Below are 269793 nucleotides of genomic sequence, written 5' to 3'. Positions count from 1 at the left end.
ATATGATTAATTGAAAGAGACATCAGGAATCTGGCTTTTATAAAGGTCTCCTGCAACTGTTTTCCCAAAATGGAACCCCAGAATTTTCAACCTAAAGGAATCAAGTCTTAGATGTCTCAAAGACAGTCTGCTTTTTTGCCTTGCAAAACTTCGTCAGGGAGGCAGATGAAAATAAGCACTCCTCACAGTAAGGCAGATTATACTGTGAAAGCAAACGTGTTAGTGAGTACCAGGGAACTCACATGAGGGAGGAGAGAGCTGCAGGAAATGTTTCAATCATTGCCTGCACCTTATTGCGCACATAATAACCCAGCCAAGCACACAAAGCCCTCTGAGATCAACCTTCAGATGTCTGTCATTTAAAATTCTTCATTTGTCAGACATACCTCGATCCCTGCTCATATGCCAGTGAAGCTGAAGCATCCTCTGGAGCACAGATGTGTTGTTCTGTTGTATTCTGTGGGCACACATCGAGTACCTGCACTGTGAGCAGCAGGGAGTGATGACAGGCTGCCTAGGGACCAGCAGCCTGCTGTGCAAACACAGCACATCTCCTGCATTTTCAGACCTGTCTCTCCTTTCCTCACCATGTTTTTCCATGGGGTTCCAGCACTATCACAGTCAGTTAAATCCAAATATTTTCTAGCTACCTAAGAATTATTTTAGATCTCCAGGTGACACTGGAAGCAATTTGTTGAGTTTCCTCTCACAGCAGCTGGCCAGCAGTTTGCTGTTGAGAAAGAAAATTCCAGGAAATGACTCCTCTTTTTAATCTGCTGTGCAGCCTCGAGAATTGGCACTTTCTGTCCTCCACTGAAGACGTTCCCCCCAGGTCCCAGTCTCTCTCTTCCCTCCAGCAAAACCATCATTGTTCTCACTGGGAGCCTCCCCACTGCCCTCTGCCCCATGGGACTTTGTCCCTGGCCCCAGAAATTGGCATGCAGAAGATGTGACACACTTCCAGCACTTCTCAGACAATGTTAAATAATGGTGGCTGGGATCATTGTGAATTAACTTCAACCTGTGAGCAGGTTGAAGTTTATAATAATAATAATTTGGGTGCAGTTACCTGGGCAAAGGCCACAAGCACCTTGAGTTCCATATTGTAATATTGTGCAAGTTCATCTGTTCACCTTCACTTCTCTACTCCTGTGTCTGTGTGTTTGTATTTCAGAGGCATGGCAATGTGAAAAACCCCACAACCTGTAGAAGGGGGAAGGGGTGGTCAAATGCATTACTGGGATGGAGGGGGATGCCAGAAGAGCACTAGCTGATTCACACACAAATCAACAGAGTCAACTATCACCCAGCCAGATTACTGAATTATCCATCCTGAACCAGGACGGTTTCCAAATTCAACATTGCAGATTCAGCTCATCTAATTAAATGTGTTTCAGAGGCTTGCCTCACTGCATGCCTTTATTTTGCAAAAAGTGTAGGAAAAAGAGGCAGCTACCATGCACACCACAAATCCTGATTCTGCTGTACTTGGGAAGGCTGCATAACCCTGGCTGATAATTAGTTAATAGATATCTCTATTACATAAAAAAGCCAAGAATATATTCAAGGCAAGGTATTTGTCATCTCTGTTTGAGACTTGGCTGCAGATGCTATATAAGATTGCAGTTATTTCTAGCTACCCCTTTCAGGGAACAGCTCTATGTCCCCCAAAGCCAGGCAGGGCTCCCCTAAGGCAGGATGCTCCTGGAAATTGCTTTAGCTCTTTTCTCATGCACCCACCCCTCAACAGAAGCATTTATCTGAATATCTTGAGTCAAAAGCTTTTAAGAGCAGGTCACAACTGCTGTACATATTCTATAGGGGTCTTAGAGCTCAAGTAAGTGCTCTCACCTGCCTTGGGCTATGCTCAGAAATGTGTTAGAATGGGAGACTTTGACAGTCCTTTTCCCAAGGTCAGGAGGGCTTGGGCAAACCTCTGTATTGTATTAGCCAGCTGAATCTGCAAGCTGTATAATGGCTTGCTGCTTGCAGAACCCTCAGCAAAGCCCATGAATGTCCCTTGAACATATCCTGTGCCTTCACCAGCAGCAACCTACACAAAACCCCTCATTTGCATTTCTCCATCACCCCTTTACACAGAAATTGGGCTGCTACAGCATATTCTGAGCATAAATATTCCATAGATGTGTCCTTCCAGGAGAAAAAGCACATTTCTTTAATATAAAAGCAGATTTATTACATGAGAAAAAATGCATGGTGCATTTTGTCACTATGTTTTTATTGCTTTCTGATCAAGAGGGAAAATGTTTTATTACAGCAGCAGTTGCCAAGTCAACTGCTGTGTCCCAGCCTTCCCCATGGAGGGGGCAGCATGTCACCTGGTTCTGGGTACATAGTCTGAAGAGAATAAGAGCTTATGTTAGTCACATATCGCCAGTTTTAATACAGCCCAGGTTTTCAGTGGTTATTTACAGGCTGGTTTATGACCTGTTGTGACATTGCTCTGGATTTACTCCAGTTTTTAGTAGGCTGGACCTCACATGTTTCACTATTTTTTTATTGTCAGCCACAAGGTCTGAAAAGGTACTGAAGGTACTCCCAAATTACCACAGCATGGCCTGAGCTTGTAAGTGATGGGAAAAGACTGGTTGTCCCTTCCTCATTGTCTTGGAAATAAAGCCTGGTCATTTGGTTATTGTATCCTCTCAGATTTCAGGGTGTATTCACCAGGATTTCTGGCACAACCTCAAACAGGCAATGTGCCTAAGGACTTTTTAAATCCTGTGCCATAGCAGAAAAGCTTGTCTGGTCTACCTATACCAATTAATCTTTGAGCTGCAATTTGTAGCAGTAGGTACAGGCATTTACTGGAGCTTTACTGTTTGCCTTCTTATTTATTACTCGTCCTCATGCTCAGCACTGGAAATTCTCTCTCTGACTCCTTCATACATCAGCCTGAAACAAGTCCTTTAAAAATGTCTGTTCTGCTTTCTGTAAGCACAACCTGGCTCTGCAAGAATAAACCTCTTCCCTTCCGAGCTGACTACAGAGTGTAGGTCCAGGGCTCTCCTGGGAGGTCCCCAAGCATCCATGATTTGTTAGGATTTGTTGCCTTAGTATCCTTGCTTTGTTATTTCTTAGCACAAGCATTGTAGGTGCACCCCCACTGCTTCAGCACTGCTTCTGCACTCACATCTGTCGGCAGCAGCACACCTGCAGCAGGTGAGCTTGGCCCAGGGAATGAGACACCTCAGTGCCTTTCCTCTGAGCTGGGACCATGGAGTGACAAGGACAGGTATGTCCTGCTCAGCATTCTGCAGCCTCCATAGCTGTGCTACTGCTGTTCTTGTGTTTGAAGAGCAGCAGTAGCAGCAGCAGCAGTGGCAGCAGCGAGATATTGTGTTTCTAAAGGGTCCATAGCTTGTCTGGATGAACTGAGGACAGAAATCCAGGGTGATCAGTGTCACTTATGGCTCTGACTAGGATACTGCTGTGATGCTACCAGTAAGCCATTCCCCTACGATGGTAGGGGAACTGAGGCTTCAGTTTACTAAGCCCAGCATTTATAAGCATGAGCTTGTAATTTTTTCCCCACTAATATTGAAAAAAAATCCCAGATGGTTTTCTTAAACTCAATGATGAATGAAAGCACTAAGACTAAGTTGGGTATCCTCAATTTCTCTGGAAATCTCCTCTGCATGAACCAGAAGAATAACTGAGATTTGTTTTTATCCAACTTCTTTTAGTACTAAAGTTTGCTCAGTATATATTGCTCTGTAGTGAATATGCCTTCTTATTACCAGTTATTTCCTTTCCTCCTCCCTTGCTTTCTATAAAAGCAATACTATGAGCAGTAAAAGCACAGCACAGTCTAATCCTATCTGCTACTAGTGAGAAAAATTATCCTTTCCCCTGGAGTACAGGCTTTATTCTTTGGCTGAGATAAGTGGCCTTGAGAGAGCCCTGTGTGAGGAGAGGAAAGGGACAGGCAACAGCATTTGGGCCGCATCAGTATCAGAACTGCCAGTAACCAAGTTTGTTTAATTCTCTAGTCTTTTCTTTTGGTTTTAAAATCACACAGATCACACAGGGGGATTCTAGATGATGGGTTCTACTTGGGAAAATAATCAGCTATTGATCAAAGTAGACATGATCACAGATCACACACTGTTCCAGCAGGTACCTGTTTGGAAAAAAATAAATAAAAGAAGTGTGTGCAAGTGCATATACCAAAAACACATGAGTGTAGAGTCTGGGAATTAGGGCAGGAAGGGAAGGAGCTCATGGATGGTTGGACTTTCTGACTGTGACAGTCACTTCAAGTCCTATTTTCTCATTAATTGACTAAAGGGAGGATAGCTTGAGGAAAAAGTTGAAGTATCCCAACGAGGCACTGGGAGCTACAGCATTCAAAGAGGTCCTGTGGTCCATAGTGCTGGGAACATCTTCTGGTTTGGGTTGGGAAAGAAGCAATGGAATGGCTGAGCAGAGAGCACAGCTACTGACCAGGGAAGAGACTCCTGCCCTTTCTGATTAATTTTAACATTTTGTTCCAAACATTAGAAAATACATTTGCAACAGATGTTTCACGGGGAGAAACCTCTTTAATCCCTTCCTTCAGGCTAAATAGCTTTACAAAATCCTCCCCAGGGCTTTGAAAACCCAGTAAAAGTAACAGCTGAGCTACAGATGATAACTAATCTTGCTGTGTTTGATCACAAAATGGATAGCCAATAATATGTCACATGTAAGAGCTTTTTTGCTGAGATATGAGTTGCACTTCTAAAATCTCCTGATACAAATTAAAAAATTATAAGATTGACTGTGTCCTTGGGTCATCAAGCATCAACCACTTTCAACACCAGTAAGATGAACATAGGATCTACCAGGATAAATTATATGAGAGATGACAGAAGATTGACTTAATGTGATTTAAACATCAGAATATCACTCCATAAGAATAGAAATAAACCTACTTCCACATCCCAAATTATATATTCATATTGGGAACTCTTTTGAATGAATGTTTGAATCACCAGAAGCAACAACGTTGGAGTTAGACCAACACTGAAGAGTTTGGAAAATCCCAACAGTGAAAACTGTTAGAAGACTTGTAAGCAGCTAGAGACATAATGAGAGATGTTATTAACACTTTTTACTTGCCATATTGCCTGGGGACCTAGATCAGGAATTTGAACCTCCTTTGAGCTGGGCATCATGCATAAATTAGAACATATCTCTTTAAATAAATATAAAATACTATGTTTAGAAATTGTTACATATTAAGAAATATGGTTTCTTTGTGCCTCCATCTATGTCTGTGCCAGTCAGAACTAGTAACTCCTTAAATAGGGATTTTTTAGCTGGAAAATCAGCAGCAGAACAGGATCTGCTGAGAGACAGGTACAGATTAAACCACTGGCTTTAGGCTTTGCATCTTCTGGAGTCACAAAGCTACATCAGCATCTAAATTGTTCCTAAACTTAGATTATTTCTAAAAGGGAAGTTTGGCTTTTCCTTTTATTTCACTGAGCTTTGCTTCTCTATGTATATCAGTGGCCAACCTGTTGGAGCAAATACTCCTTGCTCTTACAGAAGCCAGTCTGGGAAGAAAACAAAGGCTCAAGCCTTGGTTGGAGGGATCATATTAAGTGGAGCCAAAAACTCTTGGCACAACCATTAATTATAATTTTAATTCCTAGGTTTTTAGAAGGTCAAAGCCTTCTTGTGATGTGTCTGCTAACATTGCCTGTCTTTTGCAGATTCTTCACTTATCTCCAGGCCTCAAATTTCTCCATATGTCCCAAAATGTTTGCTTTCAAGATTTTCCGGGCTGGACTGGGATGACAGAGTCTGCTCCTGACCAGTGCATCAGACTAGAAATAATTGCAGGACAGCACAGCCACCACTGTCAGTCCTTCAACTGCTGGTTGTTCATAGCACTTCTTTACCCATGGCCTATGGAAATTAATGCATTCTGTTTTTATTTCAAAAACAGAAAAGGGTTTGGATCTTTCCTGCACTGAAAGAGTAACTTCAGGCTTGCTTTAATGCCCTGAGAGGTGATTTCTCCACACCACTCCCTGCCCCCTGCCATCTCCATCCCTTCCCCATGCTCTCTAGAACTGTACTTTTTGGTTTTCCCACATCATCTTCTGCTGTCTGCCTGCGGTCTGCTGTGATTCCCAGCCCAGCTGAGACTGTCCCAGGCCAGCAGAGTCAGATGAGAATTAGATGGGACACGGGAGAGCATAGAGGGGAGAACAGGGGTCCAACTCTCATAGTGGAGGGTAGATAATGACAAGGATGAGGAGGTCAAAGGGCATGAGCAATTTGTCTGTTTGAGGGACAAAAACAAAGCTAAAAGGATTTTGCTAAGTACTGCAATGCTTCTCAGAAGGTCAGATAAATCTGTCCAAGGTAGGCAGATTCTAGAAAATCCAAAACTTGCAGCACCCATTTCAATGGGGCACTGCAGACTTAGGCACCATCATGAGCAAAGCAGAACACGAGAAGAGTTCTAAAAGCAAGGTGGACATGGTCTCTGCTTCTTCCATCAAGGAGATGCAGCAAAAATGTATTTCCTTATCATCCACACTTTCAGCCCTAAAGACAGTCATAGGAATCTATTTCCTTCATTTTATGCTGCTTCTTCCACTGTCTTTATCTTTTCTTTTCCTCTGTAAGCCAAATCTATTGTTTTCACTTGAGGTCCAGAGCTGATGACTTGTTTGCTTTCATTGTCAAGTATTGCTTTCTGTTTCACTACTGGTATCCTTCACTTGTACTTTGAAACAAAGGCGCTATGCAAACAGAGAACAAACCATGTCCTACAGCAAAGCATTTAAGGCTCTTTTGTGTGTTATCATGAATTGTCTTCTATCATGCCATATTGTTGACTGACCGTGAAACTTCGTACTCTCAGCTATCCACTGGATTTGGGGATCCAGAACATTTTTTTAAAAAATCACATTAAGGGCTTTTCCAACCAAAAATCTTAATCCCCACATCTTTGTGCCAAGGTCCAAAGTTTGATGACCACATATCAGCATTCCTGCAGCCAAGCAGGAGGAGGGTCACTACTTCTGGTCCAAGTACAGCTGACTTTTGATGCTGTTTGGAAAGATCATGTGGCTATAAATTGTGACACATTTACCAGGCCTGTACTTCAGGTTTTTTTTCATGTTGTTTTCTAGATGTGATTCAGTACTATGTACATTTTTCAGAGAAAAAAAGACTTTCAAAAATTTTTTATTTTTAACTTATTTTACAACACTATATGAAATCCAAGTCTTAAAAAAAGAATACTTCTTTAATTTTAAAAAAATTTAAATCTAAAAAAAATTTTAAAAACCCAAATACAACAATAGACTCCACAGGATGGTAAAGTATACTAATAATTGGTTTATTTTAATTTGAAGATTATTCTTTCCAAAAACAGATAGATTTTGAAGAAAGGGTGAGGTCATACCAGCATGTAGAGTGTGCAGCAGCTACTGACCACCATTAAAACCTTTGGGTTAAAGATGAGCTCCTCGAGTTACAGAAGGGACAGTGCTGCTGAGTCTTGGTACTGGCATGGGGCCAGTTTACAGCAGGCTCTGAGCATCATCTCTCAGGACAGCAGCCTTCTAGAGTGTCTGTGGTTCTACAGTTCTGTGTCTTCTACTGCTCCATATGAGATGGCTCTGCCTGAGCTGATTCTACAGGAAATATTTCCAAGCCCAGTTAATGGGAAAGCCCAGAGATGCTCTCATCTCTGAGAGGCAAAGTATGAATATGGCCAAAATTACGCTTGGCAATAGTAGAAACCTATGTAAACCTACCTCCTCTTACTGTCATCCTGCCTGGACTCAGACCTCGTATGTGAGGTGGGTGGTGGGGGTGATTCTTGTCTCCCCTTCCTGTCCAGGGCTGGCAGCCTCACTCAGCTTTTTCAGAAGCACGTGGTTATCACTACCTGCATGTAGCTGTCAGCAACTGTGCTCCTAATCCTCAGAGAATGGGTCCAGGGCTTCCCTGGATCTCTCTAGAAAGCCTTTCCCGGTTTTCCTGATTTCCTAAAACATTCTTGTGGAGGACAGCTTAACCCAAAAGCATAATTGCAGGAGGACACAGAGCCAAATGGACCCTGGACTTGCTTGGCACCGCACTTCCCAAAATAAAGATTAAACAGCTATTTTGTACTGTTGAACTGTCTCTTGAAGGGCCATCTTTTCCTAATTAAAGGTATCAGGAAAATAAAATTATTTGTCCTTCTGCTGTCATTAGCACTGAGCTCTGCAGAGGACAGGCTGCCCATAGAGAGATCTTTAGCTCATGCTTCTCTAGACAGTATCCCCCAGAAAGAAGGTTAACATTGCTTCACTTTCATTGCTCTAAAACTGAGAGGGCTGCAAAACCAGCCTAAAGCACAGCTTTGTTTTATCTGAACCCTGCTGCAAACCAGTCCATTAATAAAGTAATTGGGCATAGCCTGAGCAAATTGGAATCACACATTGCTTATATTCAGCTCCTAATGTGCTCATTCTCTGAGGGCTGAAAGACTGAGCTGCCATGCAGCAGGGTGGGACTCACCAGAAAGGACTACGTTGTGCAGGCTGGACTGTGAGCCAAAATAGCAGCCGCCTCTGTCGAGGACAGCTCATTTGCTTGTCTTTGGGGGACTTCGCAGGACAGAAATGCTTTGGTTTGTAATTTACAAAATAAACCACAGAGTGGCTTTCTGATGAAAGGCTCCTTCATATTAGGGCCAGAATAAAATAGGAAGGAAAAGAAGAAGGAAAGCATGAAAAGCAGGGAGAACCAAAGATATAGGGGAAGTGTCCTATCCTGCAGGTCTGTCTCACCCCACTCTGCTGCCTTGGCTTTGTTGTGCTCCCTGCCTGGGTGATGTGCCTGCAGTCTGTAAGCAGGGGCAGGCTGTCAGCAAGGATCTGCTGCTGCCTCAGCATGGGGGAGAGCCGACAGAATCTCCTGATCGAAAGATCCAGTACCTGGGTTTGCAGGAATTGCACTTATCCCTGCCAAAATCAGGCTAAAAAGAACCTACCCCTGAGATGATGGCTGGTGATGTTACCAGCCTAAGGAGTGTGTGTCTTTCAGCATCCCTGTGAATCTGGAAGGTAAGGTGGCACATAGCTGGGCACCCAGCTACACATTCAGAGCAAATATTCAAGCAGCAGCCCCAAGTTAGCTCTGGAAGGTGCTTTCCAGCACCCTAAAACTGCAGCCTGGATTTCCCTTTCTCATAGCTCCAGTCCCAGGCTGAGTCTTAGGCAAGGCACATGTTTGCCTCCAACTAGAGCCCTCCAAGACAAGCCTAGCATGATCCCTACCTTACTTGAGATTTTTATTTACTTTAGATCCTTTCCAGTTCCCCTACAACTGCAATTTTGGGTTTTCTCTCTCTCTCATCCATTTTGTTTGAGAAGTCAGTGATAGGAAGGAAGAAGCTGGTTTTCTCATGGAAAATTAAATATTCATTTCAGACAGCCCTCTTAGTACCTGCAGAAAGAGCATCAGAGGGCACTGGATCTTTGACCTTTTGCCTGTTCTGCAGATTTTACTGCTCAGTGTTTTAAACATATTAACTTGGCAGTGACGGATAGGAAATCTCACAGAGAGTATGGGGAGACTGAGGTCAGCACAGGTGAGGAAGTTAATTCAGAAACACAAAATTTGCTTTTGTGATGTACTGGTGGCTTCCAGAACACCTCCATCTGAAACTGCTTGGTCAAAGCATCACAGGCTTAAATTACAGAGTAGGGTTTGGCAATGACAGGAAAGAAAAGAGTTATAATCACTGCAACAAGGATTTTACAGACTAAGGGAAATAAATACTTAAACATTAAAATGTTTCCACAACAAACCTGCAGTCCTGGGTTTTCAAACCTCATCATGTGTAAATCCTTTAAGGTAGAATGGCTAACACTGTAGCAGGGACCTGCACATTGCTTCAGTCTGTGTTCATGTACTTTCCTCCTGGAAAGGAAGTTTCTGGCTCTCACAGCAGATCTCTGCTCAGCTTTCTTATCCATTTCTTTCCAGCAACCTTTTGTTCTTTCTGAAGGCAACAGTCAATAGTTACCTAATACTACAGAGACCTACTTCTTCTTGTCATGAAACAAAAGAAAATACTATTGGCAATTGCATCTAAATAGAAAGTTATGAAATCAGGAGGAAAAGAAAATCAGTAAATTTATTTGGATACAATGGAAAGTCCTGCAATGTAATGCAGTGTATGCATCTATTGATCACCTGATGGAGAGTAGCAGAGCTGTATCCTTAAAAAAATGGAATTTTCTCTCCTTTCAGATAATGAACAGCTTTCAGAATGGAGCTGTGACCAAGAGGTTTAGAGGCTGGTACAGGATTAAGAAAACATTATTGACTAGGAAGGAAAAAGAAAGGAATTTGTCTGGGGAAGAAAATGGCCCCTAAAAGTTGTATGAAGGCATAGTCAATTAGCTGCTGGAATGACTAATTTCTAGGTGGGTGGATCTGAGCAGACTGCAGAAACCTGTGTTAAGCCCCAAGGCTCTGCTCCCAGCACGTGGGAGAGGTACCTCAGCATGGGACCAAAGGCATGAGCACATCTGCTGGGGAGCTTTGTGACACAGTCAATAGGACATGGCCCAGAGGAGGCCAGGCAAGCTCTGAACCTCCCCTGGGCTGCAGTCATGAACCTTTTTTAGCAAAATAGAGACCTCAATCCTTCCCTCCAGGTACCTGAGCACAAATCAGCTTTTTAAAATTTTTATTCAAAAGCTTCTCTGAGCACTGCTGACTGGTTAAGGCAGAGATGTGCCAGCAGGACTTGTACTCTGCTGGTGGTGGGCTGAGCATCACCTGCTGTTCCACAGGGCAGGAGGAGGCGATGCTCCCTCAGGGAAGAAGATGAGGGTGAGAAGGAGGAGGAGGAGAAGGAGAAGGAAAATGAAGAGGAGAAAATGATGGAGGAGATGCTCCTTCTCATCCTCTGCTGGTACCTTTTCAGCCTGTTATAGAGAACATTGTCCAAGAGAGAGGACCAGAGCAGTGACCATGCTTCTACTGTTCAGTGGTTTGGGCGCTCACCTGGCAAGAAACATCTTTTAAATTATGCCAGCTGTGTGCTTTGTATTAAATAGTCTGAATTAAATGATTAAAATACAGAAAGTGCCCTTACCGTGTCTCTGGGACACAGACACCTGCAGGACTGGCCATGTACTCCATCTACCAGGCTAGAGAGATGTGCTGCTTCTCATGCACCCTTTTTCAGGCCTCCCCAGCCCCACGAGCCTCTGCCACGATGGAGGGAGTCAGTGTCAGGTGCCCTGGGCCTCCTGCTATTTGGTGCACGCGGCTGGCGTGGGTGGGTTTCACTCAAGGAAAGGTTTGAATACAATTTCCCAGCTCTTACAGGAGCATTTCACAGTGAGACTGTTACATAAAAGACAGGTAACATCTCCTCCTCCTCCCCTGCCCGCCTTCTGTAAGGAAACCAGCAACTAAAGTGCATTTTGTGAAAAACTTGTTCTTGACACTCCAGGTCAAGTGTTGAAAGTGCACGCTGCTGGTGTAGGATGCTCAGAGGGTATGGGGAAAGAAATCTCCCTGTTTTCAGCCCCAAGCTGGGGTTACTGGGGAGATAAATTGGGGGTGAATTATTTTTTTCATGAGCCTCAGTGAATTTAAAGGTAAAATAACAAGGAATATTCCCAGCCAAAACTGCAGCCTAAGTGGCTATGAGTGACTTAAGAGTTAGGTTTTATGTCTGTTTTCTCCTGCATACATTCAGAAATCCGATTTCATATGTAATTTTAAAAATTGAAGAGTGTTGACAGTAGCCCACTAGATTCCAAAATGGCAATACGTACACTGCAGTATTTTAATCTATAGAATTGATCTGATGTCAATATAAATTTATATTTTTTCTGTATTATGAAAATACCCATTGGCTGATTTGCTGCTTAGCAGACTTTCTCACCTCTGCCTTTAAGACTTGCTTAATTTGGAACTCATCACAAATGATGATTTCTCATATTGTCATTTGCTGGTAATATATTTACCCATATACTTTTTTCCTTTCAGACAGATAAGTCAAATGTGCACAAGCCACAGCTGTTAGCTTATACATTCCAAGCTGCTTTTTATGTTCTTTTCCCTTCCCCTACAGCTGCCTATACCATTTCTTAAACTATCTCATCATACATAAGATGTTGAAGCCTAAAAAGTTGAAATTAAATGGCAGGTATAAAACCAGGTCTACCATCTCTGTAGCTTGAACTTTGAGTTACAAAAGTTTACTGAGGGAAGGAAATATACAGTATATTCTGGGTAAACTGTAGGTTCATAGTGAAAATTAATAATACTGGGAAAGAAAATTAATGGATTGAAAGATACTGGAGTGACTCTGTTCAGATGCTTTTAGGTTAAATAATGTATTCTGAAAAGTCACTTTTGTTCTATGGTAAGGTGGGAGCTATATGTTAATTTCTTTTATTCCTGGATCATTTTCTCTCTGAGGTGTCATCAAGTTGAGTTTTCAGTACTACATTGAAATGAATATTCATCACAGAGTTACAGCTTTTGAAAAATCTGTAGGGAAAAAGAAAAAAAGCCCCAAACCCCTTTTCTTCCCCCACTTCATGCAGCTCTGAACACGCACAGCTCCCTTGGGTTAGCAAAGCAGCACACAGCGTCCATGTGTTTCTGGACACAGGCTTTGAGCTCTCCTGGTGTCCCCTCATGTGGGACCAAGGGGTCAATTAAGAGTTTGGAGGGTTGAGTGCTGCAGGAACAATGAGGGTACTCCTTCAAGGAAACAAAGGTACTTGAGCTCATCACTGTCAGTCAGAACTCCTCGTGGGAGCTGGAGCAGTTACAAAGCAGCTTTGGGCTGCCATGACCAGGACTGCTATGAGCAGTCCTCTAGTACTGAAAAAACCAACAGATTTCCAGGAAAATGGACAAAATGGCATTAATGGGTGAGTGAAATGGTGTGGATATTGAACTGGGGGCAGGAAGTTTATGAAATAAGAGTGAAATGTGGGATATGTCACAGCTCTCACTGCTCAGTAAGCAACAAGGTGGAGCCCTTGGCTTACAAGACAGGTAGAGCATTTCACCAGCATTCTCTTTAAGAGCTATGTTTTAAAAGCAATTTCAATGCTGTGGAGAACACTCTGCAATAAATTGCAAAGGGGGTTTGCAATTTACAAGTTAAAGGGAAACCCTTTCACAAGGGTGAGATTGGGCTGGTGCAGCTAAAGCTCAAGAGATGGAGCCTCTGCCTGGCCCTCAGCTCCTGCTGCTTCCACTGTAATCAGTAAAATGCCCTCAATGGGACATGAGGTATTTGTCCAGACATAAATTGCCATTTTATTGACAAAATGATGCTATGAAAAATTCTGATTTTTTTTTCCCTAATTTTAACACATGTTTTTTCCATTCTATCTATGATATTCTATCATTCTATCATGATACATGGACTTTTGGGCTCAATAAGCAATAAAAATGCTGCATTTAGTGCCACATAGTGGTAAAAAGCCAAAAAATTCAGTGAAGCTGGATATTCTAAAGCAATGCAGAGTATTAGGTGTTAATGCTAAACTTGTAAAAGTAAAAATGCATTTCAAAAAATTAGGATATACTGATCAATTTTTGATATGTATCACCAAGATTTAATTGTCTGAAGATGGTTTATACCACTAGCTAAATAAATGTGCAATATAGGAAAATTTTGACTCTGTATTTAGAATTAGCTTGTTTTGCAACAAGCAGAACATTTTGCTCATTTATAGCCTTGAGAAAATAGTGAGGAATTGGCCCTTAGAAGTGGCACAACAGCCACAGGGCAGAGCTATGCTGGATTAGGGCTGTAAAGATATCTCAAAAAATGGCAATAATATGGAGCAGTCTCTCCAAGAAAAGGCTAATTTGGGATCCCTGGATTGGGAAGACTTTTGCACATTTTGGTGACTAGTAGTTTTCTTGCTCAGGTAATACAGAAAAATATTACTGTTGCCAACAAGACAGGTAATGGTACTTCTGCAAGTGTCACAGATGCATTGTAATTCATCTCCAGCCATCCAGCATCAGAGAAAGCTAGATGAAACAAAGCCTGTAATGGTTAAACCAGGCTGAAATAAACTAAAAAGACCAAATTTTCCCATTGAGCTCCCCAGAAGATGAAAACACCTCAAAAATGTATGTTTGTATAGGGTTATGAATGGGTCAAACCTGTGGCCTAACTTCAGATTCAGGAAACAGTGAAACTGAGCTCCTGTTCCTGCTTTTGCTGTGCTGCATGATCTTTCAGGGCTCCAGAGACACTTGTGGCACCTCTACCTACACAACACATTTGCAGTAGGACAGGGAAATATTTGGCTGCTGGCATAGCATAGGAATAGCACCCAACAGTACTGTTCTGTAGAGGGAACTAAAGGAACTCAATTTAATGCTTTTTGCAGTTTGCATTCGGATGCTCACCAGAAAAATACTCCAAAATATTGTTTTAATTCTGTATACAGTCTTGCTTCAGTTGCAGAATTCAGGTGATACCTGTTGCCTTCTCCCCTAAAAGCAAATTCTTCCACCTCCCCACACAGACATTTTGCAGGTAAGGAAGCAACAATTGCTGCCATTTTTGCTTCAGGCAAAAATACTATGGCACACTATTTGGGAGGGTATTTAAATTTATTTTAAAATAATATCAAGTCTTACGGTGTCATAGAAAATAAATCTGTGTGATCTGGGTGAGATGGCTCACCAGCACACAAAACTGCACAGGATCCTTTATGCTGAAAAAAACCAGAAAAGGTGTTTGGAGTTGTTTTGCTGTTTTAACCAAGAAAGGACCAAGGCAGCCCTGCAATAGCAACACAGCTGAGGGTACCAAACAGGCTTAAAGGTTGTGCCAGTGAGGCCTGTCCTGTACAGTCATGGTGGCACATGTGTGGATTTGGGATGCATCCCAGAGGTGCTGATGTATCAAAACAGCCTCCAGCTGATTCATGGCTCTACCGGCCCTTATTCCTGTGCAGCTTCTGGACTGGGATGAATATTGAACCTTTTGGTTAAGAATTTTAAAACCAGAGAAAGGGAGAAACTACTTCATGCGAGTTAGTGGGAGTCATTAAACCCAGGCTGTTCCACAAATGAGAAGAAATTAGCATTCAGGATAGAGAATGAGCTCAGTAGGGTTTATTTTTACAGTCCAGCGTGCTTGCAAACTTCACAGCAGTACATGGAAGGAGTGAAGGGATCCATATCACTAGCATATGGAGCACACGCAAAGACAGCTTATGTGAGTAGTTTGACAACTATTTGGCTGCATTCTGCTCAAAATATTTGTGACAGCAGCAAGTCAGAGCTGCCACAAAGATAACAAATTCTTTGAAGTCCACTTCGGAATCTCCATTTTCATCCAGGTTCTTGAAGACTTTATCAATAGCATTCTTGTCCTTCCCAGACTGCAAAAGAAAAGGAGCAGGTTGAGGTGAGAGGATGCACAACCCCAGTGCAGCAGCTTCTCCATACAAGGTCTTTGGTAGGGCTCTGGGCACTTGGAAAGGTCCTGTGTATTCCCACTGTCTGCACAGCAGCAACAAGTACCAAAAGGATGTGCTCCTGCCTTAATTACACCTGAGAGCTGCAGTCATACAGTGTCACAGAGAGGCGTGCTTGCTACATTTAAAACAGCGTTTATCACCACTAAAGCTGTGTAGCACAAAGCCCTGAGGACACTACCCAGATGAATTAAATGCCATGATTTCCCTATCCATTCCGCTGGAAAGGCTCAGCTGAAGCTCAGGCAGTTTGCAGTTTAGCAAAAAAACATGATTTCCTGGGGCAAATGTCAAATTGAAGCTTCACTGAACACCTGCACCCCAGAAAATATGCAAACAGCCTCAAAAGTGCTTTGAGTGCTGTCACTGGCCTTATGGCCCAGCAAAAGCTGCTCGCAGGAGCTGGTGTCTGGGCAAGTGCTTCCTGAAGCCTGTAGGATGCTGAGATTGGGTTAACACAGCACATATTTTTCTAAGTTGTCATTATTCTTCTAAGTTGCCATTATTCTGATAGAATGACTGAGCGCCATCGTCAGTCACAGCCAGCATGGCTTCATGAGTGGAAAGTTCTGCTTATCAAACTTGATTTCCTTTTATGCCAAAGTAACCCACTTAGTTGATCAAGGGAAGCCAGCTGATGTCATCTTTTTGGATTTCAGTAAAGCTTTCAGTACTGTCTCTCACAGGATCCTTTTGGACAAAATGTCCAGCATACAGCTGGATAAACACATCATGGGATGGCTGAGCACCTGGCTCATGGGCGGAGCACAAAGGTTATAGTGAACGGGGGGACATCAGACTGGGGACCTGTCACTAGTGGGGTTCCACAGGGCTCCATGCTCGGCCTTGTGCTCTTCAACATCTCCATAAATGACTTGGACATGGGACTGGAAGGGACAGAGAGCAAGTCTGCAGATGATAAAAAACTGGGAAGAGCTGTTGACTCTGTTGAAGGTAGGGAGGCCCTGTGGAGACACCTCAACAAATGAGAGAGCTGGGAAATCTCCAGCCTTATGAAGGGAACAAGGGAAAACTCTGAATTTTGTATCTGGGATGGGGCAATCCTGGATATATGGACAGAATGGGGAATGAGGAGCTGGAGCAGCACCATGGAAAGGGACCTGGTCAGAGGCAAGTTGAACATGAGCCAGAAGTGCCCTGGCAGCCTGGAGGGGCAGCCCTGTCCTGGGGGGCATCAGGCACAGCCAGGCCAGGGAGGGGATTGTCCTGCTCTGCTGTGAGCTGGGGCTGCCTCACCTCGAGTGCTGGGGGCAGTTTTGGGCATCACAATATAAGAAACAAAGTTCACCATTAGAGTTTCCAAAGGAGAGCAATAAAGATGGTGAAGGGCCTTGAGGGGAAGCTGTGTGAGGGGTTGCTGAGGTCACTTGGTCTGTTCAGCCTGGAGAAAAAGAGACTGAGGGGAGACCTCATTGCAGTTACAGCTTCCCTGTGTGGGGAAAAGGAGGGCAGGCACTGATCTCTTCTCTGTGCTAACAGTGACAGGAACCCAGGGAATGGCCTGAAGTGGTGTCAGGGGAGGTTTAGGTTGGATATCAGGAAAAGGTTCATCATTCAGAGGGTCATTGGGCAGTGAAAGAGGATCACAGGGAAGGAGTCACAACACCAGCGTGACAGAGCTCAAGAAGAGTTTGGACAGTGCTCTTGGGCACACGGTGTGACTCCTGGGGATGTCCCGTGTAGGGCCAGAGGTTTCACTCAATGATCTGTGTGAGTCCCTTCCAAGTCAGCATATTCTGTGCTTCTGTGATTCTGTGAACAACTACATCTCAAGGCTGATGGTAAGCAATGCATCATCAAATTAAAAAGTGTTTGGTGGAGATTTTTTTTGTTGTTTTATTTTTATTTTTTGGTTGTTGTTTCTTTTTGACAAAATATATTTTTCTTTTTGACAAAATATATTAGAATGAAAAGAAGCTTACAGGAGGGCTTTTTGGCGCTGATAATCTACAGGGATTTTCGAAGGTGCAATTTTAACATTAAACAGGAGATGGCAGTACAGACCTGTTAAATCTAGGAAACACTCCTGTGGCTTTTCTAGACGATAAAAAATCTGATATAATATTAGAAAGAAATTACATAAATTTTTGGGAAATGTCCACCAATTTAAAACGGTTACTACCGAAATTTAAATCTGAAGGCAATTTTTGATCATGATCTAATTAACAAAATTTTTCATTCTGTAATTTAATGTTTCACTTTAAATATAGAGCTTTTAAAAATCAGTAAAAATTGAAACATTTACTTTGATTTGACTGATTAATGTGTCTGGAAGGTTTAGTTAATTTTCACTTTGGAAATTACATTGTTTTAATTTTATAAGTGAATATTTCAAATTATTTAGTGAGCTACATGAACTAATAGCATCTGAATTACTTCTGAGACGCAAAAATAGGAATTGTTTTTTGGAAACTCTTTATAACTGAGTCCAGTCCTTCAGTCCTGTGGTATTTATGCCTGACTGATTCAAGACCTTTCTAGGCAGTTGTGATCTGTGTCAGCTATAACAAATTCTAAGGCCAAAAGTATACATGAGTAACTAGAAAACACTTCCCTAGAGTTTCTTGCAATTGAAAAAATACACATATAAATGGCAAGAAAATGCAGGTAGAAGTTTTTTTCTGAGGTCAGTCTTATGTTCTCAGGTTATTTTTCTTGCAGTTATCAGTATGGCAAGACAGGAAAAAGGAAAATTGTTGGTTTAAATGTATTTAAAATACTGGCATAAAAATATGGGGGAGTTTGTTTGTTTGTTTGTTTGTTTGTTTTTTTCCTAGAAGAGGTAAAGAAGGAAAGGGAGATGGAGACTGGAATATAAGAGGACAATTAGCTAATTCTCTTCCTGGAAAATTCCAGTTTTTCAACCAGTTGCAGGAAATAGATAGAGCCACTAAGAGCAGCTGTGGGGAACTGGAAAATGCCAGGCCACCAAACGCAGTCAGGACAGACCTCTGAGCATCATCCCATTTGGTAGCTACCTGCTGCAGGGGCTCCCCAGCCTTATTTAGAACAAATGTCGAGTGTCTGGGGGATTTCCATGCCGTGGCAGAATTGTGGTTTTGTTGTTGGTTTAGTTTCTCTTTCCATGGAAGTGCTGTGGGTACCACACAGCTCCATGCTCAGGAGCAGGACCCTTCTGCGGTGCTGTTGGGTCACAAGCACTAATCTGTTTTACACAGATTTCTCAGAAACATTGGAATATATTCCCCCTTTGCCATCCAGGTCCTTATTCTGAATATTACACATCTTTAATTTGTGAGACACAACTCCAGCAGGCGTGGATTTCATATGGTGAATTCATACAGCTTGCATGGAAAGATACTGAATTGTATCAAGTGCCCTGGCTGCAGTGCCCTGAAATAGCTGTTTTTACAAAACTGAACTGTGCTGGATACAAAAACTGAGAGCCCCACAAGGAGCATTTGATTCTAGACTTTTGCCATTAAGAACAGTAACAAAACAGTACGAATAGGGAAACATTACTCCAATGTGTTAAAAACAATATATTTTAAAGTGTTTTCTGGATTTTCAGTGAAGGGAAACAAATTTTTAAAAAAAGCAACAATTGAAATTGTCTCCCTGGCAGCTAAAGCTTTTACTAGAACATATTAAGCACTTTTGAATACCTACCAAAATGCACTTTATGATTACATACGAATCTATATTGTACAACATATATCCAGGTCTTTTTTTTTGCTATTAAAGACAAATGCCAGACAGTTCTCTCTTAATTCATCTGTTGTTCTGGTTTATGCATCATTTTGATGAGCATACTGATTATGTAGTATAAATACCTAGAGAAGGTAAATGTATAAATTTTTAGAGATTCCTATCTTTAATCAAGATCCTCAATTGCTGACAGCACAACTACCTTCACAGAAGTTGTGACATGAAGTAGGATGATAAATCCAGGGATAAACAGAAGTATGTGGATTCTGAAGTTGAAACCAAATCTATTTTAAAGCCATTGTCCTGATAATTCAAGTGATGAATTTAGCAAACAGGGAATGGCCCTGCATAGCAAAACCAGCTTTACACAGTTTGTGCAAAATCTTTTTAAAATTTCATCTTTTCTTACAAAGCTTTGCATATTTTTTGGATGTAATTTCTCTAAAAATGTACTAAAAACTGTTTCTGCAGGCTGCTTCTGCACCTGCTACACAGAAAAGGTGCGATGCTGTTCTCTTACCGCAAGGAAATTTGGGAGCTCCTTTTCCAGCAGAGTCTTTAGTTCTGCTTTGCTGAGGGTTTGCCTGTTGCCATCAGTCCTTGCATACTGGTCAAAGACAGCAATGGTCATTCCCATCGCAGTTTCCAGCTGAGACATGTTGCTTCTGGAGCCTGGCTTCCTCCTGAACAGGCACAGCCTCAGTGTTCTCGTGGAGGATGGAGTCTGCTCTGCTTCTGGGGTTCTTTATGCATCTGTCCCCTCCAGTCAGTGGCTACACACCCAGGGGACAGTTATCCATTAGCAAACACTTGTATTGAGTACACACCTTCATGCCAACACCTTTTCAAAACGAAAGATTTATTGCCTGGTGTGACTAGTACAACCACTTGCTCACCAGTAGAAACCAGCCTCTCCTTCAAGGTACACAGCGTGACTAACAAACGAAAATCAGATTTTGTTATTGGCTGTTTGCTCAAGATCTGTCCTTTCAGATATCCCTATGGGAGAAGAGAATTGACAGCCCAGTTTTGGTGCAGTATCTGCCAGCTTGGGAGGGAGAGGAGCATCTCACCTCCCCCTCACCACCATAGTTAGGGACTGTGAGGGGCTGCAGACTTGGGACTGCCCTCTGCCACACCGAGGACTGTGTTACAAACCACATAAATCACTAGCACACACTTGGGGTGGGATTGTCTAGATCAAAAATAGAGATCTGCCATGCAGACAGCTGACACAGTCCTCCTGGGCTTGTGCTCATTCCATAGCAGATGTCTCAAACAGGTCTAATGAACCAGCATCTCTCTACAGCCAGCAAAGGGAGCCCTGCCTCTGTCCAGGGCCAGCAAAGGGAGCCTTGCAGAGCTGCTCCACAAAGAACTTGCTCAGGTAGAGATATCTGAAGCAATAAATCTGATACTTGAGCAAACAGCCAGTATCAAAATTCATCTTCATCTGCAGTAAAATGACTTGCTATTTACTTTATGCAGTACAAATTTTGCAATAAAATGACTTGCACTGAAAACAAAAGGTCACTTTCAAGTCCTGTGTCCCTCCATGGCCTTTGATGAACTTTGTGGTTTGCTTGTAAATCCAAGTGCACCATCATTAGACACCAAACTGGCTGGTTCCTCAGGCAAAATCCATCCTCTTACATCAACAATATCTCAGAGCAAGACTATACATCCCATGTATGTAGAAGTCTAGAACTGTTCTGAAACAAAACCCATAAAATTTTCCAACATGTGATTCCAACAAGTTGCATTTCCCAAAAAAATCACAGCAGCATCCCAGGCTGTATACTTTATTCAAAACTGTTCATTAAAATTACTTGTTCCTGACTTCACCCTTATGACATAGTTGCAACTGATTTGCATTACAGGGATAAGGGTTTTAAGAAAAGTTTGAAATTTTTATATTAAAGTGCATGTTGAAACCTGTGTGTTGAGTTTCCTCAGAAGAAGAAACAAGAGTAGAGCAAACAACTGGCCCTTGTCAGCTATGATCTGGTCTTTGCACACACACACACACACACACACACAGAGTGGCAGTCTCTGGTGTGCCAAGTGCCAGCAACTTTCCTTTGTCCTTTTCTGATGCGTATCTGTAACGTGAATATTAAACATGGCCAGTAAAGAAAAATCTATTCCTCCTTCTAAAGGAAAAAAACTAAAAATGAAAATGTTTGTTTTATTCATTTTTATGACTTTGAACCATGAACATCAGTGTTATCTATACAGAAGGAAAAAAGTGTTCCCAGAAGGGCAGAGAGGGAGATCAGCTTCAGTCAACAGGATGTGTCAGTATGTCCACAGCTCTGCCATGTAATGTGGCAGAAAAGGTGTTCTCACAATTTTCCTCTGCAAACAAAGGTGACTCACAGTTTTTGATGATATGGCTACAAAAGTGCTAAAACACAGAATAAACCACAGAGCTTGAATTTGTGCTCACAGAAAGGTCACCATGGTAGTGCTGCCTGGTTGGGTTTCTTTATTTTTGATGTGCATTTTGTCTGTACTCATGCATGCGCACACACATCAGCACTGCTCAGAGTTTTCGATTCACGCTTTCTGTACTGTTTAAATATTTTCTTATGATGTGTTTGTCATTAAAAATAGAAGCTTTGTGCACACAGCACAGACTATTACAGTTGTTTGCAAAACCAAAACAGAGTACAAATAGAAGGCCCACATAGGAAAGCTGGCAGTGTTTAGTACCAACCCATCTGTCCAGCTCCCCAGTGAGAGAAGTCATTTCTGTTGGCTTGTTCAAATTTTGTATAATAATTGTAATGTAAATAATACTCATTATTTGATTCATTCAGGTTTTTCTTTGAAGAATGGTATAGGCAACAAATTGGATGAGCATTTACTGAGTGTTTATAGAGAATTAGGTCTTGCTGTTCCTAATTTGGACCAAAAGTTTAAATTATATATGTGATACATATCTGGACTGTCACATGCATAATTTTCAAAACCCACTCAGGTGTACCCCAATTTTATGGCATTTGGTCAGATATTCAGGCTTTCATGAGATTGGTGTGACTGTGCTGATATTCTCTTGGAGAATAAATTTTAGTCCATGCTCTGCAACAGTGTCTGTTTTGGAAAAGTCTGAAAAAATAGATTTATCAGTTCTACTGTAAAGGCCCATTTGTGCCACAGACAGATGAATAGTTGAAATGGGATAGTTGAAATGATAAACTTCTACTAGAGCTTTTCATCTCTTACAGCTTATCTTATTCCTAAAGGTGCAGGAAGTCACATGAGAAGGACTTTTTGACAATTTCCACAAATCTGTTACGTATCTGGGTGGAAGAAGCACAGGAGGAAGAAAACACAACCTGTAATTATGAACTTGTTATTTTTCTTGTTACTTGTCAGAAGTATGAAAAGCAATTTTCTCTTAGCAAGAGAGTAACATCTGAACAATAAACAATCATTTAATTTTCCAAATTGTGATAAAATTATCAAACTCCCAAATTTTCTAGTGTCCTGGATAGTCTGTTTCAACTTCAAGTATCAACACACTTCATTTACTTTGCACAAATTCTCAAAATTTTCTGTAAGTCTGGTTAACAGTTTTTAGAGGTCATTTAATTTCTGCAATACACAGTGAATTTATTTACATCTAGTGAGTAAATGATGTAGCAATTACTACATTACTTCACAAAAAAAAGTAAAAAAAGATCACATTAAACAGGCACTGGTGGGGCACAGGCAGAAGAGGAGTTCATACAAGCAGTGTGCTGTCCAGTGACACACTGGATAGGTCCTGTTAATTACAGACAGACCAGCTTTCATTGTTTTATTATCATTTACTTCTCAGAATATCCTTAAAATGTATTTCAAAAATGCAATTAATAAGCTAACATACCATTTCAGTGAAGTTTAAAGGCAGGTAAAATGAATAAGTTCAGCTACCTGGCTGTGTGATTTCCTGAGTTGAGAGTTGGAGCAGTAACACTCATCTGGCAAAGCTGCACCATGGGAAACACACTTTCAGCACTGCATATTGACTCTAATCAAACACATTTATTAGTGCAGGAGACTGCAAAATCACTGAATCCGTTTACAGCAAATAAATTAATATTTGCAGGGTAAATACTTCTGTCTAGTTTTCAGTCCTTGTTTGAATAATTTCCTGGATGCCATTCTTTGCAGGGTTCTTTTATACTTCAGTTTTAAGTTCTTGATATTTAGTCTTCCAAGAATACTTTTTATTTTTAGTTGTAATGACAGAAAAAGAGGTCACACCCTAAGGTAACCAAATGCTGTCCACACAAGTGCTGTAGTTTCTCATTCCAGGACTCCTCAGCCAGTCTCACACCAGCAGCCCAAGTGTCATTTGCTCTACTTTAACACTTATATAAAATCCCACTCAGCTATCAGCCAATCCTGCTGAGCTGTGGTGAGCATAGTAAAAAGTTGGTCTATGGCATGTTCAGAAAAAATGGGGGAAAAAAAGAAAAGAGAAGGAAAAGAAAAATGAAGAGAAAAAGAAAAAGAAAAAGAAAAAGAAAAAGAAAAAGAAAAAGAAAAAGAAAAAGAAAAAGAAAAAGAAAAAGAAAAAGAAAAAGAAAAAGAAAAAGAAAAAGAAAAAGAAAAAGAAAAAGAAAAAGAAAAAGAAAAAGAAAAAGAAAAAGAAAAAGAAAAAGAAAAAGAAAAAGAAAAAGAAAAAAAAAAAAGAAACATCAGAAAGGGTCAGAAGGAACTATGAGGGAGGATGGTTGTTTTGTAACACTTAAAGCAATGGAGTAAAACTTTTAGAGTAAGTTCCTATTTGCTATAGAGAGGTACAACATGAAAAATTGAATAAGCCAATTTCAGGAAAACTGTCAAGAGACTCCTGTATGCAGGGAGGAATATTTTTGTTCTGTTAAGCTGCCATGCTTAAGCATGAATTAAGAAATACACTTCATCCTTCATTGTACAAAAATATTTTCTGAGAGGAAGGAATCCCTAAGAGAAAGTTGTTTAGTGTTGAGTGTCCATGCAGGAAACACATCAAAGAAACCCCTATTCATGCCCCTTTTTAAAAACCTTTTTTTAAATTTGAAATATTAATTTATGTGCAGACTGAGGTTATGGGTAGGACTGACCTATCCCAGAACTGTGTGTAAGGTGAGGAGATATCCATAGATGCCACCAGGAAGATTTACAAGATTTACAAATTGATGGAGTGGAAGTTCCCCAGGCACACACATTTTACAGGGCTGGCTGCTTTCAGTTTCCTGAAAGCAATCACAGAGTGTAGTGCATCTGATCAGGAGTTCTTTTTACAGCAGTTCTGTCACTGCTAACAGCAGGAAACGCTGGGCTCAGAAATACTGGAGGCAGCGGTGGGAAATGGAACTAGAGCCTGTTTTTATAACAGATCATTTAAATTCAGATGTCACTTATCAGAAAATGAGAAGGGTTTCAACAAATAGGAAAATAAAAACTGATCTGCACAGAAGTGGGACAATCCTTGCATTGGAGAGGGGAATCCAACCATGAATAGAGTCTCATCTAGAAGACAAGATTCTTGACTGTGTTGAGGAAATGTGGTCACAAATATAGGAGCTGCATTACTTTGGCCAAAATTTATCTTTTGAATGTGCATATACCTATCTAGATGTCCTACCTGGCATGTGTCTTAACTAGGATAGTCATTGCTGTGCCAGGACACTGGTTGTGGTGTCTTGGGAGCAAGCTGCACCTGTGTGATGTCTGTCCCTGCGCTCAGCACCCTGACACACCACTCACATAACTCTGCTACCACACTGCACCTCTGCAGGTGAGGTGAGAAACTTTCTACCCAGAGGCAGTTTGAATTAAATGCTAATTACCCTTTCCATTTCTTTTCATGCTTGATAGCGGCCTCTCTTTGAGATTAGACCTGCAGTTTAGATTTAACTTAGACTGTATTTAAAAAGAAACTTGAAATTACAATTTTTAATATTATACAGCTTCTAAATTGAAAAAGCAGAGTTTTTCTATCTGAGAAAAAAAAGATATGGTATTTTTGGAGTGTCTTTCACCCCAGTACCTGACCATTTTCTGCTGTCTTTGTCAGAGAAGCTTATGGCTTTTTTTCCTTTATAAGCAAAGGAGGGAGTGTGGGAAATGCAGGAACAGAGAGATCTCAGGGCCTTGAGCATAGAGGCCCAGAGATAGAGATGGATACAGTGTTTGACCTGAGACCTTGGAGAATGCTTGGAGCTTTAGAACAATGAAGCCATACAAATATGAAGTAGGAATAGAAGTCTGTAGTTTAAGTAGAAATATATTTTAAGCAACTAGAAGTATGCTTTATATAAGTGAACAAATATGTTAAGCAAGATAATAGAGATTTTGAAGTTTAACATAAAACCTGTTACAGAGTTAATAAGAAATTATAGATGTAGCAATGTAAGTTTCTGTGGTGTTTTATGATTGGATGAAAAAAGATGCATTGTTGCAGCATCATGTGAGACGAAGCAATTGATGATTGGTTTATGAAGACGTTGGTGAGCTTTTGTGTAAACTCTTGATTGGTTAAAAAGTTTAAAAAAGACATTGTAACTAGAATTTAGACGGCTTCTGAGGTGATGGCATTGAATGTAACATCTTAAACATCTCACCCTTCCATGAGACTGATGGACTATGCAATAAAATACCTTTTCTAACATCACTCAGTTGGCCCCATCTGCTCTGATCCCAATAGAGACAGCAACACCAATTACTTGCTTTCATGATTTATTTCCACAGCAGTATCAGAAGCCCTAAGCATAGACTGCAATTGTGTTAGGCCTGACAACTTACAGACTGTACACATTGCATCTTCCTGGCTTGTGGAGCTGAGCATTCAAATTTTGGACAAGACAAGAACATCAGCAGAGCATATTTCAGAGCAAATGTATGTGACTGGCCCAGTTCCTAGTTATGATTTCAAACACTTGTTTAGTTATACCTCTGGTCTCTGGCTGTCTTAAGTCCATTAATATTACCTAACACAGATGCTGCACTTGTTGCCTCTCTGCCTTACCCTTCTTATACTCCTCCACCTCTGTGGAGTTGGATACTTCCTGAAACAAGGTTAGGAAGGACAGCTTTGGCTGTATAAGATATTGCCAAGCTGTTCCAACAGACTCTGCTCTAGAAAAAAGACAAGGAACTAATTTTTGTCACATTCTCTCAGCCAATAAATTTCACCAGCACACCGCACCAGACCACAGCAACTTGGCCAAAGCCATTTTATCTGTATGTTCATAAAAATCCTTCCTCCCATCTCAGCATTCCACATTATGCAGAAAACAAGAAACATTGACACATGATCACCTGCCCTTTCTCTTGGTTAGAGTAATAGCTTCATGTTCTTTTGATCTGCGCATTTGTTTGTCAGTCGTATTTGCAGTTTGCTGTTTACAAAGTACTGACAGAAGAGCACTTAGTAAAAACAATGACAATAAAAAGCTCTTTCCAGCTGCCCTCATTGTAGCGAGGCAGGGGAGGCAGGAGTGAGTGAGTGGCTGTGCAGAGCTCGGTTTCTAGACAGAGTTAATCCACACCATCGCTGCTGTTCTGCCAGCCCCGTTATCAGGCACAGGACATCAGTCACAGCACCACACACAAACAGGGCTGTTCTGCAAACACGTTCACTGGGTCACCTCATCATCCTGCCTGCCACTGACGGTCCTTGCTGTAATGGGGCTGGGAATGCCTGCTCCATAATCTTCTTCCATGGATACTACAAGAGGAAAGAACGCCAGTCCAGGGCTTGGAAGAAAATAATAAAAAAAAAATTGCAGGTTAAGCCAAGTCGTACTCAGCTAGTAAGAGTAGCTGCTTAAGTGCTAGGTAGAGTAAATAAGATGTGACTCCTTGCATGGTTTTGCAATGGATTGGGAAGAGGGAGAGTTCAGGCTCAAGTTGACTTTACTAGCTCTCCTAACCAGGGTCAGGAGTGTGACAGAAACAGAGAGGAAACCTCATTTGTAGGACTATGACTAAGCCAGGTACATTGGTGGGACATTAAAAGCACAGGATATACACAAGGCTTTCGAAATCATTGTGCCAGACTTGCTCCTAAATCAGCGTGTTTCAGCTTAACACAGACTTTGGACATCAAATTAAATGGAATGGAACCGTCATTTTTCAGCAGATTGTTCAAAGGGGAATAACCAATAAAATGGCTAAAAGCAGTGGCCAAAGACTCTCTTCAAGTTCTATTATTAGACAGATGCCTTCATTATATACTCATCAGTTAGCAGACATCATACTGCATGCTAGAACATGACCTGAGGTTAATTACAGAGCTCTCTTTTGTTTTAACGCTAACAAAACAGCCAAGAAGAATTAAAACACATAAGGATTTATTGCTTCCCAAGTGGCACAGAAGTTAATATATTTGAGGCAGAGGTGTCAAAAGCTGGAGCTCTAAAAATACTCTGCTGGCTCATAGCCACCACTGTCAGCCACAGATAAAAATAGGTCATGATAAATTCTACTGCCAGATGCTGGAACTGGCCAGATGTTAGAGATGGCCATGTAAACAGACAAAAGTAGGTGTTAAGAAGGCAGCATTCTTTGCTGTTAGGAGCCACATTTAAGCAAAATGTAACAAAAATAGGATTTGGAGACTATTAAGCTGTGGTTTTCTTAAACATTTTCCTGAACACTGCATACCTCATTGTGATTAAACAGAGAAGTAAGCAGCAGTTTATAGAAAGACCAAAATTTACTGCATGCATTTACAGCTCTGGTGCATAACTGAGAGCTTCCTTAAACAGGGACTTGGGCTGAAGGTCACCATTTTACAGATTATGACTTTCTTGTGTAGCAAACAAAGTTACAGGGTTTGGGGGAATCCAGAGCAGCCCCATCTCTGATTACTTGAAGGAATATGGCACATGACAGAGTTTCACCATGCAGTAAAGGAAATGGATCTGTAATAGCAAGTTTCAGGAAAAAGCCTACCAGGATTTTAAAAAACATTCACAGAAGGTGACATAGCCCTGGTACATAAACACATTCACATTTCAGACATCCACTCTTCACATTCAGCAGCCCTTGGATATCTGCAATTAGCTTTGTTGTCAAAACTCTTCACCTTTGTTCTGACCTTGGAAGCTAGGTTCTCCTTAAATTTCTCAACTTTGGTTTTTCTTCAGTGGTTTTTTAAAAACCTTTAAAGCTGGAAAAAGTGGAACAAGCATTACCACCCCTATATCCTCCAAGAAGCCCTCCTCAACTAGTTACACAATAATTATACATTTATATAGATATAGCTTCATTTAAAACTAGTATATGTGTGTAGGATACTTCTTTCTCTGGAAGACTTTTCCTGGTTTGTGAATGAATTAACACTGACAGTTCCTTCCCACAGGAATGCCTCTGTGTCTGTAATGTGGTCAGCACTGATGACAGTTTCAGAGCTCAGGCTCCATGCATTTTTTTTCTCTACCATCTCCTACTCACACATGGGCTTCCTGCAGGAATGCTTTTATTGGAGAATGTTGTTCAGTCCAGAAGTTTTTTTTTTTCAAAGCATGGTAACATAGTATTTTTGGACACCAGAGGAAGAACTGAAGACAGCCTTCTAAATGACATATCCTCCAAATTCAGAGACTCCTTAGAATAATATTTTGTTAGTGACAAAACATTCAAAAAGTGCTTAGAACCAACTGTTTTTCTTGTGTATTGTCCCACTGACAAGCTTTTGACAGGAAACATGTAATCCATCTTTCAGCAGCAAATTATCATATTTTTCAGTTTCACAGTTATTTAGCCATATTTTGTTTAGTTCTGAATGTCAAAGTAGATGGCAGATCCTTGTCTCATTCTAGACTTTTCAGCTGCCCTAGTTTGTGAGATTTGCTCATCTGCTCCATTGGATACAATAGTTGCAGTGGATTTGTCATCTTTTCCTCTTGATTCATTGCAAAAACATTCAAGTGATTCATAAAGCGTAGACACAGCCTTAAAAAGCAAAGAAAATACCAGTGAAGACTTTTACCCATAAAGTGGATGTAAAATGAACTTTTACCCACGACACAGCACTGCCCCAGGAAACACAAAGAAACACAGGCCATGAAGTTACAATTACAGAGGAAAAGAATGTCTCAGTACTAATGTTGAAAGGCAAAGCCTTACTATGCTCAGATTTAATTCTATTAGTTAATTAGGCAGCAGGCACAAAATACTTATCATACTAAAGATGTCAAGTTCCAGTGTAGATCAGATTCTATGAAATCTGAAATGGAAAACATTTTTATCCCCTTAAACTGTTTTTAACATTTAAATATTTCCAAAAAAACTTCATCATACCCTTCCCTCTGGATTGATGCTCTTTTGATGCAGTAAAATGAAGCAAACTGCTGTGGTATTCAGATGCTTTTCTGGACAGTGCAAAAGTCATCCTATTCCTAAGCATACATAGGTAAGTCCTTTAGCAAAACATGAGAATTAAAGATCTGCCTGAAATGTACACAACACCTATTCCCACAGACATATAAAACCAAGTTCTCAAGCTGAGATGGCATAACAAATAAATGGGTGGATTTGCTGTCTGTGTTCTGATGAACCATGTTCAGTACAGAGAGGTACCTGCCAGACAAATGTCAAACAGGAGGCAAGGTAGGGATGGCCAACTAATCTGGATCACAGTTCTGTGCATTTTGAACAACCAGAACACCCCAGTCAGCAGTGAGCATTATGCATGCTGCCATGAGCTGGAAGTTTGTACTAATGCTACAAAAGTGCTTAGATTTTGGCTGAAACCTGCAGAACTCGATGAAAAAAAATCATCAACTGCACTGGGAATTCCCTCAAAGGCCAAATTCCCCTGCAGCTGGCAGAACTGTCTGGGAAACACTCCCTGAGCATCTCAGCTGAGGAAACATGGGATGATTCTCCAGAGACAGAGACAAGTGCTACTAAAAGCACAGCTGCAGGAAGCAGCTCTGCCATGAGAATGTTCACTCCCAGCTTAAGTTACCTTGGGTGCTTGCAGCTATGTGTTGTCCCCTGACCTAATTGCTCAGTGTTGCTGTGACATACAATACAGGTGAGAATAAAATCCATGGCTTGACTCAATTTTGTGTTACAGGATTGCCTTTTCAACACCAAGAATTGTAAAAAAAGCATGAGACTGTAAATAGCCTTGCAGAGGCGGACAGAACCTTCATGTTCACTGTTCTAGAAATGATGCCCAAACCTGCCCAGAATATCCACCAAATTTCCAAACTTGAAAAGTCTAAGTTATATTATAAACCAGTGTGAGACTATCTTTTCCCGAGTAAGTAGAGAATTTTTTCACAATCAGAAAAAAATTTAAATTAAGGTGATTGTGTTCTGCAATATGGAATTGAAAGGCAGTAAGTGCAATTCCAGAGACACCATAGTATTTGTTCATCACTACTGGCTTAATTTGTTTGAAATGTGGTGTCTATACACATTGTATGTACTGGCTTTACTAACCTACTGGTTAGTAGTAGATGATTTATAACATCCAATTTGCTTGAACATTTAAAAAGGTGCCACTATGAAACCACTGTTTCTGCTTTCACTACAACAGCAAAAAGATCTTTTACATGAAGGAAAATACTGAACCTATGTCATGACTCATCACCATGGCTGGTAGCTGCTAAATTATAAAGCAGCTGCAAAATATTATAATTGCATTCACACATCCTCTGGAGTAGTCTTATCCACACAAATTCTGAGCAGTAACTGGCTATTAATGAACTTTTCACTCAGCACCCCCTAGGATGCTTGTTTTCTCATTCTCAACCTCGTTTTCTTACATCTTCATGAAATATTAACAAGCAGAAGAGTAGTCCCTTCTTAGCTAGTAATTAGAATATTTTATTACTATGACCAGACCACATTATGCCTTGTATTCTTATAATTTTCTTCAACAATATCTCCAGTAAAAGCAAGTCTCTTCACTTCAGTAGCAATGTACTTAGAGGGAATGAATTTTCATAGGTATTTTATTTTTCTTAGAGCAATGACTATTGCTCAATATAAGATAGATATTACTGTTTCATTATCCACACACTGATATTTTCTTTCTTCATGACCACACTACCAAGGTGACCAAACCAAGGCTATTCTCTTAAAGGAAAACCTGTGAATCTGTAAGCTCACTAACTGCGATTGTGACCTTGGGCTTGAGCATTTTTCATCACTTCTGTGTGACTTGCCCAAGCCTGTCCAGCTGATTGCAATGGAAACCTATGCAAAGGTTAAATTGGGAATTCTTTTCCTTGCCTACTTTATGTTTTAATGTAATTAAAAGATGAACGATTGCATGGGAAAGGAGCTTGCCAGAAATCTGCTACCTGCTCTCGGCAAGTGTTGCCTATGAGCTGAAGCTGGTCCAAGCCCCTTGAGCTTGGCACTCAGTTACACATGAAGGGACTTCATTGCCATTTTCAACTTCTTCTACACTTCTTTCTTTCACTCAGTCTTCTCTATACTGGTATTCTCTGCTTTTTGCTGCCCACTTCTCCAGACAAATTCAGTGTTATTAAATATAACAACAGATTTCAATACTTTGCCACTACATAAATACACCTCTTCTTATTTTGGAGTGTGTTTTCTCTACTTTAAACCTTTTTCATGCAGAGGAAGATGCTGTCCTAGGAACAGCAGGTTGTTGTGTGCTTTCTGTTCCACTCCCCAGTGTCTCATTTTGAAAATCCTCTCATAGTGAGAGTCTTTTTACAAACCTCTTACCCATTCAGCAGAATTACATGATGAGTTTTCCACAAGTGCTTCCCTGGTGGATTCATTTCTCCCATGAAGCTCTTCCACCTCCAGCATCTGCTCCTGCTCTCCTGTCAGCACAGGAAGCTGTGCAGGACCTCAGCAATACCCAAGTTCCAGTCAGTGCTTGCTTACTGCCCATTCCAGAGCCACACCCATATCCTCCAGAGCTCGATAAACACCGAGATGAAGAGTGCAGAGCTCTGGTACAGCTAGTCTTGATGACAGGCACTAAAGTGGTATTCAGGCTGTAAGCGAAATAAGCTGAAAACAACTCAGTTACTGAAGAGGCTGCTTTAGATTACCTCACTGATCTGAGCCCTCTGCCCTCTGCTGCCCTACATTTATATTTGTCCTGCACCTTTGTCATTCACCATTATTTTCCTATGACTTCTTCCACCTTTAAAGTTCTAGATTTTGAAAAAAAACCCTCCAAACACAACAAAAAAACCCAAACCCAAATGAACAAACAACACTGCCTTCTAAAGCCCCCTACCAACCAAAATTAATAATTAATTAAAACGAAATCACATCTTGGAAAAAAATATGAACTATGTATTCAAGGCTGCGTCTTTCAGATGTTACTTCCAGCTGTCACTACCAGGAATAAGAGACTGTGATGCAGAGCTAAGTCCTGGCTCCTCACTTTTTCAGTCAGAAACCAGCAAGAAATTATCAGAACTGATACCCTTGAACACCTTAGACAGGTCAAGATCTCCTGTTTAAGTGATGACTCTCCTCAAAAGATAAATAATGAAAGCAAGTGGCTGCAAGAACACTCGCCTGAACTACAAGCTGTGCCTCTGATCCCTCCTGCCAGCTCGAGATGCCTCAGCAGGCCAGGCCAGGCGAGCAGTTATACACTGAAATACCTCTTAAGTTCACCTCTCCAGCCGTCTCAAACCAAACACCTAACTGAGATGTGCTAATGGAAATACTGTAACTCACCAGATAGGGTGGAGTGCTGTTTCTTTTTGTAGCACAGATACAAGCTTCCTACAGAAGGATGGCCCATTTTTCCAAACGTCTCCTTTCCAGTGAGAAATCTTCTGCAATCATGTATTTTAAATAAAGTGAAGTACTAGTCAAAGATAAAAGTACATCGCAGGAAAAGAAAAGGCAGGTAAAATTAAAAACTGTTTCAAGAGTGAATCAGGTGCAAGGTCACTTTCCCATTCCTGAGGGATGCATGCCTGATGATCAGTAATGTCAGAACCTCCTACAGCTCCTGCAGATTGACACTCCCTCTCCTCCCAGGATTTAACACAAGTCTTTTCTGCTTGTACTTGACCAAGTAAGAGATCAGATTCCCTAACATATTGCAGGACATTAAAAGACTGTTAAAGTGTTAAAATAATATACATTAATTTTCCACTATTTTGAACACTACTTCATTGATTCTCTGGCACTGATATTTTCTACATCTTTGATAATTTTGTGCTTCCCTTTGGATCAGCTGACCCATAGTATAAAATACTGTCCAAAACTGGAGTGTACTGCATGGTGGGAAAGGCTTCCTGTGACTTGACCAGTCAGTGAGCGATGTTTGATAGTGCTAAAGGTCTAATCATAGCTAGTTCTCCTAGTCTTTCATTGCATTTGAGAGCTATAAAGAGAGCTGAAGATCAGTATCTTACAGAACTGGTGCATAATGTCTTGAGTTAGTTGTATAACAGAAGTGAGGTAAATTGTCTTCTGGGTGTCTCAGATTATATTAATAACTTAAGGTAAAACAGATCTCACTCCTATTGCTGAAAATTTTAATGTGTGTGAATACTAAATGTATACATGCTTTTAAATGCTTAACTTTTTAACTCAGAATTGGGACCTTAAATTGCTCCCCTGTAAAAGTTAGCATATGACTTTAGTAAAACAGGGAGACATGGCACATATAAAACAATCAGCCACAACAATCTTATGGACACAAATCCACATAGGGCCCATACTGCTCTATCATCCATATTGATTTATTTCTCACTTTTTATTAAGAACTTGTAATAAAAAAATAAAATGGTTAGTAAAGGTCATACTGCAGCCCCCTGTAACCACACAGCAGATTCACTCAGGGTCTCACATCTATCCTCCTCCTCTGAGGAGGAGGAACCGTGGTTGGGTCTTGTGTGAAACACACAGCTCAGGCACAGCACTTTCGTAAACCTTAGGTAATAATTCCTTTTAGCAAATCCTTATGGAGGAAAACAGACTCTACACAGGAGATATTAAGGCAGAGAGTTTAAATCATCATTAATAGTTGTTCAGGCCCTCTTTGTGTTTGTCTCTTCTGTCCTGAGATCCAGAGTGTTGAGGGAGGAAGGTGGGAGAAGCAGGAAATGCATAATTTATTTCAAACTGAAGAATCTTTATGATGACAAGGGAAATGGCACACACATGTTCTTGCTAGCCTACCTTTCCCTTCAACAATCACTGTTATCCCATTTCAATGTGTTTTATTAAAGAAAGGTATTTCAATAATTATCTCTCAGCAGTAAAATCCAGTGTCATTTACACTGGCAGATTTGATGACTAGCACATCCTTGTTTTCATGCATGATGTTGGATGAATAGAGACGTTTTGACTATATATTTTAGGACATATGTTCACTTTATTAACAAAATGCCAGCTTGCTCTACACCTCTCAATAGATTTTTGCCAAATACAGATGATTTTAGTGTAGTCTCCAACTGATATATTTTTATTTTTTGGTATTTGGATGACTCTTAAATTACTGTGTCCTGTAGCTAATGGAGAAATATACATAAATTTCCAAGGTAGAGCAACAAAAAGTTGTCATTAAAGCTGTATTTCAAATAAATAATTTAAACATTAAAGAAGTGTCTGAATATTAAAAAAAAAAAATTAAAATAACAATTAATACTGTAAAATCATTATTAAATTAATTTTCAAGCTTACTTACTAGTTACTTCTCCCTTGAACAATAGCAATTGATTTCTGGCTAAAGTACTTTTAATCTGATGTGTTAAAGTCCTCCATTATTGTTTGTGTGCAATAAATGAAGATTTTCTGCATACTTGCTGATAAACATATTTTTTATTTTCAAGAAAAAGCTTTATAAAAAGAGATTGAGTCTGAAGAATATTAAACACTCTCTGCCAGGTAAAGAACGATCAAAAGGAGTAACTCAGAATGATTCATTAGTCAATAGTGAAAAATTCATCAGGGTTAAAGAAAAAGACACTGCAATTTTTGTTCCCATGTAGGAGTTCTTCTCCAGCACTGCTTCTAATGAATGACTTCTAAAGGATTAAAACTACCAGTCTACAGCATTTTAGATGTGGGTTTTTAAATTTGGCTTCAACTTCTTCCATTAGGTACTTGCTGACAAGTAGTTTATAACATCAAATTCACCTCCATTTAATCAGAGAGGCCATGCAGACCCCTGTTCTCTCATCAGGTCTCTTGTCTGGCTTTTAAGAAGAGGCTGACTTGGACAGCATCAGAAGAAATCAAACTTTTCACTCCTTCCTGCTTTCAATACATTTTTCTCTCACTGTCAGCGTGCAAAGTGATTGATACATGAGACATTGTGCAATATATGCACAAAATATTTTCTTCTAAAGTGAAACCACTGTGTGGGTATCAGGTAACTCTTTTTACATTCTAATGGCATTGATGATCATTACAAATGTGCCAATCCTATAAAATCTAATCCCATGACTGCTGAGACAATTAGCTTCATATGCTGTATCAAGAATTATAATTCCCTTTTTTCTGTCATTTATAACATTAATGTGAAGAACCAATAATAAAAGCAAACTGCATGGTTTTCTTCTTAATTTTATCCTGTTTATCACTCAGGCACATTTCACAGCAAGACATAACTAACTAGACAATTTTTTTAATATCTCACCCTAAAATTGCACCTGATCAGTTTTATCAAAAATACGCAAATATTTTTTTCTATTTTGTCCATAGAAAAAAACACACATTCATTATATGTAAAGGAGTCAGGCAGCTCCATCTTTACAATGCAACAACTAAAATCTTGCAGAGAACTATATGGACAGTATAGGGATAATAAAAGCAGCAGAATTGATGCAGTGTGTAAATGAAAACCTAGAAGCTGTTCAAGTTAAAGAAATAATCATTAATTTCAGTTTTTCTGTTCATTCAGTTTGTTGTTTAAAACACAGTTGTGCTATTGACTGTGCTACATTTCCATCTTGTGACTTTACTGTTTTTCTGAAAAATATCACTGATAAAAATTCTTTTGCTGATTTTTTAACTCATATGGAATGCCTTCAGCATTATCCACTGCAATTTGTATTGAATAAGAATAATGAATCCTTATCTGCTTTGTATTTCAGTACCTACATGATCTAGAATAAATCCTCCTTAACATTTTAAAATTCTACATTCAACATTTGTCATAAAAAATATTCAAGTCAGAAGCCCTAAAAAGATGGTGCATACATTAACCTAACATCATTTTGGGTGTTGAAGTGTTCAATTTGTTCCTCTATGCTTTGCCTGCAATAATTTCTTTGTGTAAATGCTTTTTGATTTCTCATGCTTTTAAATCTTGCTTTCAGCATTATTAAAAAATAGTTAATATAATCCTTGTCTCACATGTGTATTTGAGGTGGATATACCGTAAGTTTTTTTTTAAGTCTGACTCAAGAATTACAGGCAACTATCTAAAACCAAAACACAACAACAAAAAAAAGCAACACTTACCTAAACAGCCAAAACACATTGTTAAATGAACTTCCATTGAAATTATGATCATCATGCAGAATTATTAGTGTTAACATCAGGCTGCCTTGTTGAAGGTCAGCAAAACATCAAATGAAAGCATATCAAATTTGCAGCTTAACTTCCTCTTCCCTCATGTGCTTGGGATGATACAACCTAAATGTGTCCCAATTTTTCCCTACGCTCTGTGAAACTGCTGTTTCAGAACCGAGCCATCCTATTGGAAATGAAATTTCTTCTTTAAAATTTAAACTGTGTTGTAAGTGGTTGCTGTTCAACCCAGATTAGCCTCTCTTCTGGTATGACATAAAGAACTGGTTTACCAAATGTGGTTTCATGGGAGCATTTGCCATTGTCCTTCTATAAAATCCTTCATTTAAAAGCCCTTCAGAAAGGTGAGGTTTCTTCAGCTGCTGTGCAGGTGTTTGTCAGCAGCCTCTTCCAGCCAACCAGATGAATCTTATCCAAAGCCAGACAGTGATTGCACACGGGTTACACTGAGGCCAAGTATTGCTCCTATCTTTCTTTATTGTACATTTCATTGCCTCCTGGCTGTAATGTTGCCTAAATTCTTCCCTCCTGTGAGAAGAACTTTTGTACTTTTGCCTTAACAGTGGCACAGCTCCACTGGCAGGAGCAGTAGAGGAATGCTGAGCTCCATGATCACACTCCAAGTGGCCCCAGCACCCTGGAACACCAGTGGGGACCTTATGCTGTGCCTGCAGTGCATCAACCATCACCTCTCTGGGTGCAGCTGCATTAATGCAATACCAGCACCATGTACAATAACTAAAGCTTATTTCAGGAAGATTACAAGCATAGGTTAAAAGAAAATTGTCTACACATCTTATCAAGTTAAGGGTAAAACTCATTTTTCATCAATTATTTAAAAAAATACTGCAAATGTAGGTAACTGTATGCTGCTTAATATTCTCCAGCATTGATTTTTGGCTCCAACCCAGAAACATTTATATGGCTGCCCAGAGACACTCCCTGGAAGACAAAACATTGCATTTGTTTCTTAACTTATCCATCTTATCACATGTTTCAAATGCAAAGTTACCAGGCCAGAAAAAATTGTCTCACAAACATGTTCAGTTGGATAACGTCAAAATTACAAGGACAGAATTGGAAAAAAAAAAAAAAAAAAAAAAAAAAAAATAGAACATGCTGAGAATATCAATCAGTTACATTAGGAACTTGATTAAGAATCTGTCAGCCACTAATTTCCTAGAACTAAGGTCAGGTTTTAGCAGCACTGGGCAGGTGCCCAGAAACAACTGAACAACATTTTGTAATGATGACTGTGTCACATTTAGAGCCTAAGGCAATGTTCCTTTCCAGTTAGCAGCAACAAAAGCACAGTGCACCAGCTCATCTTCTTCTCTGTATCTAACTTACAGACATAGTTTCAGTGTTATTTAGATTGCCATGTAAAATTAAAAGGAAGAAGAGAGCAAAGATAAATGTCACAAAGTGCTACAGGCTAGCCCCATTTCTGATGCTATCCAGTTGACTTACTTATCATCTTTTAGAACTAGTGAGAGATAAATACCTTTAAATTCAAATGAATAAAAGGATTTATTAAAGCAAATAATGTATATTTAAGGATATTATTTCATTATGTAAATAATTCTGCTCGCATTCATGCTTTGGTAATACTGATCAAAGATGTAGATTGCACTAAAAATTTACATATTCAAAGATGCATGTGTAAATCCAAAGGAAAAAGTATTTTATTTTGCATTTAAATAACTGCATTTATGAATTTAGTGTCGAATTGTGCAGCTGGCAGCTCCAACATGCAGAATAATTTGTCTAGAAACTAGGTGAAGCTTTTTCCATAGTGCTGATAGCAGCTTGTATTTACTCTAAGAGATACTTTGGTTCTAGTCCAAAGCATCTACAGTCAGAGATGAAATGAACTAGCACACAGAAAAATAGGTTGGCTGAAAGGTTTATTTTTAGCCCTGGTAACTTCTCTGTACCATTTTACAACACAACCCCACAAACTCTCACCACAGAACTACTGAGTGGGTGGAAAAATATGGTGTCAAAATTGCTTAAGTGACCTTTGCTGCCAGAAGTGTAGCATACAAAATAACTATGTGGGTCAGGAAAATATCTACAAGAGAAAGAAAAGAAATATTAATGGGATCTTTCTGCAACTCAATCATATTTAAACTTGGAAACTACACTGATGAATTTGGATTCTCTAAATGTGTTAACTTGCTCACCTGTGTGCTGGAGATGATTGCAGAGCAGCTGCTCAGAGCAGCCAGTCAGGCTCTTCCACTTTCCACAAATCTCTCTTCCCCAAACTTTTCTCTGTCACTTTTAAAGAGCACCAGTTGAGGCATACTGAAAATTACCTGAAACTTTGGAACAAAGAGGATATAAACCCTCTTCCTTCTCCTCACCTGTATGTCAAACTTATTTGAGAGCTTGTAATACGACAGCTCTCAATACAGTTGCAGCTTTTTTGAGGTGCAACTGTCAGCTGGGAAAATTTATTAATAGATAGCAACACTGAGGAGAATGTGTGTGGAACTGAAACTAACACCAAGGCTTACCACAGCAAAATATGCTGCACACGTGTGACTTTGTCCTCTGGTTATGACATTACATCAACTCTCTTTTGCAGCTCCTTCTGATGTATGGTTTGAAGTAGTATTTGAGTGGCTTGATTTCTATCAATTTTTTATGTAGTACTGCAGTATTCCTCCTCAATAGATTCATATATGTGAGGGAAGATAAAGGATCATTAGCAAACAGGTCCCTCTACTGAGATTTGAATGCCTGCAGGCTTCCATTTGCTTAGGCTGAGACTTCTCAGGAAAAAGAACATTCAAAATATGGAATGACATCTTCTTCTAGCAGGAATGCCATGCTTTTTACAGACCACAGTCTGGGATGCCTCCAGTGCAATACAAGATTTGACTCTGGCAAATTACTCCCTGATGGCCAATTGCCTTGAAATAACTCCAGATAAAATATTCCTTTTTATGTTATTTTTTTCCTTTAAATCAGAAATCTTCCACTAATCAAAACAGAAATTCCCTCAAACAGATAAATCAGCTGGTAATGAGGTATTCCTGCTTATATTATGCTGTATTAGAAGGTTTTTGTAGGCCTAGTTCAATCAGCCACCTGGGAAAGCAGTGCCCGGAGGTAGCAGCTGTAGGATCCTTTGCTGCTTGGCCAGGACTGACCATGCAATTGCTCACTGAAGGGACAGTTCAATGTTTATAATCTATCAACATGACTTGCTGTTACCATCACTTGTATCAATGACCACTTCAGTCACAAAAATGTAATTGTAATCATATCCCTATGCAAGCCCTGCATTATATTCCACAGCAGAACCAGGCAGAGAATGAAGGAAGATGTAGAAGCAAGGAAAATGACCTAGCTGAACATGTTTCATTTCCCAAATACATACACAAAACAAAATGAAAACCAGCTGCCATCATGCTTTACTGCATCACAGTAACTGTTTTTATGTGCTTCCCCTTCTGGCTTAATGTTGCAGGAAAATGGCTTTCACTGCAGTAGGACAGGTTCGATTGGCACACCACTAAATATTTATAGCCAAGGACAAAAAATAACCATCAGAAAATACCAAACAACCTTTCTTCATCCAATAACTGAATGTGACAGTTTCTGCAGTGATTTCAATGAGATGCAAAACAGGCTGTCTGCACAGAAAAGTTGACCACCAGCACAGGTCTTCAGCATAACTATTTCCCAATAGGTATTCTGGAAGGGCCTTTTTCACTCTTTTTCCTTTATTCTTGAACAGTGTTTCCATGTGGAGAAAATTACTGCTAAACAGCCAAAGTAAATTAGAACAGTTACCACAGTAAAATGTCATTTTTACATGAGTCTAGATCTGTGACTATTAACTGGCTGAAAATGCACCTATTCTCTTTTAAATCTATTTCCTCTTTCAGTTTTATGTTTCATTCATCAGAAATACAGCTTTGTACAGTGTTGCACCAAGCAACATTCATCATTACTATTGTAGTGAAGTAACCTGCTTGATTCTCATCTCAGCTGTGGGCATTTTCCTGGTGAATAGGCAAAGTAAGTAGAGATGTCCAATTGCATGAGAACAGAGTAAGATTCTACACATCCATGTTGTCTAGAGCTAAGAACAAAAACAGAAAAGATGCAGCTTTTATTTTTGACAAAAATACTTACCAGCTCTTGGGAAAGTTAGTTGCTTTCCAAGTTTCCTTCAGTTGCTCTATCAGATGTGCTTAGAATTTGCCCTCACTGGCAGTTCAGCCTCTCCACACAGTATTCCATAGTTAATTTTGACTTGCTGCTATTGGAACATTTCCTGATACCACTGTGCACATTCTCTGAGCCTGAGAATTAATAAAGTTCACAGCATCACAAGAACAGTGCTCCTCCTTCAGCTTACATGACGAGTCAGTTACTGGCCATGGGACAAGACACCTTCTACTCTCAAACTGGCTTCAGTTTACCCTGACCACAAGACACATATCTAGGACCCAGATTCCATCAGGAAAATTTCATCAGTACTGAACCTTAAAGAGACACAATTTAAATGAACTTGGGGCAAAGGAATACAAACATTCCATTTCAGTTTACAGCAAAGTAGAAACCTTGCAGTTGTTTCCCAGAAGACAAAGTAGCTGAAACACAGCAGGCACTTCTCTTTGCATGTAGGAATAGAACAACACTTGACCAATCACTATTCTGTGATTTGGAACTCATCTTCTCTAACAATAAAAACCTTAAGAGAAGACTCTTGGCAGCACTGTTAATTAGAAAGACAATTCAAGACTGTAGGACTAATAAGATTTTGTTAGTGCTCCACAGTGAAGCATCATAGAAGCAATCACTTTAAAACCATCAATAGCAAGAAAAAAAATATTCAACATGCTCACTCTGCAACACAGGTCTATTTTGCATTGAACAAGTTTCAGAAAAGGAAAGTTTTATATAATTAACTGAAAAAAACATCCACACCTCAGGCCAACAACTCAATTAAATTCTAAGTTTATTCCAAAATGATTTTTTCTTTCATTAACAGCAGTAGGATTTTTTTCAAGATCATCACTTGTATCTTGAAACAAAACTTCAAAGATATTACATATTCACCTGAAATACATCATCAAACATTATTGAACCTGAAAGTACACGAAGAAAGTCCTTATTTCCTTTGGGTGAACAGTTACTATAAAGTCTTCTGAGGTCTCTGTGCTGTTGAAGAATCCTGTAAAACACAAAAGCATTGATAATTCATTAAAGCAACTTTATTAAAATGGATATGTTATTCTATCACATCAGTTTTAACTCATCTCTTCCCTAAAAGCTAGTGTTTGAGCAGATTCTTCTCCCTAAAACTCTAAGTAGTATAGAGTCTAAGATGTACCCATTCATAATATTAAAATATACAACTTCTTTTCACGCACTGACTTACACAGAAAATGTGCAGTGACTCCCCAGTCATGCACCTTTTCTTCATCATGAATAAAGAGCAAGCAAGCTCTGAGCTGCAGGTCAAATAGAGCTCTAAACTCTCACCTAGCCCATTCCAAAACCTCTGCAAGCTTTTTACAAGGCACAATATGTATGTGACAGTAGGACATTGTCCAAAAAACTAACTGGAATGAGAAGTAAAATGAGGTCACCCACAGCACTGGATCTGAGTGTCAGCCCCAACTTGAATCATATCCACAGAGTCCTTTAAGCTGATTACAGCAGAGATTTTTAACTGAAGCTGTGTGTTTTTTGCAGTATAGGCTTAAGCTTAGATAAACGCAACTCATCAGCATCTGACAAAACCAACCTGTGTCACAAATATGAACTCAAAGTAGCCACTTCTATCTGGACAAAGAAAACTCCAGAAAGATTCCAAGCTTTTGAACACTTCTAGGCAAAACAAGCTATTGGATAAATATGAGAGTCAGGTACTTGCAGGGAATCTTTGCTAAATGTTCCTACCTGCTGGCTGTGACAGGTACCAGGTCTGTCATACAAACCAGCAATATATTTCTAATCTTGCAGTTTAAAAAAATATTTTTAACTAGACTAATCATCAAGCTTCAACAGTTAACAACAATATGGACACCAAACACATTATTCCACCTACTTTTGCCTGGATATTGTGCAGTCTTCCATTTCCACCTCTCCAAAGTGTTCACATCCCAGGTGCCAGTGAGGGATCGCTCTTCCACTGCCATCACTGATCCCAATCCCTTTAGCAAAGCCTGGGAGTAAAGAAAACACCAGGAATCAAATGAGAGTTCACAGACAATAGTATCAACTCACCAGCCTAGTACACAGTAAGACCAGATAGAATTATCAACTCTAGCCTGTTAATTACAGCAGAGAGACTTTAAAAATCTGCAAGGTCATGCAACACAAGGGCAAATACAAATTCACTGGGCTTCAAACTAAGCTGAAGTGCTGAAAACTTCCTCTGTGCTGTAGTACAGAGTCTATTAAAAGGGCTGAAACTCACACTCCCCCTTTTACTGAAACAGAGAATCCTACACATCCTACATGCTTCTGTCATGACAATCAAAATAATAAACCCCTGCCATGGAGTATAAAGTATTTTACTTCCACAGGAAAGATCAAATAAACATGAAACTGAAAAAAAAAGAGCACATGATGGAAATGACAAAGTTTGAACAACGCACAGAAATCAACTGTAAAGAAAAAAAATGTTTTCCTTTAACCCTGTCCATGTTTCATTAATTATAGGTACAATTTTCAATAACTAAAGAAACAACAAAACAGAATCCTACTCTGCACTAGTTAAGGTACTGCAGGAAGTGTTACACTACCAAGAGCTCAGCAGATCCAGTCCTACCCATATTTAGCATTTATCTTCATGCTGTGCCTACTGCAACTTCATCTGAAGTAATGCCTTCTGTGTTGCAAAGCCAAGAAAAAAAGGCTCACTTCCCTCTGAGGTTAAATTTCTATAATACTTTTTCATCCATCTTTTGTGTACTTCATAGTACACATGATGTGTTATTCCAGAACCATTCCTCTCTGGAATAAAAACACCTCATTTGCTATTCTGTCTCGAAGGGTTAGATTTACCTTTAAATCTACTATCACAGGCTGAGACAGCACAGGATCCTCTCCAACTTCATACAAGTGTCTGATTCTTAGCAGGACACGACTGAAATCTGCATCACCTTGCTTCTGTTTACCTTCAAAAGAAATCAAAATGCATATATTTTCTTACTTTAAAATTAAACCCAAGCTTTAAAATTTTTTGTTAAACTTTAAACTCTCATCATTTGAACACAGTTCCTATTTTTTAAAGTTAGCAAGAGGACTGATATCAGGAAATAATCAGCTCCTACTTTGACAGGAATGTCACTAAGAAGCATGAAAAACTCATGCAGGAGAAATATTTTACTACTTGAACAGAGAAATAATACAGCACAATTAACTTTCCTGACTGAGGAATTTAACACTTTGCATAAATAAAAATACTAGCCACAGAAGACAGAAAAAAAGAAAACCAGCTTATTTAAGTGTAACATCCAGCCACCCCTTTGAAGGCACCTACCCATGTGGATGCTGCGGACCTGCTCTGCATGATTAGAGCTGTACCTCCACCCTGGAATGCTCAGAGTCTGGAGATGAAGATTAGGTGGCACAGTTACAGGCAAATCATGGACTGAACTCGGTTGAAGTTGTCTGGGTAGCTTTGGTTTATCTCCTTCATGCAAAATAAAACAAAACAAACATTAAAATCCATCACACACACAAGCCTGGCTAGGGCACTGTGGAAGGGTAAAGGGCTTTTTGCTTATTCTGCTAAGGCAGAGGCAAAATAGATAACATGCTTTCTCCTCCAAGGCCTTCCAAGATATAAAGCAGGAAGCAGCAGGATTTTAACGGCTAGAAAAGTCTGTCAGAGCTTTCCATAAAACAAATTTCACTGCAGTTTGAAATTGCTATTTCACTACCAGGCTTCAGTTTTAGCTGATAAGATGAACAAGTATTTTTAAAAGAATGACTCAAAAATGGTCATTAAGGACTCAGTATCCAGGAAGTCAATATATGGTGCACTACCTACTTTGGACTAATTCCCTGTGTGAACATTTTGTTCTCATTAGATGCTTTAAAATTTATTTTCCTCTGAAAGTAGAGATAATTATGTAACAAGAGAAACATTTCATATACTTGGACAACATCCATGTTTGAAATTAATGCAAAGTAATTAGCAAGCTCTAAAGCTCCCTAACTCACTATATACTAACTCTGCCTCACAGGAGGCTTGAAGTCTGCATTTAAAAACTCAACACCATAAATCAAAGCAACATAAACAAGCCATTTAGATGCTAAAGACAGCACAGGAAGCTGAGTGATTACCTGGTAATGCTCCAAACATTACTACTGGCCTATGCTCTAATGCCAGTCCACTTGTCCGATACAAAGTATTGGTGGCAGCCTTGGTTCCTAAAATAAGCCAAATTACTGGGCGAACCACTGAGGAGTCATTCAAAGTGAGATTGTTACTCAGGTCCCACTGAAGGTTGTTCCACAGTCTCCTGTGTAGCATCACCTGTATTGGGAAGGTAAACATCACAGCAGGAATCAGCCATCAGGTTCTACTTATATTATCCGCTACCATGAAATTACACTCACCCAGAAAAAGAAACAAAAATTTGTATGTTACCTCAACTTGTCCATTCCCTTGACTTGATACACCATGAGCTCTTTCTGCAAGCAGCATCAGCCTTGTGGTATCATCTTCAATGTAGGCAGTCTGGACCATTGGGTAATAGTTCTGTAAACACACAGCAAACCATGCAGAAATTAATATTATGAGGAATTAACCAGGAAACGCAGAACAAAGACACAACTGACTTTGGATTACACCTTTGTGCCTACCCGAGCCACTGTGTTATTCACATATGCCTTGAATGGTCTTTTCTGCATCTGATATCCGTTGTTGTCGGTGTAGAGAAGTTGTCTGGTGTTCAAATTTGTGCTTGTTCTTAGAATTGCTTCACGATTTAATTCCAGAGGCCCAACACTGTATTCTTGCTCTATCCTATGGCAAAGCATCTTCCCATCGTAGCCTTCTGGTACTGAATACAGCCTGGTGTACACTGCATATATATAGTCCTGAGAAGTAACATTGCTATGAAAATGAGAGGAAGGATGCAGAGTTTAGAAAGTGGAGCACTTGATTGATTACGACAAAACTTGCAAGGCACACCTCATGTCATCCTATGCAGACTTTATTGCCCATTTTCTATTTATTTCATGTACAATTATTTTTAATTTCAATTTAACTTTCAAATATACAGATATTCAACCAGAGTAAGTGATATCCTGTAAGTTTCTTTCACACTACAAGTGCCAGGAGGCTTCTTCATTTGATTACAAAGACTGTTTTTCTCAAAATTAACAAAAAATTAAAAAGTTATTATGACTCCCTAAGCAACATATTTACATTGTACAGAATACATGCATTTTTTCAATCTGGGTGATATCAGCTTTGATGCAAGAATTCCACACTACTTTCCAAAGGTCCTCCTCAACTACAATCCTTGAGCAATGCCATGTAAAGCAAAAGACTTCAACCAAACAACCAGATTTAAAAGAGGGTGAAGGGTTTATAGACTGATATAAGTTTAACACAGAAAAGTTGCTAGTTCATCAGGGTCAGAGTGACCTTATAAAGGATTAATTTCTCCTTTCTCTAATTTGCTTTCAAGGTAGGTATTCACAGCTACTAAAATGTATCATTATATCCAATTTCCATCCATGTAAGATATTAGCTGCAATATTCATTGAGTTGTACAGAACCGGTTTCTGAACAGAAGTTGCCTTAAAAAATGTACCACAGAGGATCACCCTAAACAATCTCCACATCCCTCCCTCTCTCCCTCCTGCAGCATTGTGTTTCAGGAGTGGGCCCATGTGAACCTCATGAAGTTCAACAAGACCAAGAGCAAGGTCCTGCACCTGTGTCAGGGCAATCCCAAGCACAAACGCAGGCTGGGCAGAGAAAGGCTGGAGAGCAGCCGTGAGGAGAAGGAACTGGGGGTGCTGGTTAATAAGAAACTGAACATGAGCTGGTAAAACACGTGCTCACAGCCCAGAAACCCAAACATGCCCTGGGCTGCCTCCGAAGCAGCACAGCCAGCAGGTCAAGGGGGGCATTCTGCCCCTCTGCTTCCCCTCCATGTGACCCCACCCGCAGTACTGCAGCCAGCTCTGGGGCCCACAACATGGGAAGCACCAGGAGCTGCTGGAAGGAGTCCAGAGGAGGCCACAAAGATACTCAGAGGGCTGGAGCAGCTCTCCTATGAAGACAGTTTAAGATTTTTCAGCCTGGAGAAGAAAAGGCTCTGAGAGACCTTAGGGCAGCCTTCCAGTACCCTTCCAGTACTTCTCCATCAGAGAGCTGGAGAGGTACTTTTGACAAGGTCATGCTGTGATAGGACAAGGGGAAATGGCTTTAGACCAAAAAAAAGTAGGTTTAGATAAGATGTTAGAAAAAAATTCCTTACTCTGAGAGTAACAACACACTGTTGCAGAGAAACTGTAGATGCTCCATCCTGGACGTGCTAAAGGCTCCAGCTCTGGCTAAAGGTTGGACGGGGCTTTGAGCAACCTGGTCTAGTGAAAGGTGTCCCTGCAGAGGGTTTGGAACTGCATCTTTACAGTCCTTCTAACACCAACAGTTCTATGATTCTATGATTTACAGGAGGTGCTTCCTCAGCAGTACATTCAGCAGATGTATAATAGTTCTTTTGTCTAAATCCTAAACAGTACAAATTCACAGAACTTAGGAACAACTGTACAGAAGTAACCTCATACATATCTGAGCATTCCAGTGAAGTGAAGCTGTGATGGTGTTGTACCTGTAGAAATACTGGCGTATCTCTGTCATCAAGCTTCCAGACATCACTTCCAACCCCACTGCTTTTGATACTGGAACAGCTGAAGCATTTGGAGCAAATAAATAGTTATCTGAAATGGGTCCTTTCTTTGTGTCTCCATTTACGTGGTACTCAAGGAACTCCTGGGTGAACTGGACAGTCTTGTTAGTCTCCCTGAGAATCCACAGAAGAGTAAAAATTATATAACTTACAAATACATTTTGTACATGATAAATACAAAGCTGAACAGCAACAGTAATGGAGGGTGGAAATGCAAGGTGGAAACAGGAGGCTGGAAATGTAAGGACAAAAGTGGATTGATTTTGTGAGACTGAGTAAATAAGGACAGCAAAGAATTAAAGAGCTTGCCATTAAGATACATGTCAGTTTGTAAGCAAATGGAGTTTCTACGTAATTTTCTATTTTTGTAGAAGAGAATCATCTTAAGGTTAAACATCTTAAGATGTTTATATTAAACATCTTAATTACCTCATTGTTTTGATGCCAGAGTTGCTAAAGGATTAAAACTACCCATTTCACAAGAATGAGGTACACTGCACTGCACTAATGAATAATTAGGTTCATTTAACTTTGTAGCTAGGTAAAATCAGCATGATGCAAGTTTCCATATTTAACACTGGTAGCAATAAAATCAACAGGGTAGCAACATTTACAATCACTCACTACTTACTGTATCTCCTCCTCTCTCCACTGAAGCTTACAGTTTAGCTATTCATGACTTATTATCACAATTTTTAGAAAGTCATATAAAGGCTCTCAGCTATCTGCTCTGCCTTTGGCAACTTGCTGTGAAAACGGGAAAAATCACTTCATCTAGCATACAAATTTATACTGACAAATATTTTATCTCATATTGATACAGCTACCCACAATTTGTAATAACTGAGGAGAATAACCAAATGTTTTCTACTACTTCTCTTATGAGGCACTTCTAGTGCAGAAGCAGAAGTTCTAGTTGTTGCAGCTGAACGTAAAAGGCTTCCCAATTGAAGAACCCAAGTTTTTTCAACCTTTCCTCCCATTCTGACCTGTGAGGCCTCATTCTTTCCCATTATCCCACTGCATACTTTCTGAAACTCAAGCATTTTGAGCTTGTCTGAAGGCTTGTGAAGAAAGTGAATATCTCATTTCCCTACATGCTGAATTCCAGCTCTTGCTGCCTGCCAGAACAGGATGAAGAAAACTGTGAACTGAATTTAGATTTTTGTTCTGTGCTATATTTCTCATAGAATTTGGAGACAGTTATGATCTGAAGGCACTCTGAGAAAATACTTATTCCAGGGCTCTTAGATAAGGTCCAGCTATACTTTTAAAGCTGGTTGTAATGATACTGAACAACAAGTTCTTGCTCTAGGAGGCAGAATTATGAATGAAACTGCAAAGGTGAAAGAGTTCTAGCCATCACCACACAGTGAAAAAAGGGGTCAAATCAGTTACAATAGGTGACAATTTGAATCCTGAGCAGGCAAAATGCAGCAAAACTGCACTGAAGCTGAAGAAATTGCACCAATTCACATCAGCTGAGAAAGACCATCTGAAAACATCAAATCTACCTGATTAAATGGAAACTCCTTAGTTAAAAGTTTCCTTTCAAACAGTTTTGTAGCTTTCTACCACAGAAAGAGTGATATGGACTTGCAAAACAGTACTTAGTATAAGTAAGCCCTTAGTTCATCACTTAAGGATCATTGTGTAGCCACAGTATATGTGCTTATTTAGTAATTTTTAATAAAAATGCATATTCATAACCCTCTTTGGTTCTGAAGTACACTAAAACTCTGCTGACATACTAGTTATTACTGTGATATGTCATCTCAGACCAATTGCAAAGTTAAACAGGGCAACAACACAGAACTAGTATGGAATCATGCCTGTGCTGGTGTGGAAGTGTCCTGTAAAAAGGAGGACATGTGGGGATAAAAAATAATTTTAAAGACCGCAAAGAATATTTTGTTGAGTCTTGGAATTAAGACACATCACACAGTCCTTGGATTTATTTTTATGAAGTATTTCACAAAATCTGAAACATTATTGAAACAAGCAGGCAATCTTACCTGTCTGTGATGCTGTGCATCAGGTTTGTGTTTTGGTCAAACACGATCTGGTAGCAGTTGTTAACCACAGGAAACAACCGTGGACTTTGCTGATCTGCACAAGTTAAGTCTCTCCGCTTGTACTTGACTGAGCTCCCAATAAATGCGGACTGTTTACCATCCAAGGGTTTAATACTGTATTTTCTGTAGCTCAGACCACTTATTTCAACTAGGATATACAGATCATAGGTAGACTGGGATTCTATGGAGCTTTGAACCTGTACATTAGTATACACAAAAATGCTTCATTACAGAAAATTAATTGGCAAGGCAATTACCTTCATGTGCTGTAAGCCCTAAATTATAAAAAATAGCTTCTACTTTAATAATAACTTTCTAAACATGCCATTCTTATAATTCTAAATTATAATGTAGATCCATGCTGTTTTTAATTGGGAGCCTGGTGAACTTGGATTAAGCTGAGCCTTACTAGTGAAGGAAAGTCACTATGCAAATTAAAAGCGTTATTTTAATGTAAATATGGAATCACAATTTAAGATTACACTGCAAAATGTCTATAAGAGCAGATATAATAATAGTAAATTAAATTGATCAGTCAAATGACAGAAAAGAGAGTGAAACACTAGAGACATGACTATTGCAAAAAAAAGAAAACTCATGACAAGAGGAGGAAGCACCAACATGGACCCTCACTTTAGGGAAGGCACATGAAAAGGAGATAGAAGCATTTAACATCCTTTTGCACAGTAAACAGAACACCAGTGTTATGTAATACTGAAATACGTTAAACATCAGTTTTAAATCATCTTTCAATTACATGTGTCCTGCCCATTAATGTTATATAATGTTACTTTAGTACTACTTTTGATTTGGAGAAAGAAAATGGGGCTAGATAAATACTGAACAGATTCTATGGACAAAGAAGCTAGTTATAACTAACAAGCAATTCAAGCAAGCTGTTTGTATCTTCACACTGTGGACTGACATATGTCCAGTTACACCACAGACAACCTAACAATAGTGATATCAGCAGAGTGTACTCCCATTCTCTCCCTTCATGATACTCGTGCATGTGGTGCAGAAGGCAGCAGAGCACTTGCCAAAGTTTCAGTTCCTCTCAGCTGTGTATTTACACAATTGTCCTGAGCTAAGGTTTTATTTCTCACAAAAGGTAAGAGTGTGTAATATGAATGCACTTTTGAACTGCACATACTGGAATTAAAGGACCCCAAACCATCTTGCCATAACTGCTAAAGAGATTTTACTTAGCCTCAAGTGACTATCCACATGCATATAAGAATAACTTCTAGCAACCAAGAATACAGATAAACTTGGTACAGAGAGTTCTGCCTCTTTAAAATAAGGGCAATGTACCTTTAGGACTTCCTAAATCCTGAATAAACGTCTTGAATAAATATCAATCTTGTCTTTGTATCTTACGAGACAGAAGTAATTCAGACAGAATGACCTGTGGGAGGTAAGTGACTGACAGGCAAGCATGACCATGTGCCAGCCCAAAGAGACTGATGGTTTCCAGAGGAAGGCAGTAAGGTCCTGTGCCATCACATGTACAGGTACAGGACAAGGGATAGCTGCTGTGCAACACCACCTGACTACAATCTGCCTTCATGCACCGTCACAGTCATAAGCCACAGGTCACAGAAACTGTGCAGCTGGCAGAACTGGCTGAGCTATCTGGCATCTCAGGGTCAGAGGGAGCATCTGGAATTGCATCAGGCCTCTTCAGGCCTTATGTGCAGAAAGCATTCCTGGAGGTTTATCAAGCCACTGATGATGATGCATTCTGTACAGCAGAGAAAGGCTAGTGCTAGCTTTCACTTGAGGCTGCTTTCTTCCCTTCCAGGGAGCAGCTGGCTGTGTTTTGGAGCTTGGCTATGACAGAATGAGCCATCAAATGGTAGCTGACTGACACCAGTTTCTAAGGCCTACATTTCTTAATTCTCTGCTTCTCCCTCCCCAAGGCAATCTGCCAATTTTACTAAAAGGGCTGTCAATTGTAAGGCAGTGCTTCTACATAATAAGATTTATTTGAAACAGTGTTTTTTAGAGAAAGAAAAATAAGGTAAGAAGCACCAGGTCACACACAGCAGACATGCAAAGGACAAACCAAACACACTATAAGAGCATCAAATCCTTTTGGACAGTAAAAAAACTTTCTTTGTTGAGACAACAGGCAAGTAAAAAAAACCCTTGAAGGACAAGTAGGAAAATCCCACTTGGACAGGAGGTAGAATCCAGCCAATGAAAATTGACAAGTGAGAGAAAAGCAACAGAAAGAAATAAAGTTGAAGTACCTGTGCTGGCACAGAATATCCCAGTTCATCATATACACTCATTGCCTCATTGCTGACAGAAACCGTGACAAAGGTAGTGATGTTCCATGCCAGTGGGTTATAGACAACAACATACTGGTCAACATCTGTAGCACCTTTGTGCATGCAAACAAACAAAACTGGCAGTCACTACGTCATGTATTTTTAAAATGTGGTATTAAAAAGCACTTAAGAAATCTGTCTAGGTACAAGTATCCTACAAAAATTTTAACAAAAAACCCTACAGTAAAACTTCATGACTGAAAAAAGGAAAATATTTAATAGTCCTTCATTCTTCTATGCTCGGCCTAATCAAAAAAGATCACGTATACAGAAAATGACACCTGAGTTTAATGTAAATGCATTTAGTGAAGATAAGCTTGCAACTCATTGTCATGCAGTATTAACTTTATCAGAGTTATACAGAAGATCAAATAAGAACCCTAATTTAAAAACAGCCCTGTAAAAATCCAAATTGGTCTGTTGCACAGCCCACGGCACTGCTTACGTCTGACAGTTTAAAAAGTTTCCAAAGTAAAGATAAAAGGGAGTGTACACTCTTTAGAATAGACTTCTTAAAAATATTTTTTTTTTACACAATTTTTTACACAAGCTGGCAGTACATTATAGTAAGAACATTTCTTGACTCTGTTCTCCTTATCATGTAATGCTCTGTTGCAGACTAAAGTTAGTTTAGTGACTACTCTGATCAGCACCTCTTCTTCCTCTTATTTTACATTTGAGGTCTGAATCTGAGACCCAGGTCTAATATATGCAGGTAGAGTTCTGTGTAACATCAGCTGAGAAATCCTGTGTCTCATAAGGCAAACAGGATTTTCTGGCCATGGTTCACAGAACATAGATGTACATAATATGTTAAATGTTTTGGAAGAAAACATGATAGCTTTCATAAGGTAGCTTGCAAATTGGAAAAGCCGTGCAGGAAGTACCTGGTTTTCCTGAGCCTTTAGTGTAAACAGAAGAATAGACCTCCCCATTCTTCTTCGCATTGTTGATATCAAAGATTATGGAAGCCATTAGCTTCTTTACGTTGAACATTCCATACATCAAGTTATTCATGTACATGTCCTTCACCTTGGGAGACTCTGTGCCTGTTACACCATCGTGGTGCTGGACCTTATATTTAAAAGTAATTTGAAAGGAACAACAGGATGAAAACTTCAGGTTTGCATTTGTATTAACATAATCGTCAATTACACTCCTGACACACAACTTAAAACAATAAGGGATGACAATTATATTCAGATTCACATTTAACCTACTCTGAATTCCTACATACTGAATGAAGTGGTCAAAGACAAGATGCATAAGGGTTTCCCTCTATACGTATTTCTCTTTTAATGTACTGAAATTACATCCTTAGAGGAAAAAAACAAACAAGTTACCAAAACCAAGAATGCAGCAAATATACTGTAACAAGACAGGTTTTTAACTTCCTACTTAGATCTGGTCTGCATAAAATAATTATTTTGCACATAATAGTGCAAAAGCACTGAGGACTGCAAATCGTTAATGATACAAGACTAATCACTTAGCTGCTGAACTTGGAAGAAACAAATCTGTCCTTCCTCTTCTAACTTGAAGAAGTAGAGATTATCAGTAGTTTTCAATTAGTTCCATTTTTGTTTGGTTTTTATTTACTTTTAAGAACAATTCTGTAAATAACAAAACTAACACTAAGAAAAGGAATTTCATAGCGAAGTTTGAAACCATACTCTTTCACTGGTTGAAGAAAACATTTGCCAGGAACCACGTCTTGAAAGCATGGTTAAGGGGCTGAAGTCATGTTTCAGGACTTCAAGCAATTCAGAAGCAATTTAAGAAATTGCTTTATTTTTACTTATGACTTGCAAAAGGGGGAAAGTTATTTCCAAAAATATAAAAGCAAATTTGAGACACTCTAGCTGAAATGCTCATGCAAACTTTTCATTTGGAAAATAAACATTTTCATTCAAAGCAGAAAATAAATCAATCTTTACCTCTGAAACTGCCCATCTAAGACTCTGAAGTTGCTCTAAGGCTTTACATTTGCAAATAGAACCTTCCGGGTGTTTCTGGACATACTGTGTAAAAAAGGATTCTCCAGCATAAAGCAGTGAACTTGCTCTCCTTGCAATTCCTTTTAATGTGCTCCGAGAAGTATAAAACCCAGTCCACGCTTGGAACGGCTCTGTTTAGAGTGGAACAGATCCAAAACACATCAAAATACCACTTCATTTATTCTACTACTATCACTACTACTACTACTACTACTACTACTACTACTACTACTGTTCAGATTCTTACATGAATCCTAGTGGGGATTTGCACAGCAGTCATCAAATAGAAAGGTCATAAAGCCTACAAGGAAACTCAGCCAGGAACATGCATTTTGAAAAACTATCATCTCTCCTACAGGCCTAGTAACATGCAAGTTTGATACAAAGCCAGTACCAACCAAGTTAGCCTGTGTTCATTATGAAATTTCCTTCTTGTGAATCTGCACAAAAGAATTTTCCAAGTTTCACTGAAGTATATATTATTATTATTAGTTGTTAATAAAATAGATTATAATCTTTGGTAATTGCTTGATACACGCAATCTACATTTCAACCTTTTGGGGTGGAATGGATTTAGCTTAAATTTAATTTCTTCAAAATGGAGTAGAAACACTGAAGTGATGACTCCAAACTACTGCAGCACTTCAAACTACATCAAAAGATGCCCTCAAGTGGTTACTGGAAAGTATTTCAATATTCTGTTTGTGTTAATGTTTCAGTATCCCACAGAGTGAACTAGGAAAACAATTACTTGTTTTTAAAACCTTCAAATCTTTCCTTAGGGTGGGAGTGTGTGTTTGTTTGGGAGCAATTTCTCTTAAAATACACTAGCGATAAACAGGTTTTTCAGAAAGAAGTTGCAGAAAGTGTTTTCCAAAGAGCATACATGCAACTGTAATAATCTGCTATCAGCCCAAGAGCAAAAGCAACAATTGGAAAATAGGATCTTTTGCTTAAAAAACTTCAGGACAAATAATTTTTGGCCTGAAAGGTGCTAGAAGTTTCAAAATAATTAATTCCATTTTAGTTTTCAATGTTACAGATGGAAGAACCACACATACGTAACAGCACAGTACAATGAATGCAGAGTAGAAGGAAATACTTATCTGGGACTTAAAACTTTTGAGTTTCCAGATGTCATAAGTGACACTCAGCCCAACAAGTGACTCACAAAAAAAGGGCATAGCAAGAATAAGAGAGGATTAATCATCAAGAAGCAAAACAGCATGTGGGAGAAATTGCACTCAAATCTATACTGCGATTGCAAGGCACAGAAAGTCATTTGGGGAAAAAAACTACATCTCTGTGTGGGCACCCACCACTGAAGGTGCTGCTATTATGCAAGCTAATAGCAATTGAATCCTGCTGGTAAATTATGCCAAAAGATAAAGGAAAGAGCCCAGATGTAAAAGGATATTAGCAGTTAGAACTGGCAATGCTTTTATCTGCAAGTTGTTAGAAATGACACGATCCCTAGAGGGAGGTGAGGGAGTCAGGGATCAGTCCATGTCATGATTCACAGGAAGCAATGGTTATTTTTATTCATTGAAAAGTTAACAGACACATTATAGAACAGTCTCAAATATACGTACACAGCCAAAAAACGTGATGAAGCAGTGGTAGCTACAACTATACAGAAAGGTGTTTCAATGAAATCAATGCTATTTTAAAAATAAACCAAGCAATAAAATAAATTAATGAATTTAGAAATTGAGAAGTTGTGTCTTCTCTCTGCATACCTTGATATGAGGTCTAAAAGGGTAAATTTATTGGGGAAAATAATTAAAGGGATGTTGGGTATGGCATGACTTATTTTGTCTTTTTCTAGTACTTTTCAGCTCTGCTTAAATATCTAAGTTAGTGTAGCAGGTAAGATGCAAGCAAGCAACAAGGAGCTGCAAAGAAATTTTATAACACTGTATTATAAAGTTTCAGAAATACTGACAATATTTTTACTTGTTTAGACTTCAGTTGTAAGAAAATTATTTCCCACCCCAGAATTTCAAAATGTTTTCTTTATTGAAAAAGGCAAGATTTTCTCTTACAGGAGACTATGGGCTCATCTACATTAGTATTTTGTTTGGATCAGGTCATCCTTATCTAGTGTGCCTTGCTTTATATAAAAGATTGGATTTGGAGCTCACAAACTGGATTCCTGTTGGATGCAACAAGCACCAATGGACATTCAAGTCTGTATGAACAGATTATATATTTCCTGCAATTACTTTGAGCATGGACACCAAATCCTCAACATCGACAGGTTCACTTTGGGAACCCCCATCCCACTGTAGTAACACAGAACTACCCCAAGAGCTTTCAGATTGCCTTGGTCACCTGTGGCTTTTCCAGACATTCATAGATCACTCCACATCATATTTTCCACCTCTGTTTTAAGCTATACATAATCCAGTTATTTTAAACAGTAAAAATGAGACATTGCTCTATTTGGTCATACATCCATCTTTTTTACACAGCTAAGCTGGAATCAACTTGTCTGTTGATGACACCTCATAGAGAGAACAAATCTTATAAAAAGGCATTTTTCTTCTTTATTTCTCATTTTCCCTTATTACAGCTTTACCTATGTACATTTGAGGCAGACCTTAGGCAGCTGTGAACTTGATTACCTGTTGAATAAGGAAGAAAGTCTTGAGAGTCCCGAGTTTCCCATGTAAGATTCCTGCTATAAACCGCTTGGAAGTAATCACTGACAGTGGCGTACTGGACAGTCACTCCAAACTCAGCAGAATGCTTGTTAATATATTCCACCAACAGGTCCATGTTAGAGTACTGAACAGATGCATTAAAGAACTGTTTGTCACAGCCCTGAAATCCCAAACATAGAACAGCCAAATGACTTTAGGTCACACAGTTAAGGAGGATAATTTTTAACACCAGTCTATGTCCAGGGGTATTTATTTTGATTTTGACTGCCCATATAACTGATATTAGTTACAAAACTATCAAGACTGACTGAGCAGGGCTACTCACACAGATTGTCTGTAATCATGAAAAAATAATGAAAAAGCATAGAGTTCTAGAACTATATATTCCCTCCACTTCTTCCCATAGCATTATCTATCACAAGCACAGAAAACCAGAAGTTTTCTTACATTACTGCAAAACTGTGTATTTGGATCTAGACATTATTTGTACTATTTGAAACTTCTCCCCATTCCAGCACAATTTTCACTATAGCACAACTACAGTGTTATACTCTACTTCTCTCTACAAAAATAATAAATTCAGTATAACCAACAGTGTCATAAACACAGGAGGAAAACATCAGTGACTCAAAGCTGCATCAGTCAGAAGAAGTTTTTCTTTGTAACAACAGATACTGTGGTGAAATAGCCCATAAAGAACACACATAATCCTTTAATATTGTAATCATGAGACCTACAACATCCATCAAAATTAGAAACCAGATTGTACACTCAGGTTTAGGCAAAGTTATTCTTTCCTGAGGACTTGAAAACAGCAAGAGCACATCAGTGCTATATGTACGTGTAGGACGTAATTAACACAGCATATTGCTGAAGAAAGTGTTTGGATGACCAAGCTGGGATATGCTTTCTTATGGTTCTAGCTAAAATACAAAGACTGTATGAGAAAATGATTGCACATCTGAAATCTACCTAATCATGTCAACCTAAGTGTCGCACACTTTCCTATAAGGCTACAATTTTTGTTAACACACAGTTATGTTACGCTAAACAGTTAAAAAAGAAGATAATTTAAATAGACAAAGCAAGGGGTGAAAAAAGGAAGCAATACTGCAATATATTGTTATGCAAGAAGTTATCTTTACAGTTTTGTCACTTTTTTTTTCTATATTGAGTAGGGTGGAAGTCTTGATAGACAACTGTCAGGCTATACGAGGAAATTTTAAATATCATTACTCGTCAGTCATTTGGACTGCAATTATTAGAAAAACACTTCATGTCACATGGTTTGTACCAGCATTTCTGCAGTACCTACTGCAGCAAGTACCATCCACTTACACTCTGGAGTGCCTGTCTCTTCTAAAGCAAACACTGACCAGGCACTTACCCATGGCCACAACACGTCCTCTGTCTGGAACCAGGCTGCTCTCTCCTTAATGTTTGCCACCATGGTTTGTGCATACAGGTGGAGGTTAGCATCTGTAACAGGGAGACTCATGTCTGGATAAACACCATCCTTTGGTGGATCTGGGAAAGTTGCAAATCCATTCCAAAAAAATCCTGACCTAAGCAGAAAGAAGTAAGAGGAAAGGAGTAAGATGTAAACAGGATTTACTCAACTGGGAAAAACACATCAAAAGGTGCTGGCGTAAAATGCATATACCCAGGGAACAAGAGGCAAAAAAAAAATCCATTTATATTCATTGCTAGTATTTAGGTTTAAGTATTTATTTAGGGTTGGAGGTAGGAAGAAGAGTCTCCAGTTTTCTCTGAACACTGTGCAACTTTTCAAGTCAAAGAATCCACAGGACAAACGAGCAAGCTTTGTAACAATGAGGATGTTCCCCCAATTAGACTCGATTTTTAGAGTATTTTACTGGATAAGCCAGTAAGCAAAATAAAATTTTCAAAAGTTCTGAAATTTCTTCACAAAATAGATGGCAATTTTTTTGTTGCTTTAGTTTATACATGGACAATATACACAATCCCAGCTCAAGATAATGCTGAAAATCTCCCATAGAAAATCAATTAGCAATAGCCAAGTCCCTGCTGAGCTTCCTGGAGCTTTTAAAGCTTTACTTCCAGGTGGAGAAAAAAGACCTCAGTCCAGCTTTGGACATTTTATGCTTACAGTAATTAAACTGTTTCACATTTTTATTCTTTTTTTTTTTTTTTAATAAGGACTGACAATGTAAATCAGTCACTGTATTATAAGAAGATGAAAGACATACCTATGTTTTCAAGCCACTGGGTGTAAGAAAACAAGTGTCAATATTTAGAGATATTTTTAATGCCTGTCAGTACAAAGTGTCACTTTTGAGGATTCAATTGTTAGGTACTGAATAAACTTAATTTATTATGGTGGAAAGCTGGGGATGCTTAATCCTTACTCAGATCTACAGAGTCCAGACATCTCCTTGACCTACCAGGCCAGACGAAAGCAGTAGGATACTTTTGAAAGAAAACAGTCAAAGAAAATGCTTAAACCCCAATAATATAAACTCTCAGAAGTGAACAGTATTTCTGCATATTTGGGAAATTTTTGGACCTGTTTGAAAAAGGTAAGTGTGATGGAGTACAGTAGCTGTACTGATCCATAACATGGGTGAAGATCTGCTGTCTTTCAGATAAGGAAGGAGAGCCCCGCCATACAAACTGAAGCTTCTGGAAAACAAAAGAAGGTAAGAAACCATTACTCTTGATGACATTCACAGAAATACGTCATTAACAACTTCAACTTCAAAGTTCCCATCTTCCCTTCCACCACTTTTAATACTTCTAAGTGCTTTTTCTGAGGATTCAATGCCAATGGAACCCCAGGCAAGGTCACACACTATATACAGGAGGTTACATCAATGCCTCTTTCCATTAGAATTGATGCAGAAGGAGAGAAGGCAGCACACTGCCAGCATACTAAAATCCAGAGATAAGCCTGGCTTATCACACCTATTATACCTCAGTTGTTTCAATGGAAGCTGAACACCCATAAGCTAGAAAAGATCCAGATGTAGTCTGACTGCACTGTAGTCAGTGGGAATCAATAACTGATGGTTCATGTTTAAATTCTACTGGAGTAGAATTTTACTGTTTTGGAAACCTTCAGACTGTTAAGGGCCAGGAAAAAAATATCATCTAGCTGGGCAAAGATTGTCAAAAACTCATAAAAGATTTTAACAGAAAGGAAGTACTGCAAATCATTGCAAACACAAGGTGGTAGGTCCAGGCTTCAGTAAATTCAACACAAATTCTGTTGTCTTCTTCAGAGACACTTGACTTTTACCCAAGATTCACAAAAACTGACTAGTGCCCAGAACATAGTGGTGAAAGCCCCTTATTTTCAAATAATAAGTGAGTAAAACTGGTAACAGATCAGGGCTCACCACAGTGATATGAAAAGCATTTACTGTATATGGGACACTGTGCAAGAGAAAGTAGAACATGAAAGAATACCTGAATTCAGCAAAACCATGACTAGCTGCCACTTTAACTGGCCTAGCATCATTAATTTCATAGGCACAAATAAATTTTCCGAGCCTGATGACACTGTGCCCAAAGGTTACACTTTAAACTTGCTCGCATAATACCCAACAGATACAAGATTTTCTTAGGGAAAGCTGGAATTCCTAGATGTCTCTGCTTCAAACACTCCTGATTCAGTCCATTTAGACTTGCACATTTGCCCACATTTTGTGTCTTCTTCAGGCTTGACTACATTTTATCACTGACCAGAAGTCATGAAGACATTAATTGACCATATAACCCAGATTTAATATGTTTCACCATTACTATATGCCATCAGCATGTCCCATTTAAAGAAAAAATACCTACATTTTCTTGCACAGATGACAGAGATTCTTATCTTAATGTCAAGGTTTAGATTACTGTAGGTAGATGCCAGCAATGGTTTCATTCCCAAGGGTATTTTTACCTTGTTTTTCTGCATGTCAGCCTTCAGATCATAATCAATACGAGAAATAAGATGAGCATTGAAACCAGCCAGAGCAAAAAGAGTTGGTGTTGTAGCTGAAGCTCCAAAAGGATCAACATGCCAAGAAAACTGAGGCCTGAAGCCAAAAGTTTCATACAAAAATCCATGACCTTCTGCAAAGCAAAATTTTTTTAGGTGAGGAACACTTCTAAAAGTTAATTTTATAAGTTTAATAGGCACATTGTGTTACAGGTAAGCACTTGAAGGATAGCTTCTTGTTGCTGTTTCCCGAAGCATTTAAAGTTTTGGAAATTTAATCATTCACAGCAAAAAGCTTAATACTGACAATGTTTATATTGTTATGCCAAGTATAACTTATTAACATTATAAAATATTCATATCAAAAAGGAATTATGATTAGTGACAGGTCTTGGGAAAGGTTCATAGATATGGATCAGGTTAAGGCTGTTGTAAAACAACAACCTGGGGTTTAGTTTAAGTTTGCTCAAATCATAAAACCCATCCTCATTTCAGTCTCATTTTAATAACAAAGGGACAGGTAAGCAAGCTATCCTCTAAACAAAACGAGCATGAATATGATTATCAGTCATCTGAAAATAAAAAAGCCAAAGGTTAATAGTGAACTTGATACAAGATGTTATTTACAACTAATGTTACTAATGTATTTACTGATGCTACTAATATAGAAATATGTTTTGAAAAAAGAAACCCCTAAACTAGGAAAGCCCAGACAACAGCAGGAACACCGAAAAATCATTTGAATCAATGTAAAACGACCAGGAAAGCAGCAGATTTTATTTGGAACTTAAGTATATTGCACTTGGATACTCATCATAAAAAAAAAAAAAAAGAAAGAAAAAAAAAGAAAGAAAAAAAAAGAAAGAAAAAAAAAGAAAGAAAAAAAAAGAAAATTATGCTCAGAGCTATTTGAAAATACACTCCCTGGTTTGGAATAACTTAATTTCAAATTTTAATATAATATTCAATTTTATCAATCACAATCAATAACAATAATAATAATAATACAAATAATATAAATTTTAATATAATATAATATTTTAATAAGTGCAGCTGCAAGGGCTCTTTTCACTTTGTCTTTCCCATGGTTAATGTCTTCCCTAGATAAAATATTCACAATGTGTTTAAGTATTCTGATGGAGGCATATTTGAAGCAGAGTTTTCTAAACTTCTCCAAAACAATGGAATTCTGGACAGACAAGAGAATACATGAAATCTGGACCCCAAATGTCTGCAGTGGCTTTCTCTTCTCAACTTGAACTCCACACAATCCATTTTCTTTGTATGTACTCAAACTGAGCAGAATGCTTTCAGGAAAAACAAATGAGAATTTTAAAATACATTAATGTTTTTGTTCCTGATGAATAAATTATCGAACTTGAATTTTCTTTTTTTAAAACAAAGATTATGTTTACACAGAATGAAATGTTAAATTAGAAATAATGTTTCTTTCAATTAACTCCAATGAATAGAAAAGCTGGGTTTGTGTTTAACAAAAGGGGTCTTCAATCATTTTCGTATTCTATTTGGAGAAGTCCTAGGTTCAATGGTCTAAGCCCATAAAGCAACCTTGAAACACAGGAGTTGGATGAGAGGAAAATAAAGTTCATGTCCTCTCCTCCTCTTGGCCAGAGTGTAGTGAGGTACAGAAGCAGCTGCTAATCCTGTGCTCCTGATTAACACTGACAAGTACAGAACAAGGCCAGTGGTGCTGAGCAGTCAGATGCAGAAAATAACAGAAGTGTTTTCTGTCCCTTAACTGTCCCATGTAGGAAGCTGCCCAGAGCGTAGCCCTGGAACAGGCAGAGTTTCTATCAGCCATGGCAGCTGGTGCTAACACATCCCCTCCCTGCTGCGCCCTCCTGGCATAAAACAGACATCTCTAGCACAGTGGTGCCATCAGTTATCCTGTTTCTGCTTGCTCTAACCAATGCAAACAAACCTATGTACCAAAAGATTCTTTAAAAAACCATCAGATGGACAGGTGTAACATGCAAATTTTAGATGCAGAAGTTAGAAGATTAAAATGGTAAATAGCACATCTCTTGGAAATATGCACCTCTTTCTAACAGAAGTGATAATGATAACAAATGGGAGTTTCTTCATTAAGGTAGTCTTTCAACTAATTTTACTTGACCTCAGTGACATTCCCTTGCCCCCATTCTGCAGAAGACCTTGCCTAAACAATACAACTTCCCCACATTCTGAATTGCTACCAGGTGTTGCCACTGAAGATGAATAGATCACACGGACACAGGTCGAGGTGTGGTGAAAGGTAGAGAAAGTTTATTTTTCCCCCCAGGATTTATAGGTTTCTGACCACAGCCAGGGATTGGATGGTCAGGATAACACTTTCCCACTGCACCGGCCATGAGAGATGCCCATCACAAGACATGTAACAGAAGGAATGTACACATATCTATGTTTACAGTTACTGTCCTGGGAAAGTCTTTCAAAACTATGTCAGCAAGCTCAGAAGCTGAGCTTTCAGGGCGACAACCAGGTGTTTTCTTGAAGAGTGTTTCATACCCTTAACTGCACCATAACTATCTTCCCAGGAACTTAAGTTCTCAAACACACACACAAAAAATCCCTCTGCTCCAAACAAGTTTATACCTGACAAACCAGCTTTTGGTAACCTTTGTGCCTGCTGCAGAACTGTCATGTCAAAACAAATGTGGTTTTTTTAGAAACAATTTTTCTACGAATAACACACCAGCACTGAAAAATAAGAAATGCTTTAATTAGTTCTTAAGAAGTCAGAAAATAATAGCAATTTCGGAGTGGAAAAATGAAAACCAAACAAAACCTCCAAGGTCACAACAATGAAAAATAAAAGTTAAATGCCAATATGCATACCCGTCAACTGTAAAATCTGATCATCAATTAGTGTCACAGCTTCATCATGCATCACTTGCCCTCCAATGACAAATTCCAGTCGTCCCTCCTGAAGCAACTGATGGACCTATGATATTGAAATTAAGACACAGAACATAAGCATCATTCCAGTCTTATTTAAAAAGGCTGTAAATTCATTTGATACTGCAGCACATTACCCAGACACAACATTTGTCAAGAAGGCATCTAGGACAAAAAGTGAGATAAAAATGAGATACTAGGCTGTCTGAACTGAGGCTATCTAAAGAATAACAGGGGAAAAAGTATTTCAATGTGCTGCACAGTGCATTGATTTATCCAGCTTACACTGAAACCAGGTAACAGGAATAAAGGATGCACTGCCAGGTAGACACTGACCTTTTGGTGTTTCTCAGTAGTGCTGCTACTGTGCCTCTTTATACTGTCTGAACACTAGACACTGCACTGGCAGCAGCCTGTAATCCTGCCTCAAGGCAGCTAGAGCTGGAGGATTAAAACAGAAGATACTGATGCTTCTCCCAAAATCTTCCTGGTGCTGCATGCAGCTTGGCTTAGGGAAGGCATTTAGTGTCTGGATGAGGGAGCAATATGCAATGCCTTGCAAGCAGCAGTGGAGCCCCAGGCAAGCAGTAATATTCAGGCTCCCCGGGTTTTACTAGAAACTAGATCTCTGAGACCCAGGAGAGAGACAGACTGTACCATCACACTGTGGCCACAAACATCTCTCCTCTACTCCATATGCATCTATCTTGCCTTTGGGGCACAGACAAGTTGCTCAACTTGTGACAGACAGAATCCTTTATTAAGAAATAGTTATTCCACAGGTTTACCTGCCTGAATAACCCACTGCTGACCTTAATTTATGGTCTTTTTCCTAGTTTAAAAAATGTCAGTGTATTACAACCTGCTCAACTTTTGGATGATAGCTTTTTTTTGAGGGGGGATGTTTCTTTTTTTCTTTCTTGATGGGGTGGAGTTTAGTTTCAGCTCCTAGAAACAACAGGTATGCTGACAAATACAGCCTGCAGCAAATGCTGGATGAAGTGGGGGTTGGTGTTTGGAAGGGAGGAAGGAATAGTCTATGTCTCTTTGTAAAAGTGTTAGGAATCTTCTGGTTTTATTTTAGTTACTTTAGAAATTCAGAGATATCTCAAACTTCCAATAAGTAAAGTTTATGCAAATATGTATTTTAATCCTCAACTTTTTTTTTCCTTTTTTTAATCTGTCATGTAGGATGCCATTTTTAGAGCTATTATGTTTATTTTCCCAGGAACCTTCAGTGTCTACTCAGATAGGATGCCAGATTGTCAATTTTGATTATAATCATTTCTCTCCTCCACAATGTTGTGAAAATGCTTCAGGGCTCAGCATTCCTAAATTAGTTCCAGCCGACTGTGGTGACTGATTAGCATGCTGGGAGACCAGATAACTGATATCTGGTGTCAGCACAGAACTGGCCCTGACCTACATGAAAAGATTCTGTGATTCTTATTCCCCATTTGGATGGATATCCAGAATATACTTCTGATCCAAACTTGGGGCCACAGAAATGTTTTTTTTAATGTAAGTTTTGTGGTACCACTGAGAGACTGGAAACACAAGAGAAATAATTAAATTAATTTAAGTAATATCCAATCTTCCTCCTCCCAAAAAAGAAAACAGTATCTGTAAAGACAAGTGCTTTTTCTGATCAGAAGCGGGAAAAAAGAAGGAGGAATGGAGGAGACAGATACAGTAGTACTACAAGCAGCAGGATGCTATGGTATTAGAACACATCTGTAATCCTTGGACCATACCACCATCAACTCACACCTACAAACCACACAGAAGTGGCTTTTTTTCCCTTAGTTAAAGCACCCAGACATCAACCCATGGTAAGGAGGTAGGAATGGTTCACACAAAAAAATTCTGTGTTAACAAAATGTACTACAAGGTTCCCATCTGGCTGAATACTGCAGCAGTACATTTCACTCTCACATATTCTCTTGTCTGAACTGTAAAACCAGCTTCTGTGCCCAGGTTGTACCTTTTAGTAGTTTTTAATGCTATAGTTTCAACACAAAGCAGACACTCCAAAACAAACTAGAATTAAATCCTGTATTCCAAGTAAACCACTAAATGACAAAAAAATAAAGGGAAAATTAAAACCAGAGTGCCTATACCACAGAAAATCATTAATGCTAGAGGTCAAGTGGAAAAAGCAGGGCAGTAACCAGAGTGACCTAATTTCAGGGACCAGTATTTGCAACTTGATGATGTTAAAAACATATAATTTATCTGCAAGTTAGAGTTTAAAAGTTAGACACACAGGTTTAAGAAGAATTTAGTTTTAACCATTTTAATTTTAAGAGAAAAAACTATAAAGTAACCAGAGAACTGACTATACAATGTGTAAAAGCAACAATTATAAATAATTAGGCTAGGAAACTAAAGCCTGAATCATAGGTACTACATTTTGCACTACCAAGGTCAAATGTGATACACATTATTCTTCTGGATTTCACATAATAGCAGGAACAGATATTAGAAACACGAGCCTTGACTTTACCTTTGGGTTACAGCAGCAGAACATACCTGAAATAAGATCAACTGATGTTTGAAAGTTGGAGGACATTGCTGTCTCTCTACAAAGCAGTTCCTATGCTATTTTCTTCCCCACTTCCAGTACAGTTTTCTAATTTAACAAATCTACAAGAAAATTGTTCTACAACAGGTGAGTACGGGCAGAGTCCCCACAAAAACTGCAAACTGCCTAAACCCAGCAAAATCTACCATGCAAAGGTCAGCCTTGCACAGGCTGTTAGCTGAATATGGAATGTAACAGAAGATTCAGAATTCAGTGAATATTCATATTTTTGTGACTATGTTACAAAACCAAAAAACAGACAAAAGGATGCTTTGCACATCTGGATCTTAAACTAAAATGTAAAGAACTCTTGTTCTGACCATGGTAACAAAACAGACCATGGAGTTCTGAGTAAGTACCTATGGGAAGCTACACCCTTTGGTTTTAGGATCCAAAATAAACAAGCAGCTGCTAGCCTATCAGACCAGTCTTTGATTCAGCATGTTTGTTTCATGTCAGAGGAAAGAAGAAGTGACAAATAAAACTTCAGAATGACATTACTAGGAAAAAAACACTGCCATTGAATGTACAGTCACTGCTTTGCTGTGCTATCTTTGTTTACAAATAAATGGCAGGTTTTTGAGCAGTACTTAACTGGAAAGAACAAAAAGTTCCTTCTTGTGAGCAGTGTTAGGTGTCAGATGTTTTAACAGATACTGGTGCAGCCTGTTTCAGGTTCACCCACATCCTAAAGTAGCATGGCCCCAGATAAGTAAGCTGCCAATGAAACAAGAACTGTAAAGTGTAAAAAATCTTCAGTGCAAAGGTTACTACCTCCTACTGCTCTAATCTATAGCTGGGGCTTAACCTCTTGCAACTGCCTTTAGAGTTAAGGTCCTTTAAGTACTAGGTTCAGAGGCAGCTTACACTAGACTTGGGTAAAAAGCAAATGGTGAAGTACTTTGCCCCTATTTGTCTCCCGAAAAGAGCATGAATTCTTTGTTAGCAGGAAGCATAGCTCTAGTGCAATTTACCTGCTGCTTCTGTGTATCTGTGGCTACCATATCCCACCAGAGTCGAAAGAATTCCTGCTCCACTGCAATAAATTTGCGCTGTTTTCCTTTCATTAGCTCTTCTGTAACAGTAGTGTAGACATTTGCTGCGTAAGCGTGCATACTTTCCTAAAAGAAAAAAAAAAGTAAATAAGCTCTGTTTCACCTAAATTAAAAGGGCTGATTTAAACACTCATTGGGCTTGAAAAGAGAGATATCAAAAACCTCATATTTGTTGCACACTTCCTTTGTACCCTCAGAAAGATCAAGTTCTGACTACATACAGCCTTTGGCCCTTCTGCTTCAGAAAACATCCTCCTGACTGGGGACCTGACTAGATCAAGATGCAGCTTCTCCCAAGACCAGCACCAATACAGGCTTGCTTTTGGACACACTGGGAACAGCTTGTCTCGTTCCTCATTGCTCCCTTTAAATCACTAATGTCATGAATGATAACGTTTTGCACCAACATAGTTAAAGACCCCACATGCACACTTCATTCTCCAATTCCAGCTCTTCTTTCGATGGCCTGAATTCTCAGAATTGCTTCTTCAGAGTGAGTATGACTCTGTGCTGTGCATAACCAGTACAATGCAGTGATATATCTACTGTAAATTATACTATTATGAAAAAATCCCTCTACTTTGTTTGATGTTGTAGGATAGAGTAAAACCAAGCTGGTAAAAGAACCTTAGAATAAGTTCAACTGTTGACACAGAAACATCAGTGGAAGTGTACAATTTTGTGCATCTGCCCTATCTGGCTTCTAAAAACACCTCTATTTCAGAATGAGCCCTACGGACTTTTATTGCAATGCAAATATGATGACTGTACCCATCAAATAATCTACCACAGTGTTATATCCTGGGATCCCGCTCTCCTAAGAAATGTCAGAAGGTTCTCCTGGAGTCTTGGCTTTGTAACAAGAGTAAAGACCATGAAAATCTGCCACATAATCAAAGCCCCATCAAACAGAATCAAGACATTCCATAAAAATAAATAAATAAATAAGCAAATAAATAAATAAATAATAAAATAAATAATTAAATTCATTAGGAGCATCCTGCTGAACACAAGCACACCGAAACCCACAGTTCAAGGGCATGGCTCCCAGGCTAACCATGCCTCCTCCAAAGGAGGATCCCCAAACACAGGGGATGGAGGGCGCACCAGGAGCTGCACCGGCCAAGGATTTGCGCGTTTCTCTGCAGGATGTTCGGCCGGGAGCCGGCAGCACCCCGGGAGCCGGCAGCGCCCCAGAGCGCCCCCGGAGCCGGCAGCACCCCGGCAGCACCCCGGGAGCCGGCAGCGCCCCGGGAGCGCCCCTGGAGCCGGCAGCGCCCCGGCAGCACCCCGGGAGCCGGCAGCGCCCCGGCCCCGTTACGCGGCTCCGGGCAGCCCTGCCTGCGGCTCAGCCCTTGCCGCAGAGAGCCCACCCCACCCGTGCGGCCCCCGCCGACCTGCACCGTGTACACCCAGCCGACGTCCATGTGGCTGTGGGGGACCACGAAGGCCCGCAGGTCGCCGCCGGCCCGCGGGAGGAGGGCGAGCAGCGGCAGGAGCAGGAGCAGAGAGCGCGGGGCTGCCATGGCGGCTGAGGCGCTCCCGCCGCACTTCCGCGTCCCGCGGCACCGCCTCCCCCACGGAACGAAATAAATAAATACAATGAGCGGCAGCAGGCTCCTCTCGAGCGGGAGGGCTCTGAGGCCCCGGGGGTGACTCCGCCTTAGCCCCGAGCGGCGCTGCGGGTGCGTGAGATCGCCACAGCGGGGCTGAGGGGCGGAGAGCGCCGGCCCGGAGTGGCTCTCGCTGGCATTCCGGAGCTGGATTTTGATAACGTTGGGCTGCTCAGGGAGAGGCTGAGTTCTGCGTCTTGGACACCTATAAATATTTTTTTTTTTTGTTTTTAGGAAATTCCCTTGAATTGAGCGCGAGTACTTTATTTCGTGGTATACTAGTTCATTCCGGATTATTGTCTGCATCTCTGAAGTTGTGAAATTGAAGAGGGATGAAATTTTATATGGTTGACCTTCTGATCCCATTGCAACTGGTTTTGTTACTTGTTTTATCGCTGCTAGGAGCAGGTGGACTCTGTGCTGAGAACTGAAAAGGTAAACACTTCTCTCTGCATAAAGTCCTAGTGAAAAAGGAAAAAAATCAACCCCAAACTGAAAAATATTGTCGTATAATATAGTCCAGTCTCCTCAGAAGTTTTTGTAGGCAGTTGCACCAGTTTCTGCCTATTAAAGCATTGTGATATTGAAAGCTAAAACAGATTAAACTATTTTTTAGCTTTGATTCTTTAAAATACATACACTGTAGTACAAATTAACTACCTTCCTTAATTTTTACTTTGACTAAATCACACGTTTTTAACAACATTACAATTCTGAAATTACACAAGATACCATATCAAAGTTCTCGCTCATTTCCAACAATGCAAAAGTAAACATCACATGAAGGAGGGTAACTGCTCCCACCTTCAATTTTGGTGTGGATTTAGCATTACTAGATCCTAAACCTAGTTAAGCCAGTCATCCCTCTGTGATTGAAGGAAACAATCATAAATAGCTTAATAGTGTCCATCTGCAGATTTTCAAGAAAGTAAAATAATAATTCATCCTGTACTAGCTGGCTCTAGAGTGCAGATTAATCCATCTTAATATTCAAGACCTTAAAAAAGGATCACACAACATAAACACAATTTGAATTGATCTCCTCATTTTAGAAAGAAAAAAAAATGGGCTGCTTTACATACCAAACTCAGTGATTTTTTTAACATAGAAAGTTTGTAAATGATTGAAGTCCAGAATGAAAAATACTATATGTAAATCAATAATAATGAGGTGAACACAATAAAATGGTCACTTTCCATAAAGTTTAAATCTCATATGAATAGGTTCTCCCAGAACAGGGCCTTTGTTTGCTGATTCATATGGTTTAGAGTTTTCTGCAAAAAGAAGAGGCTAACACTGGAATGCTAAGGTAAGTTTTATTTTTGATAATACATTGACATGAAGAGCAATCAAGATCTAAAGGTAACTTTTAGGGGAAATTAGTACCACTATAAGTAGCTGGATGAAACTTTACTTTAGTACAGCTCTATGATATTCCCCTTCGCCCCCATCATCAGCATAAACCTTTTCAGTTCCAAGAATGCTTGTGCACATCCAGGAAACATATGGCTTGAGGATATATATACACACACTGTCTAAACAAACTGGTGTTTTTACCTCAGCAGACATTATTTGTAATTTAGGTGGAGTTCTCAGGAAAGCTTAAGTACTGGTGTTTTGCTTTGTTTCTAAAAGTAACTGGGGACATTTGCTGAATGTTACTCCCATGTTAAACCTATTTCCTTCAGAAACTGTAATTGTCCTCTTTATTCTTTTACAAAGGCCAAACTGTCTTGGATGCAGTGGAGGAGAATGTAAATATCTAAACAGAATACTTCTATTAGTAAAAGGTGAATCACGCTGCCAGCACTTTACACACCTAAAGCGACCTATCCCTATCCTATCAGGAGGGTCTCTATTTGCTGCAAGAAGGGATGAATGCAGGTATGTCAGGTGGAATTTATGCTGAAAGCAATTCCTCCCTGCCATTTACATACTGTTTCACAAATAGCAAAAAGATAGATGGAGGAGCCAGTGTAATTGTGCCATGACAGCTGCCTACGTTGATACTTTATCCTCTTGTTGGTTCCTAATCTCATAGTATGACTTGATTATAGTCTTCCTCTGTTCTTTCTTAAGCTTTCTCATTTGCCTATACAAAGTGTGGCTGCTCTTTTTGACACAAACTGTGCCATACGTGGGCCTCTGACACTGTTACCTTGATAAGACAGAAGACGTAGGCAGGATGCTGCCAACTACAAGCTAAGCAGTCACAATTGTCTTAAATTAGGTATCAAAAAAGTCACCTGGTGAACAGAACAATTAATGTACCTTTATATTTCCCTCCTGTTTTCAGGAAAGTCTCTAAGAATAAAGGCATTTATTAACATATATTTGCTCTAGCTGACTGTTTCAGTGTTTTATAATTTGCCATTTCCCTAACCATTTTCCACTGAAGGCAAAGGTCACTGCACAGAGCCCTTCAGGCTTACTTGGTAACAGGTTTGCTTTCTTATTGACCTCAGGGATGCTGTAAAGACAGTTTGTGTATCCACAGGGGCTCGTGGATCAGATGAAAACCACTCTCCAGCCTTGCAGTGCATATATACTCCGACAGTTTACATGATGGCATTTGTACCCTTAATAAGTAAGATAGCCCAAGTGGCTAAGGGACGGTAAGGGAACGGAGGCAAATGTTGTGGGGTGAACGCAGCCATGGTGAGGCAGGAGCGGCACTAGGGCCACTGGCACGGGTGCCACTGGCATGGGTGCCACTGGCATGGGTGCCTGGTGTGCGGTGTCCCCCCAGGGAAGGGTCCAGGCTCCAGGGGCAGCCGGGATGCGCGCCTATGCTCGCCAGGCTGCCCGCGCCACAGGCACGGGCGGCACCTGACGGGGAGCTCACAGGGAAATGGGGCGGGCAGCACGGACGGTTCTCTGAGCCGGGGCCAGGCCAGGCTGGGGCAGCGGATCCCGCCAAGGCCGCCGTGGCCGGGCTCACCGGGGACTGTGCGGAGCCGGGGCTCCCTCGCACCTGGCGGGGCCGGCGCTGCCGGGCGCGGCGGGTCCTGGCGAGGCTGCGCCGCCTCCGCCGGGAGCTCCGGGCGGAGCCTTCCCTCCTTCCCGTCCTCCCTCCCCCGACTCCCCGAGCACCCCGAGGCAGCGGCGGCTGCCTGCACTCGCTCCGCTGGGAGAAGGAGGAGGCGCCCCGAGCCACGGGCGCTGGAAGCAAAGCAAAGAACAGTTCAGAGCAGTGGGCGCGTTCCGGAGGGCAACACCCATGTCCCACAAACAGGGTATCTGGAAACGCGCTCCTTCCCCCGGCACTCGCTGTCCCCTCTCATCCCTCCGTTCCTTTCTCAGCCCCCTCCATCTCTCCTCCCCATTCTCTGCTTCTCCCCGCCGCCGCCACTTGCCTTGTCCCTTCCCTGTGCCCCTGGCCCCGTGCCCGACTGACTGTGCCTTTCCTCCTGCCCAGCCGGCGGCCCCCCAGGCGAGAGCGCGGCTGACTGGTGCCTCTACCAGCTGAATGGAGCAGCCGAGTTCGAGGTGTCTGAAGGTGAGTGCATGGATGCTGAGGGGGCGCGGCCCCTCTCCCGCTGTCCCGGCCCGGGAGCGTGTGGAGGAACGGGGCTCGCTGGTGGGAGAGAGGCCGTGGCAGCCGCCCCAGCGTGTGCCCAAGGCAGGTGTGAAGGTGGGCTGGCAAAGGGATATGTGCTGGTGGCTGTATGTTCCAGCCACTTGTGCAAGTGGCTTGTGTGGTTTTGTTTTGGCCTTTTGGCCTTTTCTGGGGGGAAAAGTTTGTTTTGCATGTAGCAGCTTAGGTGGCACGAGTCCTTTTGGCCTTGGCATCAGGGGGTGCTGGTGCAAGGTGGTCTGGAAAGTTTCCTGGCCTTTTTTCATTCCTTAACTTTGAAGAAAGAAGTCACCTGCAAAATTTTATTTATTTATGTTCTGTGATCAGAAGAAGAGCAATCTTTTGGCTGTCAGAGCAGGAAAGTCTCTACGTTGTATTCAAATTGTGTATGGTTTTGAACATGCAGGATGTTTAAACTTAGGTGTGAGCCTGTGTTTTCCAGGATGCCAGATGTGTAGTGTGCAGTGCCTATGAGCATATTCTGGTATCTCTTGTCAATGAGTTAATTTGAACTAAGACCTTATTTCAGTGGTTTTGGTCTGCTGGGGTTATGTATTTCTAAGAAGAGTGTATTTACTCTTTGTAAAGGTTTAAAATGCATCCGAAGTTGAGTTAGTCTGAAAAACTTTTCAGTACTGAGGAAGGTGGCATACTATAATAGAATGGGTTCAGATTCAACAATAAGGACAGCTTTTCAACAGGGGAGCATGGAATATAGGAATTAGGTAGATAATGAAACCCCACTCATTTGAGATACTTAAGATTTGTTTCACAAACATTTCATTGAAGAGATAAAGCTACAGATCTTGCCTTGGGGCAGGCAGAAAGATTACCTGCTTGGTGTTTCGCCAGCTATTATCTGTGATCCTTTGGGATTTAAAGTTTTGTGTTGTGTCTTGTTTTTTTGCTGTTTGGAGAAATGATTTAAATCCCTGTGTACTAATAATAAGCTATAGCTTGATCAAGGCTTTGGACTAAGTTTTTCTTTCCAATTATTCCATGGTGGTTTATATTTCAAGGTGTACTTAATAGTGTGTGTAATTACACACAATTGCATATTAAAGCATTTATCAAAAGATGTGATTTTTTTGCCTACGTGATTTTTTTTTTTGTGAAACTGCTTACCAAACCAGATGTGATGACGATAGATGGGGGTGGAAATTATATCCGTGTGAGGGAGTGTAATGAGTGAGTGACAGCATTTCTTAGGCATCACAGAATGCTGAAAATGAGCTTTAGGTTGGCATTTACTTTCATTTAAGGACTTGAATGAGTAGAATATGCTTCTTAACCTCATTTGTCTGGGTAAATACCAGTGTTTCAGCACTGCTTTGAGATGATAATGTTTTTTTCTCAACAGGTTTTTTATTCCTTTGATTTATTGGGTCATCTATTTTCACAGGGCATGTTTTTTTAAATTACTTTGCTAACCCTGACTTCAGTTCTCTTTAATGCTGCCAATCTTTGGATTCCCAATTTTATTCCACAACTTAAATAGGAATCTTACATGTTTTCTCTTTACTCAGCATGGAAATGTGTGAAATTCAGAGACCAGGAAACAAGCTGAAGCAATGTAATTTGATCACACAAACTGTAGAATCAAAGTCATCTGCAGGTAGTAAACCCTGTTTATGTTAATAGTATTTTCTATAAATATGACATATTTTACAGAGTACATGCTGGCTGTTGATGCCACTTATATCTAGGAACACATACAGCAATATAATCAGCACACTTTGCAGAAGTGAAAAATAGTTCAAAGAAAAGTCCATGGTGGCAGGTGACTTGACCTCTTGTGCTTGACAGTGTTTTTGGATAAAGTCCAAACCTTTTCCTTTCTTGAATTATGCCTGTAAAATAAATTACACAGAGCTAGACAGAATCTTTAGTTTAAAATGGATTGTTCCTATGACTCCCATCACTGACTTTCTTTCCTCTCTTTATGCCAGTTCTTTTTACTTGTCAGAAAGGCCATGACTAGTAATTGCGGCTGCATTGGTTAGGATCACTGATGGAAAAAAGGGCTAGTTTGTCTATATTAAATATTATAGTGCGATTTATATAGCTGGATAGATATCTGTGTATATAAACATTTGCATATTAATGTTATAAGTTCAGTTAGTCTTCTGGGCATCTCTTGCTGCTTTTACTACTGAATGCTTGCATTGACTTTGTGGTACTCTGTCAGACTTCAGAATTGTGTTCTGCAACATTTCTGTCTTCGCTTAGGAAAAAGAATTATTCTTTTTCCAAAAATAGATGTGTTAGATGAAAAACATTCATTTACATAATAGAAAAGCAAAATTGCATATCTCAAATGCAAGGAAAATAGAGCATAGTAAGTGAAATATCACAATCAAAGCCAAGATAATCATGTTTGATTTAGTCTTACTGCCTTGAAACAAAATCCTGTTTCAAATATTGCTACTTCTATAATTAACGCCTAAGTGCAAAATATATTTTATTCATACTAAAGATCTCAAAGCACTTTGCTCACAGTGAGTGCAGCCTTACAAAAGCTGTATGAAAAACAGTGTTAGTGTATCCATTTACAGGCTTCAAGAATGAAATATAGAAGTTAAGGATGTGATTTTTTTTGGAAGCTGAATGTCAACTATTAAGCAGATAGCAACATGGGACTTCTGAAAAGTCAAATAGTCTGCTCTGCGTGCAATGATCTACTGGACTTAAATAGGATTGCTTAATCTGGAGCCTTTGCTTTAAGTTCCAAATCACATTAACTTCTTGCAAACTTGTGTAAATTAAAGCATGTTTGAAATATTTTAGACTGTGAATTCTAAGCTGGCATTATGTTATTCTAGATATGAATTATTATATGTTTAATGATAAGTTTCTGTCAAACACTGTATTTTTAGTTTTCACTCTTCAAGTTACCTTATCAAAGACTTGAGATTGGTTTACAGTGTAAATTTTCTTTTCATCTATTTTGTAATTTTATGCTCTTCAGTGGTTGAAAGCTCTGTTAGCATCTGTTAGCCTTGTGAATTGCAATGTGAACTTTCCTATTACTTACCTTATGCTGCTCTAACATTCTCTTTCATTTATGAGTAATTTGAAGTGAGATTTACTGAGAAGATGGGTAATCTACTGTTTTGTTGTGAAAGTACAATTGAACAATGTACCATTTTAAGGAACTAGAAGACTTATGAACTGATTAATATTAATTTAATCACTGTCAGGTTTACCTCCAATAGCTTTTTGTTTACTGCAGTTTTCAATCAAAGACATTGAGTCTGGATTTGGTTCAATACTGTCTTTTCCATTATTTCACCAGTTCCACAGAAAGCAATGTAATTGCACAAGCTTACAACTAAGGTAATGTTCTTGTGAGCCATGTGATCATTAGCAAGGTCTAATTAAATAGGAAGTCTCATCTGTAGATGCTTTCATGTCCCAGTCCTTTTGTGGCAGAACCAAATAAGTGATTTTTCCTTAGTCTTTTACAAAAAGGCACAGTAGCTGTCCTTTTCCTAGGACTTCACAGTTTGCCAAGATTTCTTTCAGAGGATCATAACTGTGAATGGATGTTGTACTTCCATCTTATCTGGATGGTGTGCTTTACAGAACTGGGCTTCCAGTTGTCCAGTTAGGAGATCACAGAATCACAGAACATGTTAAGTGAGAAGGAAGAGACCCACAAGGTTCACTAAGTCCAGCTGCTGGCCCTGCACAGCAACATCCCCAAGAGTCACACGGTGTGCTCAAGGGTGTTGTCCAAACTCTTCTTGAGCTCTGTCAGGCTGGTGCTGTGACCCCTTCCCTGTGATCCTCTTCCACTGCCCAATGACCCTCTGAATGATGAACCTTTTTCTGATATCCAACCTAAACCTCCCCTGACACCACTTCAGGCCATTCCCTGGGTTCCTGTCACTGTTACCACAGAGAAGAGATCAGTGCCTGACCCTCATCTTCCCCTCATGAGGAAATTGTAACTGTAGTGAGGCTCCCCTCAGTCTCTTTTTCTTTTTCAGGCTGAACAGACCAAGTGACCTCAGTGGCTCCTCACACAGCTTCCCCTCCCCTTCACCATCCTCACTTCTTTGGATGCTTTCTAATAGCTTTACATCTTATATTGTAGTGCCTCAAATTGCCTTCAGCACTCCAGGTGAGGCCTCCCCAGTGCAGAGTAGAGCTGGACAATCCCCTCCCTTGCCTGGCTGGCCATGCTGTGCCTGATGCCCCCCAGGACAGGGCTGGCCCTCCTGGCTGCTGATTCCTATCCAGCTTTCTGTTGACTAGGACCCCCAGGTCCTTTTCCCTGGTACTGCTCTCCAGTGTCTCAGTCTGTCCATACATTCAGGGTTGCCCCATCCCAGGTGCAGAATCTGGCACTTTCCCATGTTCCCTTCTTATGGCTGGTGGTAGCCTAGCCCTCTCATTTGTTGAGTCCTTTGACAGAGTCAACAGCTCTTCCCAGTTTTTTATCATCTGCAGACTTGCTCTCTGTCCCTTCCAGTCCCATGTCCAAGTCATTTATGGAGATGTTGAAGAGCACAAGGCCGAGCATCGAGCCCTGTGGAACCCCACTAGTGACAGGTCCCCAGTCTGATGTCCCCCCGTTCACTATAACCTTTGTGCTCCGCCCATGAGCCAGGTGCTCAGCCATCCCATGATGTGTTTATCCAGCTGTGTGCTGGACATTTTGTCCAAAAGGATCCTGTGAGAGACAGTACTGAAAGCTTTACTGAAATCCAAAAAGATGACATCATCTGGCTTCCCTTGATCAACTAAGTGGGTTACTTTGGCATAAAAGGAAATCAAGTTTGATAAGCAGAACTTTCCACTCATGAAGCCATGCTGGCTATGACTGATGATGGTGGGATGTAGTGAGCTGAACTATGATTTTTCTGCAGACCACAATTCCGTTTTTATTCAAAGAAAATCAAAATGCTTGGAAGGGGTTGATACTCCCCTTGCCTCAGCTCAGTGCACATTTACAGAATCACGGTATCAATTAGGTTGGAAAAGACCTCTGGAATTGAGTCCAACATATGCCTAAACACCCCCATGTCACACAGAACATGACACTAAATGCCACATCCAGTCTTAAACAGCTTAGGATGCTGCCAGCTTGCATTCTGTGCTCTAAGGTATGTCACAGGGCTTGTGTGTACCCTGGTGCCCTCTCTGATGTCATGTATGTGCATAATACAGTTATTCCAGTCCTACCTGACACATCCCTGTTTATACATTTAGCACGTCCCTGGATTTCATCTATCCTTTATTTTGCACTGACTTATATCGGTATTTGATTGGCTAACTATCACTGATGTCAGATAGCTGCTGCAGCACAGGAAAAGGGCTTCTGTTTGAAGTGGTATCATCATAATTTACTCCCATTATAGCATTGAATGTGGTTGTGTAAGACCAGACCCAGTAAATGACTCATTAAAAGAAAATGTGGGTATTTACTAGTTGTTGCTGCACAATCTGAGATTAAGTTTCAATATGAAATTTCAACATGATAGGCAAAGAGGAAGGGTTAGGATATATTGAAATTGTATTTATGATATCTATAATTCTACTGATACTTTTCTACAGTTGTTCATTTGTGATATTTTTACGTGTGGTTTATACATGGCATGGGTTTTGTAAAAATCATTAATTCAGATATTTCTGTAGATTATTATAAAAAAGACTGATAATAAAATACTGGAAAGTATGTGTACTTACTATGAAAAGGAAAAGGTGAGTGACTTATTTACATTTTTTATTTCTTTGTTTCCTTTTTTGGTGTTTTGATTAAGAGCTGTTTTGAATTTATGTAATAAATTAATTTTTAAAGTACATTAAGTTGATTTTAATTACAATGATTCATAAAATCCTTGCCAACATAGTGTTTCCACTGGAACTTAATATGAGTGCTAGAGTGTGTTTTCTCATAATAGTCATTAAATGCCATTTGACCATAAAACAAATATTTGTTAATTATTTTATTTTGCAAATGTCTTACCAAAGACTTTAGCTCCTTTTCAGTAACCTGAAAAGTGGTATTGCTGTTTAGATTAAGCTTGAGAAACAGAGTAGACTTTTTTTTTTTTGCCAGGTTTTCAGATTTTCCTTTTTCAAGGACTTCACACACTCCTCTAACATTCTGTAATTCTTTAATTCTCTGGATCTTAAATGCCATAAGCTGCAGCCTCCATCATGTCAATTTCCAGAATGTGGTCTTCAGCCAGTTTTCTTTCTGCTTTCTAGTCACAGAGTCGCAGACTCATTTAGGTTAAAAACTACCTCTATGATTATTGAATACAATGTTTGACCAAACATAACAGTGTTAGCTAAACCATAGCACTAAATTCCACATCCAGTCCTTTCTTGAATACTGGCAGTGATGGTGATGCCACCACTCCTCTGAGCAACCCATACCAATGATTAACTACTCTTTCAGTGAAGAAATTCTTCTTGATGTCTAGTCTGGACGTCCCCTGATGTGTCTTGAGGGCATTTCCTCTTGTCCTGTCACTTGTTACCTAGAGGAAGAGACTGACCCCACCTGGCTACAACCTCCTTTCAGGTAGTTTTAGAGAGCGGTAAGGTCCCTCCTGAGCTTCCTTTTCTCCAGACTAAACACACTCAGCTTCCTCAGCCACTCCTCCTGAGATTCGCTCTCCAGATGCTTCCCCAGCTCTGCTGCCCTTCTCTTGACTCACTTCAGCACCTCAGTGTCTTTCTTGCAGTGAGGGGCCCAGAATGGGAGACAGAACTCCAGGTCTGACCTCACCAGTACAGGGATACAATCTGAGTGCAGGGGGGTCAGTCACTACTCTGGTCCTGCTGGCAAGAGGTTTTGTTGATCATCTTCCTTATTTCACCAAGAATCAAAACCTTTTTATCATTTCATGGTCACTGTACTCAAGATGGCCTCTGACCACCAAACCTCTGACCAACTCTTCTCTGCTTGTAAACAGCAGGTCTAGTGGGGCATTGCTTTCCAGTCTGCCCCTTTACATACTCGGTTGGATTTTCTAGTTTCTCTTGGTTTTACTTTTCCTTTGTTCGCTGTAGCTCTTCCCTCCACAAAGGGAATTGTGGGTGGTCTCAGTCCACTGACTGCTGTACAGTTTGACAAAGATGTCTCTCCTCTGTGTCACTGAAAGTCTGCTGTTTGCAGCAGGTGCCTGCATAGCAAATCTTAGCTCTTTTCCCTCTCTCTCACTCTTTCTAGGTCCATAAGGCTTTCCATTTTATATGATCCCTTCAGTTCCATCCAAATATCTCATGGCAATTTTTTTTATCCATGCTTGAATGATCAAAATTTCCTTGGTATTTCAGTATTTCATGGTATTAGAGTTTGCCATGAGTATATACACATATATATATATATATATATATATGTGTATATATATATATATATATCTCATAAAAGATGAAGTCACACTGTTGTGGGACTGATTATGCAATTATTAGCAAGTCAGAAATCATGTTTTCAAGTTATCTGGTCCATAATTTATCAGGGGCATCTTTTTTGTACCCTCTTCTTCATTAAAAATTTAATAATTTAATTCAGGTAATAGTTTTGTTAAAAAATAGTTACACTGATGAAGCAGACAGTGATTTCCTTTGGGCTGTAAATTTGCCATTTAGAGTAATTTTTATATTTAAGTCAAACATTGTCATTCAGCTTGAATAGTGATGGACAATTTAGAGAGTATAGAATTGCCTGTGGTTCCAGCTGAGATACAGAAAAATCACCAAGTCTTCAGAAAGCCTCCTCTTCAATTATAGGTCAAGTCAGAAAGCCAGGGTTCCTTTATGGAGATGAATTTTATATATGGACAGAGAGTAGCAATTTTCTGATTTTTCCAATTCCAGTTTAGAAATGTGTGCAGAAATTGCCCAAGCTGTCTTGCAGAGTGTCTGAAGAGTTTATGCAGACAGAATTTTTCCCTACCGTGCAAGGATTTTTTTATTTATGAACCTGTCAAAGCTGAAAGAAATTTCAAGTTCAGATTCTTCTATTTCAACCCAGAAGCTTAACTTCTGTGAATATGGATTCGGAAGTCATACTGCAGACTGCACAGGTTGAATTGTAATATTTTCATTGATCAGTTCTTTCCTTTTTTTAGCATTTTTTTAGTAAAATGCTGACAGATTAAAAGCAGAAGTCAATATAGTTTTTTTCTTGCATGCTTTTATTGTCTGATGAGAAAATTCCAAAAGTATTTCAAACTATTCAGGTACTTTCAACTACCTTTCCCTCATAGTATGCTACTTGAATGTAAGTTCATTCCAATTAATGGGTTTATTTTAGCTTTTTAGGGTTTATTAATAGCTTATGAGTCTTTGTGTGATTGCCTAATGGTACATGACAAAAACCACCAACAGTGAAAAGGTGTTATTTACTAGTCAGATTCTACATCTCAGCTCAATTGTCTGGGTTTGGTGATCCAGAAGAGGGAGCTGCCACATAAATTTCTAGCAGTTTTGAACTTAGTAAAGTGCCTTTTAACCCCCCAACATGGAATTTTTATTATTTTTTTTTTAATTTTAAGACTGACTCCAGGGGTTTCATGTGATGCTTTTTTGGTCACTCAGTTCATAGTTTGCTGATTTCTAAGGACAGCATTAGAGACTTAGTACTTTAATTTCCAGCAGTTTTCAGTATCAGTTCAGTACATGTTTTTAAATATTCTGCTTAAATACCATGCTAAAGCCTTTGGTTGATGTGATGAATGCAGTCCCTTTTACTTAATCTGCAGACTTTTTTTAAATGTAGATGTTTCTGACTATCCCACCATGGATTTTTAGTAGATGTTTTCTCTAGCATGCAGGAAGAACTTTGTGGTGGCTGGCCTTCTTCAGTGCAACTTCATTGGAGACAGAGGTGGCTTCTGGGTCATTGTAGTATTTTTTTCTGTGTGAGGTGTGGCTCTTCTGTCACAGTAAGAGCATACACCTGGTATTTTGAAAATAGCAATATATATGTAAAATAGCAAAAACAATGTGCACACTACACCATGCTTCTAATGTGCTTTCTCTTTCTTTTTTTTTTCCCTTTAGCACTGCAGTGAAACTTACAGTGAGTCTATCTATAGTTTGTGGGCTATAAAACTAAAGAACAATGAGGTACGGGGAAAAGACGTTAAAACACATACTTGTTAAAACTTGTAGTCGTGGTCAGGTAGGAGACCAAACTTTCCGAGCATCCTGAGCATATTTTTAAGTGCATGATATAACCTAGGTTCTGATACTGGTTGGGGGAACCCTGGATTGCTGTAATGATAGATCTTATCAAAGCTATTGTACCTTCAGATTCATTGTTAGTCACTTTGTGTTAGAAACTGATGCAGTGATGTGACTTTGTTTCATGAGGTAACTGGAGTACTGAGAAACAGGTGAGACTTTTGTTTTCAACTGCCAAATATATTCCTTGGGTCTTTTTGTCATTAAAAGCTTAAGAGGATACTCAGGAAGCTTGTATTTGTTTCTCATGAAGAGTGAGTACAGCACTGTGTTGATTGTATGTTTGTGGGTGATATATGAGCATATATATTTTCATACTTACCTTATATATCACCTTATATATTTTGTGCAAGTTTTGAGGTGCTGGAACATGTTCAGAGAAGGGCAATAAAGCTGATCAAGGGTCTGGAGCACAACTGTTATGAAGGGTGGCTGAGGGAACAGGGGTTGTTCAGCTTGGAGAAAAGGAGGCTCAGGGTGGGCCTTGTTGCTCTCTACAACCATGTGAGAGGAGATTGTAGAGAGGTGGGGATTGTCTTTTCTGCCAAGTAACAAGTAATAGGACAAGCAAAATGGCCTCAAGTTGCACCCGAGGAGGTTTAGACTCAATATTGGGAAAAATTTCTTCACTGAAAGTGTGTTCAGGCATAGGAACAGGCTGCAAGGGAAGTGGTGGAGTGACCATCCCTGAAGATGTTTGAAAGAAACCTGGATGTACCACTTCAGGATGTGGTTCAGTGGAGGACTTGGCAGTGTGGTGTTAGTGGTGGGAATGGATGATCTCAAGGGTGTCTTCCAAACTAAATGATTTTGTGATTCTTTTTCTGGGGATAGGTATAGGATAGTAAAAGACCTTGTGGTTCCAGTGAAGGGTGAGAATGGAGCATTTGTTATTGACATTGAATACTCCCGCATGTGGTAGGATCCTGCTATGACTTACTTCATATTTCCAATTAGCAAATCTATAAATGTGACTGCTTTCATGGAAGGTACCACTGGATTCCATTCATACCTCTTTTTGGTATCATCATGTGGCCTTCAGATTATGTATGCAAGCTGCTCTGTTAGACAGTTTAGATGTTACATTGTGAACTTGTGCACAACATTCTAAAATCTGAATGTGCCAACATGAAGAACTCTGGGGCTAATTTTTAGTTATTTTGTAAATAGTTTTGAAATTTCTGTATTTTTTATGTGCTCATAAATGTACACATGTACACTTTTTTCTTTTGTCTATGCAAGGTTTGTATAAAAATCAAAATTATATGAGATCAGTGTAGATGTGTTTGACTTTTCCTCTAGGAGGCTTCAGAATAAGTACATAAATCAATACTGTTTTTTAATATATATAATATTTTTCACATGGCTATTACAATTGAAATATATAATATTTTAAAATATTTTTATGTTCAGAAAACCGATGGCCAAACCGATGGCCTATTTGTAAGTTTTCAAGTCTTTCATCAAATATAGTTTATTTTCAGAATGCATGCATTCCCCAGATGTTCTGGTTATGTTTATTTGCAAGCACATTTTATAGAGGCTCAGGTCACAGTGAATAGAGTTGACAGTTGGGCTGATTGCAGGAATATGCAAAACGTTAACCTCATAAATCTTTCTCCACCTATTGTATTGTGTAATTTCTACAGAATATGCAGAAGTACGGTGCAAGAGACAGTTCCATTATTTTACTTGGGACCATTTTGGTATTGCAGTTAACGCTGATTTATTCAGTTCAGAGACAATTATGTCTAGACACTAACAGGGGCTGTTGATTTGACATTCTATTCATAGAGAGGGCATGTGTCATTCAAAAGTGAGTTGTAAAACTATTCAGTGTGGTTGCATTGTTAGTGATGTGCCTTTCCACTTCAGACAACTACTCTAACTAATTACCCTGTTTAGTGAGCTTGAGATCCTGAAATGAAAATAACCCACAATTTCTTTGGGAGATAAAAATTATAGTAATATTCCTTCTCCTTATACCCAGAATAAAATTCTGTGCTATGATTAGACTTAAAGATGTAAAGTAGAAGTGTTATCCTTGGAAGACTGGATGGTTTCTTGTTAAATCTTTACTGAGTAATCTTCATGATCTTTGAAGTTTTTAATACAGACAAATTTTCCTCAATCTATGGTTTTGGAACTCTGATAAGTTCTTGTGTTAACACTATAAACTCTGCTTTGAAATTAATTGGTTATCATGGAAATACCCCATGATTCAGATTTCTTTTATTTGCAAGAAGCCCTAACTTGGTGTCCTCTGTAATGGTATACAAAGTAGATGTAATAAATGTAAAGTAAGAATAATTCTTTTTTTTCTATGCACTACATCTTAAAATGGTGATGGTTTTTCCCTTGAGATTTTTCATGTTGTTTTTTTTTTTTTCCCCTTAATCTTGGCAGGCTGTTACTTTCAGTGTGTGCTGATTCCTCTATTCTAAACCAGGGCATCACAGCCATATTTCACTTTGATTGCTTTTTCTGTGTTGAATTTTTTCTCCCCAAGAACACTTGCCCTAGTGGAACATTCACCTTTTCTAAGTGAAAGCTAGAGAGACCTTGAGTGTCTGCTGAGTGCACTGAAAGTGTAGATGTGCATTCGTGTTTCTTTAGAAAGGTGCCACTGTGCCTCAGGATCTGTGACTTTATGTTGCTTTTTGATTTCTCCCTCTCTTCATGCTCCTCTACATTAATCAAAAATCTTCCTTAAAGCAGGATATGTGTGTTGACTTCTGGAAGTAGCAACTGTGCATTGAAATTTATTTCAATTTAAGAATATTTCAATATTAACTTGGTATTTCTGATTCCTAGTCTGATGATTTTAGAGGCATAATCGTTCAACAATAATTCCAAAAATGCACAGAGCTTTGTTGAAGGACTTGACTCCCCTTTTCTTGATGATGTCAAATCATAAAGTGTATCCATGGGGAAAAAGATAGAATATTTTAAGTCAAGAAAATGGACCTCAGAGTTTAAGCTTCTTGATTCTACTATGAGAAAGAATAAAGTATGACAAGTCACCTCTGCTAGCGAACATCTCTAGAAGCAGTAAGAGGATCTGTCTCTCCCTCTCTCCCTCCCTGTGCTGAGGTGAGTCTCTAGAGCAGCTTGTGACCCATACTGCACATCAAATGTCAGATCTGTGTAGTCATTGCTTGTTTTTCTGCAAGTTCAGGAAGTACCCAGAGCAGTGCCTGTGCTGACTGGGGCTGGGCAGTGCTGACCTGGGCAATACTGACCCCCTCACACTTGCTAAGATCACTCACTCACAAAGAAGCTCCAAAGCATCTGACAGCTATGTGAGTATCTCACTCCCTCTCCATGTATCTTCTCATCAAATATTTGAAAGAAAGCATGCATGCAAACCCTGTGGTTGAAAAGCTGAACAAATAAAGGAGGACTGCAAACCCCAAACTTTCAGTGACATCATCACATATGGTTTTTTTAGGTACCCTGCCACATTTGACTCCCACGTTTTACATGTCTCTATTTTACTTCTGTGTATGCAGTGTGACAGTGATTGGAGCTCTGTACTTCTCCAGGCTCGGAGCTGTGTTGTTTCTTTAGTAAGAATACTCAAGTATGTAACCATTCACACAGATTCCTTTTCGTGGAGAAAACCAGCAAGTGCTTACCTATGTAAATGTAACATTTGAGTTCAGATGAGAACCCAAGTCAGGAAATTCAAAGATATTGCAACCCACAGCAACCATAATTCAACCTCGTTGCTGTGAAAGCACAAAAGCTCACACGAAATTCCATGCAGAATACTGCAAGTGTGCAAGTTTATGAGACACAGTTGCTAGGACAGCCATAAATTCTAATTTCTAGAGGTATTTACATTCACGTTTTATATCTCTTAGTATTAGAATCAGTACAGAAATGAATAAATGGAAAAGAGGCCATTTAGATTAGTGTACCTTTTTACTTTCTTGTAATGTACAATTGATTATATTACCATTTCTGTTTTTCTGTTGACTTTTATTTGTAAGGGAGTAATATTGAATGTGAAATATAATCTGGTCTATTTCCTTATTTAACTATTTTTTCTCTTTGTTTACCCCTATTACTAAACCTGCAGCTAATGGGGTCTACATGTTTACCTACCAAGGATAAATAAATCAGATATTTATCTGCATGTAGCTATACATCTTGTTATTCAGCTTCATCCCTCACTTAAGGTTCCATTATAAAATATCCTAAAGCATATGGAGTAGATTTCTTTTCAATATCTTATAGGGTACTTTTGGTTTCTTTGTCAGCTAAATCTGCTGATTTGATCATCTTAGACGTGTTTAGTTGTTGTAACAGTTAGTGAGGAGGTGGAAGTGTAATTGTTTTGAATTGATATTTTTTATTTAGAAAAATTTAGGTATTTCAATTATAGCACTTAATGAGCACAGAAAATGTTTGTAAATAATATCCACAAGACTTCCAGAAGTTGGTTGGTTGAAATATCTATATTAACTTCCTTAGCCTTTCAGATATGGCCAGTGGAGAGAGAGATCATGATGTTTGAAGATTTGTATATTAAGTCCCTTTCCCATGGGTGATTATTATATATGTAGGCTGGATTGAGTATTCATGATTATTTTAAAAAAAATTCCCTTTGACTGTGGCATATGCTAATACCTCATAATTTATTTCGAAAAAAAAAAAATCACAGCATAACTCTATCACACCAGTCATTTAAAATAAAACAAGGGAAATGACGCAAGATAAGGAAGGTTCATGATAAGAATTTCTCTTTAGTAAACTACAAAAAAATTCACTTAGACTTGATCAAGTTTCTACCAGACTGATTTTTCTCATCCCTCCATCACATCTTAGCCTGCTATATGAGCCTTTTTATGGACAGTCTGGGCAGAGCTGAAAGCCTGATTGGATGTGAAAATGTTCTCCTTGGGAAATCTTTGGATCCTGCCCTTCCCAGATTGTTAGGCAATCTGCTCTAGGAAACCTGTTTTGACAGTGCCTGTTATCTCTGCTCGGCAGAGTTCTGTAGGGACCATCACTGCCTGCCTCAAAGTCAGGGTTAGGGGAATTCACTCTGCAGCCCACTGCCTTCCCAAAGCTTTATTGTTCCATTTCTTTGTGTTCAAAAGCTAGTTAAGAACTGCACACATATTACTGTACATGTGTCTAAAATAAATGTGTTAGTGTATATAAAGTGCATGTGTAAGAATTTATAACCTGAAATTTGAACTCCATCTGAAAGTTGAAACATTCACAGTGGCTCAATAATTTCTTACTGGGTAAACACATGAAGATTAATTAAATTCTGGCTGCCATCTGATCAAGGGTTAGTCTAGTCCTTCCACAGTGACTTCACTGTGTATGAATTCTATGAAATGAGGAAGGGGACTGGGAGTTGTAAGTCATGGCAATTCTTCAAGGAGCAGGTAGTGTCCTGGTGTTTGAGTGGAGTCCTGGATAAAACTTGATTAATAAGGCTCTATGTCCTGCTGAAACAAGAAGGTGTGAACACTTTGGGTTTAGGTTTTGGGTAAGAGCTGTGTTGTGGTCATAAGCTTCCATCAGCATCTTTATGACATTTGTTTCTCCAGTGTATATAGCTAATTCTTAGGGGCTTCCCCGAAGAATGCATAGTTACAAGGATGGTTTTGTTTTTTTCTTTCTGTCTTTTTACATGAAGTAGTTCTGATTTTAGTATTTGAAATGAAATAAATTATGGCAAACTTCAGTGGAAACTAAGAACTGCATAGATTGAGGTAACTGGAAAACAGCAATATGTTTCACTTGAAATTGATCTATTTGTAGTAAGTAGAAATACATAAATAGACACAGGGTCTAGAAAACACTAAGTTTACATTTGTGTTCATTACGAGTTGATCAATAACTGTTGCTGGATGACTTGATGTAGTTATTTTATACAATCAATCACTGTGTGGATAGGCCCTGGGAAGAGAAATGTACAGTCAATACTGCCAGGGATTGCTGGTAATCATGACAAGCTCGTTTTGTTTTGAGGTGATGGGGGTCCTGTGGGATGAAAATACCTATATGGGAAACTGCTTTCTGTGTAGTGGCAAGAGTGCTTGGTGTTGGGAACAAGGTCACAGTTTCAACACTCGCTGCCAGCAGAGGAGAACGTTGGTGTAACTCTACTTACGCATGTATTTTTCCTCCAGCAAGTAACTTCCTCTGTGTGTGTGTGTCCCCAGAGACATGGATTTTCTAATGGAACATAGGACTTTGATGAAAGTGGATGGCCTTGTCACCTCACAATTCTCAGTGGAGAAGAAAATTTCCTTGGTGGGATTAGAAACATCTGCTTGCATCATAGGCTGTTAGGTATGAGATAGGATTTGACGTTAAATATGTTAGTCACTCTTAGTAGATGGAGGGTTGGTATGTAGGATATACTGTCCCATATGTTAAATATTTTTATTCTTTCTCTTCATTTGAAAATAGGTATTTTTGTCAATTACAATGAGCTGGAAAGAGGTAATTTAAAAAAAAATCACTTTAATTTTTAAAGAATTTTCAATGGTTTACATTTATCTGCACACATTTCTTTTGACATCCTGTCAAAATTACCACAAAGATGTTTGAATTATATTTGTTAACTCTGATAGAAATTGGCTGTTCTCTGTTATTGAAGGTAATACAGCTCCTTTACCAGGATTTTACTTCATTTCCAGCTTTGACCAATTCCTAACCGCCAGGGCTAACATTTTTTTTCCCTGGATTGGCTTAAGGCTGATTTTTCACAGAAAAATCTAGTTAAGACTGCCAACTTAGCTTTGACCCTAAGCCTCACAAGAAAACTCCTGTTATCCTTTTGCCCATTATAAAAAGAAAGAATTCCATCAAGCTCTCCTTGAAAAAGTTGTAGTACTTGCATGTTTTGAAGGAGGAACTTCAAATTGACAAAGTGAATATAATAAATTTGACTATGTTCAGGAGTGTCTTTGACTGTCCCTGTGAATATACACTCTTCTTTGACCAATTTAGAAACCTCTGAAAAATGATTGTTTAAATAATCTCATATAAGTGTTGGTAGAAGTGGGCAGACAGAATTTTTTTCCCCCCTTTTCTGTTAGCTCAGCATGCGGGGAATGTTCCCTGATGCAGAGCTGAATTGATCTTTCTGGAATTGCAATTCTGGTCTGATTGGAATCAAAGGTATTTTTTTTTGTTATTGAAGTCTTACAACTTTCTGTTTTCTTCTTTGAACTGCATTCTCTCTGTGTGCTGGAAACAGGCTGAGTAGAGGAAGAATCACTGGTTGATATGATGTAGAGCAAGTACTGGCCAACGAGAGTACCTTGGAAAAGGATGCAGGGGTTGAAGGAATGGCCTGGCACTGTGGAGCTCAGGTGTAAAGGGAATCAGAACTCTGAGTGTGTGGAGGACACTAGTAGTACTTGGTCATCACAGCTACATGCTGAAGCTGCCTGAACAGAGACCGGGAATGAGGTGAAAACATGAGAAGAGGCATTACAAGGAGGGCAGGAGAGACATGGAGATGTCCTGCAGGGCCTGGAGAGTAGCACAGCTTACTGGAGAACCGCTTCACTTCTGGTGCTAGAAGGCTGAATGGCATCACTGATGCCATCATTCATGGGGAGTGAAGCTGTACTCCACCAAGTGAGCTCTTGGTGTGTACTTTTGGACCAGTTCTTTATTAAAAGCACAGATTGATAAGTTTCTATATGAACAGTGATGTACTCAGTTCAAGAAACAGGGAATTTTCCAGTAGACCTTATGATTGCAAAGTTACAGAAGATCTGTGAAGGTATTAGGTTTCCTGTCATCTAATGGAATATGTTTCCTTTTTTATAAGAACTTGGAAATTTTTTTACCTTTGAAAACCTTCTCAGAAACACTTCAGAACTGCCATATCACGTGTACAGTTGCCCGTGCAACCTAATTTAGATGCCTGACATGTATGCATTGTAGTATAGTAATTATATTATGATGCTGGTTTAATTTTCATCTGGTTGAGCAGATGAATCAGAGTAGTGAAATGCAGAGTACTGTTCTATAAACTGTGTCTGATCTACTGCAAAAATTGGAAGACATGTTGTTAGCATTCTGGACAGCTGGAATCTCCTTCCCTGTGGCGAGGTTTCTGTGCAAGGTGAGAAGCAGTGCACTATTGAATGTGTTGTCCCTTGTCATGCAGTTTATATTTTTAGGTATCTAGGTTGGGATGCTGAATTGCTGAGTAGGCACTCTTACACTCAGTGGATGTCCTGTACAGAAAGGTATAAATTATAGAAAATATAAGGGATTGGGCCACATAATGACTAGTGTGGAGAAAACAAGACAACTACTGGTATGACATTAAGTGGGTTATAGCCTTTTTGTGTATTGAATAAAGTAAAGTTAAAATTTTCATGATCCCATTATGTAGCAGTCATTGAGTTACATACTGCAGTTTTTAATTTCTGGTTATTTGCATTTGCACTTCTGGCAAATAACTTTTTAAGAATTATGTGTGTGAGGGAGAAGGAGAGACTTCACATAACTACAGAAACACAAACTAATTTTGGATGAAAATGGCTCACTTTACAGAAATATTTAGCATGAAAAAGAGTACATTAAGGAAATAAGTTGAAGTAATTACAGTATCTTCTCACATAATGTCTTGCCAATTTAAAAAAATTCTGTTTTAGCATCTTAACTTTTTTTCCAAGTGCCTTTAGCTGCTTCAAGAGTATGTACAAATGCAGAAAAACAGCTATGTTGTTTCTATGTGTGAACATAGAAAATGAAAATGAAAGGGACTGGAGGTTTTGGATAACTGCTTACACGTTGCTGTAAACGACAACACAACAACAAAAGTAAGTGGAAGGGAAAAAAATTTCCACAGATTTCAAATGTAATTATGTCATAATTTTATAAGGTATTAGCCATATAGCAGTAGTTGTGGAAAATAAAGTCAAATTCAGAAACCATATTTTTCTAGTGAACTATATTTTATAATAATAATATATATAAAATAACAATTATATGTAATATTTTAAGTTTAAAAAAACAAATTTGTGAAAGTTTAGCTGCTGTGACAGTCTAGTGGCTTTGGAGTTCTAACTGACTACAAAATGAAAATGATGTGAGCAAGGAATCTGTGGATTTAGATGAGAAATAAAAACTTATTACTGGGTTCAGGAGGTTGTCATACTTCTTTGTATTCCTAGCATTAAGTATAATTTTGCAGTAATGATGCTTAATACATCCAGAAATGCAAGTGAAAGGTCTGAACACTAAGATGCAATATATCAGATTGACTAATACATTATGAAGTGGTATAAACAATTTTATCTAAACTTAGTAAATTTATGTTGCTTTCCTGTTGTGTTTTTTCAGTTGGTTTATTTGCAAGATTTAGAAAATCTCATCAGGTATCACTATCATTGTTACAAAGTCACAAGGTTCTACTGTAATTGTCTGCAGGTGATAATAATTAATATTTAAAAATGCAGTTACTTTGCTCTTTTTTAAAAAAAGAAGAAAATCATTAAATAATGAATTCTATCCTAATGGGACTCAATTTTGAACCTACTGAATGCTACAGTAAAACTCATTGACTTCAGGAGGAGCAGAAATCTGACTTTTCATATCAATTTTTGCTGACGAGGTGATAGCTGTTTTTCTACAGGGAACAATTGTAAAGTATTGCTTGAAACCATGAAGTCGTAGCTGCTGGCTTTGTTCCCCTCTTTCGGGTGGGATTTGGGGATATAGAACATAGATACCTCTCTTTTCTGAAAATCCTGAAATGTCTGTTAAATCACAGCTTTTCAAATCCTCCCAGAGGAGATTTGCTCAGGATTTTATTTTTTTTAATACATGTAGTAGATGACAAGTAATAAAATCAGAGGGGTTATTTGTTGCATTTTTATGGTTGAGTCTGTCATAGCGTATTTGCAGACCTGTCAGTGGACAGGCAGCACCGCCTGAAGTCTCAGAGGTCAGCATGTGAACGCTGTGGAAGGGCTGTTTGTGCTGCTGATTGTAGAGAGGGGGCTTAGGCTGCATTATGATGATTTACGTTATTCAAACGGGAATTCTGATTGCTGCAGCTCAGATGATTTCTAACGTGACAGGCATATCATGTATTTAATTATGAGATGTGCTGATGGGAGGAGAGCTGGGCTGGCTGGAGTGTGGCACGAGCAGTTCTGCAGTGCTTGGACAAACTGTGTGGCTCTGCTGGGCCCCTTTGCCACCCCATTCCAATCCTCAGCTTGTGTGAGATTGCTTTGCTCAGATCAGGTCCAGTAACTTGGCTTTTATCAAAGTACCAATATGTCATGTGTAGAAGGAAAAGCTAACTGGTAGATGGCCAGTATGGGATAAGGTTAAAGTCTGTGTCCTTGAAGTACCGAGAAAATGCAGCAACAGATGTGCAGGATTTAAACTGGTTATTATTCCAGTCCTGTAGATATAAACAGATAATTAAAATGTAATTTTTACAATGTCTCCATCAGCAAAAAGTTAGATTTTCTACAAATACCTTTTGATATAGCATTTGTTTTTTGTTCACATATGCTGTTAAATTTTTGTATTCCTTAAGGCATTTATCTTCTGAATTATGTAATTATTTTTCTACAATCTGACCTTTTTTTTTCTCATTTCACCATCTTCTTCATTCCTTATTTAAGATGGTTAGAACTGTGCCTGTAGCTACTTCTTTTTTCCATGTTGTCATGTAGAGTATGTTATATTTTCTTGAATGCCTGATTCTGCTCAACAATCAACATGGTTTCTCTTCTTTATTCCAAGAGCTGTGGAAGTACATTCTCTGTGATACAGGGGATGGAAACTGCTGACCTGAGGCTGCAATTATTATACATTCAACTTACTATCAAAATATTTAAATATTTCTTGAAGACAAAACTTCTTGGCAGGAAGATAGGGTAATTAAGAACATATGTAGTAAATGCAGGTATCACCCACATAAATTTATCTAGCTCTGTGAAGTCCTGTCAGTCTTTGGATCTAGTCAGAGTTTAGTTCTTGTCAGTCGATGACAGCTGTGGCCAGGTGAGCTTTGTGCACATGGACCTGCAGAGATGCGAAGCAGTTGTGCTAACCCACCACCCAGCCACCTCCAGCTGCTCCGTGTGATTCAAATTCCTGATGGAATCATGTGCAGCGAAGTCTAGACTAGTTGTAACTTTAATGAGCACTATTCTGACATTATTTAAAATTTTCCTTTTAGCATGATACTGTGTAAATATACTAGTGTATATAGACATATAAAAATATAGTACGCAAATATATTAGTTTTTATGCAAAAACTCAGAGGTTAAGTCTCCCAACATTTCTGAGTACACTGGATTTCAAGGACAATTGTCTGTGTTCACTATCATGGTGTTCCAAATATCAGGGACAAGCTTTGGTAGATTCGAAACAGTAAATGATTTAAAAAAGAAGTAACACAGCCCTTATTTTACAGCTATTTTTTGTATACTATACACCTCTGCAACTGTACAGTGTTTTGTTTGTTTAAAGAAGTGGCATTTGCCTTCAGCTTTTCTTGGTTTTAGACAGAATAAACGAAAGTGTTTCCCTTTAATGCTGTAAGAAGAAGGTGAACCCTTTATTCTTTAGGGAAAACTCTAGCTATGTCTAGCTTGAAGAGTCTTTTAGGTCTGCTTATTTGTTGCACTCACCGTGCCTTGCCTTGGTACTGAAATGTCTGACAGAATCATCAGAGATCAGGCAGATGAAGATGTTGACAAAACCGTCAGCCCTTTGTGGAGGTGTACATTTTTTCCCATGTAAAAAAAACAAAGCACTTCCTGTCTCAGGGCTAACAGTCTATTTAGCAATATTGTAACTTTGTCTGTAGGCATTACCCAAGTCTTACACTAACTTGTGAAATGCTTTTGTGCTGCTTTTTATCATTCCTTTTATACAGCATAGTAATCTTCTGAGTATATATTTAATTGTACAGTCTTTTACTTTTTTCTCTTAGTTCTGTCTCTTGTAGCTTGACTAGACATGAGTATTTTATTGCATTGATTGCAGTTTCTCCATGGGGATATTCATGGGGAAAATTTAGAAAATATGCCATAACTGTAGATTAAATGTAGAGTATGAAGAGAATAGAAACATATTTTATAATCTTTGTTTTGTCTAATTTAGATTTCATACATATAATTTAGGAAAACTACCTAGGGGAGATGCATATAAAATTAAAAAGAGTTGGAAACATTGTACTGAGTGTAATTGAAAATTGTCACTACTTGAAAGTTAATGTTTTTTGTTAGACAAGTTATGAAAAAGAGAATGAAATGCTAGTAACTCACTGTTGCAGGGAGATATACAGTAACCTTCAGGAAAATTAAAACAAACCCACATGCTGTTGTTGCCATTTTTTGCTAGAGAAAACAAATATTTAGGAAGTACCAGTTACTCTGATTCTTCTGTATAAAGTCTTGCTGACATTTTTAGGGTATGTGCAGTGAGTGACCTTTGATAAATTGGAGGCTACAGCTGGACTGTTTTGATGGAAGCTGGTGTGCAATTGATCTAGTTGATCTCTAATATCAAGACAGTAAGATAGTTTACAAATAGTTAATATTTGAAATATTTATTCTTTCTGTTTCATTATTTCATTTATGAAAGCTTCTATTGGCAAATGTTGTCACTTTGATGTCACAACATCAAGCACTCAGAGAGACACTGATTATCAAGGAAAGGAGGTGGTATTAACAATTTAGTCTGGCCTGCTTCCTAACATGAACTGTGATTTCCTCACAGTGATTGCAGCATTAAATGAAGAATTTTTGACAGAACTGGAAAATAATTATCTTTTTGTGAAGACAGCTTTTAGCCCCCAAATTCTTTAATTCTTTCTACTTTCAATAAGAAATAGAGATCTTAATTTTGTAAGGGGGCTTCTGCGGGGAGCAGTGCTCCTGTAAATTTGAGATTTTATAACTGAGGACCTTGATGAGCAAACTGTTGTTTGCTTTATTGGTAATTTGCTTAAGTAAAAATTTAAAGGATTTGGCTCATATACTTCAAATTCCTAGATGTAAGGACATAATTTTTGGTGTATTAAGATGCTTTTATCCTTTCTTTTTATTCCATGCACATCTGTTCAGTACAATTGCACATCTTGGATGGCTGAGCCTGATTTGACACCTGTTGTTAACATTCAGTGATCTTCTAATTAAATTAACAATTTTTTGTCCGTAAAAGGAGAAATTCAGTTTTGTGCTTCATAAATTAAGAATACCACAGAATTTAAAATATATTCTTAAAAATGTCTTCTGCTGTACTGCCCACTTCTACAGTGTGTAAATAGGGATGGACAGTCCCCATATGCCACACTGTTTCTATGTATTGCAGACCATATCCTTATGGACACAGCCTGGCTGCATTATGGTTGCCTATTCTTCTTCATCCCATTGCTCTTTTCTTATGTGCTTGAAAAGTTAAAAATGTAATTCAAACAACTGTGTTGTGATCATGAAGTTTATTTTAATTGTTATTCTAGTAAAACCTAATTTAAAAGGGGTTTTAGTTCCATGTGGATTGAATTGAAATTTGGAACACATATACAAATAGGTTCACCTTGAAGACTGTGGGAAAATTTAATGTGATTTTTGAATGTGTTTGAGGCCAGTTTGTAAAATAATCTAGGCTGTAGATCATACATGTTTGCTTGGAAAATCTGTCAGATCTCAGTCAAGAGAGCATGGAACTATGAATTACCATCTTCCAAACAAAGCCCAAACAACCCTGGTGCCTCTGCCAGGTATCTCTGATTGTCTGCTGAAACCATCATGTCTTTGCTAGGAAGGTCATAAAAGCCCTTTTCTTAGAGGCTTTTGCCCACAGACTGAGTGCTTTCACAATACTGATTATCTTCTTTTTTTTTTTTTTTCCTTATGAGATGATCATTAAATCAACGAGATATTTAATTACTGTGCACTGAAGCCCTTTGCCCTTGCCTTAAAGCAACTTACTGAGGTATGAGGTGATTTTTATTTCATGGAAAATGCCTGTGCCAGGCTCATTTCTGTTGTAGAAGCCTTTCACTGCAGGTTCTAATACCATGCATTATAGTATAAAAATTTTAGAAATACCACATGAATGAAACATCTGTCAGGATTTATCAAAGTTTTCCTGGTCTAGCTGATATTAAAGCTTCAGTGGGCCATTTGGGTATTAAGAGAGAACTGCTGTTTTCTTCATAGTAACTACTTCAGTGCATTAGGTATTTATCATCAGACTCCTAAATGTTTGGGGGTTTTTTAAATTAGCTGTTTAAAAGATGTGTGCTTAGAGAAGACCAAGCTTCCTGTTGTGTTTCTATAATTGTTTGTTAGTTTGTATTTAGAGCTTACAGTTCTGTATTTGAATTTTAGAATCTGAGAATCAGGATTTCTTAAAGTAGCGTTGGCTGTATTTTCCTGGCCTAATGTATCAGTGCTGTGATAAGTGAATCATGTGCTTAAATTAGCTGTTCTAAAACAAGGAAAAAAAACCCATGTACAACCTGACAGGGCTCATATTGCTATTCCTCTAGTGTGATAAAAGGAGAAATTATACTAACCTGTTTTTTATAGTTCAGTCTAGCTACTTTACGTTTCTACTCAGAAACCAATGAATAAATCATAAGTATTACATATGTGTTAATGTAACCAGATTCTCAAGAAAGAGTGAGTAGAGCAGGTGTTATTTTTACAGCTGTATCTGATAATTTGAGTTCTTTCCATTTAGCTAAGTATCCAAATGATGTCTTTTTAAATATAGTGCAGGATTTAGATTTGTGATAGATGTATTAATACAATACATGAAACCTATGCTTTTTCTAAAGCCCTAATTTAGCTTTTAAATTAGTTTAAAATTAACTTGTACCATGATCCCTTTGGAGAAAGCATATCTTAAAGATGCATATCTTTAGAAGCATATCTTTAAGATGCATAACATCTTAAAATGTTCTGCAATGCCTAGTGAAGTTGTCAAGTTGAAGCTGTGAGTTATTCTCTCAGAAGAAGTATTAAATAAAAATGTTAAGATCTCCCGTCTAAGGGTGTGGCTTCACTGAATTCTCAAGACCTTTGTTCAGTGAGTTGAATCTTTCATTATCAAAGAATTGACCTCATAGATATTAAGGTAAGTCTCAGCTGTTCTCCACTAAGTCATAGACAAGTTTAGATATATAGAGCACTTGTTTTGCATCAGGAAATGTTTGTGTTGGTCATTTCTTTCACATAAAAAGTAAAGATTCTGGTGTTTCGGCTAGGCTGGTTTTTTGTTTTAGGGTTTAGATGGTGAGCTATTTATGAAGGAAAATGAAATCTCTGTGTGCCACATATGGTAAGTAAATTTACTGTTTTATTCAGATGATTTATGTATGAAATATTGTTAGTAATGTTTTGGTTGATATTTCATTTCTCACAAGTGAAAGTTGTAAATTACATATGAAAAATCACTTTCTAGCTGTGTCTGTCCTCTCATAGATACTTGCTGTTTTTTGGAAGTACAGTCAAGGTTTTAAAGGAACTATCAGTAATTCTTCATGGTAGAGATGAAATGCTTCCATGTGTTTGAACAAAAAAGAATAGGTTTTGAAACAATTATGTCAAACTAAAACTTCTTTATCAAGTCAAAAGAAGGAAACAATCCATTATCACAGCGATGAAATCGCCTGACATAGAGAGACACTAGAGAGATTTCTGTTTCAGTTTGGCAGCTGGTGGCATTATGTTTATAATTCTATTAATAGTCAAAGAAATTCTGGTAGCTATAAATAAAATCTAATTTGGTAGGATATTTTTTACCGAAGTACAAATGTTCTTTATAATACGTTTATTTGGTGTTTGTTGTTCTATTGGATATGTCATTTAAATATATTCAGTAATTCTTCATTCTGCAGAAACTCTTTGTGTAATCAAAATGAAATATTGTCATGATTTAGGATTTAGAGGATTTAGAACCAGGAAGGAGGGAAAAGGCCGTAACATTTCCTGTGGATTCTAATATTCAAACAGCACAAGAATTTGTTGATGAGTGATGCCCTATGTAAGGAACCTTTATGCCCAGTTAGAAAGCGACTGTGTACCACCTTATCAGCAAAGGGAGATGTAGCTGATTTCAGAGGGTTGGTACTGCACTCTGAATATCTTTAGAAGATATTTCTGTACTGGGCCCATGGGTTGGTAGCCCCAGGAAGAACTTAAGTGCTGATCAGGTTCTGTTTGTGACTCTTGCAGTGTAGCACCATAAAATCAGCTTTGTTGGCTGCAAATGCTGTGCTCCTTCCGTTTCAGTGGGCTGGGGACGCTGGCACTATCATCTGTGCTGTCAGTGAGGGGAATGATCTCACTGTGATCTTCCCTTTGCCTTTCTGTCTCAGACTGTGCACACAACAAAGTCCCCTCATATCCTGGCCTTCTCTAAGTATTTATTAAGGACAGATGTTCATGTTGCTGTTGAAGTCCTAGATTTTTTTCTAATTAGTTGTGGAAAAAATCCTGTTAATCTTGCATAGCTTTGTGTAGTTCTGCTTCCATTCTTCCGAGTGGTAACTGTTTCTGTGCCCTTCAGTGACCATGGAGCTCTTGGCTGCTTCTTGGCTGTGCACTTGGATTGAGCCGCTGTACTGAGAGCCTAATGGCTTTTAAGCATCAAAACATGAGAAGGATAATTCAGTAGATGAGAAAAACAAAGCTTGTTGAAAGTATGCTGTTGTTTCCCCCTGTGTCTGAGTTGGTCCCAGATCAGTTCTCTGGGGTTATGAAGCCTTCTTCCACATAGAGGCTCTGAGCTGAGGTACCACCTGAGAAGGTTTTTATATCAGCTCTGGCCTCTGTCATGTGAACCAGTCCTTGCAGCTTTTACTCAGGTGCTCTAAAGCTGTGTGGCTGTACTGGGGAGCTGGATTAGGAAAAGAAGATGAGACTCCTCTATTCTCATTTTGCCTCTGATTTATATCTATGCTTTGGTCATAACTGTATTTTACTGCAGCCATTCTTAAAAGCTATATCTTAGGTGATTTTTGCAGTTTTATAATTTCATGGGGAATTAGGGTGTAAAGAGATGTAATTTTTTTAAAGCCCTTGAAAGACCTGTATCTGTATTTTTTGACACCAAAGATAAAAAAAAAATAAAAAAATTCCTGCATTAACAATGGTATCTCATTGAGTACTAAATCATCAGATGTTACTGTTCTCTTGGTGATTGTAGGATGTGATTTTCATTATTCCACAATATGCCTTGGCAGTTCAGTGTTTGCTGTATCACTGAGTTCTCATTGTTACATGGTAAAGTCCAGAGCAAGCTGGGACCTTAATGGTCTGTCTGCCTGATTAATGCTGAGATTCACAGAGGTTCACTAGCCTGAGGTTTTGCAACCAAGACTTGGTTTGTGGGTCATGGAGGGTTGATTTCTTCTTCTTCTTTTTACTGTGAGGGGAAAAAGGTCAATTTTTAGCCATTTTGTAGGTGTCTGTAGGACTGTTTCTCAGAGCTGCCTCAGAGTTTGTATAATGTTCATAGAGGCAGGAATCTCATCTTTATTTGGGTACTGAGTCATTTTGGTGATTTGGAAACAGACTTTTTCACTATTGTCTGTGTTTGATTTATTCACAGATATAATTATGTATGTTTGCTTGCTTTTATTTATTTAGTCCAATGTGAGATTCTAAATATGTATACTTCTTTAAGAAACTGCAAATATAGCAATGACTATTAGAGTGTTAAAAACTTATCCAGCTTAGTAACTCAAAGAAATACAAAGCAGTGGGAAATATCAAATAAAAGTCTAAATCCAAGTAGAAAAATAAGTTCCATCTCCAAAATACTTTCTTCTTTATAGCATTTAATTAGGAGCTATAGCAGATATATATATTTTGCTTTGAAGGTAAGTAAAAATTATATTCAATTATAGAATCATTTAGGTTAGAAAAGAGCCTTAAGATCATAGAGTCCAAATAATAACACTGCCAAGAGCACCAGTAAACCATGTCCCATGCACCACATCTACTCATCTTTTAAATACCTCCAGGCATGGTGACTCAACCAGCCTGCTCCAGTCCTTCACAACCCTTTGGGTGAAGAAATTTTTCCCAATATAATCCTGTATTGCTTATTTTCTTGCTCCTGTGTTCCCAAGTTTATAAAAGAAGTGCAGGAGTTTTTGCATGATTTTTACTGTTTAATTGAGAGTTTATATTTTCTTTATATAGATTTAAATGATTATCAGGAGAATAAGAGATCAATACCATGCTCAATAGACAAGGCTTATGATTTCATTAATATTTATAGGTTAATGCTGTGCTCAATAAGAAATGCCTTCATAATTGGACTGTAGGAAGATTAAGTAACTAAGTATGAAAGGTTAATTTTAGAAAGTAACTGTCAAGCTAAAGGAACAGTGTTGTCAGCTGTGGTACTCACCATTCTGTTCAAGATTGTGTGAAATAACTGTTGCAGGACTATTTTGGGGGAAGGGATGAGGTCTTTTCCAGGGTTCAGTTTAGGTGAGAACAGAGACAAGTAAGTATATTGTACATATGTTCTTATAAATGTGATATCTTGGCAACCATGAGGAGTTAAAAAAATAATTCCAGGCAATTTTCTCATGTTTTCTGTAGCATGAGAATGTTTTATGATTTCTCACTTAAAAAAAAGAAAAGTGGAAAAATTATTATTATTATTATTCCCTCTAAACACAATAAAAGTACCTTTCATTCTTAAAACGTTTTTGCTTGTTTTTCTTTACGTAAAGAATACTTACAACCACAGACAAGTGCCTAAGTGTTAAAACCAATTCTCTCCTGAAACATTGCTTACCCAGGGGAGAGAGTAAGAGAGCAAATATCACCTGACATGACAAAGGATCTAGAAACACACTACAGGGAGGTGTTTTTGGGTGGGAGGGTAGAAGATGACCTCTACAGATTAAAGGAATATTGCTTTCCACATTGTTTCTCCAGTTGTCTCTGGCTTGCTTGATTGTCCTTCACAGCATTGATGTAGGGCAGTAGGAGTACAGCAGGATAAAATTATCAGCACTTATGAGTGGTTAAAATCTACTGGAAACATGTCTTTTCAGTTTTGTCTTGATTGATGAGACAGCCTGTGTTTCTCTGGTTGTAATTTGCAGAGAATAAAAAACCCAAAAACTGTTTCAGAATGGCCTGCTCACACTCAATATGCAGCTGTAATTGGAACAAGTAAATTACATTTCAAATCCCCCAAGAATATTTTTTTGAAGGATATATGTAGCTTCAAGTATGGATGGTCATTATAAGACAAACAGGGAGTGCACTGTGATTACAAGATAAATCCCTTATCATACCTAAGTTCTGCAGTATTTTTGTTATTTGGTTTTGTGTCAAATATGTGCACCAGTCCCAGGAATGGTAGTTTGAAGGGATGTTCACATTACATGGTCCAGCCTCATGTAGTGTGCTGCAATGTGCAGAAGCTTTTTGTGTAAAGATGGGGACAAAAAAAGACATTGATTCTTTCTCTTGTCTGTCACTGCGTTCTCTCCCCCGTCTGTCACCCACATGTTTTCTGAAGTTCCTTTTACAGCTGTCACACTCATGGCTTCCCTACATTCCCAAAATGTCCCTTCCTAGACCTGTCTTCAGGTGAGTTCTGGTCTCCCTTGTTTTGTGCCCAAATTTCTGAACAGTGCTTTTGTGCTCATTCTTTTTCACCTGTCCTGGTTTTCATCTTTCTTTTTCTTTTTAAATTTTAGCTCATCAAAAAGCTTCTTCCTAAGCCAAGTGGGCATACTGCTGGAACTCCTAGCCTTTCTACAGGGCCTTCCTCCTGCTTGAATTCTCAAAAATCAGGCTCTTTCTGTGCCTGTTCTCCTGGGATTTTACCCAGCAGTTCTTTGAATAAACCTCAGTCTGCAGTTCTAAAATCCTTCCTCACCCTGGTGCTTAACTTTCCAGCCTTCTTCCAAGTCCTCAGGCCAGTTATCTTGGGGTCCCAGCCCACTGGACAAGGATCACCAACCAGTTTATTCATAATTGTGACTGGCAGCTCACACAGCATTACTGTGAGCCCCTTCAGTGTTTGTGTTAGGAAATTCTCACCAATGCAGTGCCACAACCAGCATTGCCAGCGCAGTGCTGTGTTGTCCTCTCAGCTGATGTCTTTGTGGTTAAAAGCCCTCCACTTATGTCAGGATGTCTGTAGGACATCCTCATCCAAAGCAGTGGAAGGTGCTTCTCTCTTGCTCATGGCCTTGGTCTCTATTTCCTAGAAAAAAAACAACCCCAAAGCAGTGGTGTCCCTTCTTTGGTAGGACTTGTTAAATGTAATAAAACAGCATGGGGACATCAAAGGTTTGGCTGCATGGTGCGGGACCGTGACCTGCAGGGAGAGCTGAGTCCTGTACAAAAACAGAGCCATTTTAGTCTGCTTTGGCTTCGTTTCCCTTTTCCATGATTGTGCTGTTTTGAGCAGACTGCTCTGTACTGCTTGCAGTATCTAAACTAGTTTGTTTGCAGAGCATTGTGTTGTGAGTAGAATATTCCTTCAATCTGATCTTCCACATAGCAGAGATCAGTTTATCTGTATACATCTCATCTTCAATCTGATTTCCTTCTCGGAGTTTGGCCTGTGGGACCAATCTCAAGCTGTTATGGTCTGTTTTACTGTTATGATTATCATCTGGCTGTGTTTTCCAGGAATTTACTAGTTTTCTCTTAGGTCTGCTGACAGGTTGGAGCTGCCAGGCTGGAGCATAGAAGCTGCATGTTTCCCTGTCAGAACTGGAAAAACCAACTTTCATTTAAAAGCTTTACTCAGCAATAACGACTGGACTGGACTGGACTAGACTATCATTCTAATGAGTTTAGAGGATAAATTTATGGAGAATTTACAGAGTTGCTTTTGTGTGGTGCCTAGCACACAGGGCTCTGGACTGTCACATGAATCTCTAGACACTAATAAAGTACCTGCGCTAAAAGTCACCATTACATGGGATAGATTTCAGGTATTTCAGCTTTTCTTTAGTCATGGGAGTTCTCAACATTGTTCTAGAGGCCTCTTGAAGCCATTCTGAACCTCCCCTTGTGCAAGACTGTAGGTTTTAGAATTCAAGGATGGCTTTTGGGTTGAGATCTAAAGATGTTTCCCTGATTATGAATTGAAAGTTCAGCCTGCTTCTTTAAATATTTTGTAACAACACACAATCCTGTAAATTTATTTGATTTTTTGGCAATATATAGATTCAGCTTACACTGTTACAAAGATTAAAAAACCTGTACAAATAAGATGATGTTCACATTGTCCTTATCTGCCTGAAACCTTTTCCCTCACAGATGGGAAAAGATCATAAATTCTTCCATTGGAGTTGCTTGCATAATTTTGATTGTCTGTATTTTTGGAACTACTTGCAAGGCAATAAATTAAGTTGTAATACTTACAGGACTAGCAGCTAATAGCATCATGATCTTGAGGATGAAAATAGCAAAATGGTATTTTAAAATAAATGAATTTTTATTTATTTATTTATATAAAAATAAAGAGGTTTGCACAATTTCTGGATGAAAGAAGTTGACACAGAACTTTAAAAATGTGAGATCATATTTTAGCAAGCATATTTGGTTTCAAAAATAGCCTGACTGAATAAGAAAAGGTCCTTAAAATGACCAAAAAAACCCCAATAAAATCTTTAAATTGGTTTGGATGAGGAAGAGTTTCAGTTTTGGAAAATGGAACCAAATATGGTGATAGGGCATAAAATATGAAAAATGAGAAAAAATAAAAGCTGCTCTATGAAGTAGCTTCAGTAGAACTGGGTGCCTAAGCTGACACAGAGATGAGTCTCATCTATGACCGTTTTAATGGCCAAACAACAACAAAAGTATTTTATAATTGCAGAGTGAATGATGGATTGTTTGTTTCTTCAAGTAACTGGGGATGGAAAAGCAACTTGTTAGAAAGATTGAATGGAAGAGCAGTGTAAAAATGCTGGAAGCTGAAGCTGGTGAAAGCATTAACCTGCCACCCTGCCCAATTTAGTTTGCTTGGCCAGGAATTGTGTGGTGTGTTCAGGAGGTCAGGTCCAGTCACCTGGGGGCTTGGGTATGAATCTTGGAATCTCTGAAACTGTCTGTATCTTTCTTCAGTTGATATTTACAGAATCAGAAGAAGTACAGTTAGTCATGTTAGCCACATTTTCTAGTGTCTTGTGCCCTTTTAGGAAGCGCCTTCCTTGTGTATACCCATTACAGACATTAGACACATCTAGTTCAGCTAGTTTTCAGAGTCCTCTTGATTTTTAAAGATTTTTAAAGCTGTAATTAGATTTCTTTCTTTGAGGGCTTAGTTTTGAATCACTGGAAAAAAACAAAAGTGAGTGTTGCTGTGAATGGGTTGGAATGCCTGGCTGAAAACACTGAATTCAGAGCTCAGGCAAATGTTGACTAGCTTCTATATTGCTTATTGGAAATCTTGATGTTTTCAGAAGCTTAAAAACACAAAACACAAAACTAAGATGAGCAAGGCAGTATTACATAGAAAGCTCCAATTAAAAGGAAATACTGGTTGTTCATAGATCCCTTCTTTTTTTTTTTGCTTCATAAAGGGTCATGCAAGGTGTGTTTTCTGGGGGCATAATAGACCACTCTGTCTTTCAGCAGTAAAGTTTTTGCCAATTACCCTATCTGTAACCTTCCTTTTATTATGGAAAATTAATTAGAAGGTTCTGGAGGAAATGGGGACTAACTGGGGTCTTTATTTTTATGGCCTATTTAGCTTTGAATGCACAAATTAAAGTATTTTTCTAATATTTATAATGAAATCTGTCCTCTCATTCTCCTGATTTGGTGATTACAAAACAAAAGCCCAGACTGCAGGGCTTCAGCCTGTATAATGAAACAAACAGCAGCTATTTCTCTACTATGCCAGCTGAAAAGAAGCATGAAGAATTTAACCAGGCAACATGAGACGTACTGAGTCACAAAAAGTATTTTTTTTTAAAAAATGTTGGTGTGCAATATATTTGAAAGCTGGGAGCAGTATAAAACGGTGAGAGCTAATATTACAGGATCTGCCTTCACCTATAGTGTTGAGTGGAGATACAATCAGAGCAACAAAATAACATTCTAATGTAATTCAGGTTAATCTTGCAAGGAATACAGTTTTAAAATATTCTGAAGTTATTTTAAGTAACTGAAATTGCATTAATTTTCATCCTTTTAGTTCAGATATAGTTGTCTCTGTTCAAAGAAGTTCACAAAACCATTAACAGCACAGTTTCAGCCTTGCTGCTCTGCCCAGGTAGGAAGTCAGCCTGCCTGTTTCCATCGGACATGGCACCTCCCTCACAGTCCTTGCTGTGTGGTGGCGTATCACAGATTGATAACCACGGACCAGATGGAGCACAGGATGCCTGGGCAGTTATTTTATGAGACAATCAGAAATTATGACTTTATAATCTTCCCTCTTGCTGTTTTGGAGAGAGTCCATGCTCGCTGCTTTTACTGTAAGCATTAGCATAGTAATTGGTGCCATCAGCTGTAAGGAGTGGTGCTGGTGGGAGAGGGGGTAAGTAGTGAGATTGCTAAAGAGAAGCCTGAACCTGAAGAGCTGAGCTTACTGATTGGAAATAAATGTTGATTATTCAGCCTGTGCTTCAACGTATCAGTCTCTGTAATGGTGAGTCGAGGCTGATGAGAATGGAACCATTCCCTGCTCTGTATTTATGTCACCAACACTGCCAGACAAACTGAAACAGGAGGCCCACGTGTTTCACATGCTCTTGTTCTTTCTGGAAGTCATGGACAGGGAGAATTAAAGCAAATGAGGGTCTTTCTGCAGAAATATTTTGTTGCTGTTACTCATTTTTAAATGAACTTTTATTCAGTGTGAGAGTTTCAGCCTTCAGGAGTCAAATTAAGAAGTGATTAATTTTATTCCAATTGTGACATTTTTACACTTGTAGAACCAAGCTGCAGTGTTTGCACTGGGTGAAATTTATACTATTTTTTTCTTTATCTGTGTGAGCTTTTATTTGAAAAGTTGTTTTAGTAAATTGAATCTCTGGAATTGTAATTCATGTCCTTTACATCTCCATCATCTTTTTTATTCCCTGTGAGTCTTTCTTCAGCTATTTCTCTCCTTCCTCTTACAGTTCCCCACAGCTCTTCCTGCTGAAAAGAACAGTATCAAAATGGTTAAAAAAGTTAGAGTCAATAGTAAATGTTTGCACAATACCTGGTAGAGAGGAGAGATTTCGGTTCAGTTTTGAAAAATGGTTAAAATAAAAACATCCCGTTAAGTAGTATACAAACAATCATAGTGAAATAGTTAAGTTTTTCAGATACCATGAAAAAAGTAAGGCAAAGGTAGTAGTCTGTTTTCTTGCATAATAAAACAGAGCTCTTTGTGATTTTGTTTCACCTTGGTAATAGCAGAGGAGATTTTAATCTTCAGTAACAGAGTTGAATATCTTCCTGCTTTGTTCACTGCTGTTTTTACCAATATTTTCTATGCTGGGTAGGAGTTCACCTCAGATAATGGACTTAAAGCTTTTTGCAGGAGTTTGCAGCTATCCATTGCCACTCTACCTACCTCAACCCATGGGTTATAGTGGGGGAAATAACTCTGGAAAATGTCTTGACCTGAGAACAGGTTACATTTAACAGGTTGCCCAGAACAGCTGTGAATTAAAACATTACAGATTCCCTTAGCTGATATGACTAGATACATGGCTGTGTCTCTGGATGTTTGTACAGTTTACATGCCTAGTCACTCTGCTTACCCCTTCATTCTCTGGCTTTTCTGCTCTGGGTGGGTTAGGAGATACCCACTCTTCAGATGGTTTGTGTGTGATGTACAACACGGTTCAGTCAACAGCTGGTCTGAGTTTGTGAATCTTCCAGATTACATAACAGTTGTCAGCTCTCAAATACTGTTGGTGTTAAACAGTCAGGTCTAGATCTGGATGTGAATGTCTCCGTATTTCTTTATGAATACTTTTGCTACTTTTCTCTGATTTATAACTGTTTTAATTTTTCACTTGTATTCCTGCCTCTTTATTATGTTTTAACTTTTACAATTAATTTAAAATAATGTGTGCTGCATGACAGTTAGTTTTCAAAGTAGAGGTAATTCTTTATCATGTTTTTCTGCTCTAAAATTTTACAGGCCTATATTTGCAGACTTTAATTTGATGGTTGTTTTCTGAAACTGTTTGGGATTTGGTTTCAAATTGCACAGCAGGTAACTTATCTGCTGGAAGAAGAGGTCTCATGTTGGCCTTTTGTATATGCTACAACACAAGACTTGAAAACATATTTATATTTCTCCACTATATTAGGAGAAGATTTGTTAATAATGTAGCATATGTTCAAAGATTAATCACCCAGTAAGTTTTCTGTACTGTTTCAATACACTGCATTGATCAAAATCCAGGATTAGTATCCAGTGTGACCTTTTCCCAGGATACTGAGCCTGTTCATTTGAATTCTTTGGTCTGTCTATTTTTATCATTACTTTTCTATGTCTTTTATTATGACTTTTGAATATGACTGGTTTTGGTAAATGCTAATATTAATGTTATTTATGCTTCATAAAATGTAAGTTCAGACATCAATGTGAGCAAGCCTTTGGGCAATGCCATGGCAAAATGAGAGAAGTAATAACAATCAAGTAAGCAAAAACCAGAGGTTAGGGATAAATTTAAAATCAGTGAGTTTTTTTTGTTTTTTGTTTTTAAAATTAGAAGCAAATTCTATATTTGCCTGGAAAATAAAGTTCCTTGAATATCTAGAGATTACTTATTCACTGATTTACTGAAAACCGATTCAGTCTTGTTTAAAACAGGATATTTTTGATTAACTGCAAGTAGTGTTGAATCCATTCTTTACTACAATTTTGTTGCCACCGGGGAACCAAACCTTCTTTCTATTAGGTACAGCATTTTCCTTAATTTGCCTCTACTGACAAGATCCTTGCAACTACTGAAAACTTAGTTTTCTGGCCATCTATGTATAAGGAAAAGTAGTAACTTCTTGTTTTTCACTTGTTGACTATTTTATGTACAATAACATGTGTTCTGAGTTTGACAGGTGTCTTAGGGCAGGAGTTAAAAGCCAGAGAAAGCAGAATTTTACAGTGCACTCAAGCATAATGGGAGTTTTTCCTCATGTTATTAATTTATCAATCTAGTATAGACAACGAAGGTGTTGTGTTTCTTTATTTTTATCTAATCTATTACTAATGTGTGTGTATGCTTTGACCTTACTTCTGTGAAAGGAAGGAAGGTGTTGGAAGGGGTTGATCTTGCCTTGAGGTCCTAGGTCATGCTGATGCAGATGGAGCTGTGGTAAAGAGACAGTACTAGTAAATAAAAGGGACCAGGATTTTTGCTTTGGCTCTAAAAGCAAGAAACATAAAAATTTGCATCTTAATGGCTAAATTTTTTTCCTCTCCAGAGCAAAGTTGCATGATGCGTCTGAACTACCCACTGGTGTAGTCCTTGGCCTGTGCTGTCCTCAATCCATTCCCAGATATTGTAGGAGAGCAGTAGCTGACACAGACAAAAGCCCTTCAGGGAGCTGTTGTAACAGCTTAATGGGACATAAATTGCATGCCAGCACCCAGCCCCATGCTCTGTCTCTAGCTTAGCAATGTAGACAAAGCCACAGTGTCTCCATGGTGCCAGCTTGGCTTGACCCCACGCTTTGCTCACTTGATGTGATAATTCAGCTCCTGCACTTCCTTTTGAAGTAGTTCCCTTCAAGAGAAAGGGCACAAGAGGCCCAGGCACAAGAGGTGTAGTGTATTCAGGATCTGCTCTGGGCAGTATAGATGTGAACTGTGCCAACCTTGGCTGTGCTTGAGCTCTGCCCCAGCAGTACTTGTGTCTTTGTATGCCCTAACCTGACCTACTTCTATGCTTGTGCCTTTGGCATCATGCTCTGACTCTGGGCTTGTGCAACACAGCTCTCGCATAATTTTAAGCACTTTGAACTGAAAAAAGCCAAACCAAACCCAGCAGAACAACAGTCACTGCATCGTGAGACACCATATATAGCCCAGAAGAGTTACAAGCCAGGTGCTGTGCAATGTGGATATGAAATGAGCTGATATGAAAGGTGCTCATTCACAGCAGTGTGGATGGGAACCAGTCAGCTTTAATTGGAGTAGGGCACTAGACTGTCTCCATTTCTGGTCCACAGACACGATAGAAAGATGCTGTTGGTCATATCATGTTTCTGTATGAGGCAAGCTGTTGTTGTTAGTAGCCAACAGCTGTTCCAAGTGCTGCAGTTTCATACTAAAAGTTTCAACATGCTAGTATTTAGACTTAAAAGCCTAAACTAATCTTGCATTTAAAAAGCACTATATTAAACTCTGATATGCTCTAATTAGAAAGCATTTCAGTTCAAAAAAATGCAACCCCAGACTTTTTATTTTCTGATTAAAATATATGTAAGTTGGGCTGCAATTGCTCATGCGGAAGTATCTCTATACACTATTAAAAGTGCCCTGAAACACAACACTGTGGAACATTCCTGCCATAGGGACATCCATAGTTTTCATATGCTCAAGAACAATTAGATACATTAATGGAAGAAAGATATGGGAGAGACTGACAGATATCCAAAACCTGCATTCTGAGGTAGTCCCTGACCTACAAAGTGCTGGAGCACAGGAAAGGCTTTACTATGCTGTCCCTGTTCTTTATATTCCTCCTGAGACTGCTGTCCTTTCAGGATACTGAGATATAGGGATCTTTGAGCATGTACTGCTGATTTGATGCTCTTATTTGCACTTCCCAATAATATTTGCTTTTGCAAGCATTGAATATTCACTCTTCTTCATGCTCAAATATATTCAGTCTCATTTTTGTAAATGGAACAACAGCTGTTTAAAAAAGAAACTGCTGTAAATGGAAAGTAGTTTCTGAATCTGCATCTTGTTGACATTGTCCTTTAGAGAGCTGGAAACTTTGTCATATCAAGCAGTATTATGTAAGAGAATGGTGGTGCACAAATGTTGCTGCTAAGCATACAAATATTATTACCCTTGTCCCTTAGGGCTGATCTTCTGAAAGACACAAACAAAAGATGAATGTGGAATGAGAATGTAACCTATACAGTGCATATTAAATAATTGGCACATATTGGTTACATTCAAGTGGTGGTATAGATATTTTTTTCTTTTTGCGTGTTTTTTACATAAAACAATAAGGTAAGGAGGTTTTATAATGTTAATTTATATGTTTGATATATTGGCTGTTTAAAACAGAGGGTTTTTGTCTGGAGCTGAGTGAGAAAGGAGGTAGGAGGGAGAATGGGCCAGCACAAAAAGCCAGAGGAATTTCTGTGTGGAAGAGAAAGGACATCCCATGGCTTTCACCATCCCTGTGCTACCTTTCTACATGATACCAGTTGTAGCACCAGTAATTCTGGCTTCTAACTGCAAATGTTGATTTTTGATTTTTTTTTTCAGACCATCAGTTGTTACTACAAGAAAACAGAACTATGGCAAAACTTTGCTCTTTGACTTGCGCTGCATCATAAATATGATGAAAAACACTTTGTGCCTTACACTGAGCACGTTGTAACTTTAGAAGGAAATGGCATTTGAGTTACACTTACAGATTTAAGTATAAACTACTTCGTCAGCCCCTTACCTTTCTGAAATTACTGAAATTTTATGAACATAAGTTACCGATTTTCTGTTGAAGTGATTTTCTGCTTAAATTTCCAAGGCTTGCTGGCAGACCACCTTATGCTTTGGTAATACTATGGTGACATGAATTACTGGTTTTGTATTTTTGAACCTTTGCTGAACACCTTTAGTTTCTTTGTACAGTGATTATTTGCTCAATGCATAATTGCTTTTGCAAACTCATCCTTTTATAGTGCCTATTGATTTTGAAGTGATGCTTCTGTTCTTTTTCCCCCAGATTTTGTGACCTAATTGTATCTCTTGAGTATTGATATGGTAATAACTTCTATTTTCTTTATTTGCTGTGTGTATTAATTTTAGTCTGTACTGATTTTAGCTCTAACAAAAAGAACTAGAACAGAGGCACTGGCCTATTTGTATTGTGTTAGATAATACACATTTTTCAGTAGAAAGCAAGGTGCATCTTCAAAATGGGTCATGTCCTGTAATCCTGACTAAAGTTTATGTGAAGTTCAGTGTATTTTTAAAAATGAGAAACAAAGGCCTCACCAACATGATATGAAAGTGAGAAATACACCTATAACTGCACTGTCAATTAAAAAATTGTATAAAAGTATTTTTAGTCATGACAGTTAAATGAGGGTCTGTTCTTTCTGATTTCTCCCTACAATAGCATTTCCAAGTAAAACTACTACAGCTGTTATTTAGTTGATTTGACATGAAAGCCAGCTCCCAAATCTGTCCATGTACTAAATACTTAGATTTTTCTACAATATGTCCAGTTATGTAATGTACAATTTTATATACCTAGTTTAAATGCTACTTCAAGGTAACATTCCATATAGTGTTTAATATTGATGGTGCTGTTCTAGCAAATTCTCCATAACCTGCCAAAAGTGTAGCTGATTTGAAACAAGTGTTTTACAGATAAAATAATGTATTCTAAATATACTAAGTTAATTAAAGATGCGATATAAATAATATTAGTAAGATCAGTGTCCTGTCTGTCCTTGCAATATTAATTTATGTGTTATCTTTATTTAATATTAAATTCTGCGTCTTTTGCCCTTTAAAATGTCTTTATGTAAAGTGTGTTACTGAGATTAATAACTGCAGAGGCTGCTCCCAAGGCTGTGAGTCCTTAGACTTACTGTGAAACCCAGAGGCAATGACTTTCTTAAACTATGGTGCTTGCTTTAAGAAGGCAAAATAACTTTAGTTCTTTTGTTTAGCCGTAAACATTTTATAGCAGTGCAACCATGTCATGGTTTGCTCTGGCTTCTTTTTCATTCCTGAAGTTCCCAGGGGGAACTCTAAATCCCTGTTCAAATGTGTTATTGAGTTAGTTATAAAATCTAAATTTATCTTCATCCTTGCGATGAACACTAGAATACCTAAGTACTCTTACTAAAAAAGAGGTTTCCTTTGTTCCTTCTAAATTGTCTTTGGAAGCTACAAGATATATTCAGTTGTTCCTTCTGCAGCTTTCAACAATCTTTAAAATCTATTTCATTTTTTAATTTTGTCATTATGCTATACATATATTTATATATGTATAATATATATATGTATAATATATAATAATGTATCCTATTATTATCTATTTCTTTAGTACAGATATTTCTCTAATCGCTAGTATCTGGAAGTGTATTTGAAAGCTGGGAAGACTCGATTTGAGAGCATCTGTTCATATGGTAAAGCTCAGCTGCTTCTTTAGACAGCTTAATATCTCCATGGCAAATATATAAAGATACACATGAGACCTTTTATTATATGTTTGTGTTTATTTTTAGTATTATGTTTAAGACTTGTGCATGTAAGTCTCTGTAGAAATACAGTGCAACTCTACTAGAATTTATTTTCTGTCTTTCATCTTAAATTGCGATTTGGTGCCTAAAAGAAATAAAGAATCACAGAAATAAGGTTTGAAAAGACCTTTGAGATCAAGTCCAACCTATGACCTAACTTGTCAATTAGACTATGGCACGAAGTGCCACATCCAGTCTTTTCTTAAAATAGGTCTTGGAAAAAGTTATTTCATTTATGTAACAGATATTCTCCTTTAGCATGTGTAGCATAGTCGAATTGTGCCTAGTTTGTGTTCCGGGGTTTACTGCAGTTTTTGTTTGTTGCTTTTACAGGGTGTAAAATTGCAAATTTGGCAGTTTATGATGTGTAAGAATTTTCAAAATGATAATGTCAAAATAAGAAGCTATGCTACTTTTGTCGTTTTATTCCAACTTTTTTTCTCTTCTAGGGCTGGGCATGGGCTCAGAAAAATATCTGAAATTTAGAAATGTGGGGTTAATGTCAAGTGTGCCAAAGTGGTTGCTCATTTGTACAAGAACAAAGCAAGAAGGGCCCCAGTCTTGCACAAGCCAAGGAAAAGTTCCTATAAAATCAACCTGCTTCAAGAAATCTGTGAATTTTTTTTGAAAAAAATTTTTGAAATCTGTGAAGGTCGTTGGTAAATTAGTGAAGGGATGAGTCCACGGTGTTGAACCTTGATTTGTGATCATCCTGCTTTGTTGTGATCAAGCAAGGATAAAAGCTTGGATAAAAAAATCTGGTGTAAAAAGTAGGACAAAGCACTCATCAGCTTTATATAATTACAATTGCTTTGTTAAAGTACACATTGAAAATACATTTATATTTAGAATATTTAATTCTTACCAAAAAATAGAATAAAAATTTTAAAAACTGTTTTTTGACAAACCAAACTTAATTTAATAATAATCATAATTAGGGCTGTTTTCTATACATGAGAGTGTTTAGAACAATCTCAGTTCTCATACTAATTAGCTGTGTGTTTGATTACAGTCTGAATGTTTACAACATTTCAATGTAGAAGTTCTTCTGAAAGTCTTATTTGACAGGAAATACTCCTCTTTGAATATATCTTCATTACTTGTAACTTTTAAACTGTTTGATCTGGAGACCTTTATGAAGAGGCTGCAGAACTTGACAGAAGCCTGCAGAGCAGCACAGAGATAGCACTTTGGGTGAAGAAATGACCAAATCAGTCAACTTATCCTTGGCTTTTGAAGAAGTTGTCTTAGAACTGTTGCTTCGATGTGTGATGGGTTTCATGATGATTTTCCTTATCAGTTGTGAAGTGGTTAAATAGTGTGCCCTGAATGAAAACCTAATTTGCACATTGTTTTTGGTTGGGCAGTATTTCCCCTTTCTGTTCTGTAGATGGGCTCTTGAAAGCTGTTTCCTTTGATAAGGCTCCCACCTCAACAAAAGAAAATCCTAATAACAAAATTGATCAGCCTGTCCCTGGTGCTGTCTTTGGCAGGTGTCAGTGAGAAGCTGATGGATATGGAGAGAAGTAGAGAAAATACAAGATCTTATGAGAAATAAGATAGTATGAGAAAAAGATAAATAGCTTATAAAAATGTAGCAATTTCAGAATGTTTTAATATATAGCAACATAAAGCTTTGAACACCTACATGACTGGCAACATGAAAGTGAGGCGCTGGACATTCTGTGCAACAGTCGTTATCTTCAAAATTCACTGCATGAAGATTACGGGCTGCATGTGCAGTTTTGGATCCTCCTGCATAGCTCTCAGTGATGTAAAAAAACCTGGAAGTAATTGTAAATGCACTTTACCATTATAAGGCAGAATAATTGCATTCATTCTCGATATGATAACAGTGTGGCAGTTGGCTGCTAATTATGAATAAAGACATAGCATTTTTTTAACCTTTCAGTCTTCAGGTTTGAGTGTTTATTTTAGGGATTAAGCTGGAAGAGGTTTGGAAGCAAGCCAAGTGTCAGTGGTGTTACTGTTTTAGACTTTATCACAGCATCCAGTCCAAAGAATGGATCTCTGTCTTCTTGCACTTCTAAAACAAATCCAAGTAGTTTCTCAGGTTTTGTCAGTCTGCCTTGTCTGTTGTTGTATTCATTTTTTTCATCATACAGCCAATTTCTCATGGAAAACTCTTGACTCCTGGATGGTCATATCAGAAGGAAGTGATGTCAGAAACTGGTTAGTTTTTGTTTTAGTTCTGGGATTTTTTGTGATTTTTTTCACATTAGCAGCATATATGGTTTATGTCTTGTAGGTTGCATTTGTGAGAAGACACTATTCCCTTATCCTGCCAAGCTAATAATAATCTGAAGTGTGAGGCCTGTGAAAGGTACAATTTAGTATGACAGAATAAAAATTTGAAGATTCTTGTAATGGAATGCAGTAATCCATAATATATAAGTGTTGCTGGAGAATGAAAATACAGAATCAAAGCCAGAGCAAAATTCAGTACTCATGTTTCTAAATTCCAAGAAATGGTAATATTTTAAAACAGTAATATATATATATAGGAGGTGCTAGATGACCTTTAAAGATCATTTTAAACCCAATCTTAAATAATAATCATCAAGCTTGGGGATTTTTTTAAAATATAATTTTAATTAGCAGTTACACATGCAATTTGATACTGTAAAATTGGTCTCTCTTATTTTGGTACAGAATAAGTAATTAATGATTCATCTGTTCTTACAGCTAGCCAATTTATATTTTATGTTGCCAGCTGGTTTATGATATGTCAGAGAGACAGAGAAAGGTATCATGGGTGTACTATATGAAAAATACAGGTTTTATCTACTGGTACATAGACACAATCTAATCAGAATGTGGAATTATGACCTTGCATTGCTGAAGATATTATGAAAACTGCATGTTCTGAAAATTATGAAAAACAGATAGCTAGTAAGCAGAAAAGACAAAAGAATTTCCACAAATGAGTGGATAGTTCTGTAACTGGAAATGGAGTATTGAGTTACTTACCAGTGATATTTTTACTGGCCCCCTTAACTGGATCGTCAATGTCATATGTTGGAGGTACTTATATTACTAGGTGTTCTCTTTAATTTTATCATTTTTACTGTGTCAGCTTTTATTATCATTAACAACTAGGCTCACAGGCTCAATTGTGTCCCAGCAGGATTTCAGATTATTCCTCAAATTACAGCAATTTGTCATAATGTCAATGTTTTTTAACCTCTAACCCTAGGTTACCTACAGAGGCTGCAGAGCCTGGATTTCACATGCCACGGATTCAATTTATATTGTGTGTAAACAATTACAGGGCCTCACAAACAAACAAAAGGCAGCCAAAGTCAAAACTAAAGGTCAGAGTCTAGCTTGTCATGAATCCATTCTAATTGGATTTTTTTTTTTCCACATGGAATATAGGCAATGCAACAGCATTGGCTTTTGGCCATAAAATGTAGTAGAGGTGAGTTAGGCTCTTGTTAATGGCAGAACCTTTACTGGTGGTGGCAGGAACAGAACTTTGAAGAATCACTGTGGCAACAAGTATTTCTCATTGTATGTGACTGTAAAAGTTTTCAAGGCTTTTGATGGTATTGTAAGAGAGAAACAAGCAAAATGGTCTTGAAGTTGAGAGAATGTTCTGGTTCAGGAACACATAAAGCTGGGGAAGGAAAGAGAGTGACTGTTCATCCTCTGGTAGCTGATGTGAGTCCCCAGTGCTGGGGAATGTGGGAATGGGTGGTCTGAAAGCTCTGAGCCAGCCTTGCTGCCTGTGCTGGCCAGAGCTGTCTTACAGGACCCAGCAGTGCTGATGTTTGCCCACACCAAGAAGCTGTAGGACAACTCAGGCAAATTTACCACGTTCACAAAATGTGTGTGAGGTGTTGGACTGCAAGAGGGATAATTGGATGGTTAAATGCAATGTAGAATTGCAATTTTTTTTTTTGTTCTCTTTTTATTCCATTATTATTATTATTATTATTATTATTATTATTATTATTATCATCATCATCATCATCATCATCATCATCATCATCATATTTTTCCAAAAATGTTATATTTATTATGTAAATAAAATGTTGCTTTTATATGAATATAAAATTATTATAATTTTTCATCAATGTTTATATTTCAACTATTGTTGAAATATGTTGACCTGCTTGTTTATTCTTGAGCTTTGCCTGTAACAATGTGATATTATAGAATAAATAGTTTACTGTACTTCCTCTGAAATGATACTGTAAAAAAATTACTGACCTCTTCATGTGCTTTCTGGTGAACTTGAAAAGCTCCCATCATTGGCACAAATAAAAGATAAATCTTCCTGGTTTATTATAGATTAATTGAATAATTAAGAAGCCACTCTTAATTCCTGTCCCAAGGAGTTACAGAAATTACACTTCTAAGAGTGTTACTGAGGAAATCTTTAGATTAAATTTCTTTAAATAGAAATATGCAAATTGCATACTGCCAGATGTTTCTGCCACATCTTATTTGAAATAATTTTTTGATAATATAGCTGCATGTTAAAATTTGTAAAAGTACTTAACTGAGATGAGGATGAGATTTATGGTTAGATACTAAACAGTACTTAGCTGTATGCTTAAATATACTTGAATATAAATAGTCAAGCTCATAGGGTGCCACTTCGTGCAAATGGCTAAATTTACCATGTTGTTCCCATTTCTCCACTGTGTTTCTGAAACTAAGAAATTACCCTGAAAGCTCAAGCCAGGATTAGAGTATTTCTTGCATGCATACATCTAGCCTTACAGAAAATGCAAAGGTATTTCCTTTTTGTTGTGGTTTTGACACTGTGTTAATGTGGGTTAGCTTTGATGGAGGGTGTGTGCAGCAGTATTATCTGGCAAGGAAGAGGACTCATTTTGCAGCAAGACAGGGTTTTTTAAAAGCTTATACAGGTCGACAGTGTTTATGGGCAAAGCAAAGCAATGACAACCAAAAATCAGTGGCACTTAGCTATGGGATAATCAGAACGAGTCAGGATCACGAGCAGTGTCAGCAATCAGACCATGAGGCAGGTTATGATGGGGTAAGAATGGCAGTGGGGGTGTTGACAGAGGAATTCTGTAACTAAAGAGATTACATAAATGACAGTGGGTATGAGGAACAGCCTATAATCATTAGCATATGTAATTTCATCTCCTCTGCAGATAACTCAAAAGCCGTCTGGATGCAATCCCAAGTAATGTGCTCCTGAGCCTACCCTGCTTGAGTAGGGAGGTTGGACCAGGTGACCTCCCTTCCAACCTTTACCATTCCGTGATTCTGTAATTTTGTGATTATGGTAAAGACACCTTTACTTTAAGGTGTTTATGCCTTCCCAACCCATAAGATGCACCAACCCCCTCTCTTAGAGCCTGTGCTCATGGCATGAGGGATCGAAGGGCATCCCTCCTGCTGTATCAAGGTTTTTCAGGGAAAAACCTTGGTATCTCTTCAAAAGGTCAGTTTTCTGCTGCTGGTGTCTGAAGTGTTTATCCTCTTCTGCTCTGCCCACCATGTTGACTTTTGAATTTGCCTTTATTCCCACCAACCACAGCTCACTTCCCAGCTTTCCCAGACTACTCACTTGTTTTACTGCTTCTGTTCCATCCTCAGAGCACTGGTCACTGTGCCCTTGGGTATGGTGTCTCATAGATAGCTTTCTTCTCCCCAGGTAGTTGCTCAGTGAAGCTTAGAGACATCATTCTCTTTTCTTTGATTTATAATTGTCTTAAGCATACCATTATTGCATTACGTTTCCCATGCTTTGGTCTTTGCATTGCGCTGGCTCAGCAGTTCATTAGTTGAAATTAGTTCATTCTCTTTCAGACTACAGATGTGCTGAGGCCTAGCACTTATGCTTGCTCAGCAACTGTGTTAATCCCTGTCTAGCTGTCAGGAAGGTTAAATATAATTTTGCAGAGTTTAGCAAAAATTGTACTATTAAGTGGCCACCCCTTCCCTTCTTTTTTGTTAAAGTGGTTAGTGAGGCACTGGGCATTGGTTTTGCTTAGCAGGTCTTTCTTCTCCAACACAGGTTATGCTGGGGCATTTTGGCCTCTGTTTAGTAAGGGCTCCTGTTTTCCCCTTTGCCAAGCTGAATTTTCTCCTACACACTATTGCATGCAGTTGTGGTTCCAGATCCTGCTCAGGTGACTGCTTTTCTGTTACACAAAGTAATTGTCAGTGCAAAAACTTGAAACTGACCTCAGGTTTGGCTCAAAAAATTTCGGATTTCCTGGCCATGATGAGCATCTTCATCACAAATATACAGATGTGTTCATTTTACTTGGGATAATTTCTGGTTTTGCAAATAATGTATTTTTTATTAATGCCTGGGGCAACTTAAGTAGGAAATACAGTAAATGTCCATACCCAGTTTTTTGTTCTTTTTCTCTTGAAGTAAAGGAAATGATACTGTATTTCCCTTATGACTTAGCAGCACACAATTATATAATAAGGTAGGATTGTCTCCCATTTTTTTCAGGGAATAATACTCAGTGTCACCACCTATTAGGACTATATTCATACGTGGGGTCTAGATCTCATATCAGCAAGCATGTCTCATTATTTGAGATCTCTAAACTCTGGAAAGAATGTTTGAACTTTTGTGTTTTGTAATCCTGGGGGCTGGTTCCAGGGAGCTCCCCCAAGTGGGATGTTTCCACACTGGGTAGGCAAAGCACTTTACCCCACGTTTCCAAATTCTCCTTGGGGCCAGGCACTGCTGTTGTTTTCATTGCAGCACTTGATTTGTAGGTGCTTAGTCCTTCATTAGATTTCAAAATCAATTAATAGCTTTCCACTTGTACTTTCCCTTGTAAGTTTTCCTATAATTTAATTTATAATTTAATTTGCACTTGCTATGTCTTGAGCCAAAATAAAAATGATTTCATTTGATGTTTGTTCTTCTATTCCATTCAGCTGATTCCTACAGGAGCTTTCTCAGTCATTGTTTACTTTGGAATTCTCAAATTGCAATGTCAGATCACCTCTGTGATTTGTTCCGGTTTTCTGAATTTTGATTGCTGCTGTTGGTATGAGGGTGGCCAGAAGTGGAACAGAACCTTTAGGTGCATTTGCTGTTTACTGCAATGTAGTATGGGATTTCATACTCCTTGAAATTCTGGGTTTAATGTGTCTTGCAAACTTTTAATGTCTTTCAATACTAGCATCCTTTCAACATTTCTGTATTTTTTTTCTCACATCTTTGAGAATGAGTTTGATTCCTGTGGGTCGGTGATTTTTTTTCCCAGTTTAAATAGCTTGAATTTATTTTTAGCTTTTGTTTTGCCAACTAAGTATTATTTCAGAAATCTCAGCTCTTACAGCAGGTGCAGCATTTGTTGCTGTACATCTGATGCTACAGTAGTTTAAATATTTGGATGATTTGGGGGAAAGGCTAACAGCAAAATCATTGTTTTTATTGACACAACTAGCTTATCTTCCTCTCTCTTGAGGCTGTTTTAATAATATTGCAGTAAATATTATATACAAAAAAAAATAATCTAGCACTAGTATAATTTTCTAGAACAGCTTTTTGCTTTGCTTTTTTGTTTTTCTCTGTGGCCCAGGAGGGCTGGGATCTGCAGGTGCTTCAGATGGCTGGATTTGCATGTCACTGTAGTTATTGGAGAAGACAGAAATATGCAACTACTCTTTGTGGTGTAAGGTAATGCTGGAGAAAAAGCTGCTTGCATTATACCTATCTGAATTAATTAATTACACTGGTGAAAGGAAGGAGTCAAGTTGAATGTCCTGTCAGATGCCATGCCATTATTCTGTGGCCCTGTGAATAACAGTCTTTTGGGCTAAGTTCCCTTCAAACTGGCTTCTTGGTATGACTGTGTATAGAATTCAAAACCAGTAATAAATGATCTTGTATGTTGATTTTATTTAATAGACTTGCCATAGGCAGGAATTATTCCTAAATTATTATTACCTGAAATATTTTGAGGACTGAATTAGTAAAATGTTAGGAAGAGTGCCTGTGGTTTGCATTTTAATGAAATAAATTAGTGAATATAATATGCTAGTTTGATTTGATTTTTAATTATTTTATTTAAGTCTGAAAAATCACAGATCTGTGGAATGTTAAGGGGTTGGAATGGGCCTTACAGATTGTAGTCCCAACCCCTCGTGCCATGGGCAGGGACACCTCCCACTAGACCAGGTTGCTCAAGGCCTTATCCAGCCTGGCCTTGAACACTGCCAGGGATGGGCCAGTGAGAGTCTCCCTGGGAAACCTGTTCCAATGCTTAAACACCCCCACAGTAAAAAAATTTCTATGTAATATCTGACCTAAATTTCTCCTCTTTTGGTTTGCACCCTTTTCAATTTGCACCAAATCACACCTGCAATTACTCCTTGTCCTTTCACTATAGTTACTAGCAAATATTGTAGAGGCAATTCTCAGTCAGCTTCTTATATTTTATGGTAGGCCGTATTATTTAAAATAATTTCCTGCTTCTTCATTTGATTTTCTCTGGAAAGTTTGTTTCTTAGTATTTGCTTTGATCTCTTCCCTCTGAATTTTTTTTTTTTTTCTGTTGAAGTTGTTCAAGCTCCATCTCTTGTGATTTCTGTATCTTATAGGCTTAATCTTTTCAGAATGCTGAGGTTTGAAAGATGTCTTAGAAAGTGTTTTTCTTTCTCTGTAGTTTGACTTTGTAGTAGCCTGATCACCCAGAAACCACACCAGGGTGCTGATGAAATGCGTGTTTTGGTCCATTGATTCAGGAAGGATGAATATGGCCCTTAGCATGGGTTTGAAACTGTTCTCACTTGCTTTTCTCCCTCTCTTCCCAGTTCCTTTCTTGGATAAATATACACACAAATATGTCTACACAGTGTAAAGAAGTTCTGACAGTGCCTCTGTCCCTTCTCTAAATTCCTTTTTCAGGCCCCTTTCTGATCTGTGTTTTAAGCAACATTTCTTTGGATTGCCCAGTGCCTTCAAGTGACAACTTCATAATTATTTTGCACCATGTATATATGTGTAGGTTATTTAGTCTCTTTCCAGGCTTTTAAGTCTCAGCAGGCTTTATGTCCCACTCCAGAGCCTGACATCTACAGAAGTTATTTGAGATTTGGGTCATCTTGTCTTAGGGTATGAAGTTAGTTTTGTAATTGCAGCCTTGCCTGGCTGTGCAGTGATAGGTCTTGTCTGGAGAGCATTTCTGACAGCGTGCTGGGTGACTTGCTGGGGAGGCAGCACACAGCTCTGTCCCGGGGCTCCACTCTTGTGACAGTCCCCATCAGCAGCCTCTGGCACTGTGTGCTCTGATGCCTGTGATCTGTTCATCATGAACAGCCACTGAAACATTTCCTTCATGATTTCCAGACCTTTCCAGCAGAACTTAAACCGTCCTTCTTAGGATATACTTCTGCTTCACAAATTCATAGTTTTTTAGTAGCGTCAATAGATTTTCTGCTTTTTGTGAGTAAGAAAGGGCGTAACATAAAAATTTTAGTTTGAATAAACTATATGCAGTATGATTTTAAAGCCTTGTAGAGACATACATTTAAAGAGTTTTTCTCCCCTGCACAGCAGGAGAACATGGTAGTGAGCTTTACTGAAGTTGTAGGGAAATTTGGAGAGAGGATGCTGTCATAGGGTGTGCCTTTAGAGAGACAATGACCCATACACACCAAACAGCAGTAACAAAGTATATGCTGTCTCAGATATTAGGTATGAGGCAATGTGCAAGTGATGCTATATTTGAGTTAATTAATACTTGTATAAAGTATTTCTAAAACTGAACTGAATTAGCAAAATTAGTAGTAGGCTTTCTCCAGTGTGTAATGCAATGACACCAAACCTAACATACTATCTCTTGTTTGGAATGTATTTATATTTGTATGAGCATTTCAATTTGAGGAATGTGGAAGCAGAGTAGAAAGTTAAAGGCTAATTTGGAAGCATTTGTTTCAACACTTGTGCCCAAGCCTACTTTCTTCCTGAGGCTCTGTTTGCCTTTGTCCATCTGGTTCCCTGGCTTACTTGGCACAGTGACTGGCTCTGTCACAGGTTTTCTATGTGAAACTCATCTTGAACCCTTCTCCTGTGTTTTGTGGTTTTTTTTCTTTTACTGTGGTGTTGTTTGCAGTGGAGTAAATAATCTGCCTTGTGTTTTAGAGGAAACAGGAGCTTGTTTTAGAAACAAATGAGCTTCTTCAGCTAGGAGCAGTGTCTCAAAAGTATCAGCATTGCCCAAGGGTCCTACATCAGTTTCCATGTGATGACTGCAGTAGAGAAGACAGTGTTTATGCTCTTGTAATTTTTGGTTTAAATAGGCAAGGCAGTGGAAGACTGGAAAAGATTAAGAAAGATAAATGACATGCCTAAAGCCTCATGTGGCTAAAGCATTAGTGCTTGGTCTTTTATTCTTCATCCTGTGCTCTTTCCCTTAGACCATTCTTCCCATTCCTTCTGCAGTCACTGAATAGGCTTAACCTCCAAATTAGTAAGTTCTGGGAAAACTTCCAGCATCTCCTTTTGGCATCTTGTCTGCTCTTTCTGCTTTTCCTTCTCCTGTGATTTTGCAGCCTTGCTTTCCATCTCTTGCTAAACCTAGATCCCACTGAAATCTGTTACAATATTCTGAAATTTGCCAAATTAAAACTTGCCCCTAGAGTGTGCAGAACTCATTCCTGGAATTGTTCATGCTCTTGTTACCTGCTTCCTTGGGCTCACTAGCTGATCAGTTGCAGGACTTGTTTTAGATGTGATTTCAGATGTGATTTAAACCACAAAGGACCAGGAAAAGATGCAGTTGCTGTTTATAGCACAGTTCCAGCTCTCTGGCTGCAGGCTTGCTCTCGCCTGATTCAGGCCAGTCAACAGGGAACTGTTTATGTTTCCAAATTCTTCCTTTCTTCATAGCAGACACCTGAAAGCAGTGCCCAGTGTAGGTTTCCAGGCTGGATTATCATATCATTATGGAGCACAGAGAGGGTTGTGGTGTGCAGCTGCTGTGCTGGGATGGGGAAACCTCCGCTGCAGCCAGAATGATGCAGTGGCCCCAGAGAGGAACAGAGTGGCATCCTGGGGGCACAGGAGTATCATAGCTCAGAGCATCTGTTTTGCTTCAGGGAGCCTTCTTGCAAGAACCCTTAGGTCCAAAGATCCTGGCTGTATTCTCTCAGTTAGTAAAAATCATTAAATCAGGCTCAGAGCTCTTCGTATTGATTAGCTTCACCACTCTCATCCGCACATCACAGAAAAATAAGAGCAAAACTGCTGGCTCCTCTGTGACAAACTGTGAGTGTGGTGTGTGTTCAGTTCATCCCATGCTCTGGCTTTCTGCAAACCTTAGAGTGGCACTGGCTCAGCCCAGGATCCTTATGCAACATTCACCTGAACAGAGAGGGTGAAAGACATTGACAGAAATTGGCTTCTGTAATTTAAATTACTTGATAACTTTTAATTGCTTGCTTTCCAGAATCACCAGCTCCTGGGAGGAATAAGTTTTACTCTATGTCTGGAATATATAGGCTAAAAATAAATTGCTTCTTCTGGGCAGGTGTTATTTTTAGATTTAACACAGCAAAAGGTAGTGTGTTGAAGAAATTTTCCCTTATTGAATGATGACATATTTTTCCAATTGTGATAGCAGCCATTAGTTTTTTTTGCAAAATTGTTGGGCTGCATCATTATTTTAAATATTAAGTATTAAATGTAACTGAAGACTGTAGCAAAATATAAATTAAATGCTGTAAATGTAAAGATTTTAAATGATTACTTATAAAGTGTTAAAATCAGACAAGATCAATTTTTACTTGAGAGCTGTGATTGATATAATTTTTCTTCTATTGCTGTTTATGTTAGCTTTTGGCAGTATCGATTTGCTTTTGTTTAGCCACCAGGAATAATTAAAAAAGGAAGTGCATGTTATTTATACATAATGTAGATTGTACTGGCTATTAAACAAATACAAAAACGACTTCAGAAAGATTTGAGAAGGAAAACTACACAAACTCAAGGGAGTGAATTTGCTGTCTTATACCTGGCTGAGAGCTCCGAGTCCTTTTCTGTCAAGCTGAGTAGAGCTGGAGGAAGACTAGGACAATAGCTTTTTATCACATTGCTTTGTCCTTTTAAATGAAAATATTTTGAACAGAAGTATGACTATTATATAATCTTATTTTTGTGGACATTATGAATAAATAAATGAACAGCAAAACTAATTTGCCAATGGCCTAACTGGAGAAGTCAGTAGCAGGGCATTTTACATCTCTGTACATGTGCAAAAGGGAGACAATATCTGGCTTACAAACATTTTTTTTTTTTTGTAAGCAAATTCAGATGCAAAGAGCTATAATTATCAAGGGTTGGCTAAATATTTTGTTGCATTTTTTCTCCAGCTGACTAATTGTATGTGTTACCTTATTTCATTTGAAGAAACTTTACAGTTTTCTGATACTAGGATATGGTTAGAAGCAAATGCTGTCAAAGCTTTTAAAACCCTCCTCTGATGTCACAAACATTACATTAAGATAATATATTAAGATATTCTGCTTTTGGTGAAATCTGTGCAATTTCTAAGGTTTTCTTTTACCATCACAGTCTTTAAATCTCTTGTTCTTTACAAATAATTAAAGTTCTGTGCCAATTGAAAAATTCAGTTTCATTTCATTTAAAGCCACTGTACTTTACTAAATGAAGTACAGAATAATCTGTATATGAAAAGTTTAGTTAGAAAGAAGAAAATATTTAAGTATTTCACTACCATTTCCTTCAATTGCAGCACAAGCTTAATCATTCTAATTCAGATGGAATGATGAATTCGGTGGTGAAGTGGCATAATTCAGGGGTCAAATGGAGACTTGGAGTACCTGATGATGTTCTGTTCGAGATACTGAGTTTTAATTATTAAAGGTTGTGCTCTTAGTGTCTGACAAAGCTAAATAGAGGCTCTTCAGGAAAATACGTTTAAGAGAACATAAAGGTTCTGCAAGAGTAGAACAGGATGGCCATGTATTCAACAGGTGTTTATAAACAGCATTACATAGTAACCTTCAAGACAAACTGCCTTCTAATGCCTAATTCCTTCCTCTCTTCTGCTGCAGAGCTTCCTGCTGAAAATGCAGCGAGCAAACATGATCAACAGTCATTCAGCCAAAGATTTGTTCTATCTTCTTCAATTCCTTACCATTAGATTACACTGTTACCAATCCTTACATTCTCAGTTCCATTTGTATCATAAATAGTTTTTTCTTCCTTCCTTGGGGTACTGGCTGCCTGTGGCTTCCATTTCTGGTTTTTTGGGGGGGGGTTTGTGTTGTGTTTTTTTTGGTTGGTTGGTTGACTGTTTTTTTTTGTTTTGTTTTCCCTTCTACCTTCCCCTTTCTCCAATTCTTCTGCCCGAAACTCTGACAAGGGGAAATGTAGGTTTATTCCTCTCTTTAAATATTTTCTTTCCCTGTCCTCTGAGATTTTTCTCCTCCTGGCACAGACCCATTTTTTGTTTGTCTTGCTCCTTTTAACTCTTCTTTTACTGACACCCACAGTCTGTATCAGCATCTGTGTCATGCATGCTCTAGCCTTTTACTTTCCTCCTTGACCTGCTGGCCAGTTTGCCTCCTTTTATGTCTAAGCTTGTTTTATTCTTGTTTTGCAGTTATTTTTCAACCTCTTGAATCCAGTTTATTGCTTGTCTCCATGGTCTCTAATGACCTTCTTTTAGAAAGCTCTAAACCAGGACTCCATCCTCATTACTGACTCACTACCTAAATGGCACTGCTGATCAGTATGTAGCTCTTCTATTTTATAGTTTACTTATAAATTCTTTAAGATAGGACTCTCTTTTATTTTTCTGTTTGTAGTGTATTCAGCTCAATTAGAGGGCTGTTTTATGAGTAGGATTGTGGACTACTGTGAAAGTCCAAATAACCGATACACTTCTGATTAAAGCTTCCTTCTTCACCACCTTCTCCCTGGGTATTTGACCAGATCAAATTATGTAGGTTATAGGTGGGATTGATAATAAGTAGCATTTTAAAATGGCACAGCTAGTTATTTGCAAATGTTGGCTCACAAATTTGCATTGTGCTACAAATTTAGAGCAGAGTTTTGCTAATCTTTCTCGTGTGAACTGACCTACTTAAGTCAGTGGTGTGCTAATATTTGCCACACAGTAAGGATTTGGCTCATAATCTTAGGGAAAGCATTTGCATGCACACTGGGAATATTGTCTAAGGTTTTTCTTAAAGGCTTCCTCCTCATTCCATTCCTCCTTATGAGATTCTTTTTAACTTAAAAATAAGAAGAACAAGGTAAGTGTGATTTGACCCAGATGTGATGCCTAAGGAAGTTGTCCGTGAACCTCTCTAATGGTGAGTAGAGAAAATAATGTCTGGATGGGAGCTACAATTTTGACTTCACAAAAAAATGTCCACTTTGCTCCTAGGAAAAATGAAAACACCTCTAGCTGCTTAAATTACACCTAACAAATAACCAGTGTAGGCTCTAAATGACAGACCATAGAAACTGTAAATTTTGAACAAATAAAGGACAGTTATTGATGAGTTTACATGGAAGAGCAGGAACAACAAGGCCAGAATTCTCTCAACCATCTTGATCACATAAATGTAGAGGTATTTACAAAGACAATGGTACCAGTTGTTGTTTTTACAGACTCTCAGTGTGACTTTTTTGAGATTGTACTCATCATTTGCATAATTTCTGTGTTCATTTTCTGTGTATTTGCAGGTAGAAGTTGCTCCTATGTAGTTGTTCCTACTCAAATGTGCTGTTTGATTTTTGGCATCAAATGCCCTGCAAGGTGACATTTCTTGCAGTTTTAGGAGTCATCACAGTAATAGCTTCTCAGTGTTATCTTCACAGAGTAATCCACACTCTGTAACACATCAGGAACAAAAGGAAGGCTAAGGAGAGCCTCCATTCTGTATTGGATGCAGGGGGAAACAATAGTGACAAAGAATGGGGAAATAGATGAAGTATTTTATGCCTTCTTTGCCTCAGTCTTTAACAGCAAGGCCAGTTCTTGGGTACCCAATCCCTTGAGCTGGAAGACAAGGACGGGGAGCAGAATGAAGCCCCCATAGTCCAAGGGGAAATGATCAGTGACGTGCTACACCACTTAGACACACACAGATCTATGGGACTGGATGGGATCCAGCTGAGGGGACTGAGGGAGCTGGTGCAAGTGCTCACTGAGACACCTTCCATCATCTACCAGCAGCCCTGGCTATCGGGGAGGATAGTGCAGGGAGGAGCGGGTCCCAGTTGACTGGAGGTCAGCAAATGTGAAGCCCATCTATCAAGTGGGTCAGAAGGAGGATCCAGGGAACTAGAGGGCTGTCAGCCTGCCCTCAGTACCAAGGAAGGTCATAGAGCAGATCACTCTGAGCGACATCACACACACATGCAGGACAATCAGGGGATCATGCTCAGCCTGCACAGTTTCATGAAAGGCAGGTCCTGCTTGACCCAGGTCATCTCATGCTGTGGTGAACTGACCCTCTTAGTGGATGAGGGAAAGTCTGTGGATGTTACCTGGATAAACTTTAGCCTTTGACACAGTTTGCCACAACATTCTCCTGGAGAAACTGTCAGCTCTTTGCTTAGAGATGGGTGTGTTCTTTTCTGGGTAAAATCTGGCTGGATGGCTGAGCCCAGGGAGTGGTGGTAAATGGAGTTACAGCTAGCTGGCAGCTGATCCCCAGTGCAGTTTTTGATTTGCTGGGAAGCAGGAAGGCTTTACAAGGGGATCTGGACAGACTTTTGTAAGGCCAGGCAGTTTGCACAGATGCTGAAGGTAGGTGCCTTCTTGACCCAGAATAGTGTAAGTTGTGTTAAATAGTTGAGAATAAAATGGCTGTTGTAGTCTTTGCCAAGGACTTTGGCCGAGTTGGGATTTCGTGTGCAGTGCGTTATGCTCTCAAAATCCAAGGTGAGAACATAATATGTCAAGGAAGGTCAAAATAAACCAGCTGCATCACATGGATTAGAACCATTTTGTCCAAACTAAATATCAGTATTTGCAAGGCCTCCTTCCTCTTTTCTGAAGAGGAGAGGGAAGATACTGGAGAGCTGCCAGTAATGCCACAGTAGTGACTGTCAGCTGTCAATGCAGAAATAACATTTCTAGTATTGTCACTGCCTAAACCCACATACATGTAAAATATGTTTTGTACAGGTTCAAGTACTGAATAACTTCTCTTACTTTCTCATCTGCTCAAATGTGAAGATTTTACAATATTTACTTGCCAGGCTAGAGATGGTTCTGTTTTATTTTGCTCCATTAATGAGAAGAAAAGCTGATTCTATTGCTATACTTCTTTCCCCCCTAGCCTGGCTTCATCCTGAAATTAGATGTGTATCCCTAATCAGATTTTTTCTACTTTTTCCAAAGTCACATGCCAGTTTATAGGAATAGCAGGGTACTTGAATCAAGAGCTGTATATTCTAGTTCATTAGAAAGAAAAACAAACACAAAAACCCAGTAAAAATTCATGCAGTGTTACACAAAATGCTGTAGTAATCCTGACAACCAAATTGTACTTTCCATGTTCAATTCCAGGGCCTAAAGCACAAGATTCTCTCTCCTCGATTGGTTTTGTGGTTGTGGACTCCCTTAGCATGCTGTAGTGGTGCTTTAGTATACAGCCATTTGTTTTCTGTTCAAATATTTAAACTTCAGTGCCGCTTACCTTTTCTGAATGCACACTTTCTGCAGCAAACAGTTTGACATTTATTGAATAGAAACCAAAAGCTAAAGGAAGGTGCTTGTCTGTTCAGTTGAAAGAAATTTGCTGTTATATAAAACATTAAGCATTTGGACTAAAGAGCAAGCTTTATTTTATAATGCAAGTGAGCAATTTTCCTCCTCTACTTACTTTCATATTTCTGAGTATATGTATTTCAATGCTGCTTTCCAAGGTGATGGGATAAAGCACTGAAAGAGTGTCAGGTTTGAGAAAATCAATGACCTGCAAACATTCCCTTTGTCCAGCTTTTCTTTCCTGTACAGGGAAGCCAGAGAGGTTGTTTTTAAATACTTTGTAATTTTACGTTTATCTACAAAATTGGGGGTAAAAAAGATAAATAACAGTTATTTTATCTTACGTCCTCCGAACGGTTGCCTCGCCTCTGACGAATCCTTTGGCACAGGCAGATATTTGGCAATTTGGGTAATATTTCTAGAGGCTGACATTGAACGACTGTTGCTTTTGCTGCAGATGACAGCACGACTAGCACAAAATCGCGGCCGCGTGTTGGTGTGCGGTACGTGTCGATTCAAACGCGTTCAATCAGCTTGAAGTTTCTTCTCCCTCATCCCCTCCCTCAGTTTCTCTCTTTGCCCATCTCCCCGGCAGAAGAGCGGGAATAATTAGCTGCAGTGTCATTTTTCACTCCTCTCCATGCAGATGCGGCTGGGCCGCGGTGGGGCGGGCGGGGAGGGGCCAGGCTGATGCAGCAGGGCCGTGTGACAGCGGCGGCGCGACCCGCGGCGCTCCGGGCGGCTCCCGCTGCAGCCGCGCCGCCACCGTGCCACAAGTGCCTCTGCTCCCTCAGCTCCCTGCTGCCTTTCTGCAGCCCTCGTTTCTCCGAGCCGTTTCTCCCCCTCCGGCTTTCTCCCGCTATTCTTCTTCCCATTTTTCTCCCTTCTTCTTTTTTTTTTCCTTCCCCCCCCCCCCCCCCCCCATCGCCCCTTCCCCCCAATCTGTGCTGCCTCAATAGCTCTCATTATGCTGTGCTCAGTGGCCCGGTGTGTTCCCCGCCTCTGCTAGGCAGTGGCAGCATGGATGGTGCTCTTGTGACGACCTCTGCTGATGCTATCAGTCCACTGCGGATAGGCATGCTGAGTAATCCTGCTGTAAATGGGCGAGGACACGGACACACGGAAAATTAACCACAGCTTTCTGCGAGACCACAACTATGTGACTGAAGGTAACATAAATACTGTCGTTTTTCTCTTCTTGCATTGCATGTTCTATGCCAGGAATGCACTGTCACGTTTGGAGATGTAGGCTGTTCGTTTTTTTCTCTTTTTAAACAGGGGGAATTTCATGGCAATTTTTTCTGTGGGATGTAGCAACAGAATCTGTCTGAATTTGCTAAATCCCAAAGACATTCTGTCATGCTACAGCTGTATATGAAACTACACGGGCTGGAGAAGGTCTTGCATTGTGCTGAGTTTCTGCTAGTGAGGTGTGCAGCACCTGGCATTGAATGCACAGGAGCTGCAGTGTAGAAGATTGGAAGCACTTGATTACTCAAAAAAAGAAAAAAGAAAAAAAGGAAGGTTTGAGAGCACCAAAGTAAGAGAAATAGTCTGTAAAGTTAACTGTTTACTGGTGTAATGAAGGGTATGCATCTCATTTTGGTAATTATATCCTGAGCATTACAGACATTGCTCAGTTGATTGTTCCCTAGAGAACTGTATACATTTAGAAGGCATTTAGGAGGAATATGTAAGCATCATCTTTTGAAATGCTGCTGCCTTCTTTCCATCCCCTGTGTCTGTGCAAGGTACATGAGAAAAGGCACCTTCATTTTCAATCATTCAGTGACTTGCAGGTTATTACATAAAAAGGAATTTTCCTGCAGGTGACATACATTAAATGCTAATGGAATTTACCTTGAGAATGTGAAATGCTTGGGTCAGGTACTGGTCTGTATTTCCTTGCCAGAAAGTTGGTTTAAGAGTAGGCCATTTTAAGATTGATTGAAGAGCAGAAATATGTTAGTAGGTGCTTGACTTTGCAAATATATTTGTATGTGCAGTTTTAACAGCACTTTTCAGCAGCAGAAACAGTAACTCAGTGTAGGCTTATATAATATGAACATACTTAACATCAGGGTCAACCAATACTCCTTGAGACACAGTCTCCAGATTCTGTCGTCATTTGATCAATGCTCAGTCACTTAATACTCCCATGCTGCATCCTGAAACGTGATCAGCTGATGCTCTCTTGATTATTGATGATTTGAATTGTTTTAAATTGGAGAAAACAGTAGGATGATTTTGTCATATTGGGATCACAAGGCAGATTTTTCAGAAGAAAAATTAAAATGCTGTGTACTGTAACTGTTACCAGTGACTGCTGTAATTGCTTGCTAATCTTGCCTCTAGGACATTCTTTGCACTCTGGTTCATGTTTCAGTGCATTTTCAAATTTTTTTTTTTGAAGTTATGGTTAATGGTTTTTTTCAGAATGATGATTTATGTTTTGAGATGTGGTCACCTGTTTGAAGAAACTTTGTTGAAATTTGTAAATTCATGCCTTGGATTCTATAAAATGCACAGTATAATTTCTGCAGTGTACTTGATACATGGTGTATTTCAGATGTGCAGCTATGTTAAAAATTGAATTTTCAAGTCTCTCTGTTTTGTAATCTGAGGAAAATAATTCTTTGTGGATTTTGCAAATCCATAGTCTCCTCTTTTATATATCATGAGTGTTCTAAAAATTAGATGGAGACTTTTAGTATTTTTTGTGACACTGCTGGGGCAAGTGTTAAATTTTTCTCACGTTTTGTCTTCACTTGATACTTGGATCATAAGTTCTGGATGTTCTTCTGTCATTGCAAATGGAGGGGCTTGTCTGGAATGGGTCAAAATACAATTTGAATATCAGTGCTGACCTGTGTTATATTTTTCCTGTAATCAGAAGTCATCATGAAATATGTTGGCATCTGTTCTTGAAATTTTCAGTAGCAAAGTGTTAGTTTTTCCTCTTGGACTAGTGTAATTCTCATTGGGAATGCAGAGTGTAATAGAATTCTTCACATCTGTTATATCTGACATTGCCACACCTTTTAAAAGATCTTGGAAATCATGAGGGAATGGATTTATCCGTGAAATTTTTCCAAGGAGACCTTCAGCTCAAAGAGGAGCATCACGAATTTTAATTTCTCATTGATACACTTTGTTTAAAGTGCATAATGAATACATTAGTTAAACTAGTGCTTAAAATGTGCTTTGTTTGTTCTTCTGTGGGATTTTGTATTTTTTTTGTTTAAAGATTTGGCTCTAAGAAAGAACTTTAAGACTTCTTATCTGTAAAGGCCTGTAGTCCTTTCACAGGCCTTGTCTTTGGTCCTATGACATGTTAAGCCCAGTATGTAGCAACAATGGAAAGGGAATAATGTGTTGTTATACTTCTTTGGGGTCCAATCCAAGTTTTTCTCTGGCTTTCCTAATTCACCATTTAAAATGAAAAAATGCTTTATGTTGTGTCTAGTGTATTAGAGAAGTTACAAACTCATTGTTGTTCATGAATAACCAAAATTTTATCTCGTTTTCAGAGTATTAAAATCTTGGTAAGTGGTGTCCTCTGTCCTTGCTATTCCATGCAGCAGACTAAATTAATTTACAAAAGGAGGTATTTCTAACCCTTATATGTACTTTTTTCCTGTAACTATTCACTGAGGAAAGTAAAGCCAGCAATAATCATGAAGATGTGGGTTAACTACAGCATTGCTTTACTTCTCTTCCTGTTTTGCTTTTTCACTGATTTAAAAACAGTCCAGTCAGATGACATATGAATTCAGGGTGTAGGAAAGCTGTGAGCCAAATCTGATTTGCTCTGCTCTCTCTAGTGGACTGAATGTGTTCCTAACAAAACCGCTTGCTTGAGCAAAGTCAAATTTTATCTCTTTGATAGGTCATTATTTTCTAACATTGGGATTATCTGTAACAAATGTGGATTTACTTTGATTATGGAAAATTGAATTGGTTTTTAAATCTCAATTTTTTTTATTCATCATTATGTATGACAACAGTGGCCCTGTTTCTCCTGTTGCATATGCACAACTACAATATGGCATTAAAACAAGCAGAATGTGAATAGTTTTTAATTCAAAGTCTTTAAAATTATGTTACAGTTGCACAATGGAAAAAGGTGATTTAATTTCAGCTGCAATATACAGTAAATTTTTCAGTGATCACTTTTAAAGGTAGTTTTTGAAGCAAAGTGCTTTAATTTCAGTTGTTTGTGTGAGGAAAATAGAAAAGGTCTGGTAAAGAAAGAGAGAAAAAAGATCTGAGGGTTAGAAAATGTGGGTTGTGAGGAAAGACTGAACTTCTTTGCAAAGGTGGTGAAACACTGGGATATATTGCCTAGGGATCCTGTCTAAGTTTTATCACTGAAGTTTTTAAAAGAAGGTGACATAGATGTCTGTAAGAAGTGACATGGGGATAGCTGAACCTCCCGTGGGGCAGAGGAATGGACTAGATGACCTCTGAGATCTGTTCAGGCTTGTGATTCACTGCAGAGCTGTGTTTTATCTTAATTGCCTTTTGCACCACAGCTGTGGGAACCAGCTGCCCAGGAGGTGTTGGGTCAGTAAAATGTGTTATTTCCACAGCAACTGTAGGAGGACTGAGGAGAGAGGAGAGGCATGGGAAGAGAAGATTGGTTGGATGGGAGAAACGTGATCCTTCATTACTGTACAGAGTCTGTTGGGGCAAGAAAATTGTGGGTTGGGGGAAGGGGGGATAAAAGAGGCTCCTCTTTAGCAGGCAGAGGATGTCCTTCAGTCCTAGAGGTCCCTTGATGTTACCTGTGCTTAAGATTAACGGTGAGACTGACAGGACTGCTGATACACTTCGCTGTCTCAGGGCCTTGGGATCAGCCACACAGGATCTGGTTGAGAACAGTGAATTGCCTGGTATGGTTGCTGTATTCCAGGCAGGGACAAAAAGTTGCAGGAATCAATGGTGCCACTCTCTTACTGAGCTGCCAGGTTATTTCAGTTATTCTGTATTTTACTGATTTAAGAATTAACAGAAGTAATGAACAAAATTCACTATTCTTGCCAAACTGTATTAAAGGATGTGTTTCACCTTCATGATCCCTAATTTATTTGGAGAAATGCTTCTGTGGTGGGTGAAGGCATATTGCAGGTTTCACGCAGACAAGTCTAGCATATGAATTGATCCCTGCCTTTTTATGGAATATCTCTGTTTTGGGAAGGAATGAAAAGTTGTTTATGCTTCCAATTTCTGGAGAGACACAGGTTCCTCCCTTGGTCTAGGCCTGCAAATGCAAGTGGAGCCAGCAGAGCTGCAGTAGGGCAGAAGGTGGCCTGCACTCTCTAGTCATTTATATGGCTGAATTGTGCCATTTGGTTCCATATGGCTTAACTTCTGTTAAAACGTTAGTCATGTTAATAGTGTATTAATGTCCTCAAATATGATGTTTGAAGAATGAGAATTAGCATTGCAGTATATAGCATATTGAATCATAACCATGTGAAATGTTTATTATAGAGGATAAAGGAAGCCTTTTTTTTATTAATGATTTTAAGGAAAAGTCGTCTTCAGATAATGAAAACAGATGTTGGCACCTTTTTTTTGCCTTAACGAGAGAAGTTAGTATCTCTCTTCTTCAGTAATCAAAATTACAAGAAATTACCAATTTTTATCTGCCAAAAAGAAATTTATTTATGAGCGTTTCTTTCATAAACATCTCAAATATAATTTGAATTAGACCTTAATACTTGAGCTATTAATTGGATGAATATAGCAAACAAGTACCACTCTTCTGGCTCAGGCTTACCATTGGTCAGTCTAGTCCACTGATTTCTCCTTATTAAGAAAAGTCCAAGTGGTAACTCTTCCTCTCAACCTCCAGCAATTCAGGATTTCTGTTGTGAATATTGATGATTTTAATCTTTTTACAGAACTCATTTAGAAACAGAATTACCCTGGAAATTATTGCTCTTTCTTAGTCTAATCGCTTGTGGTATTTCTTTTTTTCCTTGAGTGGAGTGTGAATAGGAGTAAACCTTGTTAAAGCATAACTTTGCCCCTTGTTACACAGCATATAGTTATGTATTTCTGTGCATGGATTTGGTTCTTTTATTCACACTGATATTCAGATGAATGTTGTGGGTAGCCTTGAAGATTTGGATTAATAAGGTTTATTCCATCCAAGTGATGTTGCTGACTTTGTAATCTCTATTCATGCAGCTTATTTGGGTGAAGCCATGGAGGCAGAGCTGGAGCGTTGCTGTCACACTGGCTTGCACTGCACTCCCATCCATTTGCTCACTCACTCAAACCTGCAGCTGGATGTGGGGTTCAGCATCCAGGAAAATCAAACACTGGTATTGCTTGAAGCTTGGATCTGCACAGCACAGATATTTAAGGCAATGTCTGTATGGGTGACATGGGCCAGCAATTCACTCCAACAATCCCAGAAAAGGCAGTATAGATTTAGCCAGAGAGAATTGCACTGTCAGCAGCGCTTGTCGTGATGCAGTACCAGCACCACGTTCCAAGTCCTCCATTCATACTGCATTTATTAGGCTCATAATATCGTTGTCTCTATTTTGCTTGCCAAATGTACTTTATGAAGAAATCATAAATCAGGATTTGGGTTAGGATGACCCTAGGTTGATCCTAGGCTGGGACTTTGGAGTTTCTTAGTTTGCTGTTCCCAGCATTTCCAAGGAGCAGGAGCATATTAGTATTAACTTGTTACTGCCTCCTCAAAAGATCTGCCTCTCCAAGGATGAGGTTATTTTTAAGGACTGGTTGTTAGATCATCCTAAGAGGGCGCTTCAAGCCACTCTGAGCTGCAGGACATGTTTCAAAGGCATGCAGTTAACTTGGTTTGGATCTTCATTTAATGTCATGTTCTCCATATGACAGTTATTCACCAGTGTCACATGTGCCTTTAAAGCTTTACCAGGTGTGATTAGGCTGGGCTGCAATCTTCCTGTTTGCAAAGAAATAAATTTCCCATGCTGGATCACTGGTTTTGGTGGGTTGCCCTTAGGGACTGATAGCAACCTTGTCTCTCTTTGCATGCATGTGTAATCAGCAGATGATCCTGCACTCACTATCTAAATAATAAATGTATTTCATTGCTGTATAGTGCTAGAGATCCTGGAAAAGTGAATAAGATGTATTAACAAAAGAAAAGAACCGTCTAGAATATTAGCTAAAGCCAAGCTCCTTCTGTGACAGTGACAACAAGGAGCTGAAAAAGAACATACTTGCACCAATCTGGAGCTTTTTCAGGTGCCAGCAGACTAGAAACATTATAAATAGAAATGCTTACAGTATATTTAACTATATAACTGTTATATGTAATAGATTGATCTACATATAAGCCTTAAAAACAGAAGTTCAGGACATGAACTGTGCAATGTGTGTGTAAGATAAAACACAGACATAGAAATATGATCCATGCAGGCTCGCTGTCTTGGCCAGATTTTTTTCTAATTGAACCAGACAGTTTAAAAGTACTGAATGATGTAAAACTAAACAACATTGTGCAAGTAGAGTCAGTGTCATTGTTCACCATGGGAGCAGTTTATTTAGTGTATGTATTATTATGAAAACTGTATTTAGCAGTATATTTTCTACATGTTTTCCATGTAAACCTCAGGCATTTCAGCAATGCATCATATACTTAAATGGTGGATTTAGAGAATGTAGATGTTGCTCTTGCATCAGTTTAAAATGTGAAACACTATACAATAACACTGAATATTTTATAATGAAGAAGAGCTGACTATCTGTTGTTACAGCCATAAAAAGGTAATCCATCCTTACTGTTTATGTTGTGTTACTGCATCATTACTAATTGTATCCTTGAAACTTTCCATCCATGGTTTATTTAGTCACCATAGTAAGGCTTTGTCTCAAGGACTGTATACTGGGAGAACACAAAGTATTTGCAGGCTAACCTCAGTGTAATTTCAGCCTAATTTCCCTGTGGCCAGGGAAAGGTAATCTCAGAAAATTAGATAAAGTTATAATGGGGACATTTGGGATTTTTTAAACAAGAAAGGGTTTAAAATGAACTTCTAGCCATGTTAAGGCACTTTCCTTATCAACTATTTCCGTAGTTCTCCAGTTAATGCTAAGTTTGCCCTTAGTCAAGAATGTAGTCTGTTTTGCTGGCTCCTGGTGAACGTTCCCCAATTATTTACCAAGAACAAAAGCCCCACTGAGCAAAGCAGCCTTATATATGGTAAGAGAGTTTCGTTTCTCAGCAGTGTTAGCTTGCTGAAAAGCTCTTGTTCCTGCTTCTTGTTCTTGCTCTGTTATTATTATTGCTTTAATTCAAATAAAAGCCGACTTTTATTTCATTTGCCAGTGAAAGACAAATAATAAAAATGTACATTAAGAGATCTGATTCCTAATAAAATCTCAGTATGACATGCCATGCAGTTCAGTGACTTTTGTGAATTATTAATATGACAGCGTTTGGGATCTGTACTGTTAAATATAGCAGTGTTTGTTTCTTTCCTATTTACTGATCCATCTGTTACAAAAAAGAGAAGAAAAGGATGCAGACATCTGTGTTATGATGATATTTATGTGTCTTACTTAGAGTACAGAAGAAAGTAAAAGACTAAGAGTTGGTTTATTATTCTTTAGTTCAACTTAAGTCTGATTAGCATTTAGTTACTGTTACCATACATCTTCCTGTTTGCAGTACTTTTGTCATTTGTGTGACTCAGATTTGCAAATAGTCAATGACTGTACAAAATAACATCATTTGCGTAAATTCTGAGGTTAATGCTGCCTGTGGTAGTACTATTTGCGTTAAAGACAGCCATAATATGCTCTACCAGTTTCTGGGTCACTTTCTAGTAGAAATAAAGATCATCAGAGTTGAATTAAAAGTAAATGATTGTTTATTTCATTCTCTCAATTTTTAATGACTCCATATTATTTCTCCTTATTCTAAGATACTAAATAAATAAACATTTCAAATAGAAACAAAAAATAGTTTTCAAGCAATGAGCTGGTCACCAGTTATCAATGATTCTTTTCTAAACTTTCATCCAGTCAACAAAACATCATGTTGTACTGTTTGAGAGGTTCCAAGTTATGATAAAAACTGGGACGAGGTCTTTAATTAGTGTACAGCTTTAAATCAGGACCTGTCTGTTATTATGTCATAAATAATTTCTGATAGAATGCCTTTATTTCTACATTGTGCTGTGATAAAAATAAAACTTCAACTAATAAATTCAATAATAATAATAATTAATTAGAAAATCAACAAATAGGCACAGTGGGCTGGTGAGTGTAAGCCTGAATTGACTGCTAAGGTAGCATGTGAAACTTTGTCATGCTGCATATTAATTTAACACCCTGCTTGATTTGGTATCTTTTATTGCTGCATGGAGATCGGTGATATGGGAATAACCAGTACAAGATGAAGTCAGATGTGTATTCTGTAGTCTTCTTTTAAATGGAAGATTTAGGTCAAGTATATTCTCTTTAATCAGCGGTGAAACTCAAAGCAGAATTCACATATGCAGTCTCTTTGAAATAGGTAGATGTGAATTATTACATCTTACAGAATTTCCTGGAATACCTTACTAAGAGTCAAGTCGTATGGATGGTGGTTATTCTCCTTGCTCAGGTACAATATGAATATAATTCTGTGCATGTTGTGTGCACTTGTAACACAAGTGTATGCTACACTCAGAGTTTTGTGGATGACTGCTACTGCATGTTTCTGGTGTGTCTGTATTCCTCCCAGCTGCTATGCTTGAAATGTGAATCTACAAGTCCTGGGATGGCTATGGCCAAGTTTCAGCATTGGGAGACAGTAAGAGCTGGTATGTAGGGCACTGTCCTTCAGGTCCTATGAAATTCACGGGCTGTTTTGGTCTGTGTGACAGTGCTGGTCAGGGGAGTGCACCTTGTCTCTGACTGGAGCAAAACTTCCTTTACACCATGGTGTGAGAAGCAGTGTCCTTGAATTTCTGATTTTCATCTCTGGTGGTGATGAGCTGCAGCTTTCTGAAAAACTGTTTCCTTGAATGTAGATTTTATTTTCCATGCTTAAGTGTGTCATTACTTGATAGATAGCCATTTCTGTGCTTCCACATGCATTTCTGAAAAATGAGGAAAATAGAGCACAGGCCTTTTGTGTTGGTAAGTAAATGTTACAAAAGGTGCTAGTTTAAAACAAATAAGTTGCATCTTTCAGAAGTTATGATATTGCAAATCAGCCAATTATGTTAAAACTTCAAGATTTACTAGCTGCAAGAATTCACGCTACATCCAAGCAGAGGGTTTTAGTTGCCTTGACTTTGAGCTGTGGTGCAGAAATTACTGCTGAATGTGATTTTTACATAATACAAACAGCCATCTTTTTGTTGTGTTCATTTTTCCCATTTTTGTTGAAAATTGTTATGCTGAAAATATATTTTATTTTTTCATATCTGCGGCTGGAGCCACTCCCATCGCATGGGAGGTAGAGCAGAGGGGAGGAGGCTCTGATTAGCCCACCAGCCTAGGCTTCTTCAGGAAATGTCAGCAAACTTGGCCTGGTTTACATTTCTCCCTTGCTGACAGGGAGGGAACCAGCACAGCTGCTCGCTCCTGAGAGCAGGGGGGACCATGGGCAGTGCTGTCTTCTGCTGGTGCAAAGTTGCCATCTGTCACCAGAGTCCTGTTGCTGCTCCCTGTGACCTGCTCAGTGTGCACCAGTTTGGGCAGTGTGGTGAAGACTTCCAGAGCAGTGAAGATTACTGCTGTGCTCCTTCAAAACCACCTTGTGATAAGGCTTTTGCAATGGTTATGCAGAGTAGAAGGAAGGGAGGAAATACAAAGTATATTGAAAAATGTCTGTCAGCTATCCTGGATGTACCTGGGAAATGGTAGTAATAGCAGCAATGTTAAATGTGAAAGCAGAAAGCTTTGATGCTTCTGCACTATAAATAATTACTAACAAAGGCGATTGCCAGTGTGGAGAGTTGTTTGCAGAGGGATTAATTTCTGATTGTTAAGTGTAAGTATATTTAGACAGAAAATTATTTTTGTTCCTGAAAGCCAGGGAGTTGTTGTAAATGGGAAGAATTAGCAATTTGGACTCCACAGAACAAACACCAGTCTGGTTATTACAGATGAGACTTGATGGATGTAGTTATATTGAGGTTAGCACAGGAAGCTATTCCTATGTTTTACATTTTAATGGCTGAGCTCCATCATTTTATTGTTAGCAGTTGAATTTACACAGTTTTCTTGAAAAACTTAGTTTGGCAGTCTTCTTTTCTGAAATGTTGCAAATATTTCAAAGCCCTTAATTTCCCTCTTGCTAAGTCACCTTTGATCCAAAAATCTTCATTGTGAAATTTGTGCACATGGGCACAGACATATTCTAACACAATAACAGAATCCAAATAATTGAAATTGAGGAAAGGAATAAAGGAGCTTACCAGATAGGAGTCTCCTATACTTTGCCTTTGATGGTTTTGCACTGCAATCCAGACACTGACTCCAAAATCTGAGATTTTGTTGTGTAAGTGAAACCCCACAGGATTTTGGAAGGCAACATATATTAAGGAAATACTGTTAATCCTGCAAGTTTAAAATAAATACAAGTAGTTAGATGAGATTTGACTACATGTGTGGCAAGAGATACCCAAACATTTTAACTAGGACATGCCATTATAGGTAGAACCCGACACTGAGAGTGCTGCAGAGTTCAAGCAAACTTAAGCACGTTTTTTTCACATAAAAATAGTAACTTAACCAGTTTACACATCCTGGACAAGGAACTTGTTAAAGTCTTAAGCTTGTAAGTAATTTATGATCTTTTACCTCACAGATAGCTGTCAGACTGGCTATCAGTCTTTTTTGCCCCAGTCTGATTCTCAGATCCAGTAACATACCACACTTGAAGAACTGGAAGAAGGCTACGTTGATCAGGTCTTATAGTTCAAAATTTGGGCTGAAGCTAAAATACATCTGTTCCCCTAGATGTCTGATATGGGCTGGACTGGAAATTGTGTAAGAGAACATGAATATTTTTTTACTAAATATCTTACATGAATAATTAACATTTTCCCCTGGTTCACACAGCCTTCTACCCAGGCAACAGATGGGTAACCCTAACTCTTAAACCTAATGGTCTGTCTTCAAGTTCCTTTTCATGTGCTTCTGGTATGTGTCTTCATACTGCTAAAGTTCTTTGATTTCCTTTTGGCCACTTTCCAGAGCATCTTTTAATTTCTTTTGTGAAATTTCCATGCCAGCTTTAATTTCTGCCAGAAGGCAAGTGTTCCATCTCAGTTCAAGCAGGACCCTAAAGCTTTAAATTCTCAGAATTTCTCTTTCTGGAAGTAATACTCCCCGCTCAGACTTCAGAGACATCAAGAATATGTAGATCCAAGCACTGCTGGGGAGAGGAATAAGGACACAGAATTCCTTCCTTGACTACAGTTATTCCCTTCCCATTTGCTGCTTGATTTGATTGTAGTGATAATTCAGCTTTTATCTGCAGCACTTGCTGCTGTTTGAGTTCCAGGAATCTTTATTTAAAACAAAAAAAAAAGAGGGAGTCCAGCCAAAACCACAACTCATTAGGTACTCTTTGCCAAGTTCTTTCTGCTCTGTGTATTGAATCTTGTGAGGGGCAAGATCTGGAAGTGTCACTTAGTACCATTCTTTCACTGTCATTAAATGACACGGATGTGACTCAAAATCATCTTGGAACTGATAAATTGATTTGTGGATGATGTTCAGGTGTAGGGGGAAGGTCTTTTTTAGTTTGAAGAGGCTCTTCTGCACCACTGTACTGAGAAGGTGTTTTTGGGGGTAGGTCTGGCAGTCTTCTTGGGTAAAGTCCCAGTTAAATATGTTAATATCAACAGACCTGGTTGAAGGACAGGGTCAGGATTTTATCATGTTATCATAAGGGAAAAGCAAGTGACGTTTCCTCTTTCTTACTTGTTATGACTCACCCCTGAGGGCGAGGGTGGCTGAGGTTCTTGTTAATAGCTCTCTTGCAGCAGATTAGAATTAAATGACACTGAATGACTGGTTTTTATATTTATATATATTATATATATTTATGTAGGGATTAATTTAGAATAACGTGCTTGCCATGGAAAGGAGGTATGTAGGCATTTGGGTTATTATCTATCTGTAGTAATATAACAGTACTAAAGTATAAAAATAGCACTTCAGAAAATATATAATGGAAAGAAAGAATGAGAAGAAAAGGATAAGAGTAGATAGTGGAGAGGAAAGATAGCATCACCCATCTAGCAAGGAGACTTGATTGTTGTTATTTGTTGTCTTTTGGTTGAAGTGGTGATCTTCATCTTTATCAGATGGGGGTGGGGGAAGCCTCCAAAACACAAAGTTCAGTGGGTTAATAAATGTTCAGACACGCATATGTCATACACCTCCTCCCTTTCTGAAGTAACACTGTGGATCACATGCATTCCTCTGGTGGAAGGCCCCCAAAATTAGTCAGGGGGTATTCTGAGGGTCTTTGATAGTTTATGACACCTTCTAAGACATGACAGCTGCCTCTCATGCCACTGTGGTTGAGCCACTTGTGCCCATCAGAAGAGATGAAAACTTCAGGCCTCTGTGTGAATTCCCTGGTCCTTCCCCAGGGAGAAGTTGTACAACTGAGCCTGTTATCTAAGAGTGATAAAAAGCATTACCCCACCTCTGCAGGGTCTGCTTCTTGTCTGCCTTTTCCCTTACATGGCTCAAAATCCAGCTTGTAGCCTCTGCTGGTGGGTGCTCGCCCCCTCTGCACCTGGGCTGTGACCTTGCAGACCCAATCTCGGCAGAGCACCCACTGCTGCTGCAAATGGCTGATTGTTTGAGTCACCATTAACATTTCAGTCTCTCATGCCATCCTACTGTAGAAATGGTAGTGACTAAATAATAGAAAATTTTATTTTAATTATATCTTTTTACTCTGGTAAATTTTAAAAAACTGAAATGTGCTACCTAGGTTTTTAGGACACTGAGATTACTGTACATGTTTCTGTTAAACAGCAATGTCATCTTTGAAATCCTGACAAGTTGTTAACAGCCTTTGTGTAATTGTGATTTAGTATCTAATGAAGTCTGTTGAGAACCTGCCACTGTCTGGAGCAGAATTGGATCCGGCTGCATGGCTTTGCATGGCTGTACTCTATGTACATATTGTAAGTCCAGAAAAAAATAAATATACAAACCACATATTTTGTTTGTGCTTTGAGTCATTTTAATCTTACAGAATTATAGAATGGCTTGGTTGGGAGAGACCTTAAAGACACTTTCCACTAGACCAGGTTGCTCAAAGCCCCATCCAAGCTGGCCTTGAACACTTTCAAGGAAAATACACAGAAGATACAGCTTCTCTGGGCAACCTGTTCCAGTGTCTCACCTTTACATCTATTCTGCATTTATATGTCTACTCATCTGTCTTAATCTCTGCATCTGTTTCTTCTAACTACTTTTAGCCTTAGTTACTTTTGTCTTCAGTACTACATTGTATAGTGAGGGGATATAGGTTATAACCCCTGGTACTGGAAGAGCTGTTTTTGAAGAGTTTATCTCAGTGTTCACCAAAAACCTTCCTGGTCATTTAAGTGTGCTGAATCTTCTGAGATTCAATACTATTGCTGGCTTTGTTCTTTAGGACAGCAGTAGGTAAAGATGAAAATGTGGCTGAACTCCATCTACCATATTCAGAATTGTTAGAATCTACAAAGCTTAGCTTTTCCTACTGTCAAGAAATGTGAGTACATTTTACAGTTTAGCACAAAAATTTCTGGGAACTTAAATTATGGGAATTTGTTAGTTTTCTTATGGTTTGCTGCAATTCTCTTCATCAGTAAAACATATGCTGTCCTTTAGCCAAAAGAACAGATTTTCTGTAGATACTATAACTATTTAGAGTTATCATTTTGTTCATTTGCATAATGAGTTAGAAAATCTACTTGGAAATTCTCATGCATAATATGATTTATTAAATTTAAGGTTAAAATCATAGTTAAAATTATCCAGTTGAATACTATGACCTTAATACTGTCTTTGCAAGTTTCCTTAGGGGTTTAATGCATTCAGATTTATACTAACTTAAGTACAACCCATTTATTTTTCTTGGACCTTTTTGTGTGCTATATGATTTACTCATGCTGCTTATTGTTTTCTTTTAAATACTTTTAAGTCTTTTCTTGAAGCAAAACTGCTCTCCAGATTTTGTCTTGGAGGTAATTTGCTCCAGGCTACTTTTTAACTTTCTGAAATCAAAGTAATTGCAGTTCAGGTTTTAATTGTATGTCTTTTTCTCCTTTTCAAGATTATGCAGCCTGGACACATCACTTTGTTTTTTAAAGGGCTGATAAATGTGTCTAAGTTGTATTAATTTATGTGGCAATAGAATTCAAATTAATGCTAACCAGAAGATCTTTTAATACATGAGTAGTATGAAAGGTATAATTAAATCTCTCTGAAAAAAAGATTACAGGATATTTCATGAATGTCAGTAACGTAGTTTTAGCCCTTAAATAATTTCTCTTTTTTACAGGTACTTTTTAGGGTTGTGTCTACCATAACCTTAAAAACGTATGTCTTAAGAAAACAGTAATTTTTTTCCCTTCATTTGCCCATTTGGGTTTGTGCTAATTTTTTAGGTTCATATTATCCTCCTAAATTGTGCTTTTACAGATTCCAGAAAGTTCACAGTGTCATAATGACACAGAGGGGTTTTTGAGCTGTGTGCAGAACATTTAGGTAAACATTTAAGCTGATGAGGAGTCTTCCTGTAGTTGGCAATTCCTGTTAAGAGTATCTTGGAGTTCCTTGGTTGAGGACAGACCTGGAAGATTAACCCACTAGAAAGGAAGAGGCTGTGGCTGAAGAATTTGCACAGTTTCATTTTTTTGGGAGAAAAAATGTGTGCCACGTGCAGAATTACTTGCTTCAATTAATCAGTCTCAAAAAAATGGTTAACTTGGTCATAATCTGGTTCAGTCACTTATGGAAGAGCATTGAATTCTTACTGCTCAACATGTAGCCCCATCAGGGATGAGTCATTTCCCTTAATTCTGGCCACTTTCTTCTAGTGTTGGGCCAGCATGTGGTTTGCTGATGGCAAGCCACTGTTGGCTCATATTCAGCCTAGCATCCACAGGTCCTTTCCAGAAAGTTGCTTTTCTGAAAGTTTGAAGCTCTTCTGCTCCAAGTGCAGAATTTTGCACCTCTTGCTGAACCTCCTGAAGCTACTTTTTTCTTTTTTTTTGCCATTTCTTGCCTTCTCTTAGTTTGCAACTTGGAGGTGATGCACTGAGTTTGTAATGTTAGTTATAACTGTGGATGTTTTAGATTGTTTTAGATGTCTTGCAGTCCACTGTGCACAGTGAACATACCCTAATCTTGGCTTGCACCAGAGTGAATTTTCTGTATGTTTTTTGATGAATCAGTGTTCATTTTTGGCTACCACAAGCTGCCAAGATTGTTTGAAATATACCAGATAGCCTTAGGCATTTCTGCTTCAATAAAGACTTGTTGATTGTTAGTGAGAAAGATGGCATTTTTATCTGATATCTCAAATAGCAATGGTGGAAATTATATTTAGTGTGCAGTGGACTTGAAAAAAATCAATATTATTTTTAGCTCGCATTAAAAAATCATAGGTTTTTAGCAAAACCATACCATGTAGTATATTGAAAATGCCATTTTCCTTTTTCTGTGGAGACTATCCATTAAAGTTCAGGTACCAGCAGTATTATTTCTGGATGCTGGGATTTAAGCATGGGCTCTGTAACAGATGACTGATATGATTCAGCTGTAGGTACAAAAGGTTTTGTTTTATTTTATTTCGCCAGCTGTAGGTTGGTTGGAGAGACCCAGGTGGGGCTACAGTCCTCTCACCTTCAGGGAATGGGAAAGCTTTTATGTTCAAGCACCACCTGAATGTTGTCACTTGGGAATCCACTGCTGCAGCCATGGATTCATTCATGTCAAAGCCCACACAATGCACTGCTCACCATTTCTTTTTCCAGGTCACGGAGACTGAAAGGTGGCTTTTTTTTCATTTTTCAAAGGAAAGATGAACTGTAGAAAACACAGTGATTTCTATAGGACTCAGAGGAGTTTCTGGCAGAGGTGATGAATCAGTCTGGGAGTTGTATAAGAGTTCTTGTATGCACAATAGATTCTACATGGGATTTAAACAAGGAGGGAGAAGAGGTATTCTAGCTTGGATTTGGTGGCAGGATGCATCTTCATCCTAGAAATTGCATGTGCTTTCTGTGATGGAAGAGCTTTCTGTTTGAATTGGACTAATCTCTGGAATGTATATCTTCCTTTAGATAAAGCTGTTTTCTTTTTTTATTCCATGAATTACTCTCCCAGACAGGGAAAGTGATCCTACCTATTAGAAATATCCCATATGGTTCAAGTGCCTCTTGAAGTGCTTGGTGTACATAGGTCAGTGCAGACTGTAGGAGGCTGGAGAACAGTGTGGGGAGAAAATAGGGATGATGTAAGCGAAGGAAAGGCTCTTTGAAGCATTTAATGCATTATGTGTTTGTTTTTGAACACTTAAGATTCTTTTTTTTTTTTTTTAAATAAATGTATGGTAGCCTCAAAATGTGGAAACCATAGCAGTGTTATCTTTGAGGATTACTAGAGTAAAGAAACAAAAATCCACACGGTGACCAATTCAAGTCTTGCTTTCACTTGTAGAGGTTCCCCTCCCCACAGTTTTAGTATTTACCAGTGTGCATTTCAGTGAGAGTAAATGTATTAGGAGTTCTAGTCCTTTCAGTGATTATCAGAAGATATTGCCAAATAATTCAAAGTATTTGAATTCTTTTCTCTAGACATCTGATCATTACTATCAATGCTTTGTTACTGTAATATTTAAATTATTCATTTGTCATGACCTTTTGGGGACTCGGAGAAGGCTTTAGGCAACACATAAAACCCAAGGTGTCAGTTTCTTCTCATTTTGCTTCTTTCTGATATTTATTGTTTTTGTCACATGAAGAAAAGGAGCATATTTACTAAAATTTGTGTTAATGCTGAGAGTAATCACTCTCTAAGAAGGTGAACAGGACATCGACCTGTAGTGCCCAGAACAGAATTAATCAGTCTTATTTATTTGAGCCAACCTGCTGTATCTTATTTTATATTTAAATATACTGGATTTATTAAATATGGTATTACATATGTGACCAATTGTTATTATTTCTCTTGGAGATTTCTTTCAAACATTTTGGCAAAATCTGTTTAGAGTCATAGCCCATAGACAGCTGTAATTATACTCCAATTAGCAGATACTGAGAGACACAAACTATTTCACTGCTTTGAAGGGGTTAGTATGTTGGAAACTGGGAACTTTAGAGAAAAGAAGTATGCAGTTGCAAATTAAAAAAAAAAAAAAAAAAGAAGAGGAAGACAGGCTGCCTGGCATTTTGTTAAGGAAGTGATTGATGCATGAGTCTGTTTTGCCCAAATAAGAAGTGAACAATTCTGTTTACCCCTATATTTACTCTTCAGTTGAAGTAATAGATGCAGTACAAGTGTATGTGGGTTTTTTGGGTTAGGTTTTATTTCCTTAGTAGAGTTGTTCTGCCATATTATAATCATGTTTTGCTTGTCTTCTTTTCCATGCTTCTCAGCAGTTCTGAATTATGTATAAAGCTCACTTGTATAGGCTTTGTCTTGTCTTTCAGGTCACCTGCAAGATTAACATTGCTGTTGACCAAAGTTAAGCAAATGCAATGAAGGCTGGTATCTTTCCAGTTAATTATTGGAAATTGTTCCTGCCTGTGAACATCAGTATTCAGTGTACACTCATACCAGAATAAAGTGGTTGGCCATTAGCTCCCAGTCCTTGTTGTCTAAACTTGATACTTCTTAAAGAAAAACCACCACAGTACTCCTGAAAGATACAGAGATTACTTTTGGAACAAACCCACTTGTTTTAGTAGGGCTTTAGAGTTTCTTTGGAAATTGAAAACATTGCATTCATCACCAGGCTCAAAAAGATGATTTATTCATGTGTTTCAGATAGAGTTATTTTTGTGTTTGTCCCTCTAATGGACTGCACTTTGGGATATACAAATCATTTGAATGTGTCATACAAAAAAACCTAAATAAATGGTGGCTGAAAACTGTTGTCCCAGCTGGAAATCATGAGAACTGTGGAAAGTTTCTCTTTTTAAAAGGAAAGAGGTCTTTGTTAGGATTGATTCATGTGATAATGCCATGTAGATTAATGTGGAAATTTTTTAAAAAAATGAAAAAATTCTGTATGGAATGGGTTGGACAGGAGAAGCAAAATAACTGTTCCTCTGTTAGGTAATTCATATAGTAGAGGTTTCTGTAAAAGCAATGTTTAAAGAGCAGGAAACTGCCATTTTGAAAAGCAGGTAGAAGGGAGAGCTACTCAATGGTTATTTGTTCGTGTCAGAGTTGAGATATTTTTTTTAATATGATTTCCTTAATTATTTTATTTAGGCTGTCTTGTTATGTTGGTTCTCAATGACAATCTCAGCTTGCTGCATAGGTAACTGGCAAGAGCATCATCAATCAGCTTATGAACCAAAGAATCCAGCTTGCTGCAAATGGAGCTCCACGGAAGATGTGAAAGTAATCCAAATACTTCTGTAGAAAATGGGGGTTCTTTACCACACCTCAAAATGTACTCACTCAAATCAGGCATTTTCAAATTAATTAATTTTTCCGTCACTTGTAACATGGAAGGTGCTGTCTGACAGCCCTGGAAATTAAGTCCTCTATTTCTCCACAGGACAGGTATAGCAAGGGCAGCAGCAATGCAAGCTTCCCCACACTGTCCTGCCAATGTTCCTCAGCCCAGTTCTGAAGAAGTCACTTCTGGAGGTGAGTGGGTGGAAGAGTCTCTGTCTGTGCAGAGGCTGCTGCAGGGCAGTGGCTCCTGCAGGACAGGCTGTTGGATGGAGGCTGGCCCCTTGTCTTGAGTGAACCACCAGTCTTGAACAGACAATCAATTTATGTATCATAAAGCGGCGTGGGCTGGATTCGTTGAGGTTGCATTATTCTGCTTGACTGTTGTCACATTTTGATATTTCTTTGTGGTTGGATGGCACCTGTACATTTTTTTTTTTTTCTTTTTACACTGTTTTGTTGTTAAAGACTTCGTCAGTGCTTCACATACACGTCTCTGAAGTGGCATGTGAATAACTGAATGCAGCCTGGTTGTAAATGTGGTACAGAAAAGCAGTTACTGGTGGCAGCCCAGTGTACAAGAGGGGCTGTAGGGCACTAGACCAGGAGGCATGCTTTGAAATGCACCAGAAACTGATAAGAAAGTGTATGTTGGTTTCCAGTATCTAAAAGAACAATTAGGTTTCTGTTGCAAAGCCGTATCTTAACCATTTCTCTTTCCATAATTACTATGTAATTTAGATATTAACATCAATTAAGATGGTAAACTAATGTTCTTTTTTAGATTATTTTACAATTAATGAAATCTGCCTAGCTACAGCTAGACATGCAACTTTCTACACTATATGAAAATAGAGAGTATGTATGTATTGCAATTACAATAGATAGTAGTCATCCAAACCAGAAATATGTGATAAATTATGTGAGAGGAATTAATGACTGATGCAGGTTTTCAGAACAACAATAATGAGTGCTTACCAGTTTGGCAAATTGATTCTCCTATGCCTTCCTGGAGTTACTTAAGCACTACATACTTCAAATACAATGAGAAGTATTCTGCTCAGAAGTATTCTTCAGACAAATTTACATCTCTTAAACACAGAAATAAATCTGAGAAAATGGGAAACAAGGGCTTAGCAAGGCTGTTAGGTCATGGTGAATTACTTTTCTAGTTTCAAATACTGTGTGAAGGATTTGCAATGCCTTGATTGTCATTTGTAGTTGAGGCCCTTAAGTCTGTTTAACTCTGTTTCTATGGCTGTTTGTAAACAGGTGTGATAACAAGAGACCATAGTACAATTCAATAATTATATGAATTTAATGTTGTTCCTGTCTGTTTCCGTGAGATCAGAGAGTAAGAGTTAATTTTCGTAGTCAAAGTAGACTTCCTGAAAGGATTGCTTAATTTTTTAACTTTAAAGGATATGTGTAAGAATAGTATTTATTCTGCATACAGCTAAAACAGTTCATGACTTTTAATTTTTTTTAACATTTTGTCAGGTAGCAGGAGCTATGGGCTTGCATTCATAATTAAAATTAATGACAGAGTCCTGTTGACAAGTCATTTGAGACTGATCCACAAAGTGGAAAACAATTTGAGGATCCTTGTCATGAGAATGCATGGCATTAGGACATTTGCTAATAAGTCACATTACTTAATGTTTTTATGGTGCCAATAAATCATGTGGATTTTATTTTTTTTTTTTTTTTTTCAGTTCTTTTGAATGCAGTGCAGAGTGCTAATCTCTTACTGATGTTGACAAAGCTGTAGAGGGGTCGAGAGTTGGTCTCCCACACACCTGAAGCCCAGAACTTCAGCTCAAACCTCCCTCTCTGCCCTGGAAACCTTTAAAGATAATTATATATCTTGTCACAATTAAACCTTTTTTTATAGTAGACTTTATTTTAAATTCAAGGACAAAAATACATTTTCAGTACAAGCACAAAAGAATGGTTTTAGAGAGTGTTTTTGTCACACAGTATTTATTCACACCACATTCATCTTTCTGTCTCTGCATCTGCTTTCTGTGAATACTCATTAATACAGAGTCTGATTTTTTTCTGTATATTTACAGTGAATAGTGGTGATCTCAAGTAGCCCAATTGTAAACCAGCATATGGCCCAGGGCTCCTTCATCCAGGAGTCCTAACTTATACAAATGTGTTGTTTCTGCTGTGACTGCTTACATGAGAAGAGGCATTGCATTACATCCTAGTTTCAGATCCCTATCTTCAGAGCTTCCACTTTATCAACTTGTCTTCACCTCCAGTTAAATCCTAGTGATTCTACAGCCTCCGAGCTTCTGCCCAGGGACTGGGAGTAGAGGAAGGTTAAACCAGTCTTTCAAGAGTGTATATAAATATTTTTCTGAAGATACAGTAAATTAGTTTGAGGCTTCAGGCTCAATTTACAAACTCATTTTTTTCACCGACCACTAGATAACAGAGTTAAAGGGACACAGAATTTTGGACCAAGTGTCAGAAAAGAGGCTGTAAACAAGGAATAAGAAACACTTCAGGTTCTCATTGAATGATGTGTGGTCTTGGGACAGTTGGGAAATGCTCATGCTAAAATGTTGCTCCTTTTTTGTCTTTCTGTCTGTGAAGATAACAAGATCTATGTTTATAATAGATCCAGACTTTGCTTATTCCCAGTCTTCTGAAGATACATCTTGAAAAGCCTTTCCCTAGCAGGTTTGGAGTTAAGGTGAAGTACATTGGTCTGTCTGTGATGATCTGGAAGGAACGAACTGGGTAATCTCAGATTGTTCAAAAGGAAGTGTTTATTTGAGTATTTATTTGATGTGTCAGCAATGGACTTCTAAAAGTAAATTACTGAGATACAGCAGGAGAAAATGTCTTCTAATCAATGCCACTGGCATGTGTAAGTAAAAGAGAGACTGAAGTACAAAAACTATCAGAAATGAAATCTCATTGCTCAACTATCAGGTTGTGCAACTGGTTTCACAGACTTATCACGTAATTATCTCAGGCTTTTATCATGTTACTGCTTAGAAGTATTGGGACTTTAGGAAGGAATTTGTCACTTGTCTCTCTAGGTTTCATGAAGGACTAAGTTTTTACTGTCCATTGATCTTTAGGTTCACAGTTTTAGTCCAGCTGTTTGTGACAAGATACCATTAGCAATGACCAGCAGTATAACAGAGTATATGAAAAATGCTTGGTTTTAAATTAGTTTAGTATTCTACAGCAATACTGTGGCATCTGTAAAGGTTTAAGTGTTGCCACACATGGAACTCATTGCAGAACCATTGCCATGAGCCCTTACAGGGCAGGGAATACATTTTTCTATGCACACATAAAGCCAACCCTCCCTATGTCTTTGGGTATTCTGGCGATGTGATGCAGGTAATATGTATTTATAGCAGACTCTGTGCAAGGAAAAAACAAGCAAATAGTCCCCCAAGTCCCACAACAACGATTTCACCCATTTAATTATTTTCTTTTGAATGCCTAGAAAATTTAGGCCTACTGAAATTGCTTTTGAGAGTGTCACCTTTAATCTTGTTGCAGAGTATTTGAACTCACATGTTGAAAATAGTTCAACCGAAAAAATGCCGCTTAGATAGGATGAGATAGGCAGACAAAAAATGAAAGGTGATACAGGATGTAAGTCCTTTTTCAGGAGCCTTATGAGAATGCCATCTGATTATCATACTGACAACACAGGTAACCATCATTCTCTGCATTTCATAAAATCCTGGCTCATAAATGAGCTGAGTTTTCACAAAGTCAAGCTATAACATCAACTACAAAACCCCATGATTTTTGTTTTTGTCATTCTTCAATTTCTAGGAAGCCTGATGAGATCTAACAGCTCAAGAGCATTGAGGCTGATAAAATCTAAATTTACCATAAGTTTTTTCTACTTTAGTATGCAGCAAATGCAAAATAAGCAGAGTAAACACTGAGACTCTAGAATTGTGAGATTTTCTGGGGCAAAAGGAAGGTTTGTTTGCACTTAAATACTGTTTGCAGTTTCTTTCTTAGGCTCATCTACTGTGCATTTGGAGTTGATAGTGAATTTCTCCTGCACTTTAATGGCTGTTGTGTTAGGAGGCTGTGGATTTTTGTATATTTTCTTTTGCTTGATCAAATACTCTAGGCTGTTTCAGGGAGATGAAGCAAACTAGGAGATGTGCTCTTTTATAAAAATATTTAAGAACATGCTTCAAGAAAAAGAGAACTCAATTTATTTTAAAGGACAGATGATCTTAAAAAGCACTTACATTTTAATCAATCCCTTAATTTTTATTAATCTGTAATGAAAAAAAAACCCCAGTGATTAAAATCCTAGGAAATTGATTTGAATTTACAAGCTGAGTTTTTAGCCAGAGTTTAGAGGTTTTGCTGTAACAATCTATCAGATCCTATCTGTGTGTTAAGTGCTGAATGACCTTTTGCCATTTATATTGCTTTGTGGTTTGTCAAAAGAAAAAGAGCTTAATTTGATAATTAAGTGGGAGAGAATGAAAAAATATATTCTGGCAGTTTGTGACGAGGTTGGGAGTGCAATGTCCTGTTTGTTCTTTATGATGGCAGCAGTGGAGATAATGTAAGAATTACATTTATTCTGAATAGTAATTGCTTTTTTAAATTAATTTTAATTCTCAGGTTTTTGGTTTTTTTACTAGTGTTCACACCAACATTGTTGGAGAAAGGAGTCTCTGTACTAGTTTACTTAATTTTGTAAGAGTGCTGGAGGGAAGGCTGCCTATTTATGACAGGTAGAGCACAATGAGAGAGAGTATTCGTTAACCTCCAGAACTATGAAAAAACATTCTGAAGAATTGATGTGTAATTGGAAAGAAACTTTAATTGTAAATAGTTTTTTGGGGTTGTGTTTCTCTTAGGATGTTGGGTAGGTATTATTTTAGTTTATTTTAATTGAGGTTTGGCTGCCGAGTTCTGAATGGTTGGGAATAGTTTGAAGGTCTGTTTGGAAGTAATTGTTTCAGTATTGTCTCCTGCCCCACTTCTGCCTGGTGGCTGATGGACTGTGCTGTCCCCAGTGGTGCAGAGGATCCTGGGGGACGTCTGGGGGTTCTGTAGGGTGTAATCCATCAGATTAATGCTGATGCTGCTGCTTCCTTCCCTCCCCGCTTCCTTCTGCATCTCCTTCCCTATAAAATATCCTCCTGGATAAAAGCTTGTGCAGAAGAAAACTGATGTTATGGCATGGATATTTTGACTTTCCTGGTTTTACAGTTGACAAGTGTACTGTGAACTTGCTCCGTCTACCTTTGAACCTGTAAGTAAGTGTATAAGGATTTCTTATGTAGAGTAATCTCCTTTGTTGGGGATGTGCTTTCTTGTAACTTGGACTGGAATCTGACACGAGTTCTGAGCAGATCTCATGCTGATTTTGAGCTGAGCACTTCACAAAGTAAAGGAAGCTGGGAAGCAAATTGAATTGAGCCTTGCCTGCAAGTAATAACATTTTTTAATCTGTGGTGCTTCTGGTTTCACACTGATGGAGATAATTATTTTCTAGTACCTTCCTAATGATGGTATTTTTCTTCCTAATATTTATACTCTTTTGCTGATGCTGTTAACTTGATTACATAGAATCTGTGTGCTGAAACTGCTTAGAAATGAGACTGTGTCATAGAGATCCACTCCATACAGAACTACCCTTAACAGAAACAGGACATGAATGAAGAAAATGCTACTGTGTTATTGTTAGATACAGAAAACATCTTCTCTATTCACAGGAACAGTTTTGTAGTACTGGTGTGCAAAAGAAACAGCTGAACTGATGTTTTGGGCAGTTGGCTGTAGAACTGCATGGAAATGGGAGAGGAGGAGTGTCTGATACCAGCAAATCAGGAAAAGCCACTGTAAAACAAACCTAAAGCCTCTTCCATCCTGGAGAGATTTGTAAATGGTGTCAGCAAGGAGATCTGCTTCGTACCCGACTGGGGTTTACAGGTTAGCTTAGAATTTTCCTTGCAGAAGAGGAACTTGTTTTACATTGTCTACAGACAGTGTGTCACCAGTTACACTGTGCTTCATCTGGGCAGCCAAGTATGCATGAGCCAAGAAAACATAAAAAAAACTAAACTGAAGATTTGATGATAGGGAAAAACCTCTGCTGTTGTGAACTCTTTTAAAAGATCTGGTACTGTGCTAGAGGGCAGAGAGCACTGTGGTATGAAACCAAGCATTTCACTGAAGTCAGTATTGCTAATTTCAAGGGAAGGTTTCCATGGGCTGTGTCTAAGACCAAGTATAATCTAAATATTAGATGTCACTTAAAAGTATGTGATGAATAGTGGGATAGAGACAGAGATGCATGGTGGGAAGGAAAAGAAGGATTTAGTAGTAAAACTGTAGGGTGTGCTCATTCATGATCACCATACTCTTTGTCCAATACCATAGTGGGAGAAAATCCTAATCATGCCAAGAGCTAAACAGCTGTTGCCCTTCTATACAAGCTGATGCCCTCAAGGGTGCATTTGCAGAAAAATAAAACTGGGAGCACGGAATAGGTACAGATAACAGGACAGGCTAAGCCGATTAATCTCTAACTTTGCAATTTGTATATATGTACATTTATGTAAAGGGTATATATCTATGTATTTGTAGTATATGATTTTTTTTTCTCTAATCAGAATAAGGTTTTGTATTTAATTTTAAATGTTTTCTCTTTGATCTACCTCCTTAAATCTGATTGAGGGAAACAGAATGTTCTCTTACTGGAACATAAGCGGCTCTGCTATGCACATCTATTTTAAATGCTTTGGGATTGTTATGTGTTTTTATAGTAGTAAGTTAAATAAATAGACCTGTATCAGCAATTTTGAGGATATGAGCTTAGTGTGCAAACATCTGTTGTGTATATTTGATGTGTCCCCCTGCCTTTCCAGTAAGCCTTTTGAGATGTATCTTTTCAGTATATTCATCCTGCAGTGCTGGATAATGCTGACCATGGTTCTATGATGACAAGCATAATATTTTGAAGATATTTATAAAAGAGAAATCTTTCATCTGTTCAGTTTTTGTCTTCTCTTTCTATGTAACCTCTCTTTGTCTCTTCTGGTGAAGTGCTTCTATTTTGAGGACTTCACAGAAGAAGAAACTGGCATACTGACATCTTAAATATTGCTTCTACTGTTTGAAGTTTTTGAGGCTAAGGAAGGACTTGGCACATGAATGTGCACATGAATGATTTCCACCCTGCCCCCCCCTCAACCACTGTTCTTGCTGGCAGATGGTCCTTGAAGGACTTTTGCCAGCAAGTGCAAGTCAGAATAGCCCCTAGGAGTGACTGATACCAGGCAGCCTTTCCCTCTTGCTGAGCTCAGCAGAACAAGCCTCCCAGTGAACCTGATCTATCATTTTCAGAGTTGTTTCATATTTTTTTGTCTCAGAAGTCACAACAGCAACAGAGCAGAGTGTTTAGCTCCCCATGAGAGTTGTCAAACATAACTAAATATGAAATTAAATTATTTGTTACAAAATAAATAAATGCCTGGGAGAGTGAGTTTCCAGTCTTAATGCTGCAATAACATAAGTACCTTTTAAAATATAAGCTTTACATAATTTTTTTGTTCAAAATGTTTCCTTCTGAAAAAAGCACGATTAAGGCAGTTTTGCAGGTTGAGACAATCTTCAGGATGCTGGTAAAATGTTGCTCTGTAGCACCACTCTCACTGCCATAATAGTTCTGTATAGAACTGTTAATGGTTTCACCCCTGTGGCAGCCAAGCCCCAGGCAGCTGCTTGCTCACTCCCCCACCAGCAGGATCAGGGAAATAATTCAGAGTAAAAGCTGGAAAACTCATGGATTGAGATCTAGAGAGTTTAATAGGGAAAGCAAAAGCCATACACACAAGCAAAGCAAAACAAAGAACTAATTCACTGCTTCCCATGGGCAGACAGGTGCTCAGCCATCTCCAGTACAGCAGGGCCCATCAGTGTATCAGTGACTTGGGAAGACAAACTCCATCACCCCAAATGTTCCCCCCTCTCCTCCTTTTTCCCCTCACTTTATGTACTGAGCATGATGTCACATAGTCTGGGATATCCCTGTGGTCAGTTTGGGTCCCCTGTCCTGGCTGTGTCTCCTCCCAGTTTCCCGTGCACCCCCAGCGTGGCCATATACCAAAAGCAGAAAAGGCCTGGCTCTATGTAGGTGCTGCTCAGCAATAACAAAAAATATCTCTGTGTTATCAACCCCCTGTGTTCAGCACAAATCCAAAATACTGCCCCATAATAGCCACTGTGAAGAAAATTATTCCGGCCAAAATCGGCACATTAACCCAGATGTAACCAGAAAATACATATTTAATAATTAATGGCTTCTTTTTGTGTAAAATAATGAAACTTCATTTTGCAGATGAGAATTCCTCTTTTGTATTAATTCTTTTTGAACTCATATTTCTCATTCCTTTTCAGTTGTTCCAAATCCTCCCCTGAACACTTGTTCTCTGCCTGACCTCTAACACTGTGGATTAAAAAAAAAATAGAACTCCAGATGGTTCACTTCATAGAATGAGGGCACCTTTATTTGTAAGGCATTTACATGAGTTAAAAATCCAACAAGGAAAATAAACTACCTTAATCAGTGGTCCTTAAAAATGATGTATGCAGTTTCAGACAACCATGATTGTAGTGTGACATTGTATAAGCGCTTCCCAGGCTGTCAGAGCTAACTGGGCTACCCTGATGAAACTGTCTTACATTGGTATGTGTCCCATACCTTCTGGTCTCTATTGTATTTACTGCAGTAGCAGGTGGTTTTTCTGCAGCGTTGCAGAAGTGTGGTTTGGTGTCTGGTCATCAGTGGGTGGTTACAGAATAGAGCAGAGGTCAGTCCCCTCTGTGCCCCTCATGGACCAAAGCAGGTTTTAGTAACCTTGTGATGGGCATCCTTCAAACTGCAGAATTCCAGTCTGAATTCTGGGACTTCCTCTTTCCATGACCAGGCTTGGAAGAAATGCTGGAGATAAATAAGAGATTATTTTTCAAAATTGCCAGTGAAAATACTACTCTTACGTGCATTTGATGTGGTTGTGTTAGTAATTGCAAAGTCACCATCATTAGAACTGATTTTTCCTTTGAAAAAGGTTCTTCTTCCTTCTTTGTACCAACCATGAAAAACTCTAACCTCAAGAATAAAAATTCTCATGGACTTTGATAATGCAGAGATCTAATCAAATGTATTGTTCAACTCTGTCCTAAATCAGTATCAGATGCATATCTTTCTTGTTATTTAAACTGGGATAGCACTGAGTCACTAGACACAGCTGGTTCTGTAAACACAGAGGGAGGTGGTTTCTGCCCAGAGGAATGTAGTGTTAAGTATGAGACAAGAAAGAGACAGAGTGAGGATGTATTAAAGCAGCGGGAACATGAGGTCATGATGACTGGTCAGCACAAGAAGCAGCTGTAATAGGAACCTGGCTGCCAAGTGTCTATTTTGTGGTAATCCATTTGTTGTAGTGCCCTGAGGAATATGGTTTGTTTTAGCTGAGCTCCAGAGTGGAGTGTAGATCAAGCCGATCATCCAGTCTCTGAAAATATTCTTCACATTGAAAGTATTCTCACGTTGCCCTTTGTCATTATTTTCTGCAAATAATGATGTAATAATAATGATGACTTCTGTAATAACTGAGCAACTCTACTCATACTCAGTTGTGTGACAGTGTCCTTGAATACCCTGGCACTCCAGTGATTACTCCAAAAAACTTTACCTAGAGAACTTTGCTGGTTAACAGTGAGCTATAAAAACATTTCAGCAAAATATGTAGAAATGCAGCTCGGGGTTCCTCAAAAAGCTACAGCACAAATATGCAGAAAGAGAAAATTCATGGCAGTCATCTTTGGAGAAACTTAAGGGCTTCACATGGGTGACAGTCTTAAGCATTTTAATCTTAGTGTGAGTGGATTTGACATGAATGTCAAATTCATGAATGAATTTAATGTTTATTTAAGAGATCTGTACAGTAAAATTTATCACTGTGCTGTGTAGTTTGAAGGTAATGCAGTAATCTGTTAGCCTTGTCATGGGGACCTGACATGCCATAAGTGCTCTCTGCCCACAAATGGCCCTTTAGTGAGGTAGAGGGCTGGTGATGCAGGGGTCAGGACAGAGTAAAGTGCTCTCCAAAGTGGCTTTTCTGCAAAGATGTTATTTTCTTGTCTACTACCACATTCCAGGAAGACTCAGTCTCTTTCTCTCTCTCTCTCTGATGGAATTCTAAGCCATAATTGATTCATAATCTATCCTCAGAGATTTTTTTATGACTCAGATATTCCTAGCTAAACTGGATTTGAATTGAGTTCAGCTGGTCTCATCAACAGATGTCAGGTATCACTAAATAATGAGGGGTCATGTAGGAGAAAGCCAAAAATATTCACTCTGTAATCTTGACCAAATCAGTCTTTTACTCACTGCCTGTTTTTCAAAATAGTTTTGTATTTTTACTGTTACTGAAATACTGGGGTATACATAACATATGAATATTGCTGTGGAATTGAGTAAAATTATATTGGGAATGTGTATTTTTCCAGTTTACTTTTAATTCATTTTCATCCATTATTAAATTTAAAAATAAGAGAATTACAAGTAGTGCCATAAATCAATGTGTGTCGTGAACTGCAGAGCAAGTAATTTTTATAAGAGGGCAAGCCCCTGTGTTTATAATAAATCAAGTTCATTATCTTTTGAGCTTCCTGATTAAAATAATTAGTCATTTATGCTTATACAAAGCCACCAGTGAATTCTTTGCTTTGTTTCACAAATATTAAATCTTAACTTGTTTTGTAAGGATCATTGGTTATAAACAGCTCCACATTGTAATGTAAATTTGTTGCTTTGTTAGCGGGGAAGTAGTTTCTGCCAACGCAAATTAATGCACCAAGCAACTCTCCTGCAGTTAGAACAACCTGCCTTTAGGACTGTACCCTGCAAACTAATCTGAAATGCCCGCTAGGACATAGCAGGTGGAGCTGGGTGCTGGGGGTCTCAGGTTAGCCAGGGGCTGCAGGCTCTGCAGCTGGGGCTGCCCAGGGGGCTGTGTGGCTTTCCCCACTCCTGCAGCAGCCCTGCAGACTGCAGTTGTCCATTCCCACAAACCACTGTGGAGAGCTCTGCTTAGTGTCATTGCCAAAATATTTGGGAAGTTGAGAACTGAATGTGCTTTTATATCTGCAGAGTACTGCTGTTACCTGAGGGGCTTCAGTTCGGAATGCGAGTCACACCAGCTAGGCATTAAAAAGGTCATTGCCAAGCAAAAATAAGTGCTTTTGAGAAAAGCATACATGAGATTGTACTTCCTCCTGCTCTTCTTTAGCTGTTGGTAGGAGTAGTCTCTTCTGGGGTAAGGTCGAACACAGCTTGATTTTCAGTATGAGAACAATTGTGTTCCCCTGGAAAGTTTCTCTGTTTCCAGGCATCAGTTCTGACCAATACGTGTTTGGCATCATATTTGTAAAACTTGCCCTTAGACTGGGATAAATCCATACATTGAGGACAGAAGTCTCCTGGGTTGTTTTGTGGATCTTAATTAGGTGTGCCTATGCCCACAGGTAGAATGAAGTAGGATGAACCTGATAATTTCAATGTAAATCTCACTTTTCTTCTGAATATCAAGTGTTACAGAATCTATGAAAATGTAACGTTAGAAAGCACTTAATGATCTACCTTAACTGCAACTCTTACTTCAAAAAAACAAGTCTTCTTTTTGCTTTGGTTTCTTTGTGCAATTCCAATTTAAGGGTAATTGTGAGCCTCCAAATTCTTTCTTTTCATATTAGATTACATCCTTTAGGGTTAAAATAAGGGAAACCTTTTCAGCAGTTACTTTGGTCACCTGCTGTGCAAACTAATAATGCCATGCTAATCTCAAAAAGACTGTCAGTCACAGTCACATTTGAATTTCAGTTGTTTCAGGAAGGAGACAATCAAGAGAGGGAAATTAGCTGAACTAGCGCTATGTTGTACTACTTGATTTTAAAATCTACCGTCAGTCAAATACATCAAGAATGCAAGGTGTGTTTTTAAGGCGGTACAGATTTGTTTACAAGATTTTTTGTGAATTTTAATGGTGCAATATTAATAAGAAGGCATTACTATAGGTTCTTTTTGAGCATATACTCCAGTGAGAAATAAGTAATAATATATGGGGTGTGGATTTAAGGTTTCAGATTATAAAAGAGGGTAATTGTGACCAAGTGCAGGTTAACTCATGAGCTCTGGCATTTGTTTCCCTGTTAGTGATGACACACTGCATAATGTTCACAAGGAAGCTTAAATATGTTTTAGAGGAAGACTTTTCATATGCTAGGACAAAGAAAATAGATATTGTCAGGGATTTCTAAGCATTCTAGCATTTTCCACACAAAAAAAAAGATGGGCTACAAGAAGTTGTCTAAAAGGATGAACACTGTAATTTGAAAAGAAAATAGGTTCTAGTGACTGTTCACCACCTGGATATTAATGCAGGCAATTACCAGGTCTTGCCTTTCAAATGTTATTATGTTAGAGCAAGAAAAAAAGCCTATATTGTATTTTATATGACCTTTCTAATACTATATATACACATATAGATTTGTGTTATTTGTCTCTGATTCACTAAATGTTTCTTATGTGTGGCTCAAGGCATTTATTTATTGCAAGACTTCAAGCTGTGGTAAGCAAGGTCATAGATTAAGAATTGATTTCCACAGTTGCCCTAGCATACAAACTAAATTTCTCTTGGTTGGTTATAAAAACTACAGCTGGGTATAAATTCAGCTTTTCAACACTGTCTTGAAAATGAATGTTAAAACAAATGAGAAAATACTCTGTATGTATTGCATGCTTCATTTAGACCTTCAGCTAAAACTTAACAAAGGCAAATTGGTTTTGTGCTGCAAACTGCTAAGTAAAACTATGCCAATAATAAAGACAGTGGGTTTTTTATTTTACTTGTTCTTTCTTGTTATAACTTTATTTTTTTAATTCAGATTTCCTGTACAGTTTCTGTCAAACCATGTTTTGATCAGTATCTTGATTAGTCTTTTTTCTTACTATATGCTTCTAGAGCCATTGCTAATTGCAACAGGAATGTTGGTTTAAAAATGAAATATAGCTTCTCTTTGGAAACAGTCCTACAAGAAATAGAAAAATCCTGCTGTTTTATTAGCATTGTCTCTAATATGAAACACATGATTTTTTTAAACTCAAGACTATATTTAGACTGAACTGAAAATTCACCTTATCAAGGAGATGTGTTCTGGGAGTGTTTTTATGGTTTTCTTTGTGGGCTGTCATGTTGGGTATTGCTTTTAAGGAGACAGTTTCCTAGACAGTGTTTTGTGTTGGTAACAGTAGTAGAGCTTAACTGTATGCAGAAATCAATTTGTGTAAATGTCAAATTCACTCTTTCATGAATCTTTGCAGCAATACACAGATTCCTACTGACTACATAGTAAACCTCAAGTTGGAGAAATTGGCTTTTTAGATGCATCTATAAAGAAAATATTTCTGATATAATATCCTGCCCTCTGTTATTTAATTAGTATGCCTAGAACAGAAACTATAATATGTAGTTTGTTTCCAGATCTATCAACATCATCAGGTGGCTTTAAAAAATACTAGCTTGGCCTCTACTATTTATGCTCATGTCATAGCTCTGTTTCTGCTATTAGCTGAGGAACCAAGTTGCAAAATTACTTTTCTAAGATAACAGAGAATATTGTGTTAGCTTGATGGGAATTATTTGGCAGTGCACAGCCACATGCTTATGACACTGGCCCATAAGGGAGAAGTGTGGCAAAGGTTTTGAGGGACTCTGTTCGGCTAAAACAATGGCTGAATTGCCAACCCTTTTGCACATTAGTGCATGAAGTAACTTTGTCACAGTGGTCACAATATATGTAAATAAAAGCAGTTGGAAAACAAAATACTGTGTGATGGGAGCAGTAAAACAGGTAAGGATTTCAAATATAAACTTTATTAAGAAAAATGTGTGTGGAAATGAAGTACCTCAGAAATCACTCCTCTTGCCAATTTAGATGGGTAATTTTGAAGAATGAAGTTGTGAACTTCATCCGTTGGTAGTGATCTTTATCCCCTCCCTGAACTGTATTTTGCAGGATTAGAATTCTCAGATCTCCTTTCATGGGTGTTCCCAGCAAACTGCTTAGCACTTGACCATATTTTGCAAAAATTTGAGTGGCAGCTTATTTTAATGTATTAGAAAGTGAGGATTTTGTCAGTTTTTTAAATGCCCATGCCTATGTCAAACTTCCTTTTGACTTCATTGAGATTTCCATATGGAGATACCTCAAAAAATGCAGCTTTGTGGTAAAAGACAGTGAATCAATTCAACTCAGACTTTCTCAGAATAATAAAGTCTCACTGAAAGCCTTGTTAGGAAGGAATTACGATTATCAAGTTGGGTAGTCAGGAAGGCTTGTTGTTAGTGTATTACTGCAGGACAACTCAAGCATGGTCATGCCTGACTGAATGCAAGATTTATACTCATTTCTGAAATGTAGATCTCTTTCTTTAAAAAACACTGAAATATGGATGAAGAATTTTGGACTGATTCATTAACTTTGAATAAATTCCTACAACAAATGAGTGAAATGAATAGGAAGTAAAAATAACTAGATTAGCAAAACTCCTTATGTGAGGTTGGCTGCCTGCGGAGACACAGGACTCCTAAAGAGAGGTCACTGGTAACTCATTGTAGATCCATTTAATGGTAAACTTTGAGAAACATGACTTTTTCAGAAGCAGATACGGCATCATCCTCTGAGATTTATGGGCAGGAGTTGACTGTGTACACCTGAAGAACATCTGTCTAGCAGCAGCCTAGAAGTTTGGGCTTATGCAAGAATCCATAGTGAAAAATTCTGTTTGAAAAGGTGCACCCACTACGTGTATTTGAGACTACTGGGGTCTTTGAGTTAGCAGAGAAGTGTGCTGCAGTGGTGGCTTAGGCACCCAAAGATGATCAGAGGGCTGAAACACCTCTCCTGTGAGAAGAGGCTGAGAAAATTGAGTTTGTGCAGCCTGGAAAAGAGTAGGCTCTGGAGTGACCTCATTGTGGCCTTCCAATATGTGAAGGGGGCTGCAAGGGAGCTGGAAAGGGCTTCCTAGCAAGACCATATATTGACAGGACAAAGGGAAATGGCCTTAAAATGAAAGAGAGAAAGTTTAGGTTGAATATTTGGAAGAAATTATTCTTTGTGGGGGTGGTGAAACACCAAAACAGATCTCCCCTAGAAGTTGTGGTTGCCTCATCCCTGAGAAGCATTCAAAGACAGGGATAGGGCTCTGAGCAATCTGGTCTAGTAGGTAGGTAGTAGGTATCCCTGGCCATGGCAAGTAGTTGGAATTAGATTGTCTTCAAGGCCCCTTCTAATCCATACCATTCAAAGATTTTGTGATTCTGTGACTTGAGTCTTCCCTTTGCATTTTAATTCTGGCATGTTTGTTATCTCAGCACTTGATTTGAAATGTAGAAAACTCTGGTCTTTCTGACTTTGATTGGAGAATTAAACTTGTCAAGTTCCCTGAAGGTTTAACGTGCGCAAATATAAATAGTCTTATCCTACTCTGATTTTTTTAATACAGTTTGTGCTTCTTCATATGTTGTTATCAAAATGTGCATATACTCCAGTGGTAGTATTACGTTACATTAGTGGGGATTATTGCTGCAAAATCCAATATGTGCAGCCGGAGGGTGAACCACATCATTTCAGAAAGATCAAGGGACTGGAGTCATTTACATTTGATTGGGCATTCTAGGATGCATATGCAATTTCTCTGCACCCCACTGTACAGCACTTGGAGCCAGGCTCTGGTCTGAAGAAGGTGACTAATGACAGTAATTATCTATTGCTCTTTCTTCTGCACACGCGCTTGGCAACAAAACTCCTTGGCTTGGGTTAAAACAGAGCTGAGGCTTTTTTGACCACTCTGAGAGAAAAAAATTAAGTCATGCAAGTAGTTATGCATTTCTGACTTGGTCTTTCCACCACCCACTGCCTTGCTCTGACATGGATGGTTCTGTGAAGAATACTGAGGAAGAAGTGAACAACTGGTCTTGCTGAGACTCTTCCTGAGCTTTCTTCTGTGTCGAGTTCCCTCAGCACCAGAAGTATCTTCCCTAAGACTTCCCTAAGACTTATGTAAACATGCTCATTGGATTTTTTTCCCTCTCATGATAGCATTTTCATCAAGGACCATATGACAGCACCAAATGATGGTTGGGTCACATGTGTCTTTATTCTGTTTTGATGGTGGAATACTTTATTATCTTAGTAGGGAGAAGGATTCGAATGAGCAATATGATCAAGAAACTTCCAAACACTGAAACTATGTGACCAAAGGAGCCCTGTAATGTAGCTTTCAAATGCTTTGTAATTTAAAAGTATGAAACTAGTTGCTGCATTCTGTTTTAAAACAACTTTACTCATACCTCATTTCTCTGTGCTTCTTTGCTTCTCTATTGTGAAATTTTTCCTTTGTGGAAGGGCTGACTTGAAACATTTCAGGTTTTTCTCTGTTGTATAAGGGGTAAACACACAGCCAAGCATGAAGCAGTTCTTTACTAAGAATTCTACCTCTGTGGTTACTCCATTGCTGTGATTACATTTGAGCAGCTCTAGATTTCAGTACTGTTCTGTTTCAGTGCTGTTGCATCCTTTTCAGTTTTTAATTAAAAGTTTTCATAGCCAGAGAACAGAGCAATGGGGGGTTTCCTATCTACTAACAATGCCTCCCCCTCACTCCCCAAAGGTTCAGCTATGAGTGAAATGCTATTAAAAGCAATATTGGTGCAGATGCCAAGTGGGAAGAGACAGCAAGCATGTAATAAAGAACAATTAATTTGTTTCACAATGATATATATAAAATAATAAATTATTTAAAAATAGGTTTTCTTCTGTTTATCTTTTTAATCTCAGTTTTCTGTAAGAATAATAATAGTAATTTTCTGCTAGGCAGTGGAGACTTTGGTTCCAGTTACTGTCTTAGTAATCTTGCACTGAAATGCTTGTATTTTTCAGTGCTGATACTTAATTTTAGTAATACACCCTTATGCATTGACTGTTTTGAAATGTAGTCCTTTCTATGCCTACAGGTTTTAATAAAGGCATGCAGACTTCATTTGGTTAATGAGTGTAAGACAATGCATGAGACACTTGATGGATTTTTCATAAGGACACAGATTTTTGTTTACAGACAAGTGAACACATTAGGTTGTGCAACAGCTGTGTCTAAGTAGATGTTGAAGTAGGCATTTATGATGGGCACAGGTTATTTTTCTCCACATGTGCAGGCTGAGGTAAAATTGTAATGTTTTGTTTCTAGGCAGTGCACAATGTCCTTTGGTCAGTTACTTTATACAAACATGTTTCTGTGTTACTGTGCAGGAGGACTGTAGCATTCATCATAAAAACCCAGATCTGAGTAGAATAAGATGACCTTTCCAAAAGCAAACTTGCAAAGTTCTTACATTTGAAGGGCTGTGGTTGATATTTTAAAATTATGGTTAATTGTTCATCTGACCTATTTATCTGGAAAAAGTAGTACTACTAGATCCTGTGACATTGACAGTAGAACTTTGATCATGGTAATCCAATATTCATTGCTTGAGGGCATTTGCTTTTATAAAAAGAAACTATGATTGTTTATGTTCTTCTGAGTATCCTAAATCAGCATTTGGAGCATACATATTTCATGTGTAAACACCCATCCAGAGCTCGATACTATTGCTATTTTATTCCATTTATTTATTTGGTAAGTATTTTAATATTTTTAAAATAAGGACTATGGAATTTTTTTACCAAATCTTTGCAATGGATACTTCACCACGAAAGATCAGCGTGATGGTGGATCCATTCTGAGTCTCTGCTCTCTGGCAAACTGCAGTAGCCCACCTTCTGGAAGACATGCAGGCGGGTTTAGAAGAGCACCTTGACCTGCCAATTCAAGTGTAAGAGGCATCAGCAGCGTAAGATGGCTGTACTACATTTTTCACTCCACTGGAATTCTCAGTGTTTTACAGTGCCATGCATGTTCTGTTGCATGGCATACACCTGGCTCAACCAGAGGAAAATCAACAAGAACATGCAGATGCTGGCTGAGAGAGATGCTTGAAGAAGATGAAGAGCTAGAGTTCATCTGGTGTGAGACTTCTAGGTATGCTCTTCTTTTTATCAACAAAATTACATAGTACTTGAACTATTGATTTTCTTTTACTTGATGTCTGAATACAGATTTGTTTATAGTAGTTGTTTTCTTGTGATAGGAAGTTGAAGAAGGTAATTCATGTTAAATGCAGGGAAATTGATGTTAATACAAATTTTTTTGCCTTTTCCACACCTTCAATGAGACACAGTCACTTGGGACAGTTAGAAAGCTTTCCTAGTGACATGTAAAAGCAAAAGAGAAGGCCACAGATTTGCAAATAGAAATTAGTTGTTAGTTGCTCATTTGAAACTGGCAAGGGAACAGCTAATACATTGCTCCATGACTAGCTCAAAGTTACTAATGATACCTGAACAGTTTTATGTATCACATCACTCATATACTTATCATTGTTCTCTCATTGTGTTTTCTGTTCTTGGCCTGTGTGAGTTCATTTGTTCAACAGCAGAGAGCTCTTTTCATATGAATTTTGGTTTCTGTTTTCCTTTGTTTTAAAAATAATCATACTGCAAATCTTACACTTAGATGAGGGTTGGAGCTCATTTTTGTGTTACTGTCTAGATCATGAGCATCTGACACATGAGAGTTCTCCACCTGCTGCAAAATGAATCTAGTAACTCCATGCTGTTCTGATTGCTTTTTGTCTGTTTTTGCCTCTCAAAGGTACTAATGTAAGGATGTTTCCTGACTCCTTAGTACGTATTTTAATTAATTGACAGTTATTTCTCGTTTATTCAGAAAGAGAAGGTGCTGGTAAAAACCAGCTGCACAGGACAGTAATAGCAAAACAATTAGCTGTTTTAGGCTCAATTTAAGGGAAAAGAATTTTACTCCCTTATTGTCCTTCTCTTAATTAAAACATGAGGTGGGTTTATTCTTTTGTCTGCATCCATCTTTACACTCTCCTTCTTTATACTCATCTGCAAATCAAATCCATTGCTAAACTGAGATGCGCTCTCTCTACCTATACTTAAAATAACCCTAGGAGTTGTAAGAAGGTGAACCCACATGAACTGTGTGTTTTCAGTCTGTGTAGTTGTTTGCAAACTGAATGTGACTTGGTTTCACAGTACTCACAGTGTGCAGAGAAGAGCTAATCATGTGGATATATAGTATATTGCTCCTGGTCCTGTCAGGCCATGTGAATGAGCATGAATCTGTGCTGAGGCTTTCCACCTTAACAGAGTCCTGAAATTTGGACTGATGTAGCCTCTTTATATTGAGTGAAGGGTTTGAACTGTGGATCACCATTGAATTTACATGGGAAAAGGAGCTCAGATACCCATTGAAGAGACTGTATTGATACAAGGAGCTGCAATGTCAGAGCGTTTAGTAGAAGCAACTGACACGCAGTCTTGAAAAGTTGAGTGTTTAAGGGAGAAATTAAATGAAATTAAATTAATCTGTTGTATACCAGAGGTGGCTCAATAGCTTTGTTTTTGTTTTTATTTGAAAGATATCACCTGCTGGTTGCAGAGTGGGTGGATTCAGCTTCCTTCTGGAGTCTGAGCAAATCACTTGAGGAAGATCTTGCTTTCTGCTGCATCCTAAAGACAATATGGAAGGGGAGAGCAGCTGTGAGGTTGATTCTGGAGATGGACTAGGAGGTAGGGATGCCTGTCACTTACTTTTGTTTTCATCCCAGATGGCTGGTTACAGGAATCCCTTATCACAATGGACCTTGGAATTTACAAAAAGTAAATGTGATAAAGGTGTCATTGATTGTATTTTGTCATTTTACAAGCAGTGAATAAAAATTTTTCACAACAGCTGTGTCTTAGAAGAAGTGGTGCATATAGAAAGTCCATGTTGTGAGTGTTGCTATTTAGTCTGAGATATCCCAGAGATAATACAAGCCCTAAATACCTACAATAAAAGTAAAGCCTTTTTCCTCTTTCTTTGTTTCTCCTTTTTCTGTGCCTCTGACACGAACTGTATTGTGCACACTGTTTCCTTTGTATTATTTAACTGGACTACAGAAAATTGAATGAAGTGATACAGACTCTGTCTTCTATACTAGATATATATGTGTAGATGTAGACTTTTCACTGATCTAAAATAAAGAGTCTTTGTTCTTATTTAGCTACAAATTCTACAGGTATCCTTTGGCAAATTAGCTCATTTCATTGCTATGGTTTATCATTTTCATGAACAACTCAGAGAGAGTAATATTACACATTTCTACAGGGCTGCTGATTTTGTGTATAATGCAGGGGATTTTTAACAAGGTATTTGGGTAGTCTTGTCTGTTTTAAATTCCTTCTTATGAAGCTAACCAGGCAAACATCTTTAGTTTGATGAACACCTTGAACTACCTAGGTCAACTCACTGTTGAACTCAGAAATCTAAGTATTATGGGGAAGAATGAGGCTCTACATGAAAATATTCTAATAACATTAGACTCAGCATGCTGCACATCTGTTTAATGGTTTAGGTGTTTTTCTGTAACTGAATTATAATCATAGAGATTATTTTTTGTATGAGTGTACTGTGCTTGTGCTAAGATGCTTTCTTTTGTGTTTAATTGTTCGGTAATTTTTTTCTGGGCCCTTGATGTATCAGCAGTACTGTGTAGCAGGAGGAGCAGTTTCCACAGTGTTACCATTGAGTTTCCTTCACATGAATGAGTTGCTTCCAGACACCCATCAGTTGGGCTGACATGCAGATACGTATTCCTAAACAGTTTACTTTTTTTTTTTAATAAAGAAACTGATGGTTCAAGTTAGTTTTAACATTTCTGATAATACTATTAAATAATTATTTTCTCATAATAATAATAATTTTGTCATAATAAATTGTAATAAGAACAATGGAAGTATTTAGGCTCAAATGATGCCTTTCTGCTACGTAAATGAAGGGTAACAGAATGTTGGCATTGTCTTCTACATTCTGAGCCATTTGTGTTGCCCTCTCCCAAAGTTTTGGAAACAGCTGGAGCCATTGTTCTGATGGTTACTCTTGAGCACTAGTTTAGGCCTTTTCATTGTGTACTTCAGTCACTGGATCTCTGCTGCATCTTTGTCATGGATTTCATGCCAATTTGAGCATAGATACTTTCTGAGAGAATGTTTAACAAAGCCTGTATTCATCCTATATATATATATTATAAATGCAGACATATCTTGAGGTATGTACAGATCAAGCACAGATGTATGGTTAAAATTTGGCTGCATGGTTAAAATTAGGCTGATTTCATGTCTGAATTGTGGTACATCAGAAATTCGAGACAAAGCAGAAACATGCCCATTTTCAACATCTACAGAACATGTTAAACAATTTACTAGTATGATGGAAGCGCCTCCTAAAACCAATATATATTTTGTTAATTCGAGGTCTGTGGTCACTGATGTAAGAGTTTCTTGGGAACATAAAGTTCCTGTAAGACTATGTGAGTCTGGGGGTCAAAAGGCCTTAAACATTTTTTGGCCTTTGTCAGATACAGAAAACATATTAACAAGTATAATACCCCATAGTTCGTTATTTCCTTGATAGAAAACCAAATAGATAGGAGCCCAGTGTAAGGCTCTTCTCTCATTTTAATGGCAAAAGTACATGGATTTTCATAGCTGTGGGTGTAACACTCCATAATACCAGTAAAAGCTCAGAAATTATGCTTGTAGAGCAAATAAATCAATTTGATACTGTGGAGTTACGGACTTAACTCTGACTTGGGTTAAAAATTAGCACTAATATTAAAAACAGTGCTGTGGGTATTGAATCTTTTCTTCACTTGGTAATACTTCATAGGAATTTTGAATACCTCTTAAATGATGCAGAAAGAGGATCAGAGCTGACATTTCTACTGGCTTGTAAAGCCAAACTCAGTGAGCATCCTTGGAAGGCAAATAGACTCTTCTGAGTAAAGCCACCCTAAACATGGTTGTAGATGAGACAGGACTGTGATTCTTCACTGTGCAATGCAGCAAATACCTATTACAGCTGACCTAGAACAGATGGGTACCTCTACTTCATCTACTTCAAAGCAAAGACTTCATAGCTTAAGTTGCTGAGGAGAAATGCATTTTCCCCAAGTGCAAGAACTCGGTAGTGGAGTGACCTTGGTGGCTGCCAGGTGCCCAGCAAGCTGTGCTCTCATTCCCCCTCTGCAGCAGCACGAGGAGAGAAAGTAAGATGAAAGGAGGACATCCCTCACTAATTACGGTCACAAGGCAAAACATACTTGACTAGAGAAAGATTAATTTATTGCTAATTAAAAATATAGAAAGTTAGTGATAAAAAATGAAACCTAAAGCCACCTTCCCATCACCCCTCACTTTTCTCAGACTCTACTTCCCTCTTTCCTTTCCAACTTTCCTGCCACCTTCTGCTACTCCTGAGCAGTGCAGGGAGAATGGGGAAAACTCTCAGTTTATAACATTTAATTTTTGTTGTTCCTTCTCCATCCGCTCCTTATGTATTCTTTGAGTAGGACCTTGTTGTAGTGCATCTAAGAGGAGAGGGATAGCAACAGGACCTCTTGGTGGAGCATGTTCCCATGCTCCACCATGAGGTCCTACTCGAAGAATACAGTCCCTGAGGAACTTTTCCAACACAGCTTGTTCTCCTCTGCTTCAGTATGAATCCTTTCTATGGGGTATGTTCCATCAGGGATGTGCTGTTCCTACAGGTTACTGTTCTTGCCTGAAAATCTGCTTCTATGTGGGCTTCCTGCTTGGGCTGTGGCTGCTGTCAGGAGCCTGCTCCAGCCTGGGCTCTGCATGGGCTGCAGTTTCCTTTAGGTCATCTTCTCATGCTCTGGTTTGGTGTTCTCCACATGATGCAGGGTGGATATTTGCTCCACTCCATCGGCTGCAGGAGGAAAACCTGCACTGTCACAGTCTTCTCTATTGGCTGCGATGGGATTTCTGCTCTGGTGCCTGCAGAACCTTTGCCCCTTCCTTCTTCAGTGGCCTTGGCATCTGCAGGTCTGGTTCTCTCATGTTTTCTCATTTCTCTCTCAGAGCTTCCAAATAGGTTTTTTACTGTTTCCTAAAGATGTTATGACAGAGGTGCCACCAGTGTCACTTGTGGGCTCAGCTGGGGACAGCAGTGGGTCTGTCCAGCATAGGGAAGCTTCTGATCTCTTTCCACAGAGCCTACCCCCTGCCAAAACCTTGCCCTCAACACGTACTCTTGCAGTAATTCCAGAGCAATGTGCTGCTTCAAATGTATTCCTTATAGATTTGATGCAATTCTTAGATGGTATTGGCATTAAGAGCCTTAAATGCTACTTCTTTGATATGTTCCTAAAAGTGATCACTTAGTCACTAAAATTATCTGTATTTAGAGATGTTTCTTTAGAAACTTTTAATCCTTTTAGTTATGGAGTGATATGACTATTAATTAAAACTGAAGATCAAGCTCTATTATTGTTCTGCTTCCATTACGTGATTTTTCAACATTTAATCCTATTTGTTGTGGAAAAGATCCTGCCATGTAATGTAGAATTGATGTAGAATCAATGCCATGGCACATGTTTTAATTTGCTGTTTGAATTGTATTTTAATAAGAACCTGAAGACTTGCTGCTGCACAAAAGATACTACAGGGAGGAAATTGGGGAGGGGTTAAGTAATTTCTGTGTTTCTGTTGCGTTGTTGATATTATGCCAGATCTGATTTTGGCATGGTGTTTTCACTTGTAGCTCTTGTTCAAGTAAAAAATCCTTCCTGCATGTTAGCAAGGCTGCAAGCCAGTTGCTATGGTATTCAGCTTTCTTTTTTTATTTTTAACCAATCGGCTGGCTTTTGTAATGATTCAGCCTAGAATAAGAAATTGGTCACATAGGCTACAGCTGTATCAAAAGAGCAGGTATTTTTGGCTTGATGACTCTGGAGAGGTTGGCAGAATTTGAGTTTCAAGAAAATATCACAATCTATGTTTATGGTATATATTGTGATGTGTAACTAAATGCTAGTAAAGGTGATAAAAGGCACTTATTCTTTTCCAGGATGATGGAAAAAATTGGATGACTGAACTAATTTCTCTATATTGTTTTATTACCCAAAGACATCAGTAATTCATAGCTAAAAAATTACTAGTTTTTAAAATTCTGTATCCATGTTTGATGGTTTTTCATTGTATTATTGAACGGTAGTATGTTTCTAAAAGGGTGTTATTTGCTCATATTACCAGAGAATTACCAGACTGCTGCTTATCTGCTCAATTTTAGTGTTGCTGTTTGGCTAATCAGAAAATTCTGGACTGCTGCTAGATAATCTGTAAGGATCTTAAAGTTCTAATGATGCTGACATATAGTTGGCAGTGCTACAAGGATAAAGGAAAGACAAGCTAGAGAGAGATATTCTGATAGTTGAATGTTCAAAAACTTTTGCTGGTCTTCGGAAGGTTTTAAGCTTCTTGGCTTGAAGGTAAGGTGGTTCTCTTACCTACCCAGGCTGCTGTGTTATCAGCAGGACAAATAAAAGATGAAGCTTGTTTTATACAAACCAACTTACTGCTGAACTCATGCCTTTATCAAAAATGAAACTTTCAGATTTCAGTTTGGAAATGATATTTGTAAAAGATGTTGCTACATACTAAAAGTCCATCAAGATGTAGACAGTACACCCGATGACTTATGCATTTGAACATGGAAATAACTAGACAGAGAAGGGATTTCTTCTAGGAATGTTTTTTTCCCCATGTGCTCAGTCCTTTCCTGTGGATAGCAGGATATTCAGAAGAAGCCTTGGCCTTTTCCTCCCAGAAGTGTCATGAGAGCTTTTGTTTGCTCTCCCAGAGCCTTACATGCTACCCCTTCATTTCTGTATGCAGGTAATCATGTCCCACTGTGGAGTAAAATGCTGGCAGTGAATAGTGATATCTCTGCTCTTGCTGTGAACAAAACCACCTCCTAGTTATCAGGGGTTTGACTAAAAGTAATAACTAAGTGATGAAATTGAATCTTGAAGAGGCTTTAAATGATGCTGGTAGGGACCATGAGCTGGTAGGCGTCAGTAATCGCTCAGTTTCAACGTTTCAATTCCTCACTGTCACTGGACCCCCAGGAAAACCTCATTGTGCAGCCACCAGAATAGTAAAGCCATAATGATGTTCAGGAGACACAGGTTTCTAAGCATGTCGTACATGACTTTGCAAGAGATCAAGATGAAGATTTGTGTCAGCTCAACAAACAATGAAAAATCCAACTCCCAAGGTAGTACCAAAAAAACCCCAAAGCAAAACCAAACAAACTGTAAACCAGCAGAGCTTAAACCAGTCGTGTCACAGCAAGCTAAAAGGAAGAGTAAAACTCTTCTTTGCTTATAATACAGAGTAAGTATTAATTTATTGCACTGGGATTTCTCTATCTTAATAAGTAGAACATGGATTATTCCCCACTGACTGTGTAGCTAAACAGGCTGAAGTATTTTTAGGTCCCTTATTAATTTTTCTTTATGTCAAGTCTATGCTTTAAAAAATATTCGTGGGACAATCTCCTAACGTTTTTGAGTGAAGCGAAAACCCTAGAAAAGTCTGGGTGGATAAGCAAATATATTTTGAATTTATGGATTTGGATGGTCAAATTAACACCTGTGGTGTTTCACATTTGTTTGTTGCATTGGATGTGTGAGTACATGAAAACCACACATCCAGGAGATGGTTTTTAAGCCTACCATGTTTTTACGCAAAATTGATTTTAGTGACAGAGTTCACTGATATTTTATCTTCTAATATTTTCAGTTGAGATTTTTATTGTTATATGAGCTTTTAATTGTTTATTACTGGTTTTAAACTTTAAAGAACTATATGCTAAGTTGCAACATATATATGAATGACCAGCAGTCATTATGGCATTATAGCATTAGAGTATGGCAGATACTTTTGCATTCTAATAAACATGGGACATTTTATATTGATTTTTTGGCTAAATAAATTTGTAGATGCAGGAGGGAGAGCAAAGAATGAAAGGCATGCATTTAAAATGTATGGAGGGCACTTATGGAAAATAAGGCTAGCTTGTAACCATTCTGGGTATTAAAACACTGTGGAGGGCATTCTGAAGGTGATTACGAAATCAAAATGTTCATAAGCACACTGCCCGTGTTTAAGTGACAACTAATGTCTCTCATATGGATTTTCACATGGTATTAGGGATATAGTGACTTTATTAACGGATGATGGTTTGAAATATAAATGTGGAAAACCTCAACAAATGTCTTCCAGAGAAATAACAGAAATATGACTTGTCAGAGTTTTTGTATAACTGTTTTCTGTAAATAAATACTTATATTAGTTCTTCCAGTGGTGGCATAGATGATCTAGAAATAACTTAATTTGGTTTTGATTCAAGGAAAATCGATTATATAATTTCAAAAGTGTTGAGCATCTAAAATTCCTAAGCCAGAAAGCAGACAAGAATATTCAAGCTCTTGAAAGCAATTTTTGTAGTGCCCCTTGCATTTTATTACTTTTTCAAGAACATTTATGTAAGATATTAATTTTGGTTGTTTTTTGGATCATCCCTAAAGTACATGTATATTCCTATATGACTTCACTTAGAAATTGCCCTTGGCTAACAAGTCCTCATGCCTACTTGCCACCCAGCTTGCGAGGCAAGTCATAAAGAGTGAGATTTCATTTAGTAGAGTTCTGCCTTTTTAAGAGAAATGCAATGTGAGAGATGGGAAGTGTCCTTAAATTTGGTTATATAAATTAAATATATTATTATAATTAAATATATAATAAATATATATAAAAATGGTGCTCTGATCAGTTGTTCAAAGCCATGGCTTGCTCCATGTTGCTTTGCTAACAATTCACGTGCTGAAGACACAGGCTGATATCTCTGCACTGCTTAAACTGAACCTGCAAGTGGTGATGGACACCAGTCCCTTTCTGGTCTAAGTATTGCACCTCCACTGGCTTTGGAAATTATGTATCAGAGATGTGATGTCTGCATAGCCAGAGAACTTGCCTCATTTCCACCCAAGGAATACTGTGGGTTTGATTCAGATTCACTATTTATTAAAAGTACTGCTTTGCAAAGTGGAAATGTAAGTAGAAAGAAAACTCTCTCATGAGAGCGTGGTGCATGCAAACACACACCTGAGTAACTAACTTAAATGGATTGCTGCTGTCTGGACTAGATTCACATAATGACAAATGCCTTAATAAAAAGAACTGCTTTGATACAGCACTTCATCTTTCTGAATTTCAAAGATTTGCAAATTTGAATATAAGCATGTATAAATAACCATGGAAATCAACCTGGAATGTATAATAAATATTCTTTTTTTCCTGCTCAGTGCTTGTGACACACTCATGTGTTCCTTTCTGATGTAACTTCTAGAAAAGAAAAAGGCTTTTGAAAAATGAAAGATACGAATTAAAATGGAGAAGACATTCCTTCATGGGTCCATAAGGTTTTTCTCTTTGATGTTATACAGACCTGGAATGAGGCTGCTACTTCAGACTGCTTCAGTTTGAATACCATTATTAATAAAAAATTTGGTTCCTTATTTTCCTCTCCTTATATTCAGATGATGGAAATGCAGTTTATTTGTATGAAATAGAGCATTTTATTTATATGCTTGTGTGATTTTTTTTTTCCTTACCACTTTTTTCTTTCTCATTAGGAAGATCCTGCCTTTAAAAGGGAAAGAGCACCTGTTCTCTAGATCCTGTAGACTAATTTTGTGGGCTTCATTTTAAATTTTATTGACTGAAGCAGCTAATGCTTCTTGAAACTGCTTCAACAGGCATTCTGTTGAACTGTTGATGGAGAGTAAATTGATTAATCTGAGTTAAATTCTTTCAACAGCTGTACAGTGGGTTTCACATTAAGTAATTTTCAAGGTACTTAGTTATTTCAGTGACTTAGATTAGGCCTGGTAATTCTAAAGTTGGTTTCTACTTCTCTGGGATTATGAGAGAGGAAACTCTCTTGAGTCTCAGCTAATTGCACTGATGTAGGTAAATATAGGAGCTAGAAAGATCTGGGCCACAGTTTGTAGCTCAGTTTTGTAAGTCTGGGAATGTCCACTGAGGAAGTATTTTTCTATTACTGAAAGTGATTGGGAGAACAAGGTGCTTGCTTGCTTACAGGGTCAGCAGTTTTATTCCTGCTTGAAAAATTATCTTTAGATGAGGAAAGTTTTCACCATTTTTGTCTTGAATTTCTTTGTTTTTTAGGGAAAGCTATAAGGAAGCTTGTGCGCAAGGCGACTCTGGTGGCATCTAGAATCCTCAGATTTCCTTGACTGAATCCATCTGGGTTTAGCCCTAAATATAGTAGACAAGCTGCACTGCTTGCACTGATAAATTATATCTTCCAAATGATAGACCAAGGTACAGTCATGTATACCGTTTTTGATGTCATTTGACTCTTGATTCTGTTGCTTTTTGGGTAGTTGTGACACTACAATTTGTCCCCACTCTTGTGGACTATCTTTTCACCAGTGCTCTTAAAAAATTAATTAAAAGAGACTTCTGGCTTGGCTCTGGCGTTTGATGTTGACAGCCCCTTACGAGTCTGCAGCTTGGTGGGAAACTTAGCCTCTCTTGAGATTCACAAACTTGCCTTCAGTGGCAAAACAATGGGATTGTTGGCAACACTTTATTTGGTTTTACTACCCATGGAAAAGTGCAAATGTAAATCAAAACTTCCCTTTTGACACATAATATCATTTTAGTTTGTCTGCTCAAGAATCATAAAATGAAAGCAGACTATATTCTACCAAAGCATAGATTTTGAGTGTAAAATAACATCTGTATATTATCCAAAGGAAAATATAGATCAGTAAGTACTATTCTAAATGATAGTTAATAATTAGGTTTCTATATCTGCTCTGGTATCTCAGCTAGCTGTTGGAATGAGCAAGAAATCTCAGTGCCAACTGACTGCTTTCTGAGGTCAGAACTATTCTTTGCTTTTTGTTTTAGATGGGAAAATATTCTATCTCCTACCTGTGTCTTTCCTGCACTACAGGGACATAACCTTCATAATATAGAATGTTACTAATTTAAAGATGTTTTTGGAGTGGTATTGTTAGTTCACATTTTAAGACTTTGATATCCAATAGAGTATATCCCTCTATTTGGATTGTCTATAACATCTAAAAATTAAGACTGATAAAGAAGGGGTTTTAAATGTCTTATCTGAGCATGACATTGGTTGAATATTAATCCAGTTGCACAGGGTATTACAATTACAATTTTTATATAGTTTGCTGAGTTGGGAGAATTCAAAGCTGTCTTTTCTTTTGCCCAAAGATGGGGGGGGATGCTTTCTGTGTGTATCTCCCTGCTTCTTTTGTGCTCCTTGTTGGGCTGCAGCTGTTTGCTGCCTCCACCTTCAAATGCTGAGCTTTATCCTTATTTTGATATTGTGCCCAGAGAACAAATCCTTCCAGTGGCTTCTTTCTGGTGCACTAAGTACTTGAGAGAGAATCTGGGTTCTCCAGTGATCACTTGATCAGATTGGCTGGTGCATTTGGCCCCCTGTGAATGTCCATGTCTTGCTGAGGGAGGTCCTGTACCAACCACAGCCTGAACCATCAGCTGACCACAGGAAAAGGTCGCGCTCAGCTTGCGAGTTACATACGGCTTGGAATTCGCTGTGTCACGTCTGTGTTCTGTTGTCTGGCAAAAGAATATTAGGTTTAAAGAATGGGTGCCTCTGGTGCTCAGCCTTGAAAAATTGGTGTATAAATAATTTCTCTTTTGACTGTATTTGTTTTGAAAGACATGTACTTGCTGAGAGGTTAATGATAGGTTTCAATAGTTTTCCTGTTTAATTTGTGCAATACAGGAAATAATTGAGAAATATGCCTATCTTCAACTGACAGCAACAGGTCACACTTTGGCACACAGATAATTGATAAATTTTCTCTGTTTATCATTAGTGGACAGGAAGATGACCAGATCTTTTCTTTGCTGCGTTGTGATGCAGTCTATGATGATATGCAGATGGCTGTAGTGGTCTGTGTCAAATGATTCCTTATCTTGTCCATTGCCAGGTTTTTGCGATAAGTCTTTATATCTATTTTATATCTATCCAACATCTGGATAGGTCAAAAAATTTGAATCATAGAACCACAGAATGGTTTGGGTTTAGGGGCCCTGAAGATCATCTAGTTCCAACCCTCTTGTAGTGGGCAGGGACACCTTCCATTAAAATGTGAGTAAGGTAAATTAATTTTCTTAGTTTTAGGAAATTCTGATGGTATTTTGCAGTGGCTTTAAGTTATAAAATATTGTGCTTCTATCTTTATTTGAAATCCTTAAGAAATTTCTGACTGTCAGTAAAATAATTTCAGAACAGAAAAGGCCTTGACAAAGGTTCCTTCTTAAGAGAAAAAGAAGGCACTACATTGGAAATATCTGGGAGCTGGCAAGAAAATGGAAGCTTACCATATGCTTTGACGTGAGGCTCTGGAGTTGAATGCCTGGTCTGGATGTGCTCGGTGTGGACAGGCTATCCTCCAGCCCCTGATAATTGAGAGAAGAGAGGATGCCTTAGATTCTCCTTAACCCCACATTGCACTGAGACTAGAGCATGAAGAATTTCTGTTAGCATAGATAGTACTACAACAGTAGTGAAATGCTGAAGATGGTTTTAAAATCCAGCTAATAGGTGAGAGTTTTAATAGTTACTAATTGCAGAATTTAGAACCTGAGACCCAGGTACACTGCTGCTGTTAAATGAAAAACTTGTTTAATGAAGTTAAGCAGTGAAAAGTTGGAAATTTGCTCATGTCTTTTGTAATCTGCTTTAGCATTTGGCAGTATAATCACAGATTGATTATACATTAGCTTAGTAGTCACTAAATGAATTAATTATAGAAAGGTATAGAAAGGTATGGTAGAAAGTGGCAAGTTTCTTCTGTGATTGTTTTTCAGAGCTTGATCCATAAGGTTTCACTTTATTTTATTTGAAATATATAACTAAGTTTTTAAAATGAAACTCAAGGTGCTCCAGCTGGACAGTAGCTGAAGTTAAAATGTGGTGATAGACACATCATGTTATTAGCTCCAGTTCTTCAGTGTTGCTAAATATCATGGGAAGAAAGTAGGAGAGGATGCAGGTTTCAGGTGTTTGTTGGAAGAAATTTCTAGGTTTGTTTGGGAGAGGATTGGCTGTACTGAGCAAAAGTACATAAGCAAAAACTGAGACAGACCTTAGAATGTAAAGGAGAAAATTTTTTTGTTGCTGTTTTTCTGCCTTGATTTATACAAGTAGTGAATGTAACACGGTGTTTTGTAGGGTTTGCTTTTGTAGTGGGTTGTCTTCTCTCCCTGCATGCTCCTCTGGAAGCAGAACAACCACGGCTAGAGCTCAGGGGCTGGTTCTTTAGCAGGAGCTGACTGCTGGGAGCTTTATGTCGCTGAGCACAGTAACATCACTGAGATCAGTGTGCTGCTGTTCAGCACTGCTCGAGATGCTCCTGACAAGGTGATGGACTGGCACATCAGCTCCTGTATTGGTACATCATCAGGAGACAGCGTGATCGGTGACCACGTGCCCTTGCAGGGCTGTGGTTATAAATACACTTCAGAGGAGATCACTGCTTAGCCCTCTCTTCTTGCCCTTTCAAAAAGACATTTTGACTTTGCTGTGTTACAGAGAAGGTGCTGACTCAGTGTGATACCATACTTTTAAAGATCCCAAAAACCCAATGTGCTGTCACATGTCTTTCATCTGCAGTGCTATGGTTTTTGCCATTGAAATGTACAGATTTGATAACTAATGAATTTACATTTCTGGCAATTTACATGCTTTGCACTGCTTCTTTGTTTTAAAAGTTAAAAGTGAAATACTTGGAATTTCCTGGGGAAGTAGATAGTTCTGATCTTTGAAGAAAACACAGAAAAGCTTATATCAAATATAATATTATTTGTATCAAATTATATTATTAAATTTGATTTTAGTGTTTTTTGTTAGGGTTGTATTTCTTCACCTTTTGATGTAATGAAGCCACTAGAAAGTTTGCACTGGGGCAGCAATTAATAGAAATTATTTTAACTATTAGCATATAAAAAAGTTATCTGTGACTTGATGGGAGAAGTCACAATTAAATAATTAGTAGGATGACTAGGTAGCACCTGTACTCTTCAAAGTTTTAAATACTGTATGAGCAAAATTTTAAAAGTGACGATTGGTTTCAATAGCTGATGTACCCTTAATATATTTTTAAATCTAAGCAACTAAGCTGATTTCTGCCTCCAGAAGTTGTAGAATCTTTGCATGTTTTGTGTTGCAGGTAGTCTGGATGTGCTGTAGCTCAGACTAAAATATGAGAAACTGAGCATCTAATGCTATTTTGCATAGCAATTATTTGTAAGCCCTCTTATAACTACACTTTGCAACCTTTTTTGTCATTTGTTTGCCTTTATAACTTGCCTGCTTTAATAATCATAGTTAATATATTCTTGCTCAATTGCAATGAGGACATATTTATTTCTGAATATTACAGAGATTCAGACTAAAGCATATGATCAATAGACATGTAAGAAAGTAAATATAGTGAAATGAACAATAACAGAGGTGAAAACATAAGGGAAAAAAACCAAAACCAGAAGTCCTCTCTCAATCTAAAATTGAAAAAAACCTCAGGTCAGCTTCTCTCCATTTCCTAAATAAAACCAATGCACACCCATGAATTATGAGATCGTTTCTATAAAAGGTCTGATTCTGGAAATGGGTGAGCTGTACTGTCTAATGCTATCAAAATATTCTGCTAAAAGGAAAAAAAACCCAAACCCTAAAAGGATTGTTGAAGGAGATCTGCATTCTTTCTGTTCAGTTTGAGATTCAGAATATGTTTACTCAAGTTTCACCCATTGAGCTTCATGACTGATAAATTTGCAAACAAGCATTACGTGTGCAAGGTAACTACTTCTGTTTCTGTTAAGACTGCCGAACAGAAAGGCAGTTATGTTTAAATCATTAGGATGTCTATGCATATATTCTTCAGTGTTTGCCAGCATTCACTGATCCTACAACATCAGTAAAAGGCTGTGTAAGCTCACAGTATCTAGTTGCAGTTTATTCTTGTGTGTTACAAACAATTTTCATGCTGCTTCTGCTGTGGTAAAATTGGGATATTGTCATCCTACTTAGTAAAAACTGGGTGCCCTAGGGACACTGAATTACAAATTGGTGGAGTTCATTCACTTTGTTCGATGTATCAATTAATTTTAATTTAAGCATAAAACCTGTTAGCAAGAACTTGTCTTTTAATTAAGAAGTAACAGAAGGCCCAGGTTAAATAGGTTGGGCCATTGCTAAGTCTGAGCCATAGAATAGTCTGTGGTATTCTTGGGGGCTTTTTTTTTACTTTTAAAATTCCTTTTTGTTTCCAAGGGCCCTTACTCTTCTATTAGAGTTATCAGAGTCCCATGGCAATAGTAGCTCTTGTGGAGCACCAGCTGGGGCTCCTCACAGCCTCCCCTGCCGCCTTGTTTCTGATACCTTCTTGGCACCAGAACTGGCTGAAACCACACTGTTCTCGGGACACTCTCATTGAGTCAAGCTGTTCTAACACCTGGTGTCAGTATGTGGAAGAGAAGCAAAAGAAAACAAAAATTGTGGGTGTGGAGAAACAAGCAGGCCATCATTACACTGAGCGGTGTCAGCTTACTGCTTTGTTTCTGCTGCACTTGCAGCAGAACAGAAGCTCAATGTGCTTATTGATGTCTCTCAAGTACTACAAATCCTTATCTTCCCTCTCTGTTGTTTAATTCTTAATCATTTGTAATAAAATATTCAGCAATCTGGTCCATGGAATAATACTTAGCTGATCTGTTTTCTCTACAGCAAAAAACTAGCCCAATCCAAAACCCCATCATATGCAGATATTACAGTTACATAGCTCACTGAATTCTTCAGTAGATTTTTCCATTTGTTTCCCACTGATATGACCAGTACTATATTGGATTTTAATCCAGCTTGTGCAAAACTGTTTGATAAACAAATGTGTTATCTAGGAAAATGAGCATCATTTTATCAAAACTTTTATCAGCGCTTTTATCAAAACCTAATAGGTATGGACCTCCTAAGAAAATATCTATAAGGCAGGGAAAGAAAAGACTGCTGTGCAGATGTAGCTTGATTAAAATGTTTTGGTAAAGAATCTTTAATTATTTTAAAGAAAGCCACAGTGGGGTCTTTTCTCCTGTGCTGATAAGAAACTGGGAACTTTTCATATTGCATTCAAATGTGTGATGTGAAATGAATTACTTATTAGCTATATCTCCTTGGGGCATGTGCACTATAAATAGCTTTTCCAAGTCTGTAGCTTTATTCTGCTCAGCACTGTATTCTGAAATTGAAGACCAGAAAGACCAGAGTAAATGCCTCCATTCAGCTGCAGTCTAAAGAAGTGCACATATTACATATTTGGATTTTGCAGATTGAGGTTTATTTATTTTTGTGGTACATAAGAAATAGAGGACTCATTTCATTTTTCAGAGTCCCAGGAAAAACAAAACACCTGTTGTTTCTATTAAATCTGATTGTTGTCAACAACAGCAAGGGGGAAGCCAGGCTTAATTATTGGCTAAGACCTATAATAGTATTGATTAGTGGGCAAAATGGCTTTTTACTTAGGTCTGTGAAAAGCTCTTTCTGGGAAGCCAGATATCAGCTGTATTGGCTTTAAGTTTTGCCATAGAAGCAAGTACAAGTGAACTGGGGACATAAATTAGTTCACAGCTTTGGTCTTTGAAAAGAGAAGCCTGTGCTCTTTTTTGCACTACATGAATTCTGGCATGTTGTTCATCTAGAGTTTTGTTTTGCAAGAAGTAAGACCACTGTCTTTGCTTAAAACTTACCCTACTTTTACGTTAACAAACCCAATGATATGCCCAGGACAGCTCCTTGCAGTTACCAGAATCTGAGGGTGTTAAAATTGCCATGAGCTTAGAGTTCTCTACCTTTTAATTCAAAATTCATAGAAATTCAGGATTATACTCTATATCTTATTCTTTCAGCATTCCAGATGAGAAAGGGATCACTGTAAGGAGGCTCCATGTTGAAGTTTACAAAAGCTATAGGTACTTTTTTAATGCCGAGAACAACAGTTTGAACAAAAATGCTCTTCACCATGTTTTGATAATTTCCTTGATTTTTTTTTTTAGGTCTTCCAGGACTGTATAGTGGTGTTAGCGTAGACTACAGCAGTGAAGGATTCTGTGGCAACCTCTGCCACAGCAGCCAGGCTGCTCGTACTGCCCTTTGAGTTGTGAGCATCTGGTGAAGAGTCTCGGTGTGTTCAGTAGCAGCAGCAGCCCTGCCTTCTCATTTGGGTAGCAGTGACTTTCACAGGAGGCACTGTGAGAGGAGTTTGTGGGTTAGTTGTGCATGGAGGATAAGAGAGAGCAAGGAGGCATCCCCAAAAGATTGACTTGCTGACCTGTGGCTTCCATATTGCTACGTCCTCAATAATGTATCATTTTTTAGTCCTCTGGTGTGTACACACTTAATGGGTGAGTGCTAGCTGTCTAAACCTCAAAAAAATGGGAATGCCTGTCCCACGTAGCATATAGAGATTTCGAAAAGCATGTGATGCAGCTTCTGATTTGAAACACAGGGTCACAGAGTGCTTCAATATGCAAGTCATAAGGACCTTGGCTTAAAGTCACCCAGTTCTGACTTAATTCTGGTAGATGTGGACTCAAACTCTGAGTGAATCTGAGCTGTAGATGTGTTCAGATTCTCAGTGAATTTCTGCACCTATGCTGAGTACTCTGGACTTGTGAGTGTCCACCTTGTTTGGTAATGCTGTAGAAGAGGGGAAGAAAATGGCAGGAGTCAAGCAGATACTCTGCCTGTGATGAGGCACCTTGGAAACCAAGAGCCTTTAGTTTCAGGCTTAAACCAGGGGAATTTGAAGGCATTGGTTCTAATTAGCTTTCTACCAGGTGAAAGGCAAAGCTCACTTGGGACATTCAGCATCCCTGCTGTCAGCTGAGACCTCAGCCTGGTAGTGATGGACAACCTGCCAGCAGGATCTGTGCTGCCCCACAGCAGCTCTAAGCCTATCCTGTATCAAATGCTGCCCCAGCCATCTCACACCAATTGCAGGCATTTGCTGTGCTCTGTGTCCCTGGCCTCACTGGAGTGTGGCACTTTGTGGCATTACAGTGTTTTTCTATCTTGGTACCTTGAAGTTCAAATTACTACCATGAAGCCAAAGCCCAAGAACTGAGTCAGGGAGAGAATAAAAAGATGAAGGATGACTTTTGATTAAGTAGCTGCAGTCTAGGGAGATAAGCAAGTGTGCTTAGCTATTCCTCTTTTGACATTATTGAGCAACATATTGTTTATTTATTCATTAAATTATGTAAGGCAAAACATAATATTGCTTTACAGTAGCTGAAAATTTTCTCCTGAAGTGAAAAGTAGTAAATACAGGTTTAAAATATATCAAATATTTTCATGTATTATGGTATATTTTAGCTTTCTTAAGTGATCTCACATGCTGCCTTGGAGGGATATATCATAAATAGAATTATTATCCTTTATGCAAAAATGAAATTGACATTGTTTGATATTCTCATGAATAGCATAGCTCCAGTGAAGGAAAAGGACAGACCTGGTACCTTCTGTTTAAGTTGTCAAGGCTGGCTGAATTCTCAGTTAATTTAAAACCTGCTTTATGGCCTCTATTACACAGGTTTCTGCTCCTTCCTTGAAATCTCTCTTCTGGAGTGACGAATGTAACCATAAATGTTGCATTTTGTTGAGGCTTTTTTCTGCTTTATTCTATGTGGTTTTGTTCTTTTTAAAGCAGCAATCATGTTGCTTCATAGGCTTTTAGGGAGGTCTTTGTACTTCTTTTTGCTTGTAATGTAGGTCTTTAGAGCTGGATATAAAAACAGAAGATTCAATTTTAAAATACAAGGAGAGTCCTCATTTTCTGTGCCTGGCAAACTTTCTCTTTTATCCTTCAGCCAACTTCTATCCAGTCCACTGGTTCTCCTCCTCTGTGTCATGCTTGCTAACTTTTGCAGATTAATTTTTTATGAGAGGTACTATTAAAATGACTTTGGAGAGTCACATGAATTATCTCTTCAGCTTTCACTTGCTTTTTGTTGTTGTGTAGAATTTACTAATATTTCTCCAATGCAGCCTGTATTTTCTAAATTAATTCTGAGTGTTTTTCTAATTTGTGCATTAAGTAATTTCAAATTGATTTTTTTAATGAAGTAAAATATTGAGTATCTTATGCAAACTTAAATCCTGGGGGATTTAAGGGAAGCAGGGAAAGTGTGTCAATTTTGCTTTGTCGTTTACACAGCTACCAAGTCTTCATGAAGGAAACTCAGCTGAGCCCTGCCTGCCAGGAGCAGCCCTGGTAGCTCTGGTGTCATTGAGGTGCCTCTCTGAGTTCTCTCTGCAGTTCTTTCTGTCCCTTCAAAATACAGGACAGCAGAAACTGCTGCCCTTCGTTAGAAGAGACAGTGAGGGCTTGCTGTTTTCCTTCCTTGGGTTCGTTCCTGCCAGGAGAATGGACAGAGCTTCCCTTTGTTTGTAGAGATCTGTCCTTGAGTGCAGGAATTTATACAGGAGGAAAATTTTCATCTGGCAAACATGAAGATGAAGGCTAATAGGAGGTCTGGAGGGTGGCTGTAAGCCGCCTTCTCTGTCCTAAACTTGTAAAAATTATCTGCTATGGTCTGCAAGATAATTTTTTAATTTGGGACAAAAATGACAAGTGTTCTTTCCATTTTTAAGGGTTGGTGAAAATTATGTAGCTTTATATATTTATGTATTTGTACTGGGCAAAGTCATGCCTACAAACCCAAGATGTGAGTTAACCATCTAACTGATTCTGCAAAACCGAATACATTTTAATATCTAGAAGTCTTCTATAAAGTTTGCTCTCCTAGATTATTTTCATGTTTATTTTTCTCCTAGTAAAATATTAGTTACTTTTTATTGTAGTGAATTAATCAATTCTGCTTCATTGCAATTTCATTTAAAGGATTAGATGTTATGTTTTGGAGTGGTGATTTAGGGCCAAATTCACCATAGGAGTTTTTACTTTCTAAGAACCTTAAAATTTCCTTGCTGTTCACTTTTGAGCTGCCAAACTGAGCACAAACCAAACCTCTGTTACTTTTCTAATGTAGCTCAAAAGCACCGCAGTTGATTTAAGGGGTTTCCAACAATTATGATTGGTAGGTAGTGCATGTATAGGTATGAAGGTTAATTAAATCAAGAGGTGAAGTTTGTAGAACAGGGAATGCTTCATTAGGCCCTGTGTGAAGTAACATGTACAATCTGTTCGCAATACCCCAAGTGCCATTCACTGAGACAGTGTAATTACAGCTTACACACAGTTTCATTAGTTTGTGTTTCTTCTACTGTGGTTGACATGTATGTTGTCTTCACTGAAGCCCTGGAATAGAGGAGGGACTGCTCACTGGTGGGCATCTGAGCATGCTGACATTCAGCAAATCATTTTTCCTTTGGGTTCTAAAATGTCTTATCCCAGATGTAATTAAGCTTGTAATTCATCAACTGGCACTTTCTTTATTTCTCAGATTCCAGATCTAGCTAAAGACTTGTGAGATGGCTCTTCTTGTATGCTTTTTCTTTGTTGTTGTTGTTGTTGGGTTTTTTTTGCTTTAAATGGGGGAAACAATTCTTTCCCCACTGCTAATAGTTTGTTTTTTGTCTGGGTACTTTTTAAATTAGAGTTCATGCATTTTGATTTCTGAGCAGGATATTATGACAACCTAAAGATGCAGTCTTTAATACATATCTCTCTTTAATGTGCATGGTATTTAAGCAAGGGTAAAACTGAGGTGGCTGTGAAGATATGGGGGCTTCAGTGAAAGTTTAACCATATTGATTCCCAAGAGTTTCTTTTAATAACAATTTATGCTACTGAGCACTGTGAATGCACTTAAATAGACTGAAGTGTTATCACAAGTCCAGACAAATTATACATTTTGTTGATTCCCAGAGAAGGAGAGTTAAAGCTCCAGATATGATCTCTGAAAGTCAGAGACTGGATGCATACATAAAAATCTTGGAAATACATGAACATAACTCAATATTACCCTTGAGATAAATCCCACAGTCCTATTCAGGTGAGAGAAACTGGGGAAGTGCTTGGAGGCGCAGGTCTATAGACAGAAAAGCAATATTAATGAGGGTAATAAAGGGACTACCAAGGAGGGATGAATGATAAGCTTTACTGCAAATCTTATCTGTACATAATTTCTTTATATTAAAAAAAACCTGCAGAAATGTTCTTCTGCAAATCTGTTAGACTGATATGAGAAGAGAATACAGCAGGGATGTTGCAGAGGTAATAGTAAACTCAACCTTCTGTTGCCCTCTTGTTGTTCTACTAATATGTTTAAATACCTTTAAAACATTTATGTTTAGAACTACTATATTAAGACAATACATGTTACATCCATGCCATGTGGTGTCCCAGCTCTGCCAAGCCATGGCAGCTGCCAGGATGGTTGTGATCTGTCATCAGTTCTCTGACTGCAGTCTGAAAACACTGAAAAGCTTAGGGCCTGTTCCAGAACTGTTTTACCCTTTCTTAACTATTACAATTTTTTGGTATCTAGTAAAGTAAATATTAAATTACTTCACAGAAACTGCCTGCTTAAATTTTCTCATGCCTGGAATTGGTGTTCTGTTTTGTGATGACTTCCTGAGTTAGTATATGTGTTCTTTAGGTTTTGAGTAGATTGTGTGTGTCTCCTGATTTAATGAGGTCTAATATTGTATCACACATTTCATGTAAGGCCATTCCACAAGAAAAAGTTAGCAATAAAACATGTATGGAATTGTACATGAACTTAATTAGATCTTAGCAGCATATAAACTACTGCACAGACTGAGGCTGGTATACTTAGAAACCAGTGTCTGCCAAAACCACCCTAAATCATCTGACAGTATTTCAGGAGAAGCATGTTTTGGGGCAGAGCTTCCAACCTTTCTGCAGAAAATTAAGAATTACAGGAAGGCAGATGAGGGAAAAAAGGAACTAAAATGCAATTCATGCACCATGTAAGTCCAGAAATGGGTCTCAGTGCTGCTGCAAAGCATGAACTGTGGCAGGCACACTGTGAGAGAAACAAAGCAGTGTGCCAGCTCTGGCTTTAGGCATGGTGTTTTGTGAATTTATGCATTTGAAGACTGTCAACAACTTCAGCTTTAGGATGATGCATAGAAGCTTTTAAAATATATGTACTTTTTAGTATTTTGCCTTCCAAAGGAAGGACTGCATTGATTTGAAGCTTTTATTTAGATGAGTAGAACATACATCATGACTAAGAGCACTTAGTTGTGTGTTCTCAAAATAAAAGGCCTCATGTTATTAACTCAGTTCAGCGCCACAGAAGTGTATGATGCCTTACAGGTGATTAAAATGAACAGGCCATCAGAATTTTGTAACTTACACAGTGCACAGCAAGGGGTAACAAAAACAGGGCAGATAAATACAGGAAGCATCAGGGTTACAGTGGCAAGAGCTCGTGAAAATGCTTTCATATACCAATAAAAGCTTTCACATATGCCTCACATACGTTTCCTCACTGCATGTTGTCTCTGTGTCTTGCTGGTTATTTGATTTTTGGTTTTGTTAACATATTCTACTCATAGATTTTGGTCCTGATACTCTTTCCCTTGAAGTCCTTGGAAGGAACTCCTAGTGATTTAAACAGTGTTGGATCAATCTCAGTAAGCAAAGACTGTAGGCATGTGGTAAAGAAGAAGCTGGCACTTCAGATTTCTTTTAAAGGGAAGTGCTTTAGGAGGAATGAATAATGAAGTACCTGTAATTTTTGTTGTGCATGTAGTAGGTGCAATATTATGTACAAAAATAATGTGTTCTTCCTCATAACTACACAAAGTAGAGGGGTTGGCTGTTCTTCCCCTGTTACTATCCTGTTCTAAGTGGGTACCATTTGTCCAGAAAAATGTTTAGTTTCCACAGTGTTGACATGATTGTTGTGAAGATATGGAATTGTTTGGGGTTTGTGGTTTTGTTTTTTGTTTTTTTATTTTTCTTGATATAACTTTCTCTTACACATGTCTGTCAGTTAGTAAAATTTTGTCTAAGTTATTTTCAGTTATTGTCATAATTTTTTGTGGATAAGTGCATGAGTGTATATATAGCACTTGAATCCTACTGATATCCTTGTTTCAGTGACACTTTGTAGTAGATTCCTAAATGCTTAATGAAGAACACTATTATTAGCCTTATGTATGTTTTTTTAATCTAGTGAGGTTTTTCTTCACCTTGCATCATAAGAAAGTTTCCAGTCATTGTGTTTCAGATTGTTATTTCAACATACTTATAACGTCTCTGGTTTTATGCCTCTTGTTTGTGTCCCATCTACTTCTGTCCTTCTTCTGTCTCTGCCATATTTTTCAGTAATATAATTTCTTCTGAGTTTATGATAATGTTTCTTCACTGTAAAAAGATCCCATCATCTTGATATGAACTTTACTTAAAAGCTGTGTGCTAGCCTTGCCAGAACACATTCTCAAATGCATAGGGTAAACAGGATCCATGTACATTACAAGCTGTAAAATGTGGAGAGAGGAGCTGTCTTTGACATCAGGGTGTGAGTAGCAAATGGCAGAATCTGCCTTCTAAGGTGGACTTGCGTTTTAATCTGTATGTGAAGCAGAGACACAGAAGTGAAGTGGACTTATTTGTCTTTCTAAGTGCCATTATTTTCTGTTAAGTGTATTTGAGGGAGATCTTTCTTAACCATTCAGACAGACAAATACACAGACATACAAGTCAGGGCAGCTGCAGAAATATCTGACTGTCTTTAAAATATTTTTAAACCCTATTTTTTCTGTCTCTTTGGCCCCATGCAAAGATCCTTCAAAAATATTATCACTGCTGATTTAGTTGATGGTATATACCTAGGAAGCACCAAATGACACAAAAACATTCAGTGTATCAAATAGAAACAGATGTGTTATAGAATGTAATGAAATTTATTTACCTGTTTATGTGAGTGCTGCACATGTTTGATGGGTATTAATTATTTATTAAACAACTTGCCCATGTATTTCCAAATAGTGGATTAAATTCCAGTAAGTCTGTTTAAATATCTCCATGCTCATGTAAATTTTATCTATTTACACCTTTCCAACTGAGTTAAAATGTCAAAAAGATGTATTTTTGTAATTTAAGTACCTCAATTCTTCTTGACATTATTTTCTGTAGCTCGTTTCATATGCATATCTTTCTTTTATATTATCATCATGATGGTATTAATTTGGATGTGCAAATTAGCTCTTCATGATGTTGTCATGTCAGCATCTGGATTCAAGATGTGCTGTTTCATAAGCATTGCATCCTATTGCGTTTCATCAGAGTCCCCCTTTTCTAATCTAATTATTCATAAGGAACCTTGGGGATTGTGCTAATGGGCATCTGAAGCTATAAAGAGTAATGAAAGTGGTTGTGTTACTGCTATGCAATTAAGTGTATACAGAATACCATTCATATAATTAAATTCAAATTTTTTTACCACTCTTTTTCTCCTTTATAGTACATCAATTATTTCTCTGAAGTTAAAATAAGACCAGTGGAGTTTAAGAGCTTTTTTTGAGAATTGTAGCATTTATAGTGACAGAAGTTGATTTTTGGCTTTTATATTAAAAGCTTCAGCAAATAAGGAGGCAGTTTTATGATTTTTTTAAATAGTTTTTTCATGTTTAACATGAAAAGGTGGAGGATGTTTGTGATTGAGGCAGAATTTGAACTGCTGGGAAAGCAAGGTGGGTGTGTGTGGGGGGGGATGTGTGTGTGCTGTGTATTTCCCATTTAATATTCTGTCCATTGGTTTGATTGGATACAATACACATTGTGCTGCTGCTGCTGGTAATGTGCATCAGCAGTCATTGCAATTTGTAAGTTCAGCCTGACCTTTGGTCCGGGTTCAGTTTTCTGTCTCTGTTCATTTGGATTAAGTATTTTGATGAATGAAGATAAAGTATTTAGATCAACTAGTCAATATGTTTTCTGCTGATAATTCCATATTAATAAGTGCTGATGGTTAGTATCTTTAAGGTCTGCTGACAATCTGATTGAAATCAATGGCAGTTTTGCCTCATTTAGTTCAATGGGAGCAAGAATGAGTCTTTAACCAGCAGAAAATTATAAACACCAGTCTCTGTTCATGTGTCATTCACTATGAACAAGAGTTTTTATGGTGCTGTCAGGCTGAAAAAAATTCTTTTCTTTTTTGATAACAAAGCTGCATTTAGATGAAGTAATCCCTAGGTAGCCTGTAAGAGGTGTTCCAGCTTTGTTATTCCCAAACAATAGGGAATGTGGCCTCTTGCTGATTCTACTTAAGTACGTAGTTGCTGCTGCTCAAAATAGCTTGAGACTGCTGTGCAGCTGAAAATCTGCTGCAGACATCCTGCATTAACCTAGTTATCTTGAATTTTCTTGTGAAATTCAGACTTCATTTTAATTCTGCAGAGCACATGATATTAAATAGGTTGTGCAGTACCTTTTCCAGAACACCAGTGACAGCCATGGTGTTCCATGTCAATGGAGAGACCCAGGCATTGTGACAGCATCCTCCATCCTCTAATCTTTGATTATACACAGCTGATTGGCATCTTATCCTGTTCTGAACTGCCTTAACCATAAAAATCCCACTAGCATTTTAAAATTGCTCATCTTCCAGGTAGCCTACTACAAAACAGAGAGGTAGCTTCATATCAACTCTTCCAGGGTATCATTTTACTTTCTCCCCAGGTACCCACCGGGAGGAATGAGCTGTGAAGTTTGAATGAGAGTTTAATTGGTCCAGGTCCTGCCTGACCAAATGACACAGTGGCTGAGGAGGACTGACAGCTTCTCTCTAATCATTGCTGTAAAAGCTAAAGGAAAGAGGGGTAAAGAGCACAGAGAGCCTGATCTCTTGGCTAGATTTTCAGGTTGCTTAGGGCTTTAAAGGTCAAATGCAACACCTTAGGTTAGTACCTTCTTAATTATGAGACAGCCTTTAGAGCACAGGCATGGCATGTCTGGCATTACTCAGCAAGTGTCTGCACTCTCCATTAGTTCATGCTTTCATATGTTCTTGAAGTATGGCTGTATATTTGTAGGTCATTGATCTGCCCCTACAAAGACAAATAAGTTTTGCCTCCAAGAGAATAGTTGTATTCATCTTACCTCCTGCACAAAATACTCATGTGCTTGGTCATCAGTGATCTGCTAAGTCAGGTTAACGCTGCCAGATTTTCTACTGTAATTAAAAACTCTGATAAAATGGCTGGTAAATTATCTGGCAATTTTCTGCAGTTGGTCATTGCATTTGAATGAAATTCAGTATTACTTTCATATACCTTCTAAGCAGATTCTCTGAGATAAATGGCATGTCTGAAAATCAGTAAATGAGAAAATAAACCTTCAGTGCATTAAAACAACCTTTTTTATTTGTTTTTGAGTTTTTTCCTTTTTATTTTACTGTGGTAAATTTTAAATTTTTATATTTTGTCTGGTAGTTCATGGTTTTTCATGTTATATTGGCTTCCTTTGATTATAGGCTAAAATCCTTAATTCTCAGCTCTCATGTATTAAATAGGGACCTGTTGAAATGGTATTTTCACTGTCTATTGGTTGCTTTCTACTCTGCTTATTGCTTTTGCTTATTTGTATCTTCCTGTGTAGTGTGTACATATCTTTAATCATCCAGGTAATCTTGGTTAATGGACAGTATTTCCGAATGTTTACCAAAAAACTTTCATAATGAAAGTCTCTCTTTGAATCTGGCATGGGGTTAGTCATTGCTTTGTTGGGTTTGACTTCGAATAATATTTTATTCTAGCCCTTTACATAAAAATTAATATTTTGATCCTTAAATTTAATTTTGGGCGAATCAGATGGGGAGGGGGGACGTTACTGCTGCCTTTTTTTCTTTGTCAAACCAGATTCTCTCTCTCCTTTTAAAGCAAATTTCCACATACAAGTTCAAATCCCTTAGATAAAGAATATGCTCATTTACAAAGATTATAATTGATTTTTTGGCCCTGTTTTTAATACTTTGCACTGTAAATGACATCCCAGTGGAGAATAATCATCATACAGATGTTTGAAAGCTCCTTCCTGCAGCGTATGCTAATTGAAGTCTATAAAGTGTTGTTGGGCTGCACATTGTTTCTAATTAGTACAAGGCAGTTTCTCTTAGCTTTGTATAGTTTTTCTGGCCTCTTTCCTACATTATTTTACCAGCTGGCTAGTAAATCTTGTCAGTAACTGAAAAAAAAAAAAAAAATTCCAGCTTTGGAAATTCTTCTGTGTGCTTCATAGTGTCCTGCTTTCCTTTACCAGAAGAATATAGATTTTTGTATGGTTTGATTCTGACTTTCTGAAGCTATCAGTATGCTTTTAGCTCCAACAGGCTGGGTACTACTCTGACATCTTTTGAAAGACTCTTTATATCACATCATCAGGAGAAACATTAGTACAACAATAATTGTCTTTTCTCATAATAGGGCCTTTATGATAATGATTGTCATTTGTCTAGTTTCTGAAAAAGGAATATTTTAGTGACTGCTTGATGGTTGGATGTTTATGGCAGACAGTTTCCCAGGGTATACAATCAGCAGTGCAATGGAAGTGGGCAGATAAAAGGGTCTCTTTTATTGAAAGGAGCTCAAAATTATGTGCAAAATTACTGGAAAAATAAGCTTTACTGCCTGTTTCAGCTTCCCTGTGTGAGTATACTTGGGTACAGGTCAGGTTCTGCAGTTCTTTTAAGGGGCGTTGAATTGTGCTTTTAAAATTCTAGTAAGTACCTCCCTCTGGTATGTTAATTTAGCCTGAAGTAGTGTCCCTGTATTTCCTCATGTCTTTCTGCAAGGAATTTTGCCTTAAGTAATCTGTGAGTTTATAGGATTTAAGAAGAGAGACAGATGTACAGAATTTTCAGGCCTTGGCTGCTTTCTTCAGGCCTCCATTCTAAGCATGGAAGAATGAAATAATAGCTAGTTCTCTTCATAAGACTGAGGCAGGACCCTCATGATTTTTTATTTTTTTTAAAGGTAAAATTTATATTTTTCCCTTGCATGCAGTGAACACTTTTTCTGAATATTCAGGAAGCACATTCAAAATTTGTGTGATGCATTATTTAAACAATTTCCTGTTTATTTCAATTGAAATTCATTCATAATGCAAGTCCACACGTTGATTGAAGATTGAGGAGGTTCAAGAACACTCTCATGAACAGCTATCAGACAATAATTTGTTGTATATTCTGAGGCATCAGACTAAGATTTAGGAGACTGACTTGATCCTCTCTGAATGACAACATCCTGAGGAAATAATTTTCTTCCATCTTCGTTTTGTATCTGCAAATGATCATGTGATCCATCTCTTTCTTCATGTCTAGGTTCTTTTTCGTGTTTGGTGAAAAAAGTTCATGACAGCTGTGATCGGGAGAAGACCACAGTGAAATAATTAAAATAGAGTACACTACTTAAGTTGGATGGGATCTGCATTGACCATGTAGTTCAACTGCCTGACTGATTCAGGGCTGACTGAAAGTTAGACAGGTTGTTAATGCCTCTTAAGCATCTACCACCTCTCTGGAAAGCCTGTTCTGATACTTGCCCACCCTCTCAGCCAAGACATTTTCCCTGTTGTCCAGTGTGAGCCTGCCCAGATGCAGCTTTGATCCATTTCCACATGGCCTGTCACAGGATACCAGGGAGAAGAGATCAGCACTTCTGTCTCCAGTTCTCACCTCAGGAAGCTGCAGGTAGAAGTGAGGTCACCCCTCAGTGTCCTTTGCTCCAAACTGCACCAGTCCATAATCCTCAGCCACTCCTCACAGGACATTCCTTCCAGCCTTTCACCAGCTTTGTTCCCCTCCTCTGCTGCATTCAGAGACCTGAGCATCCTTCTTCAATGGTGGCCCCAGCCCAGCAGGCAGCACTCCAGGCGAGCTCCCCCATTGCTGAGCACAGCAGGACAGTGGCCTGTTTTGACCGGCTGCTTGTGCTGTGTTTGATGCACCCCAGGGTGGGCTTTGCCCTCGGGGCTGCCAGAGCCGAGGCTCACACTGAGCTGCTGTTGGCCAGCACCCCCAGACCCTTCCTGCAGGGCTGATCTCCAGCTGCTCCCCTGCCCATTTCACTCCATTTGTACTTGTGCTTGGCATTACTCTTGTCCTTCATGCAGAACCTGGGATTTTGACTTTAGAATTTCCATCCCATTCATCATAGCACAATGCTCCAATCAATCTAGATCCCTCTACAAGGCTGATTACAGAAATCCTCCTTATTGTTTGTGATGGAAAATGTACTTAATCCCTACAATCTACTCAATATGGTACTGCTTTACTGTACACTCTCCAGTTAGCGCAGAGCATGTGTAGAGGCAAGCCTCTTTCTCCAGATAATTAGTTGCTAATTATGCAAGTGCATAGCAGGGTATTAAACTAAAAACACCAAATATTTGATCTGAGGTGGTATTAGAAAAGTACAGTGATGTACTGAAGTAAAAAGAAGAGTTTTTGTTACTTAGAAATATTGCATCAGTAGGGGATAGCAACAAAAAATGGAAACATTGTAGAAAGCCAGCTTCTTTCAGGGCTAGGAAATGGTGCCAGGGTCTGCATCTGTCCCCTTCACTGCAGTGTGAGGCTTGATGGCAGCTGTGTGCTGGTGTAGGCATGGGTAAGACAAAGTCTCTCCACTCAACCAGTCTTTGGCAAATTTTCCAGCATCTGCTCTGTGGCTCTGACTTGTGTAATAGTACTTTTCCCTTATCACAGTCGTTTGAACAACTAACCAGAGTGTTTCTCCTGTTTCGCCTTGGAGAAGCCTGTCAACACCTTTTCTCTTCATTCTGTATTTAATGGATGTGTCAACATTGCTTAATGGAGGATGGTGTAAAGGTATGTTTTGTTAGCTCTGAACACGGCAGTGAGGCCTGACAGCGGTGATGTCTCGGGCACAGCATTGTGCTGTTGTTACATTGGCTCTGATGCCAGCTCAGTCAGTTCAAGCTCAGATATTCCTCTGCAGTGTTCCTCTGCAATGCATAAATACACCCTCATGCAAACAAAAATTCAGAAGCATCTCAACTACATATCCATAATTTATAATTATAGTGGGATTAAAATAGACTTGAGGCTTCAGTTGGCCTCATGTCTCAGAGCTGTTGTATTGCAGCAAAGGCTGCTCTGCCTTGAGAGCACAGCAGTAATTACTGTGGACTGTGTTTTAACAACCTGCGGTGATTGTGAGGCACAGCTTCAAGGATATTAGGGGAGTTTGGAAGCCTTGTGCTTCTATCAAGGGCTCAGATGTCTAAATGTTATCTATGTGGGCTGTAAATTAGCAATTCTCAAGCAACATGGCTTCAGGAGGCTTGGCCTTGGGGAAGGCGCCTGCAGATTTGTGAGCCAGCGCCACTTGCTTTGAAGCCCCCCTGACTTGGGGAGCCTTGTAAGGAAATTCCTCTAGGTCTGTTCTTGTACAGGAGACAGAAATCTGAGTAGTGATGTTTATTTTTCCCGATGATTTTGTTTTTGACTTTTCAGTTTTAGTGATAGGATGAAAAAAATTGCATTTTACGTTTAACCTTTTGATGAAAAAATACTGATTTTGGTTAGTGTTAAAATACAGGTTTGAAGCTTTGAAGTCTCTGTTCCATAGCTGTAAACACTGGGAATGGTCTGATTTCCCACTTAAAATATTGTCTTATTAGACTGGAAAGAGCTTTTAGGGCTGTTTTACATAATGACTGGGTTTCCTGCATACTGCTACATTCGGAAGTAAAAAAAAACAACAAACCAGAAACTGCCTGACTAGCAAGTGGTTCCTGTTTTAGACATTGTCCATAGTATTTGTAATTGCTGCTCTAGTCCTGTTATCTAATTGATGTCCATTTGGAATATCCCAAAACAGGTGTGTTTATTTCCTGAGGCTGTTAACAGTGTTTGAAGTTTCTTTATCAGACACAGACTGGGGAAAGGTGCATTGATTTTTAGTGTCTTCTGCTCTGTAAGTAATTTTTTTTTAATGAGTAAGTATAGAAATACAATGCATTTAAACTTCAGGGCAGATTTAACATTGGGTTTTCACACTGCAGCTGTCTGGAATTCAATGTTTCAGGGCCAAGAGTGCATCTATGTCCTGAAATAATAGGGTGATTTAACATGATTTTAATTTTAAGCATGTGAGCAATCTCATCTTTCCTCACATTTATTCAGTTGGATACATACATGTGTGTATTTATATAGAGAGAGATAAGTAAAAAGTAAAGACTTTGACCTTTTATGAACTGAATCTTATGAAATGAGCTTTTAGACTAATGTAAAGTTGTGTAAGCCTTTTTTACTGTCATTTTCACACACATTTCAAACCTTAAAGCAGTAGAGTGATAGTAAAGCTGATAAAGTTATCCTGTGCATTTTAGGCAAGCTTGGGAGCAGACTTTGGTGTTCCATCAGTAACAGCAACCTATATTAACACTGAAAAATCTGATTTTTATGTTCTTCAGGTCATCATGTAAAATTTCTGAAGAGATCTTGATGCAAACAAGAGCTCTTGCATGATCTTTGAATTTGGCTTTACACACTTAAACCAGCCACACAACCGGAATATTTCTGAGAGGTCACAAACACTGATTTCAAGGGATGCTTAGAATGGAGCTAATATATTATGATATGCATGATCTTCATCAAAGAACTATTAGGCATTCCCAGAAGTCCCAGAGTTATATGATCTTGTGACAGACCCAGAGGCAAATTCAGAGTTGTCAGCTGAATTTCCTTTGGAGCCTGCCAAGCAAACAGATGCTAATGTTAGATGAGTATCTACATGGCTTGGCATGGAGCTCCCATGACAAGCAGCAAGCCCTGTGTGTGACCTTAGCTTACTGGTTCACTGCTGGGAATCACAGAGGAGATGTCTAGTGATGTGTGAGTTAGAGCTGTCTGTTGCTCGTGGTATTTGAATATAGTTTATTTGGATGCTGTAGTCAGAGTCTCTGATGAGAAGATTTAAACACTGCCATCCACCTTCTTGGATTACAACTGAGAAAAGCAAACACAGTTTGTTTTCCTTGTGCTAGTTCTATAGGCTCCAGAGCCCCCTGAGTGCTGGGAAACCCCAGCCTCTGCCACTTGCAGCAGGAAACCCTAATATAATCTGGCATAGCAGAGTGTGAAAGTTACTCTCTCTGTGTGCCACACTGATTTCTGTGAGCTGCACTCACTAAATACACCTGCCTGGGCATAGTGGATGTTTGGGAGCCCTGGGACCAGCTAGCACAGAGGCCCATGCCCGTGAGGGTGACGTTCTTCAGCTTCCAAACCATGGTGGCCATGTGTGTGCTGCCTGTTGAGAAATGGCCCTGCTTTATAGCGTCTGAGCCATGCCAGAGTGATGTTCAGGGGAGGGCAATTTATGACAGCCAAAAGCCTCTGAAGGTCCTCTCTTTGTCATTTTCGCAGTGTGAATCATAGCACTGCAAAACCTAGGAACATCCTGGAACTCTTCATTTGCTAGCACAGATAGGGCTGTTGTGTCTCTGCCTGCCTTGTCATCACTCTGTGTTTAAAGACTCTGGCTCTAGTCCAGCTTCTAGCTCCAGTCCTTCGTGATTTTTAAGATTCTATGCCCCTCACTTCACCAAAAGCCTGCTCACTGGGCTTTTTCTCCCTGGGTGCATGCTGTTGTGAGGCTTTGTTTGTTGGGACTCCATCAGTATATTCATTTAGCAACATGCATACTCATTTGAGCTGAATATAGGAACATTTAAGTCTCTAGACAAGTGATTAAGGGCTTTATTAAATAGAAATGTTTTGCTAAGCCACAGCATGGATTATCTGTCCCTTAGTATGTGTATAATCAAAACTGGTTCTCTGATCTTAGATAAAAACTCTGGAGGATCTGTTTCATTTTTTCTTTTGTGTAAAGTGGGAATGCTGACATTTCTTTGCTGACTTCCTTGGGTTGCTGTGGAGTTTAATGCCCAGAAAGTGCTTTGAACATGAGAACTGCTGTGACAGAATTACTGAGCGCTTTGCTTCTGGAATTTAATTGCTCAGTTAAGGAGTGGGGGGGAAGAAAAGTTCAGAACCAGCTGGCAGTGAAATTCTATTGAAGTTTGTATGTAATATATGGAAATAACATTCATATTGAATCTGGTTATTGAGAATTATATTTTAAATTTTGGATGATTTTTTATTAATCTTTGATATATTTTAAGTTAATTATTCTCCTTTCAAATTCTAAATATGGGTGGGATTTTTTTTGTCCTTGTTTTAGAATAGGCTTTTAACAAAACTTGATGTTTTCTTATCATAGATCATTGCAATTATTATGCACAAGCATAATCACTTCTGGCAATAAAAGTAAAATTAGTGTATACTAATAATTTGTGTGCTTTCCATATTTGGCTTATACTTGCTCTGAAATGAAGGGCGAGGTTCAAGGTCTTTCAGTGCTCTCCATAAAACCCGGTTGCCTAGCATTTTTAACACTTGGCAGCACCATTTCTAATCTGTCTGTAGCTGGCAGCCAGGCTGTGCAGCTCCTCGCTGCGAAGTAACATGGAGCTGAGCAGCAGCTCCCAGCTCAGGCAGGCTTCCTTCTGTGGGTACCAGTTTAAACCCATCTCTGGAAATTTTAAATGCATGATGTGATGCCCATGGCAATTTTTTCTCTTTTGTCCTCCAGTGTGGGTTGGTAAGAGGAGTGGACTGGCACATTTTCTAAATATGCGCATGTTTATCAAGCAGAGTGTTTCAAGCTTGTTACTGAGTCCTTTGCTTAGATGAGGGTCTCATCTGTCAGCAAAGGAAGAAAGAAAGATCTGGCTGCAATTTTGTTTTTCTTTTTTATCCTCCTACCCCCCTGAAATCTCAGAAGAGTAAATGACTAGCATGTGTTACACAATGTAAACTGTGAAAGAAGATTTGAGGGAATGTGAAATTTAGAAGCTTTCTGTGCATATATTTATGTTAAAATAGATATTGATCTGCAGTGTTTTCTTAGTTTTAAGCGTTGCTTGTAAGAATAGATATAAGCAGAGTTAACAAAAGGCTTAGATATACTGAAAGGCTTTCTAGCCCTTTTTTCCCATCTTGTTCAGGGTGAACAGGATGGAGAGATCAGTGTTCCCCTCTTTGGCCATCCCCAGTGCTGAGGGAGCTGCTGGAAGCAGGGCTGGAGCAGCCCCTGAGTTGCCTGGTAGTGCTCAGGGGGAGCTGCAGGCTCACAGCTCGGGGACTGCAGGGGTGCTGTGCCTGCCACTAATGGGGGGCCCTAAATAGATATTGAAAGGAATCGTGGGAAGCTTTTTATCAGTCCATTGCATGTTTCAGATTAAGAAGGCACAAAGCAGTGCACCTGGTGACTTCAGCAAGGATAATATTAATAATGTTAATTAGCCATTCTGCCTTTGCAACCTTGCTAGTCTAAGCAGGTCACCTTGAACATGAAGACACTGAAGTGCATAAAAACTGTAGCCAGATTTTTGAGAAATGTGTCCTAATTTTCAGCTACGCTACATCTGACAAATGTTTCTTGACCTTATTTACTACTTAAGTGGTGGGAAACTTTGCATTTACCTCACCAGGCAGCAGGTCAAGTCTCTTGGGCCTCTTTTCCTGGAGGCCTTGTACTCTGCAGGTGGGAGATGGGTGCCAGAACCTCTGAAATAAGGGCTTTGAGCTTTTGAATGAGGAACACATATGTGGGAGAGTCAGTGAATGAAACACTGAATCTCAGTGACTTGTATTCAGTATAAAGTGTTGTTTTAGCACAGAACACTGAACCCAGATAATCTATTTTACATATTTGTCCTGTAAGCAGTTCCTTTCTACATTGACTGTGCTCTAACAGTTGATTTTTCTAATTTGAGAAATACAGCTAGAAATTAGCATGTGATTAAAAAGCTGTTGAAAACAATTTCTAGGCTCTTAAAATAAACACATCCAAAAATAGTGGAGAAAAAACCCAACTCTGTTAAATCTCCAGGCTAGAAAGAGTAAATCACAGTGGTCAAAAGTACTCACAGAGGGGATAAAGACTTTGGCTTTGGTTTATTTAGATTCCGTTTCAGGTGAATTTTCTCTTCAAGTGAGCATTGAACATACGTTCAGATGTTCTGCATGGGGAGGTGTTTCCCTTGGTCCCTGAGGATAGGGATGCATGGATTTGTGAAACTCAGCAGTCTCATACTGGTCTCATGGTCACCTAAACCTGATGCAGGCCACCAAGGTGTGCATGTGTATGTGTAGCATTTCTAATAGCCAAATATTGGAGATTAAAGATGAAGAAAAGGGAAGGATTAACACAGTGCTTGCCAGGATTTGAATTAAGAAGAAAATGTTGCTTCCATTCTTTGGGGTTTTTAACTTTTATTTACTATCATCCCTAGCTGAAGTGGTCATGTTTCAAGGAGCCTTTCAAGACCTTTCAGCATTCAACTGTGTGTTTTTGGATTTCATGTCAGGAAGAGGTTGTACTCTGGAAGAAGGGTGTTATTTAGCCTGATAAACCTTGTTCTTCTTGAATGACAAGATTAAATGGGGCTGTTTGGTTTTTGCCTTTGATGTATTTGCCTATGTTAGCAAAGAAGCTAGGCAAGGTGGCAGTTAACAAAATTACCTGAAATGTAGTGGACACCCATCTCTGGATTTCATTTGAATTTTCACCTTGTTTCAGTGATCCCTGAATGTTTTCCCCTGTTAGCAGCATCTGTGTTCAAAGTTTGCTTTGGACAAAATCCACTTCCTGTTGTGTTTTGCATTGTCCCTACATCTAACATGGAGCAAACAATTGCCATTTTTCAGCACAAACTCATCAGACTTCAAAGTCAAAATAAACGAGGAAAAAAGCAAAATTAAAGATTTGCCGGAATTACAAATAATCCTTGGGGCAAAGGGACAGATAGATGCTTCTTTTCAGATGACTTCTTTTCTGTTGTAGCATTTCCTTGTACTCTTTCATGCTTTCTTAAGCTCTCTGTGTGCATGTAGTTGCTCAGGTGTGATGTTTTGCACCCTTCCTCATGCTCTTTTTAACGTTTGCATACTCTGTCCTTCTCTTGCCATCTCATGCATCCTTGTGCTCTCCTTTTTCTTACTTTCCTCATCTGGCCACCCAGCTTGTGCACATAACCTGTGTTGTTTTGGTGCCTTGGAGAGGTGATCAGGCAGTTTGTGTGTAGGTCAAGGAACCCGTGATCTGGGTGGTTTAGGGGTTACAGTGGTGGTGCTGGGTTGATGGTTAGACTTGATGATCATAAAGGTGTCTCCCAGCCCTGATGATTGTGATACTATGATGATGTGTCTTGTCTGCTCAAGAGTGGAGTTGACTTTCTCCTGTGTTGGTTATGGGTGTTAAGTATTTGAGCCAGCCAAGGTGGATGGTGTGATATGGGAGAGTTCACACTGGGCTTGCTTGAACTTTGAGGATGCTTCTGATATCCATCAATCCCTGGATTGATGGTGAATAATACTCTGTGGCCCAAAGTGAATGCACTTTACACAGACTGCTACTTCAAGCAGGAAATTTTTCAGTTGTCAAGGATCTCTCTGCCAGCTATTTAAGAAAAGAAGGCCTTCATACATTTGAGGTTTTGCATACTTTATTTTCTAGCTGTTTGAAGGAACCTTTGAAACTTCAGCTTTTAAAAGGTAGCAGGTTTTTTCTTTCCATTTATTTTTTTGTCCCTACTTTTTCTTTCTTAGTCTAGACTAAATCCTGACAGCACAGCTCTTTGTGTTGGCCTTTCCTTCTTCCGAGATACTGTAATACTGCTCCTCTTTTATTTGCCATTTGTCCTTTTGTTTTATGGTTCTCTTTGTTGCAAGCTTCTTTGTTGTTTCTTCCAGATTATGCTCCTCAGGGACTTCTGTATCAGTACAACTGAACATTGCTTGCAGCCATGCCAGATTGTGCTGTGATCTTATTGGATTTCACAAACCAAGGTTAGGCCAGGTCAGAGCTTGGTTGAAATAACGTAGACTACAAGATTGCCTGCTAGCCACTGGGAACACACACAACAAAAACCTGACCCAGATGTTGATTCAGTCAGCTCAGGCTGGCAGTGCTGCCGTGCTGACTGCGGTGGGTGCGATACTAATGAAAAGTTCTGACCTGTTCTGGCTGGTAGGATTTCACAGCTTTTTTTAGAGAAGAGTACTGTTGTTAATTCCAGTGTTCTGGCCCATTCCAAATCCTTTAATTCTCTATCAGGATTACACTGGAATTCAGTTGAAGATTATATTCTCTGATCTTCTTTTCCCTGTGCTGTTGCATGATGATTGCCCTCGAAACTTGCTGTGCTGGTCAAAGTGCTGCATTTGTGTGCTGGATGAAATATGAAATAATTACAAAATTTTCTTTGCTTTCCTGATCTTCTCAAGCAAAAAATAATAATAATAAAAAAAATAAATATATATATATATACGAGTCTTCAGACTAATGATTCTGGAAAGGTAGAATTTTTTAGTAAAAATAACACATGAAAATTACAGTCGAGCTTTTCTTAGAGTTGCTTGAAGTTTCTGACCAAAAGATCCATGAAGATGTGTAAGTATGTTCAGATTTAGCTTCACTGAGTGCATATTAGGTGGAAAATTGCATGCTATTACGCCTGAGTGCCCCAAAATGATAGGAAGACTGAATATATAGATAAGGCTTTTCTAATTTATTGCAGAGGTATTTGGACCTGTTGGTGTTCTTTATGGTTTTTAATAGCTTATTCCTCAAAATAAAGCTGTGAGAGGCTAGAAGGTGAACATAGAAAAACATGTAATGGTGTGAAATAAAGGTCAACATTAACTTGGGCTACATGTGCCAACCTTTGTTTCATCCCTGCTCTCAGCCTGAGGGAAGGCTGCTGGGGGGTTCATTTGCCTGTGTCCATGCTGGAACAATACTCATGAAGTAGCGGAAAGAACAGTACAATGAGCTTGATTTACCTTGATGTGCCCAGATGTACAGTGATGGACTTAGATCTATCACAGAACCTGAATATATCTAGCTAGGCAGCAGCCATTAACAGCCATAGCCATTAAGAACATTTAAAGACTGTAAATTGTGAATCTGCAGAGGAATTAGTGAGGTATGAAAGGGCAGGGGTGACTAGGAGTCAGTAAATTAAATACTTCACAGGCTGGATCAGGAAAAACTTCGTGTCAGTTTAAGCTGTAGTGTGATATCTTTCTGTATAGCGTCATGTGGTATCTTTCTGTGAATATGTAAAATAAGTCTCAGGATTCAAGTCTGTAATGTGTTTTATGTACTGGGACAATTCTCTGTGGCTGGATGGGGACCAAATAATCAGGTATTTATACCTCTGGGATATTTTCATCTTTTGAAAGTTTTGGGTCCACTTTTCTCTGTCAGCATCTGTATATTGAGGGAAAGTATTGAATATCTTGACTTTTAAATCCAAGTTTATATGCATTTCTGCATAGACAAAATGGAAAATTTAAAATTGGAGTAGGAAGATTAATGTTCTATAAAAGATGGGATTTACAGTTTGATTGTAAGCGTTTGGCATTGAGGTTACCCATAATTATTCTTAATAGGTAAATTATCTCTGTCTCTGATAATCCTAATCATCAGTGCAAAGCTTGGCACTGCCAGCAGAGATATGGAAGGTGTAGCGTAGGAGAAGGCTGGAAGGAGTCTTTCATCTCTGCCATCCCTTGCCAAGGGCTTACTGTACATGCAAATTCATCAGCTTTTCTATTGTGGTGCATTTATATATCCTGGAGAGGCTGAAATCTGGGAATTAATTGCTCTGTGTGCTCAGGGGGCCACTCTGCAGTGGGAGAATCTGTAGGATTGGGACAGTAGTGGCTGATGTTGCTGCAGCATTAATAAATACATGGGGTAATGTCCTGCAGAAGAGTATGAAGAGCTTTGTTGATTGATTTTGTCCTTACCTCCTTTGTTTTAGGAAGTGCCAGCCTGGCTAACCCTTTATAAGAAAACAGCATGACTGATGTTCACCTGCTGAACAGATATGCTGGATATGTTTGGGGGGGGTGGGTTGGTGGTGTCTGTGCAGGGGACAGATAGCCGTTGTTTTCAGCTGTTATTTACAGGATCAATAAAACTGATTTTCCAATTCAAGGATAATTTTTACCAACAAGCTACATAGCCTATAAGGTCATAATATTGGATCTTCTCTTTTTCAGAACAAGTTAATTTAAAAATGATAGGTAGTTTCCAGCTCAGGATGAGTTTTGTAATAGAAAGGAAAGATGTATCTGGAAGAAGCACCTTGGGAGGGGGTGAGAATTTTGCCTCAGAACAACATTGCTGCACACTGCCCACAGTCCTTTTCTTTGAACAGTAATCATTTAACTGTGCATGATATTTTAATGACAAATGCAATATAGTAAGAAAATGCAGAGCTGTTTTATTACAATCCTGGTTCAGTTATTGTTGGAGGCTGTGAAAATGCTGCTGCGGACTTTACTGGGCAATGCCAGGTGCTCTCTGTCAAGTGCAATATATTTTATGACCACTGTCACTGTAGAGAAAAATATTTTACGATGTTATGGAATTATTTCAGGCCAATAGTGAGTGTATTCACAGATATTTGTCCAAATACCATTCGTTCCTTTTGCAGTTACTTTATCTCAGTCTTCTGTGACCTGTTGAGAATGTCTCACGTACGAGTCATACACGTACATATTTTAATACTGCATTCCTCCCTCTGCATTTGCCCTTCTTGCCCATTGCATGCTTAAGAAAAGGCACAGTTTAAAAGGAGTATCAGTATGAGGTTTCTGCAGTTGTGCCTGTGTGATTGGGGTGAGATACAGCTTTGAATGAGTAAAATCATGCAGCTATCATTTTATAAGCAGATGACCATACCTACTATCAGTATAAATTCTGAAGGGTGAGGAGAAAATACCCAAGAAGTGTTCTTCCATTGCAATAAGTCTGAATGAACTTTACATGCCAGAAAAGTTTTAGATTTTTAGATTTCAGAAAAAAACCTTTTTATTTTTGACATCAAACTCAACCCATTGCAATCCCCAGAGCATCATGAAACATAACCAGAGTCTCTGTCCTTTTCCTATACTTTGGTAAGTCTCAGGCTTTTGTAGTCATTACCTATGAAATATGTAGTCTGTGGAAGTCTACATAAAAATCAAATGCCGTTACCTTTGAGAAGCTTTGGGTTCAGACCCAAGATACTCTTAAGTCTTCACGTGCCATTTTTCTCAAAGTCTACACAGCCATTTATGATTCTCCTTTGCTTCTTTATATATGGAGTAGTGGAGGAAAAAAAAATGAACAAATATTGGTTTGATTTAGAAGAATTTGATGGTGAAGATTTTAAAAAATGAAAAGATATTTTTCTTTACTGTGATTGGAGCAAAGTTTTCCTTTTTTGGATGGTAAATAGTTTATAATGTTTGAGTAAGAATCTGGCTTTTGGATGGCTGTGTTGCTGATGAGAGCTGCTGGCAACAGAAGCTTTCTAACACCAAACTGCTAGTTTATTAAAAGAATAATAGGAACAGATGTTTTCAATTCATAAAATGTATCAAGTAAGTGGTACATCCACATGTTATTTCAATTCCTTTGAATTTCTGTGAACTCATTTGGGGCTAGGTTTGCAAAAGAGCTTAGCCCACTGTCACTTCATTGTTCTCACTCTAAACTGATGGATGATGAACGTGTTTGGGAACTGCAGCTTTTTATGCCTAAAGGGGAGCTCCTAACTACTGACACTTCTAAAATTTGGCCCATGTTTCTGATGAGTGAATACTGTTCATTATAGAGGATTCACACATGCAGTCTCTGAGTAATACCCTGCATTTGCCTGTGATTGTATATATGATGGTTCCTTAATTTACTATTGCACTAAGCATTTTAATTCAAATTATGCTAACAGTGTAGGATTAACTGTGGATTATGATTCTAGCATGTACTGTCATTCAAACAGAAGAACCAGTTCTTTGGCTCATACAGCCTCTTTCTCCCTCTCATCTTGATGTGTATTAATTTGTGCTCAAGACTGGCCTCAGGTTTTGATGGGGTTTCTTGTTTAAACTGATGAAATTGCTTAGGGAAAGGCAGTTGTTGAAAATCAGGGAAAGAGAGGCTGAGATTCTTTTTGTCTTCTGATGACACATTTTTACGGTGCTGAAGTGATTATCTGAAAACAGTGATTAGAATGGGCTCTTGCCAGCACTGCATAGTCAACAGTTCTGGTTTTGCCTTCATTCCTCAGTGGTAGGACAGGCTGCACATACTATTTTTTTGCACTCTTGACTCAAATACATATTTGAGAAAAGTGCTAGGTGGTTATGTAAAAATCACCAGAAAAGTCATAGAATAAATAGTACGCACAAGAGAACTGGTGTTATATTGGTCCTTGCTAGAGCATATAGCAGGAGGCCAGTTCTGTTATTTGCCAATTCTGAAAAAAAAGCTTTATAGCCACCCAAGATGGCTCTTCTTGAAGCATAACATCTCCAGAGAGCTTCTCCTCTCCCAAACTGCAGATGTGCTGGAAACACAAATTTGCCTCTTTAATGTTTGCACTTGTTTCATTAGATTGTAATGGCATGCAGCCTGTTTGCATTGGTGAATCCATCTGTATTCCTTCAAATCCTTCATTTGTTGCATTTTTTGTTGAGTGCCTGGTATTTATAGTGGCTTTGTGTTGTAGCAGCAGTCTAAAATCTGCCTTTTTTCTCATTCTTCTTCCAGCTGATATTATTTCTACAGTTGAGTTCAACCACACTGGAGAACTGCTGGCTACTGGTGACAAGGGGGGTCGAGTTGTTATATTCCAAAGGGAACCTGAGGTATGTGGGTTACCAGTGTAGTCGTCAATAGCCTGATAAAACCTGGCTGAATTTTCAATACTTTATTTGAATTAAATTAACAAACTTGTTTATAATCTCAAGATGCAGTAAAACAGTGTCATCTGTTTAGAGAGGAAGTGAAAAAGGGTAAGGATTTTTAACTTGTAAGCTTGCTGTCCCAAACAAAAATGCTTCAAAGCTCAAAAAGTCCAATATAAGCAAAAAAAAGCTAATTTTTGTTTTACTTCTACCTTGTTTTAATAGCTTTTTCCTAATGATGGAACCCCATTCCATTTAAAACAGTACCTTCACTTACCTTTATGTTCCACTTGTAAATTCCATCCATCTGCAGTGTCTTGTGTAGAAGTCTTTCCTGAATAGCTGACATGTCTTCAAAAATTCTAATATTAAGTGTTTCAGTACTCACAGGAAATTCTATTCTTGCTGAAACAAATCTATCAATATCATGTTTAAAATGAGAAATTAAATTAAATTTTAAATATTTTTATATTTGTAAACTGCTTATACACCTTTCCTAAGAGATGAAGATTTATTGCTGTCATAAACAACATTTCTGTTCTTATACTCCATAGAGTAAAAATGAGCCTTACAATCAGGGGGAGTACAATGTTTACAGCACTTTCCAGAGCCATGAACCGGAATTTGATTATTTGAAGAGCTTGGAGATAGAAGAGAAAATAAACAAGATCAAGTGGTTACCACAGCAAAATGCAGCTCACTCACTTCTATCAACAAATGGTGAGATTGATGAGAGTATGCAGAACATATCAGTATTTGCAGTATTTGCTCTGTGTGTTTTAGTGCTGACAGTATATATTTGCTCATTTTAAACTGCTGTTTTAGTAATTTCCTCTTTCAGAGTTTACCAAGACTGTCATACTGCCTCTGATATCTGTTGTTTGTATATTTTATTCATAGAATCATGAGTTTTTTCCGATTGATTATTCATAGACATTTAAAGAGCTATCCATTTTTTTATTATATGCACTGCTATCCTGAAATATATCTTTGTGACAAAGGCATCACCTTATTCAGCAGCTTGTGTTTTGTGGGAAATTTAGAATTTTTTCTGCTGTATTTGTCATGACTTTTATTATTTGTAGATGTGTAAATGAAGGTAGGTAAGAGAGATTAATTTTTTCTTTTCATTCATTATCATCAGAATAGTTTATTTAAGTTTTAAAGAGGTACACAAATCTTGGGGAAATAAGGGGAAAAAAATGAATGTAAGCTAACGTGCACAGGTTTCATTTAGGAAGTATTTAGATACAAACTTTATTACTGCAGATGATGCATGAGACAAAATACCTGGTTTTAAATTTTAGATCTAATGGTAATCAGAAAAGTATTTTTTTTTTGTTCTAGAAGTTTGAGTATAATTGGGAGTTGATGATGAAAAATAGGGTAATATCGTCTTTAGGAACTGCTATAATCACAAAGTGATTCATTTGCATTAAAATATATAGCATTAAATAATGCTTACATTCATTCAAAGTAGTAGTAATTTTTTCGTATTTTTTAGTTTGTTTTATTTAAAGTTGTCTTTGACTTTTTGGGGGCACTGTTACTCATTTGAAATGAAACACACCTGTTACAGACAGGTGATTTATGCTAATTTAATGCTTAGTCACCTTATGAAGTTTGGGAGTTTATTTCTACTCTTCTCCCTTGGTCAAAATATCCCTCACCTTCTTCAGATAACTAAGAATGGCTTCTTCCAAGCATGTGATACAGAAGCAGATTATTGAAATTAAACCTCTCCCTTTTCATTTTAAAATTTGTTTTTAGAAGCACTGAGGAATACAGCCAAGTCCTCAGACTTTCAGCTTTTACAGCTGTGGATAATAGACCATTACATGAGTTTTCTGTTTCATCCTTTCAAGAGAGGGGAGAAAAGAAGAAATAATCAGTCACAGTGCTGCTGTGGTTAATCCAGTTTAGGATTAACCTAAGAGTGCCTAGGACCTGGAAAAATACTTTGGCCTCTGTTCCTCCTCCTTAGTTTTGGAGCATCTCATCAGACCTCTTCATGGTGAGAGGAACAGAAATGGTTCCATTGGCATAAGCTTTGGATTTTGGCTTTGAATTGCAAAACATTTACATGTGCCAAGGAGGATTCCTAGCTTCCTGGCACAGCAGGATTGAAGTCTCAAAATTCACCTCCTGGCATATTCTTAAACATGGTTTTAACTTCAGGGTACAGACGGCTCACATTGAATTATTCACTGTCTCACAGATTACCTGGGAGAAGCCTTTTACAATGTATATCAATTCCATGGCTATAGAAAAGGATAATAATATGTTTCCTAATGTGAAGGCACTACCTGTCACACATGCTCGTATTGGACAGATTGTAGAAATGTCTTGAGTACCGTTTTTGTTTACTAAATTACAAGTCTGCTATTTTAATGCAGTTTTTGACATATTGCTTTCTGGTAATTTAGGATGTAATGCAATATTTTTTTGCAGAAAAATAAGAACTGTGAAGCAGCCTCCTTTCCACATGCTCAGGTGGACACTGTCCACTGAATGTGCTGGAAGGAGCATCCTGCTGCTCAGGAACGTGAGGGGAGAGTCAGTCTAAATCTAACCCTCAAAATAAGACTTGGCAGGTCTGCACCTGCCCAGATCTGTTTCTGTCATTCTGAGGAGGACTTTTGTCTGAAGTTGTTTCTGCACACATCTTTCAGAGGCAATCTTGATTCCTTTCCAGTTCATGTTATCAGCAAGTTATCAGTTAAGCTTTGATTGTGGCATCTTAATTAATGAAGACAGAAGGAAGTCACCAAGGCTTTCAAATCCCCCTGTGGATTTACAGTGCTTGCAGTTAGGAAATTTGTAGTTTGCACTGTAAAATCATTGCACTGTAAAATGCAATGATTTTGTAGTATAATGATAACAACTTATTATGATTCATTGGTATCTTCTGTACCAGAATATATTTGGGCCTCTTTCAGTGTGGGCTACATAAGCTAGATCAGAATTTGGCCCATACAGGTTCTTTCATCTGAGGATTTCAGACTGCTTACCAGACATTAATTAATTTTAACTTCACAACACTCTGGAGACTGAATGCTTAACTTCACAGAGATGTTTCTATTTTTTGCTATATTTTGCAAAATATAAGCCTACTTAAAACTTCTAAGAAGTATTTAAAGTCCAGAGATGGATAAAGAAGAGCACCAATACATGATAACCTTACCTGCTTATAAAACAGTTTTCACTCAGGAATGAGGTAGATTTGTTAATAGCAATCAGATCTAACAATGGAAAATTGTTTTTCTTTTATCTTATAATTCATTTTACAATTGCTGTATTTATAATTTTTTGACTAGATCAGCAGGAATGCACTATTTACATGTAATAAAATATCCAAGGGCATGACATGACTTATGTGTATTTTTAGTAATTAATTAACATGATATACAATACAAATGAAATTTATTGAATATTTAAAAGGAGCTTTTTAGTTGCAGATTGAACTGACCTCTTGTTCTGTAGATGGACTGTATTGTGATTTTTTTTGCTTGTATATTAGCATATCAATATCATTAAGAGGTACATAATAGTAAAACCTGAGTAATGGAGGGATTGATTTTGAAACAAAGAAAGTTGAAAGTTAAAAGTTGCTATAGAAATGTAAATCAATTCATGTTTTTTGTATATCCTGTCTTTAAAGTGATTTGTACTAGCATTTGAAAGTAGTATTTGAAAGTAGTGTTTGGATCAGCCACACTGGGGAAATGATTATGTATTATTATGTATGCTCTGGTATGTACTTGGGGAAAGAAAGGAATAAAGTGGGATGAAATCAGAAATTATGCAGGAACTGAGGTTAATAAATCTGTGCTGGCAGCTGAAGGGCAGAAGCTTTGGAAAGACTTTTGCTATTGCACAAGCAGATGAGCAAAACAACCGTTAGAATCTCAGGGACAGATTTTTTTGCAGAGGAGTTGGCCTTGATTTTTCAGTCTAAGAAGCGTTTGGGTTGGCAGGTTAGGGGCAGAACCACAACAGTGGGAGTGGACAATCAGCATTAGGAAATCTGGAGCTTCAGCTTGTACAAAAAAAGCCCCAAAGACAAATGCAGTGTGAAATGTTTAAAGCATGTTTGTTGGTTTCAGAGACTCTTTGCTAACTGAGAGACGTCATTACTTTCTCGTCATGTGCTTCACCCATCATGGGAAAGGAAGAGTCTAGATTTTATTGCATTCCTTGCAAGATTAATACATTTTTTTCCTTACTTTTCTCTCTTGCCATCACAATACATTTCTCTTAGTTTGGTTGTTTGTTTTTTTTCTTTTTCCTCAGTTATTTCTCAGCTGCTTTCCATTAGGAGGGAGAAATGCCTTGTTTTTTACATAGCCTTTCAATTGCTCCTGATGTTACACCAGTGCTCCACTGCCCATTCCCACAGTGGCCCAGGAAGGGACCATTGGTCTGGCTGTGTACTCCAGGCTGTTCTTGTACTGTTTATAAGTAACCTAGAAAACTGGCATTAATGCCAAACTGGTGTTAAGATTGAGCTTATTTCCTTGCCAAGTCAAATTGTTAAAGTGAGCTTCAGCAGTGAGCATCGAGTAGTTTGGGTTTGTTCCACCAGCAAACTGCCAGGTTGTATACACGAGCAGCATGTGCTCTACATGCTCCACACAGTCTGCCAGCTGCCAGGAACCCCTGACTCAGTGTGGAGATCTGGGATGTGCTTTATGGCTATTTCATCTGTTGGCAGCATTTTCTGGGTGTGCAGAATGAAGTGACCCAGACTATTTCAGCACAGAACTTGTCTAAAGCAAGGTGTAAAAACTTATTTAAGAAATATATTGTGAAAGGTGAGTAACTCCATTCAGAATTCCTATGCTGACAGTTGTATATCTTTTCTTTTAAAGATAAAACAATCAAATTGTGGAAAATTACTGAAAGAGATAAGAGACCGGAGGGGTACAACTTAAAAGATGAAGAAGGAAAGCTTAAAGATCTTTCTACAGTAACGTCACTGCAGGTAAGCTTCTGTCCATGTCCAAAATTCAGTTGTTTCTGTATGAAAAAGGTAGTGCTAAGTCAGTAAAATATTTAAATATGTACCTAATGCTAAGCATTTATATGATTATTCTAACTGAAGCTTTAGCTGACTGAAAGCTTGTCATGGGGTGACTTTACCTTTAAGATAGCTTCAGAAGCTGGGAGGAAGTTGAAACTGCGAGAGGCTGATGGGAGTCTTTTCTTGTGACCAATTATTGGTCATTTCTAAGAATTGACAGCAGTTTTGAGCATTGAGAAGTGAGATCAGCTTGTGAACACCACCTTAAGATGTAAAGCCAGGGCTTTCTTGTTCTTCTTGGTTTCTGGCTTCTGACGAGGTAACAAGGCTCTGTCTCGGCCTCCTCTCCCCTCCCTCCAGGCCGGACAAGGCCGTGGCGGGGAGCGGGGAAGAGGAACGGAGCCGGCCAGCCTGGCTTGGTTTGTAGTTTCTTCTGCTGAACTGAAACCTGACACCATGAACATCTGCAGCTTTCCAAAACTTCAGCTCTCTTACTACCTGGATGAGACTTACAGATTACTCTTTTTTTCTGAGAGAGAGAGAAGGATGAGAGAGAGATAATATGAAGAAGACATGATAAAACCATCAAAAACAGTGAAGAAAAGAATTAAGTTTTAGATGGGGAAGAGAGAATAAGATGTTTTAATTAAGCTGAAATATTTTTCTGTTAAAGCTATGGAGATGGACAATAGTGTTTTGAAAAAGAGCTCCTTTAATTCGTGACAGAGTATATTGGGAGGAATGGAGTGTTCAAAGTGTGGATTTTGAGCAAATAGTGAAGGGATTGTGATGCTGTGAGATACTGAAACAGAGGGGGAGAAGTAATAGTTGAAGATTTGTGGCCTTTTGAGAGGCAAAGAGAAAACTTCTATTTCCAGGGAGGCTCACAAAAATAGATGAAGAGAACTTTTGCCTTTGAATAACTCATCCTTAAAAATGACATTCCTAGACGCATTTGACCCATAACACACCTCAGAGTGATGAGAAATGGGAGGAGTGGACTGATGACAGATTTTTTTTTTCTGGGCAGTTGGCATCAGAGAAATAGAAAGCTATAACAGAAATAGTTTTCTTGGGAAAAACTCCATAGATTAGCAGAAGAAGCCTTCTGTTTCTTTACAAAGACTGATGAAAAGACTCTAACAGGAATTGGGACTGATTTAAACACCAAAGTTCCAAGTTTTTTGTCTCTATGTTGTCATGTGAACAAGGGAATGGTTAGGTAGTGGGGGAGAAAGAGGTTTTCTGGAAGTTATTCTGGTTTTCTTATTCTTGTAGTTCTGTTAATAAACTTTATTCCTTTTAAGTTTTAAGCCTCTGTTTTGCTCTTGTTCTAATCCATATCTCACAGCAAGAAATAAGTAAGTTTTCTAGTAATTTTTTAGTTACTGCTTTAAAACCATGACATTTATTTGGTGCATTGGCTGGGAAAATGAAATTAGCAAATCTAAACCACTACAAAGCTGTATTGAATCTGCCACATATTTGCAAGTCAGAAATGCTTTAAGATGTACTGATGAAAGTATGCATTTTTGAGAGTTCACGTTGGTTTTATTTTTCCTGACAAAATTCTCTTACTGTGACTCAATGTGCTTTCATAAAACATTCTTTAACCTCTTGTGCTGGAAGCGTTTTACTTGTGATTAATTTTGAACAGGGTTCTTGCCACATTCAGAGCAATGGTGTTAAAGACAGTACACCAAATTTCAGTTTCGTCTTTTTTTCAGTTTTATAAAAGAATATTGTAAGAGTGGGATTTGCAGTAATTTATGTTCTGGTAAACCTGAGATTCTGCATTGCTGAAAAGACGCAGTCATGGAACTCATATAGGCATATGTGATCATTTTTTTGTTTGGAAAAGACCGTTAAGATCATCAAGTCCAACCATGAACCCAGCACTGCCATATTCAATAAACCATGTCCCCAGGCGCTTCTTCTACACATATTTTAAATACCTCCAGCTATGCTGACTCAGCCACTTCCCTGGGCAGCCCCTTCCAGTGATTGACAAAAATTTCGGTGAACAAATCTTTCCTAATATCCAATTATAATATATTAACCTTCCCAGTGCAACTTAAAGCCATTTCCTTTTCTCCTGTCACTTGTTTCTTGAAGAGGAGACCCATCATCCACATGTTAATGTAGATTTTTGCTCTCAGACTTTTTTTGGCTGAATTCACTTCAGATGTTTTGGCAAAGAAAGTGGCTAAAGGTTAGAACTGGAAGACTATGTTGTATAAGCACTACTGTGTTGTATAAACACATCTTTATTAATGAAAACAAAACAAGCCAATATTGTCTGTTGGGAAAAAAAGCTTCCAAAGTAAATATGACTATATTAATGGAATATTTATCTATTCTGTATGATTAGGCAAACAAAACTATTCCAGATTGCTTATAGTCTGAGAATTCAACATCCTCTTGAGGGGAAGAGGAGGGGTAGGCCCTGATCTCTTCTCTGCGGTGACAGTGACAGGACCCCAGGGAATGGCCAGAATTTGTGTCAGGGAGGTTGAGGTGGGTTATTAGAAAAAGGTCCTTCACCTAGGGGGTGGCTGGGCACTGGAACAGGCTCCCCAGGAAAGTGATCACAGCACCAGCCTGGCAGAGTTCAAGAAGCATTTGGAAGCTCTCAGGTACATGGTGTGATTCTTGAGGATGGTGCTGTTCAGGGTGGGAGTTGAATTCTTTGATCCTTGTGGGTCTCTACGAACTTGACATACTCTGTGATCTTGTAATTCAAAGGTTGAATTTTGTTCTTTTAGTAGAAAGGGAAACTAAAATGTTTAATTACTCCATGTTCCTCTTAAACTACCTTGTGGATTGAGGTATGATTGTTTCTGAAGCATGTTCAACAACATTGAATAGTCCCAATCATGGACCACAGCTTTACAGTCTTTAATGCTTTATTGATAGGGAGTAAATTGAGTGTCTGCTTTTTGAAGCATGACATTGAAGTGACACACAGGAAAATAATGAGGGCACATTGACAAGTGATAATCTGTGATATTGGCTTTTCAGGGGTATATGTGTATGTATAGTATGTCATGTTGGCTTTGTTTTGCAAGCCTTTCTGTGTTGTATTTCTCTGAGATTTCCACCACTTGAATTTTTTGAAAGAGAAACATCAAGTAGCAAAACAAATACAGGTAAGTGACTTACAAATAATGGCAAACTCTTTAGCAAAAGCAAAATATGAGTGCTTCACTGCTTGTCCAGAGCCTCCTGCACATGTGGACAGTATCTCGTGCAGTGGGACTGACCTGTTCTGTGGCAGCTGACAGTCCCTCCCTTCCCACAGTCCAGGCTTCCCATGATTCTGCCTGCCTCTCTTGAATCTCCCTTCCTCCTTGGCAAGGAAGGCCTTGCCCAGCAGTTAACCATGGGGAAGTTCAACTTGTGTACACCGTCAAAAAGTTTTATAATATCACAGTCTTTCAATGCTTTCTCTCTACTGGAATTATCATCATCCTAGCAAAACAGTACTTCATGTCTTACTCTCTGGGTTTCGTTTTTTGGTTTTTTTTTTTTTTTGGCAGGTGCCTGTATTGAAGCCCATGGATTTGATGGTAGAAGTCACTCCCAGGAGAATCTTTGCTAATGGTCACACCTATCATGTCAACTCAATATCTGTCAACAGTGACTGTGAGACGTACATGTCAGCGGATGATCTCAGGATTAACCTCTGGCATTTAGCTATCACAGATAGGAGCTTCAGTATCCTTTATTGTGATTCCTTGCTCAGTGTTCACGTAATTAGTAGGGATTAAGAATGCTATTTTAAAAATATTTTTCTGTGTGTTTTAAAATATGCCTTTACTTACCAGAATCTCTGCAGTATTTGTAGCAGAAAATGCTGAGATACTGTAAGAGACAGCTTAGAGATTGCAAAAATCCGGGAATTTTATATGAAAAGTAATGGTGTTGGTTAAAGACATTTAAGTAGGAAACAGATGCCAGCTGATAACTACCCACCTGACTAGAATACTCTGTACTGTTGTATCTTGAAGACATTTCTTGCTGAGAGTCTTGCACCTTGTTTTGCTGAAAGGTCAGTCCTTACCCTCCCCCTGCCCCCCATTCTCCATCATCCTGTTTCCCAGTACCCTAATGCCTGAGATGTGCACAGTTTGGGGGTGAGGCTCAGCTGCTTTGTGTGAGTTGTGTCTGTGATTACTGCAGGCATTGATGGTGTTATCCTGAAAACTCCATTGTGGAGTCATTCCGGCCATCTGTGAGGCTGCCCCGTACGCTACAACAGGGTGTCTTGGAGGGGGAATGAAAGAGAAAATGTAGTCAAGAAAAGTGATTCTCTGTTTTGCAGACCATAAATAGACTGGTAAGAAGAGAAATAGGTTATGGGGCCAGGTCAGAATGTTGTATTCCTTTGGCAATTCCTTTTTGAGTGTATCAAAAGGAGTTAGAAGACTATGTCTCTGTGGGTTTATGTAAGGGACTATTAGATGTCAAAGTGAAGTTCTCCTGTTGGGGTAGATTTCCTCAGAGAGGGCACCAGTGTGATGGGGTGTTCTCCCTGTCTCTGGTGATTGTGTTTCTTCCTTTGTGGGCCAGATTAGCTTTGAAACTTAACCCATACCTTGCTAATGTCACAGGTAACAATGATCTTTGAATCAAACAGCACTGAATGTCCTTAAAGAATTACCTTTGCAGGGTCAAGTGACAGGTGCCCTTACCCTGGGGATTGTAGTGAATACCTCCTCAATTTATTTCCACACTCATACTGTGTTTCTGTCCTTCACCTGTGTAGATTAAGCAAGCTTAATAGGTGCCCTCTTTAATATGACTGTTTATTTAGGAACAATTTATATATGGTACTTCAAAGTCCAGCTGTGTCTGCCTTGATATCCAAGCAACTGTACTTCCATTCTTTAGTAAGACAGATCACAATTATTTGCCAGCAGACCTATTTGGAGTAGCAGTGTGGATCTGACAGTGTCCTCCTCACAGCAGCTTTACTCTCCAGACTTCTCTCTGTCCTGGACACTTTTACTTGTGACTCTACTGTGTGTCCTCTACTGTGTTTCCTGCTCTTCTAAGGCAGAGCAGTGGGTCAGAACAAGCACAGCAATCTCTGTATGCCTGTGTATGATCACCAGATCACATTCCAGAATGCTTATGCAAGATAAGGCTTTGCCTTTGGCAATTCCTTTTATTGTATTAAAGTGATTTCATAATCTATGGATTGCCAAGACAAATGTTCCTGAAAAGTTTCAAAAACCAAGGCAATAGTTGTTATAGTTCATGAGGACAACATGAAATTTTAGTGTCATTTGACACACTAAATGCTTACTGACAGAAATATCAGCTGTAAATGAATAGCTGTGTAGACTCTGTTTCAGGCTTAGCCCACTGCTGTGGTTGAGTATTTACTGATAAAATGTGATTGAAGGTTTCTGATTGATTCATTGATTTAGCTCTTAAAGTATGATAAAGTTTATAATGACACACTCATTTTCTGAGTATGTTCTAAGAATGATGATGAGAGGGAAATTAAGAGTGTGTTTTTGAGTTTTAGGATAGGAAATATTTCCTGTGTCTGAGATAGTAGCTTCGAGATACTTGCATTTCTGTCTTGGAGTACAGATATTGCTGCATATTTCACACTTGAATCAAAATCTGTGAGGACTCTGATTAGAGAGTTCAGGCGGTGATAGGAGACAGCACTGGGTAAAGGGATAATCAATTCTAGGGGCAAAATGTTCCTGCTAAGGTGCCCATGGTGGCAGCAGGTTGGCTTTTGTGGCTGGATACCTGTATATGTATTCAGGAGAGTAGGCTGAGCTAAAGAGGCTGTACCCACTCTGTTTCAGACAATATAAGCTGTACCTGTCTGTACTCAGTTGTCAAAATCAGGCCATCAGACAGATTAATTCTACCTTATTCTTTGATAAACAGAAATTTTGACATAGGTATTCCAAGAGAAGGTGACATACAGAATATTGTTCATAGTAGGGAATTAACTGGGAGGCCGTGATAACTGAAAGAAGGGGATGATTAAGTTCATCTTGCATCAGCCTTCGGACAGATATCTTTCTGTCCATATAGAGCCCTGTACATCTTGTAAAATTGCAGAGATGTGTTTTTCTCTGGATAATATCTGTCCCTGAAACTGCATTTCTGTCCTACAGAAAAACAACTTGCATAAAAATCTCCTGGAAGTAGATGAGTTTCTGGTAAAATCAGTGGGTGTGCCAGTTGCAATTAAGACTAGACATATTAAGGTGAAAAAATTCTGCCAAGCAAACAGTTTAAATTATAAATGAATGTTGCTGGGCTTTTTGCCTTCTGTAACACATTTATGGGGATAGGCAGGAGGAGGCTGAGGCTGTTTTAAAAACGTGTGTTACACATCTTTTTACTGAATGCAAAAGAGAAATGAAGCATCTTGACGTTTACATTCAAGGCTTGATTCCTTGAAATGCATGTTTAAAAGAATAAATAGAAAACTTTTTGGTTTGGAGATTGGTTAATAAGGAATCTGGCAGGGATGAGTATTTGTCTATTTTCCCTCAGAGGCAGTACTGCTGCATATAATGACCTACAATCTGTTTACCCAAGAGGCTGGTTGTGACAATGACACAAACAACAAATACAGTTTGGTATTTGTTATTTTATACCGTTCTACAGTGGTAGAGTTTCTGGACATTCACTTAATGTCTGAGCATCTTTAGCATGGGAAGTGCTGGAGAAAGACTGAATCAGCAGCAGTGTGTTTAAGTATTTTACAAGTAAAGTACTTTTCCCTGTAGAATTTGATTTGAGAACAGTTTGGTTATAACCATCATTTTACTGGTTTTACAAATCACTGATAATTCTTCATTTCTTTGAAAATACAGAGCAGTGGAGATCTTAAATTAATTCTCTTTCTGTAGTCTGTGGGAAAATATTTTGAATCAGCTTTGCAGAATTTGACCAGAATATTTACCTTAGGTAAAGCCTTAGGCAGATAAAATACAACTAGTGCTTTTCTGGTTTGTTTTTGTATTTGTGTGAGCACTAACTGGGGTGAAAAGCAGACAAGTGAGTTAATGCTATGCCTATGTAAATTTTAATGAGGCGTATGCAAGACTTCTGTACATTGCTTCCCACTTGCAAGCAGGTCTGCTCAGTAATGTTTGGGCAGGAGGAGGCAAGGGAGAGGAGGAGGTGAGAGAAAAGGAAGGGGGAAGGTTAGCCTGGTAAATAATGGCACGTACTAGGATTTTCTTCAGTAAAAGGTTTAATGTGTTTGGTTGTGTTATGGAGAGCAAGAGTCAGTGACCTTAATTATGGATGATATTCTGCACTGGAAAAGAAGTAAGGTAGGGGTTGCTGTATTTGTTAATGTTTGGTCTGAGCTGGTTTAGCAGTGTTACCCATGGTTTAAGCCTTTAGATAGTCATCTTGGGTGAAGTGAATGAGAAAAAAGGACTGCCAAAAGCATACTGATAAAGCTTACTTGCCATTAGCAGCAATCTTTGGACTATCTAGCTGCACTAAATATTTTTTATGAGAATGTATTTGGATTGCTCACAGAACTATGTAGCTCGTAGCACTTGAACTCCCTTCATTTCCTGGTAGCGCACTATTTCACTCTAGAGGCTGTCATGGCATTGCTATGGAAACAACATCGCTGTTTCCAGCATGTGCTCATCTTGAGACTCATCTTGACTAAAATACTCATTTCTCAGTCAGATCAATATAGTCCAGGGTTATCCTGTTTTAATAAAAAATTCCTTCTTCTGTGTCCCAAAAGGGTTAAGCTAATTAGCAAATCACCATAGGGCCTTTTTCTAGTCTAATGTATTCTGGTATTTGAGGCATATCTTGGATAGTCCGTTTCTTAGGCATCAAATGAATGTACTTAAGAAGTAAACAACAGGAAAAAAGTGGAAAAACCCAAAATAACATGGTACATTGATGGAGACCAAGTTTGTGGCAGCCCACTTTGCATCTGAATGTAGTATATAGGGCAAATACAGAGCTCAGGAAGCAGCCTAGGCTGGGGGAGATAGCCAGCCTTACAAAATCACTGTACCTGCCTCAGTGCTAAGTATGTGAAAGCTAAACTGAAAGCAGATCTGCAGTATTGTCTTGTTATTTGTGGAGGAAGTTTATACCCTTGAGTGAGATAAGGCTGTTTGTATAAAAATGCCTGAGCCAGGATGACTGCACAAGCTGTGTGCACAAGGGTGCCTTTTCTGTGCTCTCAAAAGCATGTCTGTACTGTGTGAGAAACTGGTGCCACCCTCACCCACAGCACTGTTTTCCTACAGAACACACCTTCTGTTTGGGAGATGATAGACCTCATTTCTCTTTTGAGAGCTCTGTGTAATCCATGTTAGCACTTCCTTTTCTGTCAAGAAGAGTATGTCAGTCTCTATCAGGTATTTAAAAGGTGAATGTTACACCATGGAGTCATATTCCAGCTGAGTTGCTACTAGCAACATTTGAGTAGCTTTTCCTCAAATTTGTGTTCTTTTGTTCTTTATTTCCTAGAGTCTCTCCCTCTCCCACATGCCTTGTGTGTGTGTGTGTCTCTCTCTCTCTCTCTCTCTCTCTCTCTCTCTCTCTCTGGTAAAGGAGAATGAAGATGCCTGCAAAGCTAAAATCAGGTCTGTAAGTTAGAGGATTGCAGGGGTGCCGTGAACACTGATCCCATGGTTTGGAGAACTCTCTTATTCTAACTCTTGAGAAAAGATTGCTTTGCCTTTCTCATTAAAACACTCCTATGTGAACAACTGAGGGGGGAAAAGCTGTTTTAATGAGCTGATTAGATTCTGGGTTGATGGGATTCCCTTGCTAGACTCCACACTTTAAGAACAGAACACTGTCTAGCAAAAGAGTCTTCTACTAAGAGTTGACAGTGGCAAACCCAAAGATTTTCATGTCTGACTTAAGCCTTGCAGACCCTTGTCTTTCCCAAGAATTTTCCATTTATGTTACTTTTATCTGAAGCAATGGAAAAGCTTTTCATGAGAAAAATTACTATAGTAGAGGGAAATTCATTGTTACCCATTTAGCAACAATTCATAATCTGTTTCAGGTTGTTTTAAATAAGTGATCTGATTCTCAAAGCTCTGCAAAATGGCAGGTTCCATTGACTTTGCCTTTTAACTTTTGGGTTTGAGATCTCTTCAGCTTATTAAAAAGAAATTATTTTGAAATTGCCTATGAAACTACAGATACCAAATCACCTGGTAACTTGAGGATCATTTACACTGGCGTAATTCAGTAATAACTTTTGCTAAGATGTAATTAATAGATTAGCAGCAGGTGCTGTAGTTCTTATATAGGTTTTATTCCTAAAGCTTATTATTTCTGTGTCAGCAAAGGTATGTATGGGAACCAACAGGCCACAGATCATATACTGAGGCTTAGGATAGGAACAAACTCCATAAAATGCTGCTGATGGGATGACAACGAAGTGCTGTATAGATACAATGGTGTTAAAGGTACTTAAGGGAATTCTTGAAATCATAAAAAATAGTCCCTTATTTCTGGAAAGATTCTTTTAATTAGGTATGCAGAAAGTATAAACAATTCAGATAATCTCTAGAACTGGACACAGCACTCCAGGCAGTCTCACTGGAATGGAGCAGAGGGACAGAACGCCCTCCCTTGACCTGCTGCCCGCACTACTTTGGGTTCAGTCCAGGACACAACTGCTTCCTGGGCTGTGAGTGCATCCAGCCTCTCATCCACCATCACCTCCAAGTCCTTCTGGGCAGGGCTGCTCTTGATCCCATCATCTCCCAGCCTGTGTTGATTCCAGGGATTGCCATGACTCAGGTGCAGCACCTTGTACTTGGTACTGTTAATCCTCATGAGATTCTCTTGGGCCCACTTCCTGAGCTTGTCCAGGGCCTTCTAGATAAGTCCTTGGTTTTTGGCTGCTTGTTAGAAAGAGTGCAGTAGGGATTCTTTTATTAAAATCACACAAGAAATGCTTCTAGTGTAAGTCAAGGGATGAAGTTAGTAAGCAGGTAATGGTAATAGGTAAATAGGATGGGTAACTGTAAGTTGTCATCTTCTTTGAACTGCACAGAATCCCAATAGTAAATGGAGCCTTTCATGAGCTCTCAGTAGACTAATTTGTAAGAAAAATTCTGTGTGTCCCCAGTGAAAAGTGCCAAGAGAGAACTGCATTTCTAGGATCACTTAAATGGCTTTGTCTAGTAGGCACTAACATAAATACAGCTTCTAAAAATGGTACTGAATTGTCTTCTGCTTCTGTTGAGGTAAAATTACATCCAGTTCAGATACAATATTATTTCTGATGTGGTCATCATATTTAGAATATCTTAATTGAGTACAGCTTTTAAGCTTTTCAGAGTAAGAACGGTTCTGTGTTTATATGTGAGCTTGTGCAAATTGCAGTCTTTATAACTAGCTGTGTAATTCAAATACTAGATAATAATGACAGCAGTAAGGCCGTGTGAGTGGGCACTGTAAAGACCTTGCAGATTATTTGTTTTCAAGGCATATAGAGAAGTCTCAGCATCTTTTAGATCTCTTAAGCATCTGTAAGTTCAGATTTAGGGAGCTCTGAAAACCATCAAAATCTGCAGAAGTGGTATTCCAATACTTTGTTTGGTTTTGCTTCTTGCCAGAGGACACTTTGTGATCTCTGTCAGAAACAATTGCTTTTAACTATTCTGATTACCTTAAATTGACTCCTGTCTTAGGAATTTGACTGTCAGCCAGTCAGAGAGAATTGGATAACAGAGCGTGACTGATAGCCAAAGGAGCAATATCAGAGCTAGTTAAGCAGTATCTTAGCATTGAATTCCTGAGTGAGATCCTCCTGGCTATACAGCTGAGATGTGTATTGCAGCAAAAGCAAACAGTGCATGGCTGCAGTCTGTGATACCAGTGCCATCAGGGCATGGGATAGCATTATGGAAATATCCACTATCTAGCCATCCTCCAAAATAAATAAATTGGAAGAGTTGACTCTGGCGATGAAAAACTAATTACAGCTGAGGCCTTTGCCTTCTTGGCAATGACCAGACTCTTCCTTTTTCTGCAGTTGCTTTTAAAGAAGTTGATTTAAGATGATTTGAGCATAGCTTGGGATAATTACTGCACAGTAGATTTATTGTTTAATAGAAATATCGATTTGTTAATCAGAATACATAATTTTCTTACTTATCACTCCTGTCCATACACAACTTGAAGTATGTCATTATCTTATTCTTTTAATGGATTTCTCTATCTAGCCCTCTGTCTTCTCTAATGCAGTCGTCCCCAAATATACACCCATACCTATGATTTAGTTTCTGCAGAGGTAAGGAAAACCATGGCCTGATGCATTAGAATACTCTTGCTTTTTGAAAATGTATAGTGAATTGTAAAAAGGAAAAAGAAAATTGACTGGAGTTGTAGCAAATCATAAAGAATAGTGCAAAATTCTGAGCCCATAAAAACCGTTTCAAATTCCTTAATAGTGCATTAAAGAACACAACTGGGACTTCACTGAATTAATGTGTTTGTAATCTGGGTGACTCTAGGAGATACTTAGTTTTACGATAGGTGCAAAGATGTCTGTTCACAGATCTCCATAGAGCCAATTGCTTTCCAATTTACTAGGGACAGTAGCAAACAAGTTACTATTTTGTATCAGGAATGCCTTTAAAAATATCATTATCTCAACCTTTCTCAAGTTTCTTGGTATGGAAGAGAGAAAGAGCACTTAACAGAGTTGAAACGAATGTTAGCATCAACCACCAGATTCCCTTTTTCACCAAAGTAATTTCAGATGTTATCCAGAATCTGAGATCCTTAGCAGAGAGGGACTTGGGAACTATGTCAAAGAATATTCAATTACAGATGAAGGGTCACATCATGGAACTGATCCTCATCTAAGTAGCACTCATATTTTAGTGTAATGTGACTGCAGTCAATGAAGTTATTCCTGTGGAAATGGGTAACAGGATTCAGCCCAAGATTTATTGTCTTACTAATTTTATTTCTTCAGCTGATGAGTTTTAATCAGTGTGTTGTCATTGTGGAAGTTTTTAAATTGCATGCTTCTGTTTCCCTCTGGATTAATTTCTCACTGAAGCATTTTGAAAATGAGCCATTCTCTGTTGTCACAGGTGCAGTCGGTGCATCCAGCTTGAAAAACGTGTATTATGAATTTATTGAAAGTTTAGATAGAAAACCCCATTTACACAGTTCTAGGTACAATTATATGAAAAGATAATGTATAAATAATTTAATCAGCTCTGCCAGAGGGGAGAATTCTCTTAAATGAGTCTTATTATTCTAATTCCCATGCGAGTTTGGACTTGAAATTAACCTTGCAAAGCACAATCTTTCTCAGGGTATTAACATAAAAAAGAAGAAAATATAACTTGCTTTGCTCATTAGCTAAAAAATCTTTAGCTTGAAGAGTACTCATACAAAGACATATGTCACAAAAATGCTCCTGTGGTCATCTCAGGTATTGTGTCATGCTTGAAGTCTGTACCTGTGTGTTCTGTGTGAGCTGTCAGAACCTGAGACCCTGGAAGCTTTTCCCACTATTAAAAGAGCTGGGACACTCTCATTATTGCACACATTATTTTGTGTTGTCATAATGCACGTTGCTATGTGAAATTGCAGTAGTTTGTGCCTTTGGAATAGAAATTATCTGTAAATAAAGTTGATATTAACTTTCACAAACTTATAGCACCAGTTTTAAGAACAAGTCTATTTTCACTGTTATCATACTGCATGCTGATAGGCATTTTTGAAAATACTTTCGAGTGAATTAAGCAACCAGTTAATAAGTCCTGCCACAAGATTTTATTCAGGTATCCTATGTAATGTAGTATAGGTTATTTGAATGTAAGTTTTATTAGTGTTATTAAAGTAGCTGTTTTTCAGAAGTATCCGGCTATTTTTGAAGATAGTTTTATTTCACTACTTCCATAGCAAGCATGCTGGAGAGAGCTTTGTGCTCTGAAAGACACTTCTAGCTAGCTAAATTTTGCAAAAATGTATCATTTGTGAATTGAAAAATCAGTAAAAATATGGAATTACTTCAGTCTAATGAAGTACAAATACTATTGTATTAGGATTTTCTGAAATCTATATGAAAGTATAAGTTGCATATTGCAAAAGAAAAATCACCACTGAAATGCTCTAAAAGAGTCTAACCTTCCAGCTGGAATTTCTGTGTCTGCTTTAATTTAGAACTTCCTGAGCTGCATGGAATTTTAGTAATTACCAAGAAGAAATTTCTTGATAGGAACTAAGTGTTAATATATAGGTTATTCATTAAAAAAAAAAAAACAAACCAAAAAACAAAACCCAACACATTTTATCTCTTATTTCAAATTATGTGTGAAAAAATCCCTGGCTATCCCTGGAGTTTGGGGAATTTTTGAAATATGAGCATGTCATATTTCTCTGTACTACCAGGGACTCTATTCAGTAAACTAAGTAGATCCCTCTCAGTTTTCTGTCAAACATCTAATGTATTTCAGAAAAGGTTTGTGAACGATGAGATTATATTGCTTTTGTTTATAAATTATCCTTGCCTCATTAATGTAGAATCAGTCTTGGAACCTTTGCTAGTATGCAGTACATGGTGCCACTTAACCATCCTGTGTAGAACAGCCCTGCCTAAGAGAAGCTCAGCTGGGGGACTTAATAGGGCTCTTCTATTAATAATTTATATGTACCTGAGGCTCTTCTGGTATTTGTGTTCTAAGTGTAACATTAAGTGTGCCACACTCATTTCAGACAAATCATAATCAATTCATATGCAAATATATGAACTGAAAACGACTTCGGAATCTTTCAGTGACTGAGTGACTGCAGGTGTGCATTTACAAAGTCAGGTCTTCCTCTGTTGATTCATCCACTTAACTTATCTTTCAGCTGTGTATATGCAGATAATGATGTCTTTACTCTTGAAAATTTGAATCTGCGTATGGTTGTTGCTAAAGCAGGCATGTGACTGTGTCTACAGCTGAAAATACGTGCGTTTCATTAAAAAAAAATAAGCCACAAATTCTGTTCCTAAGTAAATTAAAGTTTTCCAGTATCTACTTCTAAGTTCATTATTCTCTAAGTAAATCACTGGTTGTAATGTGTGTGAACAGCCTATCAATGAAAAAGTTTGGATGTGACCATTTAAAATTGTCTCTTTCTTACCTGTGCTGTTCTACAACTCCCTGCTTCAAACGCTTAGTCAAGTGTAGCAGCTACTCCATAGGCAGTTTCTCTTATATGCCTGATTTGTTTTTCTGCAACTTGTATACAGCAAAGTCTGATGTTTACTGAATTTATGGCAGTAAAAGCAATTCCCCGAAATTTTGCTAAGTACATTTAAAAGATGTGCATTCTTTTTTCAAGTAGTATTTATGTAATGGAGATTTGGGGCTTTCTTGCTGTCTTTTTTTATCCTACAAAGACAATAGGAATGCTAAGTAATTTGATGTTGCAAAAATCAGAATGAGATTTCTTAGATTCAGAATGAGTCTTTAGACCACTATTCATTCTGGGAGAAAGTTGCAAAAGACAAATGTAATAATAATAATAATAACAATAACAACCTCTCAAAACCAATTAATCAAGAAGAGAACTGAGTGAATACTCCCATGACTGGACAGATGCAGGTAGGGAGGAGAGAGACCACTATATCAGAATCCAGTCTTGCTGGCTCTTAAATTAATCTTTGCCAAGCCTTTGCCACTTCCTGACTCAGTTTCATTTTCTGTAAAACATTGGCACTGATACTGACTCTACTTTGCTTTAAACCTAATGAATGGAAAGTGTTTCTAATACTGCTTTGAATTTCTAGCCACGTATCTCCAGTTCCAAATGAAACCTGAGCCAGAAATTCCAGAAGTTTCAGCTTTGGCTCAGAAGTTTGATATTTAGGTTACACTCTTGAAAAACTCTTGTCCCATCATCCTGAGGCACTCTGGTTTCTATCAGCTGCCAGATAAATCAGTAACATCTTGGTTCCTAAACATATAGAAAGGGTCTGAGTATTCGCCTTTGTGCTCTTCATGTGTCAGAAGTGTTATGGTGTTAGAAGACAGAAATAGTGAGCAAAATTAGTCATGGCTCTGGCTGGGGCATTATGTACTAGACTGCAGGGAGACACGGGCCATCTTGTACTGACAGTGCTATGCTGAGGATAAATGTGAGGCCATTGCACAAGGAACATCATTCCAGTGTCCAGACCCCCTTATTTCCCACACTGCATTAAAGTGCACTGCCCATGATGCAGGAGAATGTACTGAATATATCATCATCCAGTCTGTGGATGAGCTAGATCTCAACCTCTTGTTTAGCTAACACGGCCAAATTCTCTTTTGTGGCCAGTTCTAGCTGAATAGATGGAAAGTTTATTGCTACTGCAGCCTTTTAGCTGTGAGCATAACTTTCCTTCTTCCACTAACAGCTCTTTCTCATCTAGTTTAGCCTGTAATCCTTGATTTAAGAAACCTCAGAAGTCCACAGAACTGTGTTAACATTGCTTAATCTCTTTTTTGTATGCTCTTTGTACATGTTCTTTATATCATGAGCAGTCCCTTTGTGTTTGCACAGCACCTAACGTAATTGGCTATGGTTTGGCCTTCCACATAGAGCTAACAGGCCCCATAGTGGTTTTTACTCTTTCCGTATCTCATAATCCTGATATGAGGAAAACTACAGAAGCCTTTGTACTATTGTAATGGCACTGTCAGAAAGCCTTTGATAAAGACATTTTATTTCCATTCAAAATCAAGTCATTTAAATTGTTATTTTCAACAAATTGCCAGCGGTGTGCAGCTGTTTGGCCAGAGTTCCCAACTCCAGTATGATGTCTGAAGAATCACTGTTATAAATACCATGGAGTTAAAAATAGAATTGGGCAAACATTGTATAACTTAGTATGGATTGATACCTTGCATTAATAGGTATTAGGTTCAAAGCATCTGGGAGGAGCACACACTTCTGCAGTTCCTGCTTTTGTGGCCCAGAAGAGTCAAATGATACAGAAAATTTAATTGGAACTCTCTGGGTTTCTAATAAAACCCATGTAGTACATGCTTTTAGTGGAGCACTGGGCAAATGCCGTGCGATGGAAAACATTGACACTGTGGCTATTAGGAGTACTTGGAATATAAATACTCTCGTTGCCTAAGGTAAAACACTGGAATTTGAAGAAAAGGTCACATCTATTAACCTATTGACAGTTCATTTCAGAACCCCTTGACTCTTGGACAACAGGCCTGAATTACAGAGCTTGAGAAGCTGGATGCTATCCAGTGCTGTCCATACTGTCAAGTTATGCCTATTGTAGAATTGTCATCCAACACTGAAAACCTACAGTGTAACATATCTATAAGAAATGTGAAGAAAAGAGTGAGTTGATGGTTATTTAAAAGTTAGGGCTTGCTTCTTTCATTGATAATAAGATTGATGTAATCACATCGTGATGTTGTCAAGCACACTGAGGCCTTATGTACCCAGCCTGGAAGAAAACTGGAGCCATTTGGAATTCATTTTCTTAACGGTCACATGGTGTAGGAATGATATAACCATCATGTAGGAAGTGTAAAACTGGTAGAGCTTGATTTGTAGGCATCACAGTTCCCTCCTTGTAATGAAAATAGTGTGCACTAAATGACTAACAGGGGAAACCACTCAGAGAAATGCGTATATTAAAAGTGTAGAGCCTCAGCAGGACCACAGTAATCAATTACTCTAAACTGAAGCCCTGGCAGCTTCCATGAATTGCTATTGATTTCAGCTCCTAGTCAGTGAATCTTTCTAGGGCTAGGCTGAAATGTAGGTGTGAGATGCAGACAAAATTAGTAACCAGAACAAACCTCTGTGGAAAACACGAGGAACAGCCAGGTTTGGAAAGATATGTTAGGCTGAAGGTTATTTTTTGAAAGTGCTTAAATTTGCAAAAACTTAAGTCCCACGCAGAGATAAAAATGAAGTGTTATATCAGCATATATTGAGATACGAAAGATGAGAGTTTTGTTTTTCTTGTGAAGTTACTGTGGAAAATTTTGTCTGGCATTCTAAAGAAAGCCTCTTCTCCTCCACTGCAGTTGAATAAAGGGGGGAGAGGGGCAAGTAATTTTTTTTTTATCGAGCCTTCTTCTGACCATAAAAACTATTTATTTTCTTCTTCAAGTGAACCCACAAGTCATTTAAAAATTATTCCAAAATAATGAAAGAAGATTCAATCCTTTGTATGCCATAGCTTGTGAGCTACAAATTTGTTCTCTACAAAATTCACTTTCTTGTAGAATTCCTTGATGGTTTCAGGAAAATGAAGCAGCTATTTCTTTATGCATACTGTTCACTTCAAAGGGAATTTAATCTGTTTTGAGGAGGCTGCTATGTTTCCATTATCATACAAGGAAACTTATTCTGGGACCTTTTTTGCTCAGCAGGAACCCTGTATATTTTCCACTTCCTCATTATACATGTTTTGGCATGAGCATAAAGCAGGCATGCTCATTTATATTCTAGCTGATCAAGAGGAGAACTATGATTAATATGAATTTTGGATCAAGGTGAGGGTCAACTTTGTAACCTGCAATAAAGGGAACTTTCTGGAGTGACTTCTCTCAGAGGGGAATATTTCTGTTAGATCAGTGGCCCAGAGGCAGTGGAACAAATTTGCTTCCTCCTGTTATCCTCATTTTGCTATCAGCTGCACAACAGCAGCACATAATACTGGATTAGAACTAAACATACCATATAACTGAATCGCGTACTCAGATCACATTCCTCACACTGCATATCATTGCAGGTTGTTAATCATGCCTTTCCTTATGTTCTTTCCTCTTTCCTCTCTTAGAATTTTCCTCCTCTCCCCCTTCCCCCCCTCAGATCTTTCCCTAAAGCCTCCTCACAGCCAGGCCCTGCCCTGCTCAATCTCCTTTGTTATATTTCTGTTCTTGAATAGTTTGGGGAAGGCAATGTTGATGCTCAGCCAAAGTTAAGTTAAAGTTACATTGCCTTAGAGTAGTTTTGTTGCCTTTCCCAAAATTGCCTTTCCTGGTCTTGTAGCTCTACTAACCCAACTAAGAGAACATCATCTCTCACCATTGTAGTTTCCAAGTTTACTCAACCTTTTTATTTCCATTTTGCTGTGGAGAAAATCTATAAAGTCTGCTGGCCTCTTCATAGCTTTATCCTGTTCCATGGAGCCAAGCAGTGGAGGACAGGTCTAGTATGTAAGACAGCAAATAGTTAACGGGGAAGGGCCTGTTCTGTCTTTTGCAAGCAAGAAGATCTTTTCTATTTCTTGTTTTAATGTTAATGAATTAAAAGACTGCCAATGTATTCTAGCCCATCACTGGCAAGGTGCAAGTTCAGCCTTCCCTTAGTGCAGCTGTCTGCCAGGAATCGAAATGCCTTGTTCTTCTCAAGCGTGTGTGGGTGTCAAATATTTCATTTTCTTAGGGGAAATTTCTACTCTGTTAAGGCATAGAAACACTGACTTTTTTAGGACAACAGAATTATATCCTAGTACACTGACAGTGGTGAACTGAACTCTCTGTTCTTTCTGTCTTAGATGCCTTTAGTCCTAGGTGTTTTTCCCATACTCTGAAAATGAAGCAGATCACACGTGGTACAGCAAGAGTCAGATGTGACTGGTATTTCAGAGGTGAGTGCAGTGGGGAGAACACAGTGCCCCACTCAAGACAGCCCTCCACAAGATCTGATGGCAGAGGAAGGCAGTAGAGTAGAAGACAACTACAGATTTGTGCTATTAGTATAGTCTTCTCTGTAGCAGTGGAATTTTCACTTAATCAGTTTCTGCCAGATTCCCTATGTTTCATGCTTTTCAAGTTCACCAAAGGCCCTGTTTCTAAATCACACTGTCTGGTCCAGGTTTTTTTCATTTTATTATTTTTTCCTGACATGCGATGCTGTGCTTAAAAGGAAGAAAAGACACAAAGGGAAGACAGAAAAATAGAAATGAGAAATGTCTCATGGGAGATGCTTGCCCTTACCATGTCATACTAGTTTAAATACAGTTCCCACACATCACATGTCAAGCTGTACTTGATTGTTTTCAAATAGATGGCAAAAATCATGAGAGGAGGAAAATGTTCTTTTGTGTGACATATTCTTCTTTTGATATATTGGGTTCTGTAGCTGTCAAAACAAAGGCTGTTTTTCCATCTATTATTACAAATGCATTTGGGGTAAATCTCATCTGCAACTCTCTAGTCCCTTGGTTGTTTACTTCAATAGAGTGTTACTGTTTTAATTTTTCTAAATCTAGTGAAATGATGAATTTTCATTTTTGCTATGATCCTCAGTAGGCAAATGAGGTTCTTTCTCAGAGGAGATTTAGATTGTGTCTGGAAATGCAGTATGTTTCAACTATTTTCTGCTTTTCTGGCAGGAGAATGGAATATTTAATTTCATTATTCAACATACGTTTATTTATTTTACACAATGAAAAGAAATTCATCAATAGTGTCTTCAGCATCCAGAAAAATTATACTTACCATGACTGTTTCATATACTCCATTTATATTTTATATCTTTCTCATCACTCAGCAATTATTCATCTCTCTGCTGAGAGGTGAAATTCTTCTGTTGAGTAACTATAATTTCTCTGAACTCCACAAAGAAATTCAATTCCTGAAAGCAATTACTTTTACTTAAAGGTATTTCTTGAGACAAATTCACCAAATACACATACCTGAATAAAGGTTATTTTTTTCTGTTGATTTTCAGGATTATTTAGTGATGCTTTATAAAAGAGGTAGATCAATGTTTCTGCATCTTAACATTTACTGCACTTTTATTAGTCATGATGAATTCTTAGAGATGGATGCAAATGTGGTAGTGCAAGTAAGTAGGAATGCAGTTAAAATGCAACATTAATTCATTCCCAGTTGTTATTAAATGTCACAAGATATTAATAGTTTTACTGATATTTTCCTTTGTAAACCACATGGGGAAAAAACAAAAAAAACCAAAACCACAACAATGTGATGTATGCACTGTCATCAAGATAATTATCTCTGAATCTCTTGTACTATTTCACTGCAGACCTATATTTTTGGGAAAGATCAAAGTATGGAGTGTAAAGATGGTGATAGAATGTATCGTATTCCCACAGAAATCAATCAAAGGTTTTTGATTGGTCTTCCATTTGGGAAGTGCTCACAGTGGGAACAGAAACAGGATTAGTACCATGATATATGATTTCTCTCACCATCAATAAAACAGATTTTCTCATTTATCTTATCCTTTGAGATGTTTAAATTTTGAACGTCAGCTGATTCAAATTTTATGTTCAGGGAATCCGGGCACTGAGATGATTTGTGTTTAGGGAACTGCACTGGGACTCAGATCTGGGTTTGTTCTGTCATGCATTTCTCATGTGATCTTATGCAAATCCTTTATTGCTTCTTGCACAAACTCATCAGTAAAATAGGGTAATGTTACTCTTCTTGTTTGAAGGATTTGTTAACATTTGGATGGCTTATCTGTAGCAGATTGCTGAGGGCCATGTGAAAATGCACAATCTTATTTAAAAGTACTGCTTTACATATGTATCCTTCTTTCATTTTATGCTTTTGTATCTACTTTCTTCCAGCCCCCTCATGAGATTCTTGCTTTCATTCTTTTCTCTGTAAGCAATCTTTCACTGACTGACCTTCTCCAAACATGGGTTCAGTGTGGGTCCTGGGTTTTAAGGCAGGTAATGTGTACGAGTGGAGATTTAAGTGTTGGGGAAGCACCACGGTCATGTGGGTAGTCTTTGGTGATCCAGCTGACAGGTTTGTGCTTGGGAAACTAGATATTTGATGTATTTTTGTTCCAGGTGATGTTCACGTAGATGATTCAGGTGTGTGATTCGCAGTCATAGAAATTCATCATGATTTTGATAGTGGGTGTCATTTATATAAGAACCCAAGAATGCCATTTCAGATACTTCTTTGTAAATATTCAAATAGCAAACATAATACTGTGTGTAATTTTTTTAAAGGAAATTGTATTAGTATATATTTACCCCAAATTATTTACATAAATACTTCTGTGTTTGCCACATGTGCCTTTGCACGTTTTTTTTTATTTTTTAAAGTTTTTTACAGTAAGCTACATGTATTTTTTAGCTTATGTTGCATAATCATAAAAGCTGGTGATCCTTAGAGGAGTGAGAAGATCTGAGCTATGCATTGTTCTCTCTCAGTCAGCATTATCTGGGATGGAGCAGTGGTTTCAATAGCAAGTGCAGGAGATATAGCTACCTGCTCTCTATTAGTTTCAATGAAGAATTGAAGTGAGAATTCTTTGTCCCTGCAACACTGTTTCTTTGATGTCTTTGCACAGCACGGATGAATGGTGACCTGCTAATGGCATCTGCAGTAAAACCGTGCAGACTGAGTTTTACATTGCTCTTTGAGTTTGGCGTAAGTGGGCCAGGTATGGAAATTTAAAACTGTACTACTACCAAACAAATGAGTGTATCTTTAAAAGCATTACATGTGTGTACATTTGCATGCTTCCTTCAAGTAAGAGTCATGGTTTACCTGCAGACAACTGCGTTTTCCTTGATGAAGCTTCCATTCAGACATTGTAGATATAAAGCCAGCCAATATGGAGGACCTGACGGAAGTGATTACAGCCTCTGAGTTCCATCCCCACCACTGCAATCTCTTTGTCTACAGCAGCAGCAAAGGATCCCTGAGACTCTGCGACATGAGGGCATCGGCTCTCTGTGACAAACATTCCAAGCGTAAGTCCTTGCTCCACTGAGCCCCAGACATCATTAAACTCTTACTATTCACAGACAGCACATAGAAGGGTGCATACCCCAGTGCATTAGTTTCTCACTTGCAGGCAGATTTGAAAAGAAAACAGCAAAGAAGAATGTTTTTCACTTGTGCAAGTATTAGCTATGAACCTGGTAACAGACATGTCTGTAACTGATTGCCCTTACAGTTCTTATTGCAGAGATCAGTGAAGAACCAGAGCTGTAGCGAAAGAGAGAGGATTCCTAACAAATCCTAAATCCCAAAAAATGAGGATGAGGGAGTGTTTAAGTAGATGAGCATGCTGGTTTGAATACACAAGTACTGTTCTGAATGCTGCAGCATAAATTTTGATTGTCAGACTGTCTTCAAATTTTGAATCCATTTTCTGGATTGGGAAATCTCAGTATCCATCCTAAAAATGTAGCCTGGCATTCTCTATATGTAGTTTTCCAATATTATGTCTGAACAGACTCAGAGGAAATGCAATAAGTATTTGAGGGAGGAGGAGGGGAAGAAACAAAAATTGTGTTGTTACAGAAGTTGTCATCAGTCCTACATGATTTTATGTAGCCTGTGAAATTTTGAGATGAACCACCAAATCATGATAGTTCATATCTGAAATGTACATAAGAAGAAGGATGTACACTTTTAAAATAAGTGACTTTGTTCTCAAAGGAAAAGTTGAAGAAAAATGCATGTTTATATTGTCTTACTATGAGCTCTTTATGGTCTAGAGAAGACAGAGTGTGGTTCTTCCCACCAGTAATCTGGCAAGCCTGGGCACTTTGCCTTGTGCAAACCACCTGCTTGTTCCTAATCTCCTGAGTCTGACAGCACCCAGACAAAGGCATCATGTGGATGGATGGTTGCTGAGGAGCTGAGAACCTCATGAATGAATTGTGGTGGCTTTGCTTTAGTCACCTTCAAGACAAGGGCTCTTCCAGGACACATCCATCTCACAGAATTTGGTCGTCAGTTTCTTTTGTGATGCTGGAACATTGGAAGGAAATTCAAGAGAAATTCTTTTAGTACCAGAGCGCATAAGAGGTTTTATGCCATTCAGTGCCTACTTAAACCTGTTTGAGATGGGCAGATCTTATTAGTAGGGGCAAGAGGAGAGGAAGAAACATGTGAAGATTTAAATGAGACATAAGTGGTGCACAGATTTCATACATATGCTATTTTTAAAATGAAAGTGAATTTAATAAAAAGCATATGACTAAGCCTTTTGACTGCATGGGGAAATGCACCTGCTCAGAACTTCTTGGGATGTGTTGTCCAATTATAAAAAATAAACTTTGAGGATAATTTCCCAAGCAGAGAAGTGTTTTACCTTCTTAGCTGTATCTCCTTGTATTTGTAGGGGGAATTCCATACCATGTAGTGAAATGTAAGCATGACACAGCCTGACACAATGCTGTGAGTTATCCTGTCCCACTTAATTGTTTTGTTCTGTAATACTCACATTTCTTCCTCCTAATAAAGCCTCCATGCCCCTGTAACTCAGTGGCAAATGCCAATCAGAACTTATTAAAGCCACAATACAGCAACACTGGATGAAAGAAGAAGGCATTTTATGCCAGTAGGGAGTGCAAGGTCTAATGGTCATTGATTAAACCCCATTTTCCAGATCTATGACTTAGAAAATAGCCATTTAATGTAGCATTGCTGTACTGAAGTCAAGTCAAGCTCATTGAGAATCTGAGTGTGTACAGTACAAAACTGATACAGCAATGTAGAGCTTCCAAAGTGTTAACAGGAGTAGGCCCATGTACTGCTGATTGGAGTGGTATCAGTATAGCTCTGAGACAAGCAAAATGAATGATATACAGCCCATGGCAGCCTAAAAGGATATTTCAAAAACCAGTCTGCAAAACCAAGTCATTTGCATGATTGTCTCTCTGGTACCTTGATTGTGCATCTGACTCCCCTTTAGAGTTGCTAAATTTACAACTGATGCGTATTCATGATCAGTACCCTGCTCTCCTAGCCTGCCTTGGCTTTCAGTCTTTCCCCATAACTGACTTCACCTTTCAAGCAAAACACCACAGCTGCAGTGGCTGTGAGCCCTCCAGCTTGGAGCTGTACCATGCACCCCTGCTTTCTCAGCACAGTCTGGTATCACTGCATGCTGCATTTCAGATGCTGTTCCAAGGCTGTAATGGATGTACATATTTTTAGGGATGAAAGATACAATGTAAAAATTAACAAAAATACGAGGATAATGAGCATACGTTGTGAACTTTTACATTTACTCCTTTCCCCCATATTTATTCAAATCTCTGTAGCTGTCATAAAGTCCATTGGAGGAAAGAGCCCTTCCATTTGTACAGATTTAGGGAGTGCCATGAATAATTACTGTGCCATGCTGTAGAAATAAATTACAGTGTAAGTCAGCCAACATAGGATGTTAATAAATTATAATGTCTTGAAGATTTCTGATTTTCTAAGCTTAGTGGCAGAATGTTTCTTTTTGGCATTAGTGACAGCAGCACTACAAGGTTTCCCTTTTAAAACCTCATGTCTTTGACATGGACAAGATGAGACTGCTTCCATATGTACTCATCCTTAGATGCCTATGCTGAAATTTAATAGCAAGCTGCCAATTTGTGTGATGAGTTGTAATGGGGATATCTGTCCCTTAGAAAAATTATTTCAGATGACCAAATCTATTTATAAGGCATTGAAAGAATATCAGGGCAGTAGCTGAATTTTAAATGGTCACTGAGATACTGATAAGTTGTGATAAAATGCGTTGTGTCTCTGATAGACTACCTGAAACTGCTTCTTATCACAGCTCTGTAACAGATTGTGCAGTGCTGAGTGAGGATTATGTAGCCATTGCAAATGTGTATCAGGGAAAGACCACTCTGTAACTGTGGAGCAGGAACATACATAATGCTGTTCCATGTTATAAATTATCAGACTTTGCGAATAGTGGGAGAGGAGGCCATAAAAAATGTAGTGGAGAGGAGGTGCCAAAGAGATAAACATCCCTCCTTGTTTAGAATATTAGAGGAGCAGGACTGAGGAAGGTGTTCTAGGTAAAGATTAAAAACATTTGTGAAAGTCAGACTCAAGCAGCAACAAATAGGGAGTTAATTTAAATAACATGGAACCTTTTACCTAAGAAGTGTACTTACCAAAGCACCCAAAGATTGCCTTTGAGATGTCATCAGGCAACATGCATGGCAGTGCAGTGTAGAAAAAAGGCAGTATATGGAAATCTGTGACAGCAGCAAAAGTACCATTGTTAGAGCAGTCAGCTGGGAGCATTGAAGAAATAAAAGAATTAAACCCCACCTCAAATTCCATAAATTTTTATGAAAGGGGTTTAGGTGACAAGGAAGACAATCATAGAGATACTGTTGCAGTAAGATCATTCTGACTAAAAATATACTTACAGTAGCATTTGTTCAATTAACAAATATTTGCTAATTTGTTTTTTTTTTTTATTTTTATTGCTAATATTATGTTCAGACATCCTCATGATAGAGTTAATATCATTCTTCCAAACAGCTTGTAGACTAGATGGGTACATATGGCTGTTTCAACAAATCATACAAAAAAATCAGTCAGCTGAAGAAAACAGAGCTTAAAAATGTGAAGTCAGAAAAAAAATAAAACTATTTTTCAATAGTTCATCAGAATTATTAAAACCATTATTAAATTGTAAATATAAACTATATAAATATATATATATATACTTAAATATAAGTATAGTTATGCAATATGGAAATTTAAGTCACTCAAGAGTATAACTCCTATTGATATTTCATGTAATAGCCTTAACATCTTAAAGTCACTGCATACTTCAGAAGCTGTAGTAATTTATTTAAATTCTCTATGTTGCTTTAAGGGTTTTTTAGTATTCATTTCTTAATACATATTTGTAGATTAAAACCTTATTTCTAATACCCTATTTCTAATTATCCATTACCCATGTGCAAACTTTACAGCAAAATACTTCAAGGAAAGAGGAGCTGCAGTTTCAAGTTTATTGCTCTGTGTGCCATAGTGATCTTAAAAACAAAAATTTTGGGCTTATATAGCATTAGCCTCTGTCATCTTGAGTTGGTGCTTTCTGTCCTCAGACAGACTTCTCAAGCTCCTGACCTCTGGGTCCGTAGCAGGAGCTGTTTAGAGCCCTCCTCCCCTGACCAAGAAAACATCTGTGGGTGTTGGGCAATCCCAGCTGCCTTCCCTGGACTGTCCCTGAACGGAGCAAAGCCTCTCAGCTGGTGCATCCCAACCCCATGGGTTGGACGGACAGTCAGGCTCTTAAAAGTATAAAATGGTTTTTGGAGCAGTGCAGAGTGAATTCCAGGTTTGGTTTGTGACTCAGAGATGCCACCCAAAGATGAGAGGGTTGTTTTTTCCGTTGAGAGTCCTTTTCCACATTTTTCTTTGAAAACCAGGCCTGAAAGAAATGCCAGCCTTTCCCCAGGGATAAATGCCACTGTCCTGTCAGTCAGGCATGTAACTCAATTGGGTTATCTCCGAGCCTTTTTTGAGATTACCTTTGAATTTAAAGAATTCAGAATCGTGGAAGCAGCCAGGACACAAATCAAGGATAATCTACTTAAACATGTTGAATTTTTAAAATTAAATTAATTCTATTTACCAATTGTTTAAAGCAGGTTGTAATTTCAGAGACAAGACACCTTTCAGACCTCTGACTGAGTATGGATTATCTTTCATTTGCAACAGAGAACAACCAGATTCACAAAAAAGCCTGTGACAGACTATCCCTGCTGGATTTCTTAATTAATATTGACCTTTCCAAATGAATGATGCTTATTGTCCGACTGAAGAAGAGACAACTTATTTTTCTTCTGTGTGAGCTTTACATCTAAAATACACTTTTTATTTCTGCATCTGGTCTCATGTCAGGTTATCATCTGAGAGAGAGACAGTCATCACTCTCCCTTTGGGCACAGAGAGGGCCCTGTCAAAGTGATGTCCACTTCAGGCAAAATCTGCAAGGTTTCATGTGACAAGACTGCAATTTATCTGAGCTTCTGAAATGATTTGACCCCAAGCTTGATGAAGGCTTGTTCTCCTTATCCTAATTCTGGTTTTATTTTTAAGCTTGCACTACAAAGGGATATATGCATTGCTGATTTTATATCCCAAATGAAGAAATGTGCCTGTATCCTTACAATTTTGTAATTATGACTGTCACTAAAGGTCTGTTACTACAATTTCATGCATTCTAAACTAGATCCTGGAATGGATTCTTCCTTGTGCAGGAATCCCACTGAAATTTGGTAACAGATTGCCTTTAGCATGGGCTCCAAAGCTTCCATTCTGCTCAGTTTGGATGAATGTATAATAAAGACATTTAAAACATGGCTAATAAAAATACAAAAATGTTTCTACAGAAATGCAATTATGTCTATATAGTATTTCCTCCAGTTCTGCAAGATATGTTAAAATTAAATCTGAGGAAGAAAAAGCCTGATTTATATACTTCTAGCTATCAAATACTAGGAGGAAAGGGAAAAGCCTGAAGCAATGGTAAATGATTTATGATTGAAGAGGTGTTTCATTAACCCCTCTCCCCCAACCACACAGAGATAAAGCAAATAATTGCTGTAAGATTGATTTAATTATTCAGTCTATTAAAATTCCTGTCTTGTTTGCTTAATTTTTTTAATAGCAACAAATACTGCTTTTTAATGTCTCATGAAACCAGCTTTCAAGATCTCATTTCACTGGGGAAGAAAAAAACCACTTATCACTAATCTTATATATCAAGATCAGAAAGACTTAGACATCAGTTTGGCTGTAGAGCAGTAGTAGTTTTATGTCCCATTAACTCCTTGGGATTGCTCACAACACGTGGCATTAAACATGCACATAAGTCTTTGTGAGACCAAGCTTTAAAGAGGCTTGATCTTCTGGACTGGCTTTGTGTGCTTCCAATTCCTTTTCTCTCTTTAGCACCATCTCTCTTTATTAACAAACTCACTGGCAAAGTTATATTAATCTAAGCAACTCTGTAGTGAAGCTCCCACCCACTGATCTTTAGCTATTGATCTGGCTTTGCCTTTCAGCACTAATGCACCCTCCCTTGTGGTTTGTGACAGGCTGCAGCAACTCAGTGCAGATGGTAAAACAGATTCTTAAATATTGATTTGAGGCTCCACTTTAAAAGCCATGCTCTCTAGAGGTATTGATGAGAAGCCTGGTTTTAATACTGGGTCATTGGATAAAGGAATGCTGTATGGTAGGTGAAATTTCAGCCTCGTGGTGTGGAGGTAGGCTCAGAAATTTGCTTTGAGTAAAAGAAGGAAAATGAGACGTGTAAGTGGCCAGGGCACAAAGAGCTGCCCTCTGAATTTTATAAAAGCAAGTAGAAAATTGAACTATAAAAAGATACTTTGTAGTTTAAAGGGGATAAACAGCTACAGGCTATGGTAATGTAAAATGTTAAACAAATGTGTCTCACAAAATAATTGTATTTTGGATTGCTTATGAAGGCAGATTCAAAAACTCCCTCTCATGTATAACCATATTAATCAGTGTAGACGAAGAAGGCAAGAATGTCACATTAGGAGAATATTCTATTATTGAAAGAGAATTTCCAAGAGAGATTAATGTATGAGTGGATTGGCTTAATGCAAAACAATAAAACATTCAGAGATAGTGAAAGAGTAAATAATAATGGTAAATCAAATTATTATCATGAATAATGAAGCTAAAAGGTATAAAGAGCTCATGAATTTCAATGGGAGCTTGCAGTTGGGCTTGATTCACTTAGAATAAACTCAGGCACTCTTTTGTATTAAATCCTAAAATAGATTTTAAACAGTGCATAAAAATGGCCATACCTGGGCAGACCAGAGGTCCTTCTAGCCCACTGTTCTTGCTCTGATGTTGCCAGTAGCAACATCAACAGAAAATGTAAGAACAGACTAAGTGTGTAATGTTTACCCTCTGCAATTTGCAGCTGGAAACCTGAGGTTCAGGGTCCTTAGTGGAAGTGAACTTACTTCATTCAACAATACTGAAATGCATGTGTGGGGTTTTTTCTTTCCTTGAAGTTGTGCAGTTACTTTTCAACTTGTGTGTATTTTTTACCATTCCCAATATCTTTCAGTAAAGTTTTTAGCAGCTTAATTAGGTACAATATGAAGGGCCATCTTCTCTCTGCTTACCCTGTCCTAGTTTCATGTGGTGGCCCCTACTTGTGGATTGGAAGAGACAGGGTACAAAGTGAACTGTCATTCCCTATTCATCCTTTCCATGCCACTCTCAATTACCACCCTCTCAGTCTTTCCTAGGTTGAGAGACCCCAGTCTATTTAGCCATTACTTGCATGGAAGCAATTTGGTACTTCTGGTCATTTTCATTGCCCATTTTCACATCTTCTTGAGATCTCTACCACATTAGAGATAAGCCCAGAATTATGCTTAGCTCAAGATGTAGCATTTATTGAATTAAACAGCACCAAAAAAAGTGCTTTCTGTGTTGAGCATTAGTAACAAGTGTCATGTACTTAAAAAGAAAAAAACAGTATTTACATAGAAGTACAAATCAAATTTTTTCATTAGGTTTTTTTATGTGAAATATATGTGATAGAGCAAAAAACAGCTGATCCAGGAATAGTGCTAATTTACCATCTAAAAATATTAGAGTATAATTAATTAAATAATTTGTAATTTTGGTTTTTTTTTTTTTTTTAATCATCTATTAAGAATTGCTTCTTGCTCCTTTTGTTCCTGTGGCTGGTCTGTCAAGACCAGTGAAATCCCATACATTTCAAACTACTGTTTCCAAGTATGTTCTAATCAGGTATTTCAGACATTTTCATTTGGGATCTGGAATTAAATAGGGACTTAGTTTAAATGATAAATTATTTGGCCTGAGACTGAACCCATTTTCTGTGTTCATGAAATTAAAACCCACTGAGGGATTACCTGATCCACCACTGGTATTTCCAGGTCCAGCTGAAAATCACCTGTTATTTGTGTACCAGTGTAAAGCAGAGGTTTATCTGTAAAAAGTTCTTAATTCAGTCTAGCTGAAGAATGTTTACTTGCTTATATAATAAAAATGAAAGATTGTTTTCCCTGCCATGTTTCATGAACTTGGCCCCATGTTCCATGGCCCTGGTCTCCGTGGTCCTCTCCCTCTCAGTAATCAATCACACTGCCTCTGTTTCCACTGCTGCTAAAGCTGTTTTCATCCCTTTGTAGCTGTGACCCTTGAACAGGAACTGGATGATATTCTATATCCATTAGCTGTCTTTGGAGGGAGGTAGAGATTTATTTAATGGTGCAGGATTTCCAATGATTTAAATCTAAGTAACAACAAATGCTATAAAATCAGAATTTTTCAGGACAGGAAAAAAACTATAAACAGTATCCTCTTAAAAAAAAAAGCTTGAATAAGTTATTATTTGTTCATAAGTAGAAAGAAAACAGGGTTTTTTTCTGCTAGAGGGAATGAGTCTTTAAAGCTTTTTATGATTTTATCATATGACTGATGGAATTTCTTACAAAATCTGTGGAGCAGGTTTCTGTTCATCTTCAGGTTTTCCTTCTTGTGATGGTTTCAGGAGGAATACAGGATTTTTTGTACGATATCAGATTGTGACACTGCACCCACCATATAAGACAATTTTAGCATTATTTTTAATATTTTTTAAAGTTCACATATGCCAGAATTTACACTCTGCAATGATTAAAGCTCTGCTCAGCTACTTGTTTAGAGTTGAACTTGAAGATTACTTTGGGTTGGATTTTGTTTGTCTTTATTGGATGTATCTTTTCCAATAAAAAGCAGTTTCATGTGTGTGGAATCAGGTCCATATTAATGGGAAGTTGAGGTGGCAGCACCTGTGACCCTCAGAGTGCAGATGAGAGTCACAAGGTGTTAGTGCAACACACTTCTTTTAGCACAAGGCATCTGCTTTCTTTTGGCCAGTGTCTGGGAGGGAAGCTGTGAAATGGACTTTTCCACCTACTCTTAGTGTTCCTGGCCATTTTAATTTTTTAGCTTTAGATATCTGCATACATTTCTGTGTGATAAATGCACACATTAGAGATACCTTTCCTATCCACTGGAAAAGGAAAGCCTCCATTCTGCATTAGATCAGAGAAATTCACAAGGAAACAAGAATATTTTTTATGAGGGATAAGAGTTTGGTTTTCAGCAGATGGTACTTCCTTTTAAGAAAGAAGCAACATATTTTTATGCTACAGATTTTCTTCAGGATTCAGGAAAGCAGCGTTCTGGCAAGTATCCTTTAATGAACCCATCCTTCTCTGCAAAGTCTGGACTTCTGTGAGGAGCTGCTGTGGATTTTAACTTGTGAGCTGTGCAGAAAGGAATTGATCATTTTTATTTCCCTAAGCAGACTTCCCAGTTTACCCAAGTACGTGATGGTGGCATAAGGGGCAGGAACAGTGTCTTCCTGGCAGGCTTCTCTTTTACACTGGCTGTACTCAGAGATATGCTCTGCTTTCCTCTGTAATCCCATGATATTTCTCTATGCCAGAGTCCTGTCATCAAGGTCTCATCTAAGTCTGATCAAGTGTCATGTGAGAGCTCAGCACATCATTTGTGATTCCTATGTTCGTTAGGTAGTTGGACAGGTAAATTTGTGTCTTTCGTGTAATTAGCACTGTGACCATTATCAAGAACAATAATAATGGAAGTTAAATACCCTTTTTTATGGCAGATGTTTGTTATTAATAAATTAATGATGAAATTAATTAAAGACTATAATAAAATCTGTAATCAAATGTCAGTAAAGTTCAGATCTAACAAGATTTAAATACAGAGAATTAAGCTAGATTTAAAATCTCGTGTTTCAGGTGCTGATTGTTCCTGGGCGTAAGAGCACCCTTCAAAATAAGTCTTAACAGTAATAAACAGAAAAGGTGTTTTGGAAACTGTGGGCTAGACCCATGGTTTTTTCCTACCAGCTTGGAGAGGTCAGGGCTGAATTTGAATTGCTTGCCTGAACTGAAGTCCAAGTTACAAGGCTATCACTTCACTGCTGTTCTGTCTCCAATTACTCCACTAGTTTTAGGCAAAGGTAGGGGGAAGGAAGATGGTGCTTTTTTGCAGTATGTGCATAACCTTATGTTGATGCTAAACCAGAAATAGCCAAGTCCCAAGAACACTCTCTCACCTTCATTTCCTGAGGCCAATGCCCTGTGCTGGTTGCTCAGGCAGATGCTGGTAGTTGCTAAGCTTTCTCTTCTTTTCACTGAGAGCTGCTCTTAATTTCCTGAAACAATTTTCCTGTGTTGGTTTTGCTGACTAGAGGAATTATCTCCAAAGAATTGCTGCTATAAAATTTCTACTGCTATCTTTCTTTCTGTAGTGATACGAGACTTTCATGCCTCTGTTAGTTCCACAGTTAATTAATCTAAGTCTTTCTAATATTAGTACAGTAAGCATAGAAAAGCAATAAATAGGGCAGATAAAGAATGAAATGGTTTAATCTCATTAACAGAATGCAGAATATTCAGGTACAAATATCACTCCTCTTCTAATCACTGGGAGTTGGATGAGCCGCATAGAGCCAAGAAAATATATCTAAACTATAAATGAAGGTGTAGTTCAGTTAGAATGGGTTTTGGTTTTTTTCTTTCCTGGTTTTAATAACAGCTTCACATCATAATTAGGAGGATGAAATTCCTGCCAGACAAGTCTATAGTTTGGACAGATTAAAGGGAAGAGGTATGAGAAATGATAATTGCTTTGTGCTCATCAGACTTCTCTTGAAAATCTGACAGGATAATTACAAAATACCTGCTTTGCAGAATGTCTAGGCAAAATTTTGAAGAGCTATTTAAAGTTGTTCATTTACAGTCTATCTGAAAAGTTTTTTGCTCTTTTTGAAGTAGTTCATTACCATTCAGATGTGTGGTGCATGTTTAAATATAGACCTTATTCTCATGTGCATGCCTGGCTGCATTCCACTGCCCACCCCCAAAGAAAATTGCCCATAATTTTTTGCATTACCCCACATACTTCACCCACATACTCACCCTTAACTTTCAGCAGAGCATTATTTCACCTAATGCAAACTAACCTTGTTGCTTCCAACAGTCTGAATCATAGTCATGGATAAAATAATTGTGAGAGAAATGTTCCAGTGGACTATACAAAAAACTTCATTTTGACTGACAGTAAAAGGTTTTTCTACTTTCAGCATGCTTTCATGTTTCATCACATGGCTTTTCTTCACCTGCTTTTGAAACCTGAAAGTGAAATTCACTAAATTGCCAATTTTCAGAGAATATTTTAGGCATAGGTCCCAAAACCCTATGATTTTGCAAGCCCAACTTTCTATTGAAGTTCCCCATAGAGGTCAGTAGGATCACAGAGCCACAGATACCTGCAGAAATACAATAGAATTGCTCTAGTCACCCCTAAGGTAGGGGTAGAGTCATCCAGTATCATTCTTCTGTACAGTTGAACAGGGATGGCCAATCTCTTAACTACAAGAGCTGGATTTTCACATATGAACATCGTGTAAGCAATATTTCATGACCTGCTGCCTTGTCAGATCACAGAGAACTGCTGGCCATCACATTCAGGGAGTTCAGTGCTCTCCAGAAGTGTCAGCAGTTGCACACCAACTGTGTAGCTCATGCATCCACGTGGTAAACCCCTGTCTGTTTTATGCTCACCTCTTAGGAAGAGGTAATTGCAATTTGCAGTCACTTTCTAAAATTCTCATCCTTAAATCTTGGGTGCCTTCAGACATGACCAGTGAGTAGCCTGCAGCCAAGCCAGCTGGTTCTGGCAAGCAGGGCAGGCTTTGAGTAAATGCCTCTCCCAGGGTTGCCAGGACTGTTGTGACACATGTACACACCTCTCATGTGACAGGGACACCTGGATTTTGGTTACATCGGGAAATGGGGTATGCAGACCCCAGAAAGGATGAAGGCATGAAATGCCTTGCTATCAGTATCTGTAATCAACTGACCAGTGTATTTGCATAATTTCCTAAAGTCATGCTTTGAGTCTGTAGCTGTAACGTTAATTATTGTAATGTTTAAAGCCTACAGTTTGTATTTTTATATGAAGTTAAAAGAATAAATTAAGTGCTGGAGATACAATTAATTCTTCATCATGTTCCTTGGTAGATTGAATTACATGTTTGATGGGAAGTGCACACTTCAGATTGTAAAACAGAGCGGTTTTTTTTACAATTCTGATTCCTGTCTCTTGCTTCTTTCTCTTTGAACAGTTTATGAAGAACCAGAAGACCCCAGTAACAGATCATTTTTTTCAGAAATTATCTCTTCAGTGTCAGATGTCAAATTCAGTCACAGTGGTAGATACATGCTTACAAGAGATTACCTCACTGTCAAGGTTTGGGATCTGAACATGGAAACAAAGCCTGTAGAAACGTACCAGGTAGGAATCTCCTAAGTCTTAAAATGCAACCTTATAAAAGGATCTCAGTGTTAAAAAACTGGATGTTTCTGTAAACTTCTCATAACCTCATCTGACAGGCAGCAAGCTAAGAGAATTAATCAAGGTGGTTAAAATCCTCACAGTGGCATCCTTATAGCAAGAAAAGGGCAATAGCAGCATTAGTAAGGAGGTGTAAAGCCTGGTGAGTCGAGTTAGCACTCCCTGTGAATTGAACTCAAAAGAAATGATTATTCTAACAAGAGATATCATCACTTTGGCATCTGCTTTCAAATGATGTATTTCACTACTAACATTTAAAAGGAGCTGAGGAAAAGATTTTGTGTGTTTCTTAGCGCTCTGCTCCTGGTGGAACTGCTGAGAGTTTACATCTTTGTCATTTCAGAACTATTTTTTGCAACTTCCTCTGTGTGTTACTCCCTTTTGCCTAGTTCTAGAAGTGCTCCATGTTAAACCCTGGCATCACCACTGATACAGCAGCTCACAAATGCCAGACACATCTGGTTGCCTGAATTCATTGAGATATTATCCAGACAAAATGCCAGTGGCTCCAGCCAGCGCTAAGTTTGTACTCTGACATCTGTTATGTTTGGCAATAGAGGGCTGAGCTTACATTTTTTGACTCTGGCTTGAAGAAGGAAAATGTGTCTGTGACACAGAAACTGCTTGTTAGGAAAATGCAGTAAGAAAAAAACTGTTGAGTTACGTAAAAAAGTGTATGCAAAGTAGGAAGAATGCCATTCATCTGGCTTGTGCTGCTCACTGAGAGACAATCCTCTGACAGTGTTGGATCAGTCCCTTGTTTTCTGTGTCTAAGTAATGGCAGGTGGGATACAGCAGTTCACAGTAACTATAATTAAGATGGGTTTTAAAAAACCACCATGAGAATTTGGTAGCATTTCTTGTCAAAACAAACAAAATTCTCCAGCATTTTTTAGCTAGCATTTAGTAGACAGAGTGGGCCCCAGTGTTCTTAAATGCATCCATTACATTTCACTGGATAGTGTTCACTGCTCTGTGTGTTAATATTAGAAAGTCTGAGCCTGTTTACCTTTAAGACTACAGAATTGGGTTTTCTCTTAAAATGGCAGTGCTTTAAGTGCTGAATGTGTTAGAAATGTTGATATGCTGTGAAAATGGAGTGGGAGGGTAATGGTGAGACTATGTTTTATATAACAAAATAGAATCTCCGGTTTTGGTAACTTAGGTAATATATTACTTTATACCTATGCTAATTTAGCAGGCAGCCTTGTGCTGGGGAGAAATAGTTGGTCAAGCAAACCTGTTTGTCTTGATTTTGACACCTGCTTTTATTTCTTTATGTAAGCAGCTGTGAAACAAGCTGGCCACTTTTAAATCAGTCTGGCACCCAACAGTAGGGCCAATTAAAAAGTTATATTTCTTCATGCTGAGATGGGGAAAAATGAGTATTGATAATTGCAGTCAGAAGTTTATAGAAAAAAAAACAAGTCCCACAAGAACAAAACCCCTTATATAATGTAAATAAATATAGCAAAATATAACAGTGTTCTTAAATCTTTGGATTGCCTTTCATTTTCTAATATTTACCCATTGCCTTGTAAAGAATACACAGATGTGTTGCTGGGCATTGTAGCAGACTAAAGAAGAATCTGGAACTAGGGGCCTTGAGAAGCCAGTAGCACAGGATTCCATAGGATTCGTGTGATTTAAGATTTAATTTCTCATTTCATCCACTGCATGATAAGCATTTAAGTATTGCCTAGCTGCAATAGTGAGGGTCACAACAGGAGATTTCACACGGAGTTGTAATAAAGAGGAGTCCACAACTGTACTGCTTCATTATCAGCTTACAATTTTAATATTAAAAACCCAACAAACAAAAAAAAATTAATTCTTCATACAGGTTCTTTTTTTGTATCAATGCTGTGGCTCAGAGAATGCTATTGCATAGAGCAGCTGTTGCAACACGTTATCTGCTGACAATGTTTCAGCATGATTTTCTCCTGTTTGTTTCACACAAAAGAAAAAGGGGCAGAGTATGGTCACTGAACAGCACTAAAAGAGCAGGGCAGTGGAATGTCCAGTGCTTGAATATTGCAAGGCAGCCCTGCCTAACAGGTTACTGTTCTGATGCTGCCAGGTGAATTACCCCAGCAGAAGCCTTAGGAGCAGCAAGGTGAGCACATTCACAGCTGGTAATAGCTTGATCCACTTTAGGCGGGGTCTGTAGCATACAGATTTGGACCAATGTCCAAAACTGGACAAGTGAAATTCCTGGTTGTGTCTGTTCAGTCCCAATAAAACAGGTCCCTGTATAGCTGTGTTGCTCTGTTAGTCTGGAGCACAGAATTGCTAGATAATTCCATGAGGGTCAGACCTAAAAGATTGCAGTGAAGAAAAGGTCCTTGCTAGTTAGTGAGGAATGAATTTGGTTTGCTTTCAGGTACTATTGATATGTGGTATGTACAAGATGTAACAGTCAGGGCAAATCTGATTTTACCCTCAGTTGGTAGAGGCATGTGAATATGCAAACAGTGAAAATCAAGTGTTTATTCCAGTTAGTTTTTCACAGTCTCTCTGAGGGTCTGAATGTGCTCAAATGTGGTTATCAAAAGGCCCACATAAAAAACAAGGTGGTTGTCCAAGGCAGTAGGGTGAGTCTGACAGCCTTGACAAGGTAAGACATCTGAGAGAGAAATTGCAAAATCCTTTTTGACAAAGCTGATAGAAAGGCACAGCTCCAAGCTGTGGACTTGGACACATTTTACAAAGGGTGTGTACATGACAGTGGTCATGACAGATGGCTGCTGGAAATGGTAACAAGAAAAAGACCTAGAAATGACATTTAGGGAGGCAAATGTGATCTACTTCCTTCTGCCTTGCCCAACCTTTCTATTTCTTCCAAGTACTGGGGACTCACAAACATGACAAAGGAAAGAATTCAAGTTCTGTAAGAAATTACACCGCTAACATAAAAAGGTTTTAAGTAAAGAGAAAAGGAAAGTATTTCATTACAGAGAGTATAGGAAACTGTATCAATAGTAAAAGTGTTCTGACCTATTGCTTACTGTGATAGTAAATGCATTTAATTGTGGAATGTCCTATCTGCTATTTACCAAGTAATTGCTGTATAAGGCACTATCTGTTAATGAACAGTTCATTGTTCATTTATTAATGAAAATTGACCCATAACTAAAATTTATAATCCTTAATAATCTTACGTTACAAATATTCTTTGGATGCTGTACAATTTGACTATCAAAAATGGGTCAGTTTAAAGAAAATCTAAGTGAAAGGTTATTGTCCTTCCTCTGGTCTTGATAGAAGTTATTTTACTAGAAAAAATGTTTGTGCCCTCTGGCCAGAGTAGGATGCTGAGCATCCATGAGCAAGAACAATTTCACTTGGCTTTCAAAAACCTGTAACCTCAGGATGGCAGAGCTGAATTATATCCCTGAGCCATTGGATTGGTGTGTTTCTTCAGGAGGTCACCTACACATCTTTGTTTGTACAGTTGCTACAGTAGCTAGAAGAAAATATTAGAGTTGAAGTGCATTAGTAAATTTATCTGGGCAGGAATTTTCTACCTTATTACTTCCTTATGGATGAAACCAAATCATCCAGAAAAAAAACTAATCAGATTAATCAAGACTGAAACAGTTTGCATCATATCTTTATGATAATCCTTGTTCAGCAGAGATGCGTGTCCTAGAGGAGAGAGATCTTCTGCTGGATATTCCCACTTTTCTAGTTAGTGAGAATTTGCAATGTTGTTTTTAAATCTCAGCCAAATAGGAGAAATTCTTGGGCTAAATTAGTGTTCTTATTTGCAGCCTGTGCAACTGCAACCTTGTCCTGTATTTGGCTTCTAAAATACCTTACAAAAATAAATGTGATACCATAAAGGTTCTTTTAATAGAGCCAAGTTCTTTTTGCAATAAGTGAGAGTCCACTCATCTTGGAATATGGCATTTTTGTTACTATTTAAATTAGATTTCTTGCACATTAATTAGCCCATCTAGGGTATCAGGTGGTGAAATGTCTCTGGGAATTGGGCTAGCACTGAGAAAATCACCCAAGCAGGAAACAAATATGTTGAAAAGGAGTGGTCTGCAGCCTGCTGAGGAAAGCATGTTTTGTGCCTTCCTGTAACAGTAATTCTGTAGCACCTGGTTAATTGGGCTGTGGAAAAGTACAGTTAGCTTCTTTGAAGTTTAAACACAGTATCTTCTGCAGACCTGCCAATCTATGCAGCATCTTTTGAAAGTGAACATGGGAGATAACACAGAAAGTGAAGGGCTGGTTGTGGAATCTTATGTTTTCTTTGATTTCAAGAGTAACAGTTATTTTCTTTGAAACAGGTCCATGATTACCTTAGAAGCAAGTTATGTTCCCTCTATGAAAACGACTGCATCTTTGACAAGTTTGAATGTGCATGGAATGGATCCGACAGGTAATCGATCCATCCCTCTGTCCATCACTGTCCTCATTTAGCAGACCTCCCATATGATGGGGAGCAAACTGAAAGTAGTTACACATGGTTATTTTCCACATTTGTGTATGGAATCACACACCAGTGTTTGGGTTGGTACAAGGTATTTGGGTCTTCGTGCAGAGCATCTCTGACTGTCATAGACATGATGTATGCCTTAATAACCTTGGCTCGTGCCTTAGGGGAAAAAATACTTCAAACTATGTCCATTTTCACCCAACCCATAAATGGGCTGCAAAAGCTAAAAAGAATGATGCCAACTCACACAATCCCACCAACACACTAAGGAAACTTACATGATCCTGTATTTGCACATGAGCTGCTTCAGAAATTCAGTTCACTTACTGGAAATGGATGTGAGGAAGAACCATCACAGGCACCCACTGATTCTCTACAAACTCCTGCCAAATGACACTTGTGATACCTCCCTCTGTCAGAGCAGTCCCTTTCCCTGTGGAAAAGGGAGAGGTTCTTGTTTTTATCATGGACGTAATATCTTGTTGGACATTTTAATGAGAAATACTCAGAGAGTGCAAGCAAGGATGGAGTGGGATAATGCCCTAATGCTGACAAATGGTGGCAGTACTTTGTGGAGTAGGAATATGGTACAGGAATAGCTGAGCAGACAAGAGGACTGGGTTAATAAAAATGGATAAAATCCAAGAGTATAATGCAAGGTGAGGATTTTAGTTAAATAAAAGAGCACAAGCCTTCATGTTATCAGTTGGAAACAACTCCCAGGCACATTCATATGCTAGGTGACTTTGGAAGGGATTAGCAGTCTACAAAATGCATGTGAAAGAGAGCACAGGAGCCAGTATTGAGTGACACGCAGTGACTCCTGGTTCAGCAGAGTTAGGAGCCAAGAGGCAGAAGTTTGGCAGTGAGCCTAGAAGTGCTCCTTCAGCTCAGCCTCTCATTTGGGAAAACAGTCTGTCTCATTGTATTGAAGCTACCCACCCTGGAGTGGGCAAGGACTGTGAAACAGGCAGTCTGAGGCATCTGTGAAAGACAAATATGATCCTTGAATGGGCAAGACTGGGCTATCCAGCAGAGAAAGGAGTAGTGGTGACATTATGTTGGGCTCTTATTCAAAGACCTTTGGACTGCACTTACACATTTCCTGTCCCTTGTCTCCAAGGTGGATGAACTAATTGAGCAGATGGACAGCTGCTCTAAAGAAGAGAGGCCAGGACTTTGGTTTTCATCAGCTTAGCAAAAGAGAAGCCAAGATTTTACTTGCTTGTAGTAAGTACACCAAGGAGATACACATAGGGAGGAAGAGAATCTAGCTCAGATAAATGTGAGTGATAATGACACAACAGCAAGCAGGTGCTGAGAGTCAACAGATAGTTATTACCTGGAAATTAGAGGTAGTTCATACCTGTCCAAACAGTGACAAACTGTCTTCCCATCCTGAGTGGTGGAGATACAAGAAACCCAGCTGTTCTGATGGTGCTGCTCAGGAAAATTGTGAAAGCATTTATATGCAACATTGGTTGAAATTACAAGTCTGAACCTGGAAGTGTCTTCTAGTCCTATGTTCCACAAATGCAGATCAAGTGTTATGCTGTGTACACTGGGTAAGGGGCACCTTCTCTTTGGACTACTTTCCTTTACTCAGTTCCTCTACCTACCCACTGGAAAGATTGTACCTTTGCTAAGAAATGAAACTTTAGCCTTGTATCATCCATTATACAAATGAAAATACATACATACTCCATTGTCTCTATTGCCTGCATGCCAGACTGATGTGTTTTTTCACAAGAATTAACTCAGGATTAAGTATCCCCTGTGATACCAACTGCTGGCCATTTAAAATTACATAGGTGGACCACACTGAGCAAAATACTTCCCAGATTACTGTAATTGCAACTTGGGCACCAGCTGTTGTGGCTTTGGTATGGTTAAAGATTGGGGATGACTCACAGAAAGTTTAGCAGAAGATTCAGGTTTTGGGGCTTTTCTCTGAAACTCCCAATCCAATGCATGAATGGTTGTTTTAACAGAGGGTTTTCTCAGTGTGGTTATGGCTTAAGTTTGGCCCTACTAGAAATACAAAAGTTAAAGCTGTTATTGAAAAACAGACAATGCTGATTCCTGCCTAAGTCTGGCACAAAACAGTGGATTCAAATCATGTAGATATTGGGAAACTTTGAAAAAGATCCAGGACTTTTCAGGTATTTTCAAACCATTTTGCTTATCCTTGATGGGAATTCCTAGAGTGTTTTACAGGATGGGCAGCCACTTACTTCCAGGCCTAGAGTCTCTCTCCTCTGGCCAGATGAAATGCTGCTGTCCTCATTAGTGTGGTAAGACCACTCTCTGGATAGTTGCCTGGTAGTAATGGAATTCTTGTTCAATATCAGGGTTTAAAGTGAGTGTAATATTTTCATTCCTACTTGACAGATCAGAAAGATCAATGCAGGGAGTAATTATTAAGTGGGAACATTAGATTGTGAGGGCTTCATTTATTGTACTGCCCAGACACTGAGGCGTTATTAGTCATGCACAATTACCAAACCTGTCACTAAACAATGTGCTGCTCTTGATTGTAAGAAACTTGAGAGTAGGGAGCTGGAAACATTTGACATAAGAAAAGGGCTCTCTTTAATTTAATTACTTCTTTTTAGGAGTCAAATGTATCAGAACTGATGCTCATCTTTTGATTCAGTCCTCTAAGCTCCTTGCTTTATGAATATGACAAGTATTGCTATGCATTACCAGAATATTTTTTTTTTGAGAATCATAATTTAAATAATATTTAGGTTCTGGTACCTCTTAAGAAACAGTTCACTGGAACAGTAATGTCACTTAATTAGATTCTTTTGGTATGTAGTTTTTAAAAATGGACTATTACTAAAGGTAAAAATTGCATATTGACAATGGTACTCCAAAGAGATGCTGCAGTACTTAGATTATTAATCCATCTGCATAACAGTAATAACTACTGTTCTAAATGTTTTTATCTTTTGCAGACTTCAAAGCTATAACAACAATATGTAGTGACAGGATTGTTCTGTTAAAAATGAAAGTGTGTTTATTATTTAGGTGAAAATACTTTTTATTAAGATTTGTCATTACTAAGAAGTTAATCTAGGCTATGATAGAGCCTGATGGTGAGGCTGTTTGCAAAAATAATCAGCATACGTGAGCTCTGATTAGAACGTGATTGATGCTCAGTTACTCCAATGAACAGGAACTAATACAATCAGACAGAGCTGATCTCATTTGCTGAAGAGCACATTAATCACTAGGTACTTTGGCAACAGTGGTCAGGGGAGGGAGCCAAGCAGGGGTCTTACACTTATTCATCCAGATGAGCACATATTATCTGTAGTTGAGTGTATTACACAAAAATCATGCTATCTTTATTGTATATACATCATTACTTGACCATGTAGAATAGGTGAGCTCTACTTATATGGCAATTTAATTTAGCTCTTCCATTCACATCCAAAGTCAAGTCTTTTAATAAATGACCTGGAGGACACTGTTTTCCTTCCACTGTCAACAGCTTTCAGTTTTACCTTAAAAATAAGCACTTTTGTAGCTTTTTGTGAAGTAAAGAAGCCAGAAAAAAAACCCAAACAAAACCTAATTCTACATGATAGAAAGTGAATACCTTAGTTAACTATTTATTTTTCTTTAAGATTTCAAATGAATGGGTAGATGGGACCCCTGCCAGGAAGACTTCTAAATACCATCATGATAAGTGATATACTGCAAGCAGATGAGTGAAGTCACATACAACTGTTCAGTCAGTCCTTTCCTACTGAACTGTCATTCATCCCCCCTGAATATCCATCAGCCTTCACTCTAATCAGGAGGAATTGGCAGATCCCATTGGATGAGAAGAGTCTCTTCCTGTCTGGCAGCACACTCCATGCTGGAGAGCTAGAAGACATCATTTTGTTCTCAAAGCTTGGCATGTCAAATATTAGCTTGGAAGTACTTGGGGATCCCTTGTTCTTATTCCCAGTCTTACACCAGCCAGCTGTACCAGGGTGCCACAACCCTGAATCCTGTGTCTCATTTTTCTAACAGCCTCTTCCCCGGGTTTAAATAAATTCCTTCTTTGTGATGGGGAGTCAGTGACTTTGCACAGCACAGGAAGATTTCCCAGTATTTCATGAGCTCCTCATTGCTTGCAGCAATGCTTCTTCCTTTCCCTTTGCTATAATAAATCTCCCTTTTTTTATTCCTATGAAAAATGTTGTTTAAGAGTTTTTCTGGAATCAATCCTTTCTTTCATTGGGTTAACTTGTCATGAAACTAGATCTGGTGGACATTACAGGTTAATCCCAGGAGGCTGCAGATGTTCTCTGGTACCCATGGCAGTGAAATACTGAAAAAAGGGGCTCAAAATATAACTGGGAGACTGGGAAACTGTCTGACTTTCAGATCAAAGAAAAGGTCCCTTTTCATGCTGGGTGCCTGAGGGATGTCTTTGCTGAGATCTTCAAAGTCCAAGCCCTGCCTCTTGCCCCAGGGAATGAAGTTCTGCTGCCCCATCTGAACCGAGGGGCAGGACAGCTGGGCTGCTTTAGTTTTTCTATCACACTTAAGCAGGGTGTGTGCAGGGTCCTTGAAGCCCTGCCCAGCCCCTCTCTTGGTCCTGTCACACCACCCCATGGCTTCCATGGTCTCCTGAGCAACCGTGGAAGAGAGGAACACTGAAACCAGCTGAATTTCTCCAGACAGTAGAAATCTGCAGGTGAATGAAAACTTCTCTGCATCTGGGAAGACTAATTTGGGCCAGAGTTAGCCCAAAAATTATCAAAGAGTTAAGAAATCCCACAAAACCAAAAAGCCCTAAACAAAAAAACAAAGCAATGTGGAACATTGTTTTGGTTTTTAAGCAGGCCTTAATTCTAGCTGATACCCCAGATTTTCAGGGCAATCCCTGACATCCAGGAATGCAGCTGAATGGAGCAATTTTGATGAAGGCTGTTGTGTACAAGGATGGCTTCAACATGGATAACATTTAAGAGGTTGGCTTGAAGTATGGGAATAACAAAACTGAGAAATACAGAGATATGCCAGTTCTTAGTGACTGAGATGTTTGATGAAATCTCATTGCCAAAAAAATATTGTGGAATATCTCATTGGAGGTTAGTAAAATGGTGAAAATCCTATTCAGATGCCTTTGAAGATGGTGAAATAGAGAATTTGTTGACCACCCAAGAGAAGCAGAACTTTTTAGTGGGGAAAATTCCATATTGAAGCATTTCATTTAACAAAGTCACTACCAAAACCAAAATATCAAGACTAAGATGCTTAAAAGTATTTAGATAATTTAAGTTGCAGAAGCCATCAGTATTTATTAAGAGGTATTTATCAGTATATATTGAGAGGTTGCTTCTCTAGACCCTAAAACTCTGGCCCTAAATTAAACATCAGTGGTACAATGCTGATGTCATATTTAATAAAATCATTATCCATAGGTAAACATCTGCTCCTTTTGAGTATTACTGTTGCAATGCAAACATTTTTTCTCTCAAATCCTTTATTTCCAATGATTTTACAGATTTTCTTTCCATATTTAATTTTAAACAACCTATCTGACAGATCAATGTGGTGCAGGGTGAAGAAGCCTGAACTGGATGGGAGGTGTACAGTTAATGGTCTGATAGTTTGGGAACTACCTCTCCTGCCCAAATGAGCTTTGGTTCTTGGGGATTTGTTCTTTCCACAGCCTTCAGCCCAAAGAAGGCAGGGATGCAAGCCAAAACACCTGGAGAGCCAAGAAAGTAGTCTTCAAGACTAGAGGGTAGGGGCAGATAACCAAGAAAGGGTGAGAATGAGACTTACAGAAGTAAAACAAAGACTTTAGAGGGATGGGAAAAAAGGAAGAGAGAAGCAGATAATGTGGAGTTTTTTAAAGTTGTAGAGCAGGATAGATGGAAATGAAAGAAGAGCGGAGAATGAAGAGAGGGGGAAAGGGAAACGTCTGGAAAATGTGGTAAAGACAGAATAGGAGGGGAAGAAAAAGAGAAAAGAACAGTAACTAGGGAGGGAGTGAAACGATAAGTCAATAGAAGTAGGGATTGCTCTGCGCTGGAGTTTTCCCTTTCCCCTTTTACCTTCTGTAAAAATACATTTGTTATCCTGGTAAAAAAGAAAGGAGGGGTAAGACTGGGCCCCAGTGACCCCACATGAGGACTGAAATTTGGCCGTGAGATGCCTCAGATCGCATCATGGATAAGCAAATATGCCCAGTTGCATTTTGTGTAGTCACTCCAAACACTGAAGAATTGCCAGGACCTTGCTTGGAGCAGATGGAGGAGAGGGAGCAGAGAATACTCGGGGTGCTCTGCAGAGCAGCCCTGTGCTGAGGGGAAAGCGTTCCCTGCCTGGGGCAGCACAGGGGGGTTTGTGAATGCATTCAGGGCCCTGCAGGTATGGGGTGCTGTCTCTCCTTCCAGGACACTGGATGAGCTTCAGAGGGTGAAATGTAGGTACTGGTAGTCATGCTGCAGCCCTTGGGGATTTTCCCTGCTTTTTTGTTTGGTGGCGGGGGGGGTTGTTTGGGGGGAGGTGGGGTGTGATATTGTTTTATTTGGTTTTTTTTTGTAATGGTGCTGCTTGTAGCTGAGGTGTAGAGCTGGTGCAGTCAGGCTGCAGCTTTGCTCCAGCCTGAGCTATCAGTGCACTGCTCCTCAAGGTGCACTGGAGCCTGTTCTGTGTCCTAAAAACCTCTGCATGGTGGAGATGATGGCACCTCTGGCCTTGTGCACAACTTGTAAACCTGCCTTGTAAGGAAAATTAAAAGTGGTTAGACAGCTTTTCTAGGCTCCTGCCTTACACACCTGTGAAATAGTGTGGGCTGTTTCGAACGAAGGGCTTTGGTTTCTTGAACCAGCCTCTCCTGCAAGGGTTTTGTGCAAGTCCTCATCATAACACTGCTGTGCAGAGCAGTGTCTGGGAATACAGAACAGACTCTTCCTACATTGAGCTACAATTTATATTCTACTATTTAAAAAAAATCTTCTTATCACATAGACTCCATTATTGTACATTGTATTTTCCTGAACAAGAAAAAATTGCAGGCTTGCATCTAGTTTTCACTCTCTTTTATTACTTTAAGCAGCAGGTAAGGTTATAATCCATCTGTGTTTGTGACCTTGAACAAGAATGGGCACTTTCTCATTTACATAATGCTGTTTTTTACTGAGCCATTAAACTGCAGAAAAATAGGGCCAGCATGAAAAGCAGTCATCTACATATGTTAAAAAAAATAACTGCAGTAAACCCAACTGAAGAAAGCAGACTTTTAAAAATATGCAAGACTTCAAGAAATTAAAAAGCAAATGGACTGTAAAGGCAGCTTTACTGTAAGCAAAACCTTCTAAAATAAGACCCTTAACAAACACCTCTCTCTGCATTTGGTGCACTGGTACTCCGCCAGCATGAGAACTGCTTCTCTGGCAGCTCCTGCTGCCATCAGGAGGGATGCTCCTCTCTCCCCTGAGAGCCACAGCTCTACAGCCTGTGGCACAGGGGTGCCCCAGCGTTATCAACCTGTTTCAAAATCTTGCCTAGGGGAAAATATACAGATGGACTGTTTGCATCACAAATTGTGTGTGTTTGTGCTGAGATATGAAATAACCTCTACTTTTTCATGTTGCAAATAAACATTACAGCAGGAGCTATAATGACAAGACATGGTGATTTGGAAGGAATGAAACACTTGATTTACTGCTGTTGATTCAATTTCTGAAATGGGCACTAATCTTGATCAATAGGCTTTCTGCAGCTTCTGGGATACGTTTTATCAAGCTGTCACGGTGACTCCTGTTCTTTAGCTTGTGATGCTGTTAACTTGTGCCTTGCTCGGCAGGATTGTGCCAGGCCTTTTGCAGGTGCAGAAGGGAAGGGAAACCTCTCCATCAGGGCTGGGTCCCGCTGCCGGAGAGCAGCGAGGAGCTCCCTGCCGGGGCTGGATGGGGACAAGCGGGGACAAGTGTCCCTGTGCATCCCCCCAGCAGCGAGCGCCCTGCAGAGCCCCGGGAGCAGCCCCTGCCCGTGAGATGAAGGCTGCAGGTGAGCTCTGGCCGAGGGCAGTGTGTGCTGGCTCTGTGCCACACTGTGTGCTGTGCAGCACTGTGAACTCGGGCTCAGTGCAGGATCAGCTGCGGTGTGGCCTCAGCAGACACAGGAGCAGCGTGGAGCTGGGTGATTCCCAGTGTGCAAACCCAGCTCACCCACTCCAGTTACCCTGCAGCGGCTCTGGAGCCTGCTCTGCTCCCTCCCCAGCTGTAGTCGCAGCAATGAGGGGCACAGCTCACATTTGTGCTTTTCCAGTGATCATTCATTTGTATTACAGTCACTCCTAATGGCCCCAGATGAGATCAAGCTGCTCTGGCTGGAGGCTGGGCACACACTGCAAGGCACTTCTGAGTCCAGGAGCATCTAATCTAATCAGCTAGAGAATGTCTGTGGTGCAGAGTAAGGCTCGTGAGTGCTCCCAGATTTTCCTATATGCTCCATGCTTCCCTGACCATCTACTGCTCAGCAAAGATTCCCCCCCAACAGCAAAGTGTGAAAGCAGCTGTCATTTGAGATGGAGGTTTGTTTATTAATGCCACGCACGTCAAATATGTTCTTTTGGGCTCTATTAGAAAGGCAAATAGTTAATGATTGTCTGAGTCTTAAAACTGTACAGCTTTTCCTGTTGAGATCTGACCATTTGGGGTGGATACCCTCTCACAGAATGGAAATTCAGAACAAAACCATCCTGTTTGAGGTTGAGATAGGAGACTAGAAAACTACCCTGGTTTCACATATGGAAAAAGTTCACAGGGGATGAGCTTTCAAACAAGGCTCTGAAACCCATGATTATGCTAATCCAATAACCTGAGGGCCATGGATGAAATCCTGAATTCATTAAAGTTAGTGACAAAATATCCTCCCCTAGGGACTAGAGGAATGAAGCAACTGGCAATCTATTATTTCAAACTGCAAGCTGATTAATGAGGTAATTTTTATACAGATCGAGGTGTGTTTTCTATTCCTTTCTCCCAGACCCAGAAATACATCCTGACTTGATGTTTCATTCAAACTTCATATAAGAAATGCCAGAATCCTGACACCAGTGTGTTTATTTCTAAGAAGCATTATAGATATATATTTTAATGATGTCTGGACTCACAAGATCTGTGGCTTCAGCAAGGAAAAGAGTTCCATCTGGAAAGAATTTACATGTGCAAATTCAATGTGATTTTTCAGAACCTTTCAAAACACCCTTCTTCAAAATACTCTTTAAAATATATAATCATGTACTAAACGTTACTGTTGTATCAAAAGATTTGAAATATGTGGGAAATTTTTAGACTATTTCTGGAATCATGGTAAAACTCAGCTATCGTTAAAGGTAAAGTTCCAGAGAATGGGAAAAAGCATGAAATGTATGATCCTTAAGCACTCATAAAAAGCTGGAGGGTAATTAAAAATAATTTATTAAAGCATGTTGCTTTTATTATCTTGTGATGTGATTCTCATGATGTCAGGGAGCAGACATTATTTGAGGTAACTGTAATTTTCGTTGAATAATAAGGGAGGGGAAGGCACTGGTAGAAGGAAACTGTTCATTCTGGGGAGAACTGGGAAAACCCTTTTCTTTTCCCTTACTGTTTCCCATCTGATACCAGAAGACAGCTAACCCTGGGGTCAAACTCGGCTGTCCTGATCCAGTCATGTTGGTAGGCTTTGCACAAGCCGCTGTTTAACTGTCTTTGTTGTCGCTCTCTCTCTGTCTCTCTGCAGTGTGATAATGACAGGCGCGTATAACAACTTTTTTCGAATGTTTGACCGCAACACCAAGCGGGATGTCACCTTGGAGGCTTCCCGCGAGAGCAGCAAACCACGAGCCATTCTTAAGCCCCGGAGAGTCTGCGTTGGAGGCAAACGGAGGAAAGATGACATCAGTGTTGACAGTTTGGACTTTACTAAGAAGATCTTGCACACAGCATGGCACCCAACCGAGAACATCATTGCTATAGCAGCGACAAACAATCTGTACATATTTCAGGATAAAGTGAACTCAGAAATGCACTAGATTTATCAATATCCCTCTATATTTACAAACCAGCCTCTTGACAGTTGTAGAAGGATGTGATCTTCACAAAAATTGTGGCTTCTGTGGTGGGATTTGTAGGTTGCATCCTTTCATCCCTCAGCCTGTATCATTATTGGTGGCAAGCCAATTATTTTCCATCACTGCAACTGTATGAGTAAAAGGCACGAGTGCAAATCCAGTACTGTGGTCTGTATCGGTTCCTTTAAACAAACAGGGGTATTTATTCAGTTTAGGAGTGTTCCTGAGGAGGACAGAGGCTCCTCAACTCCTGTCCATCCTTTCAAGGGTCTCAGTGGTTTGCAGGACTGTGGTGTTCTGGTGCCCTTCCTGCTTTTGCAGTGCACAGCATTTGCCACATTGTTAGAGCTTTTTGCTTCAATCTCTTGATTGGTTTTTTCCCAGTGCTGTTTTCCTGTCTTTCAATTAAGCCGAGCCTGTTTGAAAGAATGAATAGCCACATCCCTTTAGAGCCTGTGGCACATTGGAGGGACCTCATTACAGTTAGAGCTGGAAGCAGAATCCCTGCTGGTGAAAAGCTGCCCCATCTCACCCATCCCATTCCCATCTTTACAATACCCTCTTATTTATTTATTTATTTATTTATTTCTCACATTACTTTGTGCTTCACCTTCCCAAGTGAGTAAGTGGATTTACAGTTACTCGTATAGTTACTCAGCCAGCTTTTAAAAGAAGTTTATTCTTCATGGTTCTCTTTTCTCTGTTTAAAAAAGTAAGTAATGTCTTCATTGTGTGACGACTATTAAAAAACTTGGCATTACAACTCTGCAGGGACTGGCTGGTCAGACACAGACTGGCAATTCACACACAAACCCGTGCTACCATTTGGGGTTGGAGTTCTGGAAACCTTGGCTAGAAATGCTCCTTGAAGGCAGCAACCAACTGGAGTGGGAACAAACTTACATCCCTGCTAGACACTTGATAAAGTCCCTTGTTTGTTGTTTGCAGAATGGTTATGTTAATCCTGGCCTTTGGGGAGTACAGGCAATGCCTGGTATCTGTAACTGTGAAAAGAATGGCACTGTGAGAGGCAGCATCGCTCAGTGAATTTTAACGCTTTTAAACGAGGCCACTTCTGGGAGACAAAGTTAGTCCTGGAGAAACATGAAAATTTGAAAAATCCAAACCTAACAAAACCTTCCTCCACAGAAATGCTGTTAGATCTAATCTCTGTTTTGTAATGATGAGTGACATAAATGGAAAGTACACACAAAGTAGGGCATGCAGGAATGGTTCAGGAATGGTGCAGTGGCCAGGAAGTCCTCTTAATGCAGGGAAAGTTCTACTGCACCCTTAATAGCTCTGGCAGAAAATTCAATATCCCAAAGGATTCCTACTCTAACCATGAATAAAAGAGCACAACTCACATGACCTGTTAATCTGCCCATATTAACACTCCTCAGAAAAAAAAAGTCTTTAAGCCATTATGCACTGATTTCTTGGTAAGTGGAGAATGTACTGATGAAGGGATCTGCATGCTTTTGTATTTTGGTTTGGGGGAAGGGTGGGTGAAAATCTGCTTACAAGAACTAAAAAAAAAAAGTCTAGAGCTTTTATATGACATCTCAACACCACACCTGAAATCTGTCTGTTTGAAATTTTCTAGATCAATGCTGTATATTTTGTGTGTAGAAGCGCAAACACGTGCACCAGTTTCCAACCACACTAAACAAACACATATGGTATGAAATGTATAGGGTGATTTTAAAGGGAACAAAGAATGTTTGTTTATAAAATACTGTGTGCTGTAGCAGGCATGGACAGTATATGTACATATTTATTCTAATGAAATTTAACAAAATTGCCTTTTCCTTTTCTTCTTCCTTGTAAAAAAGGTTTAAGAGTGTGGTAAATTGTATAGAGAACTTGTTAATGCCAAACTATTGCTTCAAGGGTGTCATACAATTTCTTTGACTTTTGGCCCCCTCCATTAATCTTTGCAGCTCAAAAAGAAAAAAAAAATTGCTATCAGCTCATATTGGCATTTACAGCTAGAGATACTGTAAAACATATATTTAGCTTTTAACATTCTCAAGTAAGATTCTATAGATAACTTATTATAAAACAGATCTTAAGTACAACCATTTTTTGTTTTTAATTTGAAGTACCTTACTCTGTCACAGCTTTGGGTACCAAAAAGAACATGTTAAAATTAAATAAACAAATATATCTTTGGAGCTTTATAAAACCAATTAAATACCCAACCAAAATACCATGAAGTAATTATAGAGGAAATAAATAGAAGCCTTTCAAAGACCAGTATTCCGTTCCTGTCTTTGACACCACTGTTACAGATCGGTTTCCTGGTTTCTTGAATGTATGGAAAGTTAACATCATCATTGTAAACGTTTCCAACTTTTTTTCTCTTTTTAGTTTGAGCTTTCAGTGGTGTAGAGTAAGTGATGGTAAAGTTGGTAAATCTGATTGTTTTGAAAGCTGTTGTTCATGGCTGCATTTTTTGTGTTGCACAAATTAGCTAACTGTTGTTGAATAAAAATATAAATATGTTAATACCAGCTTTTTCAATAAAACTACAACCAAAAAAAGGCATAAATAGATGACTTCAAGGCATAGCTTATTTTTAAGCTAGGCAAGAAAGAGTTGTTTTAGCTCCTTTTGCAGAGGAGGAAGAGTCACAGGGATCAGGACTCAGAGGGCAAGCTACTGTGGGAACCTCAAGTGTCGTGGCAGGTGGAGGAGGGAACACATGCCATGAGTGGGATTAGGGTGTTGTGTGATGAGGAGTGAGGGCAGCTTTAGCAGAGCTGGAGACATGCTTTAGGGTTCAGTGTGGGGACCAGCTTTTTCTTTTGCTCATAGCCCAGCCTGGACTTTAGGAGGCTTGAGTCTCCATCTCCTGTAGATGGAATCAGAGCTGTGCTGTGTGAATTGACACACAAAGTCACAGGTAAAAAAAATTGCATTGGTGTTGTCACTGAAACTGCAGGAAAAACAACAACTGCCCTCTAACATTTTTCGTGTTAGAGAATCAAGGCATTACTTTATTTCTGGCCAGGGTGTTGTTCTGGCCAGGATGTGCAACAGAAAACATTTCATTCACACTTAGCCCAGGTGTGCAGAGAAAATCATTTCATGACACATGAATTTTACCTGATTTTTTTGAATACTTTATATAGTTAAGACCCTAGAGATTCATTGGTTCAATGTTCACTGGCTCCAAGTTACACAGTTCTTAGTGTTTGGTTTTCTACTGGGTCTGGATTTCTTCACCTCTGATGTTAATGATGTTAATTAGGTTCTCACTCCCTGATTTCCTTATCACTCTTTTCTGGACCAGGTCTCTAACCATGCCAGGGGGCAGTCCCTGAGGTAGATGTTTGTTGCTGTTTGCTGATGGCTGTTGATGTTCTGCTGATAGTCATTATATTTTTGGGTATCTTTTGGGCTACTCCCACTCTGTTGAGATGTTAACCTCATCAGGCCTTCACCTGGTAGAACAATGCCCTGGAAACTCTAATTTCTAATTCCTGGAAATTCTAATTTCCCCCAGGGCAAAAGCAAACATAGGTTGGACTTGATGATATCAAAGGTCTTCTCCAACCTAGTTCCTTCTGTGATTCTGTGAAAAGTGGCTAAAGTTATAAAATAAAATAAATTTTAAACTTGGTATATTTTCCAACAGTATCATCACTGGCCAGGTTTGAGACCTTCCAACCATGGGAGTATGTCAGGGATGTGGCCAGGTTGGCCTCCCAAATGACACAGGTGCTGGCCCAGGTGACAAACCAGAGGGCTACCAGCAGAGCAGCATCCTGCTTTCTCCCATCGCTCAATCTCTACCACAGGGAAAAATAAAATATAATAATAAAAAACAACAACAAAAACAACAAAAAAGGCTGGCTTGGCACACACACTTAGGGTAGGAAACCATTCTCTTTCCAGACCTGCTGATGCCTGACTCTCTGTGGTGATCATGATGCTTGCCCCAGATCTGGGGCAGCTCTCTGGAATCTTAGATCAAGGCAGCTGATCCTGCTTGTGCAGGAGTGAGAAGCCTCCCACCATCTTTACACACGAGTTAGACACTGAGAGGCTGAGGGCTTTTTCTGGATGCAGACCAGAATAAATTTGCCTCAGCTGTTACATGAGGCAGTGTGGCTTTGCACAGCTTTCCCAGAGCTTATATGCCAATTTTTTTCACCCATTTTTGGGAAGACACAGTCAATCCCACTCATTTAGATGGACAAATATGACTAGGCACTGAAGAGAGAAATCTCAGCTGAAAATCAACACATCAAGCAATACACTATTTACCTTTCCAGTTTCCCTTTTCATTCCCAAATACCCAGTAGGAGCAGGAGCCAGATGGCTCACTCGCATGCTTTTGAAATTTTCACACGCATATTTAGTAGCTACATACGGCAATGTAACCCCTTGTGGCCTGGGGGAGATACTGGTGTGAGCCACCTGCTTCTGCTGTTTGCAGCCAGGATGTTGTGCTGCCTTAAGTCTTTTGGTGCCTTTGGTTGGAGCCTTTGGTTGCCCCTGATTGAGAGGGCAAGTAGAACGATTGTTTGCCTTTATATCCAATTTTCAGTAACATTATTATCAATTTGCTCCCACTCCCAATAGGAATTATTTTTCATTTTAGTCAGCAAATTGTATTGAGTCTAAAATTAGAGCATAAAGTCACTTACCTTGCTCATGTGGCAGAACCAGGATTACTGGAATGGGCCTAATTTTATTGGGATTGGATATGTTTCTTAGGGGTTGTGAAACCATTAAATGGTCAGGAAGTTCTGTACAGGCCAGCTCTGAAATGGTTTGCTCTCAGAGTGTATCATGAAAAAGCATTTCTTAGCAGTGAAATTGTATTTTCCTTCTCTCAGGTTGGATGAGGATCAAACTTTTACTCATGTGAAAGTGAGCACAACTCTTCAGGCAGTTGGAGTTCCTAAATCTGGCCCATGATACAAAGCAATTTATGGAGCACTTGACTGTGCAAACTCTGTTCCCTCAGCTCTGAAAGCTGCCATGATCATGGATCAGCCAGGCAGGGTACAGCTAATTATTTGTGCCATTTGCCAATAGAGGCAGTCAATGAGTAGGACAAGATCCTTAAACCAACAATTCCATTAAGCAGTTATTTCAAGTATCATGACAATGCTATACATTATTTTTATAACACAGCTGCTCAAACTAATAAACCCTGCAGCAGTGACTTGATCAAAGGGTGGTTTCCTGGACAGCCACTCCTTGTTTTAAAACTAGTACTTAATCGTACTACTAACATTCATGTCACATGCAATAGCCTGATCCAAGCAGGTCAACTTTAAATACAGGACCAAATTCTTCAGCTGGTATGTGAATATGGCACTATGACTGTGCTTCAAGGAGGAGAATACTTAGCTCAGAGAACTCCAGAAACCACATCACCACCTTCTTTGGCTTCATCATCATCTGACAAACAGGAGAAACAATTCGGGGGGGGGGGGGGGGGGGGTGGAAATCACTGTAAATTGTTAAAAAATCAAAAAGTAACCTAAATTGAAATTTGGGTGTCGGATTGGGAGAAAACAGGTTAATATTCCTCCATTCTATACCTGTAATATAAATGCTACCCAAGCAGGACACCAGAGTGATACCCCACTGTCGGTAACTTCTGCTAACACCCCAGCTCTGGCAGGTTCTTGGTTTCATTTCCCTTTGGTGTGGCTTGAATACCTCCAGCAGATCTGCATGGTGCTCTGGACCAGGCTTCTCCTCACTTTAGTGGGAAGGTGCAGAAAGAAGCAAAGGTTTCCCACAGATAGGAGAGATTCTATCATTGTGATCTATTTGCAATACAGGAGGTGATGCTCACAGAAAATTTATGCACATCTTGGGCTGCCTTGTGGAAGAGGTGGGGAGGAGAACATTGCTGGTTCAATTATCATCCTCTGACATCTCTGCTAACACCTTTCCAGGATGAACAGCTGCACTCTCTGTTTCTCACAGCTATTGATCTGCAAACCCAGAGAGATGTTGCTGCATCAATTGAGCTCTGTCAACATGTTCAAAATATTCTCTGCAACCCTCACAGGTAAAGACTTACTTTAGCATGAAATGAGAGATAAGCTGCACTATTTTATACCACCTTCCTCCACTTACTTTGTAAGGCTTCCTTTTAAAATATTTGGCTATTTTGAGCTGCAATTGTAATATTGCTAATGAATTTTGAGGAATCTAGCACTACTTTTAAATCTGTATCTCCTAATCACTTTCTAGAGCTGCAAGAAATCTCTCCCTGCACAATTTATCCCCAAGGTCTTGTCAAACCTGCCCCAAAACCAGACTCTCCTGAGATCCATTCATCATTATCAAAGAGCAGAGAAGATGATTCTTTCTTGAGAAGGACAATTGAAGCCTGAGGCTATCTAAAGAAGGGAATAGAAAGATTTCCCTTGTTTTCTCTACAGTCAGTCTGCAGTCTTATCCCACACACTCTGCTAGCCTGTTGTGCTGCCTGCTCTCTCTGTGCTTTTCCTTCTACCACATCCTGACTCCCCACATTCACCCTTCAGCCACCTCATGCATTCATTCATTCACATACAGTGGCCAGAAGTCAGTAAAACCCACCAGTTACTCCCTCCTGGACACCACCCAGCCCCCTCAGGCGGCTGCAGGAGCAGTTTCTGGCACTGGGGTAAGTGCCCTGTCAGCTCCCCCTCTCCTGGGCTGTCAGAGGGGAAAGCCCCATTTGCCAGTGTGCTGTATTTCAAGTGGAAGATCTACGCAACTGAAGAGGTTGTATCTTAGCAACCACAAATGCATTAAGAAAGCAGTTTAACTGTTTAAACCTTCAATTATAAAACCCACCACAAAGAGGCAGCTGTTGTGCACAAGACACAAAGCCTGTGAGTGACACAACTGCCCTATGCACATCCAGCTGCCAAAGGTGCCTGGGTGAACCTTCTCCCTTCCCTGCACTAATGAGAGGGTGCTGTCATGGCCCACACCCACATCCCTTGCTCTCCCTCCAGAAGAGAAGTGGAGAAAAGGCATCTTTTTGCAGAGATACCCTCAGGTTTTGTACATTGATCTTATGCCCATAGGACCAAAGCAAGATCTTCCAAATTTTCCAAGGGGAAATAAAGAAGTCCCACAATGAAAACTCAGAGTGATATAAGCATAGGGCTGTGATCATTATGGAAGAGTTGCTGTGATGCAGGATGTATATCCTTATACAGCTTAGAATTCCAATCTTTTCCCTTTCCAGGTAATACCTTAATTATCAGTCCTCAGATACATGTTTCCCCCAGTTATTTTCTTCCAAGGATTTGTGCAACTGGAGTCAAGACTCTCCCTGCTTTATCCAGACACCCCATACAGCAGCTCTTTCAAGGTTTCCTTACAATGCAGCAAACCTGGATTTCATCCTTGACCTGACAAAGTTATAACAAAAACAACAGGGCATCTGCAAAAGTTAGTTTCAACTATTCACTATTTTCTGCCTCAAAAACATTCTTGCCAGTATTTAATGCACATTCTGTTCCATTCTCCATTGTTCTCAATGGCCTGTTCCCAGCTGTGTGATGACACCCAGGGATGAACCCCACTGTCCTGCAAAGGGAGCTCCAAGGACTGTTGTTAATCCCCCCAAAGGGAGCTGCCTGAGAGGAGTGTGCAGTAGGAGTGGTGCAGTGTCC

General features: G+C 38.7%; 3 protein-coding genes across 4 annotated transcripts; 1 reads left to right on the top strand and 2 right to left on the bottom strand.

The window, feature by feature from the left end:
* Window positions 1–15269: 15269 nt before the first annotated feature.
* Window positions 15270–19863, bottom strand: S100P (S100 calcium binding protein P). Its single transcript, XM_058838369.1, has 2 exons — window positions 19726–19863; window positions 15270–15419 (listed from the first exon to the last, which is right to left on the bottom strand). The coding sequence occupies exons 1-2, from the start codon at window positions 19861–19863 to the stop codon at window positions 15270–15272; spliced, it is 288 nt and encodes a 95-aa protein (XP_058694352.1).
* Window positions 19864–41665: 21802 nt separating this feature from the next.
* On the bottom strand, window positions 41666–68794 carry MAN2B2 (mannosidase alpha class 2B member 2). Its single transcript, XM_058838670.1, has 19 exons — window positions 68608–68794; window positions 67130–67276; window positions 63512–63617; window positions 60614–60786; window positions 59234–59349; window positions 58073–58250; window positions 56647–56845; window positions 53960–54150; window positions 52910–53096; window positions 51942–52075; window positions 49627–49883; window positions 47534–47725; window positions 45549–45801; window positions 45334–45444; window positions 45027–45219; window positions 44218–44370; window positions 43740–43852; window positions 42778–42895; window positions 41666–41898 (listed from the first exon to the last, which is right to left on the bottom strand). Exons 1-19 carry the CDS (start codon window positions 68734–68736, stop codon window positions 41804–41806), a joined length of 3045 nt encoding a protein of 1014 aa, XP_058694653.1. The 5' UTR covers window positions 68737–68794; the 3' UTR covers window positions 41666–41803.
* A 3160-nt stretch (window positions 68795–71954) lies between these two features.
* PPP2R2C (protein phosphatase 2 regulatory subunit Bgamma) lies at window positions 71955–264700 on the top strand. 2 transcript variants are annotated; one of them, XM_058839025.1, is made up of 11 exons: window positions 71955–72059; window positions 72242–72322; window positions 129743–129931; window positions 208267–208364; window positions 208958–209123; window positions 213275–213387; window positions 216966–217143; window positions 234980–235144; window positions 247384–247553; window positions 251915–252006; window positions 261814–264700. In XM_058839025.1, exons 3-11 carry the CDS (start codon window positions 129862–129864, stop codon window positions 262103–262105), a joined length of 1344 nt encoding a protein of 447 aa, XP_058695008.1. In that variant the 5' UTR covers window positions 71955–72059; window positions 72242–72322; window positions 129743–129861; the 3' UTR covers window positions 262106–264700. The 2 variants fall into 2 exon arrangements, with proteins under 2 accessions (XP_058695008.1, XP_058695009.1); XM_058839026.1 differs by lacking the exons at window positions 71955–72059; window positions 72242–72322; window positions 129743–129931; window positions 208267–208364; window positions 208958–209123 and adding an exon at window positions 213081–213182.
* The last annotated feature ends 5093 nt before the right edge of the window (window positions 264701–269793 follow it).

Source organism: Poecile atricapillus, chromosome 4 (assembly GCF_030490865.1).
Source record: "Poecile atricapillus isolate bPoeAtr1 chromosome 4, bPoeAtr1.hap1, whole genome shotgun sequence".
In the NCBI taxonomy this organism is placed as follows: domain Eukaryota; kingdom Metazoa; phylum Chordata; class Aves; order Passeriformes; family Paridae; genus Poecile; species Poecile atricapillus.
The sequence above is the reverse complement of the archived record's forward strand: the minus strand, read 5'-3'. Positions and strand labels throughout refer to the sequence as shown.

What these genes read in the sequence shown, in the direction of transcription:
- S100P (XM_058838369.1), bottom strand. Translation starts at nt 19,863, where the DNA reads ATGTCTCAGCTGGAAACTGCGATGGGAATGACCATTGCTGTCTTTGAC. An exon ending in AGCTCCCAAATTTCCTTGCG is followed by an intron (nt 15,420 to 19,725) that starts GTAAGAGAACAG and finishes TTTCTTTTGCAG; the next exon opens with TCTGGGAAGGACAAGAATGC.
- MAN2B2 (XM_058838670.1), bottom strand. Translation starts at nt 68,736, where the DNA reads ATGGCAGCCCCGCGCTCTCTGCTCCTGCTCCTGCCGCTGCTCGCCCTC. An exon ending in ATGCACAGCATCACAGACAG is followed by an intron (nt 47,726 to 49,626) that starts GTAAGATTGCCT and finishes GTGGATTCTCAG; the next exon opens with GGAGACTAACAAGACTGTCC. An exon ending in CTGTGATAGTAGATTTAAAG is followed by an intron (nt 42,896 to 43,739) that starts GTAAATCTAACC and finishes CTTTACTCCCAG; the next exon opens with GCTTTGCTAAAGGGATTGGG.
- PPP2R2C (XM_058839025.1), top strand. Translation starts at nt 129,862, where the DNA reads ATGGGCGAGGACACGGACACACGGAAAATTAACCACAGCTTTCTGCGA. An exon ending in CTCACTTCTATCAACAAATG is followed by an intron (nt 209,124 to 213,274) that starts GTGAGATTGATG and finishes TTTCTTTTAAAG; the next exon opens with ATAAAACAATCAAATTGTGG. An exon ending in AGCCTGTAGAAACGTACCAG is followed by an intron (nt 247,554 to 251,914) that starts GTAGGAATCTCC and finishes TCTTTGAAACAG; the next exon opens with GTCCATGATTACCTTAGAAG.